The sequence below is a fragment of the Jaculus jaculus genome, chromosome 1 (genome assembly GCF_020740685.1).
Source record: "Jaculus jaculus isolate mJacJac1 chromosome 1, mJacJac1.mat.Y.cur, whole genome shotgun sequence".
Lineage (NCBI taxonomy): Eukaryota > Metazoa > Chordata > Mammalia > Rodentia > Dipodidae > Jaculus > Jaculus jaculus.
In genome coordinates, this window is record NC_059102.1 from 39,549,635 (window position 1) to 39,776,651 (window position 227,017).

Consider the following 227,017-nt stretch of genomic DNA (forward strand, 5'->3'; position numbering starts at 1 on the left):
CACAGGGGACCGGAGGCCGAGGTAGCATCTGGACCAGAGCGTCTTCGGCTGTCTTGACGCGCCGCAGACCCCCGGCCCTCGCCGTCAGCATCTTCGTCTCGCTCCCCTTCCTCCGAAGTTGCGGAGGTGCCGGGAAGAGGAGGGGCCTCGCCTCGGGTGTCTGAGTGATTGGCTGCCCGGAGCCCGGGGAGAGGGCCGAGTGGTCCAGCCCCGGTGGAGAGGGGCGGAGCGGCCCCTGCTCCAACCACCGCCGCCACCGCCACAGTCGCCGCAGCCTTGGCCGCGGGTAAGTCGCTTCGAGCGGCGGCTCCCCCAGTGCCCGGACCCGGACAGGGACGCCGCCTCCTGCTCGCTCCGCGCCCGAGCCGTGCCCGGCAGCCGCGCGTCATCGCCGAGCCGCGGCCGCCGCCACGCGACCCTGTGCATCGCCCCCTGCCAGAGCCGAGCTTTCTGTGCCCGCAAGCCCCTAGGTCCCCGTCGACCCCGCGTCACCATGCCCCGCGAGACGGCGCTCGGCGCCCTGGTGCCACTGCTGCTGCTGCTGCCGCTGCCCCGCGGTGCCGTTGCCGGTGCAGGTCCCGGTGCCCGCGGGTTCGGGGAGCGCGCGGACGTCGCCCCGGGCTCCTGGGCTCTGGAAGGCGAGGAGGACGCGGGGCAGCAGCTGGAGACTTACCACGATCCTTGCAAAGCCGGTAGGTGCCGCCGCCTTTGGGCAAGTCCGGCAGAAGTTTGCCTTTGAAACGCAAATGAGGGTGGGCAGGCGAGCCCGGTGGATGGATGGGGTGGGCCCCCTCCTCCCCCTCCCCTCCCTGGATATGTCCCCTAGAAACTGCTTGAATATCACCCGGAGCCTGGAACGTCCGAGTGCCCGGTTGTCCGAGTGAATGCGGGCATCGGATGCCCGGGGATGCCGAGGGGGCGCTCGGGGGCCGCGGTGGGCGCGGGGCGGCACGTCAGCCTGGAGCTCAGCACCGGCCGGCGCTCCGGGCTCTGATGGAGTTACTGGCTCCGATTTCACCGCGGTTGTTAAGTTTCGCGCAAAAGTTACCCGAGGTCTGTAGTCACTCTTGGGGAGATACTGTAAGAAGAGAAGGAAAGGGCTTGTCTGGCGAGAATGCACAGGGCTGGAGTTGTCCACACTTCTCCGCAGTCCCCCTCCATGGCCCGGGCCGGGCGGAGATGGAAGCCAGCAGGTGCTTATAATCCCGACCAGGAAGCCGCGCCCCGGGACGCGCGGGCCTTTCGGGCGCTTCCCGCGAGCTACCCTCCCGCTCGGGTCGCGGGGGGACCGGACAGGCACTTCATCAGGAGGTCTTGGAGGTTCCAGAGAGAACGGAAGGGGCAATGCTCAGCTGGGACCAGAGAGATGCTGGAACTCAGAGGACCGCTTGGCCGCTCCTGGCCAGTGGCCAAAGCCCTGCGGGTAGTGACATTTACCTTTGGGCATTGTTTCGCCCATTTCGCTTGGCGGCATCCAGAGAAGACTGAGAAGGGGTGGGGGGCGAGGGCGTTTTCCGGGTACTGTACCCCTTCAGGTCTCTGCCTTATTTATTCCCTCACTATCTGGAGACCTCTCAGCCTCAGTTTCCTCTTAATTGCAGAGGAGGGGGGGTTGGTAAATAGGCCTCAGGCGATTTGTGGGAAACGGTTTACCAATAGAGTAACCTAGAGGCTCTTATCCTTAGTTTTGACTTTTACTGTGGTGGCTCCGGTGTAAGTTAGGGTTGGAGTCAATCAGGACTGGGTCAAGCCTGGGGAAGGTGAGGTTTCTGGGAGCCTGGAGTTGGTGAGGCCTGGGTATGTTGGCAGGTTGAAGGTCAAATTAAGTGTGAAGGGCTTACTGCAGACTTCTGCCGACCGACCGTCTACCTATTGCCCTACCTTGGAGGGCCTCAGTTGGAAAGGCAGGCAGAAGAGTTAGTTTCTGGGTAATTGGAGAGAATTTTAGCAGGTTCCATGCCCTAGGTGAAGATGCGGTTCTTTGTGGGACCTCATTCATGGCCAAGGAGAAGGATCTCCAGAACCTCATTTTGGAGTGGTGACCTAGTCCTGCAAAGAAAGTCCCGAGGCTGGAAAATGAGGTGGAAGTGGAGCAGGCCACCAGTCACACCTGTTAGATCCTGGACCTTGCCAGTCCTGGAACTACTGGGAGGCAGTATGAGCAGCTGGGGCCGGAACAGGAAATCAGTTTGCTGAGGAATGGATTGGATGTTATGTGCTGGCCTGGGTGCTGCAGATCCAAAAGGAAGAAAACTGAGAGTGCCCCGCATGGTCTTATCCTCTGGGAACAACCTTGAGGCAAGCTTGCCTGCTGGTTCTCTAGTGCTTTTAGAGAAAACCTCAGGTAACCGGGGCCCCAGTGCTCAGACTACTGGAAGACAAGATGGGATGGAGGGCAGGGCGGGGCTGGAAGGTAGAGGATCCTGGGAGCGAGTCCCTGAGCTCTGTGTGTCCCTTGCAGCCTCCTTGGGTCCTCTCAGCCTTCTGGCCCTTCCCTGGGTTTTGATGCTGAGTGACCAGAAGAGGGCAATGGCAGTGGCCTGGTCCAGGAAAGCATCCCAGTCGGCCCATCCTGGGAATTCTCTGCCTTCAGAAACACCCATCTTCTGGAAGGCCAACAAGCAGCTCCCATCCTACCGGGATCTCAGTGAAAGGAGCTCTTCCTGCTAGGGGGACTGCAGTCCCTGGCTGCGCTCATACCTTTAGGGGCATCCCCCTCCTCATTCAGTCAAATCCTAATTCCTTGACTGCTGCAGCCAGAGGTGCTGCTCCTAACACCCTTCTCAGCGGGCCCTTCCCCACTGTGGGTCTCCATTCTGCTAGGCATTCCCAACGCACAGGGCAGAGTCTTGGCTCAACTCCTAGCCTGTCAGCAAACAAGTCCTCTCCTTTCCGATCCTCAGATTCTTAGAATGGGGATATTACATTTCTTGGGATTGCAAGCCCACAGAACCAGGGAGCTTTTCTCTTGATCCTTGTCACTTGTCTTGCCCTAATCCTACATCTCACCTCATGGGCGCTTTCCCTTGAGCAGGTGTCTCCTTCCTGGTTAGAGATCTGTCTATGGTTCTGTGACTTTGTTCCTGCTACCTCGTTTGCAATGTTACCATTTGATGTTTCATCAGTGTCTCTTTTTACCATATTTACCACTTTACCGTTTATAACTTTTTCACTTACATTGCTGTGTGTGACCTGGCGCAAGTGACTTGCTATTCCCGGATAGAGAAGCTGAGAGAGAGAGGTGGGGGGGGGGGGGGCGAGAGAGAGAATGAGTGTTAGGGCCTCTTGCCACAACAGACTCCAGATGCACGTACCACTTTGTGTACCTGGCTTTCTGTGGATACTAGGAAATTTAGCCCAGGCCAGCAGGCTTTGCAAGCAAGCTCCTTTAACTGCTGATCCATCTCCCCCGCCCCTTAAAATTTTTTTTTCTAGAAATTAATGAAAGAATATCTACCTTCATGTTGACTCTGTGTGTGGCATACACATGGGTGTATACATGTTCTTACGTATGTGGGTACCTGTGTGCATGCACAGGTGTGCACATGCACGTGGAGACCTGATGACAACCTTGAGTGTCATTCAGGTATGCTGTCAACCTCTTTGAGACAAATTCTGTCATTGGCCTGGAAGTCACTAATTTGGCTAATCTGATTGGCCAGAGAGCTCCAGGGATCCACCTGTCTCTCCCTCTCTAGTCTTGGAATTATCACTCCAACAAACCCAATATTACATATGAGTACTTGGAATCACACTCAATCCCTCATGCTTGCAAAGCAAGCACTTTACTGTCTGAGTTCTCTCCATTGTCCCTTTGTTGACTTTTTGACATAGTTTTAAGCTGTCAATTTTAATTTTTTTAAATTTATTTTTATTTGAGAGAAGAAAAATAGAGAGAGAATGGGTGTGCCAGAGCATCTAGCCACTGCAAATGAACTCCAGACACATGTGCCACCTTGTGCATCTGGCTTACGTGGGACCTAGAGAATCAAATCTGAGTCCTTAGGTGTCACAGGCTAAGCCATCTCTCCAGCCCTAAGATGTCAAGCTTAAAATGACTAACAAACAATCTAATTGATGCTGGAAAGGGAGATGTTTATTAAGTTAGATGATGTGGGTGTGGATCTGAAGCCTTCCCTATAGCTGGGGAATAGCAATGGACCTCTGGGCACACTTTCTGTCTGGTGGGCTACAGCTGAGCTGTTTCGCTTTTCCTCAGATACAGTCCACACTGTCACTTACTGTACGAGACGTCACAGCCAGTCTTCCCATTGTTGCGCGTAGCAGGACTTCTGCCTGCCTGCCCTCATCCACGCTTGCTCAGCTGAGTCAAGCCAGAAGGCCAGGCTCCTGTTCTGCTGTCTGTGTGGCCACCAGCACGTCATTCCGCCTTCCCCCTTCCCGGACTCCAGTCTCCCCACCTGCACGATGAAAGTGAGAGCGAAGAGTGGGAGGCCAAAGTGCTCATGCACAGTTGTTTGCTCCTGCTCCCAGTTCTCTTCCTGGGCTAGACCCCACCCCTAATCCAGTGCAGAACAGCCCAGCTGTTCCAGCCATGCTACTCTGGATGAGGAACAGGAGCAGCTTGTGTCTGCATGTCAGCTAGAAATACTTGCAGGCTCGACAAGGGGCTGAAATTATCCGTTGATTCCTTTCCTCTCGTGTCTGCTGGTCACCTGGAACTCCACCAGATTGTTGGACCAAGCATTCACAAGTGGTGTTCCCACGTGGGCTGGTGGCCAGGATGTGTCACATGACAGCTGGATTCTAAGTGATCCAGGAGAACCAGTTGGAAGCTATAGTGCCTTTGATTACCTTGCCTCCAAGTAATGCATGATCACTTTTACCATGGTGACAAGCCCTCTCCCCTCAGATTCCAAAGGAGGGAACACAGACTCACTTTCCAGTGGGAAGTATGTCAAAGCCACGTTGTTTAAAAGCGTAAGGATGGGAGGGAGATACCATTGCAATCAGTTTTGGAAAAGTGACCAGCCACACTCCTGAGGCATCAAGTGGGCTCTTGACAAATTCAGGAAAGGTTCTAAAGTAGAAAAATGGGGAAGAAGCAGACGCATACATACTGCTGCCCACAGTTGATCTGGGGACATGGGACTCAGGTCACCCGAAATGATGCCTGTGGCTCACATCATTCCAAAGTGCTTATTTAGCCTTTTGGGCTTGTTTAATTCAAGGAAACTGGCCAGCAATCAGCTTACTTTTTAGTTTATGGCTTGGCAAATGCCAGGGGCCTCCTATAGCTGTGAGACCCTGGTTAAAAGCTATACATACAGGGCTGGAGAGATGGCTTAGCGGTTAAGCGCTTGCCTGTGAAGCCTAAGGACCCTGGTTCAAGGCTCAATTCACCAGGACCCACGTTAGCCAGATTCGCAAGGGGGCGGATGTGTCTGGAGTTTGTTTGCAGTGGCTGGAAGCCCTGGCGCGCCCATTCGCTCTCTCTCTCTTTCTCTGCCTGTCACTCTCAAATAAATAAATAAATAATGAACAAAAAAAAATTTAAAAAAAAACACTTTAAAAAACTATACATACAATTGCTAGTCCTTGAAGGCTTAAGGCTCAGAAGCCAAGGGTGAATGTTTTGGTATGAGAACTGACTGTTTCCTCATGATGCACTTTGGGTTCATGATTTCAGACCTCACCTCTTCCTGGAACTTGTAGCCTCTCTCGGCCTTGTTATTCCTTTTAAATTACCTTACCAGTGAGGGTTTTTTTGGGGGGGGGTGTGAAATAGGGAGAATACTCAGAGCACTCTCTGGGGCAGTTCTTGCCAGCAGCGCTTGGTCTCTGATGTGTGAGGCTACAATGCTCATGTCTATGAAATGAGAGCCTTGGTCGCTGTCCCACGGCCTGGAGCCGCATCCGGCTCACCGCCGGCACTTGTCAGTCTCTGCTGAACGCGGGAGGCAGGGAGGATGTTGACCCTTCATGGATCAGATTCATGGCTGGAAGAACCAAACACGTGCCCTCTGCCTGGGACACAGAGGAGGAGCCCTGGCCAGAGTGTCCCCAGAGGAGTGGGACCATGGAGTACAGAGCCCAGCTCCTCCAGCCCTCCAGCAGGGCCAAGGTTCACACAGTGTCTCCTGGAGGTTTGTCTCCCGGGTGTCCCGGCTGTCCTTCATGAAACTCTCACAACCCACATGCTGGAAGGGGTGGCTGGCATTTTTACAACTCTTTTCCATCCCCACTGTGGTGGTTTGATTCAGGTGTCCCCCATAGACTTAGGTGTTCTGAATGCTAGGTTCCCAGCTGATGGAGATTTGGGAATTAACGCCTCCTAGAGGTAGTGTATTATTGGGGGCAGGCTTATGGGTGTTATAGCCAGTTTCCCCTTTGCCAGTGTTTGGCACACTCTCCTGTTGCTATTGTTTACTTTATGTTGGCCAGGGGGTGATGACCACCCTCTGCTCATGGCATCGTTTTCCCCTGCCATCATGGAGCTTCCCCCTTGAGGCTGTAAGCCAAAATAAAACTTTTATTTCCCACAAGCTGCTCTTGGTTGGGTGATTTCTACCAGCATTGCGAACCTGAACGCAACAGTAAATTGGTACTGAGGCATGGGGTTCTTGATAGACACTTGGCTATATGGCTTTGGCCTTTTGGAGCTGATTTTCAAGAGGAATGTGGAAGGATTTGAAACCTTGGCCTAAGAGATGCCTTGCAGTGCTGTAAGCACAGCTTGATGGACTATTCTGGTCAGAATTGAAAGACCTGAATGCAGTAAAAACTGTGCACTGTGAGGTTTGGCTTGTGAGGGTGAGGAAAAGCTTTGCCTGCACTGGGCTACAAGCAGTTTCATGAGGTCTGTGTGATGGACAGGGGCCCATATGATGCAATTAAAATGCTCCAAGTCCATTGTGGAATGAAATGTCTTTCCTGGTCTCCAGGAGCAAGCAGCATTGGCTCTGCCTATCTACCTCTTTGTAAGCAGTGTGACCTTGAGTAAGTGGCTTGACCTCCCCAACCCTCAGTTTCCTTACCTGAAAAGAACTGCTCAGTTCTACTTTTCAGGATTGCTACAAGACTCAATGATACCAGGTTTAGCAATTTCTGAGCATGGTTTTTGACACCAGGCAGATGCTCAGTGACTGAGTTACACCCTCAGAAGGCAGAGCAGGTGCTCATAAGCACTTTATGAACACATTTGTGGAAATGCTGTAGTGGAATGTGATTTTTTTTTACAATAAATAAGTGGTTTTATTTTGCCTTATTAGAGTTAGGAATTCTTAATATCAGAGCTGGTAATTGTTGTTAAACAGTCTCAAAAGTAGGTGAAGGGTAAGCTTAAAAGACAAAAGTGAGTAAATATGAGGATGAGGAAACACGCCAGGGAGATGAAGACTCGCTGCCTTGGCTCCTACCTAAGTAGGCGCAGCGCAGTGCCTAACTCAGACATCCACCTGGGCAAGCAGGTGAGGTGTGGTGCCTGTGACTATCATGTGCTACCTGGATCCCAGGGCTCCAGTACTGACAGTAGGTAGTGTCTAAGAAAAGGGAGAGAAAAATGGAGAACATGCCAGGCTCCTCGCAGCTGGTCGGATCCATAGTATAGTAGGGACTCTCACCTGTGACTCTCAGCACTACCTACCGGGGGCCATGCCTGTGTGATGCTTGTTATTTTGCACTTGGGAAAAGTGAACTTTAAGTCTAGGCTTTCTGCTTGACATTGACAGAGCCCATGTTGAGTAACCATCATCAGAGGTAGGTCTCCAAGTCTTACAGAAATTGAACCCAGTTTTCCTTTCTTCTCTTGCCCAGATAGGCTTTGCCTACGCTTTCTTAGGGATGGCACGTGTGTCAAGGCCCTTTACCCTGCTTTCCAGCAGTGACAGTCCGCTGTAAGAAGTGGAGGGTATAGTGATGTGCGACACCCTAGCACAGGTGTGCTCTGTGCTGGCGTTGAGGATCTAAGATCTTTTCAGACCTTCACACTGTCCCCTGGGGCCTCCTACCCAGACTGGACAGCGTTGGCTCAGAAGGAAGATTCTCCTGGATGGAAAGTGAGTGGACACCTCATTCTGCAGTGCCTCTGTGGGTAGTTCCGGCCCTGTGGCTGACCACCATTTCTCTGACTGCTCCTCACCCCACCACGTGGTGTTCTACACCCGTGCTGTGACTCAGGCTGATAGGTTTTCTTTTTTTTATCTCTGCCCTTCTAACTCCAAGACTTTGAATAAGTCTTTGGCATTTAAAGCCACAGTTTTCTCAAATATGTGATTTAGACTAACAGAAGCTACCATGGCATGCAGACCATTGCTAGATGAGAGGCACTTGGTACTTTGCTAGCAAGTAACAGAAGTGAACTAGGGGGCTGGAGAGATGTCTTAGAAGTTAAGTTGCTTGCCTGCGAGGCCTAAGGATCCAGGTTCAATTTCCCAGAACCCACATAAGCAGGACAGACAAGGTGGCACATGTGTCTGGAATTTGTTTACAGTGGCTAGAGGCCCTGGTACTCCTATTCTCTCTCTCTCTTTCTCCCTCTCTCTGTCTCTCCCTCTTTCTTTCTATGTCTCAAATAAATAAAATATATTTTTTAAGTGAACAAAAATAAAAATTTTTAAAAAAGCATTTTAAGGGGGCTGGAGAGATGGCTTAGCGGTTAAGCACTTGTCTGTGAAGTCTAAGGACCCCAGTCTGGGGCTTGATTCCCCAGGACCCACGTAAGCCAGATGTACAAGGTGGCACATACATCTGGAGTTTGTTTGCAGTGCTGGAGGCCCTGGCACACCCATTCTCTCTATATATATATCTGCCTCTTTCTCTCTCTGTCACTCTCAAATAAATAAATAAAAATAAACAAAAAATTTAAAAAAAAAACATTTTAAGAGCTGGAGGAATGGCTTAGTGGTTAAAGCATTTGCCTGCAAAGCCAAAGGACCCAGGTTCGATTCCCTAGATCCCACCTTAGCCAGATGCACAAGGGGGCAATATGCATCTGGAGTTCATTTGCAATGTCTGGAGGCCCTGGCGCACCCATTCTCTCTCCTCTCTCTCTCTCTCTCCTTTGTTCTCTGTCAAATAAATAAATAAACAAATAAATAAATTTTTTTAAAAGTGAACAACTGGGCTGGGAGATGGCTTAGTGGTTTAAGGTGCTTACCCACAAAACCAGAGGATCCAGGTTCAATTCCCTAGGACTCTTATAAATCAGATGCACAAAGTGGCACATGCATCTAGAGTTTGTTTGTAGTGGCTAGAGGCCTTGGCACACCCATTTTCTCTCTCCCTCTCCTTCTCTCTCTCTCTCTCACTCTCTCTCTGTCTCTTCCTCTCTCTCTCAAATAAAAATAAATTTTAAAAAATGTGAAAAATAGCACTGGAAGGATGGCTTAGCAGTTAAGGTACTTGCCTGCAAAACCAAAGGACCCAGGTTCAATTCTCTAGGACCCACATAAACCATGTGCACAAGGTGGCTCATGCATCTGGAGTTTGTTTGCAGTGGCTGGAGGTCCTGGTGCATCCATTCTCTCTGTCTCTCAAATAAATCAATAAAATGTTTTTTAATTATGAAAAACAAACAATTGTAGGGTTAGGTGGTCCCCAAAGAACCTACCATGCTCCCAAAAGTGTTCATATTAAATCAGTTCCTCCGTTCCTGTGATCACTGGTTCCCATTCCTGTCAGATAGCTGGGGGAGGAGACGGAGAGCAAGCAGGCTGTACAGACAGACACCTCAATTCAGGCCCTGGCTTTCCTTCAACCAGCCATGAAACCCTTAGCAAACCCACTTAAGCTTGCTGGAACTCAGCTCCCTTGTCCACAAAATGAGTATAATAATACCAGCCACATAGGGATAGGTGGATTAAATGACTTCATATAGACACTGCACTTGGAAGAATGTCTGGAACATGGTGGTCATGAGGAAATGCTATTGCTTCTATTATTATCATCTCTTAGAAATCCAATGAGGTTTCCTTGTGGCACGAAACCAAACAGCTGACCAATTTTAAGAGTTCTGTGTTTTCTAGCAGTGCTGATACAGAGAGCCCCTCTATTTTGGGGTCTCTGACCTCAAAACTTCAGACACTCATGAATCTGGCTGGGCTACTGAGGGGGATATTAGGCTGAAAGTTTGTAGGCTTACAAGAAACCAGCCCTTGAGGCTGGGGATGACAAGCGCAGCTGGACCCTTGGCACCTCCTGGCCACTCACCTCCAAAGTGGTGTTCCCATGGACACCAGGTTCCAGAGAGCATGTGGGAGGGGAACCCACACACATTGGAAGCCCTCCTCCAGACCTTGTCAAGCATTCCGAGCAGGGGCTGTCTCTTTATGGGTCCCCAGACTGTTGCATGTCAAGGTTTTCAAGTGAAAGAATGATGATACTGCCCCTGTGCAACAGCACTGCCTTTCCACCTTGGGCCATGCCTGATGGTTCCAGCGCTCTTTCCCTTCCTCTCCATCCACTGGCCTCCCAGACTGGCCAGGGGATCGTGTGGGAGCTCCTAGGACATGCATGTCACGGCCAGAAGAGAGCCTGGGCTGGGTCCTGCCCACAACATTGAGCTTGTAAGTGGTGGAGCAAGGACTTACAGTCTCGCTTTCTCCACCTGGCGGCCTCTCCTAGCCTGGAACTTTCTTCCACCTACAGTCAGCAAGTATCTTTATTCTGCCTAGTCTTGAGGTTGTTTTGGTGTATTTGTTCCCTAGAGTGCTGTAGGCCAGCCCCACTTCCTTGCCTTTGTCTCGATCCTAGCTAGGAACCAGACAAGAATGAAAGAGTTCTAGACTTCAGATCCTCTGGGTTTCAAGGCACTGGGAAGAAACAATGACTAGCAGAAGGAGTGAAGATGTGTTGCCTATTCAGGTTTGGTGGTGCACACCTTCAGTCCCAGCACTGGGGAGGCAGATGTAGGAGGGTTACTGAAGTATGTTTGAGGCCAGCCTGAGACTACATAGGTCAGCCTGGCCTAGCAGGAGACCTTACCTCAATCCCCCTCCACTATCACCACAAAAAAGGCTCAGCAGTTAAAATGCTTGCCTACAAAGCCTAGCCACCCAGGTTTCATTTCCCCAGTATCCATCTCATGTAAAGCCGGATGCAAAAGGTGGTGCATGCATCTGCAATTTGTTTGCACCGGCTAGAGGTCCTGGTACACTCCTTCTCTCCTTGCAGATAAGCAAGCAAACAAACAAGTAAATAATAAAGCATTGCCTTTCCTTTGTTATTTAAAAAATATTTAATTAATTAATTTATTTGAGAAAGAGGTAGATAGGTAAGTAGGGAGAGAGAGAGAGAGAGAGAATGAACCCGCCAGGGTCTCTAGCCACTGCAAATGAACTCCAGATGCATGCACCACTTTGTAGACATAAGTGGGCACTGGAGAATCGAACCTGGGTCCTTAGGTTTTGCAGGAAAGTGCCTTAATTGCTAAGCCATCTCTCTAGCCCCTCCCTTGTTCTTCTATCCCTCTTCTAGAAGGCCCAGGGGCAATGCATGGGTGTCAGGTTACTCGAGAGGATGGATCCAACCACTCTCCATCCCTAACACCCAGAAGAAAAGATAAGGCTCTCAGTTGGAAGAGCTGTTCTTGAAGGTTGCTGTTGTCATCAAGCATTCTGTGGCTTGAAGCATATCTGTGCCCTTAGACCAAGCTACTTCACTTCTCTGAACCTCAGTTTCCTCACTTGAAACACAGCAATGAAGGCTGGGGAGATGGCTCGGGGGTGAGGTGTTTGCCATGCACGGATACTCAGAAAACCATAGGCACAGTCCGCAGTGCCTGGCATTTACATTTTCTGAGGTAGTATTTCCTGTAGGACAGTTCAGGAGGGCTTGCTGGTGAGTGCTGGGTTAGCTGGAAGGATGATGTAATTTGGAGCAGCAGGGATGCAGGGGAAGCATTTGAGGGAGAATAGACAGTGTGAGTCCAGGTGAGCTAGTCTAACTGAACCAGGGAGTGCTAGGTTCAGTGAGATAGTCTGTCTCCAAGAATAACATTGGAGAGAGCAATTGAGGAAGACACCTAACCTCTGGCCTCCCATCCAAAAGCACATATGTATGACCACACACATAAAAACAAGTGAGAGGCTTGGAGAGATGATTTAGTGGGTAAAGCGCTTGCCTATGAAGCCTAAGGACCCAGGTTCAATTCCCCAGTACCCACATAAACCCACATGGTGGCGCTTGCATCTGGAATTCATTTGCAGTGGCTAGAGGCCCTGGCATGCCCATTTTCCCTCTCTCTTTCTCTCTCTCTCATAAACAATAAATCAATAAAAATAAGACTTAAAAAAGCCATACATGCACACTCATGCACACCACACATAAAAACAACAAAAACAGAACAGAGAAAAATAGGAATAATCCCAAAACCCATCACTTAGGTTGCAGATTAAACGTGGCAGTGGTGTGTTTAGCAAGTTGCCATTGTTAGCTTGTCTCTGCGATTCTTATTCCTTTTATTGTCCCCTGCTGAACAATGTCCTCTCCCCACAAGACTGCAGTTCTCTTGGGGTCCGCAGCACGTGCAGTGGTAATTTCTTGTTCCTCGGCTTTTGGTCCTCACCGGCGAAGTGGAGAGGAGGCCAGATAAACCCGGTGTGTATGAGAGGTCTCTCCCGGAACCTGCTCAGCCCGCTCCTAATCCAGCTCTGCCTGGATGCAAACCTAGCAACAGGAACTCAGCTTTCTTGCTGATTGGTTACCGACCTATCTGTGATCACACCACCCTCTAACCACTCCTGCCAATTTCCAATCAATATTCTCAGGCTTGCCTGCATGAGCACTTGAGTGTGATGTTCAGCCGGCGTCTGCCTGCTGCGCCAGCTGAGCCACTTCGCTTCTTTTTTCTTTTCCCCCCGTACTACACCGTTTCCCCTTCCTCCCACCCGGGGTACTGGTAGGAGTTGATGCTTGTCCTTAACGCTGGTTCCCAGGAACAGTCTCAAACTACCCACTCCTTCTCGCTTCTGCAGACCCCCGGGCCAGCTCTCCTCACGGGAAGCCTGTTCTGCTGGGCCGCCTCTCACTGGCTCAGGAAGTGCTGGGCTCTGGTCGAAGGAGCAGACTGGCAGCAGTGTCCACCCAGGTGCTTAAGCCAGGCAACTGGTTGCCAGTGTGGCCACTTAATTCCCTTTATCCTGTCACACAGCTCAGCCATCCACTTCTCCAGTGTTCCCTGGCACCCTTCATCTAAACCCCTGCCAGTTCCCATGTTGGCTCTTATATGAACTCCCCAAATCTGTTAGGGATCGCTTAGGCAGAGTGATTTTTCTGAACTCACATATGAACATGTTTGCAAAATCAGATCTGCTTAGGACCCTTGGAAATTTCCCCCACACTTGAGTTGAGAGTAGTTGGCAGTCCCACTCCTGTTTGCCCCATGGGTGTGACCCCACTCTCCTCACCTGCCACTCCCCCAGGGGAAGGTCTCCCCAGGAGGCTCTTCAGGCTTCAGACTGACCATGTCTGGCTCTTCCAGGACTTGGCTTGCACATTTTGCCTCACACCTGCCCAGTCCCCATGTCAAGGAGACCCCTTAAATTCTTCTATGTCCTTTGTCTTTCTCATGTCACTTTTTATGTCTGGAGCCGGCTAGAGTTGTTGGGGTGACCACTTGCTCAGTGACTGTCCCCACCTCGACAGCTCCCAGGGTGTGAAACTACTCATCTGATTTCCTGTCACCAGCACAGTGTCAGTGCCTGGTGAGCATCAGCTACTATTTGTCAAATGAAGAATTGAGTAAATGAGATATCATAGTGATTTCAAAGGTAGCAGTCAGCGTAGGACAATTGAGAGTGGCTTGCTGGTGAAGGGCGCAGTAAGCCCTGGGTGAGCCTGGAAGGATGGTTATAATTGGGAGGAGCTGGGGTGCAGAGGAAGCATTTTAGGGAGGATAGACAGTGTGAGCCAAGGTGAGGCCTCAAGGGGCCTTGTGTTACAGGAAACCGAGTCACAAAGAGATGGCACCACAGATAGAGGGGAGAATCAGAAGATGTATTCATGTTGATGTGGACTCAGGAATAATTTCCAAAGCCTGAGCACCCAAGCTCTGAAAGCTCAGAGTTTTTATAGACAGTATGACAGGCAGTCTGACATCACCCTGAATTCTTTTTTCTTTCCTTTTCTTTTTTTTATGAGAGAAAGAAAGAGTGAAAATTGGCATGCCAGGGTCTCAAGCCACTGCATTTGAGCTCCAGATGCGTGCACCACCTTGTGCGCATGTGCAGCATGGTGTGCTTGTATCACCTGTGTGTCTGGCTTACTTGGAACCTTGGAGAGTCAAACATGGGTCCTTAGGCCTAGCAGGCAAGTGCCTTGACCGCTAAGCCATCTCTCCAACCCTTGAATTCTTTACATTATTGGTGGGTCACAAGTTTCTAAAGTTACCTGATTTGGGGGCGCAAACAGAAAATTCCTTAGCAATCAGTCAGTGATTAGAAAGCACAAATGTAGAAAAGAAAGCTGTTTGTTCAGGGGTGTTTGTAGCCATGGCTGTGCTAAGCAGACACAGGCAGGGTACAGCTGCAGAGACAGGGAGGAGACTCGGGGTCATGCTTCTCCCTGGTAAAGGCTTGTACAATAGGAATTGTGTTTTAGAGTATCATCTGAGCCTGGTTTCTGTTAAATTTCTTCTACCACACTTGGGGTGTTTGTGGAGCTGGGTTTTAATCTGGTTTACTCTGAAGAATGGTAGTGACAAGATTGCAGTAAGCTTGAACACGGGATGTCAAGTGAGGCATTTGAAACACATCGTAGGGAAACAGAGAGCTATTGATTACTCTTGAGAATAAGACTGCTGTAACCAGACATCGACGCTTAGGATCTACAGCAGCAGGAAGTAAGCTGATTAGGACCATCTAGGCTGGGATCATGGAGACCAGGCTATGATTTGGGGAAGAGCAGGCAGATAGGAAGATATCATGGCTTTGTGTGGGGGAAGGGTTCTGAGTGCACCGTGCCTAAAGGTCACGACTGAAGCGTGAATACTGTCATCTATACATGGTCATCAAATACTAGGGTACCTTTGATGTAGACAAGAAAGGGAGAGGTGTTTTTTGTTTTTGTTTTTGTTTTTTCGAGATCGGGTCTTTCTCTAGCCCAGGATGACCTGGAATTCACTATGTAGTCTCAGGGTGGCCTTGAATTTATGGTGTTCCTCCTACCTCTGCCTCCTGAGTGCTGGGATTAAAGGCATGTGCCACCACCCCCAGATAGAATGTTTTAACATAATCTGGATTACATTGTAAATACACATCCACTGGAAACAAATAGAAAATATACATAGGAAGGACTAAGCATGTATCACTGCCTAGAAGAAGTAATTGATGCTAACATATTGTATGTCGTGTGTGTGTGTGTGTGTGTGTGTGTGAAGTATTGATATGATGTGTGGTGTGATGTTATGTGTACATTGCATGTGCATGTATGTGTGCTGATCTGTAGGCGTTGGAAGGCCAGAGGAGAACATTCGGTGTCCTCTGTCACCCTTCTTCATGTTTGCTTGAGACAGTCTCTCATAACCTGGAATGGCTGCTTTTGGCCAGGAAGAGCCAGCAATTTTCCAGTCTCTGTCCACAGATGTATGTGGCCATGCCTAGCTTTTTATGTGGGTGCAGGGGAGTTGAACTCAGCAAATGCTCTACCTGCAGAGCGATCTCTCCAGCCCCTGTATCTAGACTTTCTATGCACATTTTTAACATGTGTTCTCCCCCAATATACAGTACATAACTGCTCAGAACCACCTTCTACCTCTTTTTCTCTTAGTACTGTAAACCTTTCTATAACAATGAAGATGCTTATAAGCATATTTGTACAGCACCTGTGCACATGATACTTGGACCTGGTTGCATAGATACACCATAATTTATTTAACCATTCTCCTTTGTAAGACATACAGATTCCCCCATTTCTTTTCTTTTACAAGCATAGCTAGACATTTTTTTTTTCAGGCTAAAAATTGAACCTAGGCAGGGCCTTGCTTTAGTTGGCAAACACTCTAGCATGTTAGCTGAATTCCAGCATTTAAAAAAATTTTATTATTATTTTTTTATTTTTTGCTATTTTAGTTTGAGAATCTCACTAAGTTGCCTAGGCTAGTTTTGAGTTTTCTATGTAGCCTAAGATGGCATTGAACTTGTGATCTTCCTGCCTCAGCCTGTCAACCTGGGATGGTAGGCATGTGCCACCACCTAGTTTGCTAGATTTTTAAGTACATCTTTATTTTGGGGTTTTTGAGAAAGGGTCTTGCTCTAGCACAGGCTGAGCTGGAATTCACTACGTAGTCTTGGGCTGGCCTTGAACCCACAGTGATCCTCCTACCTCAGCCTGGGATGAGAGCTGAGATTAAAGGCATGCGTCACCATACCTGGCATAAGTATATCTTGACTTACTTTTAAAAACAGTATTTTATTTATTTGCAAGGAGAGAGAGACACACTCTGAGGAAATGAGTGAGAGAGTTTGGTTGTACTAGGGTCTCTTGCCATTGAAAATGAACTTCAGATGTATGTGCCACTTTGTGCACCAGGATTTACATGGATACTGAGGAGTCAAACCTGGGTTGTTGGGCTTTGCAGGCAAGTACCTGTAATTGCCGAGCCATCTCTCCAGCCAGTCTTTACTTATTTCCTTTTGCTAAACTCCCAGAAATAGAATTTCTGGAAATATAGATGCTTTTAGGGCATCTGATTCCTCTTTTCAAATTCCTCTTTGGACTGGAAGTACAGTCTATGGTTAAGTACTTGTTTAGCATGCTGGAGGCCTTAAATACAATTCCAGCCCTGCCCTAAAAAAACTCCAGCACTTCTACAACAAACCAAATCAAATTGTATTTTTTTAAAATCCTTTACATTCTCATTAAGGTTAATACTGGGTATTAAAACTTTTATAGTACTATCCTTGTTTGAGAAAAGTATTTTGCTATTTCTTCAACTTGTAGCTATAATTTATATAATTTGCATTTCTTTTTCAAATAATTTTGCACCTTTGGAAATACATTTTAAAGCCGAGACTATCGTGGCTTATGCCTGTAATTCCAGGATTTGGGAATCTGAAGCAGAGGCTGGTTCCAGGCCAGCCTGGACTATAGTCTAAGATCTCAACAAACAAACAAGGAAACAAAGGATATTCTAGCATATGCGTTTCTTTTGTCATGGCTTTTGTCTTTGGCTCATGCTCATTTTCTAATTAGATGTTTGGTTGTGTGTGTGTGTGTGTGTGTGTGTGTGTGTGTGTGTGTGCGGTGTGCGTACCGATGTATATGTGTGTTTGCATGTATATGGATGAACACATGTGTGTGTTGCAGTCAAGCTTGCATTGCACAAAGGAGGATCGCGAAGCCAGAGCTGAGGCTGATCTTTCGAGGTCCACTGAGCGATGTGCTCTCCTATTTGTGGTAAATCTGTGTTGGAATGTCTGAGTGGATGACAATTTCAGAAATTTGGGGCTGGGGAGATGGCTTAGCACCTAAAGGCACTCGCTTGCAGAGCTTGATGGCATGAGTTCAAGTCCCAAGTGTCCACAGAAAGCCATATGCACAAAGTGCTGCGTGTGTCTGGAGTTTGTTTACAGTGGCAAAAGGCCCTGGCATGCCCATGCTCATCACCCCTCCCCCTCTTGCAAATAAAATTTTAAAAAGACTTTAAAAATTTTATAAACTTGAGCAAAAGAACAAATACTCATTGCAGAAAAATTAAAATCTAGAAACGTTGAAAGGAAAAAAAAAAAAGCTACATTCTCATGAGTCAGCAATAATGCTGTAATAATACAGATCCCTGGTGCTGTAGTCAGGTTCACACTGCTGGCAGAAATCACCTGAGCAAGAGCAGCTTGTGGCAAGAAAAGGCTTATTTTGGCTTACAAGCTCAAGGGGGAAGCTCCATGATGTCAGGGGAAAACGGTGGCATGAGCAGAGGGTGGACATCACCCTCTGGCTAACATAAGGTAGACAACAGCAACAGGAGGGTGTGCCAAACATTGGCAAGGGGACACTGGCTATTAACACCCATAAGCCCACTCCCAACAATACACTCCCTCCAAGAAGCGTTAATTCCCAAATCTCCATCAGCTGGGAACCTAGCATTCAGAACACCTAAGTTTATGGGGGACACCTGAATCAAACCACTACAGTGTGTGTCTGTGGTGTATGCATATGTATATGTGTTTTGTATGTATATGGGTGAACAAGTGTGTAGGTGTGTGTGCAGGCATGCACGTGGAGGCCGGCGCTCTGTTGATGTCAGTGTCTTCCTCAATAGCTCTTCCACCTTATTTTTTGAGACAGGCTGTCTTGCTGAACCTAGAACTCACCAGTTCAGCTAACCACCCTTGAGGATCCTGTCTCTGCTTCCCCGGTACTGGGGTTGCCAGTGCACCTAGCATTTTACATGGGTGCTGGGGATCTAAACTTGTTCCTCTTTCCCCACCAAACCATCCCTACCATCCCTAATCCACCTTTTTTTTTTTGAGACAGAGTCTCATTGGCTTGAAGGTCACCAATTAATCTAAACTGGTCATTGAGCCTGGGATCCTCTTGTTGCTGGCTCTCCAGATTATAGGTGTGCACCATCATACTCAACATTTTTACTTGGCTTTTAAGGACTGAACTCAGATTGTCCTGCTTGTAAGTCAAGCTTTTTACCTACCAGCGGGGCTATTTCCCTAGTCCTTAGATGTTAACTTCTTAACATTGAGTAGAAACTTTTATTTATTTATTTTGGTTTTTCGAGGTAGAGTCTCACTCTAGCCCAGGCTGACCTGGGCTATGTAGTCTTCACTCTGTAGTCTCAGGGTGGCCTTGAACTCATGGAGATCCTACTACTTCTGCCTTCCGAGTGCTGGGATTAAAGGTGTGCACCACCACGCCCAGCTCTAGAGTAGAAACTTTTAAATATTAAGAACCTCCATCTTATTTTTGTCATATTTTCCACAGATACTTTTTGGAGAGAAGATTTTCAGGCAGCAGAAAACTTATTCTTTATCCTATCATTGACTTTAAAAAATATTTTATTTAGTTACTGATTCGAGAGACACATAGAGGGAGAGAGAGGAAGAGAGAGAGAATGGGCACACCCGGACCTCTAGCCACTTCGAATGAATTCTAGACCCATGCACCACCTTGTGCATCTGGCTTACGAGGGTCCTGGGGCATCAAACTTGGGTCCTTTGGCCTCACAGGCAAGCACCTTAACCACTAAGCCACCTCCCCAGTCCTGACTTTTTTTTTTTCTATATCTGTAGCATTTAAGATTAAGTTAAGTCACTAGTTACTAACTCAAATTAATTGGCTGTGTCCATCATGGTCCGATTGGGAGACTGAAGCCATACTTCTAATTGGAACAATAATTAGTAAATTTTACATAAACAACTGCTAACTGTCATGAGCAGAGGGTGGACATCACCTCCTGGCCAACATAAGGTGGACAAGGGTAATAGGAGAGTGTGCCAAACATTGGCAAGGGGAAACTGGCATAATGACTACGGGAGTTTGAAAAAACTCTGAAGAGAGCAGGACTAGCCAGTGTAAGAAACACTTCCAAGCTGAAATTCTGCTTTTAGAAGAAAAGGTGGAGTTGTGGTCCCTGGAGGTTTTCACCGAGGTACTCTGGCTCCCCTCATCTACAGGGGTTATGATCCAGGATGCCCACTGAATGCCCGGAGCCACTGGCAGCAAGGAACCCTGTCTATACTGCCCTTTCCCCATATGCCCTACAGTATCACCACACAGAGCCAATCTGTCCTGTGTTTTATGCCCTGGAGCCTTTTTTTGCACACCATACTAGGGCTCTTGACTCGTCTATGGTTAAGCTAGGTAAGGGCTGCTTGATCACAGGCATTATGATACTGTGACGGTCAATCTCCTAACTGAGATAGCCACTAAGTGACTAATGGGCAGGCAATATATACAGCAGGGCCTTGTTGGACAAAGAGTCATAGCCTAGGCAGGACAAAGCACGGTGGTGGAAGATTTTATTACACCATTCACGACGGTGCCCACTTTAAAACTTGCGAACCAAATCTCTCTGGGACTTTCCATTCAGTGCTTTCCATCACAGGTGACCATGTAGTGAAACAATGGTGTGTGAAATCATGGGTAAGGGGTCAACTGTTCTGCAGGGAAAGGCTGGCCAGCAGGGAACTAGTTGCCCAGTAGAGATTGGCAAAACTCTGGCAGTTGGTGCCAGTGGCTCTCCTGAACACAATTGCAAGTCACTCCTACGTGAGCAAGAAAGATGAGGTCACTGGAACTAGGAAGCAGAAGGCCTTCCTTGCTCAGTGTCCATCCAGTGCCCTCTACCCTCAAAGTCTAGCATTGCAGCAGGTGGTGCAAGAGAAATGTTGAAAGTGTCCAGTTCCAGAAATCTGGAACATAAGAAAGCCAGGAGCTCTGGGGGAGGGCAGCTGTGAGGCCATAGCTGGGGCAAGCTTTGTTACCTCAGAGCCTGCAGGTCTAGTCCAGGGCCAGCATGGCTGCTCCTTCCCAAGCTGTGCTCCGGGATCCAAGCCCTTCCCAGCTCTCCTCAGGAGAGGCCCGTGTCTTTGTGGTCCAGCCCGAGCACAGGCCATCACCAGCCTGGTGAAAGGCAGGGGCGAGACGCAGACGGCGTGGGGGAAGAGGCTTTCCATTTGCCATTTGTGCTTTATCTCCTTGGCTGGAGCTCAGTCACACGGCCACGGGTCGCCGTGGGAGTCTGGAAGCTTTGTCTTCTAGAGGACTTGGGACTGAAGTCAGAGGTTCTATTCTTGTAGAAGAAGGGGAAAGAGAACAGGTGTGTGTGTGTGTGTATTCCTTTAAACAGAGTATTCAATCAGGATGATGATGGGCCGCTGTCATTGCTGACACTTCCCTGGCTATGTACTCCTAAGCCCGGTGGGATGTGGGAGCTGGGAAGAACCCTCGCAGGTACTTCTAAGTATTTCACATTTCCAATCTGAATTCTGGGGGTGTGGAGGGACAGTGGCTTATCTGGAGCCTGAGAGAGAGCTGGGGCTGGCTGGAGGTAGGCCCCAGGCTTCCTTTGCTCTCCACCTCGTGTATCCTTGTACTCCGAGCACTGCTTAGGCTCTCCAGTGGCCCTCGGCCTCAGCCTGAGTCATGCGCAATCGCATTCGCAATTTATGGCTCTGTGAAAGATCATTCCACAGTGGAGATATTAGGGCTTATGAGATGTGCCTCGTCCGGAGTCAGGCACATATGGTGGAACATTAAAATCCAAGAAGCTTTTGGCTTTTAGGACCTGAACTGCATACTCCTCGCCGTTATTGAGTGGAGCCCGTGTGAGCTCACACTGAGGGAGCGAGATAGCGGGAAGTCATATTCTGCTAGAATTTGCCAATGAAAGGCATCGTACAGGTCAAAGTGGTGACCCCACCCCCCACTTTCCTACTTAGCTTCGGAAATAATGGAAGGATTTTCTTAGAATAGCTACAAAAGGAAACAGAATTTACACCACATGTTTCATGTTAATGAAGGCACTAGTTAGAGACACAGGGTTAAGGGAACAAATGGGAAAGACGAGGCCCCTAGAGACTAGCCAGCTGTCCCTGTGGTGAAGGAACGGGAGCGGGAGCAGTGTCAGTGGCACTGAAATGGTGCAGGGGGGCGTCTTCAGAATAAACGCCCAGACCCCACGCCACTCTTCCCTCTGCTTTGTCAGTGGGTCCTGTTTTTTGTTTTGTTTTGTTTTCGAGGTAGGGCCTCACTGTAGCCCAGGCTGACCTGGAACGCACTCTGTAGTCCCAGGCTGGCCTTGAACTCACAGCGATTCTCCTATATCTGCCTCCCAAGTGCTAGAATTAAAGGTATGTGCCACCATGGCCAGGTTAAGCATGTCCTGGCTGAACACAACCACAAGCTACGGTGGGCAAAGGAACTTGAAGATGCAGGCACAGAGCAGGCCTCCTAGACCATGAGCCACACAGAAGGATGGAGAATAAGTATCTAAAGAATGCATGTCTGGGGCTGGAGATGGCTTAGTGGTTAAGCGCTTGCCTGTGAAGCCTAAGGACCCTGGTTTGAGGCTCAATTCTCCAGGACCCACGTTAGCCAGATATACAAGGGGACACATGCATCTGGAGTTCGTTTGCAGTGGCTGGAGGCCCTGGTGTGCCCATTCTCTCTCTTTCTCTTTCTCTCTCTTTCTTTCTTTCTCTCTCTCTCCATCTGCCTCTTTCTCTCTCTGTTTGTCGCTCTCAAATAAAAACAAAAAAGAATGCATGCCAGAGCCGGAGGAGCGGCTTAGCAGTTAAGCTGCTTGCCTGCAAAGCCTAAGGATCTAGGTTCAAGTCTGCAGTACTCATGTAAGCCAAATGTCCAAAGTAACACATGCTTCTGGAATTCATTTGCAGTGGTTCGAGGCCCTGATCTGTCTTCTGTCTCTCTCTGCTTGCAAATAAACAAACAAATAAATAAATATTGAAAAAAATTAAGAAGAATAAATGTCATCTTAGCTCAGACCTGACTACAGCTATTCATTTACACACTGCCATATGTTTAGTAACTCTACAGCAGTTTGTGAGTAGCAAAATGCCCCTGGGCCAGTAACAGACACTGTTAATTGTTCTGGCTCTCTTCCGTTTGCACCCAAGAAGTCACTAACTGAGTGTAGTGGACTCAAGCAACAAAACGTATTTGGAGCTTTAAAACTCCTTTTCCGTGCAGATAGAGCAGGTTTGCCTACACATACCTGGTATATAAGTTTTATTTTAAAAAAAATTTGCTCACAAGTGTTTAATGGAAGTGAGTCGAGCTATGACTGTATTGTAACCTACAGATGAAGAGCCGAGGCAGGAGGCTAGTCTGCCTTGAGCAAAGTGGCCCAGCCCAGGTTGCAGCCAAGTCTTGGCTCATATGCCACTCAAGGCAGGAGGCGGGGTTGGGCGGAGGTGCTAACAGTTTTCAGAGCTGCTGGGTGGGAGCTGGCTGTGTTGGGCGCTCTCCCAGGTCCTGATTGATCTTTCAAAGAGTCCTGTGGGCCCTTGGGTCCTGCCAATCTGTGATGTGCCCACCCAGACTCCGGAGCATAGGCTTTAGCTAGTGCTGACTAGACTGCCCCAACTTGAACAAATAGGAAATGAGCTCTGGTGTGATGGATGCACGGAGTGGACGACAGTTTTCAACACATGCTGTTTCTGTCAGTGATCTGTGACAGTGAGCTGAGGGGGATTCGGAGGTTGTGTTCAAGTTCAATGGAAAGGAGGGTTGGAACCACTTAGGGATACTTGTCCTGGGTGAGGGTGGGTCAGAGCATCCGTTTGCCCTTCCTTGTGTGGGAAACAACCAAGTGGAGAGTTAGCACCCGCCATGGCCTCTGGATATGACAGTTGAGCAAATTATCTGACTTTCCTTGACACTGGTTTTCTCCTATGGGAAGCAAGGGCAACGCTTAGATGATATTTAAATTCTTGTCATCTTAAAAACTCCTTTATTCAAACTCTTTTCTTTTTGTTAAGCCTTCAATGGAAAACAACGAATTTGTTTGACCCAATTAAACTATTTACGACTTCCCCCACTCCTCTCTGCCATATGCTCATATAACTAAGCCATCCGTCCCTCAAGAAGGCCATTTCCCCAGGAGCAGCTGGGGACCCCGGAGACAGGAGGCTTCCCATACTAAACAGATCTTGCCCTTTAATCTGCACCCAAAGATCCAGGAGGCGCGATTCACACTCGCCTGTTTCCTCTCTGGCCTCGTCAAGCCAAACTTCTCTTCACCCGCACCACGAGTGTGCCTGAATGCAGAGTCCTGAAATTTAGGGTCATGGTTTCAAAGTTCATGGTCCTGAGAATAAACAAAAAAACTATTGTGGTTGCATAGAGCTGCGGACCCCATTAACACCACCCCATGAATATTTATAGCATGGAACTACAAAAGAACATAGAGGCCATATTGTATTTCCTAGAACTTTCCTTCCATGGGGTCCTTTCTCTGTGGGTCACTTTAATGTAAGCTTTGCTGATTTAGTTGCACACTTTAAGCCGATTAACTTTTTACTAAAAAAAAAAAAAAAAAAAAAAAAAACCCTCCCTGTTTGTACATACACTGCCTTGACAAGGGTTCACAGCAAACCGCCTTAAACCTGGGAAATCCCTGTGCTGGAAACTCAGTGAACTAAATGCAACTCTGGGTAGATTTCTCTGTAATCCTCCTGCCTCTAGCCCCACCCTGCCTTGGCCTGCTTCCTGAGAGGAAGGCCAATGGTTTGAACACTCCACATCTAGTTCCACCAATAGCTTAGGCTTATCTCAGGTGCTGGTCTGATGGAGCGCTGGTGAATGCTTCTTGCTGCCTGAGTGACTTGTCACTGAGGTAGATAAATGGTGGACCCCAGATGGAATCCCAGTGTGTCTCAAGGGAAACAAACGTTACTGGGCATCAGAGTGGAGCGAGGCAGGGCCCGTGTTTAAATGCGCATTTTTGGCCTCTATCCCTGGGAATCCTCTCTAAGCACTCTGGTTGGGATCTAGAGATCTTCATTTCAACACCTTCTTTAGACACTCCTTATGCAAGAGGTTTGTGGGCCACACCTCCAGTGCTGCTAAGCCTGCTCAACTATGTCATGCTGGTGAAGAAAAGGCCACCCCAGGGAGAAGTTACTTGTCCAGGGTCATGCACAGCTTGAAGTACAGACCATGGCCATCTGGAGCATATCTCTCCCCAGTTTAGACATCCTGAGATGCAGTCCTACTATGGGAGATTTGTGGTCAGGATCCTAAGCCGGAAGGAGATGGAAAAGTCCACCACCCAATTTCTAAGCATAGCTGTGAGAACGAGGAAATGGCTGCCTGGGAGGGGAGGTTGCTGCTGGCTGTCCCTCCATAGGAAGCTCAGGTCTCTGGAGCTTGGAGGGAGTCCTTGGGGAAAGCATGTGGCCAGGAGGCCCTGGGGAAGCTAGGGACTGCCTGGACCTGGGCAGTCAAGGAGCTGTGCCTTGGTGAGGGTGGCTGGTGAAAGGAGGTCTCTCTGATGGGGAGGCCACCTGGTTCACAGACTCCCCAACTCTGCATACCTCACATCATTCATCACTGTCTGAATCTCTATAACCCAAGACGGTAGGAAACTCCGGTGGTGCGAGTTATGAGGGCCATCCTCCAGAGCTGCCTCCCTAGTCTGTACCCCTAAGCCCTGCCTAGCTTAGATGCCAGGAGCTCCTCTGGAGCCAGAGCACTTCCCCTGAGCCCACCTCGGGGCTCCTCTGGAGTCAGAGCACTTCCCCTGAGCCCACCTCGGGGTTTCTCTGCAGTCAGAGCACTTCCCCTGAGCCCACCTCGGGGCTCCTCTGGAGTCAGAGCACTTCCCCTGAGCCCACCTTGGGGCTCCTTTGGAGTCAGAGTACTTGCATTGAGCCCACCTTGGCGTTCCTCTGGAGTCAGAGTACTTTCCATCTCAGGGCTACTCTGGAGTCAGAGTACTTGGACTGAGCCCACCAAGTATCTGAATTTCAGAAGCTGAGTCTCCACAGTGCAGTCAGCTGAGCTCAAGTCTGGAGCTTGGAAGCAAAAGGTCTGAGTTCAAACACTACTCCCTTTAATGGGTTGCTCCCACAGACTAGGTGTTAGCTTCACTAAGCCTATCTTCCCATCAAGATTGGGTGGGGGGGGGACAGGAGCTAAAGAGATGGCTCAGCAATTATAGGTGCTTGCCTGCAAAGCCTGCCAGCTTGGATTTGATTCTCCAGTACCCATGTAAAGCCAGATGCACAAAAGGCATGCATCTGGGGTTTATTTGCAGTGGCAAGAGACCTTGGCGCACCCATTCTCTCAATATCTCTGTCTCTCTTTCTACTTACAAACGAATGAATAAAATAAAACAAATCAAAACAAATTGTACTTGAAAATGCCAGAATGAATGATACCTAAATGTCTGTATGTCAGTTAATAAAATAAAATATTGTGCAGACAGGTCTTGTGTTGACTCCCCAGGACTTCTGAGAAGGTCATTCATTTATTCCTTCATTTATGAAATTGTTTTGAACATCAAGACTCAAACCCTATGTCTGGAGCTAGGGGCTAGGGAGGTGGAGGGGCAGAATGTGTGTATGGAAGGGGTCACAAACTGTGAAGAGCTGCACCAAAGTGAGAGACTCCTCAGGACCATTCCATGCTGGGTGTCCTCTCAGCCCTGGACTCCATTCCCTGTATCTGACCCTTCCTCTGTGTCCTGACCAACTTTTCTGTTCCAGTGACTTCACGTCCTGCCCGGCTTTGTCACTTATAGGGATCCACAGGGCCACACCCTCCATTCCAGCTAGCTTCTCCTTCCTGGCCCCTGCTGTGCCAGCCTTGCTATCTCTTGCCTCAGGCCTTTACATATGCCATCCATTTGGCCAGCCAGCATGCCCTTTTCTCCCCTTAGCTGCGTGCCAGGCTTCTGCTCCTGTGCCATCCTACGCAAGCACTACCTCCTCTAAAAAAAATTTAACTTTTTGTTTTCTTTTGTTTTGAGGTAGGGTCTCACTCTAGCCCAGGATGACCTGGAATTCACTATGTAGTCTCAGGGTGGCCTTAAACTCATGGCGATCCTCCTACCTCTGCCTCCTGAGTGCTGGGATTAAAGGCATGTGCCACCACACCCAGCTTAAATTGATCAATTTTTAAAAATATTTTTATGTATTTACATGCACAGACACACACACACACACACACACACAGAGAGAGAGAGAGAGAGAGAGAGAGAGAGAGAGAGAGAGAGAGAGGGAGAGAGAGAGACAGAGAGAGAGAGAGAGAGAGAGAAAGAGGAGGGTCACACTAGGGCTTCCTGCCACTGCAAACAAACTCCAGATGCATGTGCCGTTCTGTGCATCTGGCTTTATGTGGGTACTAGGGAATTTAACCCAGGCCTTTATGTTCTTCAAGCAAGTGCCTAAACCACTGAGCAATATCTCCAGCCCAAGCATGACCCTCTTGATAAAATATTCCTTGATTCTAGCCCTAAGGGGCAAAGGAAGGGCATGAGCTTCCTGTTCCTGGATGTATGTGAGGAGAACTGGCTCGGGCGTCCCATGGTGGATGGGACCTGATGACCCACAAAGCCCCTTCCAGTCCCAGGAGTTGGTGATGCCTGCAAGGCTGTGACATAGTGTAGCAGTTTCCGTAGTGTGTCCTGTAGGACAGGACACTCAGAGCAAAACGGAAGATCCTAGGACAACCATGTTGGACATGGCAGCATTTCCATTCTTTTTTTTTTTTTTTTCCCTGAAGTAAGGTCTCACTGTAGCCCAGGCTGACCTGGAATTCACTATGGAGTCTCAGGGTGGCCTCAAACTCATGGTGATCCTCCTACCTCTGTCTCCCCCAAGCGCTGGGATTAAAGGCGTGCACCACCACGCCCGGCCCATTCTTTTAGTGTCACATTTGTTAGGATTGTGGAGGCTCCAAGAAAGCTTGTCCCCGCAAGACTCACATCACTGCTGTCCTTTGAGATTGAGGAATTGTGATCTCCTTCACACAGATTGCTGTCGCCGTGGAGGACTGCGTGCTGGAGCAGGCATCCCCAGCTTGTGAGGACCACTTTGCATACCTCTTCCCACCCCGTGTCTGGTGACTCTGAAATTGGCTACGGTGAAATCAGCAAACACTGAAAACCAGGGCCGTCTCTGCTCTAGCCCCTTATTCAGTATCAGCATATCCCTGGGTAGTCATCAGTTAGAAAGTATGCCTTTACAAGGGAATCTGTTCCTCCTTGTTTCTAGGCTGAATGTAAAATCCCTTATATTGTGCTAATGGGACTAAGAACTATTTTTATTTGCCTGTGATATTCTTGGTTTCTAATAAAATGTCCCAGGCTTTAGTGAAAAATAAGAAAAAAAATGAAGGAAGGAAGAAAGGAAGGAAAGCAAGCAAGCCAGCCAGCCTTTAAAATGAGTCTTGTTCTGTCTTCATTACTTACTTGGCAGCTTAGGCTGTCCTGGAACTCACTGTGTAGTCCCAGGCTAACCTTGAACTCATGACATTCCTACGCCAGCCTCCCGAGCGTTGGGATTACAAATGTGAGCTCCCATGCCCAGTTTAAGATTTCTGTGTTTGGTTTCTGAAAAGCGGTCTTTCCCTTGTATTTCACCGTCTTTCTGAAGTGTTACTTATGAGCCAGAGAACCATAACCCAACACCACCACCTGCTGACAGCTCTCCAAATTGCAAGTTGAAGTTCTGGAGGGGTCCGCTGAGTAGATGTTGGAGCAGAAGCATTATCCTTGACGTTCATTTGAGATGCTTCCTATAGCCTCTCCATTCAAGTTCTATATCTTGCTAAGAATTATCGGGCTTGACTTTTTATTACAGACACAACATAAATAAGAGAGGTGGCAGGATTCCCATGACTCCAGGGTCACAGCTGTTGGGGGTAATGTCTCCGGGCCCTCATACCAGTGCTTCACAACTTTAGTTTGCATGTCATTCATCCAAGGGATCTTTTTAGACCATAAGTCCTAACTCAGGTCCAGGTGGCCTCTAAGGTTCTCTATGTCTATTAAGTTCCAAGATACTGTCATTTCTGCTGGTCCATGGAGTCCAGTTTGACTAGCCAGTGGTTGGTCATGGAAGAGGAGGAAATGCATGGAGAGCCTTTAGAAGCTGTCATTGATATGGGAACTGGCTCAGAGGGTCATGAGAGTGAGTACAGCTATAACTCAAGATGCAAGACCACTAGAGGAGAACAAAAGGTGACCAGAACAGAGAGAGATGGTAAAAGGAAACATGTTCTGTGAAAGCAGAAAGGAAGTTATGTTGGGGAGAGGCACAAGAGTGGATGGAAGTAGGGGAAAGAGGCAGGAGAAACAAAAAACAAGCTTTGCTTGAAAACATCATAATGAAGCCCAATTCTTCATATGCTAATAATTTTTTTTCATTTTTTTATTGACAACTTCCATAAAAATATATTCTTTTAAAAGGTTATCAGAGCTGGGCATGGTGTCACATACCTTTATTCCCAGCACTTGGGAGGCAGAGGTAGCAGGACCACTGTGAGTTCAAGGCCACCCTGAGGCTATGTAGTGAATTCCAGGTCAGTCTGGGTTAGAGAAAGACTAGCCCTCTACCTTTACTAGCTCAGTATTACCATTTGCAGTGTGCCTTATGACAGGACACACTCCAGTCTGCCCAGATGGCATACTGGAGGACCACTGTAATCAGATGACATAGACCCTGTTTTAAGGGGAAATTTGAGTTCTCTCTCTCTCTCTCTCAACCTCTCGCCATTTTTTCTTTTTTCTTTTTTTTTCTTTTTTGTTTTTAGAAGGTAGAGTTTCACTCTAGCTCAGACTGTCCTGGAATTCACCATGTAGACTCAGGGTGGCCTCGAACTCACAGCAATCCTCCTACCTCTGCCTCCCGAGTGCTGGGATTAAAGGTGTGCGCCACCACGCCCGGCGCCATTTTTTCTTTCTGTGCCTGTCTCACTCTGCTTGAAAATAAAATCATGGTTTTTTTAGAAAAATATTTTAGAGGCTGGAGAGATGGCTTAGAGGTTAAGGTGCTTGCCTGTGAAGACTAAGGACCTATATTTGACTCTCCAGATCCCACGTAAGCCAGATACACAAAGATGAGGCAAACACAAGGTCGCACATGCCCACACTAGGTAGTGCAAGCATCTGGAGTTCAATTGCAGTGGCTGAGCCTTGGCACACCTATTCTCTCTCTCTCTCTCTCGCTTGCTCCTTCTAAAATTTTTTTAAAATGTGGTTAATATATTTATTTGCAAGGAGAAAGAGAGAGAATGGGTGTGCCAGGGCATCCAGCCACTGCAAATGAATTCCAGATGCATGCACCACTTTGTGCACCTGGCTTTGTGTGGATACTGGGGAATTGAACCCAAGTTGTTAGGCATTGCAGGCAAGTGCCTTTAACGGCTGAGCCATCTGTCCAGGCCCTCAAGTGGTTTCCTAAAATACCCAGAAACCACATGTACTTAGTGGGTACCACTAAGTATACATAGTATAGAACCCTTGAGAATGAGGCAGAAAATTATAGTAGCGTAATGTTTTATTACTGATATGTTATTTCTCATGCATTATTACATATTTTATTAATTTGGGACCAATTATTTTATCTTTCATTTTTCTAGGAAAACGGTTGCTTTTATATCAAATTCTGTTTTCTTTTTTGCAGCAGTCTTAGGCCATTTCCTTTCCTAACGACGAAAACAAGGATGTGGCATGTGTCAGGAGGGCTGCCACTCCCGACCGGTGCCCCTGGCAGCCCTGGCTAAGTGATCACAGCACTTCTGACTTCCCTGGTTTATTGACGGTCTTTGACACGTCTCTTGGTGTTCAGTTCTTCTCTGTGGAGAGGACGGTGGGATGACAAGAGAAGTAAAGCTTCAAAGGAACCATGGCATAAATAGCACATTGTGGCAGGATCTGGGGGTGCTGGCTCCCTATGGCTCTCTTAGTCTTCCCTCCCTCTTCAGAATAGGAGCTTCCTCCCCTCATTCCCAGACATGTGTGGACACTGCTAGCTTAGACCCAAGCATACTGGACCGTGTTCAACCATGTGGCCTTGAACAAGTCGCCAGCCTTCCTGGTATCCTTGGGATGGTGATGAGGAAGCTTCCAGACGATGTTCTGATTTTGGAGTTCTGTTTTGAGTTGCAGGTAGTCTGGTTTGATGATTGGAGCTCAGAACCTGAGGCCAGAGAGCTTCCGGACCTGGAGCAGCACTGGAGAATCATATTGGGGTGCTGTCCGCTCAGGTAGCCTTCGTGGGCTGTGATGAGGGGGCATACTCAGAAGCCGTCTGTGGGGTTGGGATTCATACCTCCACCACAAGAACCAGGCAGGGCCGCAGAGAAAGATATCACACTGACTGTGCATGGCCTCTCTGGGCCTGAAGTAGGATGGAATCCAGGACCGGCTCCATGTGTGACCCGTAGGGCCAAATCAAGCCCTCTTGTGGCTGATGTGAGTAAGTCACCCTGGGCTGGGCACTCCTGTAGAGGTGCCCCAGGGGGTCTTCACTTGGCCTCACTGTATATCACCTCTCAGGTAAAGCATTGCTGAGAATCTCAGTGTCTGTATGACACAGGTATTTTGTCATATTTACTTAGTGAGACCAGGAATCAGCCCTGTACTAAACATATATATTATTATTATATTATTATTATATTATATTATCATTATATTATTCCATTGGGTTCTCTTGACAGCCCTGTGGAGAGATGAAGAAAGATCCTGAGCCCTAAACTATCTGATTCTATTTGTTCCCTTGTCCCCTCAAGGCTTACTATGTTCATCTCATGGTGGCGCTCTTTTATGTGTGAAATGAACGTCTTTATATGAACGTGTAGAAAAAGTTTGTGGTATAGTATGTATGATGTGAGGTGTGTGCACGTGCATGTAGAGTACACGGGCGGTGTGGTATGCATGGTGTGAGGTGTGTGCACTTAGATGTAGAGAACGCATGTGGTGTGGTAGGTATGATGTGAGGTGTATGCACACACACGGTGTGAGGCGTGTGCACATAGATATAGAGAAGGCATGTGGTAGAGAACATGTGTGGTGTGGTACATATGATGTGAGGTGTGTGCACATAGATGTAGAGAAGGCATGTGGTGTGGTACGTATGGTGTGAGGCATGTGCATGTAGATCTAGAGAACACGTGTGGTGTGGTATGCATGGTGTGAGGTGTTTGCATGTAGAGGTAGAGAACATGTGTGGTGTGTTGTCTATGATGTGTGTGTGCACATGGATGTAGAGAATGCATGTGGTGTGGCATATATAATGTGAAGTGTGTGCACATAGATGGAGAGAATGCGTGTGGTGTGGTACGTGTGGTGTGAGGCGTGTGCATGTAGATGGAGAGAATGCGTGTGGTGTGGTATGTGTGGTGTGAGGCGTGTGCACGTAGATGGAGAGAATGCGTGTGGTGTGGTATGTGTGGTGTGAGGCGTGTGCACGTAGATGGAGAGAATGCGTGTGGTGTGGTACGTGTGGTGTGAGGCGTGTGCACGTAGATGGAGAGAATGCGTGTGGTGTGGTACGTGTGGTGTGAGGCGTGTGCATGTAGATGTAGAGAATGCGTGTGGTGTGGTACGTGTGGTGTGAGGCGTGTGCACGTAGATGGAGAGAATGCGTGTGGTGTGGTACGTGTGGTGTGAGGCGTGTGCACGTAGATGGAGAGAATGCGTGTGGTGTGGTACGTGTGGTGTGAGGCGTGTGCACGTAGATGGAGAGAATGCGTGTGGTGTGGTACGTGTGGTGTGAGGCGTGTGCACGTAGATGGAGAGAATGCGTGTGGTGTGGTACGTGTGGTGTGAGGCGTGTGCACGTAGATGGAGAGAATGCGTGTGGTGTGGTACGTGTGGTGTGAGGCGTGTGCACGTAGATGGAGAGAATGCGTGTGGTGTGGTACGTGTGGTGTGAGGCGTGTGCACGTAGATGGAGAGAATGCGTGTGGTGTGGTACGTGTGGTGTGAGGCGTGTGCACGTAGATGGAGAGAATGCGTGTGGTGTGGTACGTGTGATGTGAGGCGTGTGCACGTAGATGGAGAGAATGCGTGTGGTGTGGTACGTGTGGTGTGAGGCGTGTGCACGTAGATGGAGAGAATGCGTGTGGTGTGGTACGTGTGGTGTGAGGCGTGTGCACGTAGATGGAGAGAATGCGTGTGGTGTGGTACGTGTGGTGTGAGGCGTGTGCACGTAGATGGAGAGAATGCGTGTGGTGTGGTACGTGTGGTGTGAGGCGTGTGCACGTAGATGGAGAGAATGCGTGTGGTGTGGTAAGGTGCTTGCCTACAAAGCCAAAGGACCCAGGTTTGATTCCTCAGAGCCCACATAAAGCCAGATGCACAAGGTGGCACATGCGCCTGGAATTTGCAATGGCTAGAGGCCCTGGTGTGCCCATTCTCTCTCTCAAATAAATAAATAAATAAATAAGTAAACAAATAAAATATTTTAACAAAAGAATCACAGGGCCATTTTAAGTCTCGAGTGGTTGCAGTCTCCATGGCCACGTGTTCTCTTTGGTTTGGCTGTGTGTGCCATAACTGCTCCGGGAGTTTTCTAGCCACACCTCTCCCTCCACACATGGTGACCACCCTTTGATCTACTGAGCTTCGGTGACAGAACCCTGTCCTCAGTGCCATGGCCTGAGCCATTCTTTCCCAATGCAAGGATTTCCCAGACACCATCCTGACCGGTCCTCACTACAAGGCTGAGTTTATTTTCTCTGTATAGTTCTCTGTAAGCACAATGTACTGCATTGCAGGTGCATGGCTCAATGTTCTTAGTAAACTTGGTGATTCCTTTTGCAACTTTTGTTTGTTTTTTCAAGGCAAGGTCTCACCCTGACCCACGCTGACCTGGGATTCACTCTGTATTTCCAGGCTGGCCTTGAACTCATGGTGATTCTCTTACCACTGCCTCTCAAGTGCTGGGATTAAAGATGTGCACTACCATGCCTGGCTGTTTTCAACATCTTTATTGACAACTTTTGTACATAGAGACAATATACCATGATCATAACCCATTTCTACCACCCTCCCTTTCTCCCTCTGTTTTCCCTCTCCACTGAATCCCTCGTTCTTTTCAAATATTCCCTCTTCTATTTTAATGTCATTTCCTCCCTCCTATTATGCAGGTCTTGTGTAGGGCAGCATCAGCCACTGTGGGTCATGAATATCAAGGCCACTTTATGTCTGCAAAAACATTCCTCCCTTTCTTTTGGCTCTTACATTCTTTCTGCCACCTCTTCCTCAGTGGTCCCTGAATCTTGGAGGGTGTGACAGAAATGTCTCAGTGCTGAACACTCCACTGTCAATTATTCTCACTACTTTGGTGAGTTTTGAATCACCCTAGCGGTCAACACCATCTGAAAAGAGAAGCTTCTCTAACCAAAAGCGAGATCAGCATTAATATATGGGTATAAACACGTTAAACTCGGTGATTCTATGAATCACGACCTGTAGGGCATTGCTACCACGCCAAAAGTTCTCTCATGCTTATTTGCAATCGGTTCTTGTTCACATCCTGTGTCCAAGGCTTCGCAGCTAACCTTCTTAGCTTTATAAGCTGGTGAGGTGGCTCATTCCTGTAATCCCAGCACTCGGGAGGGTGAGATAGAATTGCCAAGAGTACAAGGCCAGATCAGCTAGTGGGCTAGTATGAGACCCTGCCCCAGACGCCTCATATAAATTGAACTATGTCACATATAGTTTATTGCATTCGGCTCTTTCACTTAGAATAAGTTATTTTTTTCTTCCTTGAGATACATGTATCTATAGTTTTATTTATTTATTTATTTATTGTAGTACTGAGGATTGAACCTAGAGCTTTGCATGTTCACTTCTGACTGTTATCCCCAGTCAACTTTTTACTCAGTATTTTGGGCATGGTTTCATTAGGCTGCTCATGCTGCAATCCTCCTGCCTCAGCCTCTGAAGTAGCTGGTATTTCAGGTCTGTGCCACCATACCTGGATATTCCTTTGAAGTGCTGAATAATGTCCCAGTGTATAGAGATGACATTTTGTTTATTCCTTCAATAGCTAATGTATATTTAGGTTGCTTGAGCTTGAGGTCATTATGAAGCGGATGCTATAAACTTAAGGCCGTGAAGGCATTCAGCTCTTGAAAGTTAATGTGGCAGCTTTAGCAGATCTTCATCACCGAGTGACATATAGCACCTCCTTCTACCTTTAGTGACAACTGCCTTGCCATCCGGTCCCAAGGCAGCATGTCATTTCTGAGGCAGTTTCTGTGCTAGCCAGGAAAAAGAACCGGCGCCCCAGTCACGAATGCCAGTGAATCTCAGTGACGAGTTTCTCCTCCCCTCTTGTCCATGCCACACGTGGTAGCTTTGTGTTCCTAGAGTAATCCCCCGAGACAAGCTGCTTGCAAAGAGGAAAGGTTTCTTTGGGCTTGAGTCTCTGAAGGTTCTGCTGCTTTGGGCCTGGGGCGAGGCAGTGAGTCACGGCGGGAGTATGCGATGGAACGGAACTGCTCACCTCCACCAGAGAGCCGAGAGAAGGGAGAGGAGCCCAGGTCCCATGACCTCCTTCAAGGCCACTGCTCCAGGGACCCAAGGACCTTCCACTAACTTAAAGGCTCCACCACATCTCAGTAGTGCCACTCTGGTCCAAGCCTGTGCCACATGGACCCATGTGGACATTTCTCCAAAGCAGAACCACACACACCCACATCCTGGTAGGCCATGCCTGCTGCTTGTACTGTCTGTCCTCAAGATCCTGGGCTGCTGGCGTTGACCCTGTCTGGAACATTGCATGTGTCTGGAAACAGAAGGGACAAAGGTGAACCATGCAGCTGTGCCTGCGAATCCCCCTCATGGGAGTTAGTCACAGGGCGGATATTATGAATAATCGTTTAAATAACTAATGACAGTATTATATAGGTGCATGCATACATACATACTTATATATCTGTGTCACTGGGGCTGAGAGGAGAGAGAGAGATAAAGAGATAGATGTGGTTTTGCTCATAGCTGCCTAGAGCTGGGGTGAGATAAGGGAGCAGATCTTTCAAAATACCCCACAAACCAAGGATTCAGTTTCCATGTTGTATGGCTTTAATATATAGAATAATTTTCACCGAGGCACCAGGAAAAGTTTGCTTGGAGAGACTGTCTTTCAAATATTTCTCCCTGCACCTTGTGCCCTCTGGGGCATTAGCAAGCCTTTTTTTCCCTATCTTTAGGTTGAGACATGCTAGTGTTTGTTTTTTTTTTTTCTTCGTAGCTGTCTTCTGGGGGGACATTGCTCTGGATGAAGAAGACCTGAAGTTATTTCACATTGACAAGGCTGGAGATTGGGCCAAACCATCCATGAAGGAGATGGGACACAGCACTGGTAAGTACAGTCCCCTGCTCAGGCCCTGCTGGGCAGCACTGGTAGGGCACAATGCTCCAGGCAAGAGTAGATTTAACCTGAGGTCCCAGGCTCCCCTGTGGAAAACCTGGAGGATTGCCCCTCCTTCTCTGCTGGGGCATGAGCCTTTCACTTAGCTGATTCTTACAAGAAGGTCATTCACTGCTAGAGGGAGTTCAGCCTAGAGTCCAGTGTTAGTTCTTAGGACTCTGGTTCTGCTTGTCTCAGACTGAGCTCAGAGAATTTCTGGGTGGACTGGATTTAGATTATGTCTGGTGTTACCTTCAATAAGGTCTAGACTGGGAAGAGAACTTTAACCTTGGGGTATTGTGCACCTGGTATTTTGTTTGTTTGTTTTTCGAGGTAGGGTCCTGCTCTAGGCCAGGCTGACCTGGAATTCACTGTGTAGTCTCAGGCTGGCCTCGAACACAATCCTCTCACCACAGCCTCCCAAAGGCTGGAGACACGGAAGCCTTTGCCTAGGACTTGAGAAGCTAGATTCCTTCCAGCCTTAATGTGCCGTGGCCATGTGTAAGGACTTTGGTCCTAGAAGAATGCTATAAGCCTGGGTCAGAATCTCAGGTGTTGGGGTTGTATGACCTGAATTAAATTTCACATCTAAGCCTCAGTTTCTTCATCTGCCAAGTGGGAATAGTAGCAATCCTTCTCTCAGAGTGAGGTCTTGAGGACACAGGGAGAGAATATTAGTAAAGTGCTAAACACATCGTAAGTGCCAGTCCTTCATATTTGCAGAGAGAAGGTGGATGCAGGATGGTTTGGGACTGAAGTGATGAGTGGGGGAAATCATCACACGTGAAGGGAATCTGGGGACTTTGGCGCAAAGCCCTGCAACATTGGCTGACGTCTCCTCCTTCCCAGGCTCGATGTGCGCTTTTCTCCAGTGTGTTCTTGTGGCAAGGTGATTTTATCCTGATTGCTGTCCTCTGAGGGCCCGTTGTGCTTTGTATGTACCTAGAATAGTTGGTTTATCTTCAGGATGGGAATATTTTTATTGATTCTGCTGATTAAACCAATACTGTTTGGTTTAAAAAACAAAAAAAGACAGTACAAAGACTCATATGTGGAAAGGAAAATTCCTTTCACCCAGCCCCAGGGATTGTTACTGTGATCTGTTTTCTGGATTCCTTCCAGTCTTAACATGCCTTGGATGCATATGCAAATATATACACACACAGATGTACATATGTATGTGGACACAGGTTTTTTTTTTTTTGGAAGAAAGAGAGAGAGAGAGAGAGAATTGCTCCAGAGCCTCAGCCACTGAAATTAAACTCTAGATGCTTGCCACCTCGTGGGCATGTACGACCTTGCACTTGCCTCATTTTGTGTGTCTGGCTCATGTGGGATCTGGAGAATTGAATATTGGGTCCTTAGGCTTCTTAGGCAAGTGCCTTAACCGTTAAGTCATCTCCCCAGCCCTGTGGATGCAGACATATATATTACTGGCAATTTCCATAATTGTAAACAATATCCCATGGTAGTTCCCTCCCTCCCCCCACTTTCCCCTTTGAAACTCCACTCTCCATCATATCCCCTTCCCCTCTCAATCAGTCTCTCTGGATGCAGGTTCTTTTTTTTTTTTTTTTTTTTTTTTTTGAGGTACGGTCTCACTCTAGTCCAGGCTGACCTAGAATTTATTATATAGTCTCAGGGTGGCCTCAAACTCATGGCAATCCACCTACCTCTGCCTCCCAAGTGCTGGGATTAAAGGCATGCGCCACCATGCCTGGCCCTGGATGCAGTTTTTAAGCATACAAGACATCCCTGGGCATACTCTTGTGTAGCGCCCACTCTTGCTCAGCATCTGATCATGGACCACCTCTCATTGTGCCCTGTGATCACTCTCATCATCCTAACGGCACTAGTGACCCACGTGCAACTCTTCCACTTCCTCTAAGCAGGCTGAGTCCCTTGGTTGCTTTATTTTTTCTACTGGAAATAATGCTTCTAAGGAAGAAGTTTGTATATACAGCTTCCAACATTTTCTGGATTAAAAATTTAGGCCATGGAGAAATGGCTTAGTGGTTAAATGTGTTTGCTTGCAACACCTGACAGCCTGGGTTTTATTCCACGGTACCCACGTAAAACCTATGAGCACAGAGTGGCACATGCATCTGGAGTTTGTTTGTGCTGACAGGAGGTGTGCCTGGACTCTTCCTCTCTCTCTCTCTCCTTCTCTGTGTGTGTCTCAAATAAACTCTTTAAAAACAAATTTATAAAGGAACCACACCTTCAGCCCTGCTAGCTGAGTCCTGGTGTTGTGGGAAAGGTTGCCTTCTTAGCTATAGCTTGTCTCATTTCAAGCTTGGTAAATGCTCCTGTTGCCTTTCTTGGAGTCTGGGAAGGGAGCTCCAGGAGAAGTGCTGAGGCCCCTGCACTGGGGGTGGGAAAGGGCCAGGAACCTGCTAGGGAGGCTCCAGAAGCCCCTCCCTGCTTCATCCTGTGAACCTGGGACTACTTTCCTGACTATAGGACACAGTGATGTCCATTCCCCAGAGGCGCTCCGGTCTCATTTCTCAGAAGTGCCTATGTTCCAAGTTTGGTCAAAGGTAAAATCCAGACCAGAGCACAAGTTTCCCAATTCCCAGGGTTGCTGTTTCCTCCCCTCACCAGGCCACCGCAGTATTGCTAGCAGTAAGGAGCAGAGTACAACTCCTAAAGTACCCTGCAATAATGAGCCAGTCCTGGGGTAGGAGCCCACTCAGGTGACTGCACTGGCCACCAAAGAAGCCTCTTCTGGGGCTTTGGAGAACCAAGGAGGGACCTATATCAATGTTCACTAGAGGCCACAGGCTTGAGTTCCAATATGCCTCCTTGCCCTGGTCTCTTCTATCTTGCTTCCAGACTACCTTCCTGGCAGCTCTACAATACTGTACTATATAGAATTGTGTCCCCTGAGTTCATGTCTTCTGAGGCCTTAGAATGTGTCCTTTTTTGGAAGTAGGGTCTTTGTAGACATAATGAGTTCAGGCTCCTTTTTTTTCTTTTTCTTCTTCTATTTATTTATTTATGTACTTGAGAGAGACAGAGAGGGGGAGAGACAGAGAGAGAATGGGCAGACCAGGGTCACCACAACTGCAAACAAACTCCAGATGTATGTGGCTTATGTGGGTCCTGGGGAATTGAACCGAGGTCCTTTGGCTTTGCAGGCAAATGCCTTAATTGCTAAGCCATCTCTTCAGCCCTATTTCTTTTTCTTTTTTTATGAGAGAGAGAGGGAGAGATTGAGCGTGCCATGGCCTCCAGCCATGGCAATCGAACTCCAGATGCGTGTGCCACCTGTGCCCTTGTGTGCTTGTGTGACCTTGTGTGTCTGGCTTACAAGGGGCCTGGAGGGTCAAACATGGTCCTTAGGCTTTGCAGGCAAGTGCTTTAACTGCTAAGCTATCTCTCTAGCCCTTTTATTTCTTTTCTTTTCCTTTTCCTCTTTTTTATTTTTATTTTTTTAGGTAGCGTCTCACTCTAGTCCAGGTTCACCTGGAATTCACTCTGAAGTCTCAAGGTAGCCTCAGACTCATAGCAATCCTCCTACCTCTGCCACTCAAGTGCTGGGATTAAAGGCATGTGCTACCATACCTGGATTCTTTTTTATTTTATTTTTTAAAAAATATTTATTTATTTGCAAACAGAGATAAAAGACAGGCACCAGGGCTTCTAGCCACTGTAAATGAACTCTAGATGTATGTACCATTTTATGCATCTGGCTTTACGTGGGTACTGGGGAATGGAACTCTGGTCGTTAGGCTTAGCAGACAAGTGCCTTAACCACTAAGCCGTATCTCCAGCTCAGTTTAGGCTATTGAGATGTGATCATCCTGGGCTTAGAGTGGCCCCTAAATCCAGAGACTGGAGTCTTTATAAGACAAGATGACAGAGAGAGGAAGGCCATGTGAAGATGGGGCACTGACTGGAGGGATGCAGCAACAAGCCAAGAACATTCTGGAGTGTCAGGAGCCACCAGGGCTAGAAAGACACAAAGGAGAGGTCATCGAGAGGGCGCATAGTTCTTCCAGCACCCTCACTTCAGCTGTGTACCTGCAGAGGCCCTTGAAGTGAACAGATTTGTTGAATCCACCCAGCCTGTGGTCACTTGCAGCTTTGGGAACCCAGTACATCTTAGATCTCCTCAGTCATTCCCATTGCTTATCAGGAAACTTCCTTAGTCTGGCTCCCAGGACCCTGCCTGCTCTGACCACAGTCCTCAGAGCCAGGCTCCCTTCCCCTCTGGTGCTCCTGCCAATGACAATGACAGTGACATCACGTCTGTCCACACCCTGAGCTTACTTCCTCCCAGCCTTACATTCCAGCTACTCAAAAGGCCCCATTCTACAGACAAAGAAATGAAGGCCAGAGCAAGCCAATGACTCATCCCCAGCTCTGCAACTGGGGGCCATTGTGACACCTCTTTACTCAGCACAGCTGCCAGCTGCTGGAGGCCACCTGGTTGACAGTGTTGTTGAAATGGCCTCATTTTCTTGGGTGGGGGGGTGTTCTGTTTTTTCCGTTTTCACATTGGCCCATTCCCCTGCCCTGGGAGTGGTGGCGGGAGGATGTGGTGGTGGCATTTGGATGTGTGTGGGGCCAGGAGGCAAGAGCCTGTCTGTCAGGGAAAGAGTCCTTCTGTGTGTGTTTGATTTGCTGTGAGAGAATGGCGCTCTGGGCAGGCATGGGCCAAGCTGCCCTGTGAATGGGGCCCTTGAATAACATTGCAGAATTTCCTAAAGCTGCTAATCGGATTAGCTGTGTAGTGAAGGAAGTACTTAGCAGAGACACACACAGACACACAGACAGGCACACACACACTTAGCGACCCTCTCACATCCTCTTGTGTGTGCCTGGCAGGACCCCAGTGGTTCCGTTTCTGAGTTCTTAGGCACCTCTCTTGTGAATAACCCAAGCTTTGCAGAAGCCTGCATGATCAATACTTTGGATTATTCATTCATTCATTCATTTCTTCTCTGAAGAGCTGAGAAAGCCCATGTTGAGTGTTCCCATCTTTGCAAGTCCACCTAGAGAGGAAGGCTTGTCTTGCAGCTATTTCTGTTGGGATAGTGGATCTGACTTCTTGATCTCTGTAATGAGGGTTTTGAAAAGAGAGACGGTTTTAATTACTTATTGGCTCTGATGGAAGCTGATGTGTCCCGCCTTGTCTGTTCTGAGCCACTGGGCCATGTCCATCTCGATTTAAGAAGCCAACCTCGCTCTGAACCCTTGCTTCCTTAACTCTCACCATCTGTGCAGAGCATCTGCATGGCTCTGACAATTTGACTCCTGGGTTCAAAATAATAAACATTATTATCATAACCATACACCAGCACATATACTTATTAACCCTCTGGAATCTTCCTCGGTGTGCCTGGAGGAAGCTGGTGCTCCTGTTTCTGAATTTTTAGGCTCATCTCCTCCTAGCGACACAAAACACATTAAAATAATAAACAAGTGGGAGAGAGTCCAAGACAACCTAGGATAGCTATGTCCACTCTCTGGGTATCATCTCTGAATCATGAAGTCTTTTCATTCACAGCCTCCTTGGCTACCAGAGTCTCACTGCCTTTTCTGACCATGATTTTGAGCAGTACGGGATAGCCATGTAAATACAGAGGCTTCTTGTTTCTTTTAAGTCAGTTGAGCTGTGGATTTGACCTCTGGTATTACCTACTAGAGAAAAAGAGAACCAAAGACCAGCGGACGCCACAGGATTCAGTTTAGACATCAAAGGCCAATGCGTATCTACCTGTGAGATATGCGGATGTCTCGAATCATAGAACTCTGATTCAGGGTTTCTGAGCTGTCTTTCCCAAGGTTGTAAGGTCTGAACACAAACCTACCATGTCTATTCCCTGCACACTTCTGGCATTGCAGCCAATCTGTGGATGGGGTTGTTGTAGGTAGGCTCACATTTCTCAGCCTCGGTGCCTGCGGAGAGGCATTCTTCAGGCTGTGCGCGCGTGGCTTCCCCATCCCACCCATTTTCACTGGTGGGAGTGCTGCCCACTCCCAAGCCCAGGTGAGAGGTGGGTCAGTGAGTGGCACCCAGTAGTATTTTATGGGAGGAGCCAAGTCCTGAGCGTAGGCATGAACACCGGGCTGTCTTTTCAATTCAGATCCCTCATGTCAGGTGCTATTGCCACGTGTCCTCTTGGTCACACCTGGCCGGGGCCTCTGGCTTGGGAAACTGGTGAGAGACAAAGCTGGAGAGCTCCTCCCATCCCCATCCCTTTGATGGCCATCCCAGGAGCGGGGCAAGGAGGGGTCTGGACAATAGAAGTTTCTCTCCTCTAAGTATGTTATGTGTGCAAGTGAGTGCGTGCACACGTGTGCACGCACGCGCGCGCACACACACACACACACACACACACTTTTGCATGGAATTTCAAGAGGCTTATCCACTTCATGGATCTTTGATTGTAAAAGTCGGCCCCACACCCTCATTGCTCTGTGCATGTCCATGTTTCTAGAGATGTTCGCTCAGGCGGGTGTTTGGGACCCTGCAGAGTTGAGCTGCGTGCACAGACATGGGTGTTGGAGTAGAGCATGCCTCGGTTCGTGTCCCTGGCTCTGTGTGGATTAGCTGGGGGCCTAGGCTAACTCATTCTATATTTGATGAGATAGGCAACTTTGTGTGTTGTCCTCGGCATCCTAGAGCCTAACTTCTGGGGAGGGAAACCAAACAAGTTTAATTAGAGAACTATTATTCCAGGGTCAACCACCAAAAAGCATAGCACCCTCCCATGTGGTTGTCCCTTTGACAGCTTCCTTGTCTACCCCCCCCCCCACTTTAGTGTCTCAGACCCTGGGGTTCCGCAGGAATTCCTTGTCGTATTTTGCCAAGACTCTGGGGACGTTTGAACTGGGTCTGTGCAACATAGTTAGGCAGATCCTTGGATTTGATCTTTGCCAGCACATAGGAAATCTCTGCGTTGGTCCCCAAAATAAGGGCTTCCTTTGTTGTCCTAAGTGTAGGATTTCTACCCCATTGCTTTTTTTTTTTTTTTTTTTTTTTTTTTTGTGCGACAGACACAGAGAGAAAGACAGATAGAGGGAGAGAGAGAGACTGGGCGCGCCAGGGCTTCCAGCCTCTGCAAACGAACTCCAGACGCGTGCGCCCCCTTGTGCATCTGGCTAATGTGGGACCTGGGGAACCGAGCCTCGAACCGGGGTCCTTAGGCATCACAGGCAAGCGCTTAACCGCTACGCCATCTCTCCAGCCCCCCCATTGCTTTTTTGTTTTTGTTTTTGTTTTGTTTTTCGAGGTAGGGTCTCACTGTAGCCCAGGCTGACCTGGAATTCACTATGTAGCCTCAGGGTGGCCTCGAACTCACAGTGATCCTCCTACCTCTGCCTCCCAAGTGCTGGGATTAAAGGTGTGTGTCACACACCTGGCTCCACCAGTGCTTTTAAAAACAACCATTAGCATCACAACTAATCCTGCCGCCTTGAACTGCTGAACATCTGTTTCCCTCCACCAGAGGTGTTGGTAAAAGGAAAAGAAAAAAAGCAAATACAAAAACAAATTCCTCAGAGGCATGGAGCTACCCTCATCCCCAGCTCTTCTCACGCATGTTCAGCATCTGTCTTCCCCATCGCCAGCTGTCAAGCATGGCGACTTGCTTGGTTTTGGGCTGCTCCTCCCTCTTCAGTGCCAGCATCAAGCCAAGAGCATAAGTGGTGCCAAACACTGGTGAACTGTGGGCCTCTTGCTGGTTGTATCGACAAGGGGTTTAGGACTACGTAGTGGCTGGTTTGCTTGACTGTGTGACATCTCAGACCCTTGGCTGGAAGTGAGTACCAGTTCAGAGGAAACTCTTAGGCTCAGGTGGTGCCTTAGAACTGGGCAGGCTCACATCACCTTGCAGGAAGTGTCTGACAAGGATGTCCCAAAGCCCCATACCAATGGTTTGACTAACTAGGTCCTTTCTACAGATTCCCAGATGGAAAACGTGGTCCTTGGGACTTCTAAGCAAAGAGAACATTCAGACTCCTGCCCATTACTTCAGAGCTCCCGTCAGCCTTCCAGACTTTTCCTGGGCTCCCCCAGTTTGTCCACTACACTCTGCCTTGGGGTTAGTCTCTTGCCTTTCTAATGACAACTTCGTGACTAGAGTTGCTTCCCTCCCTCTAACTGGGGACTCTTCTGTGTTCAACACCAAGAGACAGCTGTATCCACCTTCCCCCTATCACCAAGGACACTAAGTTTTAGTGACAGAAGTGATTATTGTTGTTCTCTAGGAGTACTGGAGGAATGGAGCAGGCCAGACTTGAGGTCAGAAGCTCCTGCTGATGTAGCAACCATCCACCTTCCCAAAACACATGGAACCTACAGCCAGAGGAAAGGCTGCAGGTGATCATTGTCATTCGGGCTGGGGCAGTGCAGGCGTTCAGCTTGGAGGTGCAGAGGCCCTGAGGATAGCACCAAGGAGGCTTCTAGCTCCTCATTGGAAGCTGTAAACATCTGGGCAAGGGCCTCTGGTTCTTGTGGGAAGTGTGGATTAGGGAGAACGTGGGCAGTATTGGCTAAGATGGGTGCAGCAGTCAAAAATAAAGAAATCAGCTAGGTGTGGTGGTGCACACCTTTAATCCCAGCACTTGGGAGGCAGAGGTAGGAGGATCACCATGAGTTCGAGGCCACCCTGAGACTACATAGTGAATTCCAGGTCAGCCTCAGCTAGAGTGAGACCTTACCTCAAAAAAACCTAAAAAAAAAAAAAAAAACTTAAATAAATAAATAAAATAAAAAAGTCCACAAATCAAAATAAGGGGCCAGGTCAGAGATGGTACAGAGGCCAGATGAGCTGTTCTTAATCCACCAGTGAGGCCAGGGTGTCCCAGAGCCAGTGTCTGGGCTTAGCAGGGGATGGCAGTCAGCAGGCTTTGGGCTAAAAGACGACTTCAGCATAAGAACCAGTAAGGCTTGGCAATTCCTCCACTTGGGAAGATTTTTAATTTGGTAAGATGATTTGAGACAACAAAGGGGCATCTGCTAAAGCACAGGTGTGCTCCCCAAGAAGAAAGACTGAATGTAACATAAGGGTTTTGTCATCTCACTCTGCGGGGCCTCGCTCAGGACTGACTTGCACCCTAGATGGGAGCCAGAGTGCACCAAGAACTTGGAGTGAGATTCACCTTTGAGAGATATTGATCATCACTATGCTCCGGGCAATCCGAACTGGGGCTGGGAGCCCACCTGGAGACATGGTGGGCGCTGAGCCAGGCAGGCAGGTACTGTTGAATGTCCAGCCAGGCAGCCATGGTTCTGAGCCTGGATCTGGGAGCCTAAATCAACGTCAGGAGATTATCTTGAGAAGCTGAGACAAACAAGTGGATAGTACTTGGCACTGTAGCCAAAGTGTGCTCAGGAGTGAGGTATAGAGCCCATTCAGGATAGCTCAAGAGGAAGAATTTGTTCTAAGAAGATAGATGATTAATGGATGTTTGACAGATGGGTGGATGATAGGTAGATAGATGATGCATGATAGGTAGATTTATTGACAGATATATGAATGAGAGATAGATGATTCAAGGGATAATTGATAGATAGGTGGTAAATAAGCAATAGGTGATAGTAGACAGATTAGATGATAGATGCTCATGACCACTTACGGGCACAGCAGAGTACAGTTGGCTTCTTGGGACTGGTCGGGGACTAGAAAGGAAAGAATAAGGCTGATTTCTCATTAGCCCCAGAATGTCCCTCTATCCTGCTTTTGTACCTTCTTGTACCTGCCGCGGTACAATCACCGATTTGTCAACTGAAGGGTCCCCCATTGGACGCCTGTGGTATCTACCCTGTGTGGGGGAACTGGGAAGTCCTGAGAGTGAAGAGCTACCCAAGAGAGGGAGTTATAAAGTGAGCTCGGTAGAAGGCTGTCAATAGGCTGTTGGGGAGGTTAGACAGGGAGTGAAGTGACCATGGAAAAAGGTGGGGGGGGGGGTCACATCTGCAGCTCAAGAGGAGAATGAATGATGGAGCCCCCTCTGTTCTGGGGAGATGAAGGGGGGTGAGCCAATCCTCTGGGTGTCCCAACTTCCCTTAGGGATAACCTTTTAGATCCAATCTTGGGCATTCAACCCTCCGCTTTGTCATTTATAATGTCATTTTCATGTGAAAACACAAGTTTCCATTTGCCATCTTAATGCATGGAATTTGGGGTCACCACCTCAGGAGAGCTTCCAATACATAAGGGTACAGTCTTTGACTCTTGGCTTTGAGCGACAGCACTGTGTCTCACCTTCCTATTATGTGGCTTCTCTTAATCCCATTCTACCTTTGCTTTCCTTTATCTGAGTGGCGTTTTGTTATATTGATGGAATGAGAGCCCATGTTTCCTTTTACTAAATAGTAGTTGATATCTAAGGCAGAATAAAATGACATAAACCTGTTAAAGACCTTTCATGTATGTAACCCTCCAATCAGTGTATCCAGAATTAATAGTCTAGATAGAAAACTTCTCTCTCTCTCTTTGGATTTTCAAGGCAGGGTCTTTCTCTAGCCCAGGCTGACCTAGAATTCACTATGTAGCCTCAGGGTGGCCTCGAACTCATGGCAATCCTCCTACCTTTCTCCTAAGTATTAGGATTAAAGACATGCACCACCATGCCTGGTGAAGAATTATCTCTTACTTAGCCTTAAAGAATGCTCTGGTGAGGCTATAGATCTGGCTTAGTGGTTAAGGTGCTTGCCAGTGAAGCCTAAGGACCCAGGTTCAATTCTTCAGATCCCACATAAGTCTGATGCATATGGTGGCACATGCATTTGGAGTTCGTTTGCAGTGGCTAGAAGGCCCTGGTGTGCCCATTCTCTCTTTCTCTTGTTCCCTCTCTTTCTTTAATAAATAAATAAAAACAAAATGTGTTTGTATTTTTTTCACAATTTTTATTAACATTTTCCATAATTATAAAAAAATGTCGCATAGTAATACCTCCCCCCACACACTTTCCCCTTTGAAATTCCATTCTCCATCATATTACCTCCCCATCTCAATCATTGTACTTACATATATACAATACCAACCTATTAAGTACCATCCTCCCTTCCTTTCTCTTCCCTTTATATCTCCTTTTTAACTTACTGGCCTCTGCTACTAAGTATTTTCCTTCTCACACAGAAGCCCAGTCATCTGTAGCTAGGATCCACATGTGAGGGAGAACATGTGGCACTTGGCTTTCTGGGCCTGGGTTACCTCACGTAGTATAATCTTTTCCAGATCCATCCATTTTTCTGCAAATTTCATAACTTCATTTTTCTTTACTGCTGAGTAGAACTCCATTGTATAAATGTGCTACATCTTCATTATCCACTCATCAGTTGAGGGACATCTAGGCTGGTTCCATTTCTCAGCTATTATAAATTGAGCAGCAATAAACATGGTTGAGCACATACTTCTAAGGAAATGAGATGAGTCCTTAGGATATATGCCTAGGAGTGCTATAGCTGGGTCATATGGTAGATCAATCTTTAGCTGTTTTAGGAACCTCCACACTGATTTCCACAATGGCTGGACCAGATTGCATTCCCACCAGCAGTGTAGAAGGGTTCCTCTTTTTCCACATCCCTGCCAACATTTATGTTTTCATGATGGTTCAAGCTTTTCTTGATGTGCACAATAAACAAAGCCATTGCCATCACCCTTAGAGTTCCCTGTGATGGGGCAGACGTCAGGGATGCCACTCTACCACCCTTAGAGTTCCCTGTGATGGGGCAGACGTCAGGGATGCCACTCTACCACCCTTAGAATTCCCTCTGACGGGGCAGACGTCAGGAATGTCACTTCACCTTGGAGAAGCTTGGATTCTTTATCTATCAAATGGAGGCTTGGCCTCTGAGCCTCCTCAGAACCAAGAGTGAGTCTTGTTGGTTCTTTCGACATTCTCCATGACCATGATGGGGACGGGCTGTGTGGTCTGCGGAGCACAGTGCAGATTAGGTAACTGGGATGTCTTTCATTTCCTTCATTTGATGCCCCTTAGAACTTTGGGACAGCCTGCTTAATTTGCATCCAACATGGGCCCTTCTAGAACCCTTCTAGTGGGCTCCCAGAGGTGTGGAAGCTCATGGCTGCAACTTCCATTGTCCTTTTTTAGAAAACAGCAATAAGCAGTGATGGTCCAGACAGAGCAGACAGAGGAAGCCCAGGTTGCCTCCCACAGAGTGATGGGAACTGGGCCCTTGTGACTCATAATCTGGAGCTGAAGACACTGTTCTGGGTGGCAGGGCCTGCTGATGTGAATTTGGGATGAGGCTCCCCGTCTGCTCGCCTGTGGCCCATGGGCCGGATGGCCTGGACAAAGCTATGTTTCACTGGGGGCTGTTTACACCCAAGTGCACAGGTCATTATTTCTGTGGTTTCCAGGGAGATCCAGAGAAGGTGATGATGGAGATGGAGTTGCCAGGGAATCTCACTGTGTGCTGTGGTCATCTTCCCTGTGTCTGGTTCTGTTTAATGGCCTTTGCTTGCCCACAAACACTGAGGGAAAGGCCCTGGCTAGCTTAGGTGCTTCTGTTGCCCCTTTATTTCTGCCTCCATACTCTCCAATACCCTTTTATCCCTAGACTCCGTGGCCGCTGCCCAGGACCTCTCTCCTTCCCTACCATTAGCATTGCCCATAGGCATAACGTTCCCCTCATCCTCAAGCCCCAAGGTCCTAAGCTGTCAGCCCACCAGCCAAATCTGGTCTGCAGATGTGTGTTGTTTGTTTTGTAGTGCTTACATTTTTTAAAATTTACGGCCAACATTTACAAATCAAATTTCTCATAAAACCCAGATCTCTGGCTCCCCTCGAAGAGTCGGATGATCTGACCATGCTGGTCCAGCAGTCCCACATGGCAGCAATCAGCGGGTTGCATAATGATGGGCCCATGGTCCTCACCGCCCCTTAGTCATCTTTGACACGCTTCCCCAGCCCCTGCCATGCGTTAGCTCCCAGGCTCTGATGTTAGGCACTGTGAGTCTGTGCACTGGGCCACTGGGGGTGGAATAGGCACCATCTTGGACCCTAATACAAGTCCTATGGCACTGGTAAAGGTCACTTCTCTACCCTCCTTCAGGGGAGGAAGGTCCTAGAACTTCAGCTGTTACCCAGCAACCTAGGAGATCTTCTTTTGGAGCCTCTTTTCTGTTTGTTTGTTTGTTTGTTTTAACTTTTTTGTTGTTTAATATTCAGTATAGGGCACCTGCTTGTAACTACAACATGCTACTTCCTGGGTTCTGGGCAGCACTGGGTACACAGAAAAGGCAGACATGGATTCATTCAGGGTTTTCCATGGGAGGGCTGTGGATCTGCACATAGGTTGGCATCGGACTAGGGTTTCCTGTCCCAAGGAATCCATGGGATAGGACCATGACTAGGTAGGTATTTACTTCTCTGAAACAAAGGAGCTGCTGCACCCCAAAGCTTTATTTACTGCTACCTGTTTATTGATGTTTCTTTCTCTTTCCTTCCCTCCCTCTTCTCCCACATGCTCTCTCTCTCTCTTTAATCTGCATTTCCCTGATGACTAGGGATGTAGAACATTTTTTAGATGCTTATATGCCATCTGTATTTTGAGAACTCTCTAAAATTCATTTATTATTTTTTTATTAACAACTTCCATGATTGTAAACAATATCCCATGGTAATACCCTCCCTCCCCCGACTTTCCCCTTTGAAACTTCATTCTCCATCCTATCCCTTCCTCTTTTCAGTCTCTCTTTTGTTTTGATGTCATGATCTTTTCCTCCCATTATGATGGTCTTGTGTAGGTAGTGTCAGGCACTATGAGGGCATGGATATCCAGGCCATTTTGTATCTGGAGGAGCATGTTGTAAGGAGTCCTACCCTTCCTTTGGCTCTTACATTCTGCCTGCCACCTCTTCCACAATGGAGCCTGAGCCTTGGAAGGTGTGATATTGATATTGCAGTGCTGAGCACTCCTGTCACTTCTTCCCAGCACCATGCTGCCTTCTGAATCATCCCAAGGTCACCGCCATCTGAAAAGAGAAGGTTCTCTACCAAAAGTGAGAATAGCATTAATATATAGGTATGAACATTAAGAGAAGTGCTTATTGCCATATCCCTTTTTATTTTATTTATTTATTTATTTTGATTTTGTGATGTAGGGTCTCACACTAGCCCAGGCTGACCTGGAATTCAACTAGGTAGTCTCAGGGTGGCCTCAAACTCACGGCGATCCTCCTACCTCTGCCTCCTGAGTGCTAGGATTAAAGGTGTGAGCCACCATGCCTGGCTACCATAGTCCATTTTTTAATTGGGTTGTCTGATTTCTTATTATTTAATTTTTTGAGTTCTTTGTATATCCTAGATATTAGTCCTCTATCAGATGTATAGCTGGTAAAGATTTTTTCCCATTCTGTAGATTGCCTCTTTGCTTTATTCACAGTGTCCTTTGCTGTACAAAAGCTTTGTAATTTCATGAGGTCCCAGTGGTTAATCTGTAGCTTTATTGCCTGAGCAATTGGGGTTATATTCAGAAAGTCTTTGCCAAGACCAGTATGTTGAAGAGTCTCCCCTACTTTTTCCTCTAGCAGTTTCAGAGTTTCAGGTCTGATGTTTAGGTCTTTAACCCATTTGGACTTCATTCTTGTGCATGGAGAGAGATAAGGATATATTTTCATCCTTTACAGATACATATCCAGTTTTCCCAGCACCATTTGCTGACAAGGCTGTCTTTTCTCCAATGAGTATCTTTGGCATTTTTGCTGAAGATTAGGTGGCTATAGCTACCCATACTTACATCTGGGTCCTCTATTCTGTTCCATTGGTCTACATGTCTGCTTTTGTGCCAGTACCATGCTGTTTTTGTTACTATGGCTCTGTAGTATAGGTTAAAATCAGGTATGGTGATGCCACCAGCTTTATTTTTGTTGTTCGGTATTGTTTTAGATATTCGAGATTTTTGTGCTTCCAATGAATTTTTGGATTGTTTTCTCTATGCCATTGGAATTTTGATGGGGATTACATTAAATGTATAGATTGCTTTTGGTAAGATTGCCATTTTCACAATATTGATTCTTCCAATCCAAGAACAAGGGATGTCTTTCTATTTCCTAGTGTCTTCTGCAATGTCTCGCTTGAGTGTTTTAAAGTAGGCATTGTAGAGATCCCTCACTTCCTTGGTTAGGTTTATTCCAAGGTACTTTATTTTTTTGATGCAGTTGTAAATGGGAGTGATTCTCTGTTTTCATCCTCTGTGTGTTTGTTGTTAGCATATAGGAAGGCTACTGATTCCTCTCTCTCTCTTTGAGTCAAGGTCTTTTTATATAGGCCAGGCTGACCTTGAATTTACTATGCAGCTCAGTCTGGCATTTAACTTGTGATACTACTACCATGCCAGCCAGCTGACATGGTCTCTTAATGATGATGGCCCTGCTTTGCATTCTCACTGACCCAAAGGTCAAGGACAGGGGCTGGTTGCTCCTTGCTGCTCTCCTCCATCTCTCTAAGTGTGGTCTCCCTTGTCCTCTCGCCCTTTCTTTGACTTCCTGATTCTTCACTCCTCTTTGTGTGACCCTGGATGTGAAGCTTGCCTTGTAAGAAATCTGTACATCTGGTCAGTTGGCCATCTCTGCAAAGATCATGGGATAAGATCTTCCTAACATTTCCCCTGAAGTCCTGGCTGGGCAGAGAGACTATTCTAGCCCTTGTGTGTTCTCCTCCTTCCTCTGAGCCTCTGAGCTTGGGCTCAGGTCACCCAGCCACTGCTCAAATTTGGAGGCGTATTTGTTTGCATTTCTGTCCATATTAACACATTTGCTGTTTGTATTACAGCATGCATTATAAGTGTGTCTTCTGAAAAGAACTGTGATCCTGTTTGGAAACAGATAGTGTTGACATTATTGACACCTAGCCAGGCAGAGTCATTTGTTGTGAAGGGTGAGATATGCCAGCTGTGCCTCCAGGGAGCCTTCCATTGTTGGGTACAGTTACTACCATCTGGCCACTGTGCCTGCCACCCAGGCTGGCCTATGCTAAGTGAGCGGTAAGTCACTGCCCATGACCACTGCCCCACGCAAAGCCGTCATGCAGGTACGGGGGAGCTTGAGTTGTGGCTGCCCGTATTCTGGCAGCTTCTGCACACAAGGTCTCTGTTTCAGCTTCTGCCACACAGCTCTGAGATTCTCCAGCTCCCTGGGGGTAAGCTTGTCTTCTTCTGTCTTTTCTCTTTTCTTCTCCCATTTGGCCCCTCTGCTACTCACTAATCTTGATTTACAAATGGTGAGATTAAGTTACGCATCTCACAACTCCTTATGGATATTCTTGGACGTATGTCAATCAGAGAACTACCCGAACCACCCAGTTTTCATGTTCCCAGCTGAGGTCGAATGCTTTTCATTTCAGTTCCCTTGCTGTGAACACTGCCTCTATTGTGGCCTACTTAGTGCCTAGTTTTTAAAGAGTTGGTTTTTTTTTTTTTTTTTTAAATGAGAGAAAGAATTGGCATGCTAGGGCCTTAGCCACTGCAAGCAAGCTCCAGATGTATGTGCCACCTTGTGCATCTGGCTTATGTGGGTCCTGGGGAGTCAAACATGTGTCCTTAGGCTTCACAGGCAAGTGCCTTAACCACTAAGCCATCTCTCCAGCCAGTCAGAGAGGATTTTTTTTTTTGTGTGTATGTGCTTTTTGTCGGTGCTTTTGCTGTTTAAAATGGTCCCAATCACGATGCTGCCCGCTGTCCCTGATCCCACAGATGATGCTGGACCGCTGCCTACTGTTCCTGATCCTAAGGAGACTATGATGCACTTTATGGAGAAAACCCATGTGTTATATAAGGTGCATTTGGTCTGGAGTTACACTGCTGCCGGCCGCGAATTCAATGCTAAGGAATCAACAATGCATACTGAATAAGGGGTCTTGAAGCACACAGAAGTTTATCAGTCAGTTGGTGCAATGCTGTGAACAGTGCAATGCATGAAACGTGTTGTGCTTTGTGTAGCGGCCAGTCCTGTGTTGTGCAGCACTTCCTAGGAACAAATGCTCAGTTTTTGCTCCCTTAGTGTTCACAGGCCTTTGAGGAACATCACCTCTGCCTGTCATGAGGATTGGTTATGTCCTCTTTCTGTGGGACAAAAAGCACCTAGCTGCGTCTTCCACGTTGTCTCGAGTCCCTCCTCCTCGGCTCCTGCAGGGATACTAGGGAAGGAGCAATGAACAAAGGGCAGAGGTGCCGTAGGACCTGCCCCGCTCTGCCACATGCCCAGGGCTTAACCACCCCCCCCGTCTTGCTTTCCTCATCTGCAAAAGGTGTAACAGCGATACGCGCCCCACGCTGAGGCAGTGAGTGTTGAGACCAGCACCCAATGCACATCGGAACCCATCAACTTCAACTAGGCACACTTGTTGGGGATCTGTTGTGAATATTGCACGGGTGGGTAGGTACAAGCTGTTTCCTTGCTCCTCAAACAGTAAATTGCCAAGGGCTGGAGAGATGGCTTAGCAGTTAAAGGTGCTTGCTCGCAAAGTCTGCTGACTCAAGCTCAAGCCTCCCACATCACCCATGTAAAGCCGTTGCAAAGTGGCACATACATCTGTGATCCCAGTACACCTGTGGCAATGGGTGATAGGGCCAAGATGGTCTGAATTCAGCTTGCGGATCAGATGGCCTGGCATTTGTTCGAAGTAGCAAGAGACCTGGTCTCAAAGAAGGCGAAAGAAGAGTGCATATACGTCGAGGGTGTTCTTTGACTACACGCACATGCACACATGCACGCTCACACACACTTACACACACATGCACACATGTGTGCCCATACCCACATATACACACAAATAAGTTTAAAAAAATAAGTAAATTATTCTATAGGAGTGATAAACTGACTCAAAGAAAAACGCGACGGGCAAGATATGATCAGACTGGGAATAAGTCCGATCTTACCATCTATCTCTGGCATCTGGTACACTGTCGGACACAGAGGGGTGCCCTACAGAAGCTTGCTGAGTGAGGGAAGGAGTGATGGATCAGTGTAGGGCTATGAAAGAGATGTCAGTGATGCACGGAGGAGGGTTGTGGCTTCTTGGAAGAGGCTAGGGTGAGCCTCGGAGGGTTTTGATGAGAGAGGGCCTTGCAAGGGGAAGGTGAGCCTGACCAAAGTCAAGGAGGAAGGAAGTAGGCAGTGAGAACAGAACTGCCCTGGAGGAGCATGGTTCAGGGTGGGCGGGGTCTGAGGGTGGGCATGACAGTGAGAGAGTGAGAGGGGTTGGAAAGATGGGTGGCATCAGACTCAGGGAAATCCAAGGGTACCTGCCTCCCATGGCAATGCCTGGAAGTGGGGGGCCCCTCCTCTCTTGCCTTTCCCCTAGGCTCAGCCAGTGCTACTGGGGAAGCCTGTGGATGGATGCTCCCGTGCCCTCCTCTCTGCACTGGGCCATCACTGTGTGAATGTTCCCAGTGTTTAGTCCTGTGAAGGGCCCATTTCAGATACTCATCAACTTGGCTAAATAAGTGACCTCTCATAGATAGAAGATTTCACTTCTACCAGATTCTCCATGATTGAATACATTTTTACTAACTTAATAGGGGAAAGATGTCACCTTGATTTTGCTTTTGCTTTCATTCCTCAAGCTAAACTCCTATGATTATGTCCTCTCTTGGTCTGTGTGTGCTGTTATGACAAAATACCACGGACTTGGTAACTTGTAAACAGCAGAAATTTATTTCCCTCAACTCTGAGAGGTCCAAGAGCAAAGTGCCCATAGATTTGGTATGTGGCAAAGACTCAGTTCTGAGATGGCGACTTCTTCCTGTCATTGCAGAAGGATCAGGGAAGCTCAATAGGGTCTCTTTTGTAAGGGCATGAATCCATTCTCGAAGGCTGAGCCTCCCAAAGGCCCCACCTCCAAATGCCATTACATGAGAGTTTAGGGTTTTAACAGACGAGGTTTGAGGAGGACACAATCAGTGTATAGATCTGTTGAGTTCAGATTTTCTTCTGTAGCAACTTTGTCCATTTTCTTCATCCACATGGATGGGTATTTCCACACTGATTTGCATGACTCATTCTCATAGTATGGATGCTAACAATTGGTTATCTTCATTGTAGATATTTGCCCTTGTAATGGTTCATTCTTTTTCCATTCTGGGATATTTGCCTTTCTGATATACACAAGTTCTGAAATTGAACACATCACACCAAAATTTCTTTGCTAAACTTCTAAGCATGCAGAATTAGTCTCACTATAGTTTTGAAAAATAGCTTCTGTTGCTATAGATTTTTACTTGCTTTTTTTTTTTTTTTGGTTTTTCAAGATAGGGTCTCATGTCTCATTCTAGCCCAGGCTGACCTGTAATTCACTCTGTTGTCTCAGGGTGGCCTTGAACTCACGTCGAACCTCTTACCACTGCCTCCCAAGTGCTGGGATTAAAGGCGTACACCACCATGCCCGGCTACTTGCTTTCTTTATATGCAACATTTCTTTCTTTTTAAAATTTATTTGAGATAGAGAAAGAATGGGCATGCCAGGGCCTTCAGCTGCTAAAAACTCCAGATGCATGTGCCACCTTGTACCTCTGGCTTATGTGGGTCCTAGGGAATAGAACCTGAGTCCTTTGGCTTTGCAGGCAAGTACTTAACCACTAAGCCATCTCTTCAGCCCTAACATTTCTTTCTTATACTTTCCTAAACTTTCAATATACTACACTTTCTCTGAAGTCCCATAACCCATAACCCAATTTCTTCAGCACAACCTCATCACCATCTGTTTTGTATTCTTTCCTCAGGGCTAGTGAGGTCTCCTTTATCACACAGAGTGTGCTTTTCTGTGTGACGATGTCCCATCATGTCCCATTTATTTCTGTGCCTCTCCATGTTAGTTTCCTTTTAAATTTTAGTATTAGGTGGGCGTATCCTCATGTCCTTGTTTTTCAGTTTTAGAAATTCTTGGAGTGCCACTTATCTCCTCTTCTAGATGGCTTTGATGAATCACTTTGCCCAACCTAGGAAAATTCCAACAGAACTGCAGATTCTTTTGGAATCTGGGCCATCACTGTGTAAAGCTCACAGCTTCGCATGGAGAACCTACCACGTGTGCGGCATCTCCCCATCCACCTAGGAGCCTGGGCGTCCTCTCCTTTGCTGATTTCTAAAAGTGTACGGCACTCCGCTCGCAGGCATACAAACTTCTTGTTGGGGTTTTCCAAAGTTACGCATGTTGACTTTTCTGAGTGAATTCTCTTAAATGTTCCTTTCAGTTGCAAAGTTTAATGCAAAGAATGGGTGCCATAGTCAGGTCTTGGAGCGCTGACCAAGGCTCTTTCCATGTCCCCTTCACACCCACTGGGCCCCAGAACCTGTTTGCCTTACCACTCACACAGTTCTCCTGTGTGTCCTTGTTCTCCTCCTCACCTCTCTTCAGAACGTCATCCCTTCTCATGACCTCACATCCTCTGTGTTCTTCCCTGTCCGTCCTCCAGCAGCTACCGGTTTACAGCTGCCACAGGACGTGTGCTATCCCAGGGCTGGGCACACACCAGTGAAGAAGAGGAAGTTTTCATATTATAGTGTGAGGGAGGCAGGCCATCAACATATAAGCAAATAAGTAAGGTCACTGCTAAATTAGTGAGCTATAAAGGAAGGAAATAAAGGCTAAGAAGATTCTTCTAGAACCTTCCTCCCATGCATTTCAGCTTTTTGTCCAGTGCTTAGCTATTTGCGTTGTCAGGGAAGAGTTAACTGGTATCCCACGTGCTCTGCTCCCATTCTGCTTCCCTGTCAACCATGAAGTCTTCAGGTCTCATCTTCTCTCCACTGCTGCCATTCCAACTACTCCCTGCTTCAGAAATCACTCTCAGAAACTTCTGGAAGTCTACGTATAAAAGAATCTCCTGAGAGCCTTGGAGGAGTAGCAGTTTCTATCTATGGTTTCACAGAACTCCAAAAAACCAAACCCACTGACTTTTCTGGCCACAGCCATTTCTGTGAGGGAGGGAGGGAAGGAGAGTGAGTTCCTTTTGCCTGCCTTTCCCTCCTTTACTGTCTTTTTTCCTTCTCAGTGAAACTGGAACATGGCTTACACCTTGTTCAAGTCTTGACTGTGAGTAGGACCTCATGAGGCTAACTTTCCTCTGGGTACATTTAGACCAACCCTGGACCTTACTGGGGTACAGGCTATGGCGTTTTGTGTTTGCGTTTCTGTGTGTGTGTGTGTGTGTGTGTGTGTGTGTGTGTGTGTGTGTCTTGTCTGTCTGTCTGTCTGCCTGGGGTGAATGCCATCTGGAGGAGACAGAGCTCCATCATCCAGATATAAGAGGCTGAGACTTCTAAAGGGACTAGAAGCGTAGTCCTCAGTGAAGTAATATCCCAGACATTGAACTAGTTCCTGCTCACCACTTAAAAAGTTAGATCCTAGCTGGACATTGTGGCGCACATTTTTAATTCCAGCCCCTGTGGGCAGAGGTAGAAGGATTGCTGTGAGTTTGAGGCTACCCTGAGACTACATAGTGAATTCCAGGTCAGCCTGGGCTAATGTGAGACCGTACCTCAAAACACTAAAATAAGTAAATAAATAAATAAAGTTAGGTCCTGGGCTAGAGAGATGGCTCAGTGGTTAAGTGTGCTTCCTGCACAAGCATGAGGACCTAAGGGGGCCTGAGACAGCCCAAGTTCAAATCTCCAGATCCCACATGAACAGCTTGTCATGGCCATGCATGCCTGTAGCTCCAGGCTTGCAGGGGAGTAGAAACTCGAGAAGCATTGCAGCCGGGCAAGCTGTGGAATCAGTAAAGAGACTCCAGCTCAAAACAAGCCTGGGCAGAAGAGCAACGGAGTGGGGCACCTGGCATCCCACTCCCCACCTGCTACAGGTGAGTTTATAGGACAAAACACCTCACAGTGCACACACACATGCACACATGCATGCAAAAAAATTAGATCCTGATATAACAATTTTTGCGGATGAGAACATGGAGGCTCAGAGAAATGAACTGTCAGAGAACTCTCAGGATAAATATGCTATATTATGAGGCTGGACAAGTCAGTCACATTCCATGGCCTATTTAGCCTTACTCTCCCCTCTCCATGTGTAAAGCCCTTCTTAACTTTCTTTTAAAAAATATTTATTTATTTGCAAGGAGAAAGAGAATTAATGGGTGTGCCAGGGCCTCTAGCTATTGCAAATGAACTCCGAATTCATGCACCACTTTGTGCATCTGGGTTTAAGTGACTATTGGGGAATTGAACCTGGGTCCTTAGGCTTTTCAGGCAAGCACCTTAACTCTGAGCCATCTCACCAGCCCCCTTCTTAACATTGAATGACACCTCTAGGAAGTTCTGGATTCTCAGGGTGATGGTGAGATTTCCTTCACCAGCTTCTTGTCACCGTCCTACCTCACGGCAGTGTCTGGTTTGTAGCTGTCTCCCACGTGGCCCAGCACACCATGGAATTGGTTGAGTCAAACCAAGGATAACTTAAAGCTAGAAGGGGCACCTTGCATAGCTCATAACTCTGGGGTAATTCCATTTATTTATTTAAGAGAGGCAGATGAAGAAAAAGAGAGAGAGAGAATAGGTGCACCAGAACCTCTAGCCATTGCAAATGAACTCCAGATGCATGTGCCACCTTGTGCATCTGGCTTATGTGGGTCCTGGTGAATTGAACCTGGATCCTTTGGCTTTGTAGGCAAGCACTTTAACCATGGAGCCATCTCTCCAGCCCCTTGGGGGCAATCCTAGAATGTTGTAAGTTGTTCTAAGTGGTTCTGAGCTCAACCCAACATGAAGGGAGCTATCTTTTGTGTCCAGAGGGGATCTTTTACGGTTCCTGAGAAGAACCTGCTCAGTCTTCAGGGACACCTGTCCTAATCCAGGCTTGAGGGCCAAGAACTCTGACTGTGTGATGCCTGTGTCCTGGCCGTCCTTTGTGGTGTCCCCTGGGGAGGCCGAGAGTAGGTTGTTGGGGACAGCTTCTCTCGAGGGTTCAGGTGTCCGTTCACCATCTGCCTTCCTCTCCTCACCGCCTCCTCTTTCTCAGAGATCCAGCTCTCTTAAGGGCTTCACACTACAAAATACCCACAAGGCTCCCTGAATCTTCAGAACCCTCCCCGAGAAGTGCTCTCAGAGAGTTCTCACAGGGAGCATGACCTGTGGCCTTCCTGCTATGCCATGATCGAGGAGCAGGCATTTTCCACCGGGACACTGGTTATGTGTGCTAGACATTGGCACCTATGGCCCTGGATTACAAAGGCCACTTGTGGCGTCAGGTGGGACTGGGATTGCACCTGGCTTTTGCTTCTTACTAGCTGTGGGCCTGCAGGCGCATTTACCTTCCATATTCTTGTTTGTAATGAAAGCTAGATAGCTATCTCATAGAACTGAACTGAGGTGCAAATAAGGTGTTTTTTGTTTTTTTTTTTTGGTTTGTTTTTGAGGTAGGGTCTCACCTTAGCCCAGGCTGACCTGGAATTCACTATGTAGTCTCAGGGTGGCCATGAACTCTTGGCAATCCCCCTACATCTGCCTCCTGAGTGCTGGGATTAAAGGTGTGCACCACCATGCTGGCTAAGTTAGTTTTTTAAAAGACTTCTTTTTAATGTCATGCTATATACTGTTATGGACATGCCCCATATCAAATTTTAAAGAAATACTATGCCTAGTTACAATGAGATGACTCTCTTTCACTGACTGTCAGGGACCATCAAATAATTTTCCACCTGAACTTGGCTTTGTTAATTTTTTTTTTGTTTGTTTCTTTATTTATTTGAGAGCAAGAGTGAGTGAGAGAGAGAGAATGGGTGCATCAGGACCTCTAGCCACTGAAAACAAACTCCACATGCATGTACCACCTTATGCATCTGACTTATGTAGGTCCTGGGGAATCAAGCCTCAAACCGAGGCCCTTAGGCTTCACAGGCAAGTGTTTAACCACTAAGCCATCTCTCCAGCCCCGGCTTTGTTAATTCAAATCAGCTTTAAGGAAAACTTGAATGTCTTCCTTGACCTGTGATGCTTCATCTAAAATGTCCCTGTGGTTTGTTCTTTCATCCCATTCTGCTTCTTCAGATGTCAAGAACAGTTGTAGAGTGAGTAACAGCCATGGGCTGGAAGTAGATGGTAGGACGCTTGTCTAACATGTGCAAATCCCTCTGTTGGATCCTTAGTACCCCTCCTCCCAAAGTAATACTAGTAGACACGGTGGGTGCCAATTATGTGCCAAGTGTCATTCTGTGGCTGGATGTGTCATCTCTCAAACTTCATAGCAATCCTTTGAGGAGGAATAGCTTTTGTGCAAAAAAGCCAATGCCATGCTAAATATGTGTGATATGGACCAGACAGACAAGGGTACATGGAGTCCGGGAGCAGGAGAAAGCAGGCAGCTTGAAGCCAAATGAGTACCTGGTATAACAAAAACATGCCCATGCACAGGTCCCATGGGGATTTGTCTATCAGTCAGGGAATGGAAAGATGCAGCATTCTAGATGAGTGGAGGGTCTAATACCAAGCAAAATGGACATCTGGCTTAGAGGTCCTTCAAAGAGAAGGGCTCTAATTCACATGATTAAAAAGTTTCCTATGGGTGCTGGAGAGATAGCTTAGTAGGTAAGGTGAATGCCTGGGAATCCTAAGAACCCAGGTTCAATTCCCCAATACCCAGATGCACAAAGTGGTGTATGTGCCTAGAGTTCGTTTGCATTGACAAGAGGCCCTGGCATGCACATACTCTCTCTCAAATAAACGAATAAAAATAATTTCAAAGCATTTCCCATGAGCCAGGCGTAGTGGTTCATTCTTGTAGTCCTAGCACTTAAGAGACTGTGATGAAACCAAGGCCAGCCTGAGCTACAGAGTGATGCCCTGTCTCAAAAGAATAAAGTCTCCCATGAGTCTCTGCTTGGGAGGGCAGGACCAAACTTTAGGTCATAACCGGCAGTGCCAGGACATGGGTATTTGCCTGTGAGCTTGGCTAGAAAGGAGGGAGTGTTGAAGAGCTCACCCAGCACGGGCTTGAGAGAAGGTGTTGACAGGCCCACTCTGCTCCTCACCGATGAGTTTCCCTCTCCTCCATCTTTCCAAGGTGTGGACTCAGGCTCGCTTTGAGCCCTGAAAGCAGAAATGCCAGGCTGGCCCGCAACTTTCCCATCTGCATAAACACAACTGTTGCTTCCCATCAGAACGTTTCCCTGACAACTTGCGTATTGTGCGCGTGTGCATGTGTACACGGAAAAGGGCTGAGCACATGTTCTTGGGCAAAATGTACATGTAACCTAGTGTTTTCTTCATTATTTCTTGAGTATAAAAACAACATGATGAGTAAAATTTGGAAATCATAAAAGAAATGTAAGAACATAAAACTCACTTCAAAGTGAGTAGCTATTGTGTTTAATAAATCTAGAGACCAAGTCATGTTAGGCTTTAAAAATAATGAAAAGAATGATTAAAATAAAGTTTTCTTTATGAATTTCCATAGTGATGAACATAAAACTCACTTCACCAATGAGATACCACTACATGGTCACTGAGGGCATTTCTATTTAATATTTTCTAATGTTTTAAAAACTAATTTTATTTATTTATGTATTTATTTACTTGAGGGAGTGAGAGAGAGAGAGAGAACTCAAACTCACAGCAATTCTCTTGCCTCAGGTTCCCAAGGGCTGGGATTGAAGGCGTGAACTACCACACCTGGTTATGTATACTTTCATAGAAACATGGAATCATACTTCATTCTAAGTCACACTGGCTGTTTCTTGACCTGTTTTCTGATTTGCAATATGATTTCCTCTCATTTAGCAAACCTCAAAACTGGTGGGAAAAGTTACATAGTGTTTCATTGCATCGTAATTCATTTTACCACTCCCAGTTATGAGTATATTTGTTACAGTCTTGTTTTTTTTTTTTTTTTTTTTTTTAGCCAAGCCCAACAGACTGGCCTTTTAATGTGTGTGTGTGTGAGAGAGAGAGAGAGAGAGAGAGAGAGAGAACAAATTGACTCACTAGGGCCTCCAGCCACTGCAGTCGAACTCCAGATATGTGAGCTCCCCTTATGTGCATATGTGAGCTCATGTGCTTGCGTCACCTTGTGCATCTGGCTTACATGGGACCCAGAGAGTCAAATGTGAGTCCTTAGGCTTCACAGGCAAGCGCCTTAACCGCTAAGCCATCTCTCCAGCTCTGTCACAGTCTTTAAAAAATTTAAAACATATTGAAATGAATGTCCCTTGTCTTCATTGCCAATTAATTTCTTAATGCAGATACCCAAAAGTCATGTTCTTGCCTGTTTTACAAGATTTTGGTATTTCTGACAAAAATTACCCTATAAAGTGTTACCAATTTATAGGGCTTCTCCAGTGGGCATATATGTATAAGAATGCCCATTTTATTATTTTCTTACGAATATTTGATCAGTGCACTAACAAAGTCTGGCAATGATATTTTAACTCATTTTCCCTTCTTTAGTGTTTGAAACTTGGCATGTATATCAAAGTTACTTGGCATTGAATTGCTTCAGATTACACATTGATTACCATAGCGATGGGCTTATTTGTTCTTAAGTCAGCCTTTTAAAGGGGCCTTGCTTTTCTTCCCTAACAGATGACTAAAGTCTCCGTGGAGTAGTTGCATCTTGCTAGTCTGGATGTTTTTCAGTTGTAATTTTGGTTTGTTTGTTACAAATACTCTTTCCACATAGGTGTCTTCCTCTCATAGCTCAAGTCTCAGCCAAAATATCACCTGTGCAGAGACCTTCCCTGGCTTCCATCCCCTGTCATCTTTCATGAAATTCTGCTACAGTTTTTTTTCAAAGTGTTTAACCCCTTCATGAAATGGCCTCACTGTGCATGCTCATCCATTTGAACCCAGGCATTACCAAGGCAGGTGCTATCTGCTTGAGCTCACCAGGGCCACCCAGGACAGGTGTTCAACCAAGACTTTTTGAATGAATGGATTCGTAATAAATTGGTCTTCAGCATATTGTGTTGGAGACTTTCTCTCTTTCTTTCTTTCTTTCTTTCTTTCTTTCTTTCTTTCTTTCTTTCTTTCTTTCTTTCTTTCTTTCTTTATTTGTGTTTGCTGTGAGAGAGAGAAAGAGAGATTAAGAGGCAGATACAGAAGAGAGAATGGGCACGTGAGGGCCTCTAGCTGTTGCAAACGAACCATCTTGTGCACCTGGCTTATAGGGGTACTGGGGAAATCCAACCTGGGTCCTCAGGCTTCACAGGCAAGCACCGTAACTGCTAAGCCATCTCTCCAGCCCCCTTTCCTTTTTCTTAAAGAGAAGCCATGCTCTGCTAGATTTACCCCTGAGGATGTCTTCAAATCCTCTACAGTTAACAAACAGTAGCTATTGTGTTTAATAAAACTAGAGATCAAGACACGTTAGGCTTTAAAAATAATGAAAACAATGATTAAAATGAAGTTTTCTTTATGAATTTCCATAATGATGAATATGGGCCTCACCTCTTTGGTGTCCCAGTTCCACATGGTGCTTAACCATTCTAAGCTTGGGTTTATAGTTTCCATTTTTGTCTTCTTGCTCTCTCTTTCTGTTTGGGCTCTTATGGTGACAGGATCTAACTCAGGCTGGCCTTGAACTCAAAATCCTCCTGCCTTTGCACCACCCTCCCCCGACCCTAAGTGATATGATTACAGGTGTGAATCATTGCCACCAACCCTTCCCTTGTCTTTAAGCCCCTTCCTCAGGCACACCCACCTCTTCATCTGGCTGGAGCCCTCTAGTCCTTCAAGCCTGCACTTAAGACACCACTGCACTGGGAAAGCTGTGGCCTCGTGCTCTTCCTGGGCTCCAAGGCCTTCTAACCAAGCTCCTGCAACCCTCCCTACCATCTCTTGCATGTGACTTGCCACAGGGTTCCAGGATCTCCCTTATTTTTAGCAAGGTAAAGGAAGGGGCTTTTATTGTAATTTTTATTTGTTATTTATTTATTTGTCTAACCCTGAGTACCCAGCACCTGGCCTGCAGCAGGTACCTGGTGACATCTGTGGTAGATGGGCTAGTGAATGAAAGACTGAGGTAGGCCAACAGCGCTTCAAAAGAGCGCAGCCGTTTCTAGCTCTGCATAGATGATGGGAAGATGTGTCTTCATGAGCTTCCCTAGGGAGTGAGACAGCTGTTCTTGGAGCAATGGCTCTCAACTTCGACTGCTATTTTGAATGATCTGAGAAACCTTTAAAAGGTATTGAGTCCCTGGCTCCACCCTCTGTAGGTCTGTGTTAACTAGCTTGGGCATGGCCTGGGCAGGGGGACTTTGAGAAGCTTCCCAGGTGCCGAAGGCACAGACAAGGTTGGCTATGTCCACGACGCAGACACGTATCTATAATCCCAGCACCTTAGAAGGCTGATGCAGGAAGATCATGATCTATAGGCCAGCCTGGGCTACTAGTGAGACACTTGGCCACAAACAAACAACAAACAAACAAACAAAAATACCTGGGATATTGGCCAAGGCTGCTCTGTTACCCAAGAAGTGGCTTCTCTACTATATATTTCCTGCTATATTCTTACAGCCAATCCCTCTCTTCCCAAGCTCACCAGGAACCAAACATGTGGAGTTGGAGTCAGGCCCATCCAACGCTAGAAAACCCATGTGTCACTTTTACATGGAAGGAAAGCGTTCCTGTTTTCATAAAAGGCTAGTGAGAAAGACAGGTGAGGGCCAGGCTATCACTGCAGAACAAGGAAGACAGAGAGACAGCCTTCTGGAGAGAAGGAGCAGGGACGAGGGGGTATTCCAGGCATGGGGACATACTCTTCGTGGGGAATGATTGCAAGACCAAAAAAAAATTGAAATATATATTTAGTCTTTGTGTAATTACCTCTTCAGTGCAACGACGTGCAAAGCCCTTGTAGATTTCATTAGTCACAGGGGCTTATTCAACCGTCTCCTTTGCATAAGAAACCCAAGCTTACAGCTGGTCTCTGGGAAAGCAGGCGTTCAGGGCCTTGAAAAGAGAGCTCAGGCCTTTCCAAGCTCTCACTGAAACCCAGCGGAGGAGGTCAGCGGCCCGGGATGCATGGGGCCTGGCTGAAATGTTTCTATCCAGCATTTGCAATTCAATCCCACAGTTTCCTTTATGGAACAATTCACGAAATTCAGAGTTGTTCTTTTTTCTAATTCACCATATAATTCACCTCCCAAGTTCAATTAAGAAGCAATCTGTTAGCAACTTGGGGAGCAAGCTGCTTTTCTTTAGGAAAGCCCAATTCTCTTCCACTCCCAAAAGAAAGTGCCTTAATTACATGCATCACAGGAGACGCTGATGTACACACAACGCCCCTCTGCCGTCATTAATGAAATAGTAATGAGACACGTCCACACATATCTAGACAGAAAGAGGTGGACTTCTTCAAGCCCCAAAGGACAGTGACTTGTTCTGTAGACCAATACTGCCCATTTGTTCAGTAGTGTCTGTGAATATCCATTGATATATATATTCATAAACAAAACCTTATTTTAATCATTCTTTTCATCTTTCATTCTTAAATCGCAACATTACTTGGTCCCTAGTTTCCTTTTTTATTTATTTGAGAGGAGCGGGGAGAGAGGGAGAGAGAAAGAGGGAGAGGGAGAATGGGAATGCCAGAGCCTTCAGTCGCTGCAAATGTGCGCCAGATGCGTGGACCCCATTCTGCACAAGTGCACCATTGCATGCTTGCATCACTGTACTTCTGGCTTACATGGAACCTGGAGATTTGAACATGAGTTCTTAGGCTTTGCAGGGAAGTGCCTTAACTGCTAAGCCATCTTCTCCAGCCCTTTTTATTTTATTTTTATGTGAGGGGTGGGGGGAAGAGAGAGAGAATTGGTCCCTAATTTAAACAACAATAGCTACTGGAAGTCTTTGTGTGTGGGTGGGGGAGGGTGGTGTTTGATTTTTAGAGGCAGAACTTCACTCTAGCCCAGGCTGACCTTCAGCTCCTTCTGTACCCAAGGCTGGCCTCATACATGCGGCAGTCTATCTCCCTGAGCCTTGTTAGTCCCGGGACTGTGCTCAGCTTGCTTATTTGTTAACTAGAGAATTTGAAGATTTGTTCATGGGTAAATCTAGCAGAAGATGGCTCCACTTTACTCTAAGAAAAAAAGTCTCTAACACAAGGTCTTAAAACTGCTTATTACTTGAGATAGGGTCACATATGGCCCAAGCTAGTGTCAGACTCACTATGTAGCTGAGGATGACCTTGAACTCCTGATCCTCTTGCTTCTACCTCCTGAATGCTGAGGATACAGGTATATTCCTACGAGAAATGGCTGGGATTTGTGATCTTAACTGCCTCAATCCAGCCTGGTCATTATATCAGCCCTCCTCTCACAGATAGCTTTGTAGCCCTAGGGAATTTCTGCCTCCCCTACCAGGCACTTCACTTATTCTTACTCTGAGGTGGGATGCAGGTCTAAGGTCAGACAGCATCCTTCCAGTAATTATCATTACTAACTACCTCTGTACCCACGCCTCCAGACACTGTGATTCCTGTCTATAAGTGGGGTTGCTTGTAGTCCTTTAGCTATTGGGTCTTTATGAGGATGGAAGCCCCAAATTCCAGGTAAGGAAACAGGTTAGTAGCATGCTTAGCACATGATAAGTACCACAGCCAGCATACAGTTGACACAGATTCCTTCAGTCATGCCAGCTACTGGGCACATCTGGCCTCCCCACTCCAGAGCCCAGGGACTTACAGTTCTCCCCATTCCACCCTCACATACCTTGACAGAACTGAGCATTGAAGTCCAGGCCTGGCTTCATCCATCCCAGCCCTTAGCTCTTCTACCACAACCTTCAGCTCACCTTGAACCAGAAATGAGTCAAGACAAACAAAGGCTGTGTGTGTGTGTGTGTGTGTGTGTGTGTGTGTGTGTGTGTGTGTATGTATATATTCTTGAAGATGTGTTTTCTAAAATTTTTAAAGGCATGCACCACCATACCTGGCCACATTTTTATTTATTATTTATTTTTATTTATATATGAGAAAGAAAAACGAAGAGGCAGAGAGTAAGAGATAAAGGATATGCCAGGGTCTCTAGCCACTGCCAATAAACTCCAGATGCATGTGCTACCATGTGCATCTGCCTTATGTGGGTTTAGGGAATTGAACCTGGGTCCTTAAGTTTTGTAGGCAAATGCCTTAACTGCTAAGCCATCTCCCCAGCTCACACATTTCTTTAAAAAAACTTATTTACTCTTATTTATGAGAGAGAGAGAGACAGAACAGGGATGCCAGGGCTTTTAGCCACTGTAAATGAATTCCAGAAGCATGTGCTACCTTGTGCACCTGGCTTATGTGGGTCCTGGGTAATTGAACCTTGGTCCTTTGGCCTTGCATGCAAATGCCTTAACTGTTAAGCCATCTCTTCTGCCCTCATATTTATTTATGATATTCACTTGCAATGAGAGGGGGGGACGGAGGGAGGGAATGAATGGGCATGCCAGGACCCCCAGCTGCTGCAAACAAACTCCAGATGTCTGCACCACTTTGTGTGTCTGGCTTATGTGGGTCCTGGGGAATTGATCCTGGGTTCTTTGGCTTTGCAGGCAAAAGCCTTAACTGCTAAGCCATTTCTCCTGCCCTAATATTTATTTACTTGCAATGAGGGAGAGAGAGAATGAGAATGAATGGGCATGACAGGACCCCCAGCTGCTACAAACAAACCCCGGATGTCTGCACTGCTTTGTGCGTCCGGCTTTACATGGAGACTGGGGAATGGAACCCAGGTTGTTAGGCTTTGCAGGCAAGTGTCTTAACTGCTGAGCCATCTCTCCAGCTCCTGAACTACATGACTTTATGTGATAGACCTTCTCTACCATTTCTCCAGGACCAAACTTGCCAACCAAAACCATGCTGGGCTTCCACTGCTACATAGAGTGTATTCCAAATCTTAGCCCCCGTGTCCCCTCCGGCACACTGTTGACGAGCCCTGTCATATACAAAGCTCATATGGCTACAGAACAGTTTCCTGTCCTGCAAGTCCTATCTAGGTCACTCAGAATGAAGATCAAAGTCCTGAAAATGGCCTGCAAGGTCCTGTGAAAGCTGGTCCTATAGACCCTGACTGCTTTTAGGCCTCATTGCCTACCACTGTTTCCTTATCCATTCCATTCTTGTCATACCTAGCTCCGTGATGCCAAGCACACGTCCACCCCGGGATCTTTGTACCTTCTGTCTTTCTAGTTTGGAATGTTCTTCCCCAGATATCTGTAGACTTTCTCACTTTATTCAGATGTTCTTTTCTGCCTTCCATGAACTGCAGCCTCTCCACCCTAGCATTTCTTCTTCTCATTGCCACTTATTTTCCTCACAGTACTCATAACAACCAACTTAAATACTCACTGCCTATTTGTTTATTGTTTCCGCTTTCCTCTCCATCAGAATATAATTTCCATGAGGTCAGGGTGGAGTTCTTCAGTGTCATGTCCCCAGCAGCAGAAACAGTGTCTGGCATGTAGCAGGTGTTGGATAAATATTTTGTGAATGAACACATGCCTAAACAAACCCATTACCTCAGTCAGCCCTTGCAACAGCCCATTTGACAGATGAGCGACGCTAACGCCCAAGTTCTCTCAGCTGCAGTTGCGCAGCCTGTGGAGCGGATGCTAAGCTGGATCAGGAGCCTCACTTCCCTTCACAGATGGCACATTCCTCTGCTGTTGAACGATTTCATACCATCAGGATTTCCCCTGACCTTTAGCCTGAGAGGAAATGATATCGCAACTGGAAGAATACCCGAGGGCCAGGAGTTGGCAGCCCAGGCCCCAGCAGCTGCAAGGAATGAGCGAGTGGATTCTGAGTTGGCCAGCAAGGCAGCGGAACGAGCAGGATGCAGCGTGGAGCCTTCTGTCCACGCCTGGCCATGGGGGTCCTTTCTTCATAGGAGGTCCAGCAGCTGTAGCCCCTGCCCTGTGGAGGCACAGCAGGAGATGGGACCACCTGTAGCTCAGGAGTTGGTACAGGGGCCGCGCGCTATGTTCAGGCCCAGGACTAGGCTCTGCATTGGCAGTGTGGCACTGAGTGTGAGCCTCCGTCAGGCACTGCTGTGGCACAGCAAAGATCACAGGACTCTGAGCAGGAGACCGTGTCCTGAGCCTTCAGTTCCACTCATGGACTATGCCACCCTGAGCAATGCAGTGTGTGTCGCAATCTCCTCTGTAAGATGGAGGCTACGCACCGTTTACACTGAAGGGCTAGCATGGGGTCCATATGGGATAGGGGGAAAATTGTTTTATAAACCTCAAGTTTCTCAGCAAATACCAGAAAAGCTTTTTGTGTCGATGGATTGTTCTTTAGAGGCTTTGATGTGGTTTCATGTCATTGTCTGTCTTGGACACAAATCTCCTCTCTAGTACTGTGGTGGCCCCTCTCATTCCTCCAGTTGAAGCCCACAACCCCTCTTATTGGCTCTGCCTCCACTGTCTCATGGAACGTCATCTCCAGAGCCCACTGTTGTCTAGCTCACTGCTTCCTGACCGGCTGTTGGCCGCTCAGCTCCCATTTAGAGTACACAAGCTCCTGGACCCATGATTCCCGGAATCTTATACTCAGGACACAGTAGGAACAACTCATAGTTGGTAGCTGACCCCCTCAGGGTGGAGAGACGAATGTTAACAACGCGTATAGATAATGACACCCACAGACACATACGGGCATCGCTGCCCTTGCTAGATGCAGTGTCTGTAGAGTTCAGTTTATAAAGCAAATTCAGTTTTGTAAAGGAAATGCTCCTTCTGGGGAAACCAGAATGATTAGAGAAGGCCCAGATTGGCAGGGCAGTAGTACCCAAACTCATCAGGGGCTCAGCACTGCGCTGCATGCCATCTGGGTGAGCCTGGACTCAACAGCTTTCTCTCTGCATCCCGTCTTCTCCAGTGGGGTGAGCAAATGAGGAAGAGGTTCTGGAATGAAGTTCAGGAAGATGAGGGGCTTGTCTGTAGCCTTGGTGAATTCTATTCTTTTTTTAAAAAAATTTTTTTGGTTTATTTTTATTTATTTATTTGAGAGTGACAGACAGAGAGAGAAAGACCAGATAGATAGAGAATAGGCACACCAGGGTCTCCAGCCATTGCAAACGAACTCCAGATGCATGCACTCCCTTGTGCATCTGTTACATGGGATGTGGGGAATTGAGCCTCGAACCGGGGCCCTTAGGCTTCATAGGCAAGTTCTTAACCACTAATCCATCTCTCCAGCTCGTGAATTCAATTCTAATTACCTTGACTAACCAAGGAGGGCTGCAGTCATTAATTTGTGAGTACACATATGAAGCATATATTAATATACAAACAACATATATAAAAGTTGTCCCCCCCCCAACATTTGGAACAGTACCTAGCATATAGTTGTGCCCATAAAATTAAGCAAACCTTCACTAAACTATGGTGGTTGATTATTCCTGGATGACCAGGTTTGTTGCCCCATCCTTGATGCTGCTGCAATGATGTTCCCTTACCTCTCTTTTCCTGTCTTCCTCTAGGGGGGCTTGAAGAGCAGCTGTCAGAAAGTTGGCCAAATGCAACAGTCTCCAATGCCAGCAGTCAGTCCACTGGAACAGGTAAGGGTTATGTATGTGAGGCACCACAAGATCTTTGAGGACCTTTTCTTTATTTTTAAAATTGTAGAAACCTAAAATCTGGCATTTTAATTATCTTAAAGTTTACTGTTAAGTGGCCCTAAGTGCACTGACAGCGCAGTGTGCCCATCCTCACTGTCTAGTTCCAGACCTTTGTCATCACTCCTAAAGAGGACCGTTAGTCAGTCACCCACCATGTTCTCTCCCCAACCCTGGGCTTAAACCACAGACTTACAGTGTCAGCAGCTGTGCTGGACAGTCAGATGGCCAGCAGTGGGCATGGGGACTGACTTGCCACCAGGGGAAAGGGTGGAAGGATGGTGTTTGTTGCTCAAGGGCTGCTCAGTCTTCCAGTTAAACTCTGTCCTCTTGCTTGACTTTCCTCTTGAGCTTCTGAGTTGAAGGCTGGAGAAGAGAGATGACATCTGGGGAACAAGGTGTCTCTGAGAAGGAGGGGCCCAGTAGGCAAGAAAGGAAAGCAGAGCTGGAGTTGGAGGACTGTAGATTAGAGACCTGGGCTGCCTGGGAAGGGCAGGTGAGGTGTCTGGCTGCTGGTGGGCAGGGGGCACCTGTCAGCCTGCAGCCTGCCTGCAAGTACCCCCATGGCCTCTGTGCATGTGGAGATTCAGAAGCTTGAGGTCTACTACTCCTGAGAGCCTCTAGCCAGAACATCTTACTGTCCTGTTCAGAGCAGTGTTAGAGTTAACTATGCTACAAAGGAATAATTTTTAAATGCTGGAATCCTATGTTTGAAGAATACCTCTGCAGGGATGAAGTAGAAATCATTATTAGTTTTAGTTGATGTGTTTACTTAAATAACATTTTTACCACATACAAATGCCTGTATACATATAATTTCACATACATTCACACAAATGCATAAATGTGATACTATCATATGCCATATTTTAGTGTTGCCTTTTTCTTTTTCCCCTTTAATTTGGCTACCTCCTTCCCTTCTTTTTGCCTGTCACTCTATATCTTTCCCGGATGGTGACTCGGTTTGAATTTTCCTGCATTTTTTAATTCATGCACCTGTCTTGGCATTTGTGAAGCTATCCATATGTAAGCATATATACAAATATGTATGCAGATACAGGGTTTGCTATTATTTTTTAAATATAAGATTACATTTGATACACAATTTTAATGCAGCATACTTTTGTCATCATGAAAAACCCATCCAGTTTACTTGTGATCAATTTATTCCTTTCAATAGTGGAAACATTCCTGGTGTGGATAGACAGTTGATTCCATTGTTCGCTCATCAATTAGCATTCACTTCACTTCCAGTTCTTGCTGGGAACAAAGCCTACGACAGGCATTCCTGTGCATATGCCCTTATGCACTTCGTTTGTTTTTAATAGATGGTACAAGATTGCTTTTGTACAGGAGTAAGACTCTGCATTTCCATAGCAACTTACAAGGGTGTCCCCACCCCCAGAGCCTCACTAGTACCAGGTATTATCAGTTTTTAACCAGTAAGCCATAGCTTATTATTATTTAATTCACATTTTTCTGAATGTGTAGCTTAGAGCACTTTGTCCTGAATTTGCCTGATTTGGGTTTGTACATCTGGGATTCATCTCCTTGTACCCTTTGCTTATTATTATTATTATTATTATTTGCTTATTTTCCTAATATCCTTTTTAAAAATTAATTAATTAATTTTTTCAGTTACAACTAGTTCTTTGTTTATTCTTTTTATCACCTTCATAAATTCATGTCTAGCTCACAGCACTACTATTGATCTGTGGTATATGTGAATCAGTAAAAATTAACAAAAAAAGTTAGGTAAGTCATAGTTAGAAAATACTAATACAGGGCTGGAGAGATGGCTTAGCGGTTAAGCGCTTGCCTGTGAAGCCTAAGGACGCCAGTTCAAGGCTCGGTTCCCCAGGTCCCACGTTAGCGAGATGCACAAGGGGGCGCACGCGTCTGGAGTTCGTTTGCAGAGGCTGGAAGCCCTGGCGCGCCCATTCTCTCTCTCTCCCTCTATCTGTCTTTCTCTCTGTGTCTGTCGCTCTCAAATAAATAAATAATAAAAAAAAGATAATACTAATACAAAGTTCAATTAGGAAAACAATGTTTCAGCCCAAATAAACATTGAATAGGACTTTTCGTTCAAATGTAGACTGGTCAAGCATATATAAGAAAAAATATGAGTTTAATTCTTGCAAAATATAGATTTTGCTGTTGGGAAGAGAGACTAACACATGACTGGAGAGAAGTAAATTTAATGAATGCAAAACATCTTGGCTTTGTTGATGTGAACAGAGATTAAAATGTAGATAAAGATTCATGAAAGGACTTGCTAAGGCTATAATAAAGAGGCATGAGGAAAGAAAGTGCTGACATTTGTGTTTCCCTAAATCCTGACCTTGTATTGTCAGGGCCAGGTACAGTAGATCCCTTAAAGAGAGAGGAAACTAAAAATAAAAACTGTGGATTAAGGTAAGTGAATGCTGAAAATTTTTGAGATGGATATTTTTAAAGGAATTTTTTAGACTTTTTATTTATGTATTTATTAGAGAGAAAGAAAGAAAGAGGGCGAGCGAGCGCCAGGGCCTCTAGCCACTGCCAATGAACTCCAGGTGCATGCACCACCATATGCATCTGGCTTACATGGGACTTGGAGAATCGAACCTGAGTCCTTAGGCTTTGCAGTCAAGCACCTTAACTGCTAAGCTATCTCTCTAGCCCAAGATGGATATTTTTTTTATCTTATTTTTTTAAAATTTTTATTAGCATTTTCCATGATTATAAAAAAATCCATGTTAATTCCCTCCCTCCCCTCCAACTTTCTCCTTTGAAATTCCATTCTCCATCATATTACCTCCCCATCACAATCATTGTACTTACATATATACAATATCAACCTATTAAGTACCCTCCTCCCTTCCTTTCTCTTTCCTTTATATCTCCTTTTTAACTTACTGGCCTCTGCTACTAAGTATTTTCATTCTCACGCAGAAGCCCAGTCATCTGTAGCTAGGATCCACATATGAGGGAGAACATATGGCGCTTGGCTTTCTGGGCCTGGGTTACCTCACTTAGTATAATCCTTTCCAGGTCCATCCATTTTTCTGCAAATTTCATAACTTCATTTTTCTTTACCACGGAGTAGAACTCCATTGTATAAATGTGCCACACAAGATGGATATTTTTGAGAGCCATGGCATCCTAGGAGTAAAAATTCAAGTGTTTTTTCTTCCATAAAATGACTTTTTAAGAAACTTAATTAGAACAAAGCTCTCAACCTTTGGTTTTTGGTTGTTGTTGTTTGTTTTCAAGGTAGGGTCTCATTGTAGCCCAGGCTGACCTGGAACTCACTGCTGTCCTGCCGCCTCTGCCCCCAGGCAGGCTGAGGTTAAAGGCATGTGCCATCACGCCAGGCTTCAACATTTAGAAATAATGCTTATTTATTTATTTATTTGAGAGAGGGGAAGAGAAAGAAAGAAAGAGGAAGAGGAAGAGATAGAGAGAGAATGGGCACACCAGGGCCTCCAGCCACTGCTAACAAACTCCAGACACATATGCCACTTTTTGCATTTGCCTTACATGGGTACTGGGGAATTGAACCCGGGGCCTTAGGCTTCACAGACAAGTGCCTTAATTGCTAAGCCATCTCCAGTCCAGCTTCAACTTGTGAGTTTTGTTTGCTTATTTGTTTTTTTCTTCCAATTTTTTAATTAACAACTTCTGTGATTGTAAACACTATCCCATGGTAATGTCCTCCCTCTCCCACTTTCCCCTTTGAAATTCCATTCTCCATCATATCCCCTCCCCCTCTCAATCAGTCTCTCTTTTATTTTGATGTCATGATCTTTTCCTCCTATTATGATGGTCTTGTATAGGTAGCAGCAGGCACTATGAGGTCATGGACATCCAGGTCATTTTGTGTTTGGAGGAGCACGTTGTAAGGAGTCCTGCCCTTCCTTTGGCTCTTACATTCTTTCTGCCACCTCTTCCTCAATGGAGCCTGAGCCTTGGAAGGTGTGATAGAGATATTGCAGTGCTGAGCACTCCTCTGTCACTTCTTCCCAGCACCATGATGCCTTCTGAGTCATCCCAAGATCACTGCCATCTGAAAAGAGAAGGTTCTCTACCAAAAGTGAGAGTAGCATTAATATATGGGTATGAACTTACTTATGTGCTTACTGGGCAATTTGATGAGCATAGTGTATACATTTAGCCAGACAGCAGCAGATGTTACACCCCTAGGGCTCATGACTACCCATTGTAGGTTTTCAGTATCAGGGATGTATTCCCTCCCATGGAGCGGGCAGTTGGTTTCCCCCAAGACAGATGTGGCACTATTGCACCCCTAAGCTCATTTGACCTGGCTGGCCAAATATAAGGCTTGCAGTGTCTACTGTTGAGTATCTTCACTGGTGATTTCTCTCTCTCCCATTGAACTGCATGCAAAATGGCTTCTTTCAGCTTTCTGTCAGCTGGTCTACATGGAGGAAGTTATCAGCTCAGTTCCAGCAGGATTTCTCAGTTACCTTGCAGCCCAAGTATGTGGAGCCTTCAGCAATAGGGTCTTACCATCTATTCCTGGTGGGAATCCAAGGGCCTCGGCAATGGCCTGTAATATTTTTGGGGCATCAGGGACCTACCTGGCCAACAACTCACTGGATGTTATCCCATCCCTGGCACTAAAAATTTTCTAGTAACAATCTAAGGCTCCTGAGTGTTCCATTGTCCAAAAAAGTAGGCTTTCTCCACCTTTCCGTTACTCAGTCTCTTCTGCTGACCTCACTTGGGCCTTTTCACCCTTCTTCTTTTTTTTTTTTTAATGTGTATAGTATGTGGTGTGTGTGTATGTGTGTGTGTGTGTTTATGTGTGTGTATGTGCGTGCACAGAGATGCATGTACCCCTTGCACATGCAGGGGGAAGCCAGAGGAGAACGTTGGGTGGCCCTCCTTCACCCCCCCCATCTGCTTGTTTCCTTAAGATAAAAGTCTCTCACTGATTCTGGAATGTGTTATTTTCATAAGCCCCAGCGGTCTGTGCTCCCTACAGGCCTGGGGTTACAGGAATGCATGACCATACCCAGCTGTTTACATGGGTGCTGGGGAATCAAATTTAGGCAGTCTCAGCCCCCTTAGGCCCTCATGCGTGTGCAGGAAGTGCACTTAACCCCTGAGCCATCTCTCTAGCCCTGCTGCCCTCCTTCCTCTTTGTCAATTTGCCTTCTTTTACAGATTAGCAGATTCTTTACCTTCCCTCAACCACCACTTGAAAAACTTGCCTTTGTTTTTAGTTACAGAGCTTGTTGCTGAGGTTTTGTGCAGGCTCCCCTTTAAAATGTGTGTGTTGGTCTGGTGATGTGGCTCAGTCAATAGCATCCTTGCCTAGGATGCACAAAGCCTTATGCTGAATCACCAACACTGCATAAACCAGGTGTGGTGGTGCATGCCTGTAATCTTAGCACTGGGGAGGGAGAGGCAGGAAGATCTGAAGTTTAAATTCATCCTTGGCGGTATAAGGAGTTTGAGACCAATTTTTTTTTTTTTTGAGGTAGAGACTCACTCTAGCTCAGTCTGTCCCGGAATTCACTACGTAGTCTCAGGGTGGCCTCAAACTCACAGCGATCCTCCTACCTCTGCCTCCAGAGTGCTGGGATTAAAGGCTTGCGCCACCACGCCTGGCTCAAATTATTTTTGTTTGTTTTTTGAAGTAGGGTCACGCTCTAGCCCTGGCTGACCTGGAATTTACTATATAGTCTAAGAGTGGCCTCATACTCACTACCTCTGCCTCACAAGTACTGGGATTAAAGGTGTACGTCACCATTCGTAGCTAAGGCCACAATAAACAAACAAAATTCTGTGAGTTTTGTTTGTTTGTTTGCTTATTTGATGATTTTTTGTTTCTATCTTACCTAGCTTCTCAGACAACAGGCAAAGCCAGGGTGCTTCATTTGGCTGCAGACAAGCATCACTTAGTAAAAATGGAGCATGGAGGCTGGAGAGATGGCTTCCCAGTGAAGGTACCTGCCTGCAAAGCCAAAGGACCCATGTTTGACTCCCCAGATCCCACATAAGCCAGATGCACAAAGATGAGGCAAGTGCAAGGTCACACATACCCACTAGGTGGCACAAGCGCCTGGAGTTTGCTTGCAGTGGTGTGGCCCTGGTGTGCCAATTCCCTCTCCCTCTCTCTCTAAAATAAAAAATAAAATAAAATGGAGCACAGGATGCAGGAATGAGGGCAGAGGGGTTTATCATTGTACTGCAGGGGCGTAATACATGCTACATTCCATTTTCTCTTCCCCATTTATGAGATTTATTATTGCATAAACCAGCCTTGTACTTAGTTTCAAACAATGATTTCTTATCTTTCTTTCATGCATCCGTGGACTGAGTAGGTTCAGAGGAGTAGCTCTTCCTCCATGGCACTGAGGGTCATTCACTTGACTGCCCTGGTCTAGCAGCTGGTGGCCTGGGCTGGCAGAACAGTTTCAGTCACCCCAGTGTCCCAGTGTGCCTCCACATGGGCCCTCTCCCCTTCCGTTCTCCAGACTGGAGCTCTCTACAGTGGCTGGTTTCTCAGAATGTGGAAGCTGAGGAACCATTCCACTGAAGGTATGGACCACAACTCCATGAATGCTTCTGTCACAGTCAAGATAAGCCAAATATCCAAGTTCAAGGATAGGGGACTTGATTTCATTGAATATAAGAATTAGTATGAACTCACAGGCTTAGGAGGCTGGCTGGTGGCTCTGTTGGAGACTATTATTACATCTTATCTGCTCACCAACAGTAGGTATTATCAGGGTCTTGTTTTTTTTCATTTTTATTTACTTATTAGAGATAGAGAGAGGAGGAGAGAGGGAGAATGGGCATACCAGGGCTCTAGCCAGTGCAAACGATGCAGATGCATGTGCCACTGGCTTACGTGGGACCTGGAGAATCGAACCTGGGTCCTTAGGCTTCACAGGCATTGCCTTAACCACTAAGCCATCTCTCCAGCCCAGGTCTTTGAATTTATCAGTTTTGGGGGTATAAATCAACCCAACCAAATAAACTGGGGCAATTGGAAACATGGTGGTGTGAATTCCAGCTGAGCCTTTTAGTAGTTATGATTTTGGATTAGCTATCTAACTGCTCATAATTGTTAGAAATATTTTTATTTTTTATTGTTTGGTTTTTCATGGTAGGGTCTTGCTGTAACCCAGGCTGACCTGGAATTCACTATGGAGTCTCAGGGTGGCCTTGAACTCACTGTAATTCTCCTACCTTTGCCTCCCAAGTACTGGGATTAAAACATGCACCACTATGCCTGGCCCAGAAATACAATTTTAATTTTTTTCTTTTCTTTGAGAGATTAAGAGAAGGAGGGAGGGAGGGAGGGAGAGAGAGAGAGAAAATGGGCCTGTCAGGGCTTTCAGCCTCTGCACATGAACTTCATATGCATGTGCCATCTTGTGCATTTGGCTTATGTAGGTCCTGGGTAATCGAACCTGGGTCCTTTGGCTTTTCAGACAAACACCTTAACCACTAAGCATCTCTCCAGCCCCCCACACTTTTTTTTTTGAGGCAAGACAAAGACTTGCCTTTTTTTTAATGTGAGACAGTGAGAGCAAAGGTGAGAGAGAATTGTTGCGCCAGGGCCTCCAGCAACTGCAGTCGAACTCCAGACACATGCGCCCCCTTGTGCTTATGTGTGACCTCTCATGCTGTGTCACTGTGTGTCTGGCTTACATGGGACCTGGAGAGTAGAACACGAGTGCTTAGGCTTCACAGGCAAGTGCTTAACCACTAAGACAGCTCTGTAGCCCAAAATAATATTTTTACAAAGTGGATAGCCAGGGGTCTCAGACTTTAAGAGTATTCAATGAATGTAGCTCAGTATTTCCCCTTGTTTCATTGTGTGTTTGAGACAGAGTCTTGCTTTATAGTCCAGGCTGGTCTCGAACTTGAGATCCTCCTGTTTTAGCCTCCCAAGGGCTGGGATTACAAGTGTACAGCTTTATACCCAGCTTTCTTTCACTGCTTCTTACCCACTTTTATCTCCAAGAGCTATATGACCAGCATGAAGAATGCATCACCCATCTCTGGGCTCAGATCCCACAGCTGTCCCTCAGCCACACAGAAATGCAGTCACCGAGACTAGGAAGGAACAAGCCTGCTGAGGCCCATTAGTTGGACCCTGCACAGGACCTGCACTGGGATCTTGGGGCTTTTTAAGGAGGATGAAGATAACTAACCCCACTCCCCCCCCACACACCCATATACACACACTCCAAAGCTCCACAGCTTCATGAATGCATCTGCCATAGTCCAAATAAGCCAAATACCCAAGCTTGGAGAATGGGCAAAAGTATACTAACTAGCTGCACAGTGCTGCCCCTCAAATGACCCTAGCTTGTTCAGAGAGGTCAATGAATGTCAAGGCTAAGCCAGTCCCTCTACTCTGCATTATAGCAACAGACAAGTGGGGCTTTAATCCAGGGGAAGAAGACCCCAGAGGTGAAGTTAGGACGGGTTGTTGGAGTCTGTGACTCTGTCGCTTCCCTCCAAGGATACTGCTGGACGCCAGCCTGGGGAGCCTCTTGTTTTTGTTTGAATTAAAGATAAGTTGTGCCAACCTCAGATTCCTTTTTAATTGCAACCTGCTCCTTTTTCACAACCCCAGGACAAGACCGCCCAAGCAGGAGAAAGGATCTGCAGGCAGCCCCCAGCCGTCTGGTTTCAGCAGAGAGCAGAGGTTTATTTCCTGGCATTATGTGGCTCCCTTCAGCCCTGACGGAGATTTGTGCCTGCAGCTTGGGGCGCGGGCGGGGGGGGGGGGGGTTTAAATTGCTGAACTGCTCATTCAACACCCGCAGAAGAGTCTTTGGTCAGAGGATCCCCCTTCCTGGAGCCAGGAGCTCACTTGGGGCTATAATGGGATTAATGAAACAGCGTGTGTAACTGCCACAGGGATAAAGCTATGAGTCTTTTGGTATGGCCCTGTTTACTAGAACCATATTCATCAAAGAGATTGAACCTCTCCTTTCAGGAATAGGCTCCAAAGCCTTTGTACTGAAACAAAGAAGGGTGGAATCTGGTTGTACCAGGGAATGAGGACTCCACAGACATGGGGGCACAATGCCACTCCGTGCCAAAATCCCCAAATGCCACTTGTGCCCGTGCATTTGGGTATAACCAGTTTGCTAACTCCAGGCCCTCGTTCTAAGCTGTCCCAAGTGCACGTGATTACCTCGGCTTTTGTTGAGTCCTCCGTTTTCACTGCTGATGTGCACCTCCCTGCCAGGCTCAGCAGTCACCCCTCCACCATGCAGCAGGAAGTCAGGCTCAGAGGGGGAAGTGGTTTGTCACAGCCACCCAGGGAGCAAATGGCAGTGTTTATCTTGAGTTTAAACCCGCTGCCCTCCAATCCCTTGACCTTAACCTTTGGGCTATGTCAGTGCTTCCCAAACTTCACTAAGTTGTGTCCTCGATGGGGGGAGGCTTTAAAAAACTGAATATGCCTGGACTCCAGGCAAGTTGACTCACAATTTCTGGGCATGCAGCATTTAAAAAAATCTCCCCCAATTCTTCTGATGTGCGTCCAGGTTTCATGGTCATTGTACAGAACACTTATAGCTTCCCAGGGAGCTTCCCTCTGCCCTCCAGGATGATGGCAGGCAAGGTACAAGTTTGCCCATCACTGGCAGGGTAAGGATTTTACAGATGGCTGAACAGTCAGGGGGTGGGTACCTTTTGGTGTGGGAGTGTCAGTTGCCTAATTGAAAAATTGTAGCTCCTTCTTGAAGAGGCTGGGTCAGGCTTGGCTCTGTTTATGACATGGCTGTGTCCTCAACTAGAAATGGAATATCGAACCACAATGGCCACTTTGCTCCCTCAGAGAGGACAGGTCACTCCCAGAGCCAGGGAATTTAAATGGGCTCTATCCCCCACTCTGCCCCCGCCCCAGCGTGTTAAATCCTTTTCAGACACCCTTGAGCCCCTCTTCAAATGCAGGACTCTTGGCCACAATAAATAATTACATCCTTCTCTTTGGACTCTGATTCCAGATAGTAGTAATCCAAGAAAATCCAATAATGACAGCTGCATTAAGATCCTTCTTCCAGGCCGAGCAGAACATCTGTTTAGACATATTTTTAATCGGCAAATGCTTCCTGTGTTGAGTCCTTGGCAAATTAAATTTCTCACTGGACCGAAGGGGAAGCTGTCATTCAATAACCCATCTCTGGAAATTGCACCCCAGTCTCTTTCCAGGTGCACTTAAGATTTTCCCATGCTGACTTGGCCACATAAAACCGGCCCTTACAATGTTAGGTCACATGTGTACAGAGCACAGCTTGTCCAAGCAACACGGAATGTCTCTGTGTTATTCCCTTGAATGGAGAAGTATTTTTGCCCGTTCTCCAAAGGAGAATTGGCAGCCGAGGAAAATTAAGAGACTTGTTGAAAACCATATGGGAAATGAATAACAAACTTCCACTTGCTACATCACTGCCTGTGATTACTTAAGACATGGCGATTCTCAGGATGTAAACATGAAGGGCTTTGGGGCTGCCAACATTCTGGAGAGGTTTCTACCACAGAATTATTTGGACTCTTGGGCTGTTTATTTTTAGAATGGCTTGTCTATTCTTTCATTCATTCATTCAGAATTCAAAAATATTGAATGCTACCACCACAGCCAGGCATAGAGGATAGAGTGGAGAACAAGCTAGCCAGAGTTCCTGAGCGCATGGAGTGTTCAGTCTATTGTAACTTGAAATCTTGATGCCCTTCATCCTGAAGCTAAATTAGAATATACGCAGGGGCCAACAAGGTGCTGTGAATGTGTGAAGTGGGCTGGATGGGGCAATGTGAAGTGGGAGAGAGGTCCCGACAAACGGGAGAACACGATTCTGAAGAGCTGCTTTCCTCCAAGGGGTTGTACCAGGATGGAAGACGAACCCATGGCTGCCACACCTTTCTGTTTTTAAATAAAAACTAGAAGCCAGCACTTCTGTAGCACTTGGTAGCACTTGCTGTAATCCCAGCACTCAGGAGGCAGAGGCAGGAGAATCACCACAAGTTCAAGGGCAGCCTGTATCTTTCAGACTGTCTAAAAAAAAAAAAAATAGGTCCAGATTGCTATGTGAAATCTCTTGATTATTCAAAAGTTGGCTTCCAAAGTGAGATTTTTTAAAAGAAAACACAATTTGGGCCAAGTGTCAAGGCCAAGCAAAACACATCTGTGTGTTGGGCTGATCCCAAGGCTGCAAGTGTATGACTTCTGTTCTAGAAATATGAGTAGCAAAAGAGTTTCAGGCTTTAAAATGTATTACATACCAACTTTCTGGGTCTGGCAATGTGGCCAACTGAACTAGTATGGATCCCTTACACAAGTATACAAACGCTGGGGGAAAACAACCTTTCCCCACCCCAGATGAGAACTACTGAGGTAAGTGCAAAGGAAAGTAGCCTGGTGAGAAGCAGATAGGGACTGTCAACTCCTAGAGCTAAGCTGCAGATGGGCCGTGAAACAGGACTAGGATGTAAGAGGTTGGGGGCTGGAGTTCTTATGCCCATGTAATGCCCATACAAGTGCAGGAGATGTGCCTGAGCTAGGAAGTACAGACTGAAATCCTGCATATGACAGAGGCCTTCAAAAGGCTCACCGGGGCTGGAGAGATGGCTTAGTAGTTGAGGCACTTGCCTGCAAAGCCTAAGGACACAGGTTCAATTCTCTAGTCCCATGTAAACCAGATGTGCAAAGTAGAACATGCACCTGGAGTTCGTTTGCAGTGGCTGGAGACCCTAGAGTGCACATTTTCTCTGTCTGTATCTGCTTCTCTCTCTCTCTCTCTCTTTTGAAAATAAATAATTAAATATATTTTTTAACTGCTGAAAAAAAAGGGCTCACAGGACTATTTGAACTCTTATTGTCTCTCCCAAGGCTATAACTGGGGACATAGTGATCGATGAGAGACTTCATCCCAAAGCCTGTTCTACATGCAAGTATGAGTTCTCAAATTACTTTCTATATATGAAACATAAAGTTGAGAAATTAACATTAAAATTAACCTGACATACATAGAATCTCAAGAGCACCCCCCCAAAAAAAATGTAAAACAGGATCACACTCAAAGATCTAACATGCATAATACTCTCAGAAGAAAGGAAACTGTGCTAAGAAATGGTCCTAGAACATTAGACACACAAATAGTTATCCAATGAAGGTAAATAAGCAGACAATAAATTTTGAAATTGGTCCCTCAAGATGTTCAAGGATTAAGACCATCTTATGGAATTTTAATAAGTATGACTAAAATGGATGAGAAGCCACACGATGAATTTAAAACAACAGTGGAGGGGGAAGGGCAACTTGGAGAGAAAAAGGCATATTGAAGAAACTCTAGATATGTCTTCAAGAAGTGATAGCTCCATTCATTGAGAGTGGAACCAGAGAAATACTATGGTGAACACAGCTGAAGAGAGAATAAGTGAAGAAGAAAATAGATTTGAGGAAACCATATCAGTTTAAGCACACAGAACAAGAGACAAAATGTGAAAAAGAAAGGTAAAGAGACAAGGAGGTTAAAATAATAATATATCTAATGGGTAATTAGTGGGAATTCTAGAATGTGAGAGAGCTCCCACAGAGAGACTGAGAAGAGGCTAACAAAAACTAATGGTCAATTAAAATTTTCTAGAACTGAAGAAAGATGGAAAATTTTAAGAATGATATTGCCCCAGAGAAGTAAAATAAATCTGTATATAGATTATGACCCATATATAATGATAGTGAGGAACATTCAGGATCAAAAGATAAGACATGATGAGAAATGGAATGATTACAGAACTAAAAAGACAACCCTCATTGGCGTGTTTGTGTGCTTATGTGTGTGTGTGTGTGCATATATGTGCATGTAGCATATGTGTGGCATGGTGTATGATGTGATGTTGTAACATGTGCACACACCTTGCATGCACACATGGAGAGGACAGAGGAGAATTTCAGGTCCCTTTCTCTATTGCTCATCTCTGTGTTTCTTTGAGATGAAGTCAGCCTACCTGGAGCTGTTGTTTTCAGTCAGTGAGCTCCAACATTTTCTGGTCTCCACCCACTTCCTTCTCTCAGACTTGTGTGTGTGTGTGTGTGTGTGTGTGTGTGTGTGTCTCACATCCAGCGTTTTATGTGGGTCCTGGGGAATTCTTAGGCCCTCTGTCTTTACCCCCATGATTAAGCCCCTACTTCACCGATTATTTATTCTTTGTTTAGTCCTATGTAAGTGTTAAAAATCAAAGGCAATGCTGTGGAATAGAAAGAGAGCAATGAAAATAAAAGGTAAGTGTAGAAAAACTTTTTAAAACATTTTTTATTTAAAAAATATTTATTTATTTATTTACTTGAGACGGAGATAAAGAATTTGGGAGGGGGAGCTAGAGAGAGAATAAATAGGCACTCCAGGGCCTCCAGCCACAGCAAACGAACTCTAGACACATATTCCACCTTGTGCATCTGGCTTATGTGGTTCCTGGAGAATTGAACTGTCATCCTTTGGCTTCGCAAGCAAATGCCTTAACCGCTAAGCCACCCCTCCAGCCCTAAACTTTTTATTAACAAATTTTATACATAGTATTTTGATCATCACTTCCTCCCATTACCTTTTTTTGTCCATCCTCTCTCTACCCCTTCCACTGAACCCCTTCTTCTTTTCAGATAATCCCTCTTCTGCTTTCATTCTTTCTTTCTCTTGCCCTCCTCCACCATCCATGACAAAACGGTGATGGAGCCGATATTACACAGCTCTTGTGCAGGTAACAACAGTCACTGCGTTGTCATGAACTCAGAGGCTACTTCGTGTCTAGAAGACAGAATTTAATAACACTTCTCCTCGGTGTTTCAAGCAAATGGGCCTAGAAAACAAGCAGGGGTTGCTATCCTAATATCAGACAGGGTAGACTTTAGTCCGACGTTAGTCAAGAAAGATAAGGAAGGTCACTTTATATTGATTAAGGGCACACTCCAACAGGAGGACATTACAATCCTAAACATATATGCACCTAACATGGGGGCTCCCAAATTCGTCAAACAAACACTATTAGAACTAAGGTCACAGATAACACCAAACACAGTGGTGGTGGGTGACTTTAACACCCCACTCTCATCAATTGACAGGTCATCCAGGGAAAGAATAAACAGAGAGGCATCTGGACTAAATGAGGTCATAGAAGGAATGGACCTAACAGATATATACAGGACATTTCATCCAAAGGCTACAGAATATACATTCTTTTCAGCATCACATGGAACATTCTCTAAGATAGACCATATATTAGGACACAAAGCAAATCTTAACAAATTCAGGAAAATTGAAATAATTCCTTGCATTCTATCTGACCACAATGGAATTAAACTACAAATCAGTAGCAAGAAAGGCTATAGAGCATACACAAAATCATGGAAACTAAACAATACACTACTAAATGATGAGTGGGTCAATGAAGAAATCATAACACTTCTCCTCACCCTCTGGCTCTTACAGTCTTCCTCTTCTGCAGTGTCCCCTGAGCCTTGGAGAGCATGACAGACATGTCTCATTTAGCTTCAATGGTTACTTATTCCCAGGACTTGGATGAGTTTAAGTCTTTCCAGGAGTCACCACCAACTGCAAAAAGAAGCTTCTGTGACTACAGGTGAAAACAGCAGTGTTCTTATGGGTATTTTTATTATTTGCAAGGAAGAGAGAGAGAGAGAGAAATTATAGGCACATCAGGACCTTCTATCACTGCAAATGAACTCCAGACACATATACCACTTTGTGCATCTAGCTTTATGTTACTGAGAATTGAACCTTGGCCATCAAGCACTACAAGCAAGTGCCTGTAACCACTTAGCCATCTCTTCTGCCTCGCAAATATAAATATTGAAAGGCAAATTTGATGGTACAAAATATCCTTTTACCCAAATACTAGTAATAGTTTCCTTCCTGGGGTGTATAGTCTTCCCAGCCATAGGCATTTGATTAGGTTTTCAGTAGTAGGAATGACTTTCCTCCCAAGGAGCAGGCCTCAGATCCAACCAGAGAGCAGCTGGTTACACTCATAACAATAATTCTGCTATTGCACCACAAACAAACCAAACCCATGGCCATCACAGACCTGGTACCCAAGCTATACTTTTTCTTCCCTATGGCTAGAGTTCCTCCCAGAGACTCCAATCCCCTCCACTTAAAGAGAGAGAGAGAGAGAGAGAGAGAGAGAGAGAGAAGAGTGAGAGAGAGGAAGAATTGGCATACCAGGGCTTTTAGCCACTGCAATTGAATTCCAGATGTTTGTGCTACCTTGTGTGCAATGTATCACCTTAGGCATCTGGTTTGGATGAGGATTCTGGGGAGCTTGTCAGGCAAGCACCTTCACCATTAAGCAGTCTCTCCAGCCCTCCAGTCCCTATTGTTGATCCGTGGTCAGCACAATCTTAAGCAGTTTGTGGAAAGGCTCAGAGAACAAAGTAAATGATGCCCTTCTTGTCTTTCAGATGGTAAGGAAGACACCATGCTTCTGCATGGTCCTGGGTCCTTGGATGCCACAGCCAAGACCTTCTCTGCCCGGGTCCGAAGAGCTACAACTTCACGGACAGAGAGGATATGGCCTGGAGGGGTCATTCCCTATGTCATTGGAGGGAACTTCACTGGTCAGTAGCCCAAGATGAGGCCACTTTGGGACCAGTGCGTGAGCTACCAAGCACTGTCCTTCTAGGGGGGATGCAGTGGGGTCAAGTGGATAGCAGAGCATCAGCAGTCCCACCTACTAAGACACCCTTGTGGCCATGTAGCCTGATCATCAGACTTGGAGTAAGTCAGTCTCCGCCGGGGTTTTGTCCTCAAAGAAGGTCACCTTATTTCTGGAGGCTCTGTGCAGAAAGGAACATTGTCACTTTGATCTTGAAAGGCTAGCAGGGCAAAGACCAGGCAGGGGAGTAAAGCAGTGCTGTGGTTTGCCATCCTCTGCTCCATGAGAACCCTAGACCTAGTGGTCCAAGCAGTGCTTCATGGGACAACCACAGGACACCCATAGCTGTCCCACAGCTGTAGCTGTCACATGCCTACAAGGTCTAAAGCCCAGTCCCACCTTTGACAATTACTGTACATCTCTATCCACAGTTTCCTATAAATAGGAATTATAGTGTTTTCTACCCCATAGAGGTTTTTAAATTTATTTTTATTTATTTATTTGAGAGCAACAGACAGAGAGAGGAAGGCAGAGAGAGAGAGAGAAAAAGAGAGAAAGAATGGGCACACCAGGGCCTCCAGCTGCTGCAAACAAACTACAGATGTATGCACCCCTTTGTGTATCTGGCTAACGTGGGTCCTGGGGAATCGAACCTCGAACCGGGATCCTTAGGCTTCACAGGCAAGCACTTAACCACTAAGCCATCTCTCCAGACCCCCCCCCCCCAATAGAGTTGTTTTGAGAATTAAATGAGTTAATTCAGATGAAGCACTTAGGATTGTGACTGGCACATCATAATCATTTGCCATTAACAGTATTATCTTTGGGTTGTGTCTTGCCACTCTCCATGGACCCTTGCCTCCCCTCGCTTCCTGATGCCTCTCCTGGTCTTTACACTGAGCCTCCCCCTGTAGAGCATGCCCATCTCCAAACCCTCGCTCAGCACACTTACCTGCCCTTCTGTCTCCTGAGACATTTTCCCAGAGTTTTCCACTTTCTTACCACGTGACACATCCCCAGAAAGTCCCTCTGATTCCTGGCCATGTCCACCAGCTACTCTGTGTCCCAGCGCCATTTACAATCTTCACATTTGACATGACCCCAAATTACTTACTTTGGATTTCTGCTTACTTGTCTCTGACTGGGCTTAGTGGGAGCACAGATTTTTTTTTCCTCCCCTGTCTGCTTTCACTCCTAAATACCCTGCTGGTTCTAGATAGGACAGGGCCAAGGACCCCCATCCTCCCCAACCATCTGCCCGCAGCACATCCTTGGCCAGTACAGCGTACGCTGAATGAGCAAAGAGTCCCATGGAGTGAACTTCCTTTCATGAGCCCTTCACCTTCCCAGAGCCCTGTGCCTTCCTTTAGAGGTAGCCAATGAAAGCAGATGTCCCATTAACTTGCCACAGCCACTGAGAACCAACCATGGGGGAACAAGTTAGTAACAACAGACCTGAATGGACATCTGGAGCCTGGACAAAGCAGGGATCTTCTCAGGCCACTCTGTCTCTCTCTCTCTCTGCTTGGTAGCATTACCTCCAGCTCCCTAATGCTAGACACCAAACCAGGTTTTGCAGTGAAAAGATGGAACTTTCCCCTGCCCTGTGGGTGCTCCCATTCAGTTCACAGGGAAAGACGTACACCCAAAGGTTCACATGTCGCCTTTGAACATGGAGCATGAGCAATGTTCTTTCATGTCCAAAGGTTTCTTCCAACCGAAGATTTATATTACCTTCATCAAAATAAGCCAAATACATATATTCAAATTTTGTTTATATGAGGATTTTATGTTATTCTGTAATTACTAGGATCACTGATTTGATGAGTGATTGAGTTCTGATTTGAACTTAGTGTGTCAAGATGCCCCAAACAATGGACAGCTTTGTTACTCTTTTGTTTAGGTATAGACTTTGAAAGAGAATCTTGACACTCTACCTCCATCATCTAGACTATGGTGGGACTTTCCCCTTTCTTTCTTTCATCTACTTGTTTATGTGTTTGCATCATCCTGAACTCAGGGCTCAGAGCTGGGAAGATGGACCAGTTGATAAAGTGCTTGCTGCATGAGCATGCGGGCCTAAATTCAGATCCCCAGCATACCTATAATCCCAGCACTGGCTAGGGGATCTCTGGGAAGTGTTGGCCAGCTAAACAAGCTGAATCAGTGAGCGCCAGGCTCAGTGAGAGCCCTGTCTCAAAAAATAAGGTGGAGAGCAGTTGAGGAAGACATCCAGTGTTGACCTCTGGTCTCTGGTGGGTTCAGAGTGAGGCTCCAGGAGTTGTGTGTATGCATGTGTGTATGTGTGATAAGACACATACATACACAAATAGAAATTCAGAGTTCTGTCCCATCCTCCTTTTTACTTACTTCCCAAATAATTATATTTTTTCCAGAAATTTCTCATTGATGCTAGCAAAATTAAGCATTTTTCCTTCAGTCATATTGATAGCTATGTGAGAAGAATACTTACTGAATGAATATGCATGTCTGTCAGCCCAGAGCTTTATTATTCAATACATTTCTTGCTTTCTTTTTATTTATTTTACTTTATTTTATTGGCTTTTCAAGGTAGGGTCTCACTCTAGCTCAGTTTGACCTGGAATTCATTTTGTATTCTCAGGGTGGCCTCAAACTCACAGCAGTCCTCCTACCTCTGCCTCCCAAATGCTGGGATTAAAGGTATATGCCACTATGCCCAGCTGTTCAATACATTTCTAATCAAGGGCAGACAGGTTCAGAGAAAGTATGAAATTCATCTGTTTTCAAAAGCCTTGTAGAAAGTTAGGCTCAAGGATCCGAAAGAAGACACTGAAATGTCACGCACAGTGTACAAATATATGTGCAAATAGTTTCAGAGTGCGTGGCACACACTTCTGCTTATGTGACAGAAAATGAGGGCAGTGGTTCAGGCTGGCAGGATGGGGAGAACCCTCAATTCCAGTGCCCATAGGCCCTAACTGAGGGACCTCAGTAAGGCTATGCAGAAGTTTAGAGAAAAGTTTCTTCACAAAGAGACTGTCTAGAATGTTTTGGGAATGTATTTTTATTATCCTTTCCAATCCACAAACTCCAACTCTTTAGGTTTTAGCTATTTAGAAAGTATTTTGTTTGTTTGTTTTCTGAGATAGGGTCTCACTCTGTAGTCCTGGCTGTCTTAGAAGTTGCTGCTTAGATCAGGCTAGCTTTTGAACTTGTGATGGTCCTCCTGCCTCTGTTTCCCTAGTGCTGGGATCGCAGACATTGCAACCATGCTGAAAAACATTGTGCTTTTAGCAAAGGAAATCATGATTCCCAGTGTATTTCTATTAGTGAGTCACCAGAAAAAAAACTTTTAACATTAAAAAAGTATAAGTAGGGCTGGAGAGATGGCCTAGCAATTAAAACACTTGCCTGTGAAGCCTAAGGACTCAGGTATGACTCCCCAGATGCACAAGGTGGTCCATGTGTCTGGAGTTCATTTGCAATGGTTAAAAGGCCCTGGTGCACCCCATTCTCACTGTGTCTCCCTCTCTCTCTGATAATATACATACATGCATATATATATATAAGCCAGGCATGGTGGTGCATACCTTTAATCCCAGCACTCAGGAGGCAGAGGTAGAAGGAATGCTGTGAGTTCGAGGCCACTCTCAGACTACATAGTGAATTCCAAGTCAGCTTGGGCTAGAGCAAGACCCTACCTAAAAAAAAAAAAAAAAAAAAAAAAACCAGTTGAATTGAGAAGGCTAGAGAGGTGGCTCAGCAGTTAAGGTACTTCCTTGCAAATCCTAATGATCTGGGTTTGATTCCCTAGTACTCACATAAAGCCAGATGCACAAGGTAGACATGCTTCTGGAGTTCATTTGCAGTGGCTAAAGGCCCTGGCATAGCCATTCTCTCTCTCTCAAATAAATAAAATATTAAAAAGAAGAAATGTTTAATTGACAAACTATATATATTCAAGGTGTGTGTGCAAAGTGAAATTTGATGTATACATACATTATGTTCTTAACATTATGTTTTTTAAAAAAATATTTATTTATTTGAGGGAGACAAAAATAAAGAGAGAGAGAGAGGGAAGGAGGGAGGGAGGGTGAGTGTATGGGCGCACAAAGGCTTCTTGCCATTTCAGATGAACTCCAGATGCATGTGCCACTTTGTGCATCTGGCTTTACATGGGAACTGGTGAGTCACACCCGGATGACCAGGCTTTGTAAGCAAGTGCGTTTAACCACTGAGCCATGTCTCCAGTCCTTACACTATGTTTTGATCACCAAAATCCAATTAGTTAGCATATAAATCCCCACCCAAAGTAGCTGGTTGGCTATGAGGATGGGTGATGATGCTTAAAATCTCCCATGTTATTAAGTCTCCAGTAAAAAAAAAAAAATACTGTATTATTAACAAGCTTTTAAAAAAATCGTCAGAGCAAGCTTTGTCTTAAGACAGTGTGTAAGGAAGTGGTGGTTCAGGAGTGAAGTGGCCAGCACTTGCCCTGTCATTTCAGGCAGCCAGAGGGCCATTTTTAAGCAGGCCATGAGACACTGGGAGAAGCACACCTGTGTGACCTTCATCGAGAGGACCGACGAGGAAAGCTTCATTGTGTTCAGTTACAGGACCTGCGGGTAAGTCCAGGACAGCCAGGCCGCCTCACACAGGCACCAGTCCCAGGCGGGAGGTTGTGAAAACCTGAAATTTCCTCTGTATCACAATGAGCTGTGATTTAGGGGAGGCTGGGATTTGCTGGAAACTCTGCACTCTGTTAGATCACAATTCATTGGCGAGGGAGGTGGATCCAGAGTATGGCTCCAGAAAGACTCACTCTGAATGTCCCTGTCACCAAGACAGCAATGGCTGGTGTTTTATATAGAGAATCTAATAACTGATAAAATGGTGGGCTCTCCTTGCTCAAGAGTTAATGTACATTGCCAGGCGTGGTGACGCACGCCTTTGATCCCAGCACTCAGGAGGCAGAGGTTGGAGGATTGCTGTGAGTTTGAGACCAGCCTGGGACAACAGAGTGAGTTCCAGGTCAGCCTGCGCTGGAGTGAGACCCAACCTGGAAAAATAAATAAAGAGTTGATGCACATAATTCTTCAAGTAATTTGAGAGGCCCTATGGGCTTACAGACTTCCTACAGGAAACATAACATATAATTACAATCATTGGATTATGATGAAAGGCATTTGTCATGCTGATAACTGTAAGTGTGATATACTCTCCTACTAAAAGAAAAAGGTTGGATTGGATACAAAAAGAAACCCTAACTGCATTCTCACCACATAAAATGATTGCTGAAGAAAATAGCCAGAGAAATTTTAAGGCGAAAGGAAGCCAGAATTCCAATTTCAGTTAGTTAGGGTTTTCCTTGTTTGGCTTTTATTTTTATTACTTAAGTAATTTTGCAGGTTTGGGGATCAAACCTGGGGTCTCATGTATGTTAGGCAAGTGCTCTGTCACTAAGCCATATCTCTAGTCCTGTTTTTGTTTTTAAGTCAGAAGGTGTTTTGTTTTTTTTTAAAGTTGGTCCTTTATAATGAGAAACAGTAGAAATGACAGCGAGAATACAACTGTTATAAATGTTTATGTGCTAAATAGCATAACATTGAGTCATAAAACAAGCCTAGTGAATCCAAAGGAAAATTGACAGAAACACCAGCAGTGGGATATTTATTTCATTTCCTTCTACCCAAGCAAATCAGCACCAAGTTAGCCAAAACTAAGTAAAGATTTATAGAGGATTTGGAAAATATAGTTAATAGACTTGACTCTGTAAGTCTGTTAGATTTGTAGCCTGATGGTACATTCTAAAAATATTTATTTATTTACAAGGAGAGAGAGAGGACTCCAGGGCCTCTTGCCACTGCAAATGAACCCCAGATGCATACACCATTTTATTCACATGGCTTTCCGTGAGTACTGTGGAAGCGAACCCAGACTGTTAGGCTTCGCGAACAAGTGCCTTAACCACTGCGCCATTTCTCCAGCCCATGATAGTGCATTATTTTGAGGTAGGATCTCTCTTTAGCCCAGGCTGACCGGGATGGAATTCACTATGCAATTTCAGTCTGGTCTTGAACTCATAGTGACCCTCCTACCACACCTGGCTAATGGTGCATTTTAAGTGCATGTGGAAAGCTTAGGACCTTGTCTTTCCCTTAAGTATTAAGAACACCTCAATAAGTTGTGAATGGTAGAAACCGTATTAAAACTTTCTTACATTGCAAAACAGTGAAACTGGATATACTAACAAAAATAGAATAAGCATTGCCTTATAAGTTAAAAGCACCTATGCCCTTTTTTCTATAGATCTTAGGATATAAAGAAGTCAAGATTAAAATTGCAGAATGTCTAGATAATGAAAGCCCTGCAATTCAAACTGAAAGAGATAAAAGCTAAAGGTATGTTCACAAAATACATGCATTGCTTATTAAGAACTACAAAAACATACAATGCAAAGAAATTGGTAATACATATGTATATGTGCATATGTATATGTGTATATACATATATTAACCGTCCTCATCACAACAATAAAATAAACCTAGTGGGAACACACGTAAACAAACAAGGTAAAACATTATAGGGCTAATAAATTCAAGAGCAAATTATTTGCATAAATAAAGACAGTCAAGATCCACTTGTTAGTTTCTTTTTTTTTTAATTTTTTTTTATTTATTTATTTGAGAGCGACAGACACAGAGAGAAAGACAGATAGAGGGAGAGAGAGAATGGGCGCGCCAGGGCTTCCAGCCACTGCAAACGAACTCCAGACGCGTGCGCCCCCTTGTGCATCTGGCTAACATGGGACCTGGGGAACCGAGCCTCGAACCGGGGTCCTTAGGCTTCACAGGCAAGTGCTTAACCACTAAGCCATCTCTCCAGGCCGTCATTATTTTTTTTTTTTATAAGAGAGAGAGCAAGAGAAAGAGAGAGGCAGGGAGGGAGAACTGGCACGCCAGGGCCTCCAGCACTGCAATCAAACTCCAGACGTGTGCACCATCTCGTGCGCATGTACAGCCTTGTGTGCTTGGGTCACCTTATGCATCTGGTTTATTGTGGGAACTGGAGAGTCAAACATGAGTCCTTAGGTTTTGCATGGAAGTACCTTAACCACTACGCAATCTCTCCAGCCCACCATTTGTTAGTTTTTTTTAAAAATATTTTTATTTATTTACTTGAGAGAGAGAAAGAGAAAGAGAGGAAGATAAAGAGAATGGGTTTGCCAGGGTCTTCAACCTCTGCAAAGCAACTCCAGACACAAGCACCACCTTGCACATCTGGCTCACATGGGTTCTAGGGAATTGAAGCTGGGTGCTTAGGCTTCCAAGGCAAGCGCCTTGGCCCCTGAGCTGGCACTCCAGCCCTGTACTTGCTGCTTTTAACTGAGACAAAAAAGTGGGGGGGGGGCAAGCAGAAATCCACAAAATGGAGAAATGTGAACTGGACCCAGAAGCAGTGTTTGCAGCTCTAGGGGCAGAAGCGTGAATGTGGACGCCACCATCGCCTCGGGGTAAGTATGCAGCACCGCGCAGACCAGTCACTCTGGAAGAAATCCAGTGTCACAGGCACTTCTTCCAGACCTTCAGGAAATGGTATTCTGATACCACTGAAGCTGCAGAGCATAAGAGGAAAAATTTCCCCAGGTGACCTTAAAAGCCTGTCACAGAACTGCTACCCTTAAATGGCAGAGCGCACCAACAGTAAATGAAGAAATGCATGAGCTAGAGTGCCCTTCCCAGAGGAGGCCCCGTGAAGTCCCAAACGAAACGTTATAATTCAGCAGCGGAAGAAGAGGGGGCCACCCAGTGGGTTTGTCTAATGAATACATGACTAGTTTTCTCTCAGGAAGTCTACTCACACGGTTGACAGATCACAAGAGAAATGCCAGGTGCACATCTCCAAAGACACTGACACGTGTCTGGATGATCCAGCATGCATTTTCTGCTTCAAGAAAGTAGCCAAGGACTGGGGAGATGGCTCAGTGGATAAAGTGCTTGCTGCAGAAGCATAAAGACCTGAGTTAGAATTCTCCAGAACGCATGTAAAATGCCAGGCATGGTGGCCCGTGTTTGTAATCCCAGTGTTGGGGAGGCAGAGACAGGAGGATCCCCAGGGCTGCTGGCTAGCTTGTTTAGATGGATCAGTGAGTTCCAGGTTCACGGAGAGACCGCGCCTCGTAAAAATCAGGTGAAGTGATAGAGAAAGACATCTGGCATCCACCTTTGGCCTTCATGTGTGTGCATACACATTCACATGCATCTGTCCCACACTAGCACCCCCCACACAAACATGTATACATATATATGCACCTATCATTCACACATACACACACACAGAAAGTAACCAAGGTTACAAATGCAAAAGCCAAAGTTACAAATGCAATTAAATTTTATATTTTATATATATTTTCTATACATATTTCTATACATATAAATATGTACATATTTTATATTTTATCTAAGTTCAAACTACATATGCATGTATTATATATAAATTAAAACTAAAAGCCAATAGTATCAATAATAATCCTAGATTTTTTTTTTAGGATCAGGAACAGGTCAAAGATGTTTATAGTAACTACAAATTTTTAACAATGTTCTATAAGTACTTAGAAGAATGAAATAAACACTGTGAATGTTGGCAGGAACAAAGCAAAGTTTGCATTATTGAAAATTAGTGTGATTGTATGCCTAGTAGCCCCAGAAAATTGATCCGAAAAACCATTAGAAATCCAAAGAGACTCTACGAACACAAAATTAATAACAAATAAATTTTTGTAATGAATGACATTGCTTGTTACATTTTTATAATGGGAAAACACTATAACTTTTTTGTTATTTTTGGATGAAAAGATCAGACATGGAGGTGAGAGACTACAGTGTTTTCTAATATGGCCATGCATTTTTCCAAGTGCTTAATAGATGGATCTGGTGGTGGGACAATGAACCATTTTAAATTTTTGTTTGTTTGGTTTTTTGAGGTAGGGTCTCCCTCTAGCTCAGGCTGACCTGGAATTCACTATGTAGTCCCAGGGTGGCCTCGAACTCACAACTCCTACCTCAGCCTTCTGAGTGCTGGGATTAAAGGTGTGCACCACCATGCCTGGCTCCATTTTAATTTGTTTAAATGATCTATTGTTCTTTATTAAAAAGGTTGTACTTTTATACTCTTTCGCCCCTACCCCAATTCTGCTGAGGGTCATGTTTGGTGGGGTTATTGGTATTCATTGTGGGGACCAAGAGGCCTCAGTCAGTCTCTGTGGTGCAGTGCGGTCCCTCAGGCTATTCCCACCTGCCCTGAGGCTCTTACAGTCTTTCCTCCCCCTCTTGGCAATGTTCCCTGAGCCTTGGTGGCCTTAAAGATCTGATTTAGTGTTGAGTTCTCTGTAGCCTCTGGATCTCTGTTTCCGTGTGGTTTGAGTGACCACAGTCTCTGTTGCCGTCTCCCGGGAGCTGGTTCTCAGGTTAGCTTGAGCAGTATTCGTGTCGCTCCTTCCTCTGTAATGACTCCTGGGCCCAGGCTGATGAGGTGGAGGTGTCCCATCTCATGGTAGGCAGTCAGCTCTCTCCCCTTGTTGCATCGATGTATCATGGTTCTCCCCAGTGTTCTCCTCCATCTGCCCACACAAGCCCACCTGGGGAACCCCTATCTTAATTTCTTATATTTTTATCAAAATAATTTGTTAAGCTCTGTGGCACACCTAGAATCCCAACACTTCAGAGGCCAAACCAGGAAGATCAATAGTTCTAGGCCAGCCTGGACTACATAATGAGATGCTGTCTCAACAAAAATAATGCTAGCCAGACGTGGTGGTGCACACCTTTAATCCCAGCTCTTGGGAGGCAGAGGTAGGATGAGCTGTGTGAGCTCAATGCCAGCCTGGGACTACAGAGTTGAGCTCCAGGCCAGCCTGGGCTAGAGTGAGACACTATCTTGGGGGGGGGGAGTGATAAAGTCTCACAAAACTAATGTTAGTGAATGTATTAGGAATTATGAATAAGTATTTCTTGAAAAAATACTTGTGCCCAGTTGGAAGTCACCTGTAATTGCCTCTGAAATTGTTACTCACTTTCCAGAAACTCAGCTGCCTTTTTCCTGTCTCCTTCTTGTCCTCAGAGTGGGCCTTGGGGAGACTCTGTGGCTGGGGAATAAGGGGCAAGGTATTGAACATGCTTTATTCCTGGAAGAAAGGCCATTTCTCTCTTCGATTCTGAAGGAGGGCCTGTGACCACCAAATGAACCGAGAAGCATTTCTGGATGGAATTTCTGCCGTGGTGGGAAGTTACACAACGAGAGCTCTTCCATCTCTGAAATGCCTTCTTTTACCCAGGGGCAGGGTGGGGGGGGGGGCTTGTCTTTTGTTTTGGATATCCTCTGGTATGCTGATCTGAGCATTTCTATTGTTGTCTAGCTGTTGCTCCTACGTTGGGCGCCGAGGAGGGGGTCCACAGGCCATATCTATTGGGAAAAACTGTGACAAATTTGGCATTGTGGCTCATGAGCTGGGCCATGTGGTTGGATTCTGGCATGAACACACCCGGCCAGACAGAGACCAACACGTCACCATAATCAGAGAAAACATCCAGCCAGGTAAGGAGGCCTGGAACCCAGGGGCAGGGTAAGTGAGGAGTAGACCGACTGAGGAGCTGACCCCGGCCCATGGCTAACCACAGAGGCAGAGAGCTAGCTTTTTTTTTTTTTTAATTATTTATTTATTTATTTGAGAGCGACAGACACAGAGAGAAAGACAGATAGAGGGAGAGAGAGAGAATGGGTGCGCCAGGGTTTCCAGCCTCTGCAAACGAACTCCAGACGCGTGCTCCCCCTTGTGCATCTGGCTAACGTGGGACCTGGGGAACCGAGCCTCGAACCGGGGTCCTTAGGCTTCACAGGCAAGCGCTTAACCGCTAAGCCATCTCTCCAGCCCTAGAGAGCTAGCTTTGCAGGTGTTTGTCATTGGCACTGCCACTGTCCACCTGTGGCCTGCCTGGAACGTCGTTTGCTGAAGCTTTGAGCCAAAGCAAAATAATGATTTTCTATGTTGTAAGAGGCAATGAAATACAAAGTCATTCTCCTAAGTGGACCAGCATTGAGCAGGACAGTAGCAGTGCCAGGGCTGGCGAGCCAAGAGTTCTCCTGGAAGCCTTCGTGAGTCCCTTTGCTGCGTTAGTAACACATCGTTTTGAAACTGCAGCAAAATTATGATACAAACACATGAGTAAACAGTGCTTTTTCCTAGATGCATTCTGCCCCAACGTAGACATGTCGAGATTTTTCAAAAATTATAAAAATCTTATGTCACATAGTTTGACATAAAAGCTGGTATTTGAGCCAGGCATGATAGTGCATACGCCTAGCACTAGTAAAGTTGAGGCAGGAGGATCACAAGTTTGAGGCTACAAAGTGTGTTCAAGTCTAGCCTGGTCAACTAGCAAGAACTTGTCTCAAAGCAAACAGATGAACAACACGCCTTCCCTCCAGGGGAACCCCAAATCCAAACCAAAACAGATGACAGTGAACATGAAAGCAGCTAGCTGAGTTATATAGTTGCTTTAAACCTGCTTTCAAGAAGCCAGGCGTGGTGGTGCATACTTTAATCCTAGCACTCAGAAGGCAGAGGTAGGAGGATGGCCATGAGTTCGAGGCCACCTTGAGACTACATAGTGAATTCCAGGTCAGCCTGGACTAGAGTGATAGAGTGAAACCCTACCTCGAAAACTTTTTTAAAACCTGCTTTAGAGTATCTATCTATTTATTTATTTATTTTTGAGAAAAAGGGTAGGGGGAGAATGGGCACTCCAGGGTACCCAGTCCCCTTGTACCTCTGCCTTACATGGGTACTGGGGAATTGAACCGGGATCCTCTGTCTTTGCAGGCAAATACCTTAACCACTAAGCCATCTCTTCATCCTGAGAACCAGAGATTCTAGATTATAAAGTGTTTGGGATTTAATTTAACTTTTGGTTCATTTGTTTGTTTCTTCAAGTTACAAGGTCAGAAGGTTTTGGTTTTAACAAAATGGTCTTTGGACATGCAGATTGAGCGTTAATCTGTTGGTAAACCTAGTTGAAGAGTTTTGAATGGCACTGGGGAAGGGGTGTTGGCAATTGGGGCTTACTCCATATTTCAAATTTCCACTCTCTTAAAACCCGCACTGGGAGCTTCCCAAGCTGCAGGAAGCTGCTCTGGGCACCTCTCCTCTCTCTGCCTCTTTTTGCATGCTACCTTGTTTTCAGACACCTTAACGAAGTGCCGTGTGTCACAGGTCAGGAGTATAATTTCCTGAAAATGGAAGCCGGTGAGGTGAGCTCTCTGGGAGAGACCTACGACTTCGACAGCATCATGCACTACGCCCGGAACACCTTCTCCAGGTCAGAACCTCCGCTGGGGCTGTGAGTTCTCACTGCATCTGCCACAGGCTTGGGAACGATTCTTGAGGTGTGCGGAGAGGGAGCGGATCTCTGCATGTTCCCTGCATGGTTGGCCCGTCTGTCCTTGAAATACAGCGGCCTCTGGGCTGCAGTGAAATAGAATCTAATCAGGTTCCTTAATAAGATTGAGTCCCGTTGTGAAGTCCATGTTCCGTCATGCCCTCTTGTCACACGCAGCCAACAAGAAAAGGGCAATTCTGGAAAGGTCGGCTGGGAGCATAACCTAGAGGCCTGTGAACTTTCCAGTGGTAGGGGCCATCTCCAAAGCGTGTCCGCGTGGGAGCGGGAGAGGGCTTCCCGTTGTCCTACAAGAGGTTCAGTTCACTGCAAGCTAGGCTCTGTCAGAGGCGAGAGGGCTGTAAATTGCACATTTGTTTCAGAGGGAAAGAAAATGAGCCTCTGGCCAGCCTGGGGGAACACAGGGATTGGAGGGAGAACAAAAATGCAGGTCCCCTGCTTGCAAGTCACAGGTGACAGGTGCTGTATACCAGAGAAGGGCTGAAGCAGCGTTCACTGTGGGCGTCCACAGGCTCTGACCCACGTGCCCAGGCTAAGTGTTCAACTTACTGTCCCTGTATCGATGTGACATCTGTTCTGTGCATGGAAGTGGTTCCCGACCAGTGTCAGTCTGGCAGGTTTCCTGTCCCTACCTTAAAGAGACACACGGTACAAATATGTTTTTTCTTCTCTTGCCACTTATTTTTAAGTGGCCTCTTAAAATTAGCTGTTCATTTATTTAACCATTCCCTGAAAATGACTTGACGTGATTTCCAACACACACACACACACACACACACACACACACACACACCAATGATGATGACGATGATGGCAAGAAAGAATATAGGTAAGAAGGGGGCTGGAGAGATGGCTTAGTGGTTAAGCACTTGCCTGTGAAGCCTAAGGATCCCAGTTCGAGGCTCAATTCCCCAGGACCCACGTAAGCCAGATGCACAAGGTGGGCATGTATCTGGAGTTCGTTTGCAGTGGCTGAAGGCTATGACATGCCCATTCTCTATCTCTCTACCTCTCTCTGTCTCAAATAAATAAATAAAAATAAACAAAAAAATTTTTTTAAAGACTATAGGTAGGAATAATTGGCAGGAAAAAGAGGGGAAAATAAGAATAGAAAGCTATGTTGAGAGGCTGAGACAATAGTAAAAGGGCTTGCCTTACAAGATGAAGCCCTGAGTTTGATCCCAGTACTCACCTAAATGTTGGGGATGGTGGCATACTTCTGTTATCCCAGTGCAGAGATTGGGATGCGAAGATCCCTGGGGCTCACTGGGAAGCCAGTCTAGCCTAATTGGTAAGCTCCAGGCCAATTAGAGAGCTTGTCTCAAAAAGAAGTGATGGTGTACCTGAGGTGACCTCCAAGGTTGTCCTCTGGTCTTTATACATATGAGCACACACATACAAAAATATGCACAAAAGAAAGCTATTCAGGCTGGAGAGATGGCTTAGCGGTTGAACGCTTGCCTGTGAAACCTAAGGACCCCCGTTCGAGGCTCAGTTCCCCAGGACCCACGTTAGCCAGGTGCACAAGGGGGCGCACGCGTCTGGAGTTCGTTTGCAGAGGCTGGAAGCCCTGGCGCGCCCATTCTCTCTCTCTCTCTGTCTTTCTCTGTGTGTCTGTCGCTCTCAAATAAATAAATAAAAATTAAAAAAAAAAAAAAGAAAGCTATTCTTGAAGTCGGAAATAAGTTTACCGCTCAGAATACACGCCACTCAGCTTTGTACACTTTGTTGGGGTTGGTGGCAGATCTTGCCCTGGGCTTCCCAGCACACATAGCAAAGAGAGAAACTTTCATTTCCTGAGTCCCTGTGTGCATCAAGGCTAAAGAGAACCACTGCCTCAGGGAGACATGGGACTGGAAGGGAAACAGGCTACCCAGGGCTCCTTGGTTCTTGGGTGATGCTGTCAGAGGCATCCTGTTATTGAAGTTGTAGGACTGTTAGATCTTCCCATCCAAGTTCTCCAGGGACCTTGTTCCTCTACTTACACATTGTTTTCGGTCATGATGTCTCCTGCTCTAAGATAGGGGCTCTTGGCCCTCTAATGGAAGAGTATTGCTCAGTCAAGATCTTGGTCAGTCTCCGCATGAGAGAGCAGGGCTAGCTGTTCCCTGAGCCTCTCCCAGCTCTAACACCCATGCTGCAGTCTCGTAGTCCGATGTAGGTTGGTGAGTTGTTGACAGAGAGGTAAATCCAAAGCTGGTATTCCATTAGTGAACTAGACCTTGAGGGTTCTGGGCTGTGTGGGGGAGTCCTAGGAAAGGAGTGGAGTGGGCAGGAGAAGAGCCCACTGCACAGATGCGAGAGGTCAGTGGGTGCCATGGGTGTTGGGATTTGGCTGGCCTCTCAACTAGGAAAACAGTACAAGGAATGCTCACCCCAGCATCCAGAGCCTACAGGGTAGTTGGTAAAGACAAAATAAGACTTTTGTCAGGGAGCCAATGTCATGTTGGCCCAACTGAGAACCTTGTACCTGGGATCTTATTTCTATAGCCACAGATTCTTCATATTTCATTATAACTTATCTATCATTACCAATCTACTGATGTTTAACTATTTCATTGTTCTTTTCCCTAGCACATTGAGGTCCAAAGCACACAGACTCATTCTCTTCTAGTCTCCAGTACAGATAAGGGTACTTGACACGTAGAAGGTGTTCAATAGGTATTTGTTATGTTTAGAAGTAAATGAGTGAGGGCTGGGGATATAGCTCCGTGGTACAGCACTTGCCTAGAACGTGTGAGGCCCTGAGTTCAATTCCCAGTTCCATAAAATAATAATGGTAGTAATATAAAGAATTAGAAATATATACATGACTATTTGAGTTCAGAGAGGTCTGGGAGAACTGCTGTGCTGGGGAATGAGAGAAGGGACATGTGTCCATTATTCTCACTGAATGTCTTTCCACATACTGGCAAGTATGGTGGTAACTCCACTGGAGAAACAAGGAATCTCTCCCATGTAGGGCATGTAAGGGCCATAGGAACTCCACCACCTTCCTTAAGCAGCTCTGGGCCCCCATTGCCCAGGATTTCAGAGCCAGAGGCCAAGCAGAGGCTCTCCTGCCACCAGTAATTTCTTTCTTGTCTGTCCTTATTTTCTTATATCTGTTCCCCCCCACCACCACCACGGGATCTCTAGCTCATAATTCCATCCCTTTTGCCCCTCAGGAAAGAATCATTACTAACCCTATTGTCAGGGTAAGCCAGCTTATCAGCATAGACCAGAGGAAACCCACGGGCCAGACCCATGAAACAATCATGCCTCATTCACAGTGCTAGGAGTCCCCAGCAGGGAGACTGGCAAGGAGGAACCCCTGGGGGTGGGCCCCAGCATGGCTCTCCTGAGGCTGCATAATCCGCTTCCACACTTCACTTTCTTGCCAAACTCAGTGCCTTAAAACAGCAGCTCACTGTCCTTTCCTGATACTTAAGGTCAGCATGGCTCTTTTCTCTGGTCTTGCTTGGAGCCACTCACACGGCAGCAGCCATTTGACAGCTTGATTGGACTGGGGGTCCAGGATGGCCAGCCATATGTCTGGCAGTTGGTACCTGGCCATACCCCTCGGCGCTCCTTCCTCTGGCCTTTCAGCCTCTAGCAGAGCCAACCATGCTGTTTCCTGCCAGATGACTCAGGCAACCTGTGAAGCTGCAAGCGTCTTGAACTTGCGAGACATCACTTCTGCCACAGTCTATTGGTCAAAGCAACTCCTAGGCCAGCGCCAGACGCCAGTGAGTGGAGAAATAGACTCCACCTCATCATGTGAGGAGTGGCAGCTTCTAAGGATCTACTGTTGCCCCCTGATCACCTTTGCCCCTATTTTGTTGCAGGTAGACACCTACATTGATGTTTCTGCAATTTTCTGCATGGATTTTAGAAAGCCGTTTTGTTCCATGGGCCCTCAGGGGTGGGCTTTTCTGGTGTTTGTCAAAAAGTCTTTCCCCTTTCTAACTGCTTTTAGTTGCTTCTGGTCACATATTCCCTGGAGCTGAATTGTACAGTAAACAGCATGTAGAACACAGGCCCAACTGGGGACCGAGTTTTCTGTGCCGATGGGAAATCCAGTCTCTGGGTCTCTTTATGACTGAGCTGTCTCCTTCCCACCGCATCCCCTCAGGTTTATTGCCATTCTTCTCCCTTCCCCTGGGTTGGACTTTGGAAATTTTGTTGGGCACAGGTCCAGAAGACAAGAAGATGGTTCTCTAGTACAGGGAAGTCTTTGTTTGGAGTTGACAGTTTTATTCCCTGAGGCATTTGCCAAACACTCTCTTAGTTTAGCACCGTGTCCGTGTCCGTACTGGGGGCTGTGCAGAGAAGGAGCGTCACTGCAGCGCTGTCCCCAGGGGAGGCTCTCAGAGTGGACATGGTCTTATCTGTAGTTGAAAACTGTCTGAATGTGAGCCAGGCCAGGACTGCTGCTTTGGTCTCAAGCCTCCAGTGTTGTTAACACTATCACTTCTGGCACGTGGAGATCTACTGTTTCTTGGGCAGTGGGGAACACTGGCCAAAAGGATGGGGGTTCTGGGAGGAGAACACTGGGCATGCCTAGGTTCCAGGGATGGCTCCATTCCTGGATCAGTCCCCAACACAAGGCATTCAAGCACTGTGGACTGGGTTATCTCACCTGGAGAGAGGGGAGGCAAATGCCCATCAGTCTGCCCATCCCAGACCTTGTAAAGATGAAATGAGTGGTGTATAACAAATATCCAGCCCTGGGTCTGGAGCCTAGGAAGAGCCTATGAATAGTGGAGGAGGAGGGAATATGGTCTCCACACACTGGGTCTGCTGGTGGCTTTGCCAGCCTTGGACCATGTGGTGTACCTTATGTATGCATCTTCAGGGAAACAGTCACTAGTGGTCATGTCTTGTTGGATGGAAGTGGTGGTCCTTCCAGTAGTAGATGATTGCCCATGGAGTTTTAGTAGAGTCACCACTTAGGGTTTGAGACTTGGTGAAGTCAGGGCAGAGGGTCAAAGAGAGACCAAAAAGGAAGTCAGCAGTTGATCTCGACTCCCACAGGCAAGAATTGAAGCCTGAAGAAAACCAAGTGTATTGATGCACCCAGGAGGAAAGAAGGTTGTGTGTTATCCCATGGGGAGAGAATTTCGAGAACAGTGCTTGAAAGAGAAGGCAAAGGAAGAGAAGGGAGAGTGTGCAGCTAATAACTAGGTGCTGTGTGTACATTTGGGCATTTCCTTTTGGATATAAACAGTTACTTTGTTAAATGTTTTGAAGATAGTTTCCCACATGGACTGCATAATTTAATTCAAGAAGCCTAGGGAGGGTTGAAGGGATTTCTCAGTGGTTAAGGTTCCTGCCTGCAAAACCTAATGGTCTGGGTTCAATTCCTTAGTACCCACATACAGCCAGATGTACAAAGTGGCACATGTATCTGGAGTTCATTTGCTCTGGCTGGAGGCCTTGGCATGCCCATTCTGTTTCTCTCTCTCTCTCTCTCTCTCTCTCTCTCTCTCTCTCTTTTCTCTCTCTCTGTCTTTCTCAGCTTACAAATAAATAAAAAAGTATTTAAAAAGAAGAAGAAGGAGCCTAAGGAAATAAAGGAGGAACTCAGTCTCTGCACTAGAAAAACTTAATTTTAGCAGGAAAGAAAATACCAACAACCCATCAAAACTTGTATGTGTCGTATGATAAAAGAGTATGAGTAAGGCCCAGAGGAGGGAGTGGTGTACTCCAGCTGAAGAATGGAAAGAGAGATGATGGTGGGGATATGGAGAGTAAGTTGATGAGTGGACAACAGGCTGTGTCTGAGAGCTTAGGGAGAGGACCATGTGTGCCAGGGCTGTTTGGGACCAATAGTAGGAGGTATGTATCAGGAGAAATGCCTGGGGAGGAATTCAGAAGCCATTGAGCAAAGGGCTTGGAGACCCAAGTCACAAGAAGTTGGTAAACAAAGAGAACCTTGCCTTCCCTTACATGTTGGAATGATCACACTAAAACTTCATGGGAGGGCCAGAGAGATGGATTAGTGGTTAAGGCACCACTTGCCTGCAAAGCGAAAGGACCAGGGTCAATTCCCCAGATATACAAAGTGGTACATGTGTCTGGAGTTTGTTTGCAGTGGCTGAAAGCCCTGGTGTGCCCATTCTCTCTCTCTTTAATAAATAAAAGTTTAATTTTTTTTTAAAACACATTATGGGAGCTGGACATGGTGGTGCATGCCTTTAATCCCAGCACTCAGTAGGCAAAGGTAGGAGGATTGCTGTGAGTTTGAGACCAGCATGAGACTACAGTGTGAGTTCCAAGTCAGCCTGGGTTAGAGTGAGACCAGACCTCAAAACAACAACAACAAAAATATTATGGGGAAGCCAGGCGTTGTGGCGCACACCTTTAATTCCAGCACTCAGGAGGCAGAGGTAGGAGGATCACCATGAGTTCAAGGCCACCCTGAGACTACATAGTGAATTCCAGGTCAGCCTGGGCTAGAGTGAGACCCTACCTCGAAAAACAAAACAAAACAAACAACAACAACAAAAAATATTATGGGGACAGAACAGAAGAGATTGAGCTTACAGAGAAGGGCATAGTTACAAGGCTTCCAGAAAAGGACTGGAAAGAAGACTCAGTAGTTAAAGGCTCTTGCTTGTAAAGCCTGCTGGCCCAGGTTCCATTCTCCACTTAAAGCCAGATGCACAAAGCAGCACATGCAGCTGGCAATAGCAAGAGACCCTGGCATGCTCATACACACATGTGTATGTATGTACGTATGTATGTACGTATGTATAAAGAAAGAAAGGAAAGGAAGAAGAGAAGGAAGAAGGAAGTTTTAAAGCTCTGGAAATAATTTAGGAAGGAATGGTTATCACTTGAGCTAAGGCATTGGTCTGGAACCACAGAGAGGATAGGGACTCAAGGGATGTCTATAAGGCTCAGTATACAGACCTTGGTCACTAGCCTCACCAAGAGAGTGTGAGGGACAAGGAGGAGCTGAGAATACTTTCAGAATTTGGTTTTGAGCCAAATTTGAGGTTAATAGTGTGCCTCATGGAGGTGGCACAAGGCAATGCAGTTTAGATATGGTTCTGGGCCAGCAACAGAATTCTCTATGGGCTCATAATTAGTGGTTAAAACTCTAGGGGTGGGGGCTGGAGAGATGTCTTAACGGTTAAGCGCTTGCCTGTGAAGCCTAAGGACCCCGGTTCAAGGCTCAGTTCCCCAGGTCCCACGTTAGCCAGATGCACAAGGGGGCACACGTGTCTGGAGTTCGTTTGCAGAGGCTGGAAGCCCTGGCGTGCCCATTCTCTCTCTCCCTCTATCTGTCTTTCTCTCTGTGTCTGTCGCTCTCAAAAAAATAAATAAAAATTAAAAAAAAAAAACTCTAGGGGTGGGGTTGGAGAGATTGCTTACTGGTTAAGGCACTTGCCTACAAAGCCAAAGAACCCAAGTTCAATTCCCCAGGACCCATGTAAGCCAGATGCACAAGGGGTCGCATGCATCTAGAGTTTGTTTGCAGTGGCTGGATGCCCTGGTGCACCCATTCTCTCTTTCCCTCTCTCTGCCTCTTTCTCTCTCTCTCAAATAAACAAATTTTTTTTTAAAAAATCTTTATTATTATTATTTTTTATCAGAGAGAGAGAGGGAGAACGGGCACACCAGGGCCTCCAGCCACTGCAATCAAAGTCCTGCCCTGCGTGTGCCGTCTTGCGCGCATGTGCAGCCTTGCATGCTTGTATCACCTTTGGTGTCTGGCTTACCTGGGACCTGGAGAGTCGAACATGAGTCCTTAGGCTTCGCAGCCGAGTGCCTTAACCACTAAGACATCTCTCCAGCCCTAAAACAAAATATTTGAACAATTATAATCTATTAAAAATAAAACACTAAGGGGTGGGTGGGGAATGGAAAGAGGACAGGGAGGGGCAGAGGCCTGGGGGCTTTATCTAAGAAGGAAGTAGAAGGAGCTGTCTGTCCTCTCAGCTCAGAGAAATGCCATGGGAACTGGGAGAAGAGAAAGGGCCACAGGTCTTAGGGCTATAGTGATGAAGGTGAAGACTGAGAAGAGCCCCTCCTGCCCCCTGTCACCAGAAGGTACATGGAGCCACAGCTGGCGTGGCTGGATCACACTGGTAAGGCGTGAATGGCAGGTGAGCATAAAGCAAAGAATGGTGACAGTTCTTCTCAGAAAGTTGGTTAAGAAAGAAACAGAGGGCTGGAGAGATGGTTTAGCAGTTTAGCGCTTGCCTGAGAAACCTAAGGACCCCAGTTCGAGGCTCGATTCCCCAAGACACACGTTAGCCAGATGCACAAGGGGACACACGCATCTGGAGTTTGTTTGCAATGGCTGGAGGCCCTGGCGCGCCCATTCTCTGTCTCTCTCTATCTGCCTCTTTCTCTCTCTGTCTGTCACTCTCAAATAAATAAATAAAAATATTAAAAAAAAAAGAAAATGGCATGATGTGTGATTCTGCCATTTAAAAAAAGAAAGAAAGAAACAGAATGATACCTTAAGAAGAAGTGGATTCCAGAATAGACCCAGATAGAGGGTCTGCAGTCAGAGGGGAGGGCAGGCCTGGCCAAAGAAGAACCGGGCCCGGGCAGGGAGGTGCAGGTAGGACAGTGTTCAGCCAGGCATCTGGGGATCCACTTGTGGTTCAGAAATGACAGTGGCATTTTAGATTTTATTCATATGGTTGTAAGGCGTAAGTGCTACAAGGAGACACCACAGCCGTGACTCGGAGAGGGAAAGGGGCTTGCCAACTTCACCAAGTGGCAGAGTCATACCTGGCATAGAAACCTATAGGTTGGGGGTTGGAGGGGATGGCTTAGCTATTAAAGTGCTTGCCTGCAAAGCCAAAGGCCCCAGGTTCAATTCCCCAGGAGCCACGTAAGCCGGATGCACAAGGGGCGCATGCATCTGGAGTACATTTGCAATGGCTAGAGGCCCTGGCATACCCATTTTCTCTGACTCTCTCTCAAATAAAAAAAATGAATAATTTAAAAAAGAAATCTACAGCTTGGGCTCTTTTGAAGGTCTCTTGTGCTCTGCATTTATCTCACTATCTGTCTGATTGAACCCCTGGCCAGCAGGACCCCTCAAACCCGACTCACTAGCTCATCCACTTGCACCTACTGACCAGTGACTGGGAAGCCTCATACTGGACCCGTTTCCAGTTTCTTCCTGAGGCAACTCCAAGACCTATGTATGCCCACTAGCCCCAGTGCCCAGCTCCAGAGAAACCACTCGCCTCGTGATCACCAGATGACGCTCCCTGAGTTGTGCAGCGTGGTGGTCCCAGAGCTTGGGTCTGTCAGGGGTTTGTGACAATGCTCAGTACATATCAGTAAGACAGGCTCCTAGCTGGCTAGGACATCTTTTTCAACCTGGCAGTTGTCTTCCCACTGGGAAATGAGTAGGCAGCTGATGAAATGGAGTGCTTCAAGGCCAGCACCAGTGAAGGAGACCACTCAGTCATGCAGGGGGGTGGGGGACGCAGGCTGGGGAGAAGGACTTTTGATGCCTTATGGGTAAGGAAATGAAGATTTTGAATCTCCTTATGCACAGCCTAGCAGTCTTGACTTTTCTTCTTCTCTTTAATTCATTAATTAATTTTGCTGCCCACAGAGGAGTTTTCTTAGACACCATCCTACCCCGCCGAGACGACAATGGTGTCAGGCCAACCATCGGCCAGCGCGTGCGGCTCAGTCAGGGGGACATTGCTCAAGCCAGGAAGCTGTACAAATGTCCAGGTAACTGTGAGCTTCGGGGATTCCCTACAGTGCCTTAGCATCCCACGCTACGCAATGCATGCTGTTTGCTGAGCAAAGAACTTGGGGAACAGAATAGACCATCCCTTGGCAGCCTGGGCTTTCTCATGTCCTTGTTAGGAGGTGAGAGACAGCGCAGACTTGGCGAGGCACGTAGTAGGTTCAGAGTCTTTGGACTTCTCCTCCAGAGCCGTGGCTGCTGAGTGGGAGAAGGGCAGCAGAACACACAGGACAGTGTAGCCCATCGTGGTCAGAGCACCTTTCCTTTCTAGAAGGACTAAGGCTCGTGGGCTTGGCAAAGAAGACCCAAAGGGACTTGGCAGAAATGCAAGGATGAAAAAGAATGTTCAGGGGACAACAAGGGCCAGTTTCCCAAAAGCTCCTGGCAGAGGGAGTCTCAGTGCTGTGAATGAGTTCATTTCTGGATTTTAGGATTAGGGACTCGCAGCGCGCCTTTAAAGACTGGGCAGCTTCCTGGGGTTGGAGCAAAGGTCTGTTCTGATGTTAATACGGCAGTCCCCTCCCCTGGCATTGGTCCTTGCCTTCAGCAGCCTTGGGGGGAAGCACTCAGGCCCCTATCAGCTGCTGAGTGTCTGTGCGGAGCATTGGCTGGGTTTTGACCACAGACAGGGCAGAACACACCTCAGGGGCTTGGGGAAGATGGAAAGAAGTTCCATTACCCACAGCTTCCATAACATTTTCCACAGCCCAGTCAGACACAGAGTTGGTCAAGGGGTGGAATATTTGAAATGGGGGGCCATCAGAGAAAAGCTGGGCTCGTCCTACCAAACTGGACCATGGCACCTGCAAAGTGTTACACGGGGCTTGTATCCTCACGGAACTAGGAAATATGTCCATGCAGTTATTCGTCATCTGGGGATATGTTAGAGCTAAAATCCAGGACACACATATCACGTAACCTTGCTGAATTGAAAGGGAAACCTTAGACCATTCTCTGGGAAATGCCATAGTGTTTATTTAGTTGTACTGTATCTGCTGCTTATTTCCCAGAAGGGTTTGAGGCAGCTGGTAAATACCATGGAGCCACACAGTAATGTATCTGTTCTTGCAGAAGGTTGATGATTATTCTGAAATAATTTCTATGGAACCCTCGGGGGCGGGGGTAGGTGGGTGGTGTTGACTGTGGGGGATTAGCCCTCGTGATGCCTGGCAGTTGTTCCGCAACATGATCCTGAAGCCCCTAGAGCCAGGATTTCCTGAGGCAAATGATGGGCAGTGCTCCACATGCCCCTTCTTGCTCCAAAAGCTAAGGAGGCTGTTTGGAGCAGTGAGGGCGAGCTCGGGCCGTGGCTGCGCAGAGGTGGGGCGGCTCGCAGGATGCTTGCGGATGCTCGCTCCTGCACTGTGGGGTTAGCTCTATGGGGAAGGACGCTCTGCAAGCCACTGCCTATTTCTCTAGGGTCTGGATCCTTGGGGTTTAGGAAATGCAAAACCTGCAGCTCCCAAGGTACAAATTAGGGGAAATAATTTTCACATGCATGGTCTCTGCTCTAGACTCACTCACGAACAGGCAACCATCAAATATGCGAGAAGGCAGATAGCACACTGTAGATGGTCTTGGCTTCCTGTACATTTTTTTTCTGTTTCCTTGGCTGTTTGGTAGTTTTCTCAGAGATGTGTAGTTGGGGAGGAAGCAGCAAAACTAGCAGCAGAAATGAATCTCAAAGCATTGTTTTTCTTTTTGCTTTAGTGGCTTCTTATTCTGTATTCTCCCTGCTATAGATGTTTTATTAGCAATGCTAGGGATTTCTTGCTCGGTGATAGACATTTGTCGTGTATGGCCAAAGCCTTGGGATCGGTCCCCGTAATAATAACAATGTATGGAATGCAAACCCCCAAGTAGACCCATACTGTGTAACTCAGATGATTTCTCTGAACCCCCAAGTTGTCCCTGCCTGTTTCACAGATAAGAAAGCTAAGGCTCAGGCCCAGAGGCCTGGAAGTCTAGCAGAAGCCCTGGGTGTTACGTTGTGGCCCTGAGATGTAACTTTTGTTTGCATTGATGGCAAAAATGCCCATCTGGCATGCTCCTCTCCAGCTATTCCGAGGGCTTTGGCAGGTGAAAGGGCACCTACTCAGTAGCCCTCAGTAGGAGCAGCTCAGGCAGGGAGTGGTGTGTTTGCCAGCATCACGGTTGTCATTTTGCTCACGCAGCATGTGGAGAGACCCTGCAGGACTCAACAGGAAACTTTTCTGCACCTGGTTTCCCAAATGGCTACCCTTCTTACTCCCACTGTGTCTGGAGGATCTCGGTCACTCCTGGGGAAAAGGTAGGTGGGAACATTCATTACTCTGCTTTGATTGTTGCATATTTTTATATGGACATGAATGTTCTGTATCCAATAATCATGCAAATGAACATCAGTTTTCAAAGGTAGATTGGAATTCCCCCCAACCTTAGAATTTACACGGCCCTCTGAGTTGGGTGGGGTGGGCAGGCTTAGCCTTACTTACTGTTACCAGTAGTAACACCTCCTGTTCTGTCCTAAGCACCCGCTGGGTGCTGGGTGCCGGGTGCAACTCTGCTTAGGTACATTTACTGTTTTCTGACTTCTCATTAAGAAGTCCTTCCATATACAACTGGAGGCCCGGCATACACTGAATGTCCACCAAAGTTATGAATCAACTTTGTTATTAGGGAAACTAGACTCTGTCCTCCTAAGCACATTGTAATTCCCAGGAAGGCAATTCTTCAGTTTAAAATTCCTTGACACCTTAGAGTGCTGCTTTGGAAAATGACAACATAGGGGGAGGTTACCCCCATCCCATAACTGGTCTGTTGTTCTTGAAAATATTTTTTATTTTTATTTATTTATTTTAGAGAAAGAGAAGTCCAGACACATGCTCCACCTTGTACATCTGGCTTATGTGGGTCCTGGGGAATTGAACCGGGGTCCTTTGGCTTTGTAAGCAAGCACCTTAACCACTAAGCTATCTCTCCAGCCCCCATAGCTGGTCTGTCTTCTCCCACCCTCCAGCTCCCCATCTGTGGGTTCAGGAGCACCTGTGTTGACACCCCCGTGCAGGCCCCTGGGCGTTCTCCCCTCCAGCCTTGCAGTCAGCTGTTCGCCGTGTGCTCTCGGGAAGCATGGGTTGATCAGGTGTGCATCCGTCCTCTAGAGACTGTATCCAGGAGAGGGCCCTGGCAGGCCCTCTGAGTGAGCTTATAGCAACTTGATACAAAATTTCAGGGCCCTGAGTCCATAGAGGGAGGACTAGGGGCCAGGTAAGTGCTGTATCAACAAGTTTCTTTGGCCCTGAAGATGGTGCTCCTAGAGCTGAGCACATGGCTGGGATCTCTAGCCCCTTGTCCAAGGGTGACTATTTTCGTCCCTACTGCAGGGTGCTTCTTCTCATGTCTGTTCTATGGATGAGGAATCTGGGACTCAGACATGAAGGAAATTGCTCAACCTGAAAGTAAGATATAGAACTGGGAATGGAGAACCTAGGCTTCAAACTCCCCAATTTATCTTTTTTTTAAAAAAAAAACCAAAAAAAAACTATGTGCTCTACAAATGTAGATGTTCTTCGAGTTCTCTCAGATCAAATGAATTTTATCTTTGGCAAATCCCATTCTCCTTGGGTCTAGGTGAGAGGATGCCCCCATGTTCCCAGATCTCTCGAAAGGCACGCATGTCACCACACATCTCATCTACAACTGTCATATTTTTCCCATTCCTAACCTTTAAGCTCATAGAGGACAGCGATTGTCCTCCTCAGTCCCCGAGCTCCCCACAGTCGATGGCACAGCAGTCATACAGTGGATGTTTGTTGGACAAATGTGTGGATACATGAAGGCTGGATGAAGACCCAACAGCTGGGCTAGAATGGGATGTTGTAACTTTTTCTTTTCACAGCCACCCTTCAGGTGTTCTTTTTTTTAAAAAAAAAATTTATTTATTAGTTTTGTATTCAGCAAATACAGTCAGTTTGGTACCATTATTAGGCTCAACCATGACCTACCCCGTCCCCATCGGCCCCTCCTTGTTGAGGTATATGGGTCGTGCATTGTGGAGTTAGCCCACAGTTATGGATAAGATAAATGTCTCTGCATATCCTGACCCAACATGTGGCTCTGACATTCTTTCCGCCCCCTCTTCCGCAAAATTTCCCTGAGCCATGTTTGGTTCATTTTTGGTCTGCTTCAGTGATGAGGTGTTGGGGGCCTCTGGGGCTCTGGCTCTCTGATTTGGTAGGAGTTGATTTTTCTCTGTGTTGGTCTCCTTCCCCCATGTGCTGGTATCCGGTTCATCAGGAAAACAGCACCCTTGCTTGTTTTGCCAATTTTTCTTAGTTTCAGCCGAGGCCCTTCTGGGGTATGATGGGGTGGCTCTCTTCTTAGGATCTATATCTATCTGAAAAAGAGAAGCAGATTCTCCAACAGAGAGTAAGTTAGCACCAGGACAAATGAGATAACCCTTACTTTTTTTATAGAGCATTTAATAGGTGTAGGCCCTCTTGTAGCCCATGATTGATAGTAGCTTGATATTGGAGAGTGGGCTAATGTTTGGATATGGTTCTGACTTGTTTCCCCGCTCCAGCTATGGGTCCCATACCATTGAGGGGATCAGTTAGCCAAATCAAGAGCAGTTGGTTCCCCACCATGGCTGTGTGCCACTATTGCACTTGTGTGGACATCACAACAGGTTATTTGCTGCTAAGTAGGTTGGACCATGAGTTGCTTGGACAGATATTGGTCATTTCCCCCAGTCGCCCATGTAGCACCTTCTGGCACTAGACGCGCTGACTGTCTGGGGACTGACTGTCTTCTAACTTCCAGCCATGCCATTCCATTTTAACCTTCAGGTATTCTTAGTCAACAACTTTGAAAACTTGTCTCGGAGTCAGGTTAAGCATCGTGTAAGAATCAGAGAGCAATGGCTAGGAAGACCATAACAAGCATTTTATGAAGACCAGGTTCTGTCTTTAGGGAGCCATGTGGATCATTGAATTTCATTCTCACACTGACCTATGTGCAGGCACGATACCTGTTCATTGTACAGGAAAAGGAAAAGGATTTGGCCAAGGCCGCTAAGTTTGCTGTAGAGTTAGGGTATGAACCACATCATTGAAAGCCTGAATGCTGACCCATCCTCTTATTACATAGAGGGACAGGATAGCAGACAGACATTTGAGGGTGTATTTACACATGCGCATACACATTGATGTACACAATCACAAACACCCTTTCTTAGCACATTAACACAGTGTGATCGTCATCTTGAATCTGAGACTAAGGCCTTTGGCATCATGTCGATATGATGTCCCTGTGCCTGCTGGAGATGCTAACAGGAGGAGAAGGAGGAGGAGGAGGAAGGGGTCTGGTAATCCCCAGATTGCTGACTTGCTGCACAGCAGGGCTGTGTGATATGTTTGAACCATGTAAGCCTCTCTAAGTCTCAATTATCAGTGCTCACTGGGGGCACAGACAATATGCATCATTTAAATTCCTGTACCAATTATTCCAATTTCTGCTTCACCCAGCCTTCCCCAGAGCTGCTGGTAATTAGCAAACTTGATTGATTTGCTTATCACCTCTCATTCATCACCTCTTCCCCACTGGTCTTTATGGTTCAATAACATACTTAAAATAATTAGCCTGAACAATTATCACTCTCATTCAGCCCCATGAATGTGTTACCAAGGAGGTTGTGCTAACATTTCCTTGCTGTAATTTTAAAAAGCAAAGACAGAAGAGTTCCTGGGCAACCAGTGTATGAGTCTTGCTGAGCTTGCTCACCTGATGATCAGCATGATGGGGACTTGAGAGAAGCACAGGGACATCCCAGTCTTGAGAGAGACTTGTCATTGAGTTCCTCATGCCCTGGGAGTCTGACTTGGTAGAAATCCAGAAATGTATGTGGAACCAGCTTTCCCCCCAAAGCTTCCAAGCTTGAAAACACTAATCTAGCTTAAAGGAGAGTGACCTCTGTCTCTTTCTGTCTCTCTCTCTTTGTCTCTGTCTCTCTGTCTCTCTCTCTCTCACACACACACATACACCCTTCTATAGTAGTTGACCTGTTATTCTCTGATACTCATTTCCTAGGCTCTCACAGGGCTTTGTGGGAGATTTTACTTGTCTTGGACCTGACCAGGTGCGATTGGCCCCAGGGAAGGAGCGAGCACCTATCAGCCACACTCAAGACAGAAAACTGGGGAGCAACGGACAGTGTCACCCCTAGTACGCTAAGCACATCCTCAATGTGTCCTGAGTTTTAAAAGTGCCACTTACGGGGGCCACAGAGATGGCTCATTTGGTAAAGTTCTTGCCATGCAAGCACAAGGACCTTAGTCTGAATCCCCAGGACCCATGTAAAAGCCAGGCATGGTGGTGCTGGCCTGTGATCCCAGCACTGAGGAGGCAGAGATGGAAATTCCCAGGGCTCACTGGTTAGCACACCTTGTCAAATTGATGGGCTCCAGGTTCAGTGAGAGACGCTGGCCTTTGGTTTCCATACATGCACACACACACACACACATCACATGTATATACATACCTGTACACACATATGCCCACATACATATGAACATGCATACTCAAAGACACACACAATATACCCCTGCATGTGCAAAAAAAAATGGTCACTTATGGAGTGCCTAATGTATGCCAGGCATATTACTACACACTATGTATACAGTTTCTCCTGCAGTCCATCCAAAGCCCAACAGTATGGATATTGTTTTCCAGATGAGGAAACAAGAGGTCCAGAGAATCAACAAGGGAAAGGGTTGAAAGATGACCCCAGCTCTGCCTGACTCTTTATAGACACCTGCCCAGAATCTCTGTAGGAGAGAGAATGGGAAGTTCCAAGGCGGCAAAATCAGATAGTTTCATCTGGGCAAGGACTCAGGAGCCCGGTGCTTAGTTGGGCCTGGGGTGGGGAAGGGGTTTATTACCTGGGAGCTGTGGAATAAAGGGGACAGAAAACTGGCTCTGGAGGCTCTAGAAAATAAGCAGAGTTTAACTTGTGAGATGGGGTCCCAGGGATTCCCTTGGGGGTTTCTAAGCCTGAAGCAGTGGTTACGTGGTGGACATGAAATGTAAGGCATGGGAGATTGACCTAGAAGCCCTGGGGTGTGGGTCAGAGGTCTACTTCAGGTCAAAGCAGCAGCACCAAGCAGAAGGGGTCTTTGACGAGGGCACCACGGCAGGACACAGCAGGAATGGATGCTGCGCGCCTGGGTGAACAGACTAGCTGCAGGAAGCCGTGAGAGACAGCACACCTCAGCAGAGGCAGGTTATGGCCGAGGGGACCGTGCTCAGATGCACTTGGGCTAACCCCAGGCGCTCTGGAATGATTGATGATGTTATAAGATCTTCTCGTATCTCTGAGCCTCCTTGACCCTTTACCTCCTTCCAAATCCCCAGTCTCAACTCACCCTGGGCCGTCTTCTAATGCATCTTGCTTTCTGTAAACCACCTAGCAACTTCAAACGCTCAAGGGGCTCCCCAGACAGAACTAAAGGACCCATCTCCTTCTGTTTACTCCCCATCCCGCCCAAGGTTTATTATTTAATGTCATGAGGTTTCCTGTGTGTGTTTTGAGAAGACGTTCCTACTGCGGTCCCAGGGCTCCGAGTGGTGAAGGGTAATGTGAGAACTCCCGGTGTGCAAGATGCATCTTTCAGAACTCCTCAGGCTTTGTCGTTCAAACTCATTTTATGGCAATTCTTTACAGATCATCCTAAATTTCACATCCATGGATTTGTTTAAGAGCCGCCTGTGCTGGTACGATTACGTGGAGGTCCGGGATGGTTACTGGAGAAAGGCCCCCCTGTTGGGTGAGTGGATTTCAGACAGTCTTGTAAGAGGAGTGACCGGGTTTTCTCTGGGATGTTCTTACTATCTGGAAGGGCCCATCCCCACAGCCATCAGGGAAGCTCTCAAGCACCCTGGCCATTGTAAAACTCAGAGGGCTCCATTTGACCACACATGCTAAAAGCTTTAAGAACTGTGAATACCCTCTGACCCAGCAATTCCACTTCTTGGAATTTATCCTAGGGAACTAATTAAGGAAGTGTGCAAAGCTCTCTAGCTACAGGGATGTGCAATGAAGCAGGAAAAATTGAAAGCAATTTAAATGTAGGGGTTAGCTGCATAAATTATGACTCATCTTTTCAATGGAAAACTTTCCAGCCATTAAAAATAAAGTTGAAGGTGACTATGTATAAATATAGAAAGGCATTTGTGGTAAACGATTACAAGAGTATGTAACAGAATTTAAAACATATACATGCAAGCATACATGATGCAAGGAATTGCAAAGTTAGATGCTCTGGCAACATAAATGAATGAGATGGGCATAATGTAATAAAATAAGGAGTAACGGGCAGTGTGGTGAACTGAATGCCAAGTATCTTGTCCAGAATCATTTCAAAACTGGCACAGGCTAGATTGAAGAGACCATTTTGTGATTTATCATATCGATCTGAAATAAATAAACAAAAGTGAAATACAATAGCTATTTTAGGATAGTAGAGCATTTAAAATTTGTTTTTATTGTGTTTTTGGTTTGGTCATGTTTTTTCTATGTTTCTGATGGGCATGAACTATTTTTGTGGTTTGGACAAGGGCAGGTATTCATCCAAGAAGAGGCAACTTGGACCTCTGAGTGAAGGGCAATGGGGAAGCCAGGTAAAGAGAAAAGTTCCGAAAAGAGATCGCTCACGGTGGCCATGAAGATAACACTGCTTACAGGGAGGCTGGCCTCGTGTCCTTGGAACCAACACTAGAACTCTTCGGTGCCAGGAGTGACAGCCGTGATGGAGAGAAAGAAGGAAATGGACAAAGATCGAGATGGGAGGGTCTCAGCTGAGAGGAAAGTGGCCTCAATGCCAGAGCAGTCTGCAGGGTGGGTTCCTAGGCCAGTTGAGTCCAAGGCCCCAGTGAGGACTTGGTCCGTGGCATTCCTTCATGTGATCAGAAAAGCCACCCTGGACTAGTCTGAGAGATGAGTTGTTGCTGGGGTAGTTGACCAGGGATGGCGATAGGAAAATATGCCTTGATTTCATGTAAGATCCTAGAGAATCAGGATGAAATATAAGTGACAAGAGCAGCCTCAAGGAGACCCAGCAGGTACAAATGAGTGGGGGTATGAGTTAGGGGTCCCTGCCTGGTCAGCTACCAGTGGAAGTAGCATACAAGCCCCTACATCCACATCCAGAGGGTCGTGAGTACAAACAGGTAGGAATTTGTGCCTTCAGAAGCTCTAGGATGTTGGGAGCAGCCAGAGAAGACTCTGAATAAGTTCACAAGGTTGTGTCAGCATCAGATAGATTCATCAGTTAGTTCACAGTCAAGGGAGACAGGCCAAGAAAGTAATTCCCCAGACCAAGCATGGCAGGAATGTGTGTACTGCAAGGCAAGTGGGTTCTGCCATCCAGTGGCAGAATGGATCCGATCTATACTGGATCCTGTTTCCTGCCTAAAATGAACAAGCATGGGAGTGCCAGCAGCCAGAGGGACGCGTGCGTCCTAGGTAATGCTGACTGGCGGTACCAAACCAACAGAGGGCTAGATTCCTGGGAACAGAGGTTTTTGAACTTGTCTGAACGCCAGCATTGCCTGGAAAGATTCTGTGGTGCCTGAGACATGACTGAGCTAGGATGCCCACAGGTTGGATCAGAGAATGGCCCTGTGGGCCTCTGCCTGTGCTCCTGGTTAGCATAAACACGCAGCAAGGGGGCTCGCGAAGCGCATAAAGCGGTACGCACTAAGAAAGGAAGCATGGAGGGAGCCGGAGGCAGCGTCATGATTTTTATTTCTCAACTCTTGGGATTTTTTTTTTTTTTTTTTAATGAAAGAGAGAGCAAGAGAGGGAGAAGGAGAGAGAGAGAGAATTGACATGCCAGGGTCTCCTGCCACTGCAACTGAACTCCACAAGTGCGCATGTACAACCTTGTGCACGTGCCTCTGGCTTACATGACACCTGGAGAGTCGAACATGGGTCCTTGGGCTTTGCAGACAAACACCTTAACCACTAAGCCATCTCTCCAGCCCTATTCTTGGGATTTTTTTTTTTTTCACAAGAGTTGTATGGCAGGAGCTTCATAAGAAACAAGGAATCACATCCCTCAACCTGGTGGAGGCCCTCAAGTCACTGACTCCTACACCTTCACATGAAAGCCAAGCTCCGCAAATGTACACTAACTGGCTAAGGCCTCACAACCAGCTAGAGGCTGAGATCAGACCAGAATTCCAATGTCTAGTGAGGGGGAGAGGTGATTGCTGAATCAGTGCAGTTTTTCCCCTCAGGGTTGCCAGAGAAAAGACACACTGCACTGTTTATCTGAAATTCAAACTTTACTGAGCTTCCTGGACTTCTTGGTTGCTAAATCTAGCAGCTCTATACCCCAGGAATGGGCTAGACTTAGCACCTCAGGAGAAAGGAGCTCAGCTGTCTGTTACCAAAGCTCCCGGGAGAGGGCCAAGGCATGGTCCTGAGAGTGGACAAGGGCAGATTTCCAAGCGTCTCTGTGCTTGAACTTGAAGCAGGGATTTTCTCACTACAGATCCTGGTATCTGTGGCTACGCTTTCAGTAACTGGATATGTCTTGTGCAGCTTGATGTTGGCAATGCCAGTTTGGGTTGTTTTGTTTTGGGGTGTTTAGGGCTCACATTTTACCCATGAGTGCTGTGTGTGTGTGTGTGTGTGTGTGTGTGTGTGTGTGTGTGTGTGTGTTATATATTTTGTGGAGCTGCTGTAGCCAAGGCATGGCTCAGCGCCTGGAGCCGTCATTCTTCATTTGTGGTTCTCCTTTGCCAACTATTTGGCCTGCTCTGATGTTTCCAAATGCAGTTGTTAGTGAACTTTTGTGTTTGGAACAAGTGCATTGTGTCGGCTGAGCTGGTCCCTGGGAGGGGTCAGTGCCACGAAATCTGCCGGAGGAGGTAGTCAATGCCCCTTTGGCAGGAGGGAGAGCGGATTAGGGCGGATTGTGAAAGTATGCATCTTGCTCTGAAAAACTGTGTATTGCATTTTTTTTCCCAGGACAGTGTGTGAAAATCCAGGCATAATGCGTGCATAACATTTTATGAATGAACCCTTTATGACTCCCCACGGAGCCCACTTGTAGTGTCTTCATCTGCATTTCCTCTTCTTGATGTCCTTATTAAACTCCTCCTCTCAACCCAGGAGCCAGATTTCACTTTAGGAATTTGACACCTTGTCTGTATTCCAGTTTCTCTCCAGCCTGTTCAGTTTACTTAGAGGAGGCTGTTTGGGACTCAGACTTTCACATAGTGATTTCAAGAGAATCCTAAATAGATTGAGAACATTTCACAGCTGGTTAAAGATCACAAATGGGTTTTTCAGTTTCAGGGGCCACTTAGGAGCATGCACCTTTAGCGGGAAGCTATTCCTATGTAGATAACTCAGCCTGTAATCTTAACCACTCTCTTGGAAATTGGATTCCCCTCCTCGATTACAGTTAGAAGAATTACTCTAAACAATGTACTTTTGTATGCAGAACTGTCTTGGGCATTCTGCATCACCAAAGTGCATACAAAAGCCCTTTTTCCCCTTTCTCTGAGCTGGGGAGGGGAGTTCAGGAAGGCGAGGCTGGCCCATCACAGTCGCGTGGCCCCTCTACTGGGGCTCCCTGGGGAAGGGCAGTTTCCCAAATGGACAGAAACGAGAAGAGTGAGGCCAACAGCCAAGCCTGGCATCAGCACAGACTTGCTTTGTGGTTTGAGGCTTTGATCTCTATTCCTACTTGCCTGTTTCCAAAGTGGGAAGCGGGCACTACGCTTCCATTCCCAGGGACCAGATTGGTGTTGTGTCCAAAATAACACAAGGTTGAGCTGTGCACCCAGCTTCCTTCCGCTGGTGGTGATGAGGAGGGAGGAAGGTGATAGGGTGAAAGTCCGGATCTCAAGCTGCCAAGGTCCGAATCTTGCTTCTGCCTCCAGCTTTGAGATGAATTCTGTCATCCTCACTGCTCGCCTGTGAGAGGAGGGAATTACAGTGCCTAATTCAGACAGATTTCCCTCACTGTGACGAACGACCTGAGAGAAACCAACTTAAAGGAAAAAAGGTTTGTTTTAGCTCATGGTTTCAGAGATTGCAGTCAATAGTCACTTGACCTGCTTGGTTTGAGTTCAGTGGCAAGGCAGTACATCACAGCAGAAGAGGAAAGCTGCTTCTCATGTCAGTCAGGGTGACCAGGAGAGACAGAGAAAGAGGGAGGTGTGGAGGGTGTACAAGGAGGAGGGAAGAGGAGGAGAAGAAAACTTCAAAAGCTCACCCCTAGTACCTAGTTCCTACCTCCCAATAGCCCATTAATCTAGGAATCTATCAACAGATCAGTCCATTGATAAGGTCAGAGCCCACATGATCCAATCACCTCCCCAAGGCTCCCACCGCATTGGGAGCCAAGCCTTGAGCCCATGAGCTTTTAAGGGAATACTTCAGCTCCAAACCATGGTAAGCAGAGATGAAGTGAGATATTCCCTGTCAGTTCTCACAGACATGGTCAGTGACAAAGGGGCTGTTTCCCTATGGCAAACAGGAGAATGCTTGGCACATCAGTCAGGGCACAAAGTATGGGTTCTAGTTAAGAGGTACAGAGATGTGTAATGCTTTTCTTCCCAGCCTGGCTCTACCAAGGCAACGAAACACACGCGCCTCATCCAGGGCACCGAGCCGAACAGGGTAGACCTGAGGCTGGGGTGGCGGGTGGTTCGTGTCATCATGAATTAGGCCCACGGTGAGCGAGGAGCTGGATTTCCCTTGCATCTGCAATCAGTCCTGAGAGGCTGGGACAGCTGGAATTTTAAAAGGAAAACTTGGACTGGAAACTTGAGCTAAGAAAAGGAGAAGGAATCCGCTTTGGACTGGCGCGCCTCCTTGCACTTACATGCTGTTTTCCAAAACCTCACTGACAGCAACTGCCCACACCGGAGGACTTGTTATTAAGACCCTTCTGTAGGCTTCTGACGGGTTTTTCCTTGACAAAGCCTTGGCAGCAATTTCCTCTCATCTCGCTGACTGTGAAGTCCACCAAATCCAAATGGCTACAGGTGGCCAGAAGAGGTGCCTGAAGAGAGGTTAGCAGTCCTTTGTTCCCCTCTTCCTGGAGGGTGGATGTGTACCAGAGCTGGCTGGCTGGGTGCCCATCATGGCATGCCTCCCTCAGCTTTACCCTCCCTGCTGCTCTGAGAATGATAGCTTCTTGTGACTTGTCTGGGGTCTCACATAGCGCCAACAAGGAAAGTACCCGCTTAGGAACACGTGCCTGGACGACATGGCTATGTAGGGAGACCCTGGGCTTGGGCGATAGCTCAGTGGTAGCGTACCTGGCTCGCATGTACAAGGCTCTTGCTTCTATCCCAGTACTACACAGTGTAATACATATAGATAGATGGATAGATAGAAAGGTAGGTAGAAAAATAAGTGACATACAATTCTCCATTTCCAAGTGTACCAGGCAGTGATTTTTTTTTTTTTTGTTGTTGTTGTTCTTTTTGTTTATTTTTCAAGGTAGGATCTCATTCCAGGCTGACCTGGAATTTATTTATTTATTTTTCTGATTTATTTAGTTATGAGAGAGAGAGAGCACACCAGAGCCTCTAGCCACTGCAAACAAACTCCAGATGCATGTGCCACCATGTGTATCTGGTTTACGTGGACCTGGAGAATCGAACCAGGGTCCTTAGGCTTTGCAGACAAAGTTCCTTAACTGCTAAGCCATCTATCTCTCCAGCCCTGGCCTGGAATTTATTATGTAGTTTCAAGGTGGCTTTGAACTCATGGCAACCCTCTTCCCTCTGCCTCCTGAATGCTGGGATTAAAAGCATGTGCCACCACGCCTGCCTGACAGTGTTTCTCTTTTAATTTTTAAAAATTTACTTATTTGCAAGGAGGCAGAAGAAGAGAGAGAAAGAAAAAAAAAATGGAACACCAGAGCCTCCTGTCACTGTAAACAAACTTCAGATGCATACTTCTGGGTTTACGTGGGTACTGGGGCATCAAACCCAGGCAGACAGGTTTTCCAAGCAAGTGCCTTAACTACTGAGCCATTTCTAGAATGGGTTTTAATGTGTTCAGAGTTGTACTTTTAGAATACCCTCATCATCTTCCAAGGAGTCTTGGAGAATCTTAGAGTGATACACACAGTAGGTGCTTGGCCAAAGCATGGACTTCTAGGCTAAATAGATACCAGCTGCTTAGTGCCCCTAACTGAGCATCAAGCTTTAGTCCATCCCACCCATCCCTGGCCTTGCCCTGAGTGACATGAAGAAGTAAATGGTCAGACCTTATCCTGGGAAGACACGGCCTTCCCCTTTTCCTCTGGAGAGGGTCAAAGTTCAGACCACATAGGCGAGTGAGTGTCTAAGGGTTTATGCTCTCTTTCTACCAGGCAGTAGGAAATTAACTTCTGTCCATGTTTCCTTCCTCCTGGTGGGGGTACCAGCAAGGGGTATACTCTGTGCCAAGTTATGGTGGCAGAGAGGCATCCCTACTGCACCCTGCCCGGTACTGCTAGCATGTCCTCATCTCTGGCTGGTCAGTCCTTGGCCACACGGAAGTGGATGCCCTTTCCTCCTTGTGTCAACCGGGGGCCAGTTCAGAATGATACAAAGGGGTATTCTCTGGTACCCTGACTTGCCTGAGCTGTGGGAAAGCAGCCTTGACTTAGAAGCTTGCAGTTTTTTTGCGGGGCCATCTCAGGCTTGGCTGAGAAACTCCACATGTCTGTGTCATGGGCAAGGGTCTGACCAAACCTGTAGATACTTCTAATTGGCCCCTTTTGGCTCTGCTCAGGAGCTACAGATGTTGCAGTCTGACTCTCCCAGATCCTTAAATCTCCATGTTCCTGTTTTTGTTTGTTTTATTTATTTTTATCACTGCTTGGAGGCACTGGGTCCTTACAAGGCCTCCACGGTTCCCCTCTTCCTCCCTCCTGGGCTTCTCTCAAAGCTTGCAGGCTAGGGAAATGCAGTTCTCCTCTGGGCAGCCAACACCTGTGGTATTATATCTGGATTTGTGCAGTTCAAAAGCCTGCAAAGACAAAGGACTCAGGTTCGATTCCCCAATGCCCATGTAAGTCAGATGCACAAGATGGCACATGCATCTGGAGTTTGTTTGCAGCAGCTGAAGGCCCCAACATGCCCACTCTCTCTCTCAAATAAATAAATAATAAAATATTTTAAAAAAATTATTTAAAAAAGAAAAAGCCCTGAAGGTTTGGCTTTTTGGTCATGCATTCTCTGGCCTCCCTTCTTGAGGCAGAGGAAGCAGTTCAGTGCCTGAAAGTCAAGAGCATGGAGGCCATCAGTAACCCCGGGGAAGCAAGTATCATTACTGACATCCCTCCATCCTTCAGGGCCTCCCTAGCACCCCTGTGACAAGGAAGGTAACTGAGTTGTGCACTGCATACTTTTGAGGCAGTTTAGGGGTGACAGGACTCCCCAAAAGTAAAAGTAAGGAATGTCCTTGAGCCTGTAAGGGCGAATCTGGTTTTTCCTCATCTCTTCTTTCACTCAAGGAGCCTCTCAGCCTCCACCTTGTAGAGGCCAGGAATGTAAGGGAGAAGATCTGGCTTTTCCTTACCTCTTCCTTTGCTAGAAGAGAAAATTTAAAAATGAGATTTCTCCATTTCCTTGAAACCTGGTGACACCTGAACACATGCCGTGACATTGGAATAGCCAGACCAGTCCCCTCCTGGCAAATTCCCACACAAGACCCCAATCAAGTTCTCCAGGAGTGCTTTCCCATCTGTGGGGCGCCCCTCCTGCTCCATAGGTGCCCTGCCTTATTTTCCTTCTCGTAAACTCCGTAATAAAATCTTTCTAAAGTGCAACTTCTATGGTCTGTGGATTTCACTCATTAAAATTCATAAGACAAGAATCTGGAGGCCCCTGACTCACTGGAAGTTTTGTGTGGCCGTGAACATCCATTGCCTTAAGTCCTGAGATATAGCACAACTGAGAGCTGAGAAAAACTATATTGCTCTCTGTGACACCTCACGTTCCCATTTCACTTTGATTGCCTGGAATTTGGAGTTTCCCTTCCTGAGGCACACAGAGGTGTGACTCACGGTCACATCTTCAGCCTGCTGTGACAGATAACTCTGGGGTTCTGGGGTGCTTCCTAGAGCCCCAAGCCCTGAGTTCATATCTTCAAACTAACCATAGAATTGGCAATTCTAGATTCAAGAGAATTATTTATTTATTTGTTTATTAGAGAGAGAGCGAATGGGCGCACCAGGGCCTCCAAACGAACTCCAGACACATGCGCCACCTTGTGCATCTGGCTTACGTGGGTTTTGGGGGATTGAACTTGGGTCCTTAGGCTTCACAGGCAAGTGCCTTAACCACTAAGCCAACTGTCCAGCCCAAGAAAATGATTTTTAAAATACCACATTTTATTCAGCTATCACAGGAAAAAGGGCTGAAGATGGGAAGGGAAGATGGGGAGAAGGAAGATCATGGAGCCCATGTACAAACATGGATCTTAGAAGAAAACATAGCAGAGGAAAGGGGTTTTCAAATGTGCAGTTCCAAACAGACTAAAAGTGAAGACAGCAATAAAAAAGTAAAAGGTGTCATGGTCCCCCCCCCCCAGCATGGCTGCCAGGGTGGGTGGGAGAGCCCACTTACCTGCCCGAGGACCCAAGAACTTTGCTGCCACAATTCTGCAGAGAGAGAAAGCAAACTGTCTCTCTGTGGGTCAGGGAAGATGCCCTTTAGAATTTGTGCCAGCCCATCTGGACACACCCACCCCAGGTGTCTCAGCCAATCAGCCTGGGCTTAGAGGAGAAATCCACCCACACCTGGGCAGGGTGCAGGCTCAGGAGAGATCTCACTGGGTGAGATGGGCAAACCCTAAACTCTAACTGTGGCGAGGGTATGACATCCTAAGGTCCCTCCTCTTTAAAGTCCTCCCCGGCCCATTGAACTGAGTGCCTAAGATGGTCAGTGACCTGCTCCCCGCCTTCCCCTCGGGCTGTGGTGAATGGCATTCGCTGCCGTGGTGACCTGACTGTGTCTGCTCCCTCTGCAGGGAGGTTTTGCGGGGAGAAAGTCCCAGAGCCGCTCACCTCCTCCGACAGCCGGCTCTGGGTGGAGTTCCGCAGCAGCAGCAGCAGCCTGGGCAGGGGCTTCTTCGCCGTCTACGAAGGTTGGTTCACAACAAAGCAGCCACCCAAGGGGGCTGCTGACATGCCCCCGTCCTACCCCGCACCGCAGGGACTTCGGCAAGTGTGCTCACCCCCAATCGCTGTCCCCACCCCACTGAACTGTCCTCCTGGAGTATCGGGGGCCCCAATAGCTGTATGAGCTCCAGGGAAGGATCTGCCTGGGCCTCTTGTTAGTCTTATTAGCAAAAAAGAAGAACTCAGGCCACAGCAGAGAGGATCCATCTACATTTCTGCTCTAAGGCCACCTTGAGGGCTGACTCTGCTCTATGTGCTCAGCTTCTCTGGACCCCTTCCCTCACCCCATGAAGGGACATCACGAGAAAACTATGAAGGCCCTATTTGCCCCAAATCATTGTGACTTTGAGGAAGCCAAAATTTTGCACTGTAAAATAAATAATGTATGCACTGGCATGCATGTGCGTGTGACTTTGTGCACATGTGTGTGTGCACGCATGTGTATCCACTGTGGTCTACACCTTCAGAACCCTGAGTCGGAGCCCTCTGGAGATGTGGCCCAGTCTTCCACCATTGCTAACAATCTCCCACATGATTCTGATGTACAGCGAAGGTGCTGTAGGGTTATTCCGAGTTGAAAGGCTTTTTGTACCTTTGCGCGGCTGAGGCTTTGTTGAAGGGCGATGAACAAAATGCTGGCAACTGGGGCCACCTAGTGGTGATAAGTGGCCACTCACCTTCTTCCATAAGATTGTGACTTCCTCCTGTGCTCTCTCTAAAGCTACGTGTGGAGGAGACATTTCCAAAGACTCGGGTCAGATTCAATCTCCCAACTACCCAGATGACTACAGGCCTTCCAAGGAATGTGTGTGGAGGATCACAGTGGCAGATGGGTTTCACGTGGGACTTTCCTTCCAAGCCTTTGAGGTAAGCCCTGCATGCAAGTCTTCCTGAGAAGGAGGTAGCCACTTTTGCTCCCTACCCTCTATAAAGAAGGCTTTCCAGTTTTCATTACAAACCTTAAAGACCGGGCTGGAGAGATGGCTAAGTGGCTAAGGCACATGCCTGCAAAGCCTAACAACCTTGGACTGATTCCCCAATACTCACATAAAGCCAGATACACACGAATGACACATATATCTGGAGTTTGCAGCTGCTGGAGGTCCTGTATATCCATACGTTCTGCCTGTCTCTCTTTCCTCTGTCTCCCTCTGCTTGCAAATAATTAAATAAAAATAGTTTAAAAAACCTTAAAGACTATTATAATCCCATAGTCAGCTGTGCCAATGTATCTGATATCAAAATCTTTTACATGTTGCCATTGGCTCACCTCTTTGCTCAGTTTGCCAGAGATGGAGAGGGGGGGCAATGGAAGTGGAAATCTAGGCTAGAGTCCAAGGACATTTTGCATAATTGCTCATCTCCGTTTCTCTTAGTCTCCTCTCAGCTTGCTCCACCATTGACTCCTACAACCAAGAGGCTGCTTGGAGAAGCCCAGTGTACCCTTGGTTTGGGAAGGAAAGTTAGGTTTCCCTTCCCAAACCAAAACCCCTGAATCTAAACCATGCAGAGTCATTGCACAGTCCATTTCTACCTTTAGATTGAAAGGCACGACAGCTGCGCGTATGACTACCTGGAGATCCGCGATGGCTCCACGGAGGAGAGCGCCCTGATAGGCCACTTCTGCGGCTATGAGAAGCCAGAGGCTGTGAAATCTAGCGCCAACAAGCTGTGGGTGAAGTTTGTGTCCGATGGCTCTATCAACAAAGCAGGCTTCGTGGCCAATTTTTTCAAGGGTATGGATGGGAGGCTTGGTTCTGCTTTTAGCCACAGGAAGAGTGGAAGAACCACAGAACCTATGGGGATTTTTGGTAGCAAGCCAGGCTCCTGTAGGGAGGAGTCTGGTCCGTTCCGTTTCATTCCTGGGAGTCGGGTCCCTGCAGAGCTCACACCCATGGGCAGCAGGCTCAAAGCCGGTATCTGCAGAGCAAGCTGCTCTGCACTTGGAAATGAGCAATGGCGATCTGACAAGTCTAGCTGTGTGGTGAAGCTGAGCATCAGTAACAACAAATATCTGCGTCGTAGACAACAGTAGAGAGCACCTGCTGTGTGCCCAAGCCTGTGTAAGACACTCGATCTGCCTGATGCCGTTTTGTCCTTTAAACAGCCCTTCGGCTTACGCTTGGATCGTATTGATCAGCACCAAGAGCGACTACTCAGGGTCTCTTGGGTAGATAATTGACAGCTTGAGGAGGTGATTTCAGAACTGACTCTTTCTTTCTTCTTGGTGTGTGCGCGTGCATGCACTCTCACGTGCATGTGGCAGCCAGAGTGCAACTTCAAGTGTCCTTCCTCAGTCATCATCCTCCTTTTGTTTTGAGACAGGGTCTCTCACTGGCCTAGAACCCATCAAGCAGGCTACACTGGCTGACCCGCCAGCCCCAGGGATCCACCTGTCTCCACCTTCCCGGTGCTGAGGTTACCAGTGTGTGCCACCATGCCTAGCGGTTTTGTTACATCAGTTCTGGGGGTCAAACTCAGGTCCTCATGTTTGTAAGGGAGGCACTTTACTGACTGAGCCATCTCCCCAGCTCAGAGTCTCTCTAACCTTGCCTTGCAGTTCTTGGTGTGAGCCAGAGAGATGACCCAGTCTTCAGCTCCTGGGGCATTAGAACCCCCAGCCTCTGTGCCCACTCCCAGAGGAATGGGGTGGGAAGACAACGAAGGAACAAACCTACTTGTTGTTTTGGGAACCTGCTGCTCTGGGTCTTGATGGTACCCGTCCCAGAGCACACAGACTGACCAGCATCCTTGCTCAGGAAGACTGGTTTTCCAAGGTTCTTTTGAGTGGAAAGTTCCTCCTCTGCATCCAGGAGCCCCATTGTCCTACAGAACACCCCCTCAAGGGGTGTGGGGATGTTGGATGCCTGGTGGCACGGAGATAGACAGCCAGTCTCTGCAGCGGAGGCCCCCCTTACTAGGGCATCAGTTCCGAAGCTCTCCAGCCACCCGTGCCACCTGAAGCAGGCTGCTGCCTTGCATCTCTCCTCTCCTGGCTATGCTAAACTGAAATCCTTGCCCTTCCCAATGACCCCGTCTCCTTTCTGCTTCCTTCTTATTTCGTTCTTTCATTTTTTTCAAGACAGATTCTCACACTGTATCCCAGGCTGGCCTGAAATTCCCTATGTAACCCAGGTTGGACTTGAACTCATGGCAATCCTGCCTAAACCTCCAGAGTGCTGAGATTACAGACACGAGCCCCCAGGCTTGTCTCTGCTTCCCTTCAGACCCATCCAAGACTCTCAAGGAAGGGACTGAGTGTCAGATGAAGCCACTCCAAGCTATGCCACCCTGCCAGGCAGCCACATCTTCTTCCCAAGGCCTCAGTCTCTTTCTGCAGAATGGGGTGGAGGAACTCTATCCACTTAATTCAACCTGTGATTGCCGAGTCCCAGTGAAATGATGGCTTGGGGTTGCTTTACATACTGTCCAGTGCCAAGTGAGCTGTGGGATTATTGCTTTTCCTTTCTGAGACATCCAAGGAAGAGCGAGTCTCATAGCTGTAGCTTCCTTGGGTCCACCTTTGCCCAGCAAGGCTGCGGTAGGGTGCCGCCAAGCACAGCGCCTGGCTCGTGTGTCAGGACTTTGCCAGGGGAAGAAATCGGAGGCAACATTGCCAGGCCTGCAGTAGGGCTGGGACGAGCCAGAGAAGCTCGTGCCTTGGTGCTTTTTTGGCAGCAGGCTTTGCCTGGGGCCCAGCTGGCCTGTGACACTGGCTAGGGTGCCAGTTGGCCTCAGCACTGCTCGCCCGATGCCAGATGCCAGGCTGTCTCAGAGCTGATTGGCTAGGCAGCAGACAGAACCTTACAACTCTGGTTACTGTGAGAGGTGGTGGCAACAGTCAAGGCTGGGCTGGGCCATTTTGATTCCATACTCCCTACATAAGCAATGTGAGATGCCACTTGAATCATTGTATTCCAGCAGGAGGACCACACGGGGTGATTGGGTGCAGGCGGCGGGGGAGGGGGTGGCTTCCTTCGAGTTATTTCTTCTAGGGCTTGGGATGTACTGCCTTCCCTTTCCTTACCTAACCCTCTCAGAAATACTTCTTGGGATCTTGCCTAGGCAGTCTCATTATTTAATCACAGAAGGGCTCCTTCTTTTTGCCACCTGGTGTAGAAATAAGTTTGAGTTTAGCTGGGCATGGTGGCACATGCCTTTAATCCCAGCACTCGGGAGGCGGAGGTAGGAGGATTGCTGTGAGTTCGAGGCCACCCTGAGAAGAATACAGAGTGAATTCCAGGTCAGCCTGGGCTAGAGTAAAATCCTACCTCAAAAAACCAAAAAATAAAAAAAGAAAGAAAGAAAACAGAAGAAATAAGCTTGAGTTCTTGCCATGGTAGGCTGAGCCCTGGTTCTGACCTCTTGTGTCTGCACACTCCCAGACGTTCCTGGGAGGAATGACATCCACGGAGCAAGCACAAGCCAGTGGGCCTGGTATAGGCGCGACCTCATGGCACTGTGGCTGTGACACACACAGCCATGCCCCAGCGAGAACAGGGCCCCAGTGGCCTTGCGCTTGACACCCCTCCACCCCTCGTGGAACAGGGCTGCAGAGGGCTACCCAGCCCGCTGCTCATACCGCGCTCCCGCCCGCCTCGTGGGCTTCCGTGGTGCTCATCTGCCTCCACGGGGCTGATACTTTCTTTGCTTTAGGCCCAAGTCCATTCCACCAGCCTCCCTCCTTCCAGCTGCCGAGTTTGCCTTCAGAAGTCATGGTCCTGTCTTTCTTGCATTTGTGTTCTGCCCACAGCTACCATCAGAGCCTTTCCTCCCCCACCTTGGGTCTTTATTTGTCCTATCCTATCTGATGGGCTCTGTCCTCAGTTTCCTTCTGTCTACCAGCACTTGTCTTGTTTTTTTTAATCTGCCACATTCCTTTTGTCCATCTATTCCTCCTTCATTGGCCCATCCTTGACCATTTTCCATCATGTGCTGTTGCCCGTCTCTCTCCCCCTGGCCTGTCCTGCTTCATTCTCTGTGCCAATAACCCTCTCCCCCGTCTCTCCCATCCTGGTCTCTCTATGCACTGCAAATATAGCCATTGCAGCCTTCTGTCATCTGTTGTGATGACTGAATGTTTGGGTGCCAGGTACTCACGGACACTATGTTCAATCACCATTGAAAGCCAGGGTGGTTCTATCCATTTTCAAGGTGTAGGGAAGCCAGGCGAGGTGATGCCACCAGCATCATGGGATTTGATGGGAGAAGAGCTGCTGGTGGATCCAACCAGACCTGGCTCACCTTCAGTCCTGGACATCTTCCATGGCTCCTCACTCTCCTTCTGTCTTCTTTCCAAGCGTTCTAGTGGATGTCTGAGAACGTGCCTTGCATATTTCAGCCTGATGGATGGATACGCATGTGGTTTCAACATGCTTAACGTTCCACTTACTGTTCACCTTCCTGCCTACAGCATCTCCTAAGCCTGGTGGCATTGGTGACCCATCCATTTCAGCCTTGGCTGCTCCGAGAGCACCTGCCTGATGCTCAGTGACCTCGGTGTCCTGCCCACTGGGTGGGATGATGGGTGTTAACAAGTTACCTTCTCCCCCGTGAACAGTAAGCGGATGGATGAGGAATTTGTGTAGCGCAGCTGACAAGATGGATTGGCAGGGAATGGGTTTGTTTGAATTGAAAAAGGGCCGTGTAGAGGGGAATGGTGGACGGCTGCATTTCTGTGGGACCAGTGGGTTGAAAGGTCAGATGATCCATGAAATGCCTTGGAAAAGTAGCAAGCGTCCAATCCCCGGGTGTTCTAAGCCAGGAACTGAGTATTATTGAAAGGATTGCTGACTGAGGTGGTGAGATTGGGTATCTTTTCAGGTTGTTATCAACTCTTAGATGCTCTTATTTCTTTCATTTTGTATGTAATGTATTCTTTGAATATTTAATAACAAAGGACATCATGCTTGTTCTGTTCCTGCCTTCCATGGCCCTGTGAACCTACCCTATCCCCACCCTTCCTTTTCCCCAGATCACACTTTTGTTTTCAAGATGTCTCCTGGTTTAGTCCCTTAGTTAGACTCCTCTCTCATGGCCAGACACGCGTCAGCTTAGCAAAAGAGAACATCTTCCTTTCATTTTCACACTCTTCTTGGAGATGTCCAATGCCAGGCATTTTCTTTCCTTCTGTCGCTCATGGGCTGATATAAGCCAGGGGCTTCTCTGGTGACCTGGGCCTCTGGACGGCACCCATGGCAGCTTGCTCCCTGTTATTTAGTGCACCAAGCACATCACGAGGCACCTGCGTGTGCTGAACTCCGCAGGCTTCTCACAACCCAGCTGCTATGCTGGGAACCTGGCATTTTCTACCACCCTGTGGGTGTTCCTGTGCATGCATCTTCAGAGGCTCTGGGGCTGGGGAGATGGCTCAGCGGGTAAAGTTCTTGCCATACAAGCATGAGGACCCAAGTTTGGATTTCCCAGAAAAAAGCTGGGCATGGTGTGGTGGTACTCACCTATAGTCCAGTGCTGGGGAGGCAGGGACAAGAGGATCCCTGGGTCCTGCTGGCTGGCTAGTCTAGCCAAACCGGTGAGCTCTGGTTCAGTGAGAGACCTTGTCTCAAAAAACAAAGTTAAAAGGCCAGGTGTGGTGGCGCACGCCTTTAACCCTAGCACTCAGGAGGCAGAGGTAGGACGATCACCCTCATGAGTTCAAGGCCACGCTGAGACAACATAGTGAATTCCAGTTCCACCAGGGCTATAGTGAGACCCTACCCCGAGAAACCCAAAAATAAATACACACACACACACACACACACACACACACATAAAGTTAGGAGAAACTGATGAAGATGTTGAAGGCAAGGAAGACCCCAGGCATGTATGAACACAGACATACACACGCAAAAGCAAGAATCTATACAAAAGCATATAAGCTTCATCCAGAAATGTGCCCTTCTACCATCATCCTTTGTTGATGGTCTCTAAGAAATTCTGTATTTTGGGTAGAACATCCCCGTAAGTGAAGCGTCTGGTATGGAGCCCAGAGAGATTTTTGAGTCCGTACATGCACACTGCTGGTGGACACATTGCAGCATTCTGTTCTCCAGGTCTGGGCCCAACCCCTGTGGCTGGTCAGATGCCTCTTTTGTGTGATTGGGATTCACACTGGACCGCACTTAATGTCCAGATGTGGACATGGGATTCCACAGGAGGTGATCCTCTGGGACGGTGCTGGTTCTTAGAGAACAGGAGCCGGTGCCCCTTGATGCGGAGGGAGGGAATGGGCCAGACAACACGGTGGTGGTTTAGCCCTGTCACCCTCTCTCTCCCAGAGGTGGATGAGTGCTCCTGGCCGGACCATGGCGGGTGTGAGCAGCGCTGTGTGAACACACTCGGCAGCTACACGTGTGCATGTGACCCTGGCTATGAGCTGGCTGCCGACAAGAAGACATGTGAAGGTCAGTGTTAGACCTGCCAAGCTAAAATGACAGGGGAGGGAGAAAAAGTTTTCAGAGAAGTGAGGCAGAGATGAGCAGCTCGTTGATATAAAGTAACACTGAGCCCGTGCACGCCTTTAATCCCGGCACTCGGGTGGCAGAGGTAGGAGGATCGCTGTGATTTCAAGGCCACCCTGAAACTATATAGTGAATTCCAGGTCAGCCTGGGCTAGAGTGAGACCCTACCTCGAAAAAATAAAAAAATAAAGAAACAGTGGACACCCATGGTTGAAGATCTATTTCCTTCCCAGAGAGAGAAGCAACTTGATTACAGTCACAAATAGGAAAAGACTGGTGAAGTGGTAAAATGCACAGGCCTCACCCCTGAGACTGTGAAACAAGAGCTGTGGCTTCTTCTGTGACCTTGTAAAATTCACCTGGTTATTATAGATAGCCTCACATTGCCGGGATGAGCTTCCAAATAAGGTACAGCTATGGAAGGAAGGGAATTTACTTGAAGCTTATAGATTCAGGGGAAGTTCCATAATGGCAGAAGAAGCTGGCCCACTTTCATAGATCCAAGCAGAGAGACCACTAAAGGCAAGTGGGCACACTCCAGAACTCCAGGCAAAGCCCCAGCTCTTTGCATTCCTCAGACCCGAACTCCAAATCCACCCCTACACCTTAGGTCTGGATCCGAGGATCCGACCACAGTGACACCTCCTCCAGCCGGGTGGCTGCAGATCTAAATTATGAGCTTTAATAAGGTCCTGAATCAACTGGAGGACATCCATTCAAACTTATCACAGTTATGAAGGCAGAAAATAAAAGCAAAGAACTATTACTACCTTGGCATGACTCAGTTGATAGCCCTTCATCTGCCCACCTGAGTGAATCTACTTGCTCATGGAAGCCAGATATGGAGAGTAGCTTGGTGCCAAGATTTCTAACTCTCCTTTGGTCCAAGACATGTAGAGCCTTCACCCATGCCACTGGGTGACAGATCAAATACATATTCATCACTTTTAAAAGCAAGCAGACTAGGGGTGGAGAGATGGCTTAGAACTTAAGGCACTTGTCTGCAAAGCCTAAGGACCCAGGTTCAATTCCCCAGAACCCAGAACATTAGCCAGATACACAAGGTGACACATGTGTCTGGAGTTCATTTGCAGTGGCTAGAGGCCCTGGCATGCCCATTTTCTCTCTCTCTCTCAAATAAACAAACATTTCAAAAGCAGTAGACTTGTCTCCAATTTTGTTTCTCTGACTCCTCATTGAAATAATTAGGTTAAAATAAATGACCCTGGGTCAGTCAGTTCAGATTGTCTAACTTTGCCATGATCATTAAAGAACAGCAGGGACTATTACTGCTTGGGGGGAATTGCAGCCACTTGGAACTGAAAGCAGATGAATCATGTTTTTTCTGTTGCACCTCATGCAGTGGCCTGTGGCGGATTCATCACCAAGCTGAACGGAACCATCACCAGCCCTGGGTGGCCAAAGGAGTACCCCCCAAGCAAGAACTGTGTCTGGCAGGTGGTGGCCCCCATGCAGTACCGCATCTCCCTGCAGTTCGAAGCATTTGAGCTGGAAGGCAATGACGTATGTCTCTGTCCGGTGACTGATAGAGGGCCGGGTTGAGAAGTGACTCGTAACTGGGGACCTGGCGGGGGGCGGGGGGCCTGTAGGAGGGAGGTGGCTTGGTTAGAGCTGCTGTTTCTGCAAGAGCCCTGAGGTCTAAAGTCGGCAGAACCCAGGTGTGTTAGTGTTTCCTTCTCCTCAGTTGCATGTCCTCTCAGATGGAGCAGTTTGAGTTTTCTTGTCCCTGAAAAGTCTGAGGAGGGTGGGGACAAGAGTGAAGAAGACAGGGCTGGGGATGGAATGGTCAGGCCAGGTCTGAACTCCATGGTGTAAATATCAGGGCTGGTTTCCAGCTGAGGGAACACAGGGGCTGAGGACCAGCTGGAAGCAAAGGTGTCCGTCCCCTTTCTTGGGAGTGGCTGTGGCTGAGCAGGTCAAGAGAGGCCTAACAGCACCTTGCAGCCCGAATGCTAACAGGGCTGCCTCGTCTGCACCTGGAGATGCCAGGCCCCGTAGATACTTCTTCAGACGCCGCTGCCCCAGCCCAACCGAGGCTGTCCCTTTACAAACTGCACCATCCTGGCTCTTGCCTATCCAGTCAGCCCTTTGGGGCATGACAGAGGCTCCCATGCCAGTGATCCCAATGCATGGAGACTGGTGACAAAGGAAGGGTTCACCCCAAAGGGAACAATGCACAGAAAACACAACCATTTGAAAGGAACTGGTCAGATCATTGAGCAGTAAAGCTCTTTTTTTTAGACAAGTCAGTACTACGGCAGGTGGGACAGCTGGGCTGGGCAGCTTCAGACGGATGTGCCTCCCCTTTCTGAGCAGCCGTTTCTCTACATGGGAGTACAATGGAGTCAGATTGTGTTAGTGATTCCAGAATGTTCCCTCCCTGCCCCTCTCCTTTTCCTTCTCCTTTCTTCAAGCCAAACCTCTTATGGAAGCCAAAACATAAAATAAGTGGAAGTCAGGCAGTGGCATCTCATGGAGCCTCAGCTGGAAAGCCAGAGTCCCTGTCATTCTCTGGAGTGACCCACATAGTGACAGTCCGGGAGGCCCTCTCCCTAGACCTGGGTGAGCCCATTTGGCCATGTGACAGGACTCAGCAATGAGAACTGGGGCTACCTTGCTCGTTGTGTCCCCCCCAGGTCTGTAAGTATGACTTTGTGGAGGTGCGCAGTGGCCTGTCCCCTGACGCCAGACTGCACGGCAAGTTCTGTGGCTCCGAAACACCGGAGGTCATCACGTCCCAGAGCAACAACATGCGCGTGGAGTTCAAGTCGGACAACACGGTCTCCAAACGCGGCTTCAAGGCCCACTTCTTCTCAGGCAGGTGGGGCGGCTGGCCAGAAGCTGAGGGCGCCGTGGCCCACAGGTTCCCAGCCTCGGGGCTTCCCCCACCTGCTCTTCCTTCTCTGAAACACCTCCCCTCCAGCCTTTCTCCTTGGAAGCATTTGTGTTTTTCTCTTAAATATTTTGTTATTGATTTGAGAGAGAAAGAGGGAGAAGAGAGAGTGGTCTGCACTAGGTCTGAAGGGCTGGAGTGAGATAGGATGACCAGAAAGAAGGTGGCCAAGGTCACTGGAAGAGAAGGCAGCATGAGCTTGGGTCGCGGGTCTCAGCCAAGTCCAGAGATGGACATGAGACCAGGCTGCCTGGAGCCTTCCGTGCTGGGAAGCCACAGGCATGAAGTGGACCAGGTTAGGTGGAGCTGGCCGTGAAGGGCCTCAACTGGCTGACCAGTGAGATCCAGTGGGACCCTCTGCAGGTTCTGGAGCAAGGGAGGCCTACCAAGCCAGGCCAATCAGTGTGGGGTGGGAGGTCCAGGTGCCACCTTGCAGGGGATGTATGCAGCTGAGGTGGAGGGTACACTCTCATTCTTGCATATAGAACCCGAGGGCGGAGCAGCTGAGTCTGGGCGGCTTGAGGACCTGTGAGTGTCTGGATGTTCCCAGGAAGATTCGGGGGGAAAAGGGAGGCTTGTACTGCTCTGTGGCTGTTGCTCCACACTCCGACCACTGTGGACGGGTGCTTAGGTGTCTGCCTGAGGGTGCAGCTACAGTGCAGGGCGTTCAAGGACACTGGAACCGTGGTGGCAAGAGGGTACAGGGGAAGGGAAATACCAATGACTTTTGAGCCATGTATGTAAGGAGGTAGAGGCAAGGGAGCGAGGTGGCACTTTGGCTACTGCAGGAAGCAGATGGCTAGGGAGACAGCCACATGACATGCAGGACAGAGCCACAGTAGCCAGAGGACATGAGCCAACACTTGAGTTCACATGTGATCATAATTACAGAAGCCAGTTACTTCCTGGGGACCAGACACTTTCCTAAGGGCCACTCCAGTTCACACCTCCGCCACCCTGCCAGCAACCCGAGGGGAAGTTCCATTACGGACTGTCTCCAATTGCCAGGCTAAGCAACCTCGGGTTAGATAGTACTTTGCCATGTGAGGCAGTCAGCACCCACTGTGTGGCCCCTCACTTGACCACTGATCTCTGCGCATGCAGGATGTAGTGTGAGCCCATGCTTGCAGGTCACACCGATCATTTATTTATTTATTTTTTTAATTTTTATTTATTTATTTATTTGAGAATGACAGACACAGAGAGAAAGACAGATAGAGGGAGAGAGAGAGAATGGGCGTGCCAGGGCTTCCAGCCTCTGCAAACGAACTCCAGATGCGTGCGCCCCCTTGTGCATCTGGCTAACGTGGGACCTGGGGAACCCAGCCTCGAACCGGGGTCCTTAGGCTTCACAGGCAAGCGCTTAACCGTTAGGCCATCTCTCCAGCCCAGACACCGATCATTTATTGAGTGACTTGGCACGAGAGCCACCTCAGCCTCAGCTTCCTTACATGTAAACTCGGGGTAAAGACATCTCCTTTCTAAGCCCGAGTAGGAATTAATTTATATATCATATAGGAAGTACTTGGGGAAGGACCCATTCTGTAGTAAGTGGTACATGCAGTTATTTTTATTTGATTATTTTTAATTTTTTTGAGGCAAGCCCAACAGACTGACCTTTTTAATAATGTGTATGTGTGTGTGTGTGTGAGAGAGAGAGAGGGACATAATTGGTGCACCAGGACCTCCAGCTACTGTAATCAAACTCCAACTGCATGTGCAACCTTGCACACTTGTGTTACCTTATGCATCTGGCTTACATGGGATCTGAAGAGTTGAACATGGGTCCTTAGGCTATGCAGGCAAGAGCCTTAATCGCTAAGCCATCTCTCCAGCCACCCCCTTGTTTTGGCTACTGCTATTACGTGAGCCTGTCCTTTGGGGAAGCTCTTGGTTTTGGGGAGCAGGGCCAAGGACATGTGTCTGCATACGAAAAGTGGGTTAGGAGCACAGAGAACCCAGCAAGACAAAGGGATGCCCAGCACATCCGAAGCAAAGATGCTCCCTCTGCTATTGTCACCTGGGGGGAATGGCGGCGGCAGGGGGGCAGGGTAATCTAAAGGCTTCATAGAGGAAGCCACTTTTAACAGGGTTCTGAGCTATAAGGGACATCCTTAAGCTGGCGGTTCTTAGAATTCTGAGTCGGTTATGCCTCTCCACAGACAAGGACGAGTGTGCCCAGGACAATGGAGGCTGCCAGCACGAGTGTGTCAACACGTTCGGGAGCTACCTGTGCAGGTGCAGGAATGGGTACCGGCTGCATGAAAATGGGCACGACTGCAAAGAGGGTGAGTGGGACCCTGCTGGGCACTTCCTGGGCCAGGGGCTTCTCGCCCTCTTACGTGAGGGAGGGGCGGGGGTGGCAGTCGGGGTGGACCTGGGGAACCCCCCTCCCCCCGCCCTCTGCCGCTCTGAGCCCGCAGGCCTCCATCTGCCCTCCTTGCTGTGACTCTTTGGGGTCTCCTGCAGCCAGGGCCACATTCGTCTTCAGGAGGCCTAGCTGAGTTGCTGTTGCAGGGCCGTTTAGCAGGTGGGCTCCAGAAGCAGCCACCTAGGTCTAAATCCACTCTGCCACTCGAGCTATGTGACCTTCAATAAGTCACTAATTATCCTGAGCCTCAGGTGTCTTTTCTTTTTTTATGTGAGAGAGGGAGAGCAAGAGAGAGAGAGAGAATTGGTGCACCAGGGCCTCCAGCTCCTGTAATCCACCTCCACATGCATGTGCCACCCTGTGCGCATGTGCAGCCTTGTGCACTGGCGTCATCTTGTGCATCTGGCTTACGTGGGACGTGGAAAGTCAAACATCGGTCCTTAGGCTTCGCAGGCAAGGGCCTTAACCACAGAGCCATCTCTCCAGCCCCTTGTTTTCCTTTTCCATTAAAAAGAAGCCAGGAGGCCGGGGAGATGGCTCAGTGATTAAAGGCACTTGCAAAGCTTAATGGCCTGGGTTTGATTTTCCGTACCCATATAAAGTGCATGTGTCTGGAGTTCATTTGCAATGGCAGGAGACCCTGGGACACTCATTCTCTCTCTGGTTCTCTCACTCTCTCTCAAATATATAAATATTTGAGAAATATAAAATAAAAAGAAGCTAGGAATTACAGAGATGGCTTAGTGATGAAAAGTGCTTGCTGTGAAAGCCTGACGACCAGAGTTCAGATCCCCAGAACCCTTGGAAAGTCAGATGCAGGCAGCGTGGGTAGCTGTAATCCCAGCGCACCTGTGGCAATGGAAAGTGGAGCCAGGAGAATTTCAACACTCATGGGCCAGCCAGCCTCACACTTGCAGTGGGAAAACGATGAGAGACTCTGTCCCAGACAAGGTGGAAGGTGAGAAGCACCTCCACTCATGTACCATGGCACCCGTGTGCCCGTACATACATATATACAGAGACCCACACACCAAGAGGCTAAGCATGCCTCCTCCCAAACGTGAACGTTTCTGTGAGTATTTGGGACAGTCTGATACACACTGTGCACTGAGGTGTCAATGTATTGACCCTTTATATCATAATACTCCACTGTATGCAGGACTGATGGCAAAGCAGAATGTGGAGAGAGTTTGTTCCCTGCTGCATTCCCTGCCAAGAGTTTTCAGGTGGCTTTGCACATCCAGCCATTGTGGAGGAAGCCTGCACAGTGAAGGGAGTTTGTACATTTGTGATAAACTGCTCCAGGCCTTGGCCCAGCTCTGGTTCCGATAAAGGAGGTGGATGATGTGGGAAAATGTGAAGACCACATGTCCCCTCCGTTTTCTTATTTGGAAATGGGAAGTAGTAAACGAGAGTATACATGTAAAATGCTTACCATAGGCTCAACACAAGGAGAGGAAGACGGCTAACGCTGGTCCCTGAGAAGGTCGTGGGACACTGTCTGCTAATAGGAGGCAACCAGCAGGTAGACTTCAATGGAACTGCTTTGCAGCATATGGAGGGAAGGCCTAGCGGCTCTGCTCTCTGTTAGCATTCACTACAGGCACTTGCTAGTCCTTTTACATGTGTTACTGATTTTGTTGTTGTTAATTAATTAATTTACTTATGTTTTTGGTAGGGTCTCACTGTAGCCCAGGCTGACCTGGAATTCACTACCTAGTCTCAGGATGACCTCAAACTCACAGCAATCCACCTACCACTGCCTCTGGAGTGCTGGGAGTAAAGGCGTGCGCCACCACACCTGGCTTAATTTATTTTTGTTGTTTATGTATGGTGTGTGTTCGTATGTGTAAGTGCAGACATGCGTATGCCACAGCGTGCATGTGGGGGTCACAGGGTCACCTCCGCCCTGTTTGAGGTAGGGTCTGTCATGGTGCATCACTGCCTCAGCAAGGCCAGGGCCCAGGAGCTTCCGGGCTTCTCCTGTCTCCACCTCCCTTCTTGCTGTAGGCGTTACAAGCGCCTGGCTTTCCCATAGGTTCTGGGGCCCGAGCTGAGGCACTCACACTTACGCAGCAGACGTCTCATCCACCGAGCCATCTTCCCAGCCCCCACACGTGTTGTGTAGTCCACATGTATAAGGCTGACACCCCTTTTAAAATGAGGAAATAAAGCCAGGTGAGGTGGCGCACGCCTTTAGTCCCAGCACTCGGGAGGCAGAGGTAGGAGGATCGCCAAGAGTTTGAGGCCATCCTGAGACTACAGAGTGAATTTCAGGTCAGCCTGGGCTAGAGTGAGACTCTACCTCGAAAAGCCAAAAAATGTTAAAAAATGAGGAAATAAGTGTGCAAGTCCCATAAGAGGGGGAAACAGGACTTAAACTGAGTTCTAGCTGACCCTAAAGCCTCCCCTAACCTAGTATTAATTCAACCATAGTCCCATAGTCGCCATGCCAACCTCTATGTGAAGAACCTTTTTTTTTTTTTTTTTCCAAAGTAGGGTCTCACTCTAGCTCAGACTGACCTGGAATTCACTATGTAGTCTCAGGCTGGCCTTGAACTCATGGCAATCCTCCTATCTCTGCCTCCTGAGAGCTGGGATTAAAGGCGTGTGCCACCACACATGGCCTGAGGAACCTTTTCTTTAAAAAAAAAAATTGTAGTTTTATATTTTAGAGAGACAGAGACAGAGAAATGGTGTGCCAAGGCTCAGCCACTGCAGTTGAACTCCAGATGCTTGCGCCACCAAGTGGGCACATGTGACCTTGCGCTTGCCTCACCTTTGTGCATCTAGCAAACATGGGATCTGGAGAGTCAAACATGGGTCCTTAGACTTCACAAGCAAGTGCCTTAACTGCTAAGCCATCTCTCTATGTGAAGAATCTTAGTAAGAGAGATATCCCCGCTCAGGAGCAGCAGCTTGGATGGCAATGATGCCCATTCAAATAAGCCATCCCAGGCCACGCTAGATTCAGGCTGGTTGCTCCCCCTCCCTACCACTTTGGATAATGACCTTGAGACTTCCCTTTGATGGCCCCTGCAAGTGAATGACCTCTCTATGTGTTCTTCCTGACCCCCAGCTGGTTGTGCCCACAAGATCAGCAGTGCCGAGGGGATTCTGGCGAGCCCCAACTGGCCAGACAAGTACCCCAGCCGGAGAGAGTGCACCTGGAACATTTCTTCAACCGCAGGCCACAGGGTGAAACTTGTGAGTTACTTTTGGGGTGTGTTACGAACATAGACCTTGGAGTCAGGCAGACATGGGTTCGAGTCTTTGCTCTGCCATTTCTCAGCCTATCATGGTATCAGTTTCCCTAATGGGAAATGAGAAAATGCTAATGGAACCTGCAACGTGAGGCGGTTGTGCAGAGGAGAGGGTGCCCAGGTATATAACACCACCATGCCCCATGGCACCAGAGTGAGGGGTGACCGCCACACAGATCCATAGTGCTGTTTGAGGGCCAACTGTTTCCAGTGTTGATTTGTCACAAAATATTACATTCTCAGAAGAGGAGGAGATTCAATTAGTTCAGAAGGTTGAGAAAGGAAAAATCACAAGTCCTGATGTCCCATTCCCATTTTAGAAATGACCCCTCCCAATATCTTCTTGTGACTCTTCAGAAACTTCCCACACTTGGGAAAATACAGATACTTTTTCTTCCTCAAGCCACTCAAATATATTACATTTTTCAATTAATAATAGGACCACTATGCTAATTCTTTCTTGAATTAAAAAAAAAGCAACAAGAGTCTTGCAGGGCATTTTTTCAAGTTTCACCTATATCTCTAGTGTTTGATCTTGCACAGCATGCTAGGCTATTTAAAAAGAGAAATGCGGGCTGGAGAGATGGCTTAGCAGTTAAGTGCTTGCCTGTGAAGCCTAGGACCCCAGTTCGAGGCTCGATTCCCCAGGACCCACATTAGCCAGATGCACAAGGTGGCACAGGTGTCTGGAGTTCGTTTACAGTGGCTGGAAGCCCTGGCGCGCCCATTCTTTCTCTCTTTCTCTCTGCCTCTTTCTCTGTCTGTCGCTATCAAATAAATGAATAAAAAGATAAAACAAAAAAAATAAATGAGAAATGCAATGATTGAGATGGGGAGGTAATATGATAAAGAATGGAATTTCAAAGGGGAAAGTGTGGGTGGGGAAGTATTACCATGGGATATTTTTTATAAATTAAGGAAAATGTAAATAAAATTGTGAAAATAAAAAATAAATTAATTAATTAAAAAAATAAAATTAAAAGAGAAATGTCTCCAGGGTCTCCCCAATTCTGGCAAATCTCTTACTAGCTAGAGAATTTACTGTAGTGCCAACAGACAGACTTAAAAAATTGAAAGCCAAGCATGGTGGCGCACGCCTTTAATCCCAGCACTTGGGAGGCAGAGGTAGGAGGATCGCCATGAGTTCGAGGCCACCCTGAGACTACATAGTGAATTCCAGGTCAGCCTGGGCTAGAGTGAGACCCTACCTTGAAAAACCAAAAAAGAAAAAAAAAGAGTCCTCTGACTGTTGAGATGAACAAGGGTGACCCTATGAATGGCAAAATTCAGAGAGAATGGACGTGCGCAGAGGAGACATGGTGATCAGCAAGGCCAAGCACTTGCCAGGGTGTCTTCTGAGAGCCCCAAGGGAGGGATAGAGGCAGATTACTGGGCTCTGAGCACAGGGCGCACTGGAGCTCTCCTCTAGCACCTCCTGTGTAGATGCTGCCAACATGGGAACTGATTTCCTCTGCTGCTCCCAAGGAGCTGCTGCCCTGGACCAGTCAGAAAAGGCAGAACTCTGGGTGAGGGTGAATTCAGACAAGAACCTTTGAGAAAGGCCAGCTGTCCTCGAGACTGCCACCTGCTGGAAAGTGTTCCCAATGACCACACTGGTTCCCGAGGCCTTTGGGAGAACGGCGCCTCCTGGGGGGTGGATTACCAATCTGCACAACCAGCAACCTTTAACATCTGAGGGAGGTGTCAGTACAGAAGGATACTTCCTTGGAAAGGGGGTGATGGATATGCTGATTTGCACGCTATCTTTAGCTGCTGTAGAATGGGAGGTGAATGCTTCACAAGAAAGCTATTTTGCTGCATGGGGACAGAGACAGGATAGCCCATGGGTTTTTGGTGAGGACCCCCCTCCATGACTCTCTCATTGCATGACCCATCTGTTCTGCTCGCTCCTTCCTGCTCCCGCCTCACGTCTCTGCCCGTCTTCACCTCCACTCTGGCCTCAGGTCTTTCTCCTTAGGTGTGAGAGCTTTGCTCATTTCAGTGTCTGTCATTCTTGTGAAGTGACAAGAGGGGTTTTGCCCCTGTTCCTCCCTCTCTACATGTGTCTGTGTCCTGGCCCTTCTCCAGGCAGTGCCCACCTTTCTGTTCTGTCCTTTGGTACAACACTCCCGCATCACCTTGCCACCACAGGAAGGCACCATAAGTCACTCATCCATTCAGCATCCAAGAAGCCCACATCAGGGTTCAAAAGCATTGTATGACCTGAAATTGTGGTGCTTCCTTGGCTAGTGTCAGAGAACAGTTCTTAATAAGGAGGTGATATAATCTTGAGGCTGGTTAAGGGTTAAGTTCAGTTCTGTCTTCAGGCGTATAAACTTCGGCAAGCCAACTAGCTTCTCTGGGACTCTTGTTTCCCCTTCTGCACACTAAGGATAAGAATAGATCTTTATAGCATCACCAGAAGTGAGAATTCCATGAATGACTGACATTTTAAAATACCCAGCAAATACCAGCCACTCTGAGGATGAAGTCAGAGCCATGTGCCCTGCTTCAGCCACACTCATTCCAACCATAGAGCGGAGGACTCAGCCTCGGCCTCTGGGTTACAGGCCAGCTCCTCCAGCGAGTGACCTTGGGCAAGTCATCTGACATCGCTTTGCCTTAGTTTCCTTGTCTGTTGAGTGGAGATTGGACACCTGACAGGGGTTTCTAGGGTCAAATGAGGTGAGACTTTATAAGGTACTTAATGCAGCTGCTATTCTCAAGTGAACACTTAGTTCTTACTGGCTCTTAGCATTAAGGAAGGGATGAAGAAAGACAGAGCTAGGCAGTGGGGAACCAGGCTGGAGGTCCGTGGCTAACATGGTGTCAGCAAGCATCTAAACTCCAAATGTGGATGGTCCCCTCTACCCAGTGGTCTTGGTGGTGACAGCTCATATAGCTGAGGGGTTCTCTGGGGGGGGGGGACCAAAGAGAGGGCTGACTGGGGACCCTCTGTAAGTACCAGAAAGCATCATCATGGCTTTGTTACATACCTTCTGAAAGGCTGGATGGACAGATGCTGCCAGGATCTGCTTGTCTGTCCCTTCTCCTCCCCAACTCAATGCCAGATCCTCACTTTATCTTCTGCTCTTCCGTCCCCAGACATTCAATGATTTTGAGATCGAGCAACACCAGGAATGTGCCTATGATCACTTGGAAGTATATGATGGGGCCGACAGTTTGGCCTCCATCCTTGGCCGCTTCTGTGGCAGCAAGAAACCAGACCCTGTGGTGGCATCTGGGAGCAGCCTGTTTCTCAAGTTCTACTCAGATGCCTCAGTGCAGAGGAAAGGCTTCCAGGCTGTGCACAGCACAGGTACGGAGGCTGGGGGAATGCCCTCCCACTGAGAAACTCTCAAGAGGCAGAGAGTGGTGAGGATGGGGAGGCTTGGCTTCCAACTGACTGCCAGGGAGGGTGAGGAGTGTGGTATATGTTCCTGTTAAGTAAACATCATCAACTGCCATAGGCAGACAGGAAGTCCCTTCCTCCCTTTAAAAATGTAATTGTAGGGGCCTGGGGAGATATCTTAGTGGTTAGAGGCACTTGCTTACAAGGCTGTCAGCCCAGTGTCAGTCCCCAGCACCCACACAAAGCCAGATGCATCTGTGATCCAGTGCTCTTTCAGCAACGGGAGGTGGAGCCAGAAGAATCTGGAAGCTGATAGGCCAGCTAGACTGGTACACAGACAACAGAAAGACACAAAACAATAAGGAAGACCATGTCTCAAGCAAAAAATGGAAGAAGGGCTGGAGAGATGACTTAGCAGTTAAGGCACTTGCCTGCAAAGCCTAAGGACCCATGTTCAACTCTCCAGATCCCATGTTAGCCAGATGCATAAAGGTGAGGCAAACACAGGGTTGCACATGCCCACTGGGTGGCACAAGCATCTGGAGTTCCATTGCAGTGGCTGAGGTCCTGGTGTGCCAATTCTTTCTCTGTCTCTGTCTAAAAAAAAAATTAAATTAAAATTAAAAAGAATGGAAGAAGAGAACAAATACCTGGAGATTGTCCTCGAACCACCACATGTGTACCATGGCACGTATGTGCTCATACATACACTACATGCACATAATAAAAATATGCATTTGCAACACTGCTTGTCTGTGAACCCCAAGCTGACTGGTGCGTTTTGCTATCTAAGGACCAAAAAATTTTAGAAAGTAAAAAAGTGTGTCTATTCACTTTTATTTTTCTCTGCACTCAAAACATCAGTAGCTCTGCTGCATGCTTGGGAGAAAACATGCATGTTTTGTTAAGTAGGCGAAGGCCGGTAAGGGCACTGTCTCTGCTCTTTGGCTCTTTTGGTCTTAGCACCAGTGGAAGAGCACGGGCATCTTTGATCCTGGTGTTCGATTGTGGCTGCCCGAGAACCTCTCAGCTTCTGTAGTGACAACAGATCATGGGACCCTGTGATCCTTTTTTTTTTTTTTTTTTAAATTTTTATTTATTTATTTGAGAGCGACAGGCACAGAGAGAAAGACAGATAGAGGGAGAGAGAGAGAATGGGCGCGCCAGGGCTTCCAGCCTCTGCAAACGAACTCCAGACGCGTGCGCCCCCTTGTGCATCTGGCTAACGTGGGACCTGGGGAACCGAGCCTTGAACCGGGGTCCTTAGGCTTCACAGGCAAGCGCTTAACCGCTAAGCCATCTCTCCAGCCCCTGTGATCCTTTTTTAAAAAATATTTTTATTTTTATTTATTTGAGAGAGGGAAAGAGGCAGAGAGAAACAGAGAGAGAGAGAAAATGGCCACATCAGGGCTTCCAGCCACTGCAAACCAACTCCAGATACATGTGCCACCTTGTGCACCTGGCTTACATAGGTACTGGGGAATTGAACTTATGTCCTTTGGCTTCGCAGGCAAATGCCTTAACCGCTAAGCCATCTCTCCAGCCCCCCCCCCCCATGATCCTTTTAATAGCCCCTTCCCCGAGGACTTTTTCTAGAGCCTGAAAACAGCCAGTGCCTAACAATGTGGCCTTTCCTATTTAGCCCAAACACTTCATGGTTTCTGGGGCCCTCCCTTGCCCCTTGGGGAGCTTTGCTTCCCCTGCAGGAGTTTAGGACTACCATCTAGTGACTTTGCCTTCTTGTCTCTGCAGACAGATCTGAATGTAGGTGCTCCATGTATGTTATGGTCCCAGTGGGAAATGACAGTATAACCAGTATTTGCAGTCAATAAAGGGGCTGTTTATTAAGGGCTGTGCAGAGTGTGGAAACACCTTAAGGACAGGGTAGCCACCAGGGTTAGGGACCCACACAAGGCTGTTGTCATTGTGGTCTGAACGGCAAGAGGAGGAAAAGGTCCCCTGAAGCTGGAGATAGAGTTTTGCAGCCTGGGGACAACCGGATCTCTCCCTCTTCTTCTCTGACCTAACTGGTGCTCCCAGTGGCTGAACCCAGTCAGAAGGGCAAGAGGTCAGCATCCTGGGGCAAACGTAGATGGAGAAGATGGTGTCTTGCCCTGCTTTGTGACCATCAGGCTTTACTCAGGAATCTGAAATTTCCCAAAGACAAGTTTGACCTGAAGAGATTCTAGGCCAGAGTCAATACGGGAATAGAGCTCAGAGTCAGACAGGACGAGGCCAGCCCAGGCAAGAAGCTCTAGCTGGTCCTGGGAGTGTCAAGGACTGCATGGCCCAGAGTCCACAGCACCCCCTCGTCTAGACTAATCTCATTCGTCCATTTTATTTTATGGGAACACCAGTTGGGGTAGGCCCAGGCCAAATGGATCTGTTTCCTGGGTCGGAAGGAACCCCAGGAGCCAAGGCAGTAGAATACAGGTTCCTCCTCACAGCGACCTCACTGCTGGCCTACAATCAATTCCTGCAGATGGTGTGGTTTCTGTTCCCGGCTCAGCTCCAGCGCCAGTGTGCTTTTATCGCCCTCTGTTGGTAGAAACTAGAAACTACAGTCAGTCTGTTGGACAGGTGGGAGCCCTTCTGCTTGGAGCATTTCCCAGCTAGCAACCAGCCAGGCCAGCCGCTCCTTGGCCTGTTCTCTCCTTCAGTGGGGAGAGAAAGCAAGCAGCCAGCCCTTTTCAGCGACGGTCTCAGAAGTTCCCCAGAGAACTCATGTAGTCCAACATTGGTGACAGAGGACCTTGACTTGTAAGGGCCAGTTTGGATCCCCCCCCAAAGAGCCCTGCTCTCCTGGCCGTTGGCTCACTCCCTTGTAAAGTGGGGTGGGATTGCCGGGCCTCTCCAGGCTCTGCAGACACTCTGCAGGGCAGACAGCATGCAGGGCTGGACCCGGGCTCTCTGGATGCTAAGGGAGGAAGTGTCTCTCTCTGCTGCAGAGTGTGGGGGCAGGCTGAAGGCTGAAGTGCAGACCAGAGAACTCTATTCCCATGCCCAGTTTGGGGACAACAACTATCCAAGCCAGGCCCACTGCGACTGGGTGATAGTGGCGGAGGACGGCTATGGCGTGGAGCTGATATTCCGGACCTTCGAAGTCGAGGAGGAAGCCGGCTGCGGCTATGACTACATGGAGGCCTTCGATGGCTACGACAGCTCAGCGCCCAGGCTGGGCCGCTTCTGTGGCTCAGGGGTGAGTCTCGGGCGAGTCTTGGGAGCTCACATCCCAGCTAGCGCCCTGGCTTCGCCCGCCGTTTCTGGCAACAGTCTGGAGCCCATTGTGCGGGCAGAGTGGGAGGGAGAATCCCTGTAGAGGAGGTTTGAAAGCAGCCAGGGGCCAGTCACTGCAGCTGTGGAAAAGCCCGTTAGGACTTTGCCCCGATTTTGCTTTTCATTGTAACATTTTTATATGTGCCTGTGGCATGCTTTTTTTTTTTTTTTTTTTTTTTTGGTTTTATTATTTTAATAAAAAGATTGCACACATAGACCTGCTCTTTGGACCAAGAACTGAAGGGTAATAGGAGGAAGATTTTCCCCAGGCTGACTACAGAGGAGCTTGGGTATCTGTCTCCAGTCACTTGTCCTTCAGCCCTAATTAACATCTCTCAGAGCCTAATCAAATAACCAACTAGGAGCCACAGCAATGGCACATATAGCACTCATCAGATCCTGGTACCACCACTGTTGTAATTTTTTAAATTTATTGAACATTTTATAGAGAGGTTGCACACAGAGATCCCTTCTCCCCCGCCCCAGTTCTGCTGAGGGTTTTCGGTGGGGACCAAGAGGCCACAGTCAGTCTCTGCAGGGATGGGGAAACAACACGGGTGTCTCAGGCTACGCCCACCCACCCTGGGGCTCTTACAATCTTTCCACCCCCTCTGCTGAGATATTTCCTGAACTTTGTTTTCCCTGTAGATCTGTTTTTTGGGGTTTGAGTGACCACAGCATTAGTTTTCAGGTTAGCTGTGGGAACAGTATTCATGTCACCGTTTCCCCCATAATGACTTCTGGGCCCGGACAGATGAGGTGGAGGTGACCCATCTCCTGGTAGACAGACTTGTCTCTATTTTTACCAAGGGTGTTCTCCCCTATCTTTATTTGATCTTCAGGCTTTATTATTTAATTATGCTTTTGTGCATTATCATCCCAGGCTACACCAAATGCCTATGAAGACTTTAACTCACTCTCAGTGTAAACACAATGCTTATACTCAAGGTGATTGTCACTTTTCTGTGTATTGCCTTCTTCCTGGGCTCATGGCTTCCTCAGCACCCAAGAGGGTAGGCAGGTAGCGAATACTTGGTGGATGTATTTGAACCAGCCATTACAGTGTCCTGGTGACCCCCTGGTCATATTACACTGGACACTGTCCATACTGAACAGGGAGTGAGTCTTTGCCACTGATCACTCAAGCCTCTTTGCTGTTTCTTGGATTTGTGCAAATCATTCTGGAATCATCGAAGCTCCCTGTGCTAAGCAAGAAGTTAGCCTGGTGTCAGGTCTCTGAATGCGTCTCTTCTGTCTTCCCTTACCCTATTGCAAAGAAAGAGTAACATGAGCTGGGCATGGTGGCGCACACCTTTAATCCCAGCACTCGGGAGGCAGAGGTAGGAGAATCGCCGTGAGTTCAAGGCCACCCTGAGACTACAGAGTTAATTCCAGGTCAGTCTGGACCAGAGTGAGACCCTACCTCGAAAAAAAAAGAAAGAAAGAGTAACAGAGAGACCTACTTGGTGCACTGACTTGGGTAAAGTTTCTGAAGCTGTGGCATGCATGGAGAGGAACCCCTTAGAGGTCCCAGTGGGAGCTCCCTGGGACCCCCCAGGGTCTGGCAGGTGGTTCCTGGCTCCCATCACAGACCACCTGGCAGACCCCGCCCCCATCTACCAAATGTAATAGCTCTGGCCCACTGTTGACTTGGGCAGGGTATAGACCTGCACAGCAGTCCTTGTTTCAGGTCTACTGGGAGACATATCACAATATTAAAACTCAATGAGTGGGCAGCTCATGGTATATTCTTCACAGTCAGAAAGATCAGAGCTCGGGGCCTGCCTACTCATGTGAATCTGAGCCTTAGTTTCCTTAAGTGCAAAGGAGATGGTACCTGCCTTCTGTGAATTTTACAGGAAATGAGATCAGGGAGACCTCATGGAGACATTGGCCATCTTATGTCCTTGGGCACCATCCTGTCCCAACCTCATCTAAGCTACACCCGACACCAGTTAACCCAGTGTCTCCTGGCTTTCTTTTCTCCTTTCTGTAGCCACTAGAAGAAATCTACTCTGCAGGGGATTCCCTGATGATTCGCTTCCACACGGATGACACCATCAACAAGAAAGGCTTCCACGCCCGATACACCAGCACCAAGTTCCAAGATGCCCTCCATATGAAAAAGTAGCATTGACATTCTTGAAAGCCAAGGACAGAAGATTTTTTTTTATGGCACTTTGTGATTCAGCCCCCCAAACAGTGTACAGTATTTTTCTCAACAACAAAACTCAAAATCCATTCTTGAAAGCATATATTTGGATGAAAGAACATGTCTTTGGCCAACAGGAGGAGAGAAAATGCCCCTCGATTCTGGCTGCAAGGTTATCAACCAGCGCTTCTAATGAAGGTTAGAGTTTGAAGTCATGACCAAGCCATGCTTGCTCATACTTGTTTTCTGACTCCTGCTCCTGTGGGGCAAGAGGGCAACCTGCAGATTGTTCCTGCCTCTGCTCTGGACTCGCTTCCATAGGTGCCAGGCAGCGGGAGTATATCCTGAAGGCTCAGGCCACCTGTATCTATGCTGGGCATTGAGGATAAAGGCTCGGCTCTCACTGATTTGTATAGGATTGGCTAGAAATTTCTACTTTCCTCTGCCAGGGATATATCAACTAGGAAACCTGAGAATATGGATGTAAGGAGTCAAAGAGGCATCGCAGAGCACAGAGAAGGAGCTCCGAGCCTGAGAGTCAGTGTCCTGAAGTTGGAAGACCTGAAGACTTTCCTCTGTGCCCCTGGTCAGCCTCGCCTCCCTTGGGGTGCTCCATTCCCTAATTGCATTCAGGGGAATCTGGGGTATTCTCCAGTGGAACCCTCGCTGAGGAGACCCCCCCTGGTTGCTGAAACAAAGACATCCTGGCTCATCCTGATATTCCTGTGCCCGCCGACCTTGTGAAGATGCCACCAGTGCTTTGGGGTTCCACTGGTCTTGAGCCTCTAGCTGTGGAGATGCAGCCTTGACCACCAATGCAAAATGTGCCTGCAAGAAGTGCAGTGATACCTCAGGGGAGACCAGCTCAGGTCCCCGTGGGGTGAACATTTCTAAAAACTGGTCATTCCAAGATACATAAAAACCATCACCTTGTGGAACAAGTCACCTTCTCTGGCTAACTTCCTGTGACCCAGAAGTCAAAGGCTATGTTGAAAACTTGGTTCCGGTTCACGAGTTCTCAGTCGCCACCTTGCAGCCAGCTCCCACCGCTTTGGCACTTGTTCTAGAGCAGTGTAGAATGAAGTTTACATAATTTTAGCACCTCAAGGTATTATTTAAGCAGTGAGGTCATTTTGAATGGCATTTCATTAAGGCATCTATGGGCATTATAAGCTAAAAGCTGTGGTATGTTAGCTTTAAAAGAGTATTTATGTTGGAGTAATTTTAAAACAATGTTTACATAACCGCAAGTCCTGTTTGGTTGGTGTTGAGCACAGGGCGGCAAACGAGCGTGTTTCCAATGGGAGAAATTTCCTGAACAGCAGAATTCCTTTGGGATGAACCATCTTTTTAAACAAGGTGTTTGTACAGAGCTGAAAGTTCCATTTTCTCAAGATCAGAACAAGCCGCCGGACAATGATGTCCAACTGAAATGATTGCTGGGAGTAAAAACTAGAATGATACAAAGAAGGATAAAAGAACTGCATGGGGATATTTTTTCCTTACATTAGAAAAAAAATTTAAGTATTATTATTAATAATATATGTCTGTATATATGTGTGTATGTATGTAGAGGATCAGCTGTCGAAGCCTTAATCAGCACAGTGTGAAAACTAACAACCCACTGGCTATGGTTTTCCGGCGCAGGCCTCTGGTGCTGGCCCTATGTATTGTTTCTCTCCTTTCATCAAGCTCTCTTCTGGCTTCTCTAGGCTTTTCTCAGCCTCTGACCTCATGTCTGGCACATGCACCTGGGGTGAGCTTTACATGGAAAAGGGAGCAGATTATCCCCTAATTCCAATAGATCTTACTTGTGGTGGACTTTCTGAATTTCTTTGTGTGTGTGTGTGTGTGTTTTCTGAAGTTTTATTTTTGTCACATCTGCCAAAGTTGAAATCAAAATAGAGATGTATAAGATAGTTAACTCTTAAGGGTCTCTCTCTCCAAGTAGATGGAGAGTCTGTGTTTTTAACTTCTAGAAGTCTAAATGAGATGGACAAGTACCATGGAAGCATGGGAGGTTAGGGAGACATGGAGTTGGTTCAGGCATTCCTCACCCTCGTGACACTCATTGGTGTGAACATGTTCAGAAGCACACAGCTTTAACAGCTGTCACCATGTGACCAACTAACAACAACAAGGCCCTTATGAAAGCCTTTATTTAGGCCTGTGAGTGACATATTCCCAGAAGACAGGCTCTGATTCAGCCTCTCCCCTGCACCACACAGGTCCTACAGACAGCCCCAGGGTGGCTCAAGACAAAGTCCACTCAGCAGAAATGCCCATGTTCCCTCCATGCTCTTCCAACTGCTGAGTGACCTGTCTGAAGATGTCCCCAGACATGGATGGATAAGGAGCTAGAGGACAGTCCTCCAGCTTGCTTGGTCCTGTAGCTGGGCACCAGGCCTTGGGGCTGTCACAGAACTCCGAGACTAGATAATTATCTTTGGACAAATGACCTAATGAAGTGTTTGAAGTCTGGGTCTCCTGCCTGCTCTCATTTTTCTGTGCTCTGAGCTAGCAAAAGCTAGAACCTTCTTTTCCCAGGGCACAGAAGGCCCTGCTACTAGCTTTAGGCAGAATTTCTCCAGATAGATGAGGTGAGGTTTTTGCATTGGTTAACTGCTTTCTATTGTCCTCTGAAGTTCCCTTCTATCTTCCTGTTCCCTTTTAAAGTTTCGCAGTATTCACAAATTTCTCAGCTTGCTTAAATAATTTTCAAAGCACAGTTAACAAGAAATTCCCATGGGATTCTATCATTAAGCTGGTCCCTTTGTTCCCCATCAGATGATGCTTGGGATTATAGCTATATAATATGGGGACAAACATTCCCTTAGCTTCCCTAGATGGTTTTAAAGTTTGCTTTGTAGACTGAACTTCTAAATAATAATCCCAAATGCCTAAAAGGTTTCTGATCTTTTTAAGTGTTTAAAATATTATCTATAAATATAAGGGTATTTTTTAGTTTGAGTAATTTTACATTTTATGTAAATGTCATTCGAAGAGAATGTGGGGAGAAGCTAAGCTCTGTCTATTTAGAAAGGATGATTTCATTAAAGAATGTGGATTTATTGACATGTTCTGTGTTTGTGTTCAGAAAACATAGGCTCTTTCTGTGATAATTTTCTGCATAACCACAACTTGAGAATAAACAAAAGGGACCTTCTGTGGCCCTGGTAATCTCTGGTGAGTACACACAAGTACTGGGCTCCAGGTCCGAGGTCCCACTGGACCAGAACAAACTGAAAGTCTGACAGATGAACTGTGAAGACCACGTAAGCACCATATGAAAAGATATTCCTTCACGACACCACGTGGTCACAAGTGGAAAGAAACTGACACTCTCTATAGGCCTGGGGCTGCTGTGGTTTGGTGTTTTCAAAGCATTTTGAACATGATATTTTCAACTTACAGTAAGATTATTTGGATGTAACCACATCTTAAGTAGCTTCCATATTTCCAAAGGAACTGAGCCTACTTAGTTTACCCATATTTTTCTTTTTCTAACACATCCCAGTTTTTCCTGGAGACCCACAGTTTGGTACTGGGAGGACGTGTACTGGGGAGACCATCATCCAGATGGACAGATGACACATACCAGGCTAACCTAACCAATTCTCTTTCTGAAATCACAGTCTTGATCAAGGGGACACACTTTCCTCAGGACATCCTTACAGTATTGTCCAGGAGTCCTTATTGCTGAAACCTCAGCGACCTCACTATCTGCCAGGGCCTGGTGTCTCTCTCTTTCCCCCTTCTCTCTATTCCACTATACCAAACCAGTATTGCCTGTTCTCTAATTAGTCATTCTGGTGTTAGTGCTTATGTCCAGAGAGTCATGTCTGATGCTGATGTGTAGGCTAGACCATTTAGCTGAAGGTGCCCGCATTTCTTACACAGAGAAGATGTGTTTGACAGAGGCAGAGTTGAGGGATCAGTGGCTACATAGCAAAAAGAGTTAGAAAGGACCTCAGTGGCCTTATGCATCTAGAGCCAGGCCACAGATGTGGACCATGAACTGCAGTTCTTAGCCACATTCTTGGTGATGTTCTCTGATCTAGGTTTGATTATGTGCATCCAAAAAATATAGCAGCATGGTTTGCTACAGTTGTGCTGATTAATAGCTCAGTCATTATAATTTGTAACTTCTCCAGTTTATACTTCAGAGGTGGAGGCCAGAACACCACACAGCTTCCACAGGACAGATGTTTCAAATGCAGATCTCCTTATGTTAACTCTGAGACTTCCAAGTAGCAGTAGATTCAATTTAGACAGTCACTGTGGTTTTGGCAACTGGAAGGCCTCTGACACAGAAGCCAAATTTGTCTTGTGCAGGACAGGGTTCCAGTATCTGGCACTGTTGTAGTTGGTTCCTCGTTTCTGAGATAAACACCTAATCATACCCAGCTCATAGGAGAAAGGGGTTTATTTCAGGCTTATAAAATCCAGGGAAAGTTTCATCAATGGTGGAAAGAAGCTGGCTCCCCTTCATAGATCCAAGCAGAGAGGAACAGCCAAATAGCCAGTATCATCAGCAAGTACAAACTGCTTTCAATACACATTTGTGCTGAAATGAAGATCCGCCCCCAAACACACCTTAGGGCTGGACTCCAGGATCTGCCCACAGGGATATGCCTGCCCCCAGCACCCTGTAGCAGGGATCTGTCTGCTAGAAGCTTAAGTAATAAATTCAAGGTGTTCTTCAGAATTTTTTCTTCAAGTCATCTCCTTTCATTTTGTGTGTGTGTGTGTGTGTGTGTGTGTGTGTGTGTGTGTGTGTGTTGTCATTGTTGGTTATTTTCAAGGTAGGGTTTCACTCTAGCCCAGGATGACTTGGAACTCACTCTGAAGTCCCAGGTTGTCTTCAAACTCACAGTGATCCTCCTACCTCTGCCTCCCAACTGCTGGGATTAAAGATATGTGATACCACACCCAAACACAGTCATCCTCTTTAAGAAGAATTGTCATTTCTACTCATTCAACCTTTCCTGGGTGGACTTCACCCTCAGGCATCTTTTCCATTGTTTCAATGTGAAGAAGTTGGCCCACCCTAAAAGGTGGTAATCTGTTTAACAATAGCAGATTTAACAACCTAAAACCAGTTGCTGGGCCAGTAACTTTAAACTTGCTTGAATTTTCCCAACTTTAATTCATACAACTTTCAGTTCTATCCTTCCACCATGCATACCAGTCCATTGCTTCTAAATTCACACTTGATCAAACTGTCTGGGGATCAGAACACAGCCAGTCTTTATGTCCATGGCCAGTTCCAACAAAGTTCTCTGCTGTGTCTTCTTCCCCTTTGAAAGTTCATAAGGAAAGCCTTCCAACACAATTCTCTCTACACTATTTCCAAATTCTCACCAGAATAGCCCAGAAATTTGGCTTACCACTCTATAAGGCTTTTGTAGTCCCAAGTACCAAGTCCATCCACATTCCTCCTGCATACAAGTTCCAAAACACCAAAATTCATACGATCAGATTCATAACAGCAACAGCCCCACTTCTAGTACCAAATTAACTGTTGCAGTCAGCTCCTTGTTGCTGATACAAACATCTAACCAGACACAGCTTATGGAAGGGGTTTATTTCAAACTTACAAAATCCAGGGGAATACCATCAATGGCAGGAGAAACTATTTCGCCTTCATAGATCCAAGCAGAGAGAAACAACCAAATAGCCATTACCACTAACAAGCATGAACTGCAAGAACTCAAACTGCTTTTGATACACCCTTGGTGCTGGAATGGAGATCTGACCCCAAACACACCTTAGGGCTGAACTCCGGGATCTGCTCACAGTAACATGCCCCGCCCCCACCCTGTAGCAAGGGTCTGCCTGCTAGGGCCTCGAGGAGTAAGTTTAAGTTTAATAAAATTCTTGAGTCTATGGGGTCATACATTCAAATTATCACATTCAAACTACCACAGGCACATCATCAGGTCTCAGAATGACTTTGCTTTTATCGTCTCTTAGAGTCACTCTCCTTGTTTGTCCAGAGGCTCCTTCTCATTTTGGGGGAAGAGGTGCACCCAAACCTACAATTCTATGTACAAACCTGCTTTATATGTGTACACCAAGCCTATCTGTGTGCATATCAGATCTGAAATAATGTCTTCGTATCAAGCAAGCACTTCTGTGCACACACCAGCCTATAGTTCTATGTGCACACCGAGGCTGCAGTTCTGTTTGCACACTAAGCATTTACTGCTTTCCATTCACAGGACCTTCTGCATGGAAGTCTTTTCCCTTAGCACTTCACATATCTTCCTTCTTCCCATCATTTAAGTGCAGCCACCATCCAGAGCCATCTAAAGCAATGGCCTCCCTTCTGTTTAAGTTGCTTTCTCCTTACATGCTTCTTCATCACTCTCTTGGTGGTTTTCATTTAAATGACCAAATTATTTGCTATAATTCTGTTTTGCTGGCAACTCACTGCCTCAAAGAAGCAAACACATGACAGAAATCATAAGCTATTATGTGTCAAACTCAGCTCTAGGAAATGCCCACCAGCAAGCTGGAGGCCGTCAGGACTGTTCCCACACTCTACCAAGGCACTTCCCAGGTCTCTTAGGTAGATCCACTGGAGAACTTTCCCAGCTGCAATACCTAAAGACCCCAATAAGCTGAAACAATCCAGATCGGCTATTGCTCCAATTCCCTATGAGGGTTACTTCTTCAGAGGAGAGATTGAGGTAGTTTAGGGTGGTGACTGGGGCCCCTGAAAGTAAAATCAGGGATGTCCTTAAGCCTGCCTATGCAGTATCCGCTTTGTTAGAAGTCAGAGAAGTCAGAGGCTTCTCTTTATCACTTGACTAAAGGAGTTCTCTAGGAAGGAGTTCCTCTTCCTAGATTTAAGTTTCATGAAAAGAATTCAACCTGAACTGGCACTGTGGTTCATTAGCTCAGCTCCCAAACTTGGCATCATGGCTGATTAGCTCAGCTCCCATTCAGAAACTATAAATAACCCCAGTTTGGGATTGTAGGTGGACTTTTCCCCCTCTTGCCTTCTCATGGGCATGAGCTTTTCATAATCTCTCCTCTTCTCTTAATCTGATAAAGTCTCTCTCAATTTAATGAAAGCTGGAGGCTAAAGCTGCCTCCAGGCCCAATGTGGACCACTGGGTGTGTTTTATACCATGGCAGCCACAGACTTGCCTCAAATGGAGCAGGCTCAACACCTATCCTGCAGCCGCCCCCCATGGTGATACTGCATGCTGACCGCATCAAGGCCAGGAACGTGCTTAGGCGAGTCCTGTCATATAGGGACAGAGCAGCCAGCCTCAGCCTGTGTGACCCATTGTTTCTAATGAGCTGCCAGCTGCTGGAGCTCCAGGCTCTCTCAGTCCAGCTTGTAGCTTCTTTGCTGAGACTGAGGAAGCTGCCTGGAAAGTGAAAAGGACAGAGAATACAGGCAAAGGAGATGAAGGACCCAAGGCATATGCAGTGTCCAGGAGACAGGAGCGCATCTCCCCTGAGGGATGGGCTAAGGGTTTGGCTACTCCCCTGACCATAAATGGCTTGGCCAGGGCTCTCTTGGAACCACCTCTGGCCCTGCCTCTCCCACTTTGCTCAATGGGTATTCCTACAAACGGGAGACACAAGTCAACAGCACCAGCAAGAGAGGAGGTTGCCCCAGGCAGGATTCAAGAAGGTTCTTGGAAGGTTCTCAGAAATGGTGAGTGAGAACTAGCATCTTTTCTCAACCTAACTTTCATTTCTGTCTGTATGAAGCAGGTTCAGTGACAGTAAGCCTCAAGTCTCCCAATTCAATAAATGTAACTGTACCCTTGGTACAGCGAAGTCAAGGAGCTTGGCTTTTAGTTATTTTCCTATATGCAAAATACGAATCATTCAAAAGCATCTCATTTCACATTTGTTTTCATCTTTGGCTTGACGCTAAGGAAGCCCTTTCACCCAGCAAGGCTCAGAGCAGATGTTCCAGCTGTCTTCATTCCCGCGTGGAGCCGCAGGCCTGGATTGTGCTTCTCCCTGGCTCACTTGTTCTGCCTGCTCCAGGATGAGCAGCCTGGGCCAGCAGCTTCTGCCGCTCCTATCGACATGGGGTTCATTTTTGCTTATGACTTGCTAAATTGAGAAACCAGGAGGCTTCTATGTTGTCTTCATTAAATAGTTATGGAAACAGCTAGGCAACTATCAGTGGGTGAGTGACTAAAGAAATGGTAGTGTACATCCATAAATATGTATGTACCCAATCTATAATGCAATATATATGTATGTATGCATATGTAATATTCCTGGATGAATATTACTCAGTCTTTTTAAAAAGTTTTTTAAATTTTTATTTATTAGACACAGACAGAGGGAGGGAGAGAAAAAAATGGAGAGTGAATGGGCATGCCAGGGCTTCTAGCCACTGCAAATGAACTCCAAATGCATGTGCCATCTTGTTCATCTGGTTTATGTGAGAAGTGGAGAATTGAACCTGGGTCTTTAGGCTTCAAAGGCAAGTGCCTTAACCTCTAAGCCATCTCTCCAGCCTGTTACTTAGTCTTTAAAAGGAGGAGGTCCTGCCATTTGCCACAACCATGATGGAACCAAAGGACATTATGCTAAAAGAAAGAAACCATACAGAAAATATTGCATTTCTTGGGGCTGTGGAGGTGGCATGCATCTATCTGCACACGTGCATGCATAGATCATGTGCATATGCGGACCCCAGAAAATGCATAGCTCACATGGAATTTTAAGAAGGTGTTAGAATTCACAGTGGAGCCCAGCTTTGCAGTTAGGAAGACCTGTGATGTAAACTGATCTCTACCACTGACAAGATGGCGACCCTTGAAAATCTACCTTTGAGGGGGATAGAGGAGGTCATTGAGAACAGTACCAATTATTATCACCTCCATTTTCCTCCCCCATAAACAGCAAACTCTTTATTTATTTATTTTTGTTTTTCGAGGTAGGGTCTCACTCTAGCTCAGGCTGACCTGGAATTCACTATGTAGTCTCAGGGTGGCCTCGAACTCATGGTGATCCTCCTACCTCTGCCTCCCAAGTGCTGGGATTAAAGGCATGCGCCACCATGCCTAGCTTAAACAGCAAACTCTTGAGGGACACTCAGCCACTGAAATGGAGAAGTGCCTTTAGAATCATTCTGTAGATATTATACACTGCTCAGACTAGCAGTAAGCAAGAAGTGTACTCTGTCAAACTCTTGAACTTTGAATATTCCTACCTAATGCTTACACTCCTATACAATATGATGGTTTCCCCATGCTAGGTCTGTGCCAAACAGGCCTTAACGATCATGGCACCATATGATTCTCCTTTACCCCCAACTAGAGCATTTTACAGGGTGGTGGGTGCAGTTGCAGGTCATAAATCTCTCAGGCTTATCCTGGGAAGCGGGCAAGACCAGAGAATAGTGTTCCATTTTGAGGATGGAAAACAGAAGCCTGGGAGATCAGATTGGCTGTGAGGAGAAAGAAACCAGAAAGTGCATCTTCTCCAAGACCATACAGCTATGGTGTGGTGGCAAACCCAGACCAAGGGCTCTGAGTCAGGGTTGCCTCACTCCAGCTAGCTATGTCTCTAAATGGCACCATGTCATGTTTATCTTTCCATGACAGCATTGTACTGTGTTTCTACAAAATATGAAGGCCTTTCTGAAATTGGCCAAAATCTCTGTCACCCAATGGTGATAAACAACATGTTGTTTCTGCTCTTCTTCTCATTCTCCCAAAGGAAGCTTTGTCTGTAGCCTGCTGACATCACTGCCCAGCACTTGCTGATGAGATAAGCCTAGGCAGCTGCGTCCAGGGTAGTGACCATCAGTGTCCTTGTGGCAACTGTCAGCTCGGCCAGTGTTAGCATGAAGGGCCGTGGTAAGGACCTTTAGACAAGAGGACTCTGACTTAAGAACCCCACACCATTGCTCTAACAGTGTCCATTCATGTGCAAGAACTGCCAGAGTTGCATGGAAGCCTTGTGTAGGGCTGGGGAGAGCTTGTTGGCTGAATGGTGCATCTTAATAGAAGGATGACCATGTTTATCATGGATCCAGGACAGGTATAACATGTAGGTAGTTAAAGCACTTGGTTTCACAGATTTGCTCAGCTGAGTATTTCAACCCACTGGTTAGCTCACCGAGAGGCATGTCCCATCAGTTCTGCCCTGATGGGGCTATCTGCTCTTGGAACCATCCCTGGGTCCAATCTGAGTGACAGAGACTAGGCCCATTTCAGAGGAAAGCTCTGACTGTTCGCCAGTTGTTCATGACAGAATTTCTGATGAGTCCTTGGACCCCACTCTCCTCTCCTGGTAAAATGAGGGTTATTTTTAAAATTTTTTTATTTTTTTATTTGCAAGGAGAGAGACAGAAAGAAAGAGAACGGCAGGCCAGGGCCACTATAAACAAATTCCAGATGCATGTGCTGCTTTGTGCACCTGGCTTTACCTGAGTACTGGGGAATCAAACCCAGGCCATTAGGCTTTGCAAGCAAGCACCTTTAACCACTGACCCTTCTCTCAAGGCCCTAAAATGAGGTTTTTGAGGTCTAAAAATGACCTTTGAGGTACTTCAGGTCTGAAAGGTGAGGATTGTTTGGGATACTTGAATCCTTCTCAATATTTCTCCTGTTAGAAACATTTAATGTTAAAGCTTAGCAAACATATTGCTGACAGAACCACAGGATAGTGTTAGGGGGCTGCAGGGAAGATCGAGAGCTGGAGGGGAGGCTGGGTCCCAGGTGTCAGGGAGGTGGGACTGAAGGAGGGTCCAGACAGGGTCCATTAATCAGGATGGCTGGACCCATGGGCATGAAGGTTCAGAAGGTGGAAACAAGCAGCCTAGGGGAGGCCAGGCCAGGAAGGGTCACCTGTTAAAGTAGAGCAGGGCCCACCCTTTTTCCTGTGAGGCAGAGAAGAGACCAAGTAGGGCAGCTTGAAAAGACGCACCAATGAGCTCAAACTGGAGTGACGGAATGGGCATGGGAAGCAGGGCCCAGGCCAGGTACGAGAGCTCCTGAGCAGGGAACTAGGTGCCCTGTGGGACCCACAATTTAATACAGATTCCATATGAGCCACCTGGAAGGTGGATCTTGGGGAGGGTGGGGCAGGGTTCATTTCTCTGCCACCCTAACCAGTTCAGCTCACAGCTCAGAGTGTTCTATCAGACCTTGGAAAACCAGTACCCTAGTCTTCTGCAGGTTAGCTTTCCTGGGAAAGTGACCAACAGTTAGGATTGGACCGTGCTATTTGGATGACCTTCTGTTCCAAGCTGAAAATGCTGAATACTTCTCAACTCACACAGTTCTCTCTTTGATAAGAGTTCCAAGAGAAAGCAGTTTCCAGCACCTTGCTGAGCTCCAGTACCTGACCCCATCAGCTAGTCCTGGATGGGGGAGGGAAAGGAGCAAGAGCTTGCTACTGCCAAAGGATCAGCTCTCCAGATCCTCAGGATCTCTGCTTGCCTGCTCTGGGAGCCCAGACTAGAGCTGGTAGAATCTATCTATGGAATCAGAACATTTCTCTTTTTCTTTTTTGCCAGGATTTAGGGTGAGAGTCAGGGTTGGTGGCATTTGGGTTAGGGTTCAGGAGGTTGTTAACCATTCCCAGGAATTTCAATGTTTCCCTCTCTCTTGCAGCGTTTTTCACTAAATTTCACACTGCCAACGAACACAGTCACTACAGCAGTCCCCTTTCTCCAGGTAGGTCAGTGAAAGGTCAAGGGGGAAATTGCAATGGGCACGCTAGCGCCAGCCCCATGTACCTCATGTTTGGTGATAAGGTACAGAGTCTGGGTTGAGGTGTGCTGAAGGCAATGTAGTTAATTACAAAAAATAAATGTACATTTTAAAAGGAAAAACCAAAAACAAAAAAGAAATCTCTTAAATTCCCTTGAGCAGAAACATTGACACAACCCTCTCCTCATTCTGTCTGAATTTACCTATGTTTTTTAGTTTATTCTTTGTGCTATTGTGATTGTACTTTAAATAAAATTCTTTTAAAAAGTTATTTATATATTTAAGAGAGAGAAAGAGACAGACAGAAAGAGGTGTGCCAGGACCTCCTGCCACTGCAAACAAACTCCAGATGCATGGGCCATTTTGGGCTTCTGGCTTTACCTGGGTACTGGGGAATCAAACCCAGACCCTCAGGCTTTGCAAACAAGTGCCTTTAACCACGGAGATATTTCTCCAGCCCTGCATATAATTCTTTTGTGTGTGTGTGTGTATGTGCAGATATACACGTGTCTTCAGGTGCACACGTGGGTGTGTGTGCTGAGACCAGAGGACAACCTCAGCTGTCATTCCTCATGTGGTGTCCTTTTTTTTTTGAGACAGGGTGTTTCATTGCCTTTGGGCTCCATGAAATGCTCCTTTTTTAAAGAAAAGCACTTATTTGCATGCATGCACGCGTGTGCACGTGAGCGCACACGTGAGTGAATCTCTTGCCACTGCAAATGAATGCTTATTGGTGGCTGGGGAATTGAATCTGGGCCAGCTTGCTTTGCAAGCAAACACCTTTATCTCCTGAGCCACTCCCCCAGCCCCAATAACTCCTTTTGTATTATTCATGTAGAAATAGGGTCTTGCTATGTCACTGAGGTTGGCTTTGAACTCAAGATCCCCTGCCTCTACCTCTCAAGAGCTGGGGCTGTAAGCATTCACCACCGTGCCTCACACCATTTTTATTTTTTTGCCAAAACCAGCCCAAGTCAGTGCATTCCTGAAACAATGGCTCACTCGTCCCACCATTCTTGGAAAGAAAACCCTATAGGAAAATGCAGGGTTAGAGTAACATGCAGGTGAGGAGGTTGTGCTCAGGTGAAAGTGTTATCAGTCACCCGAAGAGCAAACATCAGGCCTGCTTACTGCATGTTTCTGCTGGGAGCTTGGGATCCACACACTCAAGTTCAGTTAGATTAATGGTTATCCATGGGACCTTGGATGACTCCCACAACTTCTCTAAGGTCCATCCATCTCTTTTTCATTTTTTTAAATTTTAATTTAATTTTTTTTGGGGGGGGTCAAGGTAGGGTCTCGCTCTAGTCCAGGCTGACCTGGAATTCACTATAATGTCTTCAGGTCGTCTCAAACTCATGGCCATTCTCCTACCTTGCCTCCCAAGTATTGGGGTTAAAGGTGTGCACCACCACACCTGGCTCCATGTCACCTTTTTTTGTTTGTTTGTTTTTGCATTTTTGAAGTTAGGGTCTCACTATAGCCCAGGCTGACCTGGATTCCACGATGTTGTCTCAGAGTGGCCTCGAACTCACAGTGAATCTCCAGCCTCTGCCTCCTGAGTGCTGGGATTAAAGGTATGCGCCACCATGCCCAGCTCTCCATGTCATTTTTTAAAGAGATGACAGTCGCTGAAAGCCCCTGGGACTGTGAACCCATCAAACTTGTCAAGAGGATTAAATATAGGTCTGACAGTGCTTTGCAAAGTTTTTAAAGGGCTGACCAAAGCATAATGTGATGCCCATTTGATTCCCAAACAGCTCTAAAAGCAGCTACCACTGTCCTCATGTTACAGATGAGGAAATGAGGCCTTGTAGCTTCCAAGCAAATGAGCATCCCACAGCAGGCAGAGCAAGCTCTGTGATCTTTTTATCCTGTCTGTGGTGCCAGGGACCTAATGCAGGCTCATGTGCATGCTGGGCAAGTGACCAATACCTGGTACCACTAAGCTACACATCAGTCCCCAGGGCCTGGGCGCCCAACACCACAGGACTCTGTATGACCCAGTGTACACGTTTGCTCCTGTGGAGCCTTGTTCCCAGAGGCTGAGATCACTGCAGTATCACAGAGGTGAATGGAGTCCAGCACCCCTCCTCAAATAGAGCTGTGAAACAGTAATGTGTTATTCAATAATCGTCTCCAGGCCTATTAACCTGCTAACCTATCATCTGTTTCACTAAGTACTTGCAAACAGTTAATGTTTCCTTTGTGAGCCTTGCTCCAGGGTCCATGTTTCCCCCTAGCAATGGGGACAAGTAGGCAAAGCATGCTGGAAGGCACGGGAACAGGGGCAGGAGAGGTAAACGCTATCATGACAAACCCACAGGATGAAGAATGAAGACTCAGCCTGAGTTTCTGAATTCTTCTCCCTCTAGCCTAATTTCATTCTAAGTCTTGATGGGAAACAGAGGACTAAGGGTCTATGTCATGGTTGCTCTTGTTAACAGTTTAGGAGAAAAGGTGAACTTTAGGCAGAATAGCTTAACCTTTCACAGATTATCTTGCATATATATGTTCTATAGATTTTATTTTCTCACAATGCATTTTCTTTATTCATACAGACTTCCTCTCCAGTTGTCACTAGTGGGAAAGCAGCAGTAAGTATATACTTCAATGATCAAGCCTTGGTTTGGTCATTTGCAAAATGAAGATAAAAATGTTGTGTTCAGGACTGGAGAGATGGCTTATTGGTTAAGATGCTTGCCTACAAAGCCTGAGGACCTATGTTCCGCTCTTCAGAATCCACGTAAGCCAGACACACAAGGTGACACACGCGTGCAAGGTTGAACATGCGCACAAGGTGGTGCATGCGTCTGGAGCTAAATTACAGTGGCTGAGGCTCTGGTGCTCCGTTTCTCATTCTCTCTCTCTCTCTCATAAAAAAAATGGCCAGTTTGTTGGGCTTCCCTCAACATTTTTTTTTTGGTTTTTGTTTTTTGGTTTTTTTTTGTTGTGGTAGGGTCTCACTCTAACCCAGGCTGACCTGGAATTCACTATGGAGTCTCAGGGTAGCCTCGAACTCACAGTGATCCTCCTACCTCTGCCTCCCAAATGCTGGGATTAAAGGCGTGGGCCACCACGCCTGGCTCAACATATTTTTTTAATGCTTTATTCATCTCTTGCATTTGTTTTGATGATTCATATTTGATAGGTGAACCATCACCAAGCCCTGGACTGGACTCAACAATTATCACAATACCATCTCAGCTCAAAAGTGAGAGAGGGGCTGGGAAGAGGGCTAGCCCAGGTCCGATTCCACAGTACTCACGGAAAGCCAGATGCTCAAATTGGCATGTGCACCTTGAGTTCATTTGCTGCTGCAGCAAAAATCCCTGGAGCACTCACTTTCTCTCTCTGTGTGTCATTAAATATAAATAAATGAATGAGTATTTTAAAAAGTGAGATAGAACATACAAAATCACCGATGGATTCAGTGTTGAGCAGAAGAAGCCAGATATAGGAGAGTCCACACCTTATATTTATATCTATCTGTATGATGTTGAAAACCAGACCAAACCCATGCTCAGTGTTGGGAGTCCAGGCTAGTGGTCACAGATGGGAGGCAAAGGGAGTATTCTGTTTCCTGATCTGAGGGTGAAAGGTCATCATGGAAAAAAGTCATCAATGACTTTTGAGAAAGTGCTTTATGACATACACTTTTAAAATTTTTTTTTGTTTATTTTTATTTATTTATTTGAGAGCAACAGACAGAGAGAAAGAGGCAGAGAGAGAGAGAGAGAGAGAGAGAGAGAGAGAGAGAGAGAGAGAATGGGCGCGCCAGGGCCACCAGCCACTGCAAACAAACTCCAGATGTGTACGCTTCCCTGTGCATCTGGCTAACATGGGTCCTGGGGAATCGAGCCTTGAACTGGGGTCCTTGGGCTTCACAGGCAAGCGTTTAACCACTAAGCTACCGCTCCAGCCCTGACATACACTTTTATTCTGTCATAAAAACACACCCCGCCAGAGACTCAGAATTATAGAAGAGTTACACATTTTGAGGGATGCTGTGGGTTTTGTTCTAGAAAATTCTGCAAATCTGAAAACTTAGGTAGCTACAAGCATGACGATTTCAATTTAGATCAAAGTTGACATTGGGAGATTAGTTGATGCATTGTGGTAGTTTGAGTTAGGTATCCCTCATAAACTAATGTATTCTGAATGTTTGGTCCCCAGCTAATGGCAATTTGGGATTTGGAGCCTTGCTGGAGGAGGTGTGTTGGTGGGGGCAGGCTTGGCAGTGTTACAGCTAGCCTGCCCTTGCCAGAGCTCAGCTTGCTCTCCTGCTGCTGTTTTCTACCTGCTGTGGCAGGTGATGTCCAGCCTCTGCTCATGCCATGCTTTCCCTTGTCATCATGAAGCTTCCCCTTGAGACTGTAAGCCAGAATAAAAGGTTTTCCTTTCATCAGCTGTTTTGGTCAGATGCTTTGTCCCAGAAATGAGAAGGTAACTACAAATGGATGTAGTACAAATACATTTTTAACAGTTACATCTAATGTTTGGGGACGTAATAAAAGCTTTGAGTTATTGTCAGGTTGTAGGTGAACATGGCATCTAATCATTGCTCTGAATTATACTTTTTAATATATTGAGGAGACATTTGTGCTTCTGTTCCCAGGAATGCCTGTTCAAACAGTAGTCCATGTCTGTTAGATTAGCACTGTTACAATGGATTTAAACTATGTAAATTAGGTCCCATGAAAGCAGGTCATTTGTCATATGTGTTACAAAGTATTTTTTGGCAGTCTTTCATTACTCATTATTTTTGTATATGACATTTAGAGACCATTCAGGTTTTTTTGTTTTATTTTTTAATCATTAAATTTTTAAAATTTTATTTATTTCTTTGCAAGGAGAGAGAGAGAGAATGGGCATGCCAGGGCCTCCAGACACTGCAAATGAACTCCAGATGCATATGCCCCTTGTTCATCTGGCTTACCTGGGTTCTGGGGAATCAAACCTGGGTCCTTTGGCTTCGTAGGCAAATGTCTTACCCACTAAGCCAGCTCTCTAGCCCTGAATTTTTTTTTTTAAATTTTTAATCATTGGATTTTTCTTGCAGGATCTGGGCTTCCCCTGACTCTTGCTCTTTCCTCTCTGTACCAGGACTGTGGGCCCTCTATTGGATTAGCTGCAGGCATCCCATCCCTGGTGGCCACAGCCCTGCTGGTGGCCTTGCTGTTGACATTGATTCAGCGAAGACGGAACAGCAGTGAGCCCATGGAGGTGATGATTGCTTACCAGGTCCAGATGTGGGGCTGGGATCAGTATTTCAGTGCACTAGCTTTGGGACTAAGAGTATCAATTCAGAACCTGTGCTGTTTCCTGAGAACAAGGTGGTGAAAGTTTCTAGGCTAAAACTTTTCATGAGCTGGGTATTCAGGCAGAGTTGATTTGCATATAACTCTCAAGTCACTTAAGGAAATCTCTGGCAAGAGGGATGGTAGAAAGTAGCAGTGGAGAGAGATGCTTGATGTCATACAAACATATGTCGCCACAGTGGGTATGTTACCTACTTAGAGATAGGTATGTTACCTACTTAGAGGGAGAGAAGAGGATACAAGTGTCACGAAAGAAGGGTGATGACAGTGTGAGGAAGGAGAGGAGAGAAGGCAGTCATGAAGTATCCATGGTAGAGGCATGTTCAGGCCATCACCTTACCCTGTACAATTTACAAGAGAATATACTTCTTCCTAGAACCCATGCAAGATTACTGTGGGAAGCATTCTCAGAAATCAAAGGCACCTAGACCCATATATTCAACAATGTTCCTTGGTGTGACACACCTGTGTCAAAGAGACTCTGGGTTCTAATCTCACTTGCTACTTATGAATGTTCATGGTTGTTTGCATGTTGATAAGTGTTAACAGGGAGCTCAGAAGCCAGGGTTCTAACCCTGACTCTGCTACTTTATGACTTATATGATCCTGGGCAGGTGATTTAACAGTGCCTTGATTAATTCAACTCAAAAACAGATATCAGAAAAAACTACCTTCCTGGAATGAGGATGTAGCTTAGTGATGAAGCTCTTACCTAGCTCGTGTGAGGACCTGGGATCAAGCCCCAGCCCAGCCCCAGCCCCAGACAGGAACAAAGCCCTACAAATAAACAAAAGCACTAGCTTAAGAGGTAGGAAAATTATGGGGACAACATGAGACCAGGAGTGGTGACTATCTTTACATCACGTGTAGATGTGCATACAAGCTGAGAGCTTTAAAATCATTAAGTAGGACTGTGGGTTATGGTGGCTTTATTTACTTAGGCAATCATTTCTCATCCTTCAGTGTTTTATTTTTATTTTTTTTTCTTCAGTGTTTTTTAAAAGTATATTTATTTATTTATTTGAGGAAGAAAGAGAGAGAGCATAAGAGCATATCAGGGAAACCTGGCACTGCCAACAAACTTCAGACACATGCACCACTTTGTCTGGCTTTAGGTAGGTACAAAGGAATTGACCTGAGCCAACATATTTTTCAGGCAAGCACCTTTAACCACTGAGCAATCTCTCCAGCCCTTCAGTGTTTTTTTTTTAAATAATGTAAAATGCTAAAATATACCAATCACCAAACCAATTAAATTGGGATTTCTGATGTTAGAACTGTGGAATTGGTCTAAAAGAACATAATATACATTTTGCTTAGTCTTATATTTTGTGCCACGGGGGATCAATGCCAGGGTCTTCCACATGTTCTAGGCAAGTGCTCTACCACTAAGCTACACCCCAACACAACATGGTTATTACAGATATAGCATCCTGCCCACCAATTCACAAAGGACACATGCCAAGACTGTCTAATAAACGTCTGGTACTAGGGATAGCATTGAACCCTATATGTCCTGTTTGTCACTATGCACATATACCTATGATAACATTTATAAGGTAGGCACAGTGGTGGATTAATATTTGTAACTAATAAAGTAGAACATTTTAAATAGAACAATGAATGTGAATATGGTCTGCACTACCATGGGCTGGCAGCATGTGTAAGGTAGACACACTGGACAAGGGGTGATCCTCCTCTCAGTGGGATATAGGATGCTCAAAATTTTATCATGCTACTCAGAACAGACATTTATATTTTTTTCCAGAATTTTCCATTAACATTTTAAGATCCATCTTGACCACTGCTAACTAAAACTACTTAAAATTAATTTTAAACATATGCCAAAGTAGAAAGCCTAGTACAGCGAACTCAATACTTGACTCATGGCCAATCATTTTACCTGTGGTCCCACACAGTTCTCCACAGTGCCAAAACTGTATTAGTCTTGAATAATTATACCTCTCATGGTTGTTTGGTTTCTTTTTTTTTTTTTAATTTTTTCTTTTTTTGGAGGTAAGGTTTCAGTCTAGTCCAGGCTGACCTGGAATTCACTATGGAGTCTCAGGGTGGCCTCAAACTCACAGCAATCCTCCTACCTCTGTCCCTCGAGTGCTGGGATTAAAGACATGCGCCACCACGCCCGGCTTGTTTGGTTTCATTTTATTCATGGTCAACTACAATAACTTTTCACTGTTTATTCTGTTTATTTTTATTTTTAACAAATGTAGGAAAGTGAAATACCATGTGAAATTTCAGAAATCTATGACAATCCCAAGATATCTGAGGTAAGAACTTTTGACTACTGCAGTCTTTAGATATAATTCATATAGAACTAATCAAAGGTTTCATTGTTTTAAAAATTGTTCATTTATGAGAGAGAGAGAGAGACATTGGTGGGTAGGAAAGAGGCTCAGCTGTTAAAGTGTAAAAGGCACTTGCTTGCCTCTCTCTCTCCTTCTTTTTTTTTTTTTTTTTTTTTGGTTTTAGCCCATGCTGACCTGGAAGTCACTATGGAGTCTCAGGGTGGCCTCGAACTCACAGCAATCCTCCTACCTCTGCCTCCTGTGTGCTGGGATTAAAGGCGTGCACCGCCACTCCCAGCTTTGTGTGTGTGTGTGTGTGTGTGTGTGGTAGGGTTTCACTCTAGCCCGGGCTCACCTGGAGCTCACTCTGTAGTCCCAACCTGACCTTGAACTCACAGTGCTTCTCCTATCTCTACTTCCTAAGTGCTGGGATTGAAGGCGTGTGCCACCAAGTCTTTCCTCATGTGATGCCCATTATCCTGAAATTACTGTTTCTAATGTTTTATCTGATTTGGGGTTGTTTCAGGTGGGAGGGTCAATATGGTTACTTTTACTCCATCTAGGCCAGAAGTAGAAGTCTTTACTGTATTCAAAAAAATCCTGTGTTCTCAAGAATCCTAGGAGATCACCCCCACGTGAGATGAGTACAATGGATGCGCAAGAAGCCCACATCTATGTGAAGACTGTAGCGAGAAGCGAGGAACCCCCACGTGACATTTTCCGTCCTCCGGAAGAAAGAGAGAGGAGAGGCTTGTGGTGGCTTATACCCAGGCTGAGCCTGGAGTGAGGCGGCTCAGCCAGCAGCAGACCTGGAGTTGGAACAGGCTGAAGACCCGTGGACTTGTCCTTGGGAAGGAGAGGAGCCCAGCTGCTTCTTAGCTTCGTAGAGCTGAAACGCATCTAGGTTGCCGTGTGTCTTTAGGGGACAGCTCGGGTAAGGCTCACTCACCCCTCAGACCTTGTGAATCCTCAGCACAGAGGCAGCATCTGCTGAGTTTGCTGTGTGCTCCGATGGAGGCCTACTGCACCCGACCCCAGCAGGAATTTGTTTTTTTTTTTTTTCTCTGTGATTTTGGGAAAGAGGCTTGGTTTCTCAGTGTTTTGTTTTCTCATCTTTATTTATTTATTTTCCCTCACAACCCTTTTCTCAAGAAATAGTGATGAGGGCTGGAGAGATGGCTTAGCGGTTGAGCACTTGCCTGTGAAGCCTAAGGACCCCAGTTCAAGGCTCGATTCCCCAGGTCCCACGTTAGCCAGATGCACAAGGGGGGGCGCACGTGTCTGGAGTTCGTTTGCAGTGGCTGGAGGCCCTGGCGCGCTCATTCTCTCTATCTCTGCCTTTTTCTCTCTGTCTGTTGCTCTCAAACAAATAAATAAAAACAAACAAAAAATATTAAAAAACAAAAGAAATAGTGATGAGTCCTAGTTTCTCTGGAAGTATTGGCTAAGGTCAGTTTGGTCCAAATTAATATATAAATTAAACTTATGTAAGCTGTGTGAAGGAAGCCATTTCTCATTTCCGAACCTGTCGGGGCAAGGGTCCTGTGGAGTCGCACATTTCCTGAGCACATGGGTGGCTCACGCCATAGGGCAGTGGAGAGGGTACAGACACCTGAGCCAGGCCTGCCACTGAGCAGCCATGTGCCTTGGAGAATGCGCTTAACCTCTCCATGCCCATGTTTGGTTTTATAAAGAGGAGGGGGCAATATTGCTTGTTCTCTGTAGTTATTGGAGACATTATATTAAAAAAAATAATAAAGGGAATTGTTTGCTACATAGTCGGCCCTAAAAATATCAGCCCCTTTTTCTTACCCCTTCTTCCTACCTCTTCCCATTCTGCTGAGCATCTGATTACCAGCCCTTGTTAGCCATAGTCATAAAGTCACCAAGGAACCATTTATTCTAAACTTTCTACTCCATGACCTGCAATCTAAATTATTGACCTCCAAAGATAATTAAAAGTGTCATTAGCAGTCAAGTGACATCAAATCTCAATGCTGTCTATTCTTATGTCAGCCAGCAAAAGCTAGTGTTGTAGTTACCTTAGTGTTGCTGGGACAAAACACCCCACCGAAAAGAAAGGATTTATTTTGGATTACAGTCTTGAATCATCACAGCAAAGGAAAGGATGGTAGAGCAGAGGCTGGGAATCACTTCTTGCCACAGTAGCTGGCAGAAAGAAGCAAGAGTGAGCTGAGCTATAGCAAGGAGGAGCTGAGTATAACACCCCTAAACATCCCTCACTAACACACCTCCTCCAGCAAGGCTCCACCTCCCAAATTGCTGCCTGCTAGAAACCAAGCATTCAAAACATATGAATCTATGAGGACATTCCACACTCAAACTACCACGACCAGGTTCTAAACTCCAAGAATCAAGACTTGTGGTGTTACATTCAAGAATGCTGAAATTTGCAATGGTAGGATCACCATGGATGTGTGTACCTGAGGGTGTTTCCAGAAAAGTTTAACTGAGTAGGGAAGACCCACCTTGGACGTGGGCAGCACTACTCCACAGCCTGGGGTCCCAGACTGAATAAGACGGAGAAAATGAGCTGAGCACCAGCATTCATCTCTCTCTGCTTCCTGACAACAGACTGAATGTGACCAGCAGCCTCATGTTCCTGCTGCCTTGCCAACTCCACCATGACAGACTGTACCCTCAAACTGTGAGCCAACATCAACCCTTCCTTCCTGAAGTGGCTTTTGTGAGGTATTTTGTCACAGCAATGGGAAAGTAGCAAATACAAAAGGTATTGGAGATTCACTTTATCTGTAGGCGACTTTTCTTTGCAATGAGCATTTTGCCTAATTTCTAAAGTAAGACATATGATAGCTTTGATGACAGCTCCTCAGATACCTTTGACCTTTGTGTCTGTCTAAAGGTACAGATTCTTTTATCTAAGCAAGAAATCATTCTGAGAGAACCAGAGACTTGAGTCCATGGGTAGGACTGCCACCTTAGCTTGCAGAGGACTCTCCACGGAGGCTGAGTGGAAAGGGAGCGACATCGGACCTGGGATAACAGGCACATAAGAACCGGTGATCCTCTCTTGTGTGAACTACTCCAGAGCAGGCTACTCTCTTACCTGAGAACCTCCTCTTCCAGGCCTCTCTGCCTCCACCCTTTTCCTCATAGCCTCTTTTTACTTTCAACACTCATTTCATTTCTCTGTGACTTTGAACAAATGCCTTCCTAGCATGCCAGTTCCCCTAACATCCACTTGACCTAGAAGATAACACATTCATCATGCCAACTTGTGTCTGTGACCAGAGAGTATCTAAGGAAGGCAATTCTTCCCTGATACATGTGTGTGTGTGTGTGTGTGTGTGTGTGTGTGTGTGTGTGTGTGTGTGCCAGAGTAGGAAAGGAAGGCATAATTTGCTCTGAAAGAGAATTGGAAATGAGTATTTATACATTTTGAGCAAGTCCTGAAAATGCCCAAGTCTTTGAAGTGTCATGATGAGAAACTGTTTGGCAGGAAAGGGGTCAAAAGGACCCAGGGTTGAACACAAGAGCAAAGGGAAGAACTGAGCAGGTCCCCTCCTGCCATCCAAGGGAACTCCAGAGGTGGTGGAAACCAGGGTGGCCAGGCCGTCACCTTCACTTTCCCAAGATGGCCTCTAAGTGTCCTTCTTCCCCCACATATGGACACTGCCATTAAGCAAGTCAGCTTCCCAAGTGGGAGAGCTGAGGTCTCCATCTCCAGAAACGTCCATCACCTCCATGAGCCCCCTTGATGTCCCAGAATGCCATTTCTTCTCACCTGGAGCTTCTGACTGCTCAGAAATGCGCCCTCTGTCCTGAGCCGCAAGGAAAGGGCTCTAGAAAGCCTGCCACTGTCACAGAGTAGCAGCTGCTTTTCAAAGCCCCTCCTGGATTTAACATTATGCCAAGTCTCCTAGGTCCAGCCACCTCGACAGGCAGATTTGGTCATCTTCCAACAGAAGTGCCCAGGGACGCTGATGTTTTTCTCTTCCATGTTGGGAAGGGCCTTGGATTTCCTGAGAGCTCAGTAGAAGTGTGGCTTTGACACCCATGGGTGTCAGCCCTCCACAGATGGTCCATCACCTGGAGCTTCAGCTCTGCACTGATAAAATGGAAATAGTGGCTTTTACCCTCCAACCCCCAAGGGCAGCTGGAAACTGGATTGACATACGTACACCACTAAACCTTGTAGGCTATACGTTATGACTTGTGTTTTATGTAATTTATTTTAATTCTATTTATAATCAATTGCTTAGAATATTTATTTCAGTTTTTCTACTAAACACATGAAATTTGACATTTCTATCATTTACTTATATGTACAAAAACTTGTTTTGGAATAAAGTGAAAAGTAAAATTGTTATTTTTATGAATCTATGAAATATCCATAGCTTTTCTTTCCCTTTATTAAAACAGAGGACATTAGCCCGGGTTTTGTTTGTGTTGCAGTAGTGGTGATTGAACCAGGAGCCTCACACATGCTAGGCAAGTGCCTTATCACTGAGCGAGATGCCCAGCCCAGCCCTGAGCTTTGGATAAGATAATCTTGGTATTTTCCTGTCCAGAATGTGATGGAAGCTGTCCAGTCCTGCATGGAGGATAGTCCAGTGTTATAAAGGAAAAGCTTGAGACCAAAGTCAGAAACTCACTGGTTTTGAGTGATCTTGGGTTGGTCACACAATCAGTTTAGGCCCTCTTTATTTCTTTCTTTTTCTTCCTTCCTTCCTTCCTTCCTTCCTTCCTTCCTTCCTTCCTTCTTTTCTTTCTTCCTTTTCTTGGTTTCTCAAGGTAGAGTCTCACTATAGCCCAGGCTGACCTGGAATTCACTGTGTAGTCTCAGGGTGGCCTTGAACTCACGGTGATCCTCCTGCCTCTGCCTCATGAGTGCTGGGATTAAAGGTGTGCACCACCACACCTGGCTTGGGCCCCATTTCTTGACAAATCATCTAGTGTTTGGATTAGATTGTCCGTGAAGTTATGACCACCATTCTGAACAATCTGCCTCTGCTTTTCACAGTCTTGCAGAGTAAAGCCCATTCTGCTCCCCTCTCCTGTCAGCACAGCCCTTGGCTCTCTATGGTCCTCCTTGGCTCCTAACCTTGCAGGTGACTAGATAGTTATTTCTCCTACATTTTGCTAAGAAATGAAAATTATTGGGCTGGAGAGATGGCTCAGTGATTAAGGTGCTTGCCTGTGAAGCCTTAAGGACCCAGGTTTGATTCACCAGTACCCATGTAAAGCCAGATACACAAGGTGGTGTATGTGTCTGGAGTTGGTTTGCAGTAGCTAGAGGCCCTGGCATGCCCATTCTCTCCCTCTATCTGCCTCTCTCTCTCTCAAAAATAAGTAGATAAATAAAATATTTTAAAAAATTATTTTATGGGCCGGGTGTGGTGCCACACACCTTTAATGCACTCAGGAGGCAGAGGTAGGAGGATCGCCATGAGTTCAAGGCCACCCTGAGACTACATAGTGAATTCTAGGTAAGCCCGGACTACAGTGAAACCCTACCTCGGAAATACACACACACACACACACACACACACACACACACACACACATATATATATATATATGTATATATATATATAGTATTTTATGGCATTTATTCCTACAATAGTATAATGCTAATTAAAGGTAGACATCTTGACTCCATGCATCATCTTTGCACTCTTACCATTTTGGTAAGAACTACTGCTCAACACATGAGCTGATGTAACACAGGTACGCTGGTTCCTTCCTATGTCTGACAACCTGGCAGATCCTAACAGAGCATCAAGACATAAAGAAAAAAACTGAAGACAACTGAGTTTTTCTGGAAATGCCTCTCCAGCAAAATGAACACCAAACTCCTATCCACTTGATAATGTCGGGAAGTTTTCACTGAGGTACTTTGCCAGTAGCCTCAAGGCCAGAAAACAGACTCACTCGTGAGTTCAAAAGTGAGAAGAATCTCTCTTCTCCTTCCAGTACTGGATGTCAGAGAAGGAGAGATGGGAATTGCTGTTCTGATCACAGTTATGACATCACATGCCTAGACATGCTGTGGCTCCCAGTAAAATTCAGAAAGGGCTGCCTTCCAGGAGAGCTTATTAACTCTAAGCTATGAGGTACAAACACACCAAAATTAGACAAGTAAGACTTGGAAGCCTTTTGCAAGATGACTGGATTGTACAATAGGATGTAGAAATAATTTGGAAATTGATAGAAATCTTTGAAGAACAAAAGTTGATTTGTAATGACAAAGAAATATATCAGAGTTACATTGGCAAGGCTAAAATAAGTTGAAATTATGTGTGTGTGTGTGTGTGTGTGTGTGTGTGTGTGTGTGTACATATGCACACACACTGCAGACTGAACACAAGGCCTCTCACTAGTTTAGCCATATTCTCCTCTTCTAGTTGGAAGCTTTGACTGCATGACAACATGCTATGTTGAAGGAATTCTACTATAAATGTGACTGATTCTGTGGTAAGTCAGAGGGTAGTCATGTGGGGTTCCCCAGAGGGGTCCCCGCTCAGGGCTGTCTACGCGACCCCAAGAACACTCACGCAGGACGCTCTCAATGCAAACCGCACGAGGTTTATTGAATCCGATGCATCGGGGCTCAACACAGATTCCTCTCGCAGGAGGGGTGAAGAGCCCCTAGCCACGAGTTTGGTCAGCTTATAAAGGCTAAAACCACAGGTATGCAGAGTCATAGGGGCTTTTCAGCCGTGGGTCCTTCTGACTGGGTGGGGCCCACGGGGTGGGCTCGTGTCTAGGGACTTCAGATATGTGTTGACCATTGTTGGTTGTGTCTTTATGAGGAACTAGGAGTTGATTGTTCAGCTCGAGTTCCTGGAATTTAGGCATTGGGTAGGGCGTACAAAAGGTCAGGTCCTCATGGTATACTTTTTACAAAATGGAGGCAGTTGCAAAATGGCAGTTCTGTGATTCAGTGCAGCAGCAAGCAAGCCATATTACAGAAGCTTAAAAAGGCAGGTTAGCAGAGCAACTAGAAAACAGGGCAGCAGAAATAGGGCAACTTTTATCCTTTCAGTCACTGCTGCTTCACCTGACCCGACATGATGCATCGGGGCCAAGGTTAAGATCTGAGTCTTCACCCTGAGACAGGGAAGCCCCCCCCAATGTCTCCACGTTCCTCTCTGCCCTCAGATGTGGACCTCTTTCAGTACCAGATCCACTCTTCAGACACCGAGATCACCCAGAAAGGGCTTCTCCCCAGTTTCTTTGATGTCCTGCTCCTTCCTGTCACATGGGACTCCCCTCTGCTTTTCAGAATCCCTGGTATTTCTAGCTCATGGCCTTTGCTTATGCTACTGAGGAGACAGAGCTGGAAGCCCAGGTGGATGTAATCTGCAAGGCAAAGAACTGGAGAGGAAGGGGTGACACAGGACAGGTCTGAGGTCTGAGGAGGGTCCCTATGAGTATTGCACTGAGCACTGCTCAGAACCTGCGTGTGAGCACACAGGAGTCAGGGCAACAGTACCGTGAGCTTGGCCAGGACCAAGCGCCAAACAGCCAGAGTGGAAAACCTGGCAGTTCAGCAGGACTTGGGTGGAATATTGAGGACAGTGTGGCCTCAGTAGTGGAAAATGTAGAACACAAAATGCATTGCAGGATATAGTGCCAGTCAGATCTCACCATCTTAAAGCCACAATCTCCTTCAGTACTCCAGGAAATAAGCTATATTTCTTTTTTATTCAAACTTTTTATTGCCAGTTTCCATAAGTGATATAATAAACCATGATAATTCCATTTCCCCCTTCCAAATCAACCTTCCAGATCCCACATAAGCCAGACACACACTTTGAGAGGCAAGAGCAAGGTCGCACATGCCCACTAGGTGACACAAGTATCTGGAGTTCAATTGCAGTGGTTGAGGCCCTGACACACTAATTCTCTCTCTCTCTAAAAATAAAAAAAAAATAAGAAAAGAATAATGAGTTTTATAATATAATAGGTATCATAATACCTGACTTTAAATTATACTACATAAGCAATAGTAATAAAAACAGCCTAGCACTGGTACAAAAACAGGCATGCAGACCAACGGATAGAACAGCAGGCCCAGAAATAAACCCATGCAGCTACAAGCACTGATCCTCAACAAAGGCACCAAAACCCAAACACTGAGGTCAAGACTCCCTCTTCAACAAATGGTACTAGGAAAACTGGATATCCACACAGAAGAATGAAGCTACAGGTCTACCTCTCTCCTTGCATAAAAATCAATTCAATGAGCTGGGTGTGGTGGTGCACGCCTTTAATCCCAGCACTCAGGAAGCAGAGGTAGGAGGATCGCTGTGAGTTCGAGGCCACCCTGAGATTACATAGTGAATTCCAGGTCAGCCTGGACTAGAGTGAAACTCTACCTTGAAAAACAAAACAAAACAAAAATCAACTCAGTGAATCAAAAACCGAATGTAAGATGTGACACTTTAAACTGTAGGCGAACAGGGAGACACTTCAAAATATAAGAATAGGCAAGGACTACCTGAATAGGACTCCAGTGGCTCACAGACTAACAGTAAGAAAGGACAAGCGGGATTATCCCAGCTTCTGCAACAGAGGAAGCTATTCCTGAAGTGAAGAGACAGCCGAGAGGAAGAAAGAGAGTCTTGGGCAGCAGACAAGAAACTAATGTCCAGAATATGCCAAGAATTCAAAAACTGAAACAGCAGAGGGATGAATAATACAATCAATAAATAGGCAAATGAATTGAACAGATTCAAAAGAGAACAAATAGCCAATAAATACATGAAAGAGGGCTCAACACTTTAGCCATATTTAAAATAAATAATCTTTTCTTAAAAATATTTTATTTTTATTTATTTGACAGAGATAAAGAGGGAGAGAGAGAGAGAGAGAGAATGGGTGAGCCAGGGCCTCCAGCCACTGCAAATGAACTCCAGATTCATGTGCCACCTTGTGCATCTGGCTAACATGGGTCCTGGGGAATCGAACCTGGGTCCTTTGGCTTTGCAGGCAAACACCTTAACCATTAAGCCATTCCTTCAGCCCTAAAATAAATAATCTGACACCCACTGCAGCAGCGCTCATCTTTTCCTGTAGAACAGCTGTCTCCTCCAAACAGACCTTTCCTCCTGGAGGATCTTCACAGTTGTAAACTCCTGAGGCTCCTCCCCAGTAAGGAGACTCTTGGGCGGAACTGTTATAAATCGTGCAGCAAACTTCAGGGAGTGGTTCCTCTATTGGGGCAGGCGCTTCAGAGATACAGCTGCCTTTAGTCACCCACACTCCTGTAAGCAGCCCCTTTCCTATGTAACTGCAAGTAACCCCAGTAAGTTCACTGGGCCACCAAGCTCCATGGGTGGAATCATTGGTTCATATCTTGCCAGGAAAAGTCACATGATGGTTTCTAAGAGATGAAGGTCAAAGAGTACCCAAAAGTCTTGGTAATTTTTTTCCTGCACTCCAGAGGATCTAGAGTCCTTTGGCTGGCCTTTGCTACCTGTCACCCACAGTCTGATAATTTCAGGGGTGTAGCTGGTGCTGGCCTAATCCAAATAGGCCCAGGGCCAAGATGCCAAAATGCTGTCCTAAAACTCACCACCTCCTGCTCTGGCTTCAGGGCCTGAGACTCGCCATAATGCCCAGAAATTTTCCCTTGACCATTCCTTCCCAATCCAAAAGATTTCTATCTCAAAATCGTTGTAAAGAATTACCTAATTTAATTTCTCAAAGTATGCAGACTTTAAGGACCATTATTCTGCAGAGGAAGAAATCAAGACTCAGAGAGGTTAGGTAGTTAGTAATGGGGGGAGAACGGGGAATATTAGCCTGTGTACACAGTCTCTGCTAAATCAGCAAAACCTTGTCCATTAACTTGATGTGTGACATTGGAGAAGGCACTTACTGTCTATGGGACTTGGTTTGTCATCTGTAGAACAAGGGAGTTATCCTAAACTCTCTCTAAAGACCTGGTCAACATTCTGGGTCTTCCATGATCAGCCAAAATCATGTATATACTGTACTTACGGCCACAGGTTCTTCTCCTAGCCACCAGAGGGCGCTTTGCCTCCACTGTAGTAGGCACTGGGGAAGGCTGAGTTCTGAGAACTAATCGCTGCACTTAACTGATAAAATTCTGACCTGGGGCTGGAGGGATGGTCACCTCTGCTCTCTCTCCTTCCCTCCCAGTGGCTCCCTTCTGGCTCTCCTCCCTTGGACGCAGACTGTTATCAGGGGTTGTCCCCAGCTCCTCAGCAGGGTGAGGACATGGAAGCACCTGAAATGGGTGGTCTCTTAAAGATCCCTTCAAAGCATAGGGCCTGTCTGGTCTGCGTCCTCCGAGAGGAAGCAGGAGGTGGGTATGAGTCTGGTAGGGGAAGTTCCAGAAGTACCCCTCTTGTCTTGGGTCCCCTGAGATGAAAAAAGCGCCGGAGTCTACCGGAGAAAGAGCTGGAAGTCGGGAAGTGGTGGGTGAAAGCCTTGGGAGGGGACAGGCAAAGGGAGAATGTACGCGGAGGATCAAAACACGTGGATTATATACATGCATGAAATTGTCAAAAGTAGCTTTTAAAATACTGAAAGAAGCCAGGCGTGGTGGCGCACACCTTTAATCCCAGCACTTGGGAGGCAGAGGTAGGAGGATCGCCATGAGTTCGAGGCCACCCTGAGACTACATAGTTAATTCCAGGTCAGCCTGGACCAGAGTGAGACCCTACCTCGAAAAACAAAAAACAAAACAAAACAAATAAAATACTTTCATCTTGCTTCCTCCTGTTTTTATTGGAGATACTTCAGGCATACAGGGGTCAAGTGGTTTTGATGGACCTCCGTGGGGGAGCCACAGATGACATCACCAGTTCTACTGAAAAATGCATCCTGAATCCTCAGCAGCAGTGGGACACATGATCTTTAGAGCCCGAGCCATTGCCATGCTGTGCCTTATCATGCCTCCAAAGCTAGACTAGAATATTCCAATGTAGTCACTATGTTTCTTCTACTAGCAATCTTCGTTTCTATAAGACCTAAGGAATCCCAAAACTTCCTAAGCATCTTTTACAAATATGAAGCACAGTTTATTTAACCTGAAAGGAACAAGGAAAAAAAAAAAAAGCATTGACAGCTTATTCTTAGGCATTTCGTTCCAGGGGTTCAATGTATTCCAATCCCAGATGGGCAAAGATTTCTTCTTCACTTTCTGCTTTGAGAAACACCCTCTGAAAACAGAAGGAGAAATAAATGTGTTCAAATTTTTATTTTTACTTTGGTTTTATCAAGGTAAGGTCTCACTTTAGCCCAGGCTGACCTAGAACTCACTCTATAGCCCCAGGCTGGCCTTGAATTCACAATGATTCCTCCTACCTCTGCCTCCCAAGTGCTGGGATTAAAAGTGTGCATCACTATGCCCAGCCAGATGGTTTTCTTAAGCATCTCAGTGCAGACAGTCAAAGTACAAGTACAGAACTATCTACTTAGAATGAAGCATTAGAAAGCATCATGCCCTGCTTCTCACAAAAGTCATACAAGCCAGGGGTCATGCCTATCACCCCGGTAGTCAGGATGCTGAGGAAGAGGACTGTTATTAGCTTAAGGCCAGCTTGGGCTAAAAAGTGAGACTCTGTCTCATACAAATGAAAAAAGCCATAGTAACTTATTTCGTAAGTTTTTAATTTTCCAAACCAAGAAAACAGCACTAAGTAAATTAAGGTAAGATCACAACAGCCTTCCCTATTCAGCAGAAGGTATTTGGATTTCTTTTTCCCCTGAGTTTGCAATTGTTAACCACAGCTGTTCGTCAGAACAATCTGATAGAGTTTTAAAACAATAATATTTATTGGAGACAGAGAGGCTGATAGAGAGAGAATGGGTGTACCAGGGCCTCTAGGCACTGCAAACAAACTCCAGATGCATGTGCCACCTTGTGCATCTGGCTTACATAGGTACTGGGGAATTGAACCTGGGTCCTTAGGCTTTGAAGGCAAGCACCTTGACCACTAAGCTATCTCTCCAACCCACACCCGAGGGAGTTTTTAAAAAACAGTAGAAGCTTGAGTCCAGTGAAATGGAAATCTCAGGAGAGGTGTTGTTTTAATCGACTTAAAAGTTCCCAGTAGTTCTAATGTGATGTGTTCTGGTAATGATGGAGCACTGGTCGTGTGAGGCTCTCCACAACCTTCCACACCTGCCTTTAACCTCTCACCCCAGCTCCGCCCACCATCTCTTTCCCTCCATCCCTTTTGGGCACATATCAAGCATATGTTTAGTTGAATAACACCGCAAACACCAAGAACACAGCAAACTCAATTCTGATCTCTGCTGCATTGGCCTCTGGAGCCCCATGATCTCATTGTCTTTGAGCCAAAAGCCCCAGTGTTACATTCTGGGCAAGATGGGGACTGTCACCTGTGGAGATCTTTTCAGCAAAGGGAAGGGTGGAGGTTTGAATGTAAAAATGTCCCCACATAGACTCATGTGTTTGCAGAATTAATCCCTAGTTGATGGCACTGCTCAGGAAGCCTGTGGAACCTCCTAGGAGGCAGAGTCTTGCTGGAGGAAGTGTGTTACTGGGGCAGGCCTTGAGGTGTTATAGCCCAGGTTCATTTGCATTTTCCTCTCTCTCCCTCCCTCCTGCTCTCTCTCTCCTCTTCTTTTCTCTCCTTTCCTCTCTTCTCCCTGCTGATGTGACATGTGACCCCTGTTTCCTGTTTCTGCCATGTTTTCCCCACAATGATCAACTTGCTCTTGAAACTGTAAGCCAAAAATAAACCCTTTCCTTCCTTAAGCTGCTTCTGGTCAAGTATTTTGTTCCAGCAACAAGAAAGTAACTAACACAGGAAGCATACCTGGAGGCTCCTTTCAGGGAAAGGGCTCAAGACCTAGCCTTAGGGGTAAAGAATAGCAGCCAACTTCAGGGAAAAAAAAAAAAAAAACAACAAAAAACAAAAAACCTTTACCTTGGTCTTGTCATACAGAGCATGGTTATCCAATATCATCTTCCGTTCATGCGTGGCGTAGCGCCGCAGGTCTCTCTCAAACTGCTGGAAATAGAGAATTAAAAGAAACTACTTTCTAGTCTAGACTCTCTTCAGTCTTTGGTGTTTAGAGCCACATTAGGCCCTCCAGTGAAATATTCGCCTCCACCGCACATTCCCTAGTTTGTTGTTCTGTGGGAAAAAACCCCCCAGGGGGTCCCCACGCTCTGCCCGGATAAGGCGACACCCCAAATCACTCACTCACGAGAAGCGGTCTTGATGCAAACTGCAAGAGGATTTTATTCCAAGCGCGCTGGGGCCCACAGTCATACACCGCACAGGGGTAGAGGACTGCAGAGCCCCGAATGCAGGAATGGGGTAGTTTTTATAGGGTTTCTAACAAAGCCTGTGCATTAGACCAATCATTATTTAATATCAGGAGCCCCTGCAGGGTGTTAGCCAGTCAGTTTGTGCCACCCCACAGTTTCTAAGCCAATTAGTTTACTTTGCTCAAGCCCCTCATGGACCAATCACTCTCTTATGACTATGACCTTGGTGGTCAGCGTTTGCGCAGGTCCTTGGGTAGGAGTAGCAGAGTGTGGTATCAGTCTCCTGTGACCTTGGAGGTCAGCATTTGTGCAATTCCTTAGGTGGGGGTAGCAGAGTATGGTATCAGCCTCCTATGACCTTGGTGGTCTGAGGCAGGCTGCTACAGCCTATGGTGCGAGTTACTAAGGCTTACAGTGTGGGCTACTAAGGCTTACAGTGTGGGCTATTAAGGCTTATGGTGCAGGCTATTTACAGAAACTAAATAAGTGGTCTACTTTATTACTCATTTCCCATCCCTGAGGGCTATCTCATGCCCTTTTTACCTAGTTTTATATTAGGAGTGGGCTCTGATACAATGAGAAGAGGGATTCTTTACTTGCTCCTAACAGAGAGTAAAACCTGGAGTTTGAGGTATGCATGTGGCCCGCTTAAGCTCCCTTTGGAGCATGATAGTATTTCTGAGCTTCTGAATTCTTGGGCCTTTCAGTTCTTTTTGGAGTGGTGTGTGTGTGTGTGTGTGTGTGTGTGTGTGTGTGTGTGTGTTTCCCCACTACACATTTTTGAAGTCTTAAAGTCGCTTTCTTCCTAAAGTAAAGCTGTCTTGTAGCTGAGTGAAAATAGCAGTAATGTATCTTGAGGAAGGAAGAAATGCTTTCTGAAGTTGGCAAGAGCGCCATCTGGGAGGGTGATGGAGCTGGATTGGCTTAAGTACCTGTCTACAGCTGTTGGTGCGCTTCCAGAGAAGAGGGTGTTTGGGTGTTTCTCCTCCCAACATTTGACCTAAACATCAACACAAAATTCCAAGTAAAGTGATACTGACAAGCCATGCAGACAGAACTTCCTGGTTATTTAATTAAAGAATTCCATCCCCTGCCCAGAAATCACACCACACCTGGCTGACTAGAACATCTCAGCTGAGGGCTCCAGCAGATTGACCATCCAGCTGAAGAAATCAGACCCAAAGATGAGGAGGAAGCAGTGGAGCTGAGTAGATCAGCCCCCTGGTGAATTAATACCCCAGGTTGAGGTGGATTGAGAGGTAATGGATTATTTGGAGAACATTCCACCAACAGTTATTCCCAGCATGTGGTCACAAACAGCCTTACTGGGAACAGGTTAGATTTGTAAATTCTTCACCTTCCCTGGGTCTATACAGAATCAGACACTCACAGTGGTGGGGGCCAGCCATCTGTGTTTGAAAAGCCCCAAGGTGATTAGGAGGCATCTCAGGCAAAGAACCACTGAGGCAGAAAAAGAAGTCCCCTCACCCCACCCAGTAGCAGGCCTGCTCTGGCTTTTCCCAGCTTGGCAATCTTGAACAGGCTTCCTGTGTCCTGCAAGATCTGGCTTGACCACTGCAAAAATACTGGCTGAGAGCCTCACTGCCTTCCTGGAGGCAGGCTGGTAAGGTGGCGCCCTCACAGGCTGAGCAGCGGTCGGGCACTTGCTCAGCTCTGGATGAAGTTGCAGTCATTTGCTGTTCACAAGCGAGGAGCCAGGCCTCAAGTCCCACTTGCACGCGCTCTGCCCTTCCGGCTAAGAACCCTGCATCTCTCACCTGTTGTAAACGAATGTCTCACATGGCCATGACCTACAATAACATGGACAACATGCCCTGATTTAGATACTTCTGTTCTCAGTCCCCATTTTTCTCTGCATCCTGCCCTGCTGCAATCAGCTTTCCCAGAGCTGGGTGGGTCTGTCCTGTGCCTTTTGGAAAGCTAACACCATGCCATGGGTCCAGGGAGGCTTACCCGGGAGCCAGTCCATCCCAGCAGAGCAAAGGCCCGGCACTCATAAGGGCACATGACCAAGTCCACACGGATGGCCTTCCAGCCCTTCCCTTCCTGCTGGCTGGACTGGACACTGTCCACTCTCTCACGGTACAATTTCAAAATAAGAAAGCACTTTTGAAAGTGGTCTAAAGCGTCCACCTTCCTGCTAGGTAACTTGCACTTTTCAAATGTTGACTCCACATGGTCACAGTATAAAAGTAATCCCTGAAAAGAAATAGGAAGACATGAGGAAGGGTTCCCAGTCTGTGATTATTTACAATAGGCTCTTAATGAAATCTTTACAGCTGAATAGAATATGGGCGCATTTTAACTTTGCCCACCTGACAACTAAAGAGGAGGCTAAGCAAGAAGCTGTCTTGTTCTCTCAGTAGAAAGGGAATTTCTTCTTGTTTTGTTTTGTTTTGTTTTGTTGAAGCAGGGTCTTGCTCTAGTTCAGGCTGACCTGGAATTCACTGTGTCTTCTCAGAGTAGCCTCAAACTCACAGGGATCCTCCTACCTCTACCTCCCAAGTGCTGGGATTAAAGGCGTGCGCCACCACGCCCAGCAGAAATTTCTTGATGAGAGAGGCTGAACCCTTGTCCTAGGTGGGCCATCTTGTCTACTTTCAGGGAGTCTTGTCACCCTGTATCTGTTTTCCTGAGAGGGACAGGGGGACACAGCATGGTCTCACAGGTGAATTTGGATCTGGTTCTGTGGTCCAGTCTTCACCTCTAGTGCTCATGGCTCTGGGGCCTTGTAGGCCTAGTTCTTACTTTCATAATACCCGAAGTCTCCTTTCTCCAGCACATCAGCGCACACAGCCCATGCCCCACAGGTGCACCAGGCAAACACTGGCCCAGCCCTCAGGACAGGTAGACCTGCGGGTTCTCGGGAGAGGGCACTCTGCTCTCACTAGGAAGTGGGCTTCTCACTGGAGGGACAGAAGTCAGACCCTGCAGATGTGTGAACGCTAACTCGGCTCAACCTCTTTCATTGGCCATGTGTCACCTCCCTGTAGATCTGATGTATCCTGGGTGGGAGCTTTGAGCCGTGGCCTTTGCAGCCTGCCGTCATTTCTTCCCTTCAAGGTGGGAGCTGACCAGTAACAGCATCCAAGGCACCAGCAACACCCTGATGATGGGGTTCCCCTGTCTCAGCAGTCCTGCTCCACCCCAGGCTCGTAGCATGCTTTCCCAGCTCACACTTGCAGCATATGTCTTCCTTTGGTTTTGGTCCCTTTATTCTTCTATACCAGACACAAACACATAGCCCGCCTAGGCCCCAATGATAAACTGTCAGTGTAAATCAATAAGATACACATTCATAATGTGTTCTCTAGGACCCAAAGCAGGTACGTCTCACTGTAGGTTATGTGGCTTTGTGATGAGATATTACAAATAGTCCAAAATTGGCTGAATGGTCACTGTACGACTATAAGGTCAATAATGCATGAGATTGGCAATGCTAATATAATACTTAGGTGTGCAAACATCTATTTTTTAAAATATTTTTTTGTTGTTGTTTTTTCAAGGTAGAGTCTTGCTCTAGCTCAGGCTGACCTGGAATTTATGATGTAGTCTCAGGGTGTCCTCAGACTCATGACGATCCTCCTACCTCTGCCTTCTAAGTGCTGGGATTAAAAGTGTGTACCACCTTGCCCAGCTATTTTTTAAAATAAATATTTTATTTGTTTATTTGCAAGCAGAGAGAGAGAAACAGAATGGGTGCATCAGGGCATCTAGCCACTGCAAACCCCAAATGCATGCACTACTTTGTGCATTGGGCTTCCCATGGGTGCTGGGAAATCAAAGCCAGGTTGCTAGGCATTGCCAACAAGCGCCTTAACCACTGAGCTATCCCTCTAGCCCCAAACATCTGTTCTGGGTCTTTCTTCTTACCTTCTGTTCCCAGAAGTTTGTCACTTTATGCAGAAGCTGCTGTTCTTCTTCCTCTGTTGCTTCTGGGCTAGTAATTAAAAAATCCACATCATGCCCGATCTTCTTACCCCTAATTTTTAAAAAGCGCAAAATGGAAATTGCTTAAACTTTTAGCCCTTGGCTTTTAAACTTCTCTTTGTTTCTATGCCCTATAGGTAAGATTTATGATGCAAAATGCTTGTGATAGTTCTAAAACCCATTATCCTTGGCTATACAATTCTATTCTTTAAAAAACAAACTTATGACACAGAAAAAAGTTTTATCTAGTATGTTTATTTTAATATGTGGATGTATGGAAAGTAATGAAGATTACTTCTATGAATTCATTTAACTTACACTGGACACACACGTGCACACACACATATGATAATAAGCAGATCAAGAGCTGTAATATATAACACAAGGTAGCCATCTTGGAATTATGGCTGTTTCTAAGGAAGGATCTCATGTAGTTCAGGCCTCCAACTCAATACATAACCAAGGACCTTAGACTTCTGATTATCCTGTCTCCACCGTCCACCTTCTGGAATTACAGGTGAATGTCACCACACTGGATTTATGTGCTGCTGGTATCAAACCCTTGTTAGGCACATGTCCTACCAAAAGAACTACATCCCCAGCCCAAGGGAATTTCCTTAGATTCTTTCTTCTTCCACTTTCTCTTGTTTCTCAAGGCTGCTTTTCAGAATGACCATAAGCCACCAGGTAAGAGACTGAAAGGAGAGCTGCAGGAGAGGTGGGAAGGAAGGAGTTCCTGTCTGGAATGGAGGCCTCAATACCCAACAACTAACTGCACACATTTCTAAAGACTTGTTCGTTTATTAATTCAACCAAAATTTCTTGGGCATCTAGTTTGTGCCAGGCTTTGTGTGCTAGTCTCAATAGGAGCTAAGCTCTACTAGTGAATGGGGAGTGCATGCCCGAGCAAAGGCTGTTGTCAGTAAGCGCCTGGCAGGGTATCCAGAACGTACCAAAGAGAGTTGAGGAAAGCTCCCTGGAGGAGGCAGCATCTGAATTGAGTCTGAAAGGTGATAAGCTGGCAATTTTACAGAGTTGTTTGTTCATGGAAAAAATTTCAACTGAATCAAGTGAGAGACAAGAAACAGCTCCACGCGTGCAGGGACAGGGGGCTGCTTGGGCTGCTGGAATGAAACACGAGGGACCAGAGACAATGCTGCAGAGAGAGCGGGCAGCAGAAGCCTGAACGGGACCGGGAGCTTCTGAAGAGGGTAGAGCAGGGGCCAAACAGCCACGTTATTTACCTGCGAAACCCTCCCGTCATGGAGACCAAGGCATCCGGAAGAAATGCCACGACGGCCTGTTGAACCAGCACACTGACTGCCTCGGCTTCGGCTCTGGTCACACAGCTCACGAGGTCTTCATAGTGGAGGAACCCTGAGAGGCCAGGGGAAGGTCAGTCGAAGGAGCTCTCTCCAGCCCTCGGTGGGACAAAATTCTGCCCCCAAGTAGCATTACAAGGCCCCAGGCATCAACGAGACTCCATGGCCACAGAGACAGTAATCCACCATTCATTCCCTCCTGATCTTTGCATGGTCGTTATGGCCTCTTGATTTCCAATGGAGACACATACTATCACTTATTCAGAACCTAGCAGATTTACAAGATGACTAAGGGTCATGTATAATGTCACTGGTGGGAACATTCACAGTCTGGTTTCCTTCCTGTACTGGCTCGTGGTTTCATTGTCTACCTGTTTGTTGTCATTAAACAGAAGATAAATGTTTCCTCCCCCACTACACTCCCCCCATTCTCCCCAATGTTCCCTAGTAGAAAATCCCCTTACTTTCATATTTTTTCTTTTTTTATGAGAGAGAGAATTGGTGCACTAGGGCCTCAGCCACTGCAATCAAACTCCAGACACATGTGCCACCTTGTGCACTTGTGTTACCTTGTACATCTGGCTTATGTGGGATCTGGAGAGTAGAACATGGTTCCTTAAGATTCACAGACAAGTGCCTTCACTGCTAAGCCATCTCTCCAGCCCATATTTTCATGTTTAAAAATATTGAGGCCGGGTGTGGTGGCGCATGCCTTTAATCCTAGCACTTGGGAGGCAGAGGTAGGAGGATTGCTGTGAGTTCAAGGCCACCCTGAGACTCCATAGTGAATTTCAGGTCAGCCTGAGCTAGAGTGAGACCCTACCTCGAAAAACCAAAAGAGAAAAAAAAAAAATTGAAGATTGGGTTGGAGAGATGGCTTAGCAGTTAATGAACTTGCCTGCAAAGCCAAAGGACCCAGGTTCAAATTTCCAGGACCCATATAAGTCAGATGCACAAGGTTGCGCATGCACCTAGAGTTCTGCAGTGGCTGGAGGCCCTGGCATGCCCATTCTCTCTCTCCTCCCTCTTCTTCCTCTTCTCTCTTTCTCTTAAATAAATAAATGACATGCTTTTAACAAATTGATTATTGCCAGGTGTGGCGGTGTACACTTTTAATCCCAGCACTTGGGATGCAAAGGTAGTAGGATTGCCAGGAGTTCGAGGCTACCCTGAAACTACACAATGAATTCCAGGTCACCTTGGGCTAGAGTGAGACCTTCCCTTGAAAAAAGAGAAAAAAACTGAAGAGAAAAAAAACTGATCATCACACTAGTCTCTGTAACTCTAGACATCATAGCACTAGAGACCATGGCTATGGCTTCCTTTCTTTTCTTCCCCCACCCCCTTTTTTTTTGAGGTATGGTCTTGCTCTAGCTCAGGCTGACCTGGAATTCATTATGTAGTCTCGGAGTGGCCTTGAACTCATGGTGATCCTCCTACCTCTGCCTCCCGAGTGCTGAGATTAAAGGCGTGCGCCTCCACGCCCAGCTGAGGCTCCCTTTTGACTGAGAAATATACTATGCTTCTATGGTGTGTTAAAGGTAAACTCTTAAGTTCCACACTATTTTTGACCATGTGTTGGCAGATTTTGAAAGATGTACTGAAACTCTCCATGAATGAAAGTGACCAAACCACCGTGACCACTGGTTGGCATGCCCGGCCTTTTGGTGGTGACAATAGCCTTCTTGTCTCCACACTGCACTGAGGACCTTTCTCAGAATACAGGCTTTGGGTTGGATAGATCAGCCTAGTGTCTCTATTGTCACCATTTCTCTTCCATTTTCCTGCTGTTTTACAATTTCTGAGGCACTTTGGCTGACATACCTGTAGCTGGTTCAAGTGCCCCTCCCCCAGACTCCACGCTAACTTATCCTGAATTCCTCAAACAACGAGTCTTGCTCAGGAAGACAGCTGGACTCCAAACATCTAGAAGAGGCTGTAAGGATGTCAGTGCCCACCCTGGCTTGCCATCCAGATGAAGGAATCTCAGCATTCATCAGGAAAAGCCTCTTTGTTCTGTGCCAGGAGTGGGGTGCCAGGCACTGGGTGCCAAGCTTTGCTGCACCAGCTGGTTTAGTCCCCAGCCTCCCTTTCACCAGTGAGGTAATGAAGGCTCACAGGGTTTTTTTTTTTTATTATTATATTTTAGAGAGAGAGAATGGGCATGCCAGAGCCTTTCAGCTGCTGTGAACAAACTCCAGATGTGTGTGCCCCCTTGTGTGCACGTGTGACATTGCACACTTGTGGCACTGTGCATGGAACCTAGAGATTCGAACATGAGATCTTGAGCTTTGCAGGCAAGTGCCTTAACCACTAAGCCATCTCTCCAGCCCAAGGCTTATGATTTTAAAAAACTTATTCAGGGTCGTGCAGTTGGAAAGGACGGGGCCAAGAATATCCAACTCATCAGGACTGGAGTCTTGGTAAAAGGAACTTCCACCTGTGTCCAACCTGACCAGCCCAGAGCGGCTGTGATTTCCTGAGCGCAGTACCTGCTTTCTGCATTCGGGTAAATGTCAGGCTTTTGTCCAGCTTCACTGTACTGAGAGTTCTGAAACCCATCCTGAACCATCTCTCAGCCGTCTTCAACCCCACTCCAAAGACGGAAGTAAAGAGCTGAAAGAGAGGGAAATGCATACCTTTATCACCTAAAATCATTACCATGACAAGAGAACAGTACTTTCCAAATGCCCAGGCAATGCCGAAAAAGTATAAGCAAAACTTTGAAAAGAAACAGATCCGGGCACGCTTTTAATTCCAGCACTCAGGAGGCAGAGGTAGGAGGACCGCCATGAGTTCAAAGCCACCCTGAGACTACACAGTGAATTCCAGGTCAGCCTGGGCTAGAGCGAGACCCTACGTCAAAAAAATAAAAATAAAAATAAAAATAAAAATAAAGGAAGACAGGAAGGAAGGGGACACCAGGCAGATGGTTGGTGGCGATTTTCTGAGTGAGGCATTTTGTTTCATGAGAGTCATTTCTTAACATCTAGTATCAAAAACTGAAACAGGGGCTGGTGAGATGGCTTAGCAGTAAAGGCACTTGCCTGCTAAACCTAAGGACTCATCTTTGACTCTCCAGATCCCATGTAAGCCAGATTTACAAAAGGTGAGGCAAGTGCAAGGTTGCACATGCCCACTAAGTGATGCAAGCATCTGAAATTTGATTGCATTGGCTGAGGTCCTGGCATACCCATTCTCTCTCTTTCTCTCTGTAAAACGAAATATATATATACACGAAACAAGTGAGAGGGAGCCTGGCCTGGGTGTGAGGCTTCCACGTAACTAGTTGACAGATGGCCCGTGATGACTCTCCCTTGAAGTTATCTCTCTGGCTCTCTCTCCTTGGCTCAGGCTCTAACACACAAACTTGTACCACACGTCTACCTTCACCTTTGGTATATTCATCCCATGTCATGGTGGTAAGTGTACACTTAAACTCTGGTCTATCTACCCCCCACACCTGGTTCTTGTTCATGGTTACACTTTAGGTCTGTGTATCACTTCTGAATCAAAGCAGTTGGCCAAAGCGCCTTCTACTTGAAATTCTAACAGGGAAAGTTGGGGTGTGACAGACATACCCTGAGTCCCAGAAACTGAGGATTCAATGAGGAGCTTTGCAGATGTGAGTCTGCTTTTCATGAATGGGATTGTTCTGTTCGTGTGGCCCTTGTGTCCCTCTAACATATATGTATTTTAGTCAGTGTGGTATGCATGCTTGTTCATATGTGTATGGGGATGCTTGTGCACATGTGCACACATATATGTGGAGGCCAGAGATCAACATTGGGTGTCTTTCTCGATCAATTTCTATCTTATGTTTTGGGACAGGGTCTGTCGTTGAACCCAGAGCCCACTGATTTAGCCAGACTAGCTATTCAGGAAGCTGAGGTTACAGGCATACACCATCATGCCTGGCATTTCTACATGGGTGCTAGGGATCTGAACTCAAGTCCTCATGCTTACGTAGCAAGCACCTTACCCACTGAGCCTCTCCATAGATTCCCCTTCAATTTTTTTTTCCTCATGTGTAACAGATTTTTGGAAGGTAAGGTAACTTGCATAACACTTCCCCATGAGGATAAGCTGGCATACTCTAGTTATCTAGACATCTTCTTCCTAGAACTCTTCTAAGTTCTGAATTTGGCACCCCTTATTGAAGCCCTCATGCCCAGTGTGGTGGTATTTGCACATGGGGTCTTTGGGAAATGATTCAATATAGACATAAGAATGGGACCCTCGTGAGATTCATGCTCTTACAACAAGAGGCCTCAGAGAGCTCTCTCTCTCTCTCTTTCGCTGTCTCTCTCTTTCAATTATGTAAGGCAGCCATCTACAAACCACAGAGATAGCCATCAGCAGAACCTGAACACACTGTCACCTTAACCTAGAACTTTCAGCTTTCTGAACTGGTACAGAACAAATTTCTATTGTTTAAGCTGATCAGCCTATGATATTTGGGTGTGGCATCCCAAGTTTAATTTAACCATTCAGAATAAGTAACAAGATTAATTGAAAAAAGCATATTCAACAAACATATGTAAAGTCACTTACTTTGAATGATTTATAGCGTTCATCATTTAACAGAGCTTTAACTTCAGAACTTTCCCCATCTTCAATGATTTCCTGCAGGGAAAGTTGAAAAAAATATTTTAAATTAGACAATGGATAATCGCAGTGTAAGTTTAAAAATAGAACTAGACTTCCAAATAAGATGGTGGTGTAGTAGCCATGCCAAAGTAGCCTGGGGGGAGGAATAAGCAGAAGAACAAAAAATGCACTCTTCTACTAAAAAGTGAACGTGTATAAGGAATTATCAATCACAACAGAGAAGCGGGAGAGACCCGGAGCCTCTAGAAACCATACAAGCAGCCAGAATTGGCTGCTGCCATGGCAACAGCGGTCCTGGTTCACATGCACACCCAGCCCTGCCTGAGCAGCGGGAGTAGAAGCCAGGTGAAGGGATTTTCCACTCACACCAGCCTCCTCTCAAAGTCAAGAAACCAGAAGACAAACAGGACCAGCTGAGCAGCTCCAGTATAACTCCAGGAGCCCTCACAGCCTCCCGTCCCCCAAGTGCCAGTGCCATGAACCATCAGAGAACCACCTCCTCTCAGCCACACAGCATCCAGCGCAGCAGATCAGAACAGCAGATCCAGCAGCCCAACCAACCTGAGTCCACAGTGTAACAGAGAGGGACCCAGGTGGGTACTCAGCACAGGGGAGATTGAAAGCCATCCCAAAAGGTAACAGGATCGACTTACACAAAGCCAAGTACACAGGCCTGGACTGGAAGCACTAATAACACTTTGCGTATCAGGGAAGATTATGTGTTATATTTGATGTATTCTTTTTTTTTTTTAAAGTATTTTTATTTATTTATTTATTTGAGAGTGACAGACACAGAGAGAAAGACAGATAGAGGGAGAGAGAGAATGGGCACGCCAGGCTTCCAGCCTCTGCAAACGAACTCCAGACGCGTGCGCCCCCTTGTGCATCTGGCTAACGTGGGACCTGGGGAACCGAGCCTTGAACCAGGGTCCTTAGGCTTCACAGGCAAGCGCTTAACTGCTAAGCCATCTCTCCAGCCCAGTATTTGATGTATTCTTGATCAGCTTTATCATTCTCAACTAAGCTGTATTTTGGTGTTTCCTGATTTATAGGGCCTTTGTCTTTTTCTTCTGTCATTACTGGGGGCATGGTCTCACTCAGCCCCAGGCTGACCTAGAACCCATTTCAGACCAGAAATCTCAGCCTCCCTATTGACAGGATTAATGCTGTGGGGCAACATACACCCTTAGAGACTTTGACTTTATTAGATTATCTGTTTGTTTTAATCCCCACTTTTGCATAAATACTCAGTGCTAGTTTTTATTAAATGTCTATATTGCTCAGTTGAATTTTAGAATTTGCCAGTATTTTGCTCCAACAAGCCTACCAGAAAACTTGCATAGCAGGCAAACTCAACACCTAGGGTCACTTCTGCTATTACTCTGGGAGCAATATAAGAGTCACACCTGGCACTTTAAGCTCCTTCCCTGAATATATAAATTGGATTTACACAGATAAGATTACTGCAGAAAATTAGAAAACTCAAGCATCAAATTAACTCAAGATACAAAAATCCCTACATTACAACACAAGAAACACAAAAAATCAAGACACTATAATTGCATCAAAAATTATAAATCCATCAGAAATGACCTCCAGTGAGACTGCCTGACAAAGAATTCAAAAAAATGATTGTATCTATGTTCAAAGACATCAAAGGAATCAAAAAAGAAAACAAATTCCTAAAGGAATCTCAAAAGAACACAAGAAACCAACTTAATGAAATAAGGAGGCCAATACAAGATACAAGTAAGGAACTAGAAGTAATGAAAAAATACCAATCAGAAATACTAGAAATGCAAAACAGAGTAAGTCAAATAGACAACTTTGTAGAAAGTCTCACCAGTAGAATGGATCAAGGAGAGAAGAGAATGTCTAAACTAGAAGACACAGTGGCAGATCTAGTCCAACAAAGAAAAAGACAGCTGGGCATGGTGGCAGGATAGACTTCAAACCAACATTAGTTAGGAAAGATAAGGAAGGTCACTTTATATTGATTAAAGGAACACTCCAACAGGAGGACATTATAATGATAAACATATATGCGCCTAACATGGGTGCTCCCAATTTCATCAAACAAGCACTATTAGATTTAAGGTCACAGATAACACCAAACACTATTGCAGTGGGTAACTTTGATACTCCATTCTCATCAATTGACAGGTCATCCTAGCAAAAAATAAATAGAGAAGCATCTGGATTAAATGAGGTTATAGAACCAATGGACCTAACAGATATCTACAGAACATTCCATCTAAACACTGCAGATACACATTCTTTGCAGCAGCACATGGAACGTTCTCTGGACTAGACCATATATTGGGACACAAAGCAAATCTTAACAAATACAGAACAATTGAAATAATTCTTTGCACTTTGAACACAATGGGATTAAACTACAAATTATCAACAAGAAAAGCTATGCAGCATACACAAAGTCATGGAAACTAAATAGTACACTACTGAATGATGAATGGGTTATTGAAGAAATCAAAAAGGAAATTTTAAAAGTTCATAGAATCAAATGATGATGAGAACACAACATACCAAAACATTTGGGACACAGTGAAGGCAGTCCTAAGAGGGAAATATAGCTTCAAGTGCCAGTAAGCTTTAGCTGAGAGATTCAGGGATGGTTTAACATGTGCAAATTGATAAATGTAATGCATGTTATAAATGGACCTAAGGACAAAAGTCACATGATCATCTCAATAGATGCAGGAAAGGCATTTGACAAAATCCAACATCCTTTTGTGGTAAAAGTCCTAAAGAAACTGGGAATAAAAGGAACATATTTCAACATAATGGAAGCTATTTATGACAAACCTACAGCCAACATAATACTAAGAGGGGGAAAATTTGAAGCTTTTCCAGTAAAACCAGGAAGAAGACAAGGGTGTCCACTGTCCCCATTTTTATTTAATATAATACTGGAAGTCTTAGCTAAAGCAATAAGGCAAGAGACACACATAAAAGGGATACAAATTGGAAAGGAAGAGATCAAATTATCATTATTTGCAGATGACATGATTCTATACATAAAGGACCCTGAAGACTCTACCAGCAAACTGTTAGAGCTTATAAACACTTTCAGCAACATATCAGGAAACAAAATAAACACATATATAAATCAATAGCCTTCCTATATACTAACAAAAGACATGCTGAGGATGAAATCAGGGAATCACTCCCATTCACAACTGCCTCAAAAAAAAAAAAAAAAAAAACAATAATAAAATATCTTGGAATAAACCTAGCTAAGGAAGTAAAGAATCTCTACAATGAAAACTTTAAAACACTCAAGACAGGGCTGGAGAGATGGCTGAGCAGTTAAGCACTTGCCTATGAAGCCTAAGGACCCTGGTTCGAGGCTCTATTCCCCAGGACCCAAGTTAGTCAGATGCACAAGGGGGTGCACACGTCTGGAGTTCGTTTGCAGTGGCTGGTGGCCCTGGTGCGCCCATTCTCTCCCTCTCCCTTTCTCTCTCTCTCTCTCTCAGTCCCTCTTTCTCTCACTGTCTGTCGCTCTCAAATAAATAAATAAAAATGCCAAAAAAAATCAGTAAAAAAAACACTCAAGAGAAAAATTGCAGAAGACACTCAGAAATAGAAAGACATTCCATGTTCTTGGGTTACAAAAGTTAATATTGTGAAAATGTCAATCTTATCAAAACAATCTACTTATTTAATGCAATCCCCATCAAAATTCCAATGATATTTTTCATGGAAATAGAAAAAAACAATTCTAAAATTTATTTGGATGCAAACAAAACCTTGAAGAGCCAAAACAGTTGGAGCAACAAATATAAGGCTGGTGGTAGTTATCACCATACCTGATTTTAAGCAATATTACAAAGCCATAGTAACAACAGTGTGGTACTGACACAGAAGCAGATGTGTAGATTCATGGATCAGAACAGAGGGCCCAGATGTAAGTTCAGTCAGCTATAGCCATCTGAGTTTTAACAAAAATGTCAAAAGACACTGGGAAAGGTGTATATCTATATGTAGAAGGATGAAAATAGATCCTATCTCTCTCCATGCATAAATGGATCAAAGACCTTAATATCAAAACCCTGAAACTCTGAAACTGCTAGAGGAAAAAGTAGGGGAAACCCTTCAACATATTGGCAAAGGAAGTGACTTTCTGAATATAACCCCAGTAGCTCAGGAAATAAAACCACCAATCAACCACTGGGATCTCATGAAATTAAAAAGCTTTTTATAGCAAAGGACACTGAATAGAGAAAAAGATGATGCCGTCAAAATAAGAGACTAGTTGAGAAGAGGAGGCGTGTGACGGTGAGTGGATCTGTGAACGAGAAAGCGGGGAGAGGGAGAATTATCATGGTTCATTGTCTATAATTATGGAAGTTGTCAATAAAAAAGTTTTTAAAAAGCTTCATAGAACTAGCAGTTTTATTTCTCGTGAAAATACACACCTATCACTACAGAATGTCTTGCTGGTTTATCTGGACAAAGCAAGAATTTCTCTGGAATCTAGAAAATCAGGGCTGGGGAGATGGCTCAGAGGGTAAGAGTGCTTGTTACAGAAGTGTGAGGACCTGAGTTTGAGCCCCACTACCCACTGTAACAAACAATCCACAGCCTGGAGAGATGGCTTAATGGTTACGGCATTTACCTGCGAAGCCAAATGACCCAGGTTTGATTCCCCAGGACCCACATAAGCCAGATGCACAAGGTGACACATGCATCAAGTTCATTTGTAGTGGCCTAAAGCCCTGGCACACCCATTTTTTCTATCTACCTACCTCTCTCTTTCTTTCTCTCTCTCAATAAATAAAATAGATTTTTAAAAAACAAGCCAGATGTGGCCACCTGTAACCCCAGCACTGAGGCCGGGGTAGGGAAGAAGAGACAGGAGGATCACTGGGACTTGCTGGAAATGGTGAGCTCCAGGCTCAGTGAGTGACTTTGCATTGGATTAGACTAAAACTAGTGACCAATTCACCAGCATGCCTTACTGAGGACTCCTTAAGCATTATTAAACGCATAACTACTTCCCTGCTCTCATCCCAGAGCATTATAGATGCAGAGTCAGCCTGATGCACCTACCATCCACCACTGTGCTGGAGGGGAAGGCATGGGGCATCCTACACAGCCTGGTTTGGAAGTCACATCATTCCCTGGTCCAAGTTCTCAGGCCACTTGAGTCTTTAGTGTAAGTAATCACAACATGAGAGAACTCTTCTACATAACTCCACTGGGATCTTATTGGAGTATGGATTAATCCCATCTGTATGTCTATATATCTGTGTCTGATATCTACCTGTCTGTCTGTCTGTCTGTCTATCTATCTATCTATCTATCTATCTATCTATCTATCTATCTATCTATCTATTTATCTATCTGTGGAGAGAGAGAGAAAGAGAGAGAGCACCAGGCATGATGGTACATGTTTTTAATTCCAGCATTTGGGAGGTAGAGATAGGAGGATCACTGTGAGTATGAGGCCAGCCAGAGACTACATAGTGAATTCAAGGTCAGCCTGGGCTAGAGCAAGACCCTACCTCAACAAAACAAAAACAGAGAGAGAGAGAAAACGCAAATCTATATAATGTGTCTTCTGTCTCTCGGTCTATCTCCCCTACCTGTTTAGATGGCATATCTCACTTGGCTCTTACCTCTATGACACACTTCACCTTGCCTCCCAGCCAGGGAATTCCCTCTGTGTCTTTTACACTGATGATGGGGAATGGCAGAGATTTCAGGACAGAGGCAGCTCTCATAAACTCTACACAAGAGGCTTCATTCTCTCTAAACTCGCAGTTTTCAGCCAGTATGTCAAAGGCATCCTGAAGAATAAATCCAGGTAAGCAAAAGGTCTGTTTCTGAGCCCCTAGCCAGGAGTCACTCACGAACGCCTCTCGCTCTCCTTCACCTCAGGGACTATTTCCTTAAAGGTCAGCATCAACCTCCCACACCTTTGTATACCCCCACCCTCCCCATGGGAGTGCTTGGGTTGAATTGAAAAAGCAAGCACAGAGGGCAGAGTGCATCGTGAGTAAACCGACTTCACTGCCATCAGACCTTCAGGAATTGTTTAACCAAGCAACGACCTGGTACCCAATGGCATCCCTCTAGTCGTGGCTCGCCATACCCCTTCTAGCTTTGCTATCTTCCTCACTGGCTTAGGGCCAGGGTTCTGCCGTGACCCGTGGACATCCTCATCTCTTAGCATGCACAGAAAGCACAGCCAGTGCTTAACATGGGCTCAGTGCCTGCAGGTCACAAAGAGTGAGGGGTATTTAAGGCCAGGCATGTTTGCGTGATGAGCAGAGGAGGAAAGCTGCTGCCGCTCAGTGGGCTCAGTCGCTGCGAACTCCTGCTCTTCCTCCCACACACAGCACTGGAAGTCGAGAAATGAGAAGCTCTCTGCTTGATACTCTCCTGAATGCTTTACCCAGATAACCACGGGCCTCCCCGCAGCAGCTGTGAGCTTGTGGGGGTCCTTTGAACTGCTGCTGGCTTGAAGGGGTTCTGGAGACACTCTAGCTAATTTCTTGTTGCATAGATAAGAAGCTGACCGTCAGAGAGAGAAATCAATTTTCCCAGGTTACTTACTACCACCTCTCCTGGCTCTAGGTCTGCTGGCTTCCAGAAAAGGCAGGTGATGCATTTTTTGCTGTTTCTATGTAATTTGTTCTTACTATGTTTTGGGTTAACTTCAATAATTGACTTTTGCAAATATGTGCTTTAGACACGTGTTGTACTCATTAATGACAACATTCAATAAATAGAATAGTATCTACTATCTCTGGAGAGTATAACTCAAATGTATTTTCTTCTGCCCCAAAAAGACACACCCTTAATAGGAAGAAGGACCAGAGACTGGATTAGAGGATGGTTACATATGGAGAAAGCTTTCTCAGATTTCAAGCCTTCTTTTTTTTTTTTTTTTTTTTTTTTTTGGTTTTTGAGCTTTCTCAGATTTCTACAAAAATTGTAATTTAAACTGGGTGTGGTGGCGAATGCTTTTAATCCAACATTTGGGAGGCAGAGGTAGGAGAATCACTGTGAGCTCGAGGCCACCCTACACTACAGAGTGAATTCCAGGTCAGCCTGGGCTAGAGTGAGACTCTACCTTGAACTCCTCCCATCCCCCCCAAAGTTGTAATTGAACTTGCAGACCCAGAGGAAGAAACCGGAAGCCTCATTTGCTCTAGGCGTTGAAGTAAAGCCTCATTACCGTGAATATGTGGTTACAGTTGTTTAAAGTGGTCCTTCTCTTACAAGCGTACTGAGAGATCTTTTGCACAGCAAGTGGTGGAATCTTGTTGAGGCTTGAAACAGGAGTAGGCGAATAGTCTCTGTTCACCTACACAAATATATAAGCATATATTTTAGATGACAATTATATATATATATATATATATATATATATATATATATATATATATATATATATACATACACACACAACATTTATTTGAAGACAGTTTGATGGCAGTTTCTCTGGAAAGAGGATAAATGTATAGATGGCTCAATTTTTTTTCAAGATAGGGTCTCACTCTAGCCCAGGCTGACCTGGAATTCACTCTGTATTCTCAGGGTGGCCTCGAACTCACAGTGATCCTCCTACCTCTGCCTCCCGAGTGCTGGGATTAAAGGATGTGCCACCATGCCCGGCTTTTAGATGACTCAAATTTTATCTTATCCCTCTAATATTTAAATTTTCTAATACTGACATGTATTATTATTTTTCTTTGTATTAGTAGATATTAATTGTGTGAAATTGTGCCTTGAATTGGAGGCCAGCCTGAAGCTACATAGTGAATTCTAGGTTAGCCTAGGCTAGAATGAGACCCTACTTCAAAAACAAAAAACAAAAAAAAAATCTGTTCAGTGTCCATTATATGTCAAGTACTACACATGTTTTACAATGTATGTTGTTCCAATGTTTATGCCATCTTATGAGGTGGGCATTATAGTTACATGGTAGAAGAGGAAATGGGGACTCTGCAAAGCTAAATGACGTGGTGAGGAGGGAATCCAGGGTTAGCCCATGTCTGTGAGTCTAAAGACATGTGTGTGGCCATCCAGCAAAGGGGGACACTTACAACAAGCTGATGCCTTCCTGTCATCTCCACTGGTTTCCCTGCTCCCATGCACTCTATCAGCCAGGAGACATCGAGAAGTTCTAGCTCAGAGCTGGCTTGGATGTTCTGTCCCTGGAGCCACTTCATAACATCTGAGCCTGAGTTATTCTCTGCTACAATGTGGGTGACAGAATCACTGGAAAAATGAAGACAAAGTTTTCAGCTAACAGAGCTTTCAATATCCAAAACTGTTCTCTGTCTTCAATGTTTCCGGGGGTCCCATCTGATAAAGAAAGGTACACCCTAGGCCTGAGCATAGGCCTCCATGCAAGACTGTCCCCTCTGTTTAATTAGTGAAGCTTTAATGGTATCAGATACGAAAAAATGAGACAATGTTAACAAATCAATGGAAATGGAAAATCGAGGCCCAGAGAAGACGGGAGATGAAATGGTCAGAGTAGCACCTAGCGCAGAGCATGCAACCTTGATGTACTGTCATTGTGGTTTGTAGCATAACTTAACCCAGTGGTTTCCACTGTGAAGTAAGTTAGAAATACATTTTATATAATAACCCAGAGTCCAAAGGAAAATGGCTACTGATGAAGATATGCTTATCTGTCAGAGTCACTTAGGAATGCTGTAGCACAATACCTCAGGTGGTGCAATTTGCAAACAACAGAAATTTCTTGTGCATAGTTTCTGGAGGCTGGGAAGTCCAAGATCAAAGAAGGGTCATTCTTCACAAATGGCACCTACTAGGTGTCCTTCCATGGGAGGAGGGGAAGGCTGCTGTCTGAGGCCACTTTTATAAGGGCATTAATGTCATTCATCAGGGTGGAGCCTTCATGACCTAATACCATTTCCTTGACACTTAGGTTTCAACACATAAGAACTGCAGGGGTAATAGGCATTGAACCATAGCAACATTTTAGTATTTAATCATTTTACATTGACTTAATAGGTTGTGACCAGCCTTTGGGAAACGTTGCTTCACATGTTTTGAAGGACATCCCTGTGAAGTGAGATGGGAGGGATCTTTTCCCTATTAACTAGTGAGCACTCACATGGTCCAGGAACTGTCCCAATGCTTCCTATTCACAATCTCCATTTAAAATGTAATGACTCCTCAAGTGAGAAATTGCTTTAAATGCAAGAAAACCAGCTGAGCATGATGGCGTACAACTGGAATCCCAGCACTGGGGATGCTGAGGCAGGAGGATTGAAAATTTGAGGCCAACCTGAGACACATAGACTGTTTCAAAAACAACAACAACAAAAACACCACCAAACAATAAAAAAAGGAAAGACAAAATCCCAAGAACAGATGCTAAGTGACACCTGGAGAGTCACAGCTGTTAAGTGATCCTTCCCATATCCAGGTCAAGGATGTTATGCCTAGTTTTCAACAAGTCCTCACTGTTAGCAGCATATCATCAGATCCCATGATCTTTTAAGGCTCTTTCATGTCAAATAGTTTATAAATCAGCTGGGCATGGTGGCGCACACCTTTCATCCCAGCACTCGGGAGGCAGAGATAGGAGGATCACTGTGAGTTCAAGTCTACCCTGAGACTACATAGTGAATTCCAGGTCAACCTGAGCTAGAGTGAGACCCTACCTCGAAAACACAAAATAACAATCATGATAATAAATAAAAATAAAATATTTTAAAGGCAAGCACAGAAACAGGTGACCATCCATGAGAGCTAAGAACATCACCCTGGAGGGCGTGGAGACCCTGTCTTTAGGCAAAGAATGAAGGCTCCCTCTTCATGGAGGATGAAAAACTCAGAGCTAAGATTTGTAAGTCAATTCTATAATACAGAGCTTTCAAACATCTGAGCCTCATGAAAGATAGAAATACACTTTGAATTTTCATATAAAATAAAATCATATTAATGTTTTTTAGCCAGCATGTAATAATTGTACATATTTATAGGGTACCAGATAATAATTCAATACATGTATATAGTGCAGCTCTATCGTGGTAATTAGCATTTACATCTCCTTATATGTTTATCATATGTTATATGAGTCTACTATGTAGTCTCAGGGTGGCTTCAAACTCATGGCGATCCTCCTACCTCTGCCTCCCAAGTACTGGGGTTAAAGGTGTGAGCCACCACACCAGGCAAAATATTTTTATTTATTTATTAGAGAGAGAGAGAGAGAGAGACAGAGGATATGGGTGTGTCAGGGCCTCCAGTCACTGCAAACATGGGTCCTAGGAAATCTAACCTGGGTCCTTCGGCTTTGCAGGCAAGCACCTTAACTTCTAAACCATCTTTCCAGGCCCTGTGCTTGTCTTTAAATGTGTCTGTGTTCCCTGGAAGTCATTCTGGGAGCTTCCCATCTGAAGGCAGGATTTATTTTGTAAACAATGGCTTTGCTCATTTACAGTTAAACTAAGCTGCTTATGGTTTTAAGTCCCTCCTGCCAAGTTCCCTTAACAACTGATATGTTTAGAATCCTTGAAACGTATAAATGTTTTGGTTGTATTCTGCATTTGCCATAGCAACAATATAGGCAGGTTTCATAGGTCCAGCCCTGCCTACCCATGACCCAGATGACCTTGCCTTGGCCTACTTTAAATGACATGATCAAGTTTTTGGTTAACTTGAAGCTTACAAATTATGAAATAGAAAGTAGTTTGCTTGGAAAGAAGGGATTCAGGGGACAGGGGATCCCAGAAGAGGAAAAGGCAGAGTACTATGATCATGGCCTATTGTTTATATTTATGGAAGTTGTCAATAAAAAAGTCTTGGAAGCTGGGAGTTCTAGCGCACACCTTTAATCCCAGCACTCAGGAGGCAGCAGGAGGCAGAGGTAGGAAGGTCATCGTGAGTTTGAGGCCACTTTGAGACTACATGGTGAATTCCAGGTCAGCCTGGGCCAGAGCAAAACCCTACCTTGACTCCCCCCACCCCCGCCAAAAAAAAAAAAAAAAAAAAAACTGGGGAGATTGCTCAGTGGTTAAAGATGCTTGCTTGCAAACCTTGCTGGCCCAGGTTCCATTCCCCAGTACCCAGGAAAAGCCAGATGCACAGAATGTCACTTGTGTTTGAAGTTTATTTATAGCAAGAGGCCCTGCCATGCCCATTCTCTCTTTCTCCCTCCTTTGCAAATAAATAAATTAATTAAAAAAAAAAAAAAAAGAAAGTAGGGCTGGAGGGATTGCTTAGTGGTTAAGGAGTTTGCCTGCAAAGCCAAAGGACCCAGGTTCGATTCCTTAGGACCCACAGATAGCCAGATGTACAAGGGGGCACACACATCTGGAAGGCCCTGGCATGCCAATTCTCTGTCTCTCTTTCCCTCTCCCTCTTTCTCTGCCAAATAAACAAATAAATAAAAATAAATAAAAAAGAAAGTAGTTCATAACAGAACAAGAATAAACTTTTTATTCCTTGCTCTTGAATTTATAAAGTTTTATTAAGTTGCTGTTGATAAAAAAAATTACTCACTTGTTATAGAAAAACATCTTTAATTACAAAGATGACTTTTGGTAAACACATTTCTGGAAGAGGTTTTATATTCACCAGGTAAATCATTCTCTGAGAAAATATTTCTTGAAGCTTAATGTGTGTAAGAAAAGTGTCTAAGTCCTGCATGAGAGGTCTACCGAATGGCCTCCTGGAGTCAGGTAGGGAGATCCAGGGGTTGATTCTGTGCAATGGTTTACTTGGCCTTCTAGAAAGCAATCCTCTCCTCTCAAGGGCTCTCAGGGGGTGTTCAGTTTGGAAGCAGAGAAGAGGAAGGAAGCATGCAAGACACATGAGCAAAGTGTAGAGTACCTAGCACACTTGGATTTGGATAAGGGTTCTGGAAGGGCCTGGAAAGGGGCCAGTTAAGCATGTGATTTTGTAAAGCAGGCAACCATTCTCTTTCATCTGGTCCTCCCTTTATTTTGTAAACAATGGCTTTGAATATTTTGATTACATACACCAGAAATTTAAAGTGCCTGCACATTGTCAGAGATACTCAGAGCTCAGTACTAGTTAAGGCAGTAAGTATAGATTCTATAAGGCCATGGTGATTTCAACAGGGGAGGGTCACATAAACTAACTAAAGCAGGGTATGGTAGTGTGACCCTATGCCCCCATGGGAGGGCGGGAGGAGCTTGCCACTGGGGTGAATCTGAGCTCCAGCCCAAAGGTGCCCAGAAAGGTCTGAGCTCTGGCTGTGCTAGCTTGCCATGCTGGCTGTTTGGTGGGGTTTGCTGGCTGCTTGGGCTCATGAATGGGAGCCAGCTTCTTCCACCATATAATGGAACTTCCCCTGGACCTGTAAGCTTGAAATCAATCTCTTGTTCCCATAAACTGTGTCTGCTTTAAATGTTTATCCCAGCAATGTGAGGCTGTCTACAACACAGGGTAACCCTGAAGTTAGACGCTCACCTCCCAAAAAGACCCATGTGAGAATTATCTCTTTGAGACTTAGCACTTCAAAGAGAAAGAAGCTATTTTTGAGTGGTTAAATGGTTCGCATCTCAAAAGGGCAGAGAAGGGATGTATAATTTCAGCTTTCTAAAGCAACTAAGAGGAGATTCAGGGACATAACTCTGCATGCTGAGGTTTGGCTGCAAAAAAGCAGTAAGTTCTTTTCCTCAGGCAGGTATTTTAAAAGGGGTATCCTAGGAAATTGCCCTTAAAACTCTAGAAACCATGCTAAAGTTTGGTCAAGGGCAGGGTTTCTAGCAATATTCAGATGGAAAAACATGGATTTTACCACCCCAGGACTTTGGGGCAATAGCTTGGAATAGTGAGGGAGGGAGGAGTCACACTGCAAGGGGCATACATTGAATGGATAGAAAGTATAAGCTGGCAGGTTAGATAAACAAAATTAAAATAATACAAGAGCTGAAAGTAATGAGCTGTGCAGGCAAATGCTAGCTTTGCTTGCTCTTTTATAAAGGGAAGATTAATGCATACTTAGAATATGTAGTCTACGTTTTTGTTTTTGTTTATTTTTTATTTTGGAGAGAATTGGTGCACAAGGGGCTCAGCCACTGAGATCAAAAGCCAGGTGCTTGTGCCACCTAGTGGGCATGTGCAACCTTGCGCTTACCTCACCTTTGTGCATCTGGTTTACGTGGGATCTGGAGAGGTGAACATGGATCCTTAGGCTTCAAAGGCAAGCGCCTTAACCACTAAGCCACCTCTCCAGCCCTAGTCTACTTTTTTTAATATTAGACAACAGTCAAGGTACAGTTATTGACTCCCCTGTCTAATTGTCTACTTGGTTGTTTCAAGACTGTCTATTTCCAGAGCTTGATAAATGCATGTAGAGTGGGTACTAAGAGAACCCTTTGTCAGTGATGGAGTGATGCTGAGTGTCACCTTCAGTAAAGACAGTGTCTTCCACTATAGGCAGGTTACAGAGGTCTTAGCAGAACACCAGCAATGGAATTTAGCAGGGATGGGCCTGCTAGGTGCATATAAAGATGGAGCACCATCCTTCCTGGTCACAGTCCCTTCTGCCTTGATCAGTGATCTGACTCAGGGCACAGAGAAATCTAGCTTAAGTGTTTCTAGGGGAGGGCTGTGGACAGAGGAAAGTTTTCAAGTAGCTCAACATATGGGAACTCAGGATGAAACCAGGCCTCAGCAAGCAAAAGATTCTGATCCTGCTTAAGCCCGTCTTAGGTGAGTCCAAGAGGGTGAAGTGCTCTGAAGTTTGGGATACTGATCAGGAAAAAAATTGCAATATCCTTTCCTTCAATGTGCAAAAATACACCAAAGACTTTCTAATAGGGTGTTAGTGGTCCAGGAAAGTTCCTCATTTCTGATTTTTTTTTAAATTTTGTTTATTTTTATTTATTTGAGAGTGACAGACAGACAGGAAGAGAGACAGAGAGAGAGAGAGAATGGGCACACCAGGGCTTCCAGCCACTGCAAACAAACTCCAGATGTGTGTGCCCCCTTGCGCATCTGGCTAACGTGGGTCCTGGGGAATCGAGCCTCAAACCGGGGTCCTTAGGCTTCACAGGCAAGCGCTTAACCACTAAGCCATCTCTCCAGCCCTCATTTCTAATTTTAATCAAAGAATTGAATTGTAAAAAGACTGAGAAGAATAATTACTAAATTATTGTATTTGTTGAGGGAAGTACAGAGTCAGGAAAAGGTACCCACCTGGCTAGAGATCCCGCCTGGGAAAACCATGGGAAGAAAAGAGAGTAAAGAGAGTCCAAGGAACTCCTGCCATGTGGAGAGCTGGAGGAGACAAAGGACCCAGGTAGAGACTAAGGGCTGGGAGCCCCCAGCCAAGGGACAAACTCACCCACTACTTGAGAAGTTCCCAAGTAGTCACAGAGCCTTGGCAGCATGTCCCCCCCTTGCAAAGGTATTTATAACCTTATAGTGGTGGGCCGTCTTCTGGCTTAGGTGAACCACAGGGACAGCTGGTTGGTTAAGGGTTAGGGGTTGTCCCAGAAAGAGGCTAACCCTGACACAACGTTCTAGGGGCTGAACTTGACCAACCACAATGTTTAAAGAAAGATCTCATTCCCAGGAGGGGCTCTGATTGTTTATGGAAAAACAGGTCTAGGGAACTAGGTAAGAGATAAGTCATCTCATCTTTGATTTCTAGCACGTGCAAACTTTCCTGCCTTTTTTTACCTTCAGGGATCTAGTCACCCTAACTGTACTCCCTCTCAACTTGATACCTCCCCTTATTTATGATTTAAAAACCAACTTCCTTGCCAGGTGTGGTGGCGTACATCTTTAATTCCAGCACTTGGGAGGCAGAGGTAGAAGGATCACCGTGAGTTCGAGGCCACCCTGAGACTACATAGTGAGTTCCAGGTCAGCCTGGGCCATGGGCCAGAGTGAGGCCCTACCTTGAAAAAAACCACAAAAAAACCCAACTTCCTGTGATACATAGAATATGACTGAAAGTCTACACAAATATGATACACATTGGAAAGAATGAAATCTCTTCAGACCATTCAATACTGACAGGGAACTAGTCAGATAACTTTATAATTAGGTAACCAGGACCTGAAAAGATGTCTGACCATGCCTGCCTACTGTAGCAGAGCAGGAATTCAGAGGCTGTTCCAGGTTCACTCAATCAGTTTTCTCATCGCCTATTCAGGTATACAGGCTCCTTCCTGAGGCCAGACTGTCAGCTCTCCCTCGGGCTAAAGTGAGGGAAAGGTCCACCACAATAAGATTATAACTAGATCCTTACCATGTGGGTAAGGTCTCTTTCTTGGCTGTTCACCTTCCCTGAGCTTTTAGATCCCTGCCTTGGTAAGCGCTGCTTGTCTCAGCCAAGATGGGGGAACCTCTACTCCAACTTGGGCTCTCTACCCCCTCACGCCTTCCACATAGCAAGAGCTTTCTGTACTTTTCTCCTCTTTCCTTCTCTTAATCTAACAAAGGCTCTTTATTTATTTATTTATTTTATGAGACAGAGAGAGAGAGAATTGGCATGCCAGGGCCTTTGGCCATTGCAATTGAACTCCAGACTCATGCGCCACCTTGTGTGCATGTGCGACCTTGTGTGTGCATCTGGCTTACGGGGGTTCTGGGCAGTTGAACCTGGGTCCTTAGGCTTTTGCAAGTAAGCACCTTAACCAGTGAGCTATTTCTCCAGCCCTAATAAAGGCTCTTCAAGTTTTACCCTCTGGTCTATGGATTATAATTCTGTAAATTTGTAAGACTAGGATCTGGGGATACTCTAAATTTATTGGTGTGTTGTTGCATTGGTGCATTGGCAAGGAACCTCACACTTCCATTACATAAGTGTAACCCCAAAACTCCTGATACAGTACATTGAGGGTCCAAGTAAAGTAGGCGTCAGGGTTGTTTTCTCTCAAGTTTGATCCTCTTGATGGCCCAGGGTGAGCTATGGAAAGTGCTAGCTATTTTCCCTTTCCAACTGATGCCGACTTATTTACGTACAAGCATTCTGTCTGAGAACGAGTTCTATATACTACGGAAGAGACGTGTCGCCATCACTGTTGGGAAGTGCCCTATTTGCCGTAGGGAGACAGCTCAGTCAGTGAGGTGCTTGCCTAGCAAGAGCAGCTGGGTGCTATCCCAGCACCCAGGCCAGTGCTGTGTTTGGTGGTGAACCTGCAGTCTCAGTGCTAGAGAGGTGGACACAGGGCCATCTCTGGGATCCACTGGCCACCTGGTCTAAACTAACTGGTGAACTCTGGGCCAGTGAGCGATCACATATCACCAGAAGTGAATGACGTTCCTAAGGACCGAAGCTGAAGTTGTCCTCTGGCCTCCACACACATGTGCACATGCATGTGTGCATACATGGGGTGTCCACACACATATGAATGTGCCTACACACATATGTGAACACTACACATGCAGATACTCAAGTTTTTTTAAAGTGCCTTTTATTTTAAAACCAGCATATGGTCTTATTTTTAAAAATACACGTCTTCTGGGCTGGAGAGATGGCTTAGCGGTTAAGAGCTTCCCTGTGAAGCCTAAGGACCCCGGTTCGAGGCTCGGTTCCCCAGGTCCCACGTTAGCCAGATGCACAAGGGGGCGCACACGTCTGGAGTTCGTTTGCAGAGGCTGGAAGCCCTGGCGCGCCCATTCTCTCTCTCTCCCTCTATCTGTCTTTCTCTCTGTGTCTGTCCCTCTCAAATAAATAAATAAAAAATTTAAAAAAAAATTATTAAAAATATATGTCTTCTATAACAATTGTAAAACACAGAAAATAATAGTAAGTATAATCTCTCTACTTCCCCACCCCACACCAAGAAGCCACCCTTAACATTTCCACGGCTTCCTTCCTGTCTCTGTCCTAATTGCTATTGTCATGTGACCTAGTTTATGTTGTGGAGAGACAACCTCTCCAATGGATTCAAAGAATAAGAAAATTAAAAATCTTCACATTTTACCTTTGTAAAGCTGATTTTTGAAGGACACCAGCATCTATTTTCTCATTCCATGAAGACATCAAATAGACTATCTGTTGAAAGCTAAGGTGCGGGAGGAAAGTGGAAGGCTTTGCTCCAGACCACAGAACTGGGAAAGGTGAGAGCCAGGATTTGAAGTCATTGGATCTCTTCTTATCTAGCTATTTCTCTAGAAAATAGTGTTGTTTTCCTTTCCAATTAGTGCCTGTATACTTCAGTATCAAAATTCTGTTTGAGACCTAGGATTTCCTGTGGTTTGTTTTTGCTCCACAGAGCGCTGCGTGTTGACTGCGTCCTCCGAGCTGCCAGCCTGGGAACTTTGCCCCCATCGCAGGCACAGCAGCAGTCTGCTCACTGGGCACCCGTTTCCTCTGTCGCCAAGCAGCTGACATGGTCCCTGGCAACAGGCATCTGGGTCACGGAGTTGCCTGTTAGTTTTGCCTCTCATCATTGCTTTAAGTTTCTGCCTCAGCCACCAGCGGGGATTTGCCACTTTCTTTGTCGTTAAGTCAAAGGGAAGCCTGGACGAGTCAACAGAGAGCTCGCTGCGTAAGTGGTACTCGGGAGATGCTGGCTCTGGCCTTCCAGCCTGGCCCTTGCTCAATTTCCTTACCATGAAAATCAGGTCCATATTTGCTAAGGATGTTCCTTTCTGAGTTTTAATTGCCCTTTTAATCTCTTTCAGTTTTGTTTAACCTCTACTTAGCTCCTATTTTCCCTTGCTAATTCTGACACTTTATGTAAGTCTATGAAATTAGGAACATTTAAAAATTAGATGAAATGTAGGATATCATGGAAAAGATGATAGGAAATAGAACTGAGAAGAGTTGTAGGGGCTTGCAGAAAAAAAAAAGAGACAGTCAACAATAAAAAATCAGATGGGAAAGAGATGCTAGGAAACTCAGGAATGTCTGACTGAGGACACTCAGCAGAATACATGAAAACTTAACAGAGAAAATTCAGTGTCCTCCGGATTATGGTGTTGTGAAGTTTAACATGTCTGGTGATTGGCTTTTGAAATGTGTCTCTCCCAAATTGATGTTTCATCCCTAAGTAGTTCTTAACAATTTCTTTTTTTTTTAAATTAGGACTAGAGAGATGGCTTCAGGATTAAAGTGCTTACCTGCAAAGCCTAAGGACCCATATTCAACTCCCCAGATCCCACATAAGCCAGACGTACAAGGTGACACATGTGCACAAGGTGGTGCATGCATCTGGAGTTTGGTTATAGTGGCTAGAAGCCCTGGCACACTAATTCTCTCTCCCTCCCTCTCTTTCTCTTTCTCTCTCTCTCTCTCTCATAAAAAGACTAGTCTGTTGGGCTTGCCTTAAAAATGTATGTATTTATTTGCAAGCAGAGAGAGACAGAGAAGGAGAGAGAGAGAATGGGTGCACCAGAGCCTCCAGCCATAGCAAGCAAACTCTTTGTGGGTAATGGGAAATTGAACCTGGATAATTATGCTTTGCAGGCAAGTGCCTTAAGCACTGAATCATCTATCCTAACCCACAATTTTTTTTTTGCGGGGGGGGTTTCGAGGTAGGGTCTCACTCTAGCCCAGGCTGACCTGGAATTCACTATCGAGTCTCAGGGTGGCCTCGAACTCATGGCCATCCTCCTACCTCTGCCTCCTGAATGCTGGGATTAAAGGCGTGCGCCACCACGCCCAGCCACAATTTTATTTTTAAGTAACGAAGATTTTTTAAAAACTCAAGATTTCACATAAAATGCTCATAATTTGTCTGATAAAATGGTGATCAGTGTACTCCCTGCACAGTCATAGCCAGTGAACTGCCTGGACCCCCACTCTGTCCCTCGACAAGCCCCTGGCAGCATCTGCAACCGTCATGGATGTCAGGAATTTTACATCACTGGGTTTTCTTTTCACTGACTTGAGAGCAGCAAAGAGCTTACAAGGATAACTTAGAAAAACAAGGATAATTGCTGTTTCTAATGAGCTAGATCAGCAGTGACTCATCTAGACAGTCCAAGTGGCAGCTTCATTTTCCTCCTTACCTGGAGTGGGATCACATCACACCAGGGTCACCGCAGCTTTAACCAGCATCCTTCTCTGAGCTCTACTTGGAGCACTCTTTGGAAAACCATCATCAAGACCATATTTGGGGAGCCTGTGTTGGCCTAGCTCATCCTTAACACTGGTCACCTTAGCATCATAGCCCGGTGTTTAGGTAAAAACCAAGCAACCAAACCGTCCTTTCTGCCCCAGAGTAGCAATTTTTTTTTTGCGGGGGGGGGGATTGAACCTCATGTTCCTTGTTCCATTTGATCAAGAATGAAAAGGAGTGATTTCACCTTGAAATTTTCTGACTAGTTTTCTGTTTACTGTTCTTAGGTAACTCATCCCAAAATCATGAAGGTTCAGACTAAAATTTTTTTTTAATCTTTCCTTTTGGTGCCAACTCATTTCTATAGAATTTCTGCCAGCCCCCACTCTCCTCATTTCCCATAGCTAATTGGGTCAAATTCACTCGTTGACTTCAGACCTGCTGTCTTCCCAGTGGAAGGAAACACCACTGCTTCCATAGGTGGGAGAAAACAGGCTCCTGGGCTCCCAAGAAGCTGTCCTCAAGGCCCCTGCTTATTTACAAAGTGATCCGGGGGTGTCCTACCTGAGCTCATTTTCCACCCTGAACCCTTTCCTGCGGGCCAGCTCCATGAGGAAGGCTCTGCGAGTGCTTCCCATCTTCTTCTCCAGAATGAAGAGGACCAAGTCTTGAAATCTGATGTCGTGAGGAGCAGAGGCCACTGAGGCACTCCTCTGCCTGGGTCTTTTCTTCCGAGGGCTCCAGTGGGCTGCTTGCTCTGGGTCCATGGAGACAGCCTGCTCTGGCCTTGGAGGTTCTAGTGAGTGCTGTCTCCTGCCTGCTGTCAGACTATGAGAACAGGGCAAAGCTTCATGGGTGCTGCCCTGGTGACAGCTTCCTGCTGAAAGAATTTCTATCTCTGTTCATTTCCTTTGCCCTATGTGGAAATCTTGATAAGAACAATGAGTTAACTTTTGTTTTCATATGCATGACCTCTTCAGCTCCTCAGAATAATCTTACGAGGAAGGTAGGGAAAATTCTCTGTTTACATATTCTTATTTCTGACCGTGTTCAGGCCCTTCTTTTACCTTCATCTATTAGACTTCCTTTAACTCCCAATTCACCTGCATTCTTTTCCACCAGCACACAATCATAACAGTACACTGGATGTGTGAAATTTGCATGCTCTCTACATATTGCATGTGGTTGTTTTGACTTTACATAAATGGAATTCTGCATTCCCAACTGTACTGGCCACGTCCCTTTAAACCTGGAACTATGGTGATGAGATCTCTGGTTGTCCACAGAGTAGCCTATTACATATCTAAAACAGATCTTTGAAATGGGATGGCATTTAAATAAGAATCAATGACAGAAATTTAGAGACATTTCCACAACTCTCTATGCAAAATGAACTTTTTGTCTTGAGTCAACACCCTTCATAGGACTCTGAATGTCTCCTATGGGGCCCAGGCAAGCATCTTCAAGCCTTTGGCAGTTGAATCCTTGCAATGCCACTGTTCCATAGGCACCCACATAATGGAGCATATGGTTAAGGCCCACAGCACACAGAGAGTGCTTGGAAGCAGCAGAAATTCTCATTTTCCTGAACAACTGGCTTAAAGTCACAGAGCTAGCCAAGTGTGGTGGTGCACACCTTTAATCCAAGCACTCGGGAGGCAGAGGTAGGAGGATCGCCATGAGTTCAGGGCCACCCTGAGACTACAGAGTGAATTCCAGGTCAGCCTGAGCTAGAGTGAAACCCTACCTCAAAACACCCAAAAACAAACAAACAAAAGTCACAGAGCTAATAAATAATCACAACTAAGAAACAATTGACTCAGGATTTGAACTCAGATTCTTTTGACTCTAAGACCCATACTCTTATGCTCTTAGCCACAAAGCAAGCCTCCTTCTTTCCATGGCTTACCCAGCAACAAATCTAAGCTCTGCCTACCCACTTGGCCCTATCTTCTGGGACTCTGGCTAAGTGCAAGGGCGCAGGAGCACCCCATCATGATGACAGCTGCCTTCAAGCATCTGGAAAACCGTTGCTCAGGAAAGTAAGATCAGAAATTTAAGTAAAAACTTTTAAGTAAGTAGAGCTTACTTTGTGTGGTGGTATGTGAGAAGCAGATGTTGAACAAGTGTTTGCTGAAATGCTACAGCAGGAATAGAAACATCTGGAAGGGCCTTTAGTGCAGCTAGGGGAGCCAGGGGTGCTTGCTCGAGAGGTCAGCATGTGGAGATGAGCATTCTTTTTGGCCTCACTGTTGAGCATTTGGTTACCAGTGTGCTGAAAGCTTCATGACAGAACGCAGCCTTGGCTATCAGTTGGTCCCACAGCATGAAGAAAGCCAAGGATTCTAGCTAGAGTGTGAGGTTGTTTTCATACCCAGGGTCCAGCCTTTGACTAGCAAAGGGAGACCACCAAAACACCACTCAGGACAGGGATCCCTAAGGTTGGAGCTGGAGCTGTAGTCCACAGGGACATCTACTGTTTTGGAGTTCCATTTCTTAGCAATCCCAACTCCATTGCCTTGTTGTGCCGGCCCTAAGAATGGTTCATGATTCTTGAAGTTACTATGACTTATATCAGTGTCCTCTGTTTGCTTTTTTCAATCCTCTAGTGCCTAGCACACTAATATCTCTCTTTTTTAATTATTTTTATTTATTTTCAAGGAGAGAGAGAGGGAGAGAGAATAGGCACTCCAGGACAAATAAACTCCAGATGCATGTACCACTTTGTGCATCTGTCTTTATGTGGGTGCTGGGAGATTGAACTCATGTTGTTAGGTTTTGTAGGCCTTAGCCACTTCAACACTCCAGCTCATTTTTCTTTTTTAGTTTCTTTATTTACTTGCAAATATACACACACATACAGAGAGAGGGAGAGAGAGAGAAACTAATCTCTATAGTAAATTCTCTACTAAAATGCTTACTGTACCATAGAGAAATACCTAACTGAATCCTAAGCTAACGCAATGCCTAGTGAAGGTGAAGGTGTAGCCCAGGCTGGTCTTGAACTCCTGATCTTCCTGCACCTCTTCAGCAATTTCCTACCGACTTGTGCCACCACAACTGACAGAGGTGTAGACAGTAGGATTTCTCGTGCTGATGGAGGCATACTCTGTGTCACGAGTAATTTGACAACATGAAGTTTTTTTTAGGATATTCAAATCCTTCAACCCAACATTTCCAGTTTTTAGGAGAGACTCAGAGTTGTACATACCAACATGTTTATCAAACCACTATCCATACAAGCTGGGCTTAGAAACAGCATGCGTGTCTAATGGCAGGGTTGGTTAAAAAAGTGTGACAGACCATTGGACAGCCACCTAAGTCATGCCAATATTAAGGAACATAGGCAAACATCCACAATCTAGTTGTGACATCAGCTTACAACATCGTGCTAACGGGGTGATACCAATTTTGAGAGCAGAGTAGAAACATAGATAACAAACCTAACATGAAAGTGAGTTCCACTTAGTTTATGCATGTTTTCATTTTTTACTCTTGGGCATTTGTTTTACAAATTTCCTTTCTTTTTTCCTCTTTCTTTCCTCCCACCCTCCTTCCCTCCCTCCCTCCTTTCCCTCTCCCTTCCTGCCTTCTCTTTGAGACCATCTCGCTGTGCTATCCAGGCTGGTCTTTGACTCACCAGCTCAAAGGAGCTTCCCAGTTAACTTCCCAGAGTAACTGGGACTACAGATGTGTGCGGACATGCCTGTTTGTTATTTTACAAATTTCCTACAGTGAATATAAATAGTGGGATTTTTTGTTGTTTTTTTGTTTGTTTGTTTATTTATTTATTGGTTTTTTGAGGTAGGGTCTCACTCTAGTCCAGGCTAACCTGGAATTCACTATGTAGTCTCAGGGTGGCCTCGAACTCACAGTGATCCACCTACCTCTGCCTCCCAAGTGCTGGCATTAAAGGCGTGCGCCACCACACCCAGCTTGTAAATAGTGTTTTAGCCACAATAATAAATTACTTTAAAAATGATTACCCTGAGTTTATATCATGTTTCCCAGTGAAAAGCCATGATTCAAAAGCTATAAGATGAGGATTGAACATGTTTCCTGGTACCTCCAGCATACACCATTATATTTCACATGAAAGTCCTACCTTACTTCCAGGCAAGACTCTGCTGAAGTGGGATTTTTATGCTGAGGAAAGCAAGAGTTCGGGTTACTTAGTAATTACATCTGACTGACTATGTGGATGGAGTTTGTAGCTTCTAATTTTCTTTTTCTGCCTCACAGAGTTCTTTCCAATGACATCATGTGATCCACAATTATGATAGCTATGCAATGGCTTGAGAATGGTTTGTCCCCTCAAAACTCATATGGAAGCTTGGTTGCCATTGGGGCAGTGTTGGGAGGTACTCTTTTAAGGGGCGAGTGAGTATAAGAGAGATTAATGCCTCTCTCGTTGGAGTGAGCGCTCATCTGACAGGGATAGGTCTTATTACCATGAGGGTGGGCTGTTAGGAACTGAAAACACCCTCTAGGATGTGTCTCTTCCAAGCTTGCTTTCTGCTTCCCACCACAGGATGAAGCAACATGAGGCCTTGCCCCATGCTCTCCAAACTGCAATGTAAGCCAAAATAGACCTCTTATAAATGACTCAGCTTCAGGTATTTTGCTATAGCAAGAGAAAATGGACTAAGATACATTGTCGTGACTTGACGAAAGCAGGTGGGAAACATCTAGCAGCATCGTAAAGCAGGTCTGATCTGAGGACACTGAAACCTGTCATGACACATTGTACAATGGCCAGGGATTCATTATCCTCATTGGCATTCCTGACCAGCAGAAATTGCTTTATTTCCACTGCACCACAATTTTCTGCAGTTGTTTGCATCAGGTGTTGGATGTCCCCTTGGTCCAGTCAACTGGCTTATTAACACCTCAACAAAGATGTTGCTCCACTCCAGATTCAGGCTGAAGGAAGTGCCACACGCTTGTACCTACAACATCCAGACCATGACGAGAGAACTGGGGAGGTCCTGCATCAGTGATGACGCTGGGTCTCAGAAGTGACACACATTTCTGCTTGCTGTTCATTGCCCATTGACCATTGGACAGAGAAGTTTCATGGTCCAACCTACCCACAGCAGGGCCATGAAATTCAGGGGAACATAGGGAACTTGGAAGAGCATTCATGCTTTACCATGCCCAGGATCAATCTTAAGTGCTGACTGGTGTCAAAGGGCTATGAATGTCTGAGCACCAAACCCAGGGAGAGGGACGAGGGGCCCATCTGTCTTAGAGAAGAATCTTCAAAAGCCTTGGGCTATTTCTGGGTCTTCCTAGAGTTTTGAGTTGCTTATGTAGCCATGCAGACAGGGAGGCTTTCCTGACACACTTCACACACATTGGTCCTCATTCCAAGCATCATAGGAATATTGGTGGCCCTGGACTTAGACATGCCTGGGCCACCTGCAATTTCCTTGACCAGCGGGATTCTCAGCCTGCAACTTGTAAAGCAGCCATCAGAGTGCCAACCTTCACAACTTTGTACGGGTTGAATAAGCCAACATGAGAACTCCCTGCCTGACCCACAGGAGACATCACTCACTGTTTTAACCACCTCTCCACCCAGCCATTTGCAGGTGCTGGCCAGCATGACCCATGCTCCTGTCCAGGCAGAGGGTGACAGCTGTGAGGAGACAGCCATCTGATCAAGGTCATCACTTTTCCTGTCATTCCTAAGCAGTTGCTGCTCTTCGTGGTTTAATTCTGATTGTCCCATTTGGGGCAGAAGTCATCACCCACACGACCATTCCTAGAGACCCTCCATTGAGTCCAGAAAGAAGTCAGTGAGCTGCAGGCTTCCCCTGGTCGGTGGAGAAGTGGATCCCTTCTCATCCACAACATCATGTTTATCCTAGGAGTCCTGTTGTTCTCTGAGCACATTGCTAGAAGTCAGTTTAGGAGAGGAGATGTCTGTTTCCGGCGGTTTATTTTCTTTTATACCAAACACCTCACGCCATCTCCTCATTGCAAGCTACCGATCTGGGAACTTTGCCATCGCCATGCGGGCAGGGTCATGTTTGGGTTTGGTTTTTAGCGAGCGTCAGCTTCCCCTGTTGGCTGAACAGCTGTGTTTGCTTCTCAGCAGCAGGTGTCTCCTGGAGCTTAGGACTGCCCCACAGGGAGAACCTGTAGTTTCTCAAACAACAGACATCTCAGAAATGTTGCTTCTTTCCATGAAGAAGCTATCCATGGCATTAGATATCTCCTGAGTGCCTTTCAAGTACAAGAAAATTCTGTGTTTTTATTCAATCTCAGAGTTTCATCTTTGTACATCAAATGAGAAAAGGTAGAGGAAGCAATGTGTGGCCACAGCAGCTCACTGCTGACTTCTAGTCTTTTTTTTAAAAAAATATCTTATTTATTTCTTTCAGAGAAAGAGGCAGAAAGAAAGAAAGAAAGAAAGAAAGAAAGAAAGAAAGAAAGAAAGAAAGAAAGAAAGAAAGAATAAGCACACCAGGGCCTCTAGCCACTGCAAATGAACTCCAGACGTGTATGCCTTGGAGAGCTCAGCTCTAGCCTTTATGTATAGATCAATTCCTAATTATAAGCTTAGCGATACCATTTCTCTGTGTGTGTGGGGGGGGGGGTTAAGGAGTGAGGTTTTTGTGTTTGTTTTTGAGGTAAGGTCTCACTGTAGCCCAGGCTGACCTAGAACTCACTCTGTAGTCCCAGGTTGGCCTTGAATTCACAGCAATCCTCCTACTTCTGCCTCCAGAGTGCAAGGATTAAAGGTGTGTGCCATTATACCTGGCTTCCATTTCTGTTTCTACCCAGAGAGACCAATGACAATTTTGCCAGCTCCCAACCCACAGAAGGGCAGAACTCAGGCCCACAAGCAGTTGTGCCAAACCACTTTTTAAAGCTAGTTTTGCTGGAGATGCAGCCAACCCCCTTTCTTTCCTTGCCAGGAAGTGAAAGTCTTTTATCACCACCTGGGAGGAAGAGAGGGTTCAACCGCCCTGCAGAAACACCCTCCATGAATGTGACACCAAATTCAGTTCTTAATTCAACAACTTTGAGAATTTATTTTAAATGTTTGTTTCTCAGAAAGGATAATTCAGGGGAATGCACAAAACTAATGATGGCATTAATCAGTACCATAGAAACCTTCCTCTTGGTCAGCTGATTAAAAGGTAACACTCTCTTAAAAAAAGAGAGAGAGCTAGCCAGGTATGGTGACACACACTTTTAATCTCAGCACTCAGGAGGCAAAAGTAGGATTTCTGTGAGTTCAAGGCCACCCTAAGATACACAATGAATTCCAGGTCAGCCTGGGCTACAGCAAGACCCTACCTCAAAAAACAAACAAATTAAAAAACTAATAATAAGGAGAGAGAGCTAGCTGGGTGTGTTAGCTCATGCCTTTAATCCCAGCACTTGGGAGGCAGAGGTAAAAGGATCACTGTGACTTCTAGGCCAGCCTGGGACTATAGAGTAAATTCCAGGTCAGCCTGGGCTAGAAAGCCTACTTGGGGGGGGGGGAGAACAACAACAAAGGGAGGCTTAGTTTGGGCAGAAGCACCCTGTGGAGGTGAGGAAAGCTCCACCCTAAAACCATAGGCTATCCACAGGGAGCTGTTAATCAAGGAGACCTATGAGGCCCCAAAACAATACAGGTTATTGTAAAGCACTTAATTACTCACCAGAACTAAAGGATAAGGTCCTGTTTTTGAAGATACTACAGGTTGTGGTCACAGCACATTGAGAAATCGTGCTAGAACTGAGATGGAAGCCAGCTCCCCACTGGCTAGTTCTCATGGTGCTGGAAAGTGCTATGAAAACTACTGGGTTCTCACGAACCCATGACAAGCATATTAATGTTAATGTTAATAACATTAACAAGCAGTGGATCCTGTAAGCTACAAAATCAACCAGAAAGGCAAGGTGTCCCCACTTGTGCAATAGTGGCACATAGATTATGGTGGTAATTAATTGCTCTCTGATTGGATATGAGTCCTGCTCAGTGGAAGAGAATTTGTGCCTGGCACTGAGAACCAAGTCTGAAGCCTATGACTTGGAGGTTCATAGATCTTAGGAAGAACCTTCCAGTATTCTTTGGCAAAAAGGAGAGGTTGTGCCCATCAAAAAGTCTTCTAAACATCTGTTTATCCCTTTTTAAAAAAATTAATTAATTAATTTATTTGAGAGTGACAGACACAGAGAGAAAGACAGATAGAGGGAGAGAGAGAGAATGGGCGCGCCAGGGCTTCCAGCCTCTGCAAACGAACTCCAGACACGTGCGCCCCCTTGTGCATCTGGCTAATGTGGGACCTGGGGAACCGAGCCTCGAACCGGGGTCCTTAGGCTTCACAGGCAAGCGCTTAACCGCTAAGCCATCTCTCCAGCCCATCCCTTTTGATCCATACTGCTCTCATTCTTGGGTAGAGAATCTGCTTTTTACAGATGGCAACAAATTCCAGAGAGACCCAAAACCCACCAGGATGACAAGAAAAGAAAGCTGACTGCATAGAACAAGAGTCATCATCTCTGTCACATCTGCCAGGGCTCAGGAAACATTATAGAGGAAGTGGCAGATGAAATATGAGTGCTGTTCTTACTGCTAGCCTGAGAACCTCCTCCAGGCAGGTGGAGAAAGACACTGAGGAGACTCAAAATTCATCAATGCATAAAATTAGGGGCATGCCCCCCAACACTTAGGGAACAATGCAAAAGAGTGGGACAGAAAGAATGTAAGAACCACAGTGTGGGAAGGTGTATCCCCTGAGGCATTGTCCCATGCCCCCAGAGACTGACTGGTATATTCATGACCCCACAGTGATTACCCATCACTCCACTGAGAGGGGCTCTCAATGGAATGGGGGCAGGGGAGAGAGAACAGAAGAATATAACACAATAGGAATATGGCCAATTTGCAATAAGTTCATATATTAAAGTTCTCAATAAAAATGTTGTGAAAGGTATAATTCAGAGGAGAGCATGGAACAGGAAATCATTTTCAGTAAAGCAATTTTTTTTCCCTAAAAATAAAAAGATCAGGGCTGGTTTCAGTTAAGATGGCAGTGTAGGAACTATGTCAAAAGAGCCTGGGGAGAAAAAGAAAAAGAAAAAAAAACAGCAAAATACACTCTTCTACTAAATAAGGAAGGGGTATGGGAAATTATCAATGACAGCAGACGAATAGGAGAGATCCAGAGCATCTAGAGACCACAGAAGCAGCAGTAGCAGCACCAGGTCTTCATGGCTGCCCCTAGCAGGCTCAGCCTGAGCTGCAGGAAAAGCCAGGTGAGAGGATTTTCCACTCATACCAGCCTCCTTGCAAACTCAAGAAACATGAAGGGAAGGACGGCAGGGGCCAGCAGAGTGGCTCATGAGGAAGAGGATCTCGGGAACCAGTGGGGGAACGCCAGCCACCATCCACAGCCTCCCCTTCCCCCACCTCCAGTGCAAGTGCCGGCAGGCACCAGAGACCTGGGGAAGGGAGCTCACCTACATAGCACCCGGCACAGGCTATCAGAGCAGTGATCCACTGACCCAGCCAGCCTACCTGAGCCCACAGCACAGCAAAGAGGGACCCAAGTGGGCATGCAGCATAGCTGAGACTAAAGCCATCCCAAAAGGTAACTGGGATTATACCAGGTCAGTACCCGCCCAATAAACCTGGTATATAGGCTTGTATCAGACGTGCTAACTGCACCTTATGTGTCAGGGTGAATTATGTTAAATCTGTTGGATGGTCAGATTTGCTATTCTTAAATAAGCTATATTTTGGGCTTGTCATTTGTTGCTTCCTGATCTGTAGTGCCTTTGTCTCCTCCTCTTCTGTCACTTGTTGAGGCAGGGTCTCACTTGGTCACAAGCTGACCTTGGAACCCTCTACAACCAGAAATCTTAGCCTCCCAGTTGACAGGATTGAGGGTGTGGGAGACTTCGACTTTGTTAGAGGATTTGTTTGTCATAATACCTACTCTTGCATAAACACTCTGGGCTGGTTTTCATTGAATTTGTACACTGGTCAGTTAAATTTTAGAATTTGCCTGTATTTTGTCCACCACCCAGACTACTAGATACTCTCATAGCAGGCAAACCCAACATCTAGGGTCACTTTTGTGGTTACTCTGAGAGTCTTAAGAGCCATACCTAGCACCTTAAGCTCCTACCCTGAAGATATATAATATCAAATTGATGGATACATCTAATAATAGGGCAGATAATTAGAAAACCCAAGCATTAAATTAATCCAAGATGCAAAAATCTCTACATTATGATACAAGAAGCACAAAAATATCAAGACAATATAAATCCACCAAAAAATATTAATGCATCAGAAATGACCTCCAGTGAGAATGATTTAGAGGAGATGCCTGAGAAAAATTTCAAAAGAGTGATTACAAATATGCTCAAAGAAATCAAAGAGGAAATCAAAGGAATCAAAGACACAGGAAACCAATTTAATGAAATAAGGAAGTAAATACAAGACATGAATAAGGAGATATAAATAATAAGTAAAAACCAGTCAGAAATAGTAGGAATGAAGAATACAGTCAGTGGAATAAAAAAACTCTGTAGAAAGCTGGGTGTGGTGGCACACACTTTTAATCCCAGCACTTGGGAGGAGAGGTAGGAGGATTGCCGTTAGTTCGAGGCCACCCTGAGACTCCATAGTGAATTCCAGGTCAGCCTGGGCTAGAGTGAGACCCTACCTCAAAAAACCAAGATAAATAAATTAATTAATAAAATAATAAAAACTCTGTAGAAAAGCTCACCAGTAGAATGGATGAAGGAGAGGACAGAATATCTAAACTAGAAGACCAGGTGGCAGATCTAATACAGTCCAACAAAAAGAAAGACAAATTAATAGAAAGGTATAAATGAGAAGTTCAAGATACTTGGGACACAATGAAAAGATCAAACATAAGAATTTGGGTTAAGAAGGAGAGGAACTTTACTCCAAAGGCATAGTAGGCATTTTCAACAAAATCATAGAAGAAAACTTCCCCCAAATTGGGAAAGAGATGCCAGTGCAGATACAGGAATCCTTTAGAACACCAGACAAAACCTGGAAAGAACCTCTCCTCGCCATATTATAATCAAACTACCAAATACACAAACCAAAGAAACTATATTGAAAGCAGTTAGAGATAAAAATCAAATCACATACAAAGGCAAGGCCATCAGGAATCACAGCAGATTACTCAACACGAACTTTAAAAGCCAGAAGGGCTTGAAGTGATGTATCCCAAGTTCTGAAAGATAACACCTGTCAACCAAGGTTACTTCATCTTGCAAAGCTATCCATTCAAAAGATGGTGAAATAAGGACATTCCATACCAAAAGCAGGCTAAAGGAATATTGGACGATAAAACCAGCTCTATAGAGAATACTTGGAAGAATCCTCCATGCTGAAGAGAAAGAAAAGCACACATATAAGGAACCTGGAAAAAAAAAAAGATCAGGGCTGGAGAGATGGCCTAATGGTTAAGGTGCTTGCCTGTGAAGCCTAAGGACCCACGTTCAACTCTCTAGATCCCATGTAAGCCAGACGCACAAAGATGAGGCAAGGGCAAGGTCGCACATGCCCAGGCGCAAGTATCTGGAGTTTGATTGCAATGGCCGAGCCCCTGGTGTACCAATTTTCTCTCTCTCTCTTATTCTATCTAAATTTTTTTTAAAAGTTTTTATTTATTTGTTTGAGAACAACAGACACAGAGAGAAAGACAGATAGAGGGAGAGAGAGAGAATGGGCGCGCCAGGGCTTCCAGCCTCTGCAAACGAACTCCAGATGCGTGCGCCCCCTTGTGCATCTGGCTAACGTGGGGCCTGGGTAACTGAGCCTCGAACCGGGGTCCTTAGGCTTCACAGGCAAGCGCTTAACCGCTAAGCCATCTCTCCAGCCCTAATTTTTTTTTTAAATAAAAAGATCAAACTTAACTTCAAAGTGGGATCTAGAAAGATTACTCAGTCAGTAAAGTGCTTGTCTGTGTGTTCAACTCCAGAAATCCATGTAAAAAATGCCAGGCATGGTGGTACATGCTCATCGATGCCAGTGTTTGGAAGGTGGAGACAGTTGGGTCCCTGGGGCTTGTAGGCCATCCAGTGTAGCTTCCTTGGTAAGCCCTAGACCAGTGAGAGACCCTGTCTCAAAAACGATGGATGGCCTGAGACTATAAAGAGAATTCCAGGACATCCTGGGCTAGATTGAGATCCTACCTCAAAACACACAAACAAAAACCAAAAAAGATGGAAGCTGGGTATGTTGGCGCACTCCTTTAATCCCAGCTCTCAGGAGGCAGAGGTAGGAGGATCGCCATGAGTTCAAGACCACCCTGAGACTACATGGTGAATTCCAGGTCAGCCTGAGCCACAGCAAGACCGTACCTCAAAAAACCAAGAAACAAACAAACAAAAGATGGATGGCTCCTGAGGAGCAACACCTGAGGCTATCCCCTGGCATTTGCGCGTGCTCACGCACGCACACACACACAAACACCGATGTGCACATACATGCACATTCATATACTCACACACTAAAAATAGGTTAAAATAAAAGTCATGGACACAGTTCTTCAGCTTACATCCTGTGCTGAGTAGTCTGATTATACTTAACTAAAATGCTTTGAGTTTGATAAACTATGCTATTGTGGTGCAGAGGAGGTTAGCATCTTTTCTGAGGTTTCTAGGTAGCAGGTTAACTCACATCCTAAGAAATAACCCTCCTCCTTGTTAGTCAGCAGAAACTGCCAGAAAGGGGTGGAGCTGAGTGGGTCCAGTAGGAACAGCCCTGCTCTAGGAAGAGGTTTGCTGTAGGTAGCTTGGGAGGAAGGGGCAGGAAGAAGATAGATCTCAGAGCAGGATGGCATCCCTGAGAAGTCATTATGCTGTTTTGTTAATTCAGGCTGTCCTAACAAAAACCCTGCAGACTAGGTAACTCAAAAACAAAAATTTACTTCTCACAACTCTGGAGGACAGGAAGTCAAAGAGCAAGGGATCAGTGGATGCTGGCCCTGCTGAGGGCTCTAGAGCTTCTTGTTTTCAGACAGCCATTTCTTCACTGTGTGTTTCACTGTGTCTCTTCTTGTGAGGGCTCTAATCTCATTCCAGAGAGTGCCACCCTCATGAGCTACTTAGCTCTCAAAATCTTCATCTCATAATGGGGACTAGGTCTCCATCATGTGATTTATTTCTGGCTAGGACAACAGAAAAAGTTCAGTCCATAGTAATGGGTAGAAAACAAACAAACAAAAATACAATATAAACTGCTTACTTGTTACAGTCATACATTGTTCTATCTACATAAACTTTTGGTTTATAACCCTGATTGCATACTAGATTTACCTAAGCTTTTAATAGATCTAGGTCCCATCACAGACTAGGGAAATTCAAATCCCAAAGGCTGGAAGTGGACATCTGTGTTATTTTTGTTGTTGTTGTTGTTGTTGTTTTTGGTTTGTTTGTTTGTTTGTTTGATTGATTGATTGTTTTAAAAACTCCATAGTTATCCATCCTTGCTGGTCATGGCTGAGATAATCAACTGCTTTTTCCTCCTTTCGAGAAAACCAAAAAGATGGAGAAACATAGATTCTACTCCCTTTTGGCATTTTGGGTTTGCTAAATGAAATAACTATTCTTAATTGCTGGGTCATTTCATTAGTATTCTCATCAAGTAATGGGTGACAAGGCATTAGGAGAAGGTATCACTCCCCCTAAGGGTGACAGTGTATCCCAGTGCCACGAGGAGAGATAGCCACACACTTGTCCCACACACTCAGTACCACCTCGGAGCAGGGGCAGAAGGTGCTAACATCTTTTGGAGTCACCCATGCAGGAAAACAATTATCTAATGGCATAGTTGTAATCATTGGAGAAAAGTCAGCTCTTTTTTTTTTTAAATATTTATTTATTTATTTGAGAGTGACAGAGAGAAAGAGGCAGAGAGATAGAGAATGGGAGCGCCAGGGCTTCCAGCCACTGCAAACGAACTCCAGACGCGTGTGCCCCCTTGTGCATCTGGCTAACGTGGGTCCTGGGGAATTAAGCCTTGAACGGGGGTCTTTAGGCTTCACAGGCAAGCGCTTAACCGCTAAGCCATCTCTCCAGCCCAAAAGTCAGCTCTTTTATGAAACAAACCGGGAGCTCACATTTTCTCTGTGTACTTCAGGCAAAGTTAGTGATTTTGCACCTTGACATAGGAGCTTGTGAGTACCTCAATGCATCTAACACACACACACACAGAGCAGACTACCGCAGCATAAACAAAGACTTTATTGGTAACACCAGCTTAGTTTCAGTTCTGGTGGGCAAACAGGAATACCAGCCACCTGGGAGCAAGCCTGAATCACACCTATGGGAGAAACTGCGACTCATTGTCCTGGAACTCAGGTACTGGCTTCTGGAACTGGCCAGAAGAAGCTTGATTTCTCAGGCTTGATATCCTGGGCATGGAAGTTCTCCTTGTTACCACTTGGGGTCAGCATTTCCTACCTTCGAAGGCCTCTGGGTTGTAAAACCCTGTTAAATCTGATGCATTCATAATCCCGCAGCAATCCCAATAACCCTGCCGAGGAGCGCCTACAGTGGAATGGGGGAAGCGGAGGAGTACAACCACCACGCCATGCGTTCAAACGGTGAAGTCCATAATAAAAAAAATGTTCTGGGGAATTTTATTTTGAATACATGATTTGGAGGAAATTCTCGGAGGTCCTTTTTAGCCTTCACCGGTTCATGTTTTGCCTTGTAAATGTTTTCCTGCGAGTAGCAAACATTCATTTTACCTGCAAAGGCCAGTGCCAGGATTACATGGTTCATTCACTTGACCAACACACAGCCTTTGGGGTCCTGGAGGACAGCACACAGAGCAAAGGCCACTGCAGAGGCGGCATGCTGTTCTGTGAACCAGGGGCTGGTCCCAGTGTGGAGCCTGGCTTTGTGACTTGGCAGCTGGGCAACCGTGGGTGAGGAATTTGACCTCTTTGAGCATCAATTCTTTATACATAAAACATGCATAATAAATATTTTCTTCAACCTCATCATGAAAGTTCAAGGTGCTGAGGGATGAATAAACACAGGAGTTTTAGGGCAATAAAATTATTCTGTATCATATTATGATAGTCATTAAACACTTGTCACATCTACAAAAAGCAATGTACAATAGCACTAATGTAAACAGTGGATTTTTATGAGCCTGCATTTGTACTGGTGGGGACTATTGATAAAGGGAGAGGCTAGGTGTTGGGGTAAAGTGTAGGTGGGGTATCTCTTTATTTCTCTTGATTTTGCTATGAACGGAAAACGGCTTCCTGAAAATTTTCATTAAAGACATTAAAGCTGTTCCTTGTGCTCCTGAGTACTTGCTGAGGCTACTCTGGCCTCAGTAGTCCTCCAGCAGTGAGCTGTGTGGTGTAAGTAGTGTGGGTTTAAAGTCAAGTCCAGGCTCCATCGTTTACCTGACAGCTTG

The 227,017-nt window shown here is 46.2% G+C and overlaps 3 protein-coding genes across 4 annotated transcripts; 2 read left to right on the forward strand and 1 right to left on the reverse strand.

Moving 5' to 3' along the window:
* Positions 1-493: 493 nt before the first annotated feature.
* On the forward strand, positions 494-152,750 carry Tll2 (tolloid like 2). Its single transcript, XM_004669918.2, has 21 exons — positions 494-692; positions 35,643-35,753; positions 70,195-70,272; positions 85,784-85,939; positions 90,467-90,584; positions 96,374-96,552; positions 98,228-98,333; positions 107,986-108,110; positions 110,304-110,419; positions 115,829-115,931; positions 125,156-125,272; positions 126,028-126,173; positions 126,847-127,042; positions 132,584-132,709; positions 134,130-134,290; positions 135,424-135,604; positions 137,843-137,968; positions 141,131-141,258; positions 144,420-144,633; positions 147,615-147,865; positions 149,939-152,750. Exons 1-21 carry the CDS (start codon positions 494-496, stop codon positions 150,071-150,073), a joined length of 3,072 nt encoding a protein of 1,023 aa, XP_004669975.2. The 3' UTR covers positions 150,074-152,750.
* A 16,598-nt stretch (positions 152,751-169,348) lies between these two features.
* Positions 169,349-170,216, forward strand: Opalin (oligodendrocytic myelin paranodal and inner loop protein). The gene is given in 2 exon segments (XM_045141687.1): positions 169,349-169,411; positions 170,043-170,216. Coding segments are annotated over 2 exon segments (237 nt in total).
* A 10,306-nt stretch (positions 170,217-180,522) lies between these two features.
* Positions 180,523-212,354, reverse strand: Dntt (DNA nucleotidylexotransferase). 2 transcript variants are annotated; one of them, XM_045139574.1, is made up of 11 exons: positions 212,152-212,354; positions 200,659-200,833; positions 199,788-199,916; positions 198,223-198,393; positions 192,521-192,592; positions 190,459-190,582; positions 187,889-188,021; positions 186,588-186,696; positions 184,668-184,913; positions 182,347-182,427; positions 180,523-180,609 (listed from the first exon to the last, which is right to left on the reverse strand). In XM_045139574.1, the coding sequence occupies exons 1-11, from the start codon at positions 212,352-212,354 to the stop codon at positions 180,523-180,525; spliced, it is 1,530 nt and encodes a 509-aa protein (XP_044995509.1). The 2 variants fall into 2 exon arrangements, with proteins under 2 accessions (XP_044995509.1, XP_044995501.1); XM_045139566.1 differs by having other exon boundaries at positions 182,347-182,430.
* Positions 212,355-227,017: the final 14,663 nt, after the last annotated feature.

Coding starts and splice junctions, on each gene's coding strand:
- Tll2 (XM_004669918.2), top strand. CDS start 494: ATGCCCCGCGAGACGGCGCTCGGCGCCCTGGTGCCACTGCTGCTGCTG. Junction 693..35,642: donor CCACGATCCTTGCAAAGCCG/GTAGGTGCCGCC, acceptor TTTTCTTCGTAG/CTGTCTTCTGGGGGGACATT. Junction 141,259..144,419: donor CAGGCCACAGGGTGAAACTT/GTGAGTTACTTT, acceptor TTCCGTCCCCAG/ACATTCAATGATTTTGAGAT.
- Dntt (XM_045139566.1), bottom strand. CDS start 212,354: ATGGACCCAGAGCAAGCAGCCCACTGGAGCCCTCGGAAGAAAAGACCC. Junction 198,394..199,787: donor ACTGTAACCACATATTCACG/GTAATGAGGCTT, acceptor TTTATTCTTCAG/GATGCCTTTGACATACTGGC. Junction 184,914..186,587: donor CAAACTTCTGGGAACAGAAG/GTAAGAAGAAAG, acceptor ATTTCTTTTCAG/GGATTACTTTTATACTGTGA.